The sequence below is a fragment of the Oreochromis aureus genome, linkage group 16 (assembly GCF_013358895.1).
Source record: "Oreochromis aureus strain Israel breed Guangdong linkage group 16, ZZ_aureus, whole genome shotgun sequence".
Taxonomy (NCBI): Eukaryota; Metazoa; Chordata; class Actinopteri; order Cichliformes; family Cichlidae; genus Oreochromis; species Oreochromis aureus.
The window spans coordinates 24,650,179-24,938,536 of record NC_052957.1 but is presented as its reverse complement, the minus strand read 5'-3'; the positions used below and the strand labels follow the sequence as shown (position 1 = coordinate 24,938,536).

Here is a 288,358-nt window from a genome sequence, read left to right as displayed (position 1 = left end):
AAGCCCTCTCCCTTTTTCGGAGCAACAAAATAACAGCTGTACCAACCTGTTTCTGTCTCCGAAGCGGGGCCACTCGTATTGCTCTTTTCTGCAATAGCACATTTATTTCCTCCCTCAGCATCACTGCTGCTTCGTTGCAAACAGTAGTGTTTACAACTTTGCGGAAACAAGGCGGCTTAACCCGAAACTGCAACTGGTAACCCATAGCAACAGTTCGCAACATCCACGGAGAGGGGATGCAAGCGTGCCACTGAGGGACGCGAGCAGCCCGGAGGCTGACCTGCAGCACTGCCAGTGGGGCATTGTCGCCCCCCAGTGTGCCTGCAGAGAAATGCATCACCTGCCTGACCTGGCTCATTTTGCCTGAAGGCTGAGAGCATTTGAAATTATTTGAGAATAAACATTCTTTATTGATTGTAGCATGGGAACATGTACATTTATACATTTTGTTGGATGCTAGTGATGGGAATTCCGGCTCTTTTTAGAAAACTGGCTCTTTCGGCCAAGCTCACTACAAAGAGCCGGCTCTTTTGGCTGGTTGTTTTGTTGCTTTAATTAATTTATTATCAACAACAATATAAAATTATGCACAAAAGAAATTACTTAATGAAAAAAGATTTTATTTATATATGTTTATACATAAATATATACGGTGGCCCCTAGAGACAAAGCAACTTTTAACTATTTAAATTTTCAGCTTTTTCATTTTAAACAAATTTAAAGTGAAAAAACACAAAACACTGCAAACCACAACACAATACAATATAAATTAAAATATGCAAAAAAAAAAGAAGATGTACATTCTCTAGGCCGGGGATGGTTTTTTGGGAGAGTGTTTTCCTGCTTGGAATTGCATACATAGGATTCACTGCATGAATAAACTTTCTGAATCCTTTATCATCTGCAACTGAAAATAGTTGTGGATGATTACTATACCTTTCTAATGTGATGATGTTGTCTCTTGTTGTTGCCCCTGGCTCGCTTTCTCTCTTTCCCTCTCGCTCTGTTCCAGTGCTACTGCAAGCGTACCCCCCTCTGCTCAGCGCAAGCACAAGGCTCACGTGCGGAGTGAAGCGGAAAAAAGTGCGAGAGAGAGGGTGAGAGAAAGAAGAAAAAAAAACACGGCTCCCAATAAGGAGCCGGCTCTAAGAGCCGTTTTGTTCGCGACCGACACATCACTATTGGATGCACCTTTCTTAGGACACAGCAATGAAATACAGTGGGAACACTTGATGTGGTCACCTGAACATTTTAACACACCCAAGCCGGAGGTTACAGCCTGAGACATTTTGTGTGAAGGGGGTTTGTGCCATAAGTGCACGTGGCATCAGGACGCTGGTTGATGATCAATTTTGTAATCGTATCACCAGACCTAAGGCCATATGTTCTGGACATTAGGGTAAAGAAAGGACCTGTCAACTGATCACCACCTGGTGGTGAGTTGGATCAGGTGGAGGGGGAGGACGCTGGACAGACCTGGCACCTGGTATACTGAGAGTGATACTAGGGAATGCCTACCAGACACCCCAGTCCACGGGATCTTCAACGAACACATTCGGCAGAGCTTCAACAGCATTCCGAGGGAGACTGAGGACATTGAGTCCGAATGGACCATGTTCAGCATCTCCATTGCTGAAGCCGTTGCACTGAGCTGCGGCGGCAAGGTGATTGATTGGTGCCTGTCGTGGTGGTAACCCCTGAACCAAATGGTGGACACCAGAGGTGAGGGGAGCCACCAAGATGAAGAAGGAGTCCTATCGGACTTGGTTAGCTTGTGAGACAGCTGATAGGTACTGACAGGCCAAGTGGAACACAGCTCGGGCAGTGGCTGAAGCAAAAACTCGGGTGTGGGTGAGGAGTTCGGAGAGGCCATGGGAAAAAACTTTTATACTGCCTCAGTGAGATTCTGGCAAACCGTCAGACGACTCAGGAGGGGAAAGCGGTGATCTAGCTGCACTGTGTATAGTGCAGGTGGAGCACTGCAGACTTCGACTGAGAAAATTGTCGGGCAGTGGAAGGAATTATTCGAGGACCTCCTTAATCTCACTGGCACGTCTTCCGTGTGAGGAAGCAGAGTCTGGGGACGAAAGGGATGACCCGCCAATTTCCGGGGGTGAGATCACTGAGGCAGTTGAACAACTCCTTGGTGACAGAGCCCCTGGGGTGGATGAGGTCCGTCCCGAGTTCCTGAAGGCTCTGGATTTTGTAGGGCTGTCTTGGTTGACATGCCTCTACAATGTTGGTGGAGCTCAGGGGCAGTACCCCTGAATGGGCAGACCGGGGTGGTGGTTGCCATCTTTACAAAAGGGGACCGGAGGGTGTGTTCCAACTATAGGGGAATCATGGTCCTCAGCCTCTCTGGCAGGCTCTATGCCAGGGTCTTTGAAAGGAGAGTCCGTCCGTTAGTCGAACCTCGAATACAGGAGGAACAATGCGGTTTTCGTCCTGGTTGTGGAACACTGGATCAGGTCTTTATCTTCTCAAGGATATTTGAGGGTGTATGGGAGTTTGCCCAACCAGTCTACATGTGTTTTGTGGACTTTAAGAAGGCATTTGACCATGTCCCTCGAGGTGTCCTGTGGGGGAGTTTACAGGAGTATGGATGTCTGGCCCATTGCTATGGGCCATTCAATACAACTGATGCAAGAGCTTGGGCCACATAGCGGCAATAAGCCAGACTTGTTCTTGGTGGGTGATGGGCTCCACCAGCACTGCCCCGCCAGGACAGCGTAACCAAGTGGCGGAAGTCTTTCACTTGGGTGGTCTCAGAATCTCATCTCTGCTTTTCGTGGATGATGTGGTTCTGTTGACTTCATCAGGTGATGGCCTCCAGCTCGCTTTGGAACGCTTCGCAGCTGAGTGTGAAGGGGCAGGAATGAGAATCAGCACCTCCAAATCTGAGGCCATGGTCCTCAGCCAGAAAAGGGTGGAGTGCCCACTCCAGGTCAGGGACGAGTTCTTGCCCCACGTGGAAGAGTTTAAGTATCTCGGGAGATGTCAGCTTTCAGCCCCGACGGCACGTATGGGGACACGCCGTTGGGGCTGAAAGCTGACATCTCAGTGATTCTGATGCGTCGGGGTTGCGCTTTGTATTTACATCTTTTTGGGGAATCCGTTTACCTGCTCTCATTTAATGTTTTAGCTGTTTGGTGGTTTTTGAAATAGTTTTGTGAGGTTTAACCTGAGATTCTGGCGTTCTGGAAAAATACATTTATATTTAAAAATAAATCCAGGATTTTAATGAATCGTTATTGGTTTATTAAAGCTAAAATCGATTTTAATCAGAAAATCGATTATTGAAGCCCACCCCTATTCCCGCCCTTGAGCAACACACACCTGCTGATAGTCGCACACCTACCGCTGATGATCCCATCAAGGGGCACTATTTAGCACAGTGGCTGAGCCTCAGTTGATGCTGGATTGTTGTGTGACAATCTCTCTTGCTCTCTTGATCACTAGCTGGCGTTAGGCACGGATCGACTCCTAAGCCCATACGCTGCTGTTGGTGCGTTGGTACGTAGATTGTAACAAGGTAGGTTTTGATGGTGCTGTTGATGGTGAACACCGCAAGGCGATTGGAGATCGGCTGGAATGCGACGACACTCTTGACTGAGCGATGGGCAACATTGAAACCGACTCCTGCTTTTCGTTTTTCTCCACCCGAGTAGTAGAGTGCCTTCTGGTCATCGGTGAGCGATGGTTCGACAACCGGCTTCCCCAATCCCGTCAGTCATAGTTTGGATAAAGCTACGATGTCGATTTTGCAGCTCAGTAGTTCTTTGGCAATGATTTCTTTTTAGGCAACGTGGTGACCAGTTTGAACGTTCCACACGGCGATTTGTACTTCCACTTTTGGTGTGATGACCTTTTGGTTTCTTCGGCCAGTAGCCCACTTCTCACCAGCCTCCTGGTTCCCCAATACTGGCACATCGGCTGCCCCATATGCGGTAGCATTAAAAGAAGAATTTAATTCAGAACTGCCCATTTGTTTCATGCCTCTTTTCTTTGGTCTCCCGGTTCTGGTCACTTTGGCAGGGCGACCACCTTCCTCCTTTTGCAGTCTGGCTTAGGACCGACCTTCGCAGAGTTGTTGTGTGGCAATAGTCAGTGTAACCCTGGCTCATGTGAAGTAGTGTTTCTCTTAGTGAAGGAAACTAAACCTCTGTTCTCTTTGTGTTCCGGAAAACCATGTAGAGCACGGGTCTCGAACTCCAAGCCTCGAGGACTAGTGTCCTGCAGGTTTTAGATATCACCCTAGGTCAACACAGCTGAATCAAATGGTTAGTTCATTACCAGGCCTCTGGAGAGCTTCAAGACATGTTGAGGAGGTAATTTAGCCATTGAAATCAGCTGTGTTGGATCAAGGACACATCTAAAACCTGCAGGACACTGGCCGTTGAGACCTGGAGTTTGAGTTCCTTAATGTAGAGTTTTGGAGGGAGCACTAAGGTTTTTTAAAAATATTTTGGAAGGAACTGTGGAGAGTGTGTTTGGGAGGAATCACTGCACCGGGAGCTGGGACTGTTTTTTCACTGTAAATAAACTCATGGTAGCTGTTCAGGAAGTCCTGCAGACTGGGTCCTGTTTCTCTGCCATTCAGCAAACCTGCAACTTAAAGTCTTTGTTGAATATCTTTGTTGATGTTGTTGAATGACCTGGAAAGCTTAAGATGAAGGGCATTCCAGTGATTGCAGTGGGCGCCAATACAAAAGCAACCAAGTCAGTGTTTCTGTTTTAGATGTTCCTGTGTTTGGTTATTTTCTATAGTATTGTGATATTCTCCTCTTGTGTGCACTGTATGTAGTTTTGCTTCCCTTGTCTCATCTTTTGTGATTAGTTTCAGCTGTCTTGTCGTGGTGTTTTCCCAATTGCCTTATGTGTGTGTATCCATAGATGTCTCCTTCTTAGTTGTTTCATGTTAGAAAACTGGATTTTCCAGCAAGTAGACGACGCAAGTGATTTATTGAATATAATGTTTACAAAGACAGAGTTGAACCGATCACTTAGGAAATCCAAACTCTCAGCGCCAAGAAAAGATCCGTTTCTATATAATGGTAAACCATCTTAGTCACCTATAGACATTTTATTAGTTCTATAACGGAGTTTGGGAGGGTGGAAAACTGGTACAAAGCTAGAATGAAGTACTCATTGTAACGATACATAAACCAAAGAAGGATGATACAGAACCAGGATTACAGACCAGCATTACTGTCCAACATCTGTAAAATAATGTAGTGAATGATAAATGAAAGCTTAACACACTATTACAAATAAAGGATATGTCTAAATATCAAAGTGGTTTAAGGACAGTGAGAAGTATGATGAACATGAAATAAGAAAGGCAAGAGCAAAGAAACTTTAGTGGAAGTCTTTTTTTTCTGGTCAAAAAAAAGACTTATTGCATGGAGAGAAGGCCTACTAATTAAAATTAGGGAAATGTACCTCAGTGGTTGAATGTTCAGATGAATGAAGGAAGTAGTAGTAGCAAGTGGAGAGCGGGAGGATTTATTCAGGAAGCCCAAAAACTTCTGATCCAGATAACCTATTGTCTTTGTACGGAGGGACATTGGAGAAAAAAAATGAACTGTACTTTTGCGAGATCCCGAGTTACTTTTGTGAGATCCCGCTACATTTTGATAGCGGTTCTGTTTCTGTCCATTCCGGAGTCAGAAGGGCCCACGGAGTAGACATGGAGGAGGATTTAGAACATTTCCTGCGGTCAAGAGAGGTCCCACAAGAGGACACCATGCACATGCAACAAGACAAGGTACTTATAAAATTCAATAAGAGAAAGAACAAGATAGCATAAAACACTGGGGTTGAGAAGGCGACAAACTTGGTGAAAAACAGAAGTAGTATTTGTAAGCATTTAATGTTAACTCTTGCAATTATCTTCAAGTTCATTAAACATAACTCGTTAAGTGTACATATGTTTTGACATTTCATATTGTTATCTGTCTGTGCCATTACCATGGCAACATAGACGCATGGCATGAAATACTTGGTGGAACTTATCTCACTTATAACTTACTTCACAAAATAGTTTTTAGTAATGTGGTATATACTACTACTACAATACTAATACCACTACAGCAACAGTAATTGAATAAGACTAATAAATAACTTTTGACAGTGATCATGAACAGTGGTCAAGAACTTTATTTCTAATACAGTTAGTACTCCATTTGCAAACTGTTTAATTACCAATTGTTGGCAAGTGTTAAATAATACTGTTGGAATTGATATTTTTTATATTGTCATTTGTGCTTAGGAACATACAATCATTTATGCTTAGAAATATATAATCATCTATATGCTGATAAAAATCATATCCTTATTAGGTCTGATAAGAGTCTGTGTGCACTTGTGTACCATGAGATGAGAGGAAGCAGCTTTGACGTTATAATTTCCATTATAGCTTTAGGAACTAGACTGTTCTGTTTCTTAAAAGTGCAAGACTTCACACCTTTAAATGTTTGTCTGAGTCATGACCAATTGTAAGTTCCTGTTCTTATCATTTAGCGAGACGCTTACTTCTGCTTTTCTGCATACCTCACACACACACACACAGTTTAAGTTCATTGAAAGGTCATATGTCTATGTATGGTATAGCTGGAAACACACACACACATGCACCTACACACACACCCCACACACACAGAATATAGACACTGATGTTGTTCAGATATGCCTGCTTAAGAATGTCACATGTATTTGTAATTGCATATTCATGAATGATTGCTTGCTGACAATAAAAAGGGCTGTAGCAAAGGAATGAGTCGAAGTGAGCTGAGTTCAGGTGAAGGAATCTTTTCCTCAACTTTGGGTGACTTCCCTTGCGAGCCACCAACACGGAGAGCGCCTTCTTGCCTTGTTTGTCGTGCAGTTAGTGGTCTCTTGTTCCAGCGGGGTTTGTGCCTAGATAAACCCAACAAATACTAACTCTATACTACACTGTAAAAAAAATATTGTAGAATTTACGGTGAATTACTGGCAGCATGTGGTTGCCAGAATTTCACCATGAAAAATAAATTGTAAATGAAGAACACAAAACGGTATCCTATTTTGGTAACCTTAAATTTCGCAGTAAATAATAATTATTTTTTTACATTAAATGACTGAATTTAAACATAAATTCATGTGAAAACAACAGACATTCCGTTAACAGTCTTTGTTAAATATAGTGAAACTGTATAAAATAATACAGTATCTATACCTAAAAAGTTGAATATTACGGTAAATTACTGGCAGCTGTGGCTGCCAGAATTTCACCGTGGAAAATATAGTGATAATGTAGAATATATAACGGTATACTTTGTTGATAAATGTAAAATTCACAATAAAGAATTATAAACCTGTTCATGGTAACTCATGTAAACGCAACAAACACTCCATTAACCTGATTACAGTTTTGCATTGTAAAATACAGTAAAACTGTATAAAATAAATATTAAAAAGCTGAATATTACGGTAAAATACAGGCAGCTGTGGTTGCCAGAATTTCACCGTGGAAAATATAGTGATAATGCAGAATACATAATGGTATACTTGTTGATAAATGTAAAATTCACAGTGAACTTTGGTTTTTGTACAATTATTACATTGAAATAAAAAACTAATATAAAGTAAACCAGTTAAAATACATTTTTAATAAGCTTGTTCACTGTCTCCTATTGACAAAGCACAGAAGAGCTGTATAATACAAAACATGCCTTTTTATTCAAAAGTTCATATTTACACGAAATTATTGGCAGCTGTTGCAGCCAGAATGTCGTCTAAAAAAATTAAGGTCCAACAAATGAGGTAATAAACATAATAGGGCTAACTGGCATAAAACTTACATTCTTTGACTTTTTGTCATAATTTGCTAGAAACATTAATAAAAACCAGTAGAGACAATGATTAAATTAAACAGTTAACATCCATCCATCCATTCGCTTCCACTTATCCTTTTTCAGGTCGCGGCGCTGGAGCCTATCCCAGCTTTCATAAGGCGAGAGGCGGGGTACACCCTGGACAAGTCGCCAGTCTGTCACAGGGCTAACACACAGGGACAGACAACCATTTGCACTCACATTTACACCTATGGGCAATTTGGATTAATCAATTAACCTATCCCCACAAACTGCATGTCTTTGGACGGTGGGAGGAAGCTGGAGTACCCGGAGGGAACCCACGCAAATGTAACAGTGTTTACGTGGTATTATTCCACTTACCACAAATGTCAGTGTAATGGGGAAACAGCGCCCCCCCTCTCGGTGTGGCTGGTTAGGTGAGGCTGGCTGCAGTAATCGCTGCCAGTCTGCCGTAGCCATACGAGAGGTGAGTTGTATTGTTCCGCACACGATATAGCTAAGTAGTACAGACACATAAAACATGTTTGATTAGCTGATGGGCACCGAGTGTAATAAGTGCTCAGTGGACACATGTCCAACACCAGTTTTATGTACTTTTCATTTGTTTATTATTGTGTAAAACTGTATGCTAAAGCGGAATGCTAATGGGATGTTCTGCCGTAGTGTGCTGTGCGGAGTGGTGTGTGGCGAGCCTGTGCACTGATAAAACACCGTTGTTTCGATTCAGGTACATCATTTGTTGTTGTTGTTATTTTATTGTACATTATAAATTGTAATATTGCTGCAGTAATCGCTGCCAGTCTGCCGTAGCCATACGAGAGTGTGCTGTGCGGAGTGGTGTGTGGCGAGCCTCTGCACTGATAAAACACCGTTGTTTCCATTCAGGAAATAAAGTGGCAACGATCGATCAGAGACTCCTTGTCTTCTTAAAAACACAACACAACGCAGAGTCGAGGAGTCAGTTTGGGCCGAACTGTTGCAGCGGGATGAAGCAGAAACCGGTTACACAAACACGGGGAGAACATGCAAACTCCACACAGAAAGACCCCAGCCTGATGGTGGGGTCTTTAATGACTAAATTAATGACTAAAAAGGCACTGATCTAATTAATATCAAACTTAATACAACCAACAGGCACGTGCAGAGGGGGGGGGCGGGAGGGGCTTGAGCACCCGCCCCTTTCCTGATGGGTGCCCAAAGTGCCCTTTTGTTGAAGCTTTTTTTTTTTTAAATTTTTTGTTTTTTAAATGTGTGTGTGCTTGCGGAGTCCTGTCTGTGCCCCTCAAAAATAATATTTAACTATTAATCACGGTTTTTGCTAAATACAAGGATCTGGCTTGCATCAGTCACATGATCACCATTAACCAATGATCGCCCTTGACGGCAGAACGCACTGGTTACGAGCCGGGAACGAGCTCACAAAGAGCACGTGCATTTTTTGCGGACCTGTAGGAGAAACTCAAATTAACTCAGAAACACAGACTGATGCGACAAAACCAGTAAGTAGGTGTACAGCGCACAGTGTAGTATATAGCACACAGGAGTATTAGCTTATTACGTACACGATGGTAAGTTGTCTTGTGGCAACTGACGAACTGAAACAAATGAGCGTGCTGTGTGTGCAACAGCGCGGCAAACGTTACCTGTCCTTTTATTAACTGCCACACAAGTAGTGCTGGTCATAGCTGCTGGCTCACTGGGTAAGGCTGTCATGGGTCTGTAGCTCTGTCCTCCGTTTTAGGGAACATATTTAGTTTCAAAGTAAGTGACAGGGCTTTTCCTGCCTTTCTGGAGGCCTTATATTTCACTAAAAACGATCTAATATGCATGTCCACATAATTATGGATTATTATAATTATAATATTTAAAAAACATCCTGTATTTTAAAGATCATACATTAAGAAACAGATTATATTTTATATATTTATATAAATATTTTAATTTTATATATATATATATATATATTTATATATTATATTTTAAATAAGACAAAATGCTGATTTTACAGCAGTAACATTATTGTATCTCTACAGTTTAAAAATGTAATAAGCTTTCTCCCTGCACAGAGTGGATAGTGAAACAAATGGAATCATCGTAAATTATTTTGATGATTATAATTATATTGATTGAATTATTTCATATTTATTACCTTTTCCCCCTCATTGCTTTATTATTGTAGCTCTAGTAATAAATAATAAGGGAAGGATTCTGGATCAGCACCATGATGCAAACTTGTGGCCATAGTATATACAGTATTCTGAAGAAGGTCTAAAATGTCACTGTGTGTGCGTGCATGTGTGTGTTTTATGTATATGGATTTTTTAAATTATTACTCATGATATAACATTGTCCAGACATGGCTGGTAAGGACATGAGGAGGAAACAGTAGGAGCTGTGTGAGGCTACTAAAGGCAGTGGATCCCTCAGCAGCTGGATTACAGAGAGCACAGGTAACATTAACACGTACCAGTTGTTGGAGAGGTATTCCAGTATAAAAATAATAATAAGCACAACTGGAATGTTTTGCTTCTATAACATTTTTCTGTCATCATTTTATCATAGATTAAGTGCAGGAGTTGTTAGGTGTGGATAATTAAATAATAGTTTATTGCAATAGCAAGTTGTGCCTTATTCTCAGATGGACAGCAAGTGGAGAGTGATAGATGAGATGAGGGGATGTAAGGAGGAAGAGAAGCAAAGAGTGATTCAGAGGCAGAGCCTAGTTCATTTCTCACAATTTTTTGTTGCCTTATGGTTCCAAGCGCTCTCACCAATCTTTGCATTTTGTTATTATCTCATGACACTTGTTTAATCAGCTACCATCTCTCCTGTGGACTTTTTACTGTCTACTATCTCAGATCAACACAGCCCTGCCCTCCAGCACTATCAGCAGCAGGAGCAGCAGAAACCCCTCAACAGCAACATTGTACCCATCAGGTAAAACAGGCTACGTTTGCTTTGCCTCACAACAGTGATATAGTATGATGCGATCCCATATTAGATTCTTGATGAATGTGTGTTGTTGTTATTCAACCTGGTTCAATGTGCCCCTTTTTAACTTTGAGCACCCGCCCCTTTAAACGTCTCTGCACGGCCCTGTACCACACAGCGCTCCTTTGGTCTTTGATCTCATTTTCCGTGCTCCAATTTTATCTCTTAGGTTCTGCAGAACAGTCTCTTTATCCATGCTATACTTAGTTTGTTGACAGAAGGACAGGACAGCTACTTGGTCACCATATGAAGTTATGTATTTTGCCATTTGTTCATCAGTCATGACGGATAGCACTGCCTTATCCACCTGCAGACATAAAACATTAGAGAAATGCTACTAATGAAATTGAACTTCTAGTTTTATTTTAGGAAGCCACACTAGCGCACATTTATAAATATATTATTTATATGTACTCTGCAGCAGGAAGGTATTCATGCTTATGATTCAGCAAAAGATACGGTTCTGTCAGTGATCTGTTGTGTAATGTTATGTGCACGTTGAGAATTTTAGCATCTCCTAGTGGTTAGCTTGGAGACTGCGGTCAAGTGAATTTTTATGTGGTTTGGCTTGTATTCCTTCCTATTGGATGTTTAGGGTCACATGAGTGGGGTGATACAGGAAGAGTTTCCTATTGGATATTTAGAGTCACATGAGTGGGGTAATGCAGGAAGCCATTTTAGTATTGGGATTTGCATAATGAGGCATACCAGAAGTCTCCCTGTTTAATCCTTCAGCATCCACCTGTGTTATGCCATTGAGAAGCATTGTTTGTAAGTTTGAATTGTGTTTCATCTTTATGAGTAGTGAGTGTTGTGTATTTTATTGATTTTATGCATATTTGGAGAGATTTATATATAAATGCCTAGATCTGTTTGCCATGTGAAGCAAATGCATAATTCTTCGTTGAGCATATTTCTTTTTGTATTTTTGTAGTTTCACAAGTTCTGGGAAAGCACTGTAAGATGTACATTGATGAAGACAAACAAGTAAACAGCAGTCAACTTTACTTTCACGTCTGACTCATCATTCAACGCTTTCAGTGCCTACGACATATGTTTAGCTATCTGTCACTTCGTGTACCAGAACCACGCACGCAGGGGACAGAATAGTGAAAAACAGCATCACACCAGGGATAATACAGCAAGTCTGGATAGCAGAGACTGCTAACGCTCATTAATCTTCCTGCCTCATTTACTTGTACCTTACATGCCAAATAGTCATCATGGACAATAAGCCAGATACAGAAGATCAACAGAAGACTAGATCTCCAGGAACATCTGTGAAGTCATATGTGACCAGATCTGTTGCTAGTTCTTCTAACAGCTCCTGCAAGTCTTCAGCGAGCCTAGCAGCTGCTAAAGCACGCGCAAGAGTTGAAGCAGTGCGCGCTCGCTCCACCTTTGTCAAAAAAGAAACTGAACTCATGGTGGAAAAAGCCCAGTTGAGAGTAGAAGAGGCATGCATGGAGGCTGCTCTGGCCACACTGAAGCAAGAGAAAGAAGTTGCAGCGGCTTTAGCTGAGGCGGAGGTTTTGGAATCAGCTGCAGCAGAACTCGGCTCTAAACAAGATCTCAGGGCAGTGGACATCATAGGAATTCCCCCTGACTCCACAGAAAAAAGAACAAATGATTATGTTGAGTGTCACTCCAGAATGCACTCTAGTCAGCTGTCGTTGCCCGGCCGTGAGTCCCACATCACCTCCAGTCGGCCACGCAATTTCTCTCATGCTCCACCACTCCAAGACAACGAACTGAATCCCATTCATGCAGCCATTGACAGACTGAGCTCCACTCCAGCTCATGTCAAGTGCCATACTACCTCTGAAGAAAATGGTGTGAAGCATCCACCTGCCCAGAATTACCCTGGGATTTATCCATGTAGTGTCACCCCCCTGCAGGAACCTCAACCACACACACATTCTCTTAGAATGCAAGCAGCGCAGCCCTCTGCTCTGAACCATACCGACATTAATGACTTTGCTGTCTACATGGCTCGCTGGGAACTTGTGACATCCGGGATGACAAAGTTTGATGATCGTCCAGAGAATTATTGGGGCTGGAAGTTGAGAGGAGTAGGAATATTTTACTGCTATTATTTGCTGCTATTTTTATAATCATCATTACCATTTCATGTTAATAGTGATGTTGCATTTAGATGCATTTAGATGTTCAAATATATTGGTATTATATTAGTCTTTATTACAAGTCCAGTGAGAACCACTTTAAATGGTTGAGTTGAATCTATAATTTTAAAGGCTTTTGAATGTTTTTATATTCTTACACATAGTCTTTAGTGGGTGAGAGACGGAGTTGCAGGCTGACAGGAAACACGTCTGCAAGGCAGGCTTTTGCAGAAGTGAAACTGAAAGCAGACTCTGAATGCAAGTACTGTGAGTAGGATATGAAACTGTATTAAGCTTTTAGTAGAGGCTTTTGATTAAAACATTTATTCAGTAGATTACATATATAGTTCCAGTTAGGTTATTATATGTAAGGATGAGCCTCTGTTCTGGTGAAAGGTCAGAAGTGCAGCGGGTGAGATGTGAGAGCAATTAAGGGCGAGACACACATACAGACACATATAGTGAGAGAGGTCATGACACGCACGCAGTAGTACACAGCACGCACGCGCCCCGCACGCACGCACGCACACACATATTAGAGAGACTCATTTAGGTAAGAGTTTATAACTGCAAAGTTTGGGTGCGTACGTGGTAGTCGGTTCCAGGAAGTACACCAGATGTCCCAGAAGATAAGCGACAGCTTAAGGCGGGCTGAGAGGAAGCACCTGGCTTCAACCAAGAAGATGTTCTGTTTAAACTATGTTAAAAGTCATTGTGGTTTTGGAGTGACGTATGCTTTGTTTAAGTCTGCCTGGTAACAGGAAGACTGCCAACCCTATAAAGTCTTTGTTCTGACGATGGTAGTTAGTTCGACGCTGAAATCTGCACAGCGTTCGGACTCACACATGTGTTCATTAAAATGCCGTCTAATTTGCACCCGGCTGGATCTGTGGTTATTTTTGAATTCCCCCTCAATATTTTGAACCTTAACAAAGTCTACCTTCATGAACATCATAGAAGGATTGAAACTCACCTGCAATGAAGAGCTCGACCTTCTCACTAGATGGTTAGGTCCTCAATCATCTGAGCAAGTCAGGAGAATCAGAGCTGCTCATGTCAATGACCCCGCTGCAGGGCTTAGGATGGCGTGGATGCGACTTGAAGAGAACTATGGGTCTCCTGAAATAATTGAGAAAGCTCTGCTGGACAAACTTGAGAGATTTCCTAAGATCAGCAACAGGGACCCTCTCAACCTGAGAGAGCTTGGTGACTTGTTAAGGGAGTTGGAGTCAGCAAAGTTAGAAGGTTGTTTGCCTGGGCTCGCCTATCTGGATACCTCTCACGGCATTAACCCAATAGTGGAGAAACTGCCGTATGGCCTTCAGGAAAAATGGATGGACATCTCAGCATTCCTCTTCCCACACTTATTGAGTGTAGGCATATCCCAGATGATAGGTCGGAGATACCTACTCCTGATGTAGTCAAACACCACTCACACCTAAAGTCTATCACTCATCTCATCCCTGAACTTGATCCAAATGCACAAATTCTCCTTCTGCTGGGTTGGGATGTATTACAAGTCCATAAAGTGAGAGACCAACACAATGGGCCCAATAATGCACCCTATGCCCAAAGGCTGGACCTTGGCTGGGTCGTAGTTGGAGACGTCTGTTTGGGTGCAGCTCACAAGCCGAAAGCAGTTAATGTCTACCGGACTAACATTCTGGAGAATGGGCATCACTCTCATTTCAGTCCATGTCCCAACCACCTAGTTGTGAAAGAGAAGCTTACAACAAGGACAGGCATAAGACCTAAGTTATAAGTTAGCCCCCGTGCCATTCCACACTATTCCCAGGCTGGAATTAGGTGCTGCTGTTCTGGCAGTGGAAATTGCTGAGTTTTTTGTGAAAGAGCTGGACATTAGTCTTGACAGCCTGAAGTTCTATACTGACAGCAAGGTGGTGCTGGGGTACATTTATAATGAAAGCAGGAGATTTTATGTGTACGTTAGCAACAGAGTGGAACGGATAAGGAGGTTCTCATGCCCGGAACAGTGGCAATATGTCCACACTGATGACAACCCTGCAGATGTTGCCACCAGGTCAGTGCCTCCAGCTCATCTCTTAAGCACCAACTGGCTTACAGGTCCACATTTTCTGAGACGTTCTGGGGACATAGACTCAGGTAAAGGAACATCCTATGACCTCATTGATCCAGACTCTGATATTGAGGTCAGAAGCCACATCACTACTGTTGCAAACCCCCATAGGAGTATGGGGTTGCATCGATTTGAAAGAATCTCCATGTGGCAACCCCTTGTCAGAGCTGTGGCCTCCCTAATCCACATCGTCCAATCCTTCAAGTCTGAGAAGGATAGCAATGGGCAAGATTGCAAAGGCTGGCATCACTGTTTGAAGCCACACAAAATGGATACACTGTCACAAGCAAAGCATACCATTACTTCCGGCGCCCCCCGTGTGCGGCAGCCTGTTACAGCAGCTCTGCTCATTCTGAGTTTCTTTCCTTCTTATCTTTTTTCTTCTAGTAATTTTTATAACTAACGTATTAGTAATTAGACTCTGCAACCATGTTCTACCGTTTTGTGCTAGTTCTGGTTGTTTTTCTTAGTTTTTTTCTATTTTTTCACCCGTGTCTGGGGACCCAGAGCAGGGATCCTTTGTTTACAGTAGGGATCAGCTGTTAGCGCCTGCGTCCCCGCAGCGGTACTGCCGGCGGACAGACTCGACATTCCCAGTGAACTGAGGAAGAAAAGACGGGGTGTCGTGCTGGGAAGGGCGCCGTCGTCGAGAAGGAGACGTTATCGACCATCTCTTCCTTCTGTAATTATTGGAAATGTACGATCTTTGCCCAATAAGATGGATGAGCTAACGTCGCTAACCTGGTCACAGAGGGAGTACCGGCAATGTAGCATCATGATGCTAACGGAGTCGTGGCTAACACCGCTAACTCCGGACACGAGCGTGACACTACCGGGATTCCAGATGCTGCGAGCGGACAGGACGAGAGAGAGCGGTAAGAGGAAAGGAGGGGACTGGCAGTGTTTGTGAATGACAGATGGTGTAACCCTGGGCACATCACTGTAAAAGAACAACTCTGCAGCAGAGACATTGAGCTGTTAGCCGTTAGCATGCGCCCATACTACCTGCCCGGGAATTCTCGCGATGTTATCGCGATAACAGCGTATGTCCCCCTCGCCAACGCGGATGCAGCCTGTGACTCTCTCCACTCTGTGGTCAGCAGACTGCAAACACAATCTCCGAGAGCCCTTCTCATAATATCAGGGGACTTCAATCATGCCTCACTGGACTCCACACTGCCCACCTTCACCCAGTATGTGACCTGCCCAACCAGAGACAATAAAACACTGGACTTACTGTATGCCAATGCTGAAGAGGCATACAGTTCATCACCTCTCCCTCCCTAGGCAGATCTGATCACAACCTGGTGCACCTTGTCCCTGTGTATGAGCCCCTTAGTGCGCAGGGAGCCACCAGCCACCCGCACAGTGCAGAGATGGTCGGAGGAGAGCGAGGAGGCTCTTAAGGATTGTTTTGAGTCGACTGTGTGGGAGGTGATCTGTGACGACCACGGAGATGACATCGACAGCCTTACTACATGCATTACTGACTATATTAATTTCTGTGTGGATAACACCGCACCTACCAGGACTGTACGGTGTTTCTCCAACAACAAACCCTGGATTACTTCAGAAATTAAAGCTGTCCTCAAGCAGAAGAGGAGGGCCTTCAAATCCAGAGACAAAGAGGAGTTGAAAAGGGTGCAGAGAGAGCTTAGGGGACTGATAAGGAATGGGAAGGACAGCTACAGGCAGAAGATGGAGAACCAGCTTCAGCAAAACAATGTTGGTGAAGTCTGAGAGGCCTCAGAACCATCTCAGGCCACAAACATCAGAACTCTCTGCCTGGGAGGGATGTGAGGTGGGCAAATGAACTGAATCATTTCTTCAACAGATTTGATTCAGCCATGAGGCAGTCTCCAACATCGGCTGCAGACTCACCCACCCCCACTGCTGCTGTTCCACCTCTGACACCTCAGACACTTCACACCTCCTCTATTCACCCTGCTCACTCCTCCCCACCCCAACAACAGCATCCAATACACACTCAACACAAGGCTCCAGCCTGTCTCTCTCAACCACCCAGGTTCGGAGGGAACTGAGGAGGATTAAAGCCAAGAAGGCAGCGGGTCCAGATGGCATCAGCTCGAGGGTCGCCAGGTCCTGCGCGGACCAACTGTGTGGTGTGATGGAGCACCTCTTCAACCTGAGCCTGAGGCTGGGAAGAGTCCCACAGCTCTGGAAAACTTCCTGTGTTGTTCCAGTGCCAAAGACTTCACGCCCAAGGACCTCAACAGCTACAGGCCGGTGGCTCTGACATCCCACCTGATGAAGACCCTGGAGCGGCTGGTCCTGGCTCAGCTTCGCGCCTTGTGAGCTCATCACTGGACCCACTTCAGTTTGCCTACCAGCCTGGCATTGGAGCGGATGATGCCATCATTCACCTCCTACATCGCTCCCTCGCTCACCTGGAGACCGCTGGGAGCACTGTGAGAATCATGTTCTTTGATTTCTCCAGTGCCTTCAACACCATTCTTCCCTCGGTTCTGAAGGATAAGCTGGAGAACTCTGGAGTGGACCATCACCTCACTACCTGGATTTTGGACTACCTCACCGACCGACCACAGTATGTGAGGACTCAGGGCTGTGTGTCGGACAGGGTCGCTCTGCAGTGCGGGGCCCCACAGGGAACGGTTCTGGCTCCGTTCCTCTTCACCATCTACACTGCAGACTTCTCCCACAACTCCACCCAGTGCTTCCTGCAGAAGTTCTCTGATGACTCTGCAATAGTCGGCCTCATCACTGATGGGGACGACAAGGAGTACAGAGGACTGACTCAAGACTTTGTGGACTGGTGCCAGCTGAACTACCTCCAGATCAACGCCAGTAAAACCAAGGAGCTGGTGGTAGACTTCCGCAGGCACAAGCATCCTCCACTGCAACCACTGAACATCCAAGGTATGGACATCGAGGCTGTGGACAGCTACAGGTACCTTGGTGTTCATCTGAACAACAAACTGGACTGGACTCATAACTCAGACGCCCTCTACAGGAAAGGGCAGAGCAGGCTGTACCTGCTTCGGAGACTCAGGTCGTTTGGAGTGGAGGGCCCACTCCTGAAGACCTTCTATGACTCTGTGGTGGCCTCAGCCATCTTTTATGGTGTGGTCTGCTGGGGGGCAGCATCTCTGCTGGGGACAGGAAGAGACTGAACAGGCTGATCCGAAGGGCCAGCTCTGTTCTAGGATGCCCTCTGGACCCAGTGGAGGTGGTGAGTGACAGGAGAATGGTGGCTAAGCTGTCATCCCTGTTGGACAACATCTCCCACCCCATGCATGAGACTGTGACAGCACTGAGCAGCTCCTTCAGTGGGAGACTGCGGCACCCACGTGTGTGGGACGGAGAGATTTCGCAGGTCTTTCCTCCCCACTGCTGTCAGACTCTACAATAAAGACTTTTGCAGCTGATCAAACACACAAAACCACACATGTGCAATAAGACTGCTATACGTGCAATTCTTCTTCTGACGAAGTTGTGTTTTTGTATTTTCCTACTCAGTTGTATATAGTATTTGTATTTCTATTTTATTCTATTGTATATATTATTCTATTCTATTTTATTCTATTGTATATAGTATTTTATTTTATTTTATTGTATTTTATTGCATTCCAGTGTTTTCTAATTTCTGCTACATAACTTTGCACTTTTGCTGTAACAAAACAAATTTCCCACCTGTGGGACTAATAAAGGCCATCTTATCTTATCTTATCTTATCTTATCTTATCTTATCTTATTGGATGTGTACAAAGGGAGACATACCAAGTGGAAGTGTCTTGTTTGGAGAAAGGCGAAGTAATTCCCCAAAACAGTCCTCTGAGGAAGCTCAGCCCAATTCTTGATCATAGCAAACTTTTAAGAGTTGGTGGGCGGCTCCAGCATGCTTCAATCGAGACACATGAAAAACATCCTCTCATCATTCCTGGTTGCAGCCACGTAGCTACTCTACTTATAAACTACTACCATGAGCGGGTTCACCATCAAGGCAGAGTTATTACTGAGGGAGCTATCCGCACGGCTGGCATCTGGATTGTAGGGGCAAAGAAATGTATCTCCAGAAACCTGCACAAGTGTGTTACATGCAACAAACTTCGTGGTAGACCCGCAGAGCAGAAGATGGCAAATCTTTCACCCGATCATCTCAGCACTGAACCCCCATTTACAAATGTGGGTCTGGATGTATTCGGCCCCTGGAATGTCTCCACCTGTCGCACCCGAGGTGGTGCAGCAAACTCTAAAAGGTGGGCAGTACTCTTCACGTGTTTAAGTGTTCGTTCTGTGCATATCGAGCTCATAGAGTCAATGGACACATCGAGCTTCATTAATGCTCTACGGCGGTTCTTTGCTATGCGTGGTCCTGTGAAGATGATCCGCTCTGACTGTGGCACAAACTTTAAGGGAGCTTGCAGAGAACTTCGAATTCTCCTACGGGATGAAACCGACATCTCAAGGTACCTCAGTGAGGAAGGATGCACATGGCTGTTCAACCCACCTCATTCTTCCGATATGGGAGGAGTGTGGGAAAGAATGATTGGGGTTTCGAGACGGATTCTTGACTCTGTGATAGGTTTGTAGCTTGAACCTATTCGCTGGAACGTTGAAGACAATGTAATTACACAGCAAGCAAGACACGAAGTAGGCAAAGTTCTTTATGTTTCACGTGCACGGGAGAGAACTGAACAAACGCTGTTCCTTCGCTTGACCCCAGTTGCTCTCGTCCGCTCTCCCGTAACACTGCTCTTTTATTGTGGTTACATGAATATGCATAGGTTCATTAACATATGACATCTTACATAGGTATACATGTGAACAAAGAATACCCTGTGTGTGTGTATGTGTGTTTATGTGTGTGTGTGGGGTCAAAGCATGACCCCATAAAGACTTCCCTAAACCTGCTGGCCTGGAAGTCCAGCAGTTCATCTAAACAAAAGGCACTTAGACTAAAACAGATACGTTTATCCTACCATAAAACAATAAGACAAGGTACGACCTTTCCCATGCTCCCAGAGTGTGGCTGTGAAAACCAGAGTGCTCTGGAATGCACACAAAGTTTGCAGACTATTAAGGATCAAACCTCTACCAATCTACACCTAATTATAAAACTCTAAGAATATATAAGTAGATCTTTCTGAGCATAAATGACAATCAACAATACAAAAACCTAACATTCCCCCCTTTTTGGCAGTTATGCTAGAAAAGTCCCCAGTTATGAATACCTCATGTCTGACAGTGTCAATGCAACCATTTTTATACTCAGCATATGTCAATCACTCTAAATTACTGTAACGCACACAGTCTGACAAATGTATTAGCAGTTATCCAATTTCTCATTGATCTAATTCAATGGTAAACTGCATCCTACAAGCAAACAAATGAATTGTTAATGGTCAAAAGAGAAATTAACATTTTCAAAAACACTCCAGCTTGGTGGTGCTCCTCTGCAAGACATGTAAATCACCCGTCTCTCTACAGGGTGGTTTCAAGTTCTGTAGGGCGTCATAAATGTCTCTTCCAGTTGTTTCCATCATTATCCATAGGACCAGAGTCCAAATGTATGTAGAATAGACATTCAAACATACAAGTTGAGTTTGTTGTTTGTCAACATGGGTCTCAGCTATTGTGAAAGCTGCAGACCTCTTCAGCACTCTAGTTTTATGGCCTCTACCAACCCCCATCACCTCACTTCAGGCCTTCTTGTCCTGTGGGGGATACATATCCTCCATTGTCCATCCTCTGCAGGAAAAATCCTCTGTGGAAAGGGTGCTGGATCCAGTTATCTTACTGCTGTTATGATCCCAGCAGTCTTCAGTGTGCCATCGTATGCACAGTACAGTGACACCGCATTAGGTGATGGTCATAGGAAACTGCTGTCATCACCACCATAGCTTCTGGTTCCTGTGCTTCTCACAGAATCATGATGCCATCCTTGGACTCCCCTAGCGCTGTCGATGGAGCGTGGCATGCTCCCCTCATCCTTCAGGTGCCCGTCTGTCGTCCACAATCTCCTCTGTTGGTCTCTGGAAAGCCCCCTTGGCACAGCTCTCATTCCAACGCAGCTTCGTGGTCCTTGCTCTGGCTCCAAAATCTGATCTCATGATGGGCCCCAAACAGCTCGACCTTTGACCTCAACCACTGCCTGGACTGTCAGCTATGCCTGGAATGGTTCTTGCTTCTCACTGGGCTCCTGAAGATTTCTCAGGAGATTCCTTTCAGCAATACTCTGACTGCTGCACCTGTATTTCCTTGCTAGGAGGAAGAACTTCTATTTGGAAAGCATGTAAACCATCATCAAACCACATTCTTTAGTTCAGTGAGCTTCATTTATGGACCATCAAAGCCTCATCTGAACATGGATGCACCACTTTGCATAGGTTTAATACCCGTAAATGAACTGTTAATCACAAAAATCACACAAAAATCATAAAAACATAGTTTAGAAAACAGAAAAGATAGTTTCATGTAATTCTGGACCCCTCCTCTTGACGCATGGCCACTCCCATGAGTCAACTCATCAAACCTAGATTCCTGTCTGAAAGAAAAAGGTTAGCTAGATCATGTCCCAGGCAACATCAGGGTGTCTCCTCCTCTGGAGCAGCACCACCCCGGACCTATAACCCTGCGATAAAAGATGTTAGTGTGTTTTGCATATTAAGTTTGCTTAAAACCCGGCTCTTCCTGGAGCCTGCATACACACCATCACGGCCTGGAAAACAAGATCTGGAAGTAAAATCAAACTTCACACTTATAAACAATTGTATTATAAGAGTAATAAAGCACTCAGCATCAACAGGACAAGTATCATGTGCAGGTTTTTGCAAATAAGTAAACTACAATTATTGCCATAATTTGCCTCAGACATGGATCATCCCATGTACTCAGTTAACATTAATGTAATCGGTGACTTCCCTTAAGCAAAGTCACTCCACTCATATATAACTAGGAGCTCAGTAGTGGCCAGCTAATGAGCCCCATATTAAACTATTCCATAAACACTACATCTCTTATTTGCTTTCTCATGTTACTTGTCCGTCTCTGCTGAATCCTCTACATGCACTCTTAGAAAACCAACATTAGCAACACACATGGATAATCCTGGAGGTCAGGCACAAGTTGACAGGTTCCAGAGGTGCCATAAAGAGACCATAAAGTTAGCCATCCATAGCTGTGGAAAGAAGTGACACTAGTTTCAACACAGGAAATTTCTCACATATTATTCACATTGTCAAAGTAACCTTCACATTTCCCCAACAACACAGTGTAACAGCATCACCAACTCATAACCTGTAAACACAGTTTTCTTCACACATAAACCGAGAAATCCTGTAGTAGAAAAACATCAACCAGCTATCCTGGTATAAATCACATGATCAAATCACATGAAGAACTGTAATGCTGTAGAAATGTTAGCGCTGCGCAGGTGTATACACACTTTCTCACAGTTACCTCTGTGAGCAACACAAAGTAGTGAATAACACCCCTGGTAGATACAAAGACACAAAAAGTGGCATTTAAAAGGTTAAATCGGTACAGCCAAAGCTCACGCAACCTCAAATGTTGTTGTCATCTTCCTGCTCCTTGTAAAAAGAAACATACATAGATTTATCTGCACCTTTGTCAGGTGGGGGTTAACTTCGCACAGTCATGTTACATCAGTAAAGTCTTGTCAGCTTTTGTCAGCTTTTTTTTCCTTTCACTCATTCATTCATTCATTCATTCTTTCTTTGCTGATAGTGGAACCCATCGTCGCGTTTAGTTTCCACGCTCAGCAAAATGATGTCATTTCAAAAAAGAAAATTTCAAAGAAAGAATTTAGACTGGATTACCTCGCTGAATTCTTTTTGACAGGGACTTTCATTTTAATTGTCCCAGATAAGTGACTTTCTCCTGAGCCCATTTTAATGGAGAAGCTCACTTGCAACAATTTTCTCGACGACGTGTCGTATAGCGCTTCTGTTCTAATCGTGCAGATCTGCTCAAACAGAGATCATCAAACAAAACTTTCAGTGCACTGTGAAAGTATCAAAATAAAAAGGCCTCGTTAAGTCATGACACATGCTCCTCATCTCAGGAGGGTAAATCATACCAGTAGCATGATTTATCATACCATCATACTAATTGGCAGGCTCAACTTCACAACAAAAGAAAAATCATCAGCTAGATTAATTCAAAACCAACCATCAGCCGCACAACACACAACATAAGCCTAATGTCTTATTAGCTATGAATTTAATCTGTACTTTTTACTCATTTAGGCCACAGATTTTATTAAGTTTTCCTTTTCCCCTTCATCATAAAACATGTGACATGTTGTCATGTACTTCACAAAAGAAGTTTGTTCTTATGTATTCAGAGTTGTGTATCTGGGTGCAGGATTCACTCGCACATCACAACAGAAAACTCAGTGTTTTAGAGTTTCCACTCTAACACATCCCATTCACTCGTACTAGAATTCAATCACCTTTCATTAATCTAAGAACAACCAACTAATTTGCATATCAGCTATTAACCCACTAAGTTGACAGGACAACAGAAATGCATGTTCAAAATATTATCACAAAAATAGAATCTCCCTCATACAGTAAATTACTTGTGCTGCATCAATCAAGCACGAAGCACCTCCCAATTTACTATATTAACAACTAAATTTATTGTCTGATCACTGGTTGGTCAAACCAGAATCTTTTTTCCCACAAAAATTAAACTGTTGTCCTGCAACCTAGAGAGTTAACTGTCAGCATTGGATAAATTCAGCATTTGATAACAAGCGTCTGCTAAATTTATACTATTTTAACACTGATGAGCGATAACAAGCTGATCTTCATTGCATGTGTGTTTGTGTTATTAGGCAGGTTTAATCAATGTCTGTGGAGTTGCATCTCCAGCAGGGCATGTTCTTAAAGCTGCCTTTCCTACACACTTCTCTGCTATTATTTGATCATTTTTAACTAATGTGCTATGAGTCCACTGGTCTTTGCATCACACCAGGTGATAAACAGACTCACATGCTCAAGATGGTGTCTAATCTTCATGAGCTCTCTTGTGTTTGTGTTAGTAGGGTTAATGCATATTCTGCTTGTGTGTGTAATTTTGTATATGTTTCTTTTTGCAGTGTTTCAGATCCCTTCACAATTTTCCAACTTAAGCAGTCAGTTTTCTGTTTCCCAGGTTTGCTAACCCAAATTTTGATTCCCCACATTAAACAACAGCACTCTCTGTGTTCTTACTTCCTCTCACTCTGTTATCCTCTCCCACTTCAACAGTCCAATAGCCGGCAGTTCTTCTTCAGCTTTGTCCTGTGTTCCACTGTCTTTTCTTGCCATTTTCTCCAAAGGTGGCAAATGTCAACTTCCAACAGTCTCCGCAGTTCTCCTCAAACATCCTTTTCACAAGCACAGTGAAGTTGCAGCTTGTTGGAAACACAGTGCCATTCATCCAATCAGTCAGGATGATGGGTTTGTTTTTCTTCTCCGATGCTGTTTGTCCACACTGCTGCTGCTTGCTGGGTCTCTCTGCTCAGGACTTTGCTGCTGTCTCTTTATCTGCCATGTTATTGCTCTTTGGAACTGCATTCCTTGTCTTCAGGGAGGAGTGAGATCTCGCTTGTGAGTTTGAGGAACACATGGTGCTGTAAATAAATTAGCCAGAAACTTGGCCTGAATGTTTCCAATAGTGTTAAACTATAACTTTCTTCCGACCGCTGCATGTGGAAAATTGATTCAGGTCTGCTTTTCATCTGAAAGTGACAAAACTAAGACATTTTCATTATTATTATCACTGCTTAACCAACACACAGAACTCTCTCTCTGTCTTTCGTGAACTCTCCTTTCTTAAAAGCAGAAAATGAGATTGTAGTTGTTCTTGGCTGATAAACACAAAACCTTTTCCCTATGATTTTTCATCTGCAATGTGAATTTTGTCTCTTTTTTACTCTCTTTTTTTCTCTTTACACTAGCTGGTGACCTGCAGAATCACCGCTCTCACAATTAGAGACAATTACTTTTACACAACGCACACACACACACTGCGACGTCAGGCACATTCACACTCACTTTTTTCATCTGCTTAAATAAACCATATGACTGATGATATGTGCCATGGTGATCCATAAGTATGATCACAAGTTTATTTAATTATTTTTCAATCCAACAAAACAAATAAACAAAAACATGATGCTGATGCTATGAGCACTCTACACACATGAGTCAAGATACAGGAAAACTGCTGCGCATCTGAAAGAAGAAGCTGAACTCACGGATACGCTACATACTCGAGTTATCATAGTTCTGTTTCCCTCTCTTTGATGAGTTCTCAGCCAGCTCCCGATCTGATGTGTAGCTTGCTCATCAGCTCAGAAGAGACCGCAACTCAACCTCACACCGTGGTTGCGTGCTTTGCCCACAGTGGCAAAGACTTGCACTTTCATATTCAATTCAGCTTCTCCATCATGTAGTTTTCAGCTGTTTCACACAGGGTTCAGCATATTAGTTGTTTTCACAGGCGTGCTCTATATCTCAACAATAGCTCATAATAAGACAACAGTCTTTCAAACAGGTCAAGTGCCTCTATGCACTTCATTAGTTAAAATATTTGCCTATTTTACTTCATCTCATATGTCATTGTACTGAATTTGAGCAACCCTAAGCTTCATGCAGATTACTGTTAGCAATTGGTTAAATTAATGGTCTGGAGCACAGGCTGTTGTTGATCAGGGCAATCTAAAGAATCTGTCACGCTCGGACGCACTCTTGGCTGCTTGATAGCAACAACAGCTGGCGTCACAGACCATGTGTTCTACTCCACACTCACTCACACAAACACCACGAACACAACAACAACAACAAATATCCTCATTTACAACCAACAAAAATTAGGCCTATTGTCTCAACGCAGTCTCACACAGTGGCTGCGCGCTTTGCCGCACTCAGTGGCAAAAGACTTACATAACAGTGTTCACGCGCTTTATCGCTTTATCGCACACAGTGATAAAGACTTTCAACGCAACCGCACACAGTGGATGTGTGCTTTGCCGCACTCAGTGGCAAAGACTTTCAACTTACTCGGTGTTGCTTAGCGTGTAATATCAGCCTCAGATCCCGCCGATCGTCATTCATGAGGAGAGAAAACAGACAGCTGGCCTGATGACGAATTCTCATGTCTCGGGACTGTACTACAGAAACTACCTGGCTGACGTCAATCTTTCAGCGTGTCCCTTCTCCCCTCTGTGAACGTCGACTCCAGGGATCCGGCGTCAAAGGACCAATTAATGATAGGTTTGTAGCTTGAACCTATTTGCTGGAACGTTGAAGACAATGTAATTACACAGCAAGCAAGACACGAAGTAGGCAAAGTTCTTTATGTTTCACGTGCACGGGAGAGAACTGAACAAACGCTGTTCCTTCGCTTGACCCCAGTTGCTCTCGTCCGCTCTCCCGTAACACTGCTCTTTTATTGTGGTTACATGAATATGCATAGGTTCATTAACATATGACATCTTACATAGGTATACATGTGAACAAAGAATACCCTGTGTGTGTGTATGTGTGTTTATGTGTGTGTGTGGGGTCAAAGCATGACCCCATAAAGACTTCCCTAAACCTGCTGGCCTGGAAGTCCAGCAGTTCATCTAAACAAAAGGCACTTAGACTAAAACAGATATAGATACGTTTATCCTACCATAAAAGAATAAGACAAGGTACGACCTCTCCCATGCTCCCAGAGTGTGGTTGTGAAAACCAGAGTGCTCTGGAATGCACACAAAGTTTGCAGACTATTAAGGATCAAACCTCTACCAGTCTACACCTAATTATAAAACTCTAAGAATATATAAGTAGATCTTTCTGAGCATAAATGACAATCAACAATACAAAAACCTAACACTCTGTGCTTTCTCAGATCAGTCCCTCGCATCTCACTCATGAAGTGCTTTCGACCCTTATGGCTGAAGTAGGAGCGATAATAAATGCAAGGCCTCTTGCTCCCATCTCAAGTGATCCAGATTCACCGTTTCTTCTGACTTCAGCAATGATCTTGACACAGAAGGTCTGCACCCCTCTTGCTCCTCCAGGATCATTTGAAGCTACAGATATGTATCGTCAGCATTGGAAACGTGTCCAGCACTTGGCGAATACATTTTGGGAGAGATGGAGGCGAGAATATCTCTCTACTCTTCAAAGTCGAAGCAAGTGGCAAAATAGTCAGCCCAATGTCAAGGAAGGGGACTTGGTGTTGCTCAAAGACCCTCAGGTAAAAAGAAATCAGTGGCCAATGGCTCTTGTCACCAAGGCTTACCCAGACAGCGATGGAAAGGTCAGGAAACTCGAACTGAAGGTCACGAAAGGAGGTACCATTAAGACCTTCTTTAGACCAGTAACCGAAGTAGTGGTACTTTTGTCTATCTGATCATCTACCATGGACAGTCAATGTGTTGTTTTCTTTAGTTGATTGGACTGCTAAGAAATTGATAGTGGTATTGTGTTCAGTACTAGGTGGGGAGTGTAATGTTATATGCACGTTGAGAATTTTAGCATCTCCTAGTGGTTAGCTTGGAGACTGCGGTCAAGTGAATTTTTATGTGGTTTGGCTTGTATTCCTTCCTATTGGATGTTTAGGGTCACATGAGTGGGGTGATACAGGAAGAGTTTCCTATTGGATGTTTAGAGTCACATGAGTGGGGTAATGCAGGAAGCCATTTTAGTATCGGGATTTGCACAATGAGGCATACCAGAAGTCTCCCTGTTTAATCCTTCAGCATCCACCTGTGTTATGCCATTGAGAAGCATTGTTTGTAAGTTTGAATTGTGTTTCATCTTTATGAGTAGTGAGTGTTGTGTATTTTATTGATTTTATGCATATTTGGAGAGATTTATATATAAATGCCTAGATCTGTTTGCCATGTGAAGCAAATGCATAATTCTTCGTTGAGCATATTTCTTTTTGTATTTTTGTAGTTTCACAAGTTCTGGGAAAGCACTGTAAGATGTACATTGATGAAGACAAACAAGTAAACAGCAGTCAACTTTACTTTCACGTCTGACTCATTCAACGCTTTCAGTGCCTACGACATATGTTTAGCTATCTGTCACTTCGTGTACCAGAACCACGCACGCAGGGGACAGAATACTGTTGGTAGATTCAAAGCATCTTTCGTTATTTTGGTTAAGAAATGTACATAAAAATTACAGTTAATAACTGTAAAATGGCAACGGTAAATTACCATTAAATCAAAAAGAGTAATTGATTGTCATATGGACATTACATTTCTGTAAATTGAAAAATGGTGATTTGCTTTTATTTTTACACTGCTAATATATTGAAAATATATTAATGTACTGTAATATGGCACATTGTCTTTGAAAACAACAGGAAAAATCTGTAACATTATTTACAATTAATCACCCTACAATTTACATAATAACTCTGTATGAATGACAATCTTTCCTGCTTTTTTCATTTGAATTTACGATTTACAACTGTATATTAATTACCTAAAACATATCGTACTTTTAATTTTAACAAAATGTCAAAACATTGTTAGAATTATTGTGAAAATTACGGTGAAATGTTTTTAATATTAACAAGCTCAGGCTGTTTGATAAAACAGTATATGTTAACAGTACATACAAACAATTACTAATAATAAAACAATATGTATATTTCTTTAAGTTCTAGATTCTCACCAATTATAACACTGCTATTTACAATGAAAAAGAAATTTTTGTGGTATAGGGAGGTTTAAATCATGGATTTACCACTGTTCAGTCCGTGTTCAATCTGTTTGAGTGTGATACCACCTGCTGAAATTAAAATTAATTGATCAAAATGAAATACAAAAAAATAATGAAATAATGTTAATAAATTGGTGTAGTTTGCATGGTCAAGAGCAGTCAACGAATGTATTATAAAAGCTGTAACAATCAGTTTCCTTAAAGTCCATGCACGTTTGAGAGACATTGCATCACGTGTCTAAACCGTCACCTATATATATATGTACCAGGGCTCTAGACTAACTTTTTGACATGGGCGCACCGGTACGCCTAACTTAAAAAATTTAGGCGTACCGGCACAAAAGTTAGGCGTACCGGCACAAAAGTTAGGCGCACTCAAATTTTTCAACCGCTTCGCTTAACACCGCAGTTTTACATGTGCACCTTCTTTGGGGGGAAGTCCATACAGACAATATTCATTTCTAAATTATTAACTAACAATCTTGTGCTTAAAGTGCTTTGTCAATATTGTAGAAAATGTTAAACTTAATCATCATCTTGGCCTCCTCTGACGACCTGTTTGCTGTTGCATGCTGCTGAAAGGCAGTGGGGAGAGGGGACACTTGGGCAGTGCATTTATTGCAGCATAAAGTGTGTTTTCTGGATACACTGCTGCTTTTTCAGCATTCAAAGATTGATGGCACCATGTCAGAGCTGGCTATGAATTTCAGACGGATCAGTCCTTAACACAAAAGTTATCAATAGTTCTTTTCTTATTACCCACAGCTACATCCACTTCTCTCAGGCCTAGGCTGCTCACTAGGGCTGGATATCATCACTGATTTCTATAATCCATTCGATTCCGGTTCTCAAAGTCCTGATTCGATTCAGTTTAGCCTCAGACAGTCAGAAATATTATAATTCTGATCATTTATCAGTACTGACACTTGTGAGACTTCATCAGAATTGTGAACATCACAGCAGATGCCTTTGTGTCATAGTAACTGAGAATAAAACACAGAAATCATGAAGGAGATTTTCCTGGTCTGGCTTTTTATAGCAGATAACCTTAAAAATATTCTGCAATTTTGCATAATTTTAAGAAGTTTAAATTTCTTCAGTATTGAACAGCAGAAATTAGGCTTTCTTGTCGGACGTCATTTACATGAAAAAAGAAAAAGACAGCGCTGTAAACAAGGGTAGACTGGTGGATAATAAGCGAATGAATAATCCAGAAAACAGAGATTTGAGACGGGAAACTGTTCTTGAAGTACACACAGGGAGCTGTGTAGGAAGTGTAATTTTTATCGTGGTGGAAGCAAAACAGCAAAAGTCAGAGGGAATTCATGACGACATTGATCAAATGTGAAGCGCAGTTTGCTGCTTCTTTTTGGCTCGGCGAATTTTGGTTGGAGAGACAAAACCTGCAGCTCAGAATCAGCGCAAAAAGACGGAAACACAGTGCGGACCCGACGCATCAGAATTGCTAAGCTCCGACAGCGTGTCCGTCTGCGGGCCGTCCGGTGAGAAAGCCGAAAAAGACAAAGCTGATTCTGATGCGTCGGGTCGCTCTGTGTTTACTTCTTTGTGTGGAATCCGTTAATGAATTGATATCCCCTTATTAAAGCTACTCACCTCCCTCTTCTACCTGCACTTTCCACTGGACCACGGCCAATCAGAAAGGTCCCGCCCCTGACTATCTCTGATTGGTTTAGTCCACGATAGGGGCATAATGTGTGTCTGTTGTTGACCACATGGAGAGTTGCAGAGATTTTTTTTTTGTTACCCAAACAGGTGCGACCAAATGTTGGTAACAGTTGGTCGCACCGGTGCGACCAAATGTTTTTTTTTAGTCGCACCACGGAAAAATTTGGTCGCATTTGCGACCAAATTGGTCGCACTCTAGAGCCCTGTGTACATATATATATATAAAACTTAGACGAGGAGGGTACTATGTTGTCAGAAATAGCTGTCTGACTGTGAGGTACTGCAACAGCAGAGGGCACCAATACTCCTTGTAAGCGTGTAGTCCGCCAAACCAACGAAGAAGAAGATAGCGCCACTTCTAACGGTCCAGACTGACTCCCCTCAGCAAGGGAGCCCAGCAGCACGCTGCGCCGAACCAACAACCTTCTCTTTCAATGTAAGTATTTCATTAGACTTGAAACGTATATCAGCTATAACCATAGTTCGCTTGGTCAGTTTTCTTGTTGCGGTGAAAGCGTTCCTCTGTCGCAGGCTTTGCCTTCAGTCCTGTTTAGTTTTCTGGAAAGTTCATGCTAATGCAGCAGGTTGAAGATTTTATCTAGCTTTACTGTGAAACAAACGCCAGTTTAATTTACCAGGAGCAGCTAAAGACAATGTTCCTTTTTGATTTCTGTGGCAAGTCAGTGAAGTCACTGAGGGGTTATGTATTTCATTGCGACCTGCTTCTGCCATCCTGACCATTGTAGAGGAAATTTAAAAAAATATATGAGTTGGGTCAGTGATATACTCTGAATAAGCTCACTACACTTCTTAAAACTGAAACAACATTATCTGATGAGGGTATTTCCAAGCTTTGTGAGGCGGTCAAGAGATCCAGATATGTGTAACAGGTGAGGAATCAGCTGAGTCTTCATCAGATGTACTGTGTGACATTAGTGATGGTCAGATATTCAAAAGTAGTACTTTTTCTTTTTTTAACCAAAATCCAGTATGTTTCAAACTACTGCTATACCAAGATGCCTTTGAAGTTGTTAATCCTTTAGGTTATGGAAATAAATAGATAAAACTGTAGTAAAAGGAACCTTGTTTTGCATGCTGGAGATAATTTGGGCTCACATTGCACTGGTGGCTTCTGCTTTAGTCGTACACAACATTTCTGTACACTGTAAAATCTAATTAGTTCCCAGAACTCAAAAAAATTGAGGAAACTCGTTGCCTCAAAAAAATTGAGTAAAGCTTAGCTAAAAATGACTAAGTTAGGACAACTTATTTATTTTGAGTACTCTATACAAGCTCATTTGTTCCCAGAACTCCAAAAAATTGGATCAAGTTTACGTAAGATGACCAAGTTAGGGCAACTTACTAATTTTGAGTACACTGTACAGCCTTGTTAGTTCCCAGAACTCAAAAAAATTGAGGAAACTCGTTGCCTCAAAAAAACTAAGTAAAGCTTACTTAAGATGACTGTTAGGACAACTTATACATTGCAAGTCTGCAGCATTAAGAATAACTTGATATTTCTGACTGTACAATACTAATTGTTTACCTACTGACAAACATTTCAAGTTCAACTAAATGAAAAAACAATTTGTGGTAACCTGAATATGATTAAAAATAATTAACAACACTTTTTGTAATGATGTTAAAATCAGCCCAACTTTTATTTTCAAACACAACAAAGTACAACAGCCAACATACTGAACACTGTTCTGCTGAACAACAAACAATTATATTGCCATCACTGTTATAATCTTACAATGAAACAAAGTCTCAGATTTAATTATTCTGAAAATAAGTTTAGGCCTACCACAAGTTTGTTTTGTACTTACATTACTTACATAATCAAAATAAAATATTTATTGTTCTGTCACAAGTGCAGTCTCTAATTTAAACAACACATTTGTTTTTCATTCCAACACATGAGCTGGAATGTTGTAATATTTTAAGGATGCTTGTTTCCAGTCCAGGCATTACTGCCTGAATGACTGTCATGGATCGAGGTGATCCAAATGTAGGTGCAGAAGAAAGTCTTTAACTTCCCTTAAGTACAGTGGCAGTGGATGTGGGTTGGAGATGCAATGAGCTTGAACCTGCAGGCGACCATCTTCACTGACCACACCATCTGTGATGGAGGACTCATCTCTCCTGTTGTCCTGCAAGCAAACAATCATAATTTTTGGAACATGAACTTAATTCCTTTCTTAAAACATTTTTTTCTGTTTTTGGTATAAAACAGACTCCGATTTAGACAATCTCAGGCTCCCTCCCCACCGGAGAGGTGACATTCAATGTCCCAATTGTCAGTCTGGATAGCCCTGACCACCACCCAACATACAATAATGTCATGAAAGCATCATTTTAAAAAGGGCTATGCAAACATGGGCAATAACTTTCATTCTAATAATGTGCAAAATGATTTAGGCACAACACAAATTTTGCTGTTAGAAAACTTGCAGACTTCACTATATACAGTGTAGACACTCTAAACTAAGTTTGGGGGATGTGATCTTTCAAGAAATGCAGACCAAACTGTTGTTGTTTGTTTACTTACACAGCATGTCTTGTAGAATTAACTGGAGTCACCAGCAACAGCATAGTGCAGTCATATCTCAAGTCTAATAACAGAAGACAGGAAAAGATCAGTAAAGAAACAACTTCCCCAAACCAAAGCACAAATAAAACAATAAGTAAAACAGGCTGATCTAAAGTATGATTAAAGTTCAGCCTGATTAATATAAATGTCACTGATAGTTGCTAATATATTGGAAAACCAAAACACTTACTGATGTCTTTCTGTCCAACAGCAGGAGTGCTGGTCCCAAGCCTCAAAGACAGTAAGAAGCAAGCAGAGGGAGAAAAAACAGAACATTTTTCAGAAACTGATTTGATCCTTAATGGCTGTGCAATCATTGTAACATAGAGTTTGGTTATGTTGTTAAATAAAGGCTAGATTTGACATTAATAGACGCCACAGATGTTCAAAAGCTGCCACAAAGCATGAAAAAAAAATGGACGTCTCCGAAAACGTTGGAGCATTTTTGCAAATATGTGATGTCTTGATAAATCGAGCAGATATTTGAGCATTACACAGCTACATTCTCGCCTGAAAATATCTTAAAAGTTTATTTTGTGACCCAGAAAAAGTAATAAGTTTTTTAGCCGCGCTCCTCTGCCATTGCCGCGCTTACAAGTACGCACAGGCTCCGACAACCGTGGCCGACAAATGCGAGCCTCCTTTTCCCCAGACTACCCTTTCTGGGTCACAAAATAACCTTTTAAGATATTTTCAGGCGAGAATGTAGCTGTGTAATGCTCAAATATCTACTTAATTTATCAAAATATCACATATTTGCAAAAGTGCTTCCACATTTTCAGAGAGCTCTGTTATCCACCAGCGCGATAGCTGACCGGGAGGTCAAGGCTCCATAGAGCCGGCAAGCACAGCCAACTCCTGGCGTATTGTTTTCAACCCCCCTGCGGTCTTTTACTACTCAGGTTAAACATGATATATATATAGTTAGTTAGTTAGTTAGTTATGGCTATGGATTGAAAATACACCCCACACCCCACCCCTAACGGCTGCACCTCCCGAAGAATTTTGTCTGGGCTCTTATCTCACTTTTTTATTTCAAACAATCAACAGAAAATTTCACAGACATAGTTTTATGTAAGGTTTTTAAGGCTGTGGTGTTAATTTTTAAGTAACATGAGCCCAGCGGCAGCAGCAACGCTAGGCTAACACTAACTAGCTAGCAAGATTATAAATCTGGTGCTAAACTAAGAGAAGCCACAAATCAGTTTGAATAAGAGTAAACATTTACTCACCAAGTCAGTAAAGATCCACAGCAATGACAACAATAATATCTCCAGGTTTGCTCAATATATTCCATAACAAATGCTGGCGCCATGAACATGCGGACTGATCCGGGAAGGAGGAGGACGGTAGTCACGTGGCATTTTCAAAACACATCTTTCATCCTTCCGCACTGAGAAGCAAAACTTCCAGTTTACTTAGTTTTTCTAAGTTAAGACAACTCAAATAAATTGAGTTTATCAGCGTTTTTGCATAAAAAGTACTGGTAACGTATTTAAATCGAGTTCTGACAACAAATTGATAAAAATTGAGTTCAGCCTATTTAATATTTTTAATTAAACACAATATTACATTTTACAGTGTAGATACTGTTTAACCCTTTAAGACCTACCATAGAACCAAGTCCGCCAGAGCTTATATTATATTTTTACATGCTGTAGTGCCAATTTTTAGAGCATTTCAAGTTGATATACATCAATACAACCATTATAGCCCAAATTTTAATATGTATGCATTAAGTGCATAGTAATTACATAAATTGCAAAAAAGTGCAATAAACTACAAAAATTGAAAATCGTTTTTTTGTTTTTTTAACATATATTTCTAGTTAGAGAAATGTAAGAGGCTTATCCCTCAAAACTGTAAATACAAAAAAGTTGCACAAAATAGTTTCCCACCACAGGAAATTTGAGTGTCTTCATAGTTTTATCTTTGAAATACACTAATTTACATATACTGCAGGAAAAATGAAAATAAATATTATAGTGCAAATTTGCAAAAAAGCAGCATATGCATCAAAATAAACTATTTCCAGCAGTGCAATTTGAGTTCTAAGCATCCCAGAAGTCAAAGATAACTTTTAAAAACACCAGTATAGGCTGATGAGGCCCTGATAGTAAAAAAAACTACATTTCCGCGAAAATGACGTCACTTCCGGTTTCGGGCAGGTAATGGCGGACATGCGAAAGTTCACGCTGACGTCTATTCCAACGTAGGAAGTGTTATGAACAGCTGATCGGATCGGCAAAGCGTGTTTCTGGAATATTATGTTTTTGTTGCTGCAAGTGCTTTTTATGCTGTTTTTGCAAAGCTATATGTGGAAGGAAACCGTGACCGAGGACAAGCTGATGGCATAAGATGTAAGTACAACTCCTCCGGTTTCATATGCAAAAAAAATTATTGCTCTAGCTTACGTGGTTGCAGAGCTACCGGGATTTAAAAATAGTTACGCAAAACGGAGCGTTCCCGCTCCGACCGGTTTTAAAGGGTTAATGACGCAATCTGTTTTTCAGGGTGGTGATCCAAACCAGTGGGGAGCAGAATGCACCATAGAGATGTACAACTCTCCTGTTGAACACCTCAAGACTGAAGGTACACCAGATATAGAAGGAGTAAAGTTTGAGTCAGTTTTCAACTGTTTAAAATATTTTCACATCTGTCAGCCAGGTTTGCCATATTGATTAGGACACAAGATTTTTATGGCATTTTGTCATATGATGTTGTGCTGTTTCTTAAATTTGTTTGTGAAAAAAAGAATGGTTCACCCACTCCATTCTGAATCGGAGCATTAAACAGTTTAAATACTCTGACTCTGATACCTCTTCAAAGCCGTGTGAGGTCAGTCCTCAACAAACTCTCAGGACAGTTAATACAAAACTGGAACTTTTTAAGGCTGTTGCCTCTCATAATTGATGACGTGGTGGAATGGAAGATGGAACACTTGATTTTTACCCCACTGCATCCAGACTGCAAATGAATTGCACATGTGCGAAGCCACTGCTGGCATGTGATGCGCAGCAGCAGAAGAAAAGGACCTGTGAGGCTCAGTTAGGGATGGGTATTGATAAGATTTTCACGATTCCGATTCCATTTTCGATTCTGTTTAACGATTCGATTCTTTATCGATTCTCTTATCGATTCTTTTTAAAAAAGGAGAACACTAAGGTCGATTAGCTTAGAACTTTGTTTTATATCTTCTCTTTGAACAAGATAGAAATTTAGGAGTAACATGGCCTTACAAACCGAACAGTGAGATCTTAAGAGATCCACAGCCCATGGCTCTTCAATGGGGTGTCACAGGGTCCCCAGGAAAAAATTTTTTAAATGTAAAATAATAAAATAAATATTCTTCTGTAGCAATAACAAAGTATAACATGAATTATTCTGTAGCAATTACACAAGAATATCCAGTAATGTCCCTGCCTACAATTAAACACATTCACTTACCGAAAATCGGGGGCATCTGCTGTGGCAAATGGGTGCAAGCCTTTGACCACAAACTTAGTCACTGCTCGGTGACATTCGTCTATCCTGGCCTGAAAGGAGACGCTACCGGTAGACTGCAGTGAGAACTGCCAGCATCTGAGCCAGCCAGACTCTGTCTGTCTCTCTCATCATGGTCACCTAAATGCAGCGCACAGTAATGGCAGGTTTTGTAATAAGGCAGATCGTGCTAACATAATATGCAATGTTAGTTGATTATTTACCTGCCGTATTAACGGGAGAGGACGTGCAAACGTTACTGCTGCTGCTGGGTTGAGATTCACGAGTCCGGAGCGGAATTAAAAACACGACATTCATTTAAGGTCATCGCGTGTTTTGTGAGCAAATGCTTTTGCATATTCGTAGTGTTTCCTCCTTTAAATGAAATATCTACTTTGCAAGTATTGCAAGTTGCCCTGTTGTCATCCGTTCTCGTAAAGTATAACCAAACTTTTGAGCGTTTGAGCCGCTTAGGCGCCCTGCCAGGTAAATGACGCTCCGCAACGTGGTGACGTCATTTGGGGCGACTGGAATCGATAAGGGAATCCTTTGCAAAAATGGCAAACAATTCCAAGGAATTGAAACAGTGGGAACTGGTTCTCAACAAGAACCGGGTTTCGATACCCATCCCTAGGCTCAGTAACAGAGATTTTATTAGAAAACTACAGACATTGAGCGCCGAAAAATATAATTTTTTTCCCAATGCATCACGATAACTTCATTTCAGTTTGTTTCTTTTCATCAACAAATAAAGGAGGTTACATATAAGCTACTTTTTTTATTGCTCAAAACTTGTCTGAACACAAACTGCACTTGTTGGTCCACTGTGGTGTATGTGGCTGAAGAAAACAAATTGCTATTATTTTTAGGTTGTACAGTCCTGATCAAAAGTTTTAGACCATTTGAAAAATGGCAAAAAATCATATTTTGCATGGTTGGATCTTAACAAGGTTCCAAGTAGAGCTTCAACATGCAACAAGAAGAAATAGGAGTGAGGCAAAACATTTTTTGAGCATGCAATTTATTAAAAACAACGCTTAAACTGAAACAGGCTGTTTTACAGCTGATCAAAAGTTTAGGACCACACCTCCAAAAAACATGGGTAAACCCCCAAAACAGAAAGTTCAAAACTTGAACTCAGTAATTAATTGGTCCGCTGTTCTTGTTGATCACTTCATGGAAGCGTTTCCATGAGGCGAGTGGGAACATTTCTCTAAGTGGTGAAGATGGCCACACGAAGGGCGTCTACTGTCTGGAACTGTTGTCCATTCTCAGTTGGATTTAGATCAGGGAAAGATGCAGGATGATCCAAAAGAGTGATGTTATTCTCCTGGAAGAAGTCCTTTGTCCTGTGGGCATTGTGTACTGTAGCATTGTCTTGTTGAAAAACCCAGTCGTTACCACACAGATGAGGGCCCTCAGTCATGAGGGATGCTCTCTGCAACATCTGGACATAGCCAGCAGCCGTTTGACACCCCTGCACCTCCTGAAGCTCCATTGGTCCACTGAAGGAAAAAGCATCTCCCTGACCATTGTGGCGCCCCCTCGTCTGTAGGGCGTAGAAAACATCTCAGGTGGGATCTGCTTGTCATGCCAGTAACGTTGGAAACCATCAGGACCATCAAGGTTAAATTTTTTTTACAGGAGAAAAAAAAAAGCTTATATTTTTTTCTCATCAGAGAATTGGTTTTTGAAGCCCTTCAGTCTCAGATGCCATTTGATGGTTATGGGGGTGCAGTCGGCACCACTAATGGCCTTAATTCGGGTTGAGGATTGTTTAGGTCTTCCACTTCACGTTTTTGTTCCATAACCCCCAGGATTATTTAAGAAATGACCCTCTTAACTACATCCCACCTCAGCAGTGATGGCGCGCTGTGAGCGACCCTACTTATGCAGTTCAACAAGCCGACCATGTTCAAAAAGGAAAGTTTTTTAGCTTTTGCCATCAGAACATCCAGACAGTCTGACTACCTGACAGAAAATGACAATGAATCCACAGTTTTGCACAGATTTGGCCTTTTAAAGGCATGTGGTCCTAAATATTTGATCAGCTGTAAAACAGCCTGTCCCTGTTTAAATTTGTGAAATGTAAGTTAAATGTTTTGTCTCACTCCCATTTCTGCTTGTTGCATGTTGTTGGAACCTTGTTAAGATCCAACCATGCAAAAGATGATTTTTTGCCATTTTTCAAGTGGTCTTAAACTTTTGATTGGGACTGTATTTAATAATCGATTAGTTTCTTATGAATGGATTAAGAATGCTTTTTTTTCCGTATTGCAATTGTGGAATTACAGGGATTATTTTACATAACCATCATCTTATCATTGCATTAATTATCATTTCATCCAAGCATTTATTGAAGTTGCTGGCGTTATGTTATAATTTGTATTACAGGGGTTATCATAATCAAATATTAACATGTTTATTACAGGTGCAGTTATAACCACTTTAAATCGTTGAGTTAAATCTATAATCTTAAAAGCTTATATGCTGAGTATATTGCTACAGTAAAATAGTAGCTGAGTGAAGGCCTGAATGTATTCAGCTTCTTGTTGCATTTGAGTTTGCCTAGCAACAGGTGACGCAAAGAGGAGGACAAGTCCATGGGGACCTCAAAGGCCTGAGATCATCACCATATTTGAAAGAGGATGCCAGAAAGGGGAACTTCTGTGTCTGCATTTATTTCTTAGAATAGATCATTGTCTGTACAAGGGCAAAGAATGTTCTTAAGATGCAAATTATGTGCTTGTAAACGCAAGAGGGGCGTCATAATACCCTGATGTTATAAAAGCAATCTGAAGTGTATTTTTGGTCGGGATTTACAACTGATGGTTTCCAGTGTACGTCTCCCCACGCTGCGTGTATTCATTAAAAATCAATTGTTTGATCGACCTCTTCTGGACCATGATTGTTTTACTCTCGTCCTCAATTTCGGACCCGTAACACAATGCATCACAATTGTAAATCATTATATGATTAATTGTGTCAGCTCTGTTAAATGTAAGATTGTATATTTGCTTTTGAAATGGGCAGTTTGCTTTATTGTGCTTTGTATTTGCTTTCAGACTGCAAGGAAAGAACGCTAATCTACACCGAGCATCTGAAGAACATCATGCAAGTCCTCCAGCACATTGAATCCAAAACCTGTTCCAGTTCCTCAGACACCATCAGAGACTGTTTTGAAAGCCCTCTGCTATCAATCTGGATAAAAAGAAACTTTGTCAACTACTGCAAGTATCAAGTGTTTTAAATTTTGTTTGACTGTTTATTATGTACTTATTTGTTTTTGGTTGTCAGGGCCGTGCAGAGACGTTTAAAGGGGCGGGTGCTCAAAGTTAAAAAGGGGCACATTGAACCAGGTTGAATAACAACAACACACATTCATCAAGAATCTAATATGGGATCGCATCATACTATATCACTGTTGTGAGGCAAAGCAAACGTAGCCTGTTTTACCTGATGGGTACAATGTTGCTGTTGAGGGGTTTCTGCTGCTCCTGCTGCTGATAGTGCTGGAGGGCAGGGCTGTGTTGATCTGAGATAGTAGACAGTAAAAAGTCCACAGGAGAGATGGTAGCTGATTAAACAAGTGTCATGAGATAATAACAAAATGCAAAGATTGGTGAGAGCGCTTGGAACCATAAGGCGACAAAAAATTGTGAGAAATGAACTAGGCCAGGGGTCGGCAACCTGCGGCTCCGGAGCTGCATGCGGCTCTTTAGTCTTTATTTTGCGGCTCCGGGTGGTTTGGGAAAATAAATTAGAAGTATTTAGCTGAAGTGTATTTTATTTGTGTTTAGTTCTTTTTTTAACTTGTAGTTCTAAATTGGAAGATTATTGTGATTTTGAAATGTAAAAATAAAATTATATCTTATTATTTTTTCATCGCTCAAAATAAGCGTCACACTCATGAAGCCGGTGTACCGCCAAACGCCGTGCATTTATCGAGACTTTCGACACCAGGTAGGCCAATTATGGATCTGGATCCACATTATGTCGGCAGCTGTTCTCCACCGTGAACTATGTTAAGAACAAACACTGCTCCCGCCTCACAGATGACAGCTTACAGTCCTGCGTAAAGATGAAAGCCCCGATTTGCAGACGCTGTGCGCAGAGGTTCGGGACCATAAGTCTTATTGTAAACATATCACGGCAGACTTGACGACGTTTGCATGAACATGCTTTTCAGCACCTCTTTATTGACCACTTTTCACACACGGTTGCTGTACGCATACCAGCCGGCTGTAGCTTTTCAGCTCACAGCCCGACAACACAACAGCAGAGAGAGCACAGACTTTAAGGCGGCGAGGCGTGATTGCGGGTGCCGCTCAGGTGCGTCCGACTCACATGCAGCGGCACTGCAGACCACGCCCCGCCACACACATTAACCAATTTTGCAAATATCTATTTTTTTTTAGCAGCATAGTGGTTTTTTTCCCAATTACTTTTTAAAAGTCAGGTCAAGGCTCCAAAAGCCCAAAGGCGATATAAGGGTGGCGGCTCAAAACAGTTTTTGTTTGCTACATGGATCATTTTAGTTCAGCTGGGTTTCTTTCCTTTTGTTATATTTCTTTAAGAGTTTAAAATGTGTTATTTATTTAAATAAAATGTAATTTTCTCTGTAGCACTTCATGGATTTCATAAGCAACACACCTTAGTTGCTCTGTGGATTCTTTTAAAAAGCAGTTAAAAACTTTTCTGTTCAAACAAGCCTTTTGTTGATCTACGTATTTTATATTCTTTACATTATTTACATTTGATCTTTTACATTGTGTATAATGTCTATTGATTGTATTGTTTATTTTAATATTTGTGTACAGTGCTTTGTGACTGCCTGTCTGTGAAAAGCGCTTAATAAATAAACTTTACTTACTTACTTTAGTTGTTCACACAAAGCATAAAGGTAAAAAAACAATATATACAGTGTTTTCTTCATTTTAGATTTCAAAAAGTATTTGCGGCTCCCAGTGTTTTCTTTTGCGTGGAAACCGGGTCCAAGTGGCTCTTTGGGTGTAAAAGGTTGCAGACCCCTGAACTAGGCTCTGCCTCTGAATCACTCTTTGCTTCTCTTCCTCCTTACATCCCCTCATCTCATCTATCACTCTCCACTTGCTGTCCATCTGAGAATAAGGCACAACTTGCTATTGCAATAAACTATTATTTAATTATCCACACCTAACAACTCCTGCACTTAATCTATGATAAAATGATGACAGAAAAATGTTATAGAAGCAAAACATTCCAGTTGTGCTTATTATTATTTTTATACTGGAATACCTCTCCAACAACTGGTACGTGTTAATGTTACCTGTGCTCTCTGTAATCCAGCTGCTGAGGGATCCACTGCCTTTAGTAGCCTCACACAGCTCCTACTGTTTCCTCCTCATGTCCTTACCAGCCATGTCTGGACAATGTTATATCATGAGTAATAATTTAAAGAATCCATATACATAAAACACACACATGCACGCACACACAGTGACATTTTAGACCTTCTTCAGAATACTGTATATACTATAGCCACAAGTTTGCATCATGGTGCTGATCCAGAATCCTTCCCTTATTATTTATTACTAGAGCTACAATAATAAAGCAATGAGGGGGAAAAGGTAATAAATATGAAATAATTCAATCAATATAATTATAATCATCAAAATAATTTATGATGATTCCATTTGTTTCACTATCCACTCTGTGCAGGGAGAAAGCTTATTACATTTTTAAACTGTAGAGATACAATAATGTTACTGCTGTGAAATCAGCATTTTGTCTTATTTAAAATATAATATATAAATATATATATATATATAAAATTAAAATATTTATATAAATATATAAAATATAATCTGTTTCTTAATGTATGATCTTTAAAATACAGCGTGTTTTTTAAATATTATAATTATAATTAGAGCTGGGCGATATGAGATTTTTTCATATCACGATATGTTTTTTTCATTTCAGGCGATAACGATATATATCATGATATAAGCCAAATAACTATATTTATAGGATTTAAATGTGCCGTTTCTCACAAGTAAAATGTGAAATAATTAGCAGCTTGTTTTAATTAAAATATTTATTTCCCATAATAAGTTCAACAGGGTAGATGTACTTAAGGAACATGAGACTTCAGTTTCAGATAAATAAAGGCAAATATTGCAAACTACACAAAAGGCAGCCGCTAAAGCATTTAAGTTTCAAAATGAAACAAACAAAACAGACTACTAAATTGTCAATTCCACTTAGAAACAAAATATTAATTCTAAAAATAAATCTTAGGTCGTTTTACAGAAGAACAGACAAAATTGACTAACTTTTGTCAATATCAAATAAACTGAGAACTAAAAGGAAATTCTCAATCTCTCCTTGTTGTATAGCTTAGCTTTTCAAACAGTTTTAACAGTTACTTTAGTCTGACAAAAGCCGAATGACGAATTAGCGCTTTCAGTCAGAGATTGAGCATGCACCGCTTTATTGTATTTCCAGACTTGCTTTCGGCACAATTTACAGTGCGCGCTACTCTGTTTTTGTCAGACTTGAAATAGCCGAAATACCTTCACACTACGGAACTTCTGTGGCCCTTCCGTTCGACAAGCTCTCCGGCATTGGAACCATCATCTGTTTTTTCTTCGGTAACCTTCGCTCACGCTCTCGGTTGATTTTTCTCTAGTCAGCAAACTCCTTTCCTTCATTACCTGGGCTGCACGGCTGCAAAAACAAATACACATGTGCGCCTTGGCACTTGTGCTGTACGTAACAAGTCACGTGACGTGACGCTGCGGCTGTGATTGGTTCGGCTCTGCGCTACTTAATTTGGATTGGCTGTTCTTTTTTTTTTTTTAAGAGGACAAGCGAGATGAGGCCTATCGCAATAGTTTAATTTTTCTATCGAGAAAAAGTTATTTCGCAATACATATCGTTATCGTTTTATCGCCCAGCTCTAATTATAATAATCCATAATTATGTGGACATGCATATTAGATTGTTTTTAGTGAAATATAAGGCCTCCAGAAAGGCAGGAAAAGCCCTGTAACTTACTTTAAAACTAAATGTGTTCCCTAAAACGGAGGACAGAGCTACAGACCCATTACAGCCTTACCCAGTGAGCCAGCAGCTATGACCAGCACTACTTGTGTGGCAGTTAATAAAAGGACAGGTAATGTTTGTCGCGCTGTTGCACACACAGCACGCTCATTTGTTTCAGTTCGTCAGTTGCCACAAGACAACTTACCATCGTGTACGTAATAAGCTAATACTCCTGTGTGCTATATACTACACTGTGCGCTGTACACCTACTTACTGGTTTTGTCGCATCAGTCTGTGTCTCTGAGTTAATTTGTGTTTCTCCTACAGCTCCGGACCGCAAAAAATGCACATGCTCTTTGTGAGCTCGTTCCCGGCTCGTAACCAGCACGTTCTGCCGTCAAGGGCGATCATTGGTTAATGGTTATCATGTGACTGATGCAAGCCAGATCCTTGTATTTAGCAAAAACCGTGATTAATAGTTAAATATTATTTTTGAGGGGCACAGACAGGACTCCGCAAGCACACACACATTTAAAAACCAAAAAAGCCTCAACAAAAGGGCACTTTGGGCACCCATCAGGAAAGGGGCGGGTGCTCAAGCCCTTCCCGCCCCCCCCCCCCCTCTACATGTGCCTGGTGTGGTACATCATGTGTGTCCCAAAAGCAAGGTGAAGGGATGGCAAGACAGACATTGAAATCGGATGGCTTCATTTAAGCAGTAATGAATACCATCAAGAACCAGAAATGGTGGAGGAACAAGACATGCAACAGTGGAAAAAACTGCAAATCTAGCTCAGATTTTGGAAATAGGAAAGGTTTTTTCAAGATGGGAACTTGCCAAAAGGGAGAGTGGAAGACTTCATCATTGATGTCTATGATTTTAAAAGAAATCAGATTCCTTTAGATGACACTGTTGGTAAACATTATGAACAAACCAAATTGAAGCTTCTGAGATTTTACATTTGCACAAAAGACGAAACACCGTCAACAGTTCAGTCCTCATCTCAAGTGGATGAATGCAGGGAAGATTTCTTATGTGAGGATTTTTCTGTTAGCATAACTGAAGAAGATTCACAGTTGACCAAACTTGGATCTCGCAGTGAGACAGATGATTTTGTCACAGATCTAGCTGACCATGGGGATTCATGTGACAGTGACACTGGCAAAGAGGTTTGTAGCAAAAAGTGTCTTCACATGACAATAAGAAAGATAATATTATTACAAATAACAATCACTTTAAGGTTACTTTGTTGTGTTGTGTGTTGTGTTTAGTTGTGCGTGGTGGTGACATGGGACAGTTTCCAATTTTGTTGTACTATTGTACTAGTGATAACTGTGCAACGACAATAAAGAGTTGTCTTATCCAAGTGCTTCTTATCCAAGTGCTTTCTGTAAATCTACAAATACTTGCACTTCTGTAGGATGAAATTATTGATCAAGGTCCACTGATCAAAGACCACTGATCAATGGCCATGAGTACCATTCACAGAGAGTTGGGGAATGGCTGCAATGACAGCATTGTAAGATGGTGAAAGATGTACCCTTAAATGTACACATCCTGGACAGGGAGGAAAGCTGGTTTGAGCGCGGAGTCAAGGAGCCTATTTACGTGAAAAGGGAAAGACCATCTCTGAATCGAGGAGGGGGCCTAAGGGTACATCTTTCACCATCTTACAGTGCTGTGATTGCAGCCATTGCCCAACTCTCCTTGAATGGTACTCATTGCCATTGGCCTTGATCAGTGGTTATTGATCAATGGTCATGAGAATTTTCATAATTATGATGAAGGTGACCTCCCAGCCCATTGTTCCTTCAGTGGGTTGGTTTCAGTCATTATGCAAATTTACTGTTTATAAGATTGGGGAAACCTGCAGTCAGCTAAGACTGAAGAAGTCACTTGGATGAGTGACAAAACATTTCTCCCACTGAAAACGCTACGTCCAGATGAACAGAATCAACTTTTGGAGAATTAATGCAGTACTTTCTCCTTCTAAATGGATTACCTTTGGATGGTTTTCTGGTCCAATTGTGTTCAGCTAATGGCTTGTCCACACCACATAGGAAGCATGAGGAAGCACCCCAGAATGCAGAGGTAAGATGTATCAGTTCAGGCAACCATGAACACCTAACTTTACATACTGTAGAGATGCCAATTTGGCATGCCATTTCCTAATATATGACAGTTTGTGGGTCCATTTGAATTTAAAGGATATTTTCAGTTGAGAAACAATCCCATTGTTTAAAATTAAGATAAGATTAAACAGGAGATTTAGTCTTGAAATCAAAATATTTACTTACATAGCAAACTAGTGACACATTATTTTTGTGTCACTATTGTGTTCTCTACCTGTTTTGCACGAGTTGTCTCATACTCAGCATGTAAAGAACACAGCATTTTCTGTGAGGCATAGGAGGAGCTCCATCAGGCAAAAAAAGTTCAAAAAGTAACTATGATAATCCCAAAAGGTTGATTCTGAAACTTCTTCAGTCTCAGCTGACTGCAGGTTTCCCCAACCTTATAAACAGTACGTTGCACAATGACTGGAACTGGCACCACTGAAGGAACAATGGGCTGGAAGGTCAGTTCCTTGATCATTAATATGCAAATTCTCATGCCCATTGATCAACACTACTGATCAAGTGAAGCTGACAAAGTTGACAAAGACCACTGATAAAAGATCACTGATCAATGGCAATGAGTACCATTCACGGACAGCTGGGGAATGGCTGCAATCACAGCATTGTAAGATGGTGAAAGATGTACCCTAAGGCCCCCTCCTCGATTCAGAGATGGTCTTTCCCTTTTCACGTAAATAGGCTCCTTAACTCCGCGCTCAAACCAGCGTTCCTCCCTGTCCAGGATGTGTACATCCTCATCCTTGAAAGAGTGTCCACTGGCCTGTAGGTATGAATAGACTGCACAGTCCTGGCCTGACAAGGTAGCTCTTCTGTGTTGTGCCATCCGCTTTGCCAGAGGTTGTTTGGTTTCCCTGATGTATAAATCCTGGCAATCCTGGTACTTAAAAGCGTATACTGTGTTACTCTGTTTGTGTCGGGGGGGCCCAATGCTTGGGGTGGACCAATTTTTGGCGTAACCCCTCTGTGAGCCTGGTTCTGCCGGAGGTTTCTTCCTGTTAAAAGGGAGTTTTTCCTTCCCACCGTCGCCAAAGCGCTTGCTCATAGGGGGTCATACGATTGTTGGGTTTTTCCTCTAGACATCATCGTAGGGCCTCGAGGCATCTGTTACCGTGGTTCGGTGCCATATAAATAAATTGAATTGAAAATCGAATTATTCTCGCTGAGGTCGTCGACCCTTACCGTTTTCAGGGGATGCCTTCTTTGGGGATCTCCCAGGTCCGGGAGCCATCACCAGTCCCCTTCGAGGTCTTCCCCAAACCGCAGCTCAATTCATGTCAAAGCATTCACTTTTACCTACTAAAATGCTGTCAAACCTAAAATGAGGACGTGGGCCAGCTAGTGAATTGGAGATTATGTATCGGAATTTCAGGAGCAGGACCATGCCTCCAAAAACCCTCCTTCCGGCTGTCATCTATATACAGTGGCTTGCAAAAGTATACTTTTCCACATTTTGTCACATTACTGCCACAAACATGAATCAATTTGATTGGAATTCCACGTGAAAGACCAATACAAAGTGGTGTACATGTGAGAAGTGGAACGAAAATCATACATGATTCCAAACATTTTTTACAAATAAATAACTGCAAAGTGGGGTGTGCGTAAGTATTCAGCCCCCTTTGGTCTGAGTGCAGTCAGTTGCCCATAGACATTGCCTGATGAGTGCTAATGACTAAATAGAATGCACCTGTGTGTAATCTAATGTCAGTACAAATACAGCTGCTCTGTGACGGCCTCAGAGGTTGTCTAAGAGAATATTGGGAGCAACAACACCATGAAGTCCAAAGAACACACCAGACAGGTCAGAGATAAAGTTATTGAGAAATTTAAAGCAGGCTTAGCCTACAAAAAGATTTCCCAAGCCTTGAACATCCCATGGAGCACTGTTCAAGCGATCATTCAGAAATGGAAGGAGTATGGCACAACTGTAAACCTACCAAGACAAGGCCGTCCACCTAAACTCACAGGCCGAACAAGGAGAGCGCTGATCAGAAATGCAGCCAAGAGGCCCATGGTGACTCTGGACGAGCTGCAGAGATCTACAGCTCAGGTGGGGAATCTGTCCATAGGACAACTATTAGTCGTGCACTGCACAAAGTTGGCCTTTATGGAAGAGTGGCAAGAAGAAAGCCATTGTTAACAGAAAACCATAAGAAGTCCCGTTTGCAGTTTGCCACAAGCCATGTGGGGACACAGCAAACATGTGGAAGAAGGTGCTCTGGTCAGATGAGACCAAAATGCAAAACGCTATGTGTGGCGGAAAACTAACACTGCACATCACTCTGAACACACCATCCCCACTGTCAAATATGGTGGTGGCAGCATCATGCTCTGGGGTGCTTCTCTTCAGCAGGGACAGGGAAGCTGGTCAGAGTTGATGGGAAGATGGATGGAGCCAAATACAGGGCAATCTTGGAAGAAAACCTCTTGGAGTCTGCAAAAGACTTGAGACTGGGGCGGAGGTTCACCTTCCAGCAGGACAACGACCCTAAACATAAAGCCAGGGCAACAATGGAATGGTTTAAAACAAAACATATCCATGTGTTAGAATGGCCCAGTCAAAGTCCAGATCTAAATCCAATCGAGAATCTGTGGCAAGATCTGAAAACTGCTGTTCACAAACACTGTCCATCTAATCTGACTGAGCTGGAGCTGTTTTGCAAAGAAGAATGGGCAAGAATTTCAGTCTCTAGATGTGCAAAGCTGGTAGAGACATACCCTAAAAGACTGGCAGCTGTAATTGCAGCAAAAGGTGGTTCTACAAAGTATTGACTCAGGGGCTGAATAATTACGCACACCCCACTTTTCAGTTATTTATTTGTAAAAATGTTTGGAATCATGTATGATTTTCGTTCCACTTCTCACATGTACACCACTTTGTATTGGTCTTTCACGTGGAATTCCAATCAAATTGATTCATGTTTGTGGCTGAAATGTGACAAAATGTGGAAAAGTTCAATGAGACCGAATACTTTTGCAAGCCACTGTAGGTTCCCCTAGTTCTGCAAGCTGTTCATTCTTGTTTACGTGCCCCACCCTCCCTCCTTGTTCTCCATTCTTCAACTTCTTCACTTCTTTTTAGTACATGGGGATCTGCCAGGCCCGGGAGCCATTGCCAGTCCCCTTTGAGGCCTTCCCCAAACTGCAGCTCAATTCATGTCAAAGCATTCACTTTTACCTACTAAAAAGCTGTCAAACCTAAAATGAGGACGTGGGCCAGCTAATGAAGTGGTGCTAGTCTCAGTCATTGTGCAATGTACTGTTTATAAGGTTGGGGAAACCTGCAGTCAGCTGAGACTGAAGAAGTCACTTGGATGAGTGATGAAACATTTCTCCCACTGAAAATGCTGCATCCAGATGAACAGAATCAACCTTTTGGGATTTACTTACTTGAGTGATTGAGCAAGAATCAAGACATAACTATGATAATGTTATATATAAATTGTCAAGGCAACCATGGTTTGGGAATGTAGAGACAACTAATATGTAAACATATTCAAGACATTGACATTTTTGAGTCTATATAATTCATTTACATTTCTTATGCAATGTGCATGTTTTGTCTTGTCCCCAGGACTATGGACTGAATTTCATTGCACAAGATTTGCCTTTTGTGAGACTGAATGGCAAGCAGCTGGACAGATTTGGGTGAAAGAATTACTAGACCACTATGTCATCGTGGTGAGGCTATCAAAGGATTTCATTCAGGATTTCATTTTAGCCTGCATCCATGGAATGGACTCAGTTGATGTAGACATCCTGATCACTCAACTATCTCTCTCCTGTTGATAAGGCTCTCCAGGGCACAACGCATAATGATGAAGAAGACCTGCTTGACCGCTTTACAAGGATGGGTTCCCACTTCCTACCACCTAAGAACAACATGCAGCCTGCCATTAAAACAATGGCTCACAAGGCCATTCTCCAAGAGCCAAAGTATGTAATGGATTGCTTCTCCACACCCATGGCATGTCTGCAGCTGAAACTGTCAGATAAGGAAAGTGTGCTGTCACTGTATGAGACAAAGAAGGCCACAGGCAAAAGAGTAGTGCAGGTGGCAAGTGCCATGATGGTCTCTCTTAGATGCTTGTACAAGTTCACAGCCTGATATGGGCCTGTTGCTGGAGGCTATTGCACAGTTCATATATATCTGGATCACATAGTTTGGTCAGTCTAAAAACACACTCATTTTTACACAGTTCAACATGTTCTTCAGTGGGGCAAAGGAAGTCTCTTGTCCATAGAGTTCAGGTAATGCATTAGATTAGGCTGACCACTGGGGATATTGATGTTTTTCGATGGCGCGATGGAGTGTGTATTCCAAACCTGTGCAGTGCCATCCAGCTGATCCTGTTAAAAAGAATTTAACAAATGTGCATACATGCCTGCCTAAAAAAATAGTAGCCTAAATTATACACAATTTTCATTTCATTTACTCCCTGCTCACAGTGTGTGAATGTGTGTGTGAATGGGTGGATGACTGGATGTGTAAAGCGCTTTGGGGTCCTTAGGGACTAGTAAAGCGCTATACAAATACAGGCCATTTACCATTTACAGGCCATTTGCTCCTCTCCACCTCTTCTCCCTGTCTTGTCTTTCTTCCTGCAAGCCTCTCCATTCCCTCAACCTGGCCCTGCTCTCAACCAGAATTGAACACTCGCTGCGAAGAAAATGAAATTGGTACCCGTGAAGCTGCGCAGAGTACTGCAATTGGTTGCCAGTGAATTCAACCAAGACTGCCAGGTCAGAGTACGCTTTGTGACAAGTGTGTCCCCTTGCACTAAGAACTATCTTCAGATGTCTCTCACTTATATGAAAACTGTGTCTACTGCCAAGCACTGTTTTAATGTCTTTATAATTTAGTCCAAGCTCAAAATAAAAATCTATGAATCTCTCATATGGGTTTGTGGCCTCCATCGCTGTGGTTGTTTTTAAGGTTTCAATACTGACCTGGAGGTGCATGGACTTAAAACTTTTGCGGGATCTCGCAAAAGTACATCTTGATTTTTTTTTCTCCAATGTCCCTTGCAGGGCTCTGTATCTTTGTGGAAATAAAGAACTGACTGTATTTAGTTCTCTTTCAAAACTGAAGAGAAAAAAGTTTGACTTCCGCTACTTTTCTCATGGTCATTGTTGCACAAGTCTTGTGAACCATTTTACAATGGTAAGACCACAGCAGTAATACTTCCTTATTCTTCAAAATTTTTTGTTTTACATTGCAGAACTATTACATTGCAGAACATTTTGCACACGGTAGCCAGTGCTGGCCTTATTGTGTAAGACAGTTAATTGACAGTGGAGAAAGACACTACAGTTTTTGGCTGCCATTTATCAGACATCATGTAATTAGGAATAAATCCATTCAGTATTCTTCTTACCCAATTCAGGAGCTTTAGCTTATCCCTGCAAGAGGCAGGGTACAAAATACTAAATACATTGCAGGCCAAAATCATTTATTATTTTATGTAACCAGTTTTTTATTTTCAACTTGGTTTCTATAGGCCCTATAGAAATGTGGAAATGACTAACTAAAAACCACATACACATAAAAAAAATGACATAAAACATTTGCTTGTTTGTTTGTTTGGGTACCCATTTGAGTTGACCCATACTGACACTGCAGTATTATAATATGATATTAATATTATTGTCATTCAGTGAGAGGGAAAAATAAATATTACTAACAAAAAATGGTCACAGAATATATGCTATGCTCAGCTTGCACAGCTACACATGTCACACTTCGGCAAATATATAGCACAGTACTTACTAAATTACAGCTTTAGAAGTAATTTTAATGTAACTTTCTTTTCTTAAACCATATTATAAGAGTAAAAGCTGATTTTCACTTTTTTCACTGAGGGTTATGCTCAGTTGTGTGCGTGTGCGGGAGTCTGTCTTTCGAGCTTGTTGAATTAACCTACTCTTACTTTATTTGCTATAGTCTTTTTAAATTAATTTTCTGAGTTTGCTAATTCAGTTCGTGACACTGTCACCGGTGCTCTAGTGAGAGACTTCTTATTTTGCCTTTATAGTTTTGGTCTGCAGCAATTTATTGATTTTCATAATCTAAAAGCCATGACGGGCTTGATGTTATTTGTTGTTCTGGTGTTATTCCTCAGAACTGTGTAGCATCTGACCTTTACAAATCTGCTTAATGGAAATGATTTGTCCATTTCTGATGGTGAATGAAGTGGTTCTAATACTAATCTCTACAAATAAATTAATCACACACATATTCATACATTGTTTTACTTATTTAGGCAAAATTGTAATTTTTTCACACAATTGTGAAAAGCAGTTTGACTTCTGTATTCTTGTGTATGACTATCACATATATATACGGCTTAATTAAGAACATATCAAGTTTCAGTGGTTGCATAGCTGCACAAACCACTAAAATATGCGACTTCCTCTGAATTTAAAAGGAGAGTAAACTGAAACCAGTGAGACTTTCACACTTCACTCATCCTGTGCTGCAGAGCTGAGCTCTCCGAAATAATCCAAATCCATGTATGCAATGGAGGCAATATATGCCAATGATGAATGCATTAAACCTGACAACCCAACACCTTCAACAAATTACACAGGTAAAAAAGATGTGATAGAACAAGGAGGTTATAACATTTCTTATTACAACTGCACATTTGTTTGGGTTCCTTGTTCTTTTGTCTTCTTTTCAGGTCAGAGGAGCTCTAAGAGAAGTTTCTATCTGGGTGTTATTCTCTCCCTGAGCCTGCTCACTGTTTTCCTGCTGGTTGGACTTATCACACTTAGTTTCTTCTGTGAGTTGGGCTTTTCATGGATAGTTGTTCTACTGATCATCAGGCACCATATGAATGATTAAGAGCTATTTTTAATTTAATTTAATTTAATTTAATTTCTAATGAAATTTGGAATGCACTGTGCAACTTTCGATTGTTCCATTTCAAGAACCTCTTGAAATCATCTTGAAGACGACAAGATCACAGCAACAATAACTTGTACAAGCATAAAATTAGTTTATATAATTAATGTTTCATAAATTACAATCTGAATTTTAGAATATTTTTTATTTAGATCTTTTGTGTCTTAGTCAGTCAAAGCATCAATATTATTTCCTTTTATTTCAGACCACAATTTAGTTGAACATGTGTCAGCAGAGGCTGAGAAAAGAGACCTTCTGAATAAAAACATCTCTGCTGTCAGTAACCAACTTTCTTCCATGACTAAGGAGCGAGATCTGCTGAGTAAAAAGACTGAAGAGCTTAAAACGAGTGAGTCCTTGTGTGAGCTGTTGTGTCTCTAAAAGGTTTTTCTCAGAAATTTAGTGATTCAGTTTCCAAACAAATGATGCAATTATTTTCTTCTGACTTAACACATTTTCAAAATCAAATTTCAGTCATTAGGAAAATATCATATGAACCATTGTCAGTATCGCTGCTTGTCACTATAAAGCTGCAGTGCAGCAGTGTACCTTATGCTTATCACTAATTTACATTTACAAATCTGACTGGTAGTAATATAATTTAAGGGCTATATTTCATCGACATATATGGGAAACTTATTTAATGGTGTTTAGTAACTTATAAAATTATTGAATCCACACCAAGTACCCTTAATGCTTTTTCATTAAGGAAGTTGAAAAGGAAGCTGATAGGCCTTACACTGACATATTCTCATTTTTATCTCAATATCCTTTAAAACTTTTTTTTAACTGTTATTTTACTTGTTTCATCTACTTGTCATGTTTGATTCAGTAGTGATGCATCTTTTCACTGAGACATCACTTTCTGATCTAGAGGCTTGTTTAGAGATTCACAAATAACTAAGTCTCTAAACACAACCTTCTATCAGTTTCACCCAGTTGCTAGAAGTTAGGAGCATCTCGTTTCATTTCTGGTACTTTTAAACATATTGCACAAAAATGAGGTAGATTGCAGTTTTGTGGTTACTTTAAATTTTCTACTTTTACTGTGGGAAAGACAGGAAAAAATAGTGAGATGTTAACATACAGGAGACTGATAATAACAGCCTTTCTTCACAGCAATTCAACAAAACAAAACCTTAAAAGTTTTAATTTCATGATATGAAATTTTTACACCAGAGCCACAGTGTGGAGCATATTGCCACTTGTTGCCCTGATAGATGGGATGAGGAATGTGCAGCACTTTTGGATTGGCCTCACTTTTCAGAGATGTCCCTCCTTTATATACAGTTTATGGTTGCACCAAAGTTAGAATTTGGATTTGGAATGATTGATATTGACACAGTATAACATTTAACTTTTCAAAATGTGTTTTTTGTGAAATTGTATTTATTGTATTGAGTTATTGTGTTTTTTATGTTTTGGTTGCTGTAACATACTGATCACCCAACATGAGAAATATAATTTAGTGGTTACACATATAAAGATATATAATAAATATAGAAGAAAAAAGTTTAAAAAGCTTTTTCTTAAAAAATACAATACAATAAATTAAATAAAAATTATTAAATTAAAAATTTATTTATTCATATATGATATTAATCTAAATATACAAGATAATGTTGGGAAACACTTGAAATAAATATTTTCTAGTACACCCCATGTCCCCCCACCCCCCACCTTAGATACACCCTTAGATTAGAGGGATGATTTCAGGAAGTAACCTAACGATCCTATCAGGCTAAGTTAGCAGTTCATCTGCATATTTTATCTTTATTAGCTTTATTAGTCGGGTGTAGCTTTATTGCAGATTTTCGCTGTGTGAACCAAATAAGTCAGATGGGAACATCTACAAATAACTTCTCTTCATGGTGGAGCTTTTTGAACAGCTGGCTTCATTAAGGACTCCTGACAGGTTCCCAGTTAAGTTTTAGCCAAAAGTGCTGCTGTTTTGGATGCAACAAACCAAGACCAAACATGCTTTCTTCACTCCGCCTGAGCTCACCCTCTTCATTAAGGTGGGGGGAAGCTAACATCAAACCATCTATTTAGCTAACTCTGACGTAAATAGAAGATGCTTTTATAACATTATTTTCAGATTTAAAGTCAAATAATATTAAAAAAATATTCATTAATACGTATTTGTATTTCAAAATATCAATATAAATGGGTTTTTTTTGTGGGCTAGTAAAAAAAGTGAACAAGGCAAATATCAGAATACTGATCTGCTCTCTTTTCTTCATTGCAACCACCACATGCTCCTCTAAAGGCTTACAACAACACATTTACTAGAAAACTTAAACACACAGACACAGGCACAAAAACATGTATACACGAACACACACCAGATCCACCTCATCCAGGAGATAAAATACTTTTTTTGCCTCCTATTAATGTTTAAAGCCTTGCAGTGATTAGTTTAGGCTGTATTATTTCATTGGGCACTACTGCACTTGACATCATATACTTATTTTTGCATTTAAGAATTTTTTAAAATATTTTAATTTTTTTAATATGGCCTGTAAATACATTGAAAGAGTTGCAACTGGAATTTCTAAAATATAAACTGATGAGGAGTTCATTTTAAAAGACCTGTGATTTATTATTGTCCATTAATAAAACAGAAGTATTTTTTATCTGATTACTCAATGGGATAACTGATTTATTCATTCATTTCATTAACTGATTTATTAAAGATTCTTCATTAACCTTACTGAAATATTACTTGTTTTTAATTTCTTCCAGATAAACAATGTCCTGCAGGATGGAGTAGTTTCAGCTGTAGCTGCTATCTCCTCTCTGGAAGCTCTGCTTCCTGGGATGCAGCCAGAAAGGACTGCAGAGTCAGAGGAGCAGATCTGGTGGTTATTGACTGCACTAAAGAACAGGTACAGTTCATATTTATGTGTTTTACTGTCTCTATACATGAATATTCATATTCGTACCCCTCATTCATTACTTTTGAGTGTGATGAAACCTGCAGTTTTGGAATTTGTGAGATGTCTACTTTTAGCGGTGTGGTGGTTGTTGAAGTGGTTTTGTGAGCTTTTAGCTGAGATTCTGGCTTTCTGCCACTCAGACACTGAGCAATAGTGTCTGAGTGGTACATGCTACATGCATCTCTGCCATTCACAGACACTTTGTATATAGATTATTTTCATTCAATACTAAATTGTAAATGCTGTTTTCAAGGAAGCAATTTTTTATTCAGTGCCTTCATAAATCCCTTTTTTATGCATTTGCTACTACTAGATTAAACACACATAAGGTTTAAGGCGTGGACAAGTTTGAAATCTTTTGTCCTCCACAATGGAAAATTGCTGAAAATAAAAACTGCTATCACTTTAGTCTTTTATTTTAGCTCCTAATTTGATCAATTCTGCACTCAGCTTTGCGGTCTCCGGTATGCTGTGCGTCTCGTTTTTGCTCCTTTCTTCACTTTTACTTGACAGGCTTCCATTTAGGCTTTCAGCATGGAGTCTCAGCAGGGGTGAAGATTCAGCTCCCAAAAACTAACGGACCTATAATAATTGACATATGAAGTTATTTTGTGGGCCAGTTATAATTGAATATATTGTATATTTAATTGTTAACTACAATTGCATTCATGAGCTGATTTGGCAAATACATCTTTAGATGAGAACTAGAGGGTGGGTCAAATCAGGAGAAAAACTATAAAACTGAAATTTTACATCAAAGCAAACAAACATACTATACATATTTTTATGTCCCAGCAATTATTAAACCCTGAAACAGCTATTACTCCATCTCACTCTGGACACTGTGGAAAAGAAGTCTATCTGACAGGACAGGACAGGATTTTCTCTACATAATGTGTAATTAAAGTTTTCATATGTATGTGTGTGTGTGTGTGTGTGTGTGTGTGTGTGTGTGTGTGTGTATAGACATGACTTAGACTTAGAGCTTTTTATTGTCATTGTGCAGTTTCTTGCACAGCGAAATTGGGTAGCTTGACCACAAAGGTGCAAAAGTAAGAAGAGAAAACAATATACAACGAGGGAAAAATAAATAAATAAATAATAAAATAAAATAAAAAGCAATATATATGTATACATATATGTGAGTGAAACTATATACATGCTGTATGCGTAAGAAACATTGAAACAGAAACATTGTGGATCTATATACAAGGGCAACTATAAAATATAAAAATATATTAAATATATAAATCCATCTAAGTCCAGTAACCCTTACTGCGATTTAACCATCGCAGTGATCATCACAGACCCTGAACATGGTCCAGTAATCATCACAGTGAAGAGTTAGACAGCACCAGACCCCAACATGGCCACGCCTACTGGCTGAAGAGGCTGAGTATTCACTGAGTCGATGAGAGACGCTTGGAATGGATGACCGGACAGTCCTGATTCCCAAATACCCCCAGAAAGGACTGGTCCCAGCCTCGGCACCACATGGAAGCTCCTGTCAGGCATCATAGCGGGTAAGCTATGGCTCAATACATGAGCGAGGCACAAAAAAGAAGCTACTGGTAGACCGAGCTGTTTGTTGTCTGAGACTGCAAGACTAGGCTGAGCAACCTGTGCGCTGCTTGGATTGATGGCTCAATGCCCCACACCTGGATCCTGGAATGCCTAGAACTATACAAGATCAACAGGACCCTAAGAGCCTTCATCAGGAACTCATTGGGGATGTGGCGGACAACACTAGAGCCCATACATTAGAGGCCAACTTCAAGCCCATAGCACAAGTAACCATCAAGTGCAGGATCTACCAAGGAGATGCACTACTGTTCTGCATCAGCCTAAACCCGCTGAATAAGATCATTGACAAAATTGACTACGGATACCGACTACAAAATTGGGCAATCGTCAGCCACCTCCTGTACATGGATGACATCAAGCTGTATGCCAAGAGTGAACACGATATCAATTCACTGATCTACGCCACCAGGATATACAGCAATGACATCGGAATGTTGTTTGGACTGGAGAAGTGTAGTCGGATGGTAACAAAGAGAGGGAAGGTAGTCAGAACTGAGGAGATCAAACTACCAGAAGGCAACATTGCAGACATAGAGGACAGCTACAGTACCTGGGTATCCCACAGGCAAATGGGAACCATGAAGAGGTCGCTAGAAAAGCTGCAACCACCAAGTACCTGCAGAGTGTCAGGAAAGTCCTGAGGAGTTAGCTGAATGATAAGAACAAGATCCGGGCTGTCAACACCTACGCTCTGCCCGTGATCAGGTACCCTGCTGGGATAATAAGCTGGCCAAAGGAGGAGATGCATGGAGGATTTCACCTCAAGTCCAGCACCCTGAGGGTGTACGCTAAGTGGAAGGAAGGAGGCCGGGGACTAGTGAGTGTCAGCACCACAGCCCAGTAGAGACAACATCCAATCGGTTTGGCTGAGATTAAAGTTATAGTTTTCACACAGCTAAATAAACATCAAACGGAAAACTGATTAAACAGAAGTGTGAGATGGTCGAGATTTTACTCCAGTGTCCTGTTATATTTTAGGGAGCAAAGAGCAGGCGGCTGAGTTTATTAAACTCCACCAAGACAATCTGCAAATTTCATTAAAATGTATGTATAAACTAAATAAACTAAATTCCCAAATGGGAATTCATGTTTTTGTTCTTTCTGAACAGGAGTACCTTAGTAAGCTCACCAAAGGAGAGACTTGGATTGGTTTAAATGATGAAGAAGAAGAGGGAACATGGAAATGGGTAGACGGAACTCCTCTTAATCTGAAGTAAGCTGTCATTTTGGCAGATTATATTAATTATATTTATAATACATGCTGCTCAGAAATAAACTTGCTAATATACTTAGATGTCAGTCGCTGAAAATCATAAAAATTGACTTATTTTGATAGCCTTATGGTGGTCATACATGATATTAACTAAGCATTTTAGAATGAAGACTGTACTTTTAGCTGCTTCCTTATTTCCCATGGGGTAACCACAGCGGGTGAAAGCACAGGGTTTTCATTTAGCACAGATTTTAACCTGGGTAAATGTCTCCTGGAATTAAACTGGGGATATTATTTGTGTAAGTCAAATGTGTTAACCACACAGTTAAAAATGAATAACAGAAAAAAAAAGCACACATAGGAGACACCAGCCAACACTACCATAGTACCAGCTTATTTTTTTCACCAAGTTTTGTTTTGCATTTTGTTGCAATTTGTTCTTAACAGCTACAGAGTTTGTAGATCCATAAATTCAGTGGATTAATCAAGCCAGGAAACTGATTTTATCATCTGTAATCACTGATGTTATAAAAATGTTTTCATCTTTTTTCTTGCTTTTATAAATGTTTCAGATCTAATTCTTTTCTCAAAGATAATAATTGTGCTCACTGATCTGTCAGGTACTGGGCACATGGCCAACCTAATAATGGCGGTGGAAACCCAAAGTGGGGTGAAGAGGACTGTGCTCATATCTGGACAGATGGAAAAGCTTTGTGGAATGATCGTTCATGCAGGGATTCTCTGCCGTGGGTCTGTGAAAAAATACCATAATACCCACTCCTGATCCTTTATTCTTTATTATTTTATTTTTGTTTTATTCCTCTCTGAATACCTATTTAGCTAAAGCATTGCAGTGCTGAGTTGTAGCTTAGCTATATACTGTTCACTTTTATAAACAGATTTACTTCCTGTTGTAAAAAAGGAAAACATAATTTAGCACATGAACTGAGGTCCAACTGCTGACTGCCTTTTCTGATATATCAGTTAATTTTACATTTTAAGAGAACCAGTGGACAAAGCAGAACTACAGCAGATTCTCTGGCTCACCACATATTAGTCATATGTTTATGGATAATCAGAAGTTGTCACAATATGTTAGTAGTTATACTGATGTCAGGACATTGCTCTCAGTCAGTGTACTACAGTCGTGGCCAAAAGTTTTGAGAATGACACAAACGTTAGCAAAAGTTTGCTTCTTCATTGTTTTTAGATCTCTGTGTCTCTGAAATATAGCACTTCATAAGTTTCAAAGGCTTTTATTGACAATTACATCACTTCTTTTTCACCTCTGCAATTCGCCCTGGCATGCTGTCCATCAACTTCTGGCTGATGGTAACCCATTTCTTCATAATCAATGCTTGGAGTTTGTCAGAAACAGTGGGTTTTTGTTTGCCCGCCTGCCTCTTGAGGATTGACCACAGGTTCTCATTTGCATTCAGGTCTGGAGAGTTTCCTGGCCATGGACCCCAAGCCACTTAGTTATCCCTTTGGCCTTAGGGCACGGTGCTCCATCATGCTGGAAAAGACATTGTTCTTCATCAAACTGTTCTTGGATGGTTGGAAGAAGTTGCTGTCAGAGGATGTTTTGGTACCATTCTTTATTCATGGCTGTGTTCTTTGGCAAAATTGTGAGAGAGCCCACTCGCTTGCTTAAGAAGCAGTTCCATACATGAATGCTGTCAGGATCCTTTACTGTTGGCGTGAGACAGAACTGATGGTAGCACCCATCTTTTCTTCTCTGGACAATCCTTTTTCCAGATGCCCCAAACAATCGGAAAGGGGCTTTATTAGAGACTTTACCCCAGTCCTCAGCAGTCCACTCGCTGTACTTTTTGCAGAATATCAGTCTATCCCTGATGGGGTTTGTTTTGGAGAGAAATGGCTTCTTTGCTGCCCTTCTTGACACCAGGCCATCTTCCAAAAGTCTTCACCTCACTCTGTGTGCAGATGCACTCACATCTGCCTACTGCCATTCCTAAGCAAGCTCTGCACTCATGACACCCCGAACCCGCAGCTGAATCATCTTTAGGAGACTGGAGTTTCTTGGGCACCCTGAAGCCTTCTTCACAACAATTGAATCTTTTTCCTTGAAGTTCTTGATGAACCGATAAATGGTTAATTTAGGTGCAATCTTAGTACAAACAACATCCTTGACTGTGACACCCTTTTTATGCAACGCAATGATGGCTGCACGTGTTTCTTTGCAGGTAACCATGTTTAACAGAAAGAACAATGATTTCAAGCATCACCCTCCTTTGAACACATCCAGTCTGCTATATTATAACTCAATCAGCATGACATAATGATCCCCAGCCTTGTACTCGTCAATATTCTCAACTGAGTTAACAAGAAGATTATTGAAATGATCTCAACAGGTCCTTTTATGGCAGCAATGAAATGCAGCGGAAATGTGTTTTTTTTTTAGATTAAGTTCATTTTCATGGCAAAGAAGGACTTTTCAATTCATCTGATCACTCTTCTAAACATTTTGCATTATAAGCAAATTGCTACCATAAAAACAAAAGCAGCAAACTTTGTGAAAACCAATATTTGTGTCATTCTCAAAATTTTTTGCTACAACTGTACCATGTGACTTACTGCAATACAGGGCTATTGCATTTTTGTGTTGTGTGGGTTTTTTTCTGTTGTTTTTTCTGGCTTGTTGTTGCAAGCAGTAAAGCTGGGCTTATTGTTCATGATCAATAAATGATTAAGCACAAGTCTGTAAATTACATCTTATGTGCACTTTGGTTTAATTAATTAAGTTTGTTCTTTCCACTGTGAAAAGAGGAAGAGTGGGCCACCAGAACAGTCTGGCAAAGGGTGTATCAAAGTGTTTTTCCTCATGAAGTAAAAAGAGTGTATTTTGCATATACACTGCAGCTCCTCATCATGTGTGATGTGATAGCTCTAACTTTGGGTAATAAGAAAGTTACTGCTGTATAGCTAGTTTTCCCCATAATGTGCCATGTGTCTAACAGTAAACAGGCCAGTTTGGATGAATTCACTTAGGTGAAAAGTTAACATATGGGTCATTATGATACAAAAAGGAAGTCAAGTGATCTAACTGGACCTATCAGTGGACCACATGTACTGTTCAAATGAACTCATGATTCCCCCCATGTGGTAATAAATGTGCAGTAACAGGCATCTCCAAGTTTTCTTTGCAGGATTTATTCAGTCAGTTGTTAAATATTTATTGACAGGTTTGTCAGCTAATTACTTGAATCACACAATACACAAGGAAATATTCTGGATTTTGGCAATAAAATATTAATAAAGCTTCAGATAAGTCACTTGTCAGCAGATGCAACTGGACCATCGTACAATCTGGCAATCAAGGACTTTTTCATTGCACTCATGTTTGCATCTCTGTCCTTCTATATTTGCACGTTTCTATAATAACTCGGGGCGGTGGCCCTTCAGGTAACAGACCCATGAGTAGGGCTTCCTGTGGCCCTCAGAGCACTGACTGGAGATGGTCAAGGTGCCAAACCACGGCCCTGGAGAGCCATCTGGAGGAGCCTCAAAGGACACCTGGATGTTCTGAATCTCTTTGGATTTGATGCTTCCCCCTCCTTTGACTGTAAAATTGTGGTTGTCAACCTATAGGTTTAAACAAGGTTCAGGTTATATCAAATGAAAATAAGCTGTGCTATTAAGTGAAGCACATATATTAAACTGAAACATTTTATCAATGTTAAAAAGAAAAGATGCTAAAGTGAAAGTTGTATCAAAGAGAAGCAGTAGTCAGTTGAAACATAGACAGGGTTGCACAATTCTGCAATCTGTTCCAGGCTAAATATGTTTTATGGTGTTCTACTTGGTCTTTACCAGAAAAGAGAAAGGTGTGGTTTGCAGGAACACATTCTTGAAGGGGATGATGATGTTCCCACCGGATTTAATGCTGAACGGGCCCTGAGACTGGGGGGGCAAGCATAACCCGTGTAAGGGAAATATGTATTCTCCACCAACTCCTGAAGACAGGCTGAGCTGGCCTTTCACTTCTCCCAGTTGAGAAGGCTCAAAACAGACGTCCACGCTGGCCTCTGAGCCCGCGTGGAAACCCGGAGTTACACTCACATTCTTGTCCACGATAAAGTCTGGGTAATCAGTCTGGAGGAGAGAGATAACACGAGAAAATTCCAGTTTAAAACTGACAGAAAGATGCAGACACTGAGTTGTGTGTTGACAAATTATAAAGAACACATAAAAAGGTGTCATAAGAAGTGATGAAGTCTGACACTGAACACATATAAAGTCTTCCTAGCATGAATGTATACAAAGACAGAAGAGGGCTATTTCTTCTTCTTTGTTTTGTTTTTTTTACCTTACAGAAGTATGAGGTTTTGAAGCGGGCGTAGTTGATAAACTTTACAGTGACGGTGTGGCTGCGTCCCAGTAAAGCGTTAAAGTGCACAGTTTTCTCTGGTGCTGGAGGCAGAGCTCTGAGAAGCAGATCGTAGTGGAAGTGGCCCAGCTCACTGCTGAACAAAGTTAGACGTGCTGTAGACTCGCCTGCTTGCAGAGGCTTGTACTCGAAAGGCAAAACACCCTAAAAGGAAAGGCAGACATTCACAGACAGTGCCAATAAGAGTTTATTTATGGAAACAGTTTGGGGTTTTTTTGTGTTTGTTTGTTTGTTTTCCAAGTATGATGGAAGACATATTCAGTATTCACCTTGGACTGCCCTGGCACCGTGTGATGAGGTGGGACAATGATATCACGGCTTTTACAATCAGTGGTGAGGCAGGAAGCTGTGGTCAGGGGGTTCTCTACTTGAACAGTGGCTGAGGCCGCCCGGCGAACTGGTGTCACTAGCTCGATGGTGGACAGGACTCCTGAAGACGTGGCTTTGAAGGTAACGAGGTAGAACAAGTACTCACTTGTCTCATGGTTACGAAATGTCACCTAAAGAAAAAGATCAAAGGATGTCATGATGGGTAAAAAATGTCAGATCTGGAAATGTGTAATGTTTGATCAAACCTTGGTGTTAAACTGTCCCTCTGTATATGTAAAGAAAGACATTTCATAGTCCCTGTTAGCATGGGCGGGGACATCGATGAACTTGATGCCCCTGAGGGAAACTGTAGCATCTGGTTTATCAGGCTTCACTATCTCTAGCTGCACAAGGAACCTGAGAACACAGATGAGAACATTCATGACTTGACTGAGATCATTTCCTTCACTTTACTTTTTATTAAAGCGCTAGAATATTTAAAATTTCTATTTTCATTTCACCCAGCTAGTTTTTATCTCTGGGTCAGTTTAGGCAGCATACACATAGTAAAAAAAACTAGCTGGTAAAGACAGTGGTATATTTAGCTGCTAAATATTTAATAACTGATTTATAATGTTGGCAACATACAATTTAAAGCAGGAGAAAAAAAAAGTATATCTTATTTTTTACACTTGAATCTGTCAGTTACTGCTGCATGAACAAGGCATGGCAGAGATTTAGGAGACATTTGTGCACTCGTGTCACTTTATTTGGAAATGCAGACAAAGATGTGATAAAAACTTATACCAAGCCACCTGGGACCTCCAAACTAAAGGAGACACGCAATATCAGCAGCAACAAAATTTCAATTTCAATTTTTGGCGTTAGGTTCTTTTCAACATTCTGTGACTTCTGTGGCAGGAATTTCAACAAATATGGCTGAAGAAAAAAGAGAATGCAAGGATGATGATGCTGAATTTGGACCTTATTCTGACAGTAATCATGCCTCAAGAAGTTTTAATAGCAGCCCATTTCTTATTTTGATGTTTTGCATTTGTTTGTTAGTTTGAAGCGGTTGTTTGTGTTTGTTCTGATCAATGCAATTATATTAATAACCTGCAAAAACACATTTTACCTTATTAAAGTTTTATTACACATAAATAAACAATATTTGGTGGTGCCATTAACAAACTTCTCCTGTTAGTAAATTAGCTGAATATCATCTCTTGACTTTGTGCTAACCTTGCAGATTCAGCATGTCATATTAAAATGAACTGACTGTGCCCGTGCTTAGAAAACAGTGCAACTTCCCCATAAATATAACCACACCTTTCAGTGTTTTTGCCCTGATTAGTAAATGTGGTCTTAAGTGTTTTACCGCTGTTGCCTAGAGAGCCAGTTGTGCACAGGGAGCAGCACGGCGTGGCTAGTTTTTGCCGGCAGCTCGTGCACAATAGTGTCCTCTGCCTTAGGAGGATCAGCAGTTCCCTGCAAAGAGTACAGGATGCCTGTCCCATCAGGAAAAGCAAAAAAGACTGATCCCTGAGGCAAAAGGAAGGAGAAATGTACAATTTTCAGGGATTAAATCCATTTAATCAATCAATCATATTTACATACAGCATGTCATATTAAACTCAGTGCCACTAAAATGGCATTGCTCCTCTACCTGATGTTTTTTTCCAGAAGCAGTCATGGTCATAGGTCGGTAGGTGATTGTGAATGCTGTGTTCTGGTGGGGCTCGAAGTTCACAGAGAGTGCAGCACTCCAGTGCTCACCCTCAATGACAGGTGCGATGCTGCAACACTGGTTTGTGGGGTTGAGCACAGACAGGGTCTGAGTGTGAGAGCCACGAACTGGGCAAACAAAATTCACCACCTGCACACAGAGAGATGGCAGCAACGGTTCAGTGACAGACAGCTCAAAGGCACTGACATTACAAAGAACAGATGATGTGTGAAGTTTAAACTTCTGATGTCAAAACATAATCTTCCCACATCTGAGCTACATCTGCTGATATGAGAAATTAATTCCTGTGTTATGGTAAAAAAATTAGATTATCTTCAACTCATTCTCTAGATAGACTTCTTGTAGCCATTAGTGTTACTGAGCTAATTGAAGCCAAGTAATATTTTTTAAAAACTCTTATATATGTTTCACATCGCCTGATGTTGACCTCTAACCATCCCTACAATTTGAAACACTGACAGTCTTCTTTACTACTGTGTCTGTCAGATTTGTATTGTTGATTGTCATTTATGCTTAGAAATATCTACTCATATATGCTTAGAGGTGTATAATCGATTGTGTAGTGATAGGATGTGTGATCCTTAATAGTCTGCAAAGGCTTTATGTGCATTCCAGAGTGCTCTGGCATTCACACCCACATCCTGGGAGCATGGGAGAGGGCATACCTTCTCTTATTGTTTGTGTTAGGATAAACGTATCTATATCTGTTTTACTCTGTTTAGATGAACTGCTGGACTTCCAGACCAGCAGGTTTAGGGAAGTCTTTATGGGGTCACACTCTGACACCCCCCACACACACACACGCTTACAAAATGCACAGGCAAGGTACTCTTTGTGTGTATGTAGACGTCATATGTTAATGAACCTATGTATATTCATGTAACCTCAATAAAAGAGCAGTGTTACGGGGGAGCAGACGAGAGAAACTGGGGTCAAGCGAAGGGACGGCGTTTGTCCAGTTCTCTCCCGTGCACGAGAAACATAAAGAACTTTGCCTACTCGTGTCTTGCTTTGCTGTGTAATTACATTGTCTTCAACGGTCCAGCAAATAGGCTTAAGCTACAAACCTATCAGTGTCATTATCTGGTTTCAATTAGTTCATTTACATATTAGTATTATCTGTTTTTTTCCACATTTTCTTAATAGATATGATGTAGCCAATGCTGAATTTATTGACTGGTTACTGGAAACACTGTCCCAAGTGAGTGAGCAGATCTTTATTAGAAACCTGAGAGTATGCCATGCCATGTGGTTATTTAAAATAATCAAATGGAAACAGAAATGCATTGTTAGTTTACTGAATACATACAGCACTGCTGCTCTGCACGTGATTACAGAAAGGTAAGATTACTGTTCTCTCACTTCTAACTTAATAGCACAAATAATACATCACTTACACACGTAAGTCAGGGGTTTTTAAAAGTTAGATCGCATACATGCATCATGTAAATATGACATTCTCATCCTCACTGTTCTTCAAAAGCATTCAGTTAACCTGAAATAGCTCTTAACAAGTAACTATCCAATGATCAAATCAGTTTTTTTGTTTTGTTTTGTTTGTTTACTATATTACTCAACACTGTATTTGTCTGAAAAGGTGCTTCAGTCAAACCTCTCTGCTAGTGGAGGTGGCGATGCAGGAGCCAGTGACAGTGACGGTGAGGGGTGAGGAGGAACCCTCCACAAAGCAGGACAGGTTTTCATATCTTGTGTCATTACGCAGCTCCACAGGGGCAAACATCACTTGAAAGGGAACTTCCATCCCTGGGTTGATAAATCCTTTTAATGGCACAATGGACAACTCTGCAGGAAAATCCTCTGTTTTCCAGTTAAACCTGTAAGAAGGTGGATTGAAAAGTAAAAAGCAAATAGGAGGATATAATCCTGTGCATGTGACACCTGATTGCAATAACACAATACTGTGTGTCTGTGTGGAGATTTGTTTGCTGGTAGCGTCTAACCTTACCTGGCACTACTGTCTCCAGTATTTGTCATGACAATCTTCTTCTTGACCTGGCAGTGCTGGACCACAGCTCCAAAGGAAAGGCAGTCCTGGTCCAGCTGAACTTCGACACCCTGGTAGTTTTTTGTGAATTATGTTAACGGTAATCGTTGTTATAAGATCATAGCATTCAGTTTAATTCATATTAGCAATACAGTCTATAGTCAGAACTTTTTTAAAGGAAGTCTGAAGGAAAGGTTTATTAAAAAATATTTTATGTGACAATTTACTCCTGATTAGAAGCTGGTGCTGATCAAGAGACATAAAGAAACAGATCATCTGTCTCACAGTGAAATTTATGTACCTGGCAAGAGCCTTGGATGGTCAGCAGGGGTTGGATCAAGCCTAAACAATTTGCCTGCAGCTCAGCAGTGAAGGGACGAATGCGCTGATGAGGTGAGAAATGGATCTGAACATTACATGACCCGCCAGTAGACTTCAGCTTCAGCTCACCTTCTGGACTGAAAGACAGATCCTGGGAGAGAGGGTGACATGAAGTGCTTCTCCAGTGGACTGCTGTTTATGTGTATCTTGCCTGTGTTGTCTGTCTGCATACCTTTTGATCAATTGGTGTATCTGTGCTGAGCATTAGGGTGCAAGAAAGGTCGATACTGCTGTGGTTTACTAGAACCACCTGTTTTTTCATCTTCTGACCCAGTTTCAGAGGTCCCAATTTCACCTTCTTCTGCCTTGGATGCTCAACTTCCAGCTAGGACACAAAGTCAGGATATGATATTAAAAACATACTGATTTTGATACATTTTATAGTCAAATTATGAAGCCAGTGGACATGAGAGCATCTTCACATTGGATCCAGGTTTTTGAAAATCTGATATCAATAAAATTATTAAATATGTAGCTTGATTTTATAAATGCTACATGTGTTCAAGTTGCTTTTTTCAAACATATAATACAGTTAAATGCTATATTGATATAACCCTATATTAGATCTAAAAGATGCCTTTTAATCCATCCATAACCACTGTGAGGTGGGTATTCAATCTATGTTCTAGGTTTAGGTCTCTCAGGTCAGCTGACAAGCTGCTCCTGGAGGTACCCAGGTCCAAGAGAAAGCTCAGAGGGGACAGGGCCTTCTCTATTGCTGCTCCTAATCTGTGGAACAATCTGCCCCAGCACATTAGAGAGGCCCCTTCACTGTCCACTTTTAAAACATGTCTTAAAACCCATTTTTACTCTTTGGCTTATGACACAGTCTGACCCTGATTTTATTGTATTAAATGTAATTCTAATTATCATTTTATACTATTTTATTATTTTTTTGCTATTTGTGCTAATTTTATTATTTTAAATATCATTTTAATTATCATCTAATTTTTTTTATATTTTTTCTTTATTTTATGTTATTTTTATTTTTTTTTAACTTGTTCAGTGTATTATTTCTGGCATGTCAAGTGTACAGCACTTTGTGTTCAGCTGGGGGTTGATCTGAAAGTGCTATATAAATAAATTGCTTGCTTGTTTGCTATGTTAACTGAAGACATTCTTATTTAAACTGGCCAAGTTGACCAAAAACCTAAATATAGTTGTTGAGTCCGGCACATGCACAGTGATTCTCACCTTCATCTCGATGCCCTGCCCCAGTATCTCCACCTGTTTTGTGACACAGCTGTTTAAGATGAAGGTGAGCTTCTCGTGATACTGACATGGCTCACGAGGATAAAAGGTGAATGGTATCTCTTTTACACCACCAGGTGACAAAATATCTGCATGGAAGTCCATCTCCAAGAAAGAAGTGTTCTTGAACTGGCACTGGATGCTGAGGAGTACAGACAGGAATCTAATTTTAGACTCTCAAAATCTCATTTATTCTGATTATAGTAACAACTGAGTCGTGGAGAGAAACAGAACTGAGGCATCCTGCTGAAGGCACAAGCTTTGAAGGATCAGATTCTGTGAGTCAAATTTTTGTTTATCTACACAGCAACGTGCTGTTCTCAGAGTTACCTGACACAAAAAAACAAAAATTTGAATGAAACTAGAGCCTGACTGATATATTGGTGGCGTCACTATCAGTGATATTAGCGATATGCTAGTATTTGTATTTGGGACGAATGATAAACACAAATTAAAAAGTAAAGAAGAGGCAGGAGAAACATCCTCTACGATGTTCTGAGTGTTGATTTTGCAAAGTTTGTCAAACAGAAATAAACTATGCAACATCAAAATCTGCAGTTTCCCAGTGGCAACATATAAACTGCAACAAATACAACAACCGGCTGATTCGAGCAGAGTGTAAATGAGTAATCCATGGTTTGCTGCAGCAGTTAAAAAAGAAGCTTATTTTTAAACTGCGACACTGAAAAAATGCTGAGTAAAAATTCGAAATTGAATTAAAAGTAATTTATCAATCAGGCTCTAAATGATCCTCTTGTTTCTGGACCTTCTGTGTGATGTTACTTCCTGTTGTAGGAAGCCTGGGACAAGATTATGTGACAGTGAGCTGCAACCACCATGAAGGGCTGACACAGTCATTAAGTTACTGTAATCAACTGTAAAGTGTGTGAATGTGCACATGTTTGAGTGTTACAGTCATGCACTGTTGCTGCCTTATATGAAAATAATTAAAGATCTGCTTCATGCAAAGTTACAGCAGTGTCTCCCTCTTCTTCCCACGCATCATGCAGAGTTGGCCAGGACAGGATCAGCCAACGAGCCAGATAAGAGTAAAACCAGTAACATCATTTGAATGTTTGAAGAACCTTGAATCCTTGAAAAACTGGAATTCAAACAAGAACTGTTTAACATTAAGTTACCATAAATCCAGAAATATCAAATGTCAGTTACCTCACATTTTAAAATAAATCTGTTCTGCTTTGATGATATTTGCAGCAAAACATTATGTGTTAATATAATATTAATATTACATATTATATCATATTATATTAATAAATATGAGAACTCTAATTCACTAATTCATAAAAAATCATGCTTATGGTTCTGTGACTTAAACACACCTGATGTCCCTTTTGCCGTTGTTCCTTAACACTAGAGTCTGAGCTGCCGGTTCCATACCAGGACAGTACAAGAAGCACTTCCCGAAGTTAAGCTTGGTAGAAGAGAATTCGAGACTGGGTGCTACAGCCTTGCCTTTTATATCAAAGGCAAATATTGGCCCACGTTTCACCTGATGAGATGAATCAAGAAGAAATTTACATCAGAAAGGGGAAACGGAAATGCCCAGAAAGTAGAATTCAATAATTATTATCTTTCACACCTAGGGCTGGGCCATATCATACCGTTCACGGTAATACCAGTATAATGTTAGGCAACGATAAGAAAATAAAATGTCGCGATAGAATATGGGTAAAACGTGCATGCGCAGTGCCTTTGTTTTCATACGCACATGGCAGAAAAAGCATGGCGGCGACGGAGAATGAGAAGGGCGAAAGCGGATCAATGAATGACAGATGAACCAGAATTGGTTTGTAAAAATGCTGCAACTTCAGTGATGTGGAACTGGTTTGGCTTTCATCCGTCAGATACACACCAAAGCACATTTTTTGGTAGAGCATGCAAGCGGGCCGTCATTATTACTGTGTTTTTCGGAAAATAAGTCGCTCTTAAAATCCTTTGATTGTCTGAAAAATCGACAGTGCCCCTTATAATCCTGTGCGCCTTATGTATGTATTCTGGTTGTGCTTACAGACCTCAAACCGATTTTATGTGGTACACGGCGCTCGAAAATCTGTCCAAAAATGTCTTAGTACAACTTTGATAAGCTACAAAGCCACACCGCTTGATGGATTGTGGGAGCATTACGGCCACCGTAGGCAGGAGCCTCGCCGAGTGATACGTACTGTGCTTCAACATAATATTACCGCAGTGTATAACCTCCTTTTAATTTTTGTGGATATTATACATGGTTATGCTCAGGATATGTCAGCCAATTTCCACTGGAAATGCCTTTTGGTTAAACTGTCAGCAAGGAAACAAAAAAAACATCACACAATACTCAGATAGAAAGACTTAGTTCTAAAAGATGATCTATTTTTATGGTATAACAATAACTGCTAATGAAAATGATAACTTCATCCAAACTGCCTACATGTACATGAGCTTGTCTTAAAAGAGAACTACAAGCATGATGTTTTCCTTTAGACTTAAAAGCCTCGCTGATCCTTTAAAGCATGTTATCTCTGTAAAAATCCACACTAGCCTATTACCTTGATATTTAGTTTGATGTCTTTGAGGTTGGAAATGCACCCTGGGAAAAAACACAGTGAAGACTGCAGCTGCTTCCCAGCATCGATGGCAGCATTTTGTGTTTTTGTGACTAAGTGGTGTTGCAGTGCTTTGGGACCCGTTAGTTCAAAGTTCACTTCCAGGATGAATTTTGACAGATTGGACACCAGAAAAGTAAAAGTGGATTGCTCTGAAATCCCCACCTGTACAGACACACACACAGGAAGCTCTAAGCTGTCATGTAAAGGAAGGTGACTGTACATATATACATATGAATATTTTTTGTCTGTATCATCAAACTGTGCCGACCTCCCCAAAGTCCAGAGTTTCTTGGTGGTTGGGGGAAATCATTTTGAGGCCCCCCTCTGGCTTCTCAACTTGTACAGAAGTGCTTAGGGTGAAACAATCAGCCTTGATGATCAGTGTGAGTGGCTCTGACTTCTTCTTCACCCTCAGAACCACTTTGAAACTCACATAACCTTCACAGGAAGGTGTGAACGACACCAATAACGGCAACCTGCACAAAACAACAACAATTATCTGATGCAGTTTTCTCTTAGACTTTCTATAACATGCCATTGGGGAGCATATTTCATCGTTATCTAATGAAGATTATAGAGTCATTAACCTGTTTTTGGGTGCCACTGTGCAGGTCATGGGCTCCAATATGAGCCTCGATTGCTGGTCTTCACAGAAAAGAGATGAAGGAACCACAGAGAACTGGAAGGGCTCGTCCTCTTCATTCACAAAATTAACTGCCTGTTCCACTTTTTGTCCTTTAAGAGTACATGGAAAAAATTCAAAGTAATCTGTATCAGAATGTGATAGATTCATTTATTCTTAAAAAAAAACCTATTGTGGCAACACATCTGCCATTAACACCATCCTATCATTAGAGACAGTATATTTACTAATCTTAAGGCATAAACTGAAAGAGAAGCTGTGTTGGAAGTGGGTTGCAAAGCAGCTTGCAGATGCACACCAACCGTGGGTAGGCTAAAGCAACTTAGGTAGCATGCCCTGTGTGAGAGCTGCCAATTGGATTTGTGAAGGGCATTCGTAGAGCCATCAGCTGATGCAGGCAGGGACTGAGTTGGCAGAGCAGGACATCATCATACCTGCAGTAAATCTATGCTCAATTGCAAGATTGTATTGAATGACATGTATTCTTTATTGCATTTCATTAGCCAAGCTTAAGATTAAATAGATCGCAAAAGATATATACAGTTGAAGACAAAAATCCCTCTAATCTCACCATCAAAAGAAGCAAATATGCACAAGGTATAAGTATCAGGGATTATTTGAACTTTTGCATTTGTATATATTAAAACTGCATTTACCAATAAGCAGTTCCCCAAAGTCAAAGTGAGGTCTGTCGAGATAGGTGATTGGTTCTCTAGCAGTCCCCACACACAGGAAGGGAACAGACAGCGATAGAGTGTCAACCATGAAGGTCCAGAAGGACTCCACTGCATCCAGCTGCTTGGCAACATACTCAAAACACACCTGCAAACAAAGCAGACAAAACAGGTTCAGAGGTGGCCAAGACTCATTTATGAAAACAGACGAGTTACCGGAGCTCAAATTGCCCAAAAAATTAATGGTGGTTCTGATAGAAAGGTATCAGAATACCCAGTGCATCACAGTTATTTGGTATTTTCATGGCAAAAGAGAGGTGGTGGTGGTGGTGGGGGTGAGGGTAGATATCAGGCAGGTGGTCATAATGCTATATACTGTTACTTCAAGAAAAACTAGTGGAGTGAGTGAGATGAATAAAGACAGATAAAGGTAAAAAAAGAGAACCAAAGACTTACTAATGGAGAAAACAAAATCAAGATGGGAATGAGGTAGCACACTCTGTGAGATACTTTACAACGAAAAGACCATCATTGTTATGGAGGGTGCACTCTGTCTATTCTTACTTCGGCTTTGTTCCCAGGGGGAATGACGCCAGATGGAACGAGACAGTGGAAATGGCTCCTACTTTTGTCCTCACACCTCCATTTGAATGAGTAGGGCTTACTGGTTGGATTCACCACACTAAAAGACCTAAAGAGTATCGAGAATAGAAATATTTTCCTGCTATTATTTGCTGCTATTTTTATAATCATCATTAACATTTCAGTGTTAATAGTGATGTTGCTTTCCTAGATGCATTCAGATGTTCAAACATATTGGTATTATATTAGCCTTTATTACAGGTCCAAAGAAGAACCATTTTAAATGGTTGAGTTGAATCTATAATTTAAATGTTATTAATGCTTTTATGATCTCTGTGTAGAGGGCAGAGACAGGGAAATACACTCTGTGCCAAAATGAGACAGGAAACGCGTCTGCAGAGCATGTTTTTGCAGAAGTGAAACTGAAGTCAGAGTTTAAGTGCAAGCCAAAGAGCAGGGTGTTATTCTGCATGTATCGTTGAGACACACACGCTTAGTTAGAGGGATCACTGATAGGGAAAGTTCAAATTGCTTTGCTTGGGGTTACTTTTAGACTATATTAGGAGGAGCAAACATATTGGCAGATCTGAGAAGGAAAACCTGTGTTATGAAAATGATTTTAATCTTTTACACATGATTGCATTTGAGCTTATTAAAGAGCTGTGGCTCCTGGTCACGTGAAGGTCAGAAGTGTAACGGGTGAGATGTGAGAGCATTTAAGGGCGAGACATATACATACAGACACCAATAGTGAGAGGTCATGACACGTACGCAGTACACAGCATGCACGCGCCCTCACGCGTGCACACACACACACACACACCATGGTAGATCTATTTTGGTAGGGCAGAAATGCAGAAGTGTGCCGACGTACTTAGAGGAAGTGCACCAGACGAGCGACACCAGACGAGCTGAGGGGAAGCACTGACCCGAAGACAATGTTCTTTAAAGCTATGTTAAAGTTCATGGAACATTTTGTGGTTTAAGTTGACGTAAGCTGTACTTTGTCTGTTTTTGCAAAAGAGGGGGCTTTGTTGTCTCAACCCTATAAAACCTTGTCTCATGATTGTAAGTTCAGTTCGACGCTGAAATCTGCACAGCGGTCGGACTCACACATGTGTTTATTAAAATACTGTCTAATTGCACACCGGACCGGATCTGTGGTTATTTATGGATTCTTCTCTCAACATTGAACCCTAACATTTGGGGGCTCGTTCCGGGGAGAGGGAATTGTGGTGTAGATGGAGAGATCCAGGGTCTGTGGTGATTAGATGGGCAGATACGAGTCAGTGGTCTGAAGTGAGAGACAAGCCGGCTTAAACAAAGGTAAGGCACATACCTGTTGAATTTTCCAAAATGTGCTAGATTGGACATGTCAAATTAAAGTCTACTCACTGAAAATTACTGGTGAATGTCTGTTTTTTAATTTTGGTGAAGTTTTCATGAAGTTTACCGGTTGAAGTAATGATAATGAAGTATAAGTGACAGTACTGAGTAATGAGAATAAAGGAATGAAAAGAGAATTAAAGCAGTTGGACTGCTAAGTGAACTCTTAGAATGATAGGGAATTTGGTCATTGTGTGGGTTCAAGTCCCATTGGTTATGCAACCCTTAAGAACTTTCTCGGAGGTGACGCTCCCTGCTGGATAGAGAAATCTATCCTTCACCTAGCGGCGACTAGGGATAGTTTCGGGCAACATTCGAGGAGGACTCGGGAATCTCCAAAACTGTTGAGGGTTGTCCTTAATCTTAATCCTGTTTTGGGTGTAGATTGTTGTTTCAAATTATTCTAAATTACTCTAGGACGAGGAGTCTGGGACCCTTAAGAAGCGCATAGCCCGGACGTTGCGATCCCTCCTCGATGTGGACGCGCATTGTTGACCTATCACAGAGTAGGGTTAGCTCGGTTTGGCTTGACCGTGGGGTACAGGGCATCCTGAGATAAGCCAGTGGTTGGACCACTTTACCGTTTGGAACGGTATTTGCGCTTTTTGGCTACGATAAATTTGGTTAGGGCATTAGCAATCGCCACCGTCAGGGACGGAATACTGGCTAAAATTGGTCGTAAAAAGTCAGGGACTTTATCGGTCGGACCGTTATGGGTAAATTTGTCGAAATTTATAGGATTTAAGAGGCCTAAAATCTGTGCAGTTGTAATTAAAGACGTCTGTAATATAAAATATGAGATCTATGAGTAGGATCAGCCTCTGTGTCAGCAATGCACAGCCGGATGTGCACTGATGGTGTGTGTAAATGCAAATGAGCAGTGGGGACGCGCAGAGAGGGTGGTTTCAATTTCGACAGAATTGAGCTTTTTGCTAAATGCCTGTATATAACAGGTTGGTTTTGCGTATTATGAGAGTGTAAATACAGTTTGAATATATTAGTGTGGATGTATAGTAAATGACTGAATTTTGATAGATGTATATTTCGTGAGCCATAAATGTTGGTGTGTTTTATTTTTCAGTTATGTGTGTGTGTGGAGAAGCGGGGTGTGAGACGATGAGAGGTTTCAGTTTTCTTTTTCTTTTTTCTTTTGACTTGCTCTTTCTGATCATGGAAGGCATGTCCAAAATACTCGTATGAAAGCGTATTTTGTGTGATTTTAACTGTGTGAATGCTGTCAGTATTTGATTTGAGTGACTGTGTGATTTGTCTGAGTAAGTGAAAAGGGGGAGTTTGAAAGAAAAGGCAGTGTGTGAGACGATTTATGGCGTCTGAAAGAGGTTAGAGCATTTCAAAGGGGTGTATGAAATAAAGGAGTGTGAAATATATTTCTTTTGTGATGTAAAATAGGAGGTTTAAAGTTTGCAAGTGCTTTTAATTCAAGAAACGCATGAGTGAGGTTATGATGTGTGAAAGAGCTCGGTTTAAATGTGTGTGAGTGAAATGAAGGTGTATTGTTTTTAGACTAAGATTTAGTAGAATAAAAGAGGGCCTGTAGACTATAAATACAAAGAAAAAACAAAGGAGTTAGATTAGTTTGAAGAACAGGAAATATGGCTCTGTGTACCGGGGCTGCAGCGACAGGAAATAGTGAACAGGAACTTTGCATGCCCATATATGGGAACTGAGTGTGTACAGGAAGAACACAGAGAGACAGATGAGGCCCATGAAGCAAATGAAGCCTTTAAGAAAAAATGAATATAATACTAATTATATGGTTTAGTGTGTCAATACAGGTGGGCGTCTTTCAACTTTGCAACCTTGAGTTCAGCAGCAGAAGAGCAGATTAACAGAATTGGGAGAAAATAAGCCAGTTTTGGCTCGAAATTGTGCAGCTTGATCTCACTTTGTCCCTGAAACTGAGAAGAAACTCAAGGGACAGTCAAGGACAGTTAATCGCCTGATGAAGACCGACAGAACATCGTGGACTTGAATACAGCAGGCAAACGACAGTGCCACTGATCCATTAACACTGATGACGACTGACGACACCAGCAGCAGCATGTAAGAGTAATGCAACATGTACTGTGAAAATACAGGCTGGACAGTTGAACAGTGGGATAAAGAATTGTGGAAGAGCACTGGACATTGAGTGATATTTTGCCATGCTGGGACTTAATCTAAAAGAAAGACTGTAAAGAAACAGAGAAGAAGACAACAGCTGAGTTGAGACTGTGTTTGCTGGAGCTTTGAAGCACGAACAGGACACTGTGAATGAAAAAGAGACCGGTGAGAGATGAAGCTGGACGAGTTTGACTCATGAGAATATAGGATATAATTGGATTGAAAATTGAAACCTGAACTCATGAATTGTTTAGGGATGTCCACCACAGCATAACAAAGAGGTAAACATTAGAAAAGGTGAGAATAATGAACGAAAATAATTGTCATTACCTTAATGAATAGAAAACACACATACAAATTGTTACATGTGAGATTATTTTTGAAATGGATCAGAAGTGAGATAGTTTGAATCTAAAGCTCAGTGGTGAAATGCATAAATTAAATATGAATATATAGGATGCAATGAAGAAACAGCTGACACGTAGTGTACATTAACATGAATACATCGCAAGGCAACGAAGAACTCAATGAATTAATTTAATGAAGAAGCAGTTTACACCCAATTAACATAAAATGCAAGGAAGAACACGCTTACATACATGGCATAATTGGTATTTTTGACGAGAGAAAAGAGAAATGGGTGGTTTAGTGGGTCGTTTAGGCACCAGTGATAATAATGAAAATGTTTTAGTTTGTTATTTTCAGGAGTAAAGCAGACCCGGACCAATTCTCCAGATGCAGGAGTCTGAAGAAATTACAGGTTAACATGAATGGATATGTTAAGGCAAGTTTCTGGTTGAATTGTTTACAGTGTCCAGGAACCTGACAGCAAGCCCTAACTGGTGGTGGAAGACCAGCAGGGCTGTGATTTAAGGTGGGGAAGTAAAATTTGGGTTAGTGATTGGGGGACGGAGAAAACTGACTCTTTAACTGGAGAATGGGAAAGTGTCTGTGAGACTGTGAAGCCATATATGCAAAATAGCACACACAAACATACGCAATGAAGATCGGCTTGCTACTTGTATGAGTGATAGAATGGTGTGAATGTTGAATAAAGTAGTTTAAAAGGGTGACTTAGGAGTGCTCTTGCACTGATTGATCACAACAAGTGATTAGTATAGGAAGAAAATGAAAATAATTGAATAATGTGATAAAGTTTAAACATGTATTTCTTTTGCCAAGTTAAATTGTTGAGATATGGCTGAGTATGGAAAAAGTTTGAGAGCTCGTGTGAATCTGGACAGAGGAGCTTGCTGTGTGTGTGTGTTTGAGGCCTTAAAGGAGGGGTAGATTGTTCAGAGGTGCAAATTTGATTAGGAGGTTTATAAATTAGTGTTGACACATTGTTGTAAGGTGTTAGGCTGAATCTGAGTATGGTAAAGTGCTTAACCGGGGTTATTGTTGTGTACGAAACGGTGTAGCTTTTGGCGAGGTTTTTAGTGTGTTGAATGGGTGAAATTTAAGATTGTTTCAGATTTTTGAGGCTGTTGTTTTATTTCCAGAGAGGGTGTTTGATTAAGACATGGATATGTCTGAGAGGGCCCCAAAAATTTTTGTAGTAGTAAGTGCACTCAGGAAAAAACCTGTCAGGTGATTTTGTTTTGTACTTTGATGAGCTAATAATCAGCTCTCTTTTTTCATTTTTGTTTTAAGCAGGCCTGGAAGACAGTGAACGGACGGCGTTGACAAAATTACCAAGTACGAAAATCAGGTGGGCATTACAGAATTATAATTGATTACAATCAGAGACTGAGTGGCGGCAAGTCTCTGTCTAAAAAATGATTGCAGCGTGTCAATCCAGTCAAAAGTATAGTGAACTATTTTCCTAAAAAGGAAAGCGAAATAAAACAAATGATTGAGCTCATTTTGCTGATGTGGAGCATCTGATGACGTGCGCAGAAGGCTGCAGATCAGCAAAAACATCAGGTGTGAATGCATGTGAGTGAATGCGAGTGATGGGACCAAGAGGGGAAATAAATAAAAGGTTGACAAATAGGAGGAGTGGAAGACTTAATTCTGGGGATGTGGATGTTTGTTTTGAGAAAATTATTTACTGGGGTTGGATTATGTTATTACATTATAGAATGCTAAATGCTAAAAGGGGAAACATTGTTTGATGAGATTCAAGTTACCATTAAGTGAGGTAACTCATGACTAATAACTGTGCTGTTTAAGTTTATTTTGGGTTATAACACAGGTTGGATCATAAGTGGGGAAATTGAGTATGAAATGTGAAGTTCTGGTTAACACACAGGTTTTGTTTCCAGGAAGTTCCAAGGATCCAGACTTTCCATGGAGCAACGATTTGGAGGAGATTTGACATGATGATTAAATTGATTTTGTTCCTTAAACACAGGTTTTCAGGGCTGGAGCAAAACACCGGAGAGGAGAATTGCTGAGCTGTTCTGAGAAATGAAATGACTAACCTTTTTTCCTTTTAATTGGTTAAGCTTGGGTGGAGCATTTTGAGTTTTTTGCCACATGAGATGTGTCAAAAAGAGAGGGGTTTTACTAGGATTTTATAATGATTGGGGTTGTTTGATAATCTAGATATAGTAAAACTGAGGATTTGTTAAAAGAAAGGAGTAAAATGAACTGAATTCTGTTTAGAAGATAAATTGCTGGTGTTAATAAGAAGTTGTACACCAAACTTAAAGGGAAACTGTGGGAATAAAGGATATGCTTTGGGGAAAATAGTGAAGATTTTATGAGTAGAAAATGTGGGATTTCTTTTTGATTTTTAGGATAAGTTGTCACAGTGACATAATGTTAGAATGTTGTTATAATGTAGGCTTTAGAAACAGATAGTAAATAGATTTATTTCTAGGGTAGAGGAGAGCTTTTATGAGGATGTTAAAAGTCTCGCTGACTCAAATGAATAATATTGGAGATTATGTAGAAATGATTTTTTCATACACATTGCATTTTTGTGCCTTTAACGGAGTTGTGGCTCAGAGAGTCGTCTCTTGAGGGTCACAAACTTTTGGTTAACGTTATGATTAGCCAATCTACTGTGAGAAGGACCTGAGTTTTGAAGGATTGCACACGCTTACAGACATATGGAGTTCATTAAGACACATGACAGTATTGATTCCAGGCAAAAGGCCTGAAATCCATTTAGCATTTAACTGAATAGGAGTTTCGTTTGTAACTAAACTGTGTGACATGTAAAATATTGAGATAACACAGGCAGCTCTAAATTAGTCCTCTTATATAAAATGCAGCTACAGAATAACGAACGCTTGTCGAAGTGACCGAGGTTTCTTTTTTGCTTTAAACCAGGTCCAAAGGGGGAAAGCTTATGTACTTTGGTTAAGACTGATAAAATATGATGACTGATAAAATATAAATTAGAAGGTACCATTACATTAAGAGCAGCAAAATGAAATAAAATGATATATTCAAACAGGTTATCACCCAGGAAATGGGAGCTCAAAATACAGTTAGAGTTCAGCTTTTAGCTATGATGAAGTTTATTTAGGAGCTATTGATAATGTGTTTACATGTAATGATTAAAGTGGTTGTTTTTATTATCCTTTTAGTAGAATAAGCCGTTATAATGATTTTCTTGATACATTTTCTTGTAATAGGTGACTTTAGATGAGAGGTAGGCCCTTGCAGCAGTGACAGTTTGTGTACAGGATGTGGGTGATCAGATAAGGAACAACAGGAAACGTATGACAGCAGTGCTGTAAGACTGTTAGAAAGCTGTAGATTGAGATGAGTGATGTTTAAGATTATATAGGAATAAAAGTCAAAAACCAAATACGAAATTAGGTTCATGTTTTAAGTAATAATAGGTTAAATCAAGTTTGAATAAGGAGAGCACTTGAGGTTTTCTATCCTTTACAGGAGAAGATTTCCACGAGAGAGGGACCAAGGACGAACCTGACTTTACCCATGGAGTGTTCTTAGGGGAAGCTGGCATTTCTAGAGAGGGTCAGAGTAATGTTATAAGTGTATGGTGACCCAAGAGAGGGAGTATCGAGAATAGAAATATTTTCCTGCTATTATTTGCTGCTATTTTTATAATCATCATTAACATTTCAGTGTTAATAGTGATGTTGCTTTCCTAGATGCATTCAGATGTTCAAACATATTGGTATTATATTAGCCTTTATTACAGGTCCAAAGAAGAACCATTTTAAATGGTTGAGTTGAATCTATAATTTAAATGTTATTAATGCTTTTATGATCTCTGTGTAGAGGGCAGAGACAGGGAAATACACTCTGTGCCAAAATGAGACAGGAAACGCGTCTGCAGAGCATGTTTTTGCAGAAGTGAAACTGAAGTCAGAGTTTAAGTGCAAGCCAAAGAGCAGGGTGTTATTCTGCATGTATCGTTGAGACACACACGCTTAGTTAGAGGGATCACTGATAGGGGAAAGTTCAAATTGCTTTGCTTGGGGTTACTTTTAGACTATATTAGGAGGAGCAAACATATTGGCAGATCTGAGAAGGAAAACCTGTGTTATGAAAATGATTTTAATCTTTTACACATGATTGCATTTGAGCTTATTAAAGAGCTGTGGCTCCTGGTCACGCTTGAAGGTCAGAAGTGTAACGGGTGAGATGTGAGAGCATTTAAGGGCGAGACATATACATACAGACACCAATAGTGAGAGGTCATGACACGCACGCAGTACACAGCATGCATGCACGCCTCCCTCGCACGTGCACGCACACACACACACACCATGGTAGATCTATTTTGGTAGGGCAGAAATGCAGAAGTGTGCCGACGTACTTAGAGGAAGTGCACCAGACGAGCGACACCAGACGAGCTGAGGGGAAGCACCGACCCGAAGACAATGTTCTTTAAAGCTATGTTAAAGTTAATGGAACATTTTGTGGTTTAAGTTGACGTAAGCTGTACTTTGTCTGTTTTTGCAAAAGAGGGGGCTTTGTTGTCTCAACCCTATAAAACCTTGTCTCATGATTGTAAGTTCAGTTCGACGCTGAAATCTGCACAGCGGTCGGACTCACACATGTGTTTATTAAAATACTGTCTAATTGCACACCGGACCGGATCTGTGGTTATTTATGGATTCTTCTCTCAACATTGAACCCTAACAAGAGTCAACCGAGAGCATGAAACATTCCGCGTTACACTGACAGAGATAGAAGTTCTAACCTTACATGCTATTACCTTGTTGATGGCACAGACAAACCAATGGCATGAATCTCCAAAATTCTGGTGTTTGGGTCCAGAGGGCCACTGAATTCAGAGTTACGACGGTTCCCACTGATGTAGTCTGAATCTTCCAGGTCAAAGTGGAATTGGGGCAAAAGGCTGCGGCCACACACTGAGATACACGGGGCCTGTTCCCCATCCTGCAAGTTCTGAATACTGGAAGAAATGTGCATACTCACAAAAAGGAAAGAAAAGCGTCCAAACCATTGATGCCATTTTCAAAAAACTTGAAGAAAATACCTAGTTAAACATTTACCTGCATGGAAATGTTACACTTCCCTTACCTGCAAAACAGCTTTCCCTGAAAAGTGGACACCTGCAGAGGTAAAAAGCGAACAGTGAAGTTCTGCCTGGCACCCGGCTTCATGGTCCCTACGCTGGGTTCAACGCTGAAAGGAGGCAGCTCAGGGTTCAACATTAGAAGTGACAACAAGTTTGCTAGAGGACGGGCTTCAGTCAGCGATCCTGCTGATCTGCTGCCAGGTCGAGAAGTCGAGGTCCCCTCTGTTAAACACCACATGTAGACATTTACACAGAGTCAAGTCCAGGTTTTATAGTATTCACGTGTTGGTACAGAAAGAATTAGCACTTATTTTCAGGATCAAATCCAACAATGACAATTTGGCCCAATAATATTGATGATATAATATTTCTGTTGTACCTTCTTGGTCACAGCTGACAATATTGCTGCTTGGATCCATGAGAACTTCCCAGGAGAATTCCACCTTCATACTTCCCTCATTCATAACCTGCAGTCTATGTGCGTGTGTGCAGACAACAAAAAAAGTAACACAATACTCAGAAAGAAAGATATATTTTTGAATTTAGATTTATGGTGCCCACTGTTGAGGAATGTAATGTTAGATATACATCACATATAAGCCTTTAGTGGCTATCTATTTTTGATCTTTAGTATTTTCATTTCTATCTGATGAATAAGAAACCCCAAATAATGTTTCACAAGAATACCATATTACATATTATTAGGTTTGATGACTTGGAATATGTTGTACACAATGCCTGACTTACTGCTGCAGCCTGGTTTGGAAAAGCATGGTGTTCTCAAAGCGGATGGTGTCTGTGCTGCAGCTTAACTTCACATAGTCGCAGACAGCACTGATGCGTAATTCAAGCTCCACCTGAGAGCCGTCGACCACAGAGCAGCAAGGCTCGGGATCTGTTCTTATCACCTGGATAAAAGAATGTGATTTATTAACTTGTCTCCCTATACAGCATTTGACACCACCTGTCTCGCTAGCACAATAAGCTAGGCACCACATGTACCTTGTCCTTTACAGCCTGTTTGGATACATCTGAAGCTTTCTCTGAAGAACTCAGCCAGTGTACCGTCTTGTGTCGGTCATCCCAGTCAGCTACCTCCTCTACAAGCTGCTGGAACTCCACCTGGCAAACCTTACATCTCATTTGCAGCTGAGACAGAGTCACTGGCTCGCTGGAGCTAAATGTGACAATCACTTCCTTAGAGCAACCAGCATGAAGGTGTCCCACCTGTAACAACAAGCAGCTAAATGTTTTCCTGAGCCGGCAGTAAATCAAGCAAGAGAAAATGGAAAATTACTACAATCAATAAAGTCTTAGGAAAGGAATTGCAAGTGTTCAGAAATAATGTCTATGGCTGTATTAGGAGTTAACAGCATATACCCCCATATGTGACTATTTGTTGACGCTGGTTTGATTCAAGATTTTTTTTGTTGTTGTTGTCAGCACTACCTCAAATATGCATTGCAGAATGAAATTGTGTTGCACAAACTCACATAAAAACAAAAAAACCATCAATACAAAGTTTAAAAAGAGCAAGTATAATAAATAAATGAATATAAAATCATTGGTACATATTTAAAACCACAAATTATTTAATTATTGCACAAGAGAAATGTTGATTGCACTGAGGCATTATTTTGTTTCAAAAATAATGCCAAACTAACCAGCAACTTTTGACAATGTACGTTTTATCACTGCTATGAAAAAGTATTTTTTGGCTTCACCATTTAACAGTTTTGACAGTCTCTGCCACTTTGTTGATATTTTACCTGTGGTGAAAAGCTGACATGAGGTCCACCAGGGGGCCACTCAAACCTCAGCACCTGGCTGCTGCTGTGGTTGGTCATAGTAAAACTTTCTTTGTATGGAACGTTTACATGGCAGTCACCAAAATTCAGCACCTCATAATTACCTATAAACGAGAAATTAGGTCTTTAATAAAAGACTCGAGCTTCTGTTGAACTAAATCAATAGATTAGGAGGTTTTGTAAAAAATATCTTGCCACACCTTCTTCTTCATCTTCATGATCTATGTCCTGCAACGACCTGCTGATGTGATCTAGAGAGACGATTGGCTGGTAAGCCTCTCCTGTTACTTCTATTGTAGTGTTGCTCTGCCGATTGTCCTTCACTTGCAGTGACATTTTTGCCTTGACACTCAAGGGTTTATCAGAGCAGAAGCCAACCTCAATCTCCACTGGTTCATTAATCTTCAGCTTTAGGTTTACTCTGTGCATCGATTTGTGCTCTGTGGAGAGGGAAAAATGTCAGAAATCACTGAGGAGGGGGAAGTGTGAATGGTTTAAAGCCTCACCCACTAGTTTTCAGTGCATTTGTTAAACTAAAACAAGATCACACTTGACCTCAAAGAAAAGACGGTAAAACCGAGTCATGTCGGTTAGGATCCATAAATCATAAACTGGGACATAAATTGAATGGGAAGTTCTTGGAATAAGGTCACGTTGATGCTCATGGACCATGAAAAACTGCCAGCTAATGCGATGAATCGTTACAACAATATGTAAGACCGTACCCAGCAATGTTAAGATGGGCACTTAGGAGAGAAAGTCACACTACAGCCTTAAGAACTCAATTTCTGCAATGTGTCAGGAAGTCTACTTCATCTAAGTGACTGATTTGATCATGAGTTAGACAATAGTGAGCAGGCAAGCTTCACTGCATGAAGGATTCAGTGTGTGTGCTCAGATTAAAGAAATGTCAGCTTTACTTTCAGCGTGCTGTAGTAAAATGAGCGTTAAAACATTACAGTTAAAATTACAGTGCATTTTTCTGTAGGCGTAGTTTCACGAATATAAGTTTTATTTACCTGAAGCACGCTGTGTGGAGTCCACGGAGGTGTTAACGTTGTCAGACGCAGCTTTTAGGGTGAACACACCATGCTCATCCAGCATGTCAATCTGGACCTATACACATTTTCAGAAAACACATTCATTATTCATGAAATTCTACCTAGACTGTTTATGTTTACGAATGCATTGTAAATAATAATATTTATATTTTGGTATAATTTGGTTTTACTGAATTTCAAATGGGTAAACAGACGAAATTTGGCATTTTTCCCTCCTCTCACCTCAGCTGGAACATTTCCATTATTTAGCAGCACCAGGGGTCGGATATGTCTGCGCCCTACCGGTACCCCTCTGAAGTGCAGCACTGGGCTTCCTTTACTGCCCCTCAGACCTGGACGTACCACACAAACACTGGGCAGAGTGCCTTGTCCCAAAAGGTCAAACTCCAGCACGCTGGTCTTAATTGTGGGTGTCACTCTTAATCCAGCAGAGAGAAGAGAGCAGGGTGGGAGAAGTCAGCACCAGAAAACAACCGGTGCTGTTACTCTGTTATTATATACAGTAGTAACAGGGAAAAAAAAAAGGCATAGAAAAACTAAAGACAACACCGCAGTGGCATACACAGTCATTTGCTTCTTTACCTCCCACTTCCCTCCACCTTGGCCTCAAACACAGCACTGTAATGCTGCATTGCCTGAGGTGTGAAGGTGACAACAGCAAACGCGTGCGAGAGGCTGGGAATGCTCAGTGTTGTCACAGGCAAGTCAAAGACCTCAATGTGTTGGGATGACTGTAAAACATACATATTTTAGACTCAAACTTCTACCTACATTATGATAGACAGAAACAGTCCTATATACATTTATCCTTGTGACTTTAAAGACTTCACCTTAGGCCCAGCACTTCTGATGGCCAAGCTGAGCATGCAGGGGACCTTGATGCTGTTGGTGAGCTTGAAGCGAGCTCGGCTGGTTTGACCCACCAGGATTTTGTTGAAGATAAACTTATTTTCATCCAGCACAAAAATCCCTTCAGCACTGCAAAACTGCTCTGAAGAAAGCTGGCTAGTGCTGCAGCACAGATGGTGTTCCTCAAAGATGGAGGCCATATCCAATACTATGCCTAGAAACAAAAAAAAAAGAGCTAGATATAATATGATTTAAATCAAAGAACAGCTAGCAGTAAGTTTAGAACAGAATTTAATTTTTGATCAAAAACCTTTTTAATATGCTTTTGGTAATTTCAGGACTGTAGAGCTGAGCCTGACCAGGTTTACTGATCAAAAAAGAATCATACAGCTTTCACCTGGCTTGCAGACTTCAGCCAGCAGTGTGTAGGGTATGCCATCAGGATGGTCTGAGGGGTCACGCCCAATGATGTCAATGTGCAGACCCTGGCTCCACCTGCCCAGCTGTTCAGCTGCACAGTCCACTGTCACCAGCTGCTGAGACCCTGGCTGTAGGCTCCCAATGCAGGGAGACACTGAGAACATACCAACGCTGAGGCGATTCTGGAAGAATTCAGGAAAATGAGAGGAAGCAATGAGAGGTGATGAGAATACTGAAAGGAGTATTTAGAAAAAGAAATCAAATTTAATGTCAAAGAGCAGAATTTAGTTTATTTTGCTTTAAAAATTCTTAAGCATAAAAATCAAAGACACAAAATTATACACAATTTTATTTCATGACCATCATCACCATTTTTTGTATTGCTTCCCTGTTAAAATTAAGGGGTTTTATCATTTTAATATTAATTCACTTTATAGACCTTTTCAATGTCTATGTTGTCTGTTTTACTTTTGTAAATCCATAACAACTCAAAGGAACTGAAAGACAAAATGTCAGGACTGTTTTGGGATTAATTATTAGCTTGTCTCACCTCAAAATAAACAGAAAATGTAACTCTAAGAAAATTAATGAAGAGTCCAATGACTGTAAAACCACAAACAGGACCATCTATCAGGCGATGTCACTGGTGTGAAATTCACCAGCGTTCTCTCACCTGAAGAAAACTCTGAAAGGATTCTGGTGGTATTTTGGCAGCATTAGGCCTCCCTGAAAGGGTCTCTCTTGATATTGTCTTACCTGGACCCCTGAGGCCAGAATGTAAAGAGCAAAAAACAAAATTTATTAACATTAAATGTTACAAAATTTTGTTTTGTGAAAACTAAAACTAAAACTGTTGTTTTTGTGTGTTCTGTCGGCCTACCCTGTCCTCACGGGATCTGTGATCCTGCGGCAGATGGTGAAAGAGGCCTCAAAGACCCCATTGTTTTCGATGGTGAAGCTTTGGCTTTTCTTGTTGCCATAGATCAGAGGACCAAAGTTCAAGTCAGATGAAGGTGTGATCTTGTACCTGAAGAGAGACGACCATAAAACACCAAAAACAAAAAAACAACTACTAAGCTGCTTCATATGAACAAAATAAGAGGCTGGAAATGAGATGAAAGAAACACAGTTTTTCAAATTCTATACTAACTGTGATAATACAATAATGTTTCTGCACTATTAATAAGTAATATATTATTAGTGCAGAATTAATGAGAGCGTGAATCGGCCTTCACCTGGTGAAAACAGATCGGGCTGATACCCTGATCGCCACGATAGCTACAGTTTCTCCTCCTGTCCCAATGCTCGGTTCAATCACCTGCAAAAGATGAGCTCACTCAGTGTCAGCTATCAATTATTTCAATCTTTTAAATAAAGTTTTTACTTTTTATGGATCAAACCTGGCAAGGCAGGATAGGTTGGTCTTTAATGAACACTTCCACATCAGGTTTGAAGAGGATGTTCACTGTTGTGGGCTTGTTGGGCATCAGACTACCACACTGAGGAGACACTTTGAAAATGGAGTTTAGGTCTGGCTGTGCTGGGTCTGTCTGCTCAACATTAAACCTTGTGATAAGAGAACAATAAAATTAAATGACCCTTCCATGAAAACCTTTATATGAATAAAATATTGCAAAAACTATCAGTTTAAACTCACTTGTATGATACTTCATATTTTCCTTGGTTTTTCAATCTGAGAGAGAGTCTGACCTCCTCAAAGACTCTGATGGTTCCAAAATTAAGACAGCCATCTGACATAGAAACATGAGCATGTAGTACATTATTGGTCGTTATTATATCCTGCCACCCACTCAGTCAGTCATTTTGCAGTGCTATCTGCGTTAGATGCCGGTTCTCTGTGACAAAAATATTTCCTACTTAATTTTCATTATTTAAGGAAATATAAATGTATATAACAGTGTCTGTATGATGGATTTTCAGTTACTGTAACATCCTTGTTACATTTTTTCAACTCAAATATCATTTTTATGTGACTCCTTCCTTTGCATAAAATGCGGAGAATGGAAGTGCAGGTTCAAAACGGTCAAAAACGGATCGTTTACTGCATTTAGATCAATAAAAGGCCCAAATTCACTTTCACATTTAAACGAAAAGCTGTTTCATTTGTACCTGGACTGATTTCCAGGTCCACGTCATAGGCTTCGGCAGTAACCTGAATATTTTCAGTGTATACAACACCTAGAATTTTCTCCACATCGGATACCTGGAAAAAACCCCACATGATGTACTTCTGTGTGTATAACACGTCTATAATATATTCATGTATTTCATGTTATTTATTAACTACAGCATGAGTACTGCTCTGTTTGTACTCTACCTCCAGACGTAAGATTCTCTTAATATTGAGTGGCCTTCGGGCTCTGAAGCGCAAGCTCAAAGGGAAAGAAGAGTTAGGTGAGATGATGCCCTGATCTTGTGGCACAGTGAACTCATCACCCAACTCTTCCACACCCTGCAGTCTCCAGGACACTGGCCGAGCTGTCTTATTATACATCATAATGCTGCGGCTGTCCCTCCTGGGCAGGATAAAAAAAAAAGGTTGGGTGAAGAGAGAGAAATCCCAAATTATCCACTGTAGCATATTTGGATTTTATCATGAAGCTCCTTTCTTGAGGAGAAATTTCTTGATTTTTTTTTTCAAATTCATTTGTGAATCTGTAAACTGAGCAATAGTTACGAGTGTTCCCTGAATTACTGCTGTATATGTTGGTACCTGTGCAGCAAAATCCTGTCAAAGTGCAAATGCTTGCTTTCCAACTCCAACTCTGGCCGAACGCCCCAGCACGAAAGCTCAATGACCACAAGCTCAGGATTGTCTTTGATCTGGCAAATCAAGCTGTCCTTCATTTGTCCTACTTTTGTTGGGTACGACCAAAGCATCAACTCCTTGTAGGGTGGAAAAATATTAAAATGTAAGTAGAGAAAGTAGAGTAAAATTATCAGACAGCATTAGTGCTATTCTACCTGTTTCTGGTTCGGTTTGAGGGTCATGGCTGGGGGGTCCAACAGATATGTGGTGGCCTGCATATCATGCTTGAAACTGAATTGGACCTCAGCCTCCAGACATGAGTTATTGTGAATCACCAGCTTCTCTGAGTTCTCGGGATACCTGTTTTCCTTGTATCTAGAAAACAGACACGTGAATCTGTAAATACAAAGAAAACCACAACCACATAAAACCATTTACAGCCATCGTTCTGCCTCTCACCTGTCTCTGGTCTTGCCACAGAGCAAAGGTCCAAACTCAAAGTATCCAGGTTTAATTACATAGGTCTTAGGAAGCAATTCTTTAGTTTGAGTGACTTTCTTACTGTGGGGAAACACAGTCCTGTGGAAATCACACACAAAACGTCAGACTATGAAAAAGCTTCAGACTTAATTCATCTGTGAAAAATAGATCTAGATTTTTACAAAGTGAGGCAGAACACAACACGCCAACTACAACCTCTCTGTTTGCAGTTATTTCACTACATTAGTTCATCACACTATGCAGACTGACGTGTAATCGCTGCTGATGGAAGGATAGGTAGAAACTCCTCTGCAGATGAGCTGGTTGAGTCTCCGGGTCCCGACTATCTCAAAGTTGAAGGTATGTTTAAAGGTTCCTGGGGACTCTGAGTAGAACCAGATCTTGAGTACCACCTCACCGCCAGCTGGCACAACCCAGCGAAATGCTGTCAGACTAAATGCATAGAAGCACACACTCAGACAAGCAGCACCAACAACAAATTAAAAAACACTAATGAACATCAGTGATTCTGCAGTATGTCTTACATATGGCTGCGTTTTTGTTCCAAGTTTGCTTGATGTTCTTCTTGGTCGGTGTCCTCGGGGTGGAAGGAAGCATATGAACGTGACCCGAGACGGTCTGATCCCTGTGCTTTTGTCTTGGCAGAAGTCTGTTTCTTACTCCTGTGAATCTCTCGGCCCGTTTTATCCTTGTCCTTCGCCACTGCACTGTCCTTAATGGTGGCCTTGCCATGACTTTTAGAGCCTGCTGCCTCTTCCTTTACAAAAACAGCAGACAAACAGTGTTCTGACTTGAAAATCTAAAATTTCATGCTTTTAACACCAGAATAAGCTTGTGTGGGTTAAATGGACATGAGGTCCAAGTTGCTTGTATTTCAGATTTTGCCTCAAATGTTTTTTTTGTATAGACATTACCGCTAACTTTACAACGGATGCTTGCAGCTCGTCCTCTTTCTTGTCCTTGTCCTTTTCATCCAGCCGTGAAGGAATCAGGAAGGTGAAACAGGTCTGTTCTAGTTTAGCTTGCTCTCTTTTTTTGGGAAAAGAAACGACAGAGAAGGTGACAGGAGGAGGGATTGGAGGGCCACTAGGACCTATCCCTAAATCATCCAACACCTAATGAGACCAAAGCAGAGAAGAAAATAGATTAGGAGTTCATCTTAAACTTATGAAACAACAATTCCATGAGGGAAAATTTTCAACAGAAACATAATTAATAATTTTATAAAAATGAAAGATCTGTGAAATGTTTGCCATACCTCATCTAGGGGAGGCAAAGAGCTGCTTATGATGCTCATGTAGTCTTTTTCTGTTACATTTAACACAATATATGGAATGTCCAGAGGAGATGCCTTGTCTTCTGCCTTCTCTGCTTCTGACAGTCCCGCTATTTGACTGTGCAAAGGTGATATGAGCTTGTTACCGACTCTCCTGCTCTTCTTATCAGCAGAGGACTGTGTAGATGGAAAAAATATTTTGGATTCAAACAAGGATAAAGAATTATAGCACACCTTTCCAATTTTCCAAGCAGTCTTACATTTAAGTTAAAAAAAAGGAGGGATTGGAGGGCCACTGGTGGAGGACCACCAGGTGTGTTGGCCAGCTAACACACCTGCTTCTCTGTTATAACTTCAGCTGACCCTAAAGCATCTTCAGTGGGGAGTGGGACCAACAACAATCCCCGGCGCCGGTCCCAGTGGTGCAGGATATGCTCCACCAGGGCTTGGCTCTCCTCGTATTGACAGAACTGAGACTGCAGGTTCTCCACCCGGGACTGAATGGGGGTATGGTGAGCAATGGAGAATGGAGAATGAATGAATGGTGGCACTTGAATGGTTAGTAGGCAATGATGTGAGTCTGTTAACCTCTAATGTAGAACATAATGTGCACCAGAACAAGTTAGGTTTACAGCATAAGTAACCAAGGCGAGTAAGAAGCATCTGAATAAGAAGTACGGAAAACCCAGGATTGGACCCGAAGTTACTTGGACTAAATCCTGCTTTGTAATACAGGCCTCGGGTTTTATGTTATTGACTTAACAAAGAGCCCTTAAATGGCATGTTTGCACAAACCTTCCCAGCAGGTAAGCTCTGTCTTCTTGCTCTGTCTTTTTGATTCCTCTCCCCTGCTTGTTTTCCATCTTTCAACTCTTTTTCTTCTCCTGCACTCTTCCCATTTACAGTTTCTGTATTCTGGCAACAAACACGATTCATGTTAGATATAAAAGCAAAATTAAATACTTTAATGTAATTAGATCCTGTGCAGAATGCAAGACACTGGATTGCAGAGTAAATCATTAATTCTTCATTGAGTGGTTTTAAAAACTAAAGTAAGAGAAGCTGAAGATTTCACAGCACACACAGTAACAGATAGGCCTACAAGAAGTACTTTTGTTTCTTGAGTGTCTTTTTTCTCAAATTAAAATCAAGTAAGTGTTCAAAACATACTTGAAAAATTCAGACATGTTGTTAAAATAGTAAGAACTCATCTCAATTTATTATTCCATCATTCCTCATATCTGATTTGTTGTATAACATTGCACAATCTTATGAAATAATATATCCCAAACATGCAGTATAAAAACTCCAGTAAGTTATAAAGTAGGTAATTAGTCTACTATACATATCTACCATTTTAAATAAAGCACTGGGGTTGAGTGTGTTGACATCGTTGCTAAGCTCTAATCTACCTTGTCTTTCTCCAGTGTGTCTGTGGGTTGAGGAGAACCTGTGGTTCCTTTGGTTCCTTCTGTCTGCTTCTGTGGATCATCAGCCTCTTTGCTATGATGCTCTGTAGGAATAACGACCAGAAGTCACTCAGTAACTGATTATGCTGCACTCTATAAACCGTTTCATTTTTTACTCTATATCACATTTTATAAAATATTACATGTTTTTTTTACACTTGTCTGCACCTTCACTTAGATGACATTGCTCTCTTGTGTCCCCTAGTGGCTCTTTGGAGTGGTTAACAGAAGACGCCCTTAGCACATTCAATGCCCCTGTTGACTACAGAGGAAATGGGACAAATTAATTCAGTGCTCTAATTTTTCTCTGTATTTGCTGGTCTTCAGACTGGATACAGACCTGCTTTACCCCCAGCAAGCTCTTCTTCCTTGATGGTTCTTTAATGTCCTTCTTTCCTCCCACCTCTTTCAACCTTTGGTTCTCTTCCTGTTGCCTCTTTTCTTCAAGCTCTTTCGCCATCTGCGCCCTTACACACAGGTGAATTGTTTTTAGTTACTTTCATTTGAACTTGAATATATTCCTGGTATTTGAGTGAAAGTGTGCCTGCTCAGGACCATTTAAAACAGCATAAATAAAACTGTGCACAATATTCCTAGACGTAGAAGGAAACAAGAACTAGTTTCAAGTCTCTATATTTATGATCACTATGAGGGCTTTTATTACATGGTAGATAGAGTAAATCTAAGTCTATAACTGGTTTAAGCAGATAATGAATGACATCAAATACCTTAAAATGTGGTTATAGTGGCTTATGCCATGTTCTAAACCATGATTTATATAATTGTTAAACCACATATTACGTATTTATTATGCTTGTTTGTATTATTTGAATACGCCATTTTGATTAAAAATTCACCTTTCAGACTAATGTTAAAAACTGGAAGTGTTCATTGCAAAACTTATTCAGTCCAATCTGCTATTTTTCATAATTTGTGTTTATATTTTCTTTTTCTTCTTAACAACTTAAATATGAAATTTAATTTAATCATCTGTATTACATGGATTAACCACTCTGTACCTCCCTTATCATTTATGATGACTTTATTAGGCATGTAATGCTATCACTGGCTTTCAGAAGTGCCTAAATTCTTCATAACATAGTAAACAAGGATTCGGGGACATCCTTGTTTCGAGAGTAAAGCACGAGGGAGGTGCTAATAATCGGCTCAGTCATTTTTAATGATCATTGAAAGCCCAGATCGTAATCTAGATTAAAATTCGATTAATTGAGCAGCCCTACTCTGACATCAACAAGGCATTTTCACCCAGAGAACTGAGCCTCACTAGGCATGTTGATCATACCATTGATGACTGTGTCCATTTCATCAAGCTAAAACATCAGTTTTGACTTTGTGCAGTTTAGTAAAACTAGAAATTAAAACCTCACTGAAAAAAATAAATATTGTCAGTACCTGAACTTCTGCTGTCGGAATTCCTCTCTGTGTTTTTTGTTAATGCGCTCCTTCACCTCCTGTGGCAGAGCATTATACTCCTCCTCATCCATTTCCTGTAGCCATTGTTCCTCCCTGGCAGCTTTCTCCTTCTGCAGAGCCTCTGAAACACACACACACAGTTTTGGTCATTTATCTAATTCAATACATAAACATGACAACTATGAGTTCTGTTCACAGGTATAAGAATTTCTGTCTGTAAATATTTTACCTTCAGCTTCTCTTTGAGCTCTTTCCCGTGCCTTCAGGGCTGTATAAGAGTCAGATAAGTTGACCAAATAGATGTGTTGGCGGTTACTTAAGGCCTTGAGAACAACCTGCAGAGTGCTCGCTGGAACCTGAGTGTACGCTGAGTCCAGGCCATCAATCACTATTCCACGATAACAATCGCTTAACTGTAATCACAACGTAAGCACAAACATTAGTGAGAATTACAAAATAAATAGAGAAACATGGGAGAAAACATTCTTATTTGCGCCAATTTAATGCACACCATTGGCTAAGAGTTCTTCAGTTTGCACTTTTCTGTATATACACACAATGTTTACACAGTGTAATATGATGTTTCACCTCACCTGAAATCTTTCTGCTAGGATATCAACCAGTAAATGCTCAGGCAACAGACTCCTCAGTGTGGTCACATCTCCTCCCTGAAGCAAAATCACACTAAATAAATTGGTTTTCTATGAGTAACAATTACTCTGTATTCACAGTTTATACAATAGTTTTGTATAGAGATGTAAATGAAATGAAATTTAAATGAATTATTTAACTGCAAAGCAAGGATCAGGCCGCCAATTCACAGAGAAAAGAAATACATTAAAACAGAAATAAAATGTAAAAACAAACAAAATAAAGTCCTGTGAAAAGCTCAAAGGCAACAGATACGGAGATACTTCGAGAAAATGTACCAGAGAATGGACAATGTGTTGATTTTCTGTCATCAGGGGAGCCTTGGAGTCATTTTCACTACTGTTGTCCTCGCAGTTGTTGGCTGTATTTAGTATAAAAGTCGATGAATCTGGATCTGAGGCTGCTGTGGGTCCTGATCCAGACGTTTCCTCAATGACCAGACCTGGTAGCAGGTGGGTAATTTTTAGTTACTCTTCTGCTCTGGCATCCTGCCTTACTGTAAAAGATCTGAAATATCTGTAAGTATGGGGGTAAGCTTCATTTAATTTACTGCAGAGGATACAATAAGTGTAGGTTCTAATGGTTTAATCCCAAGGAAATTTTCATTTTTAGACCATTTTCTAAATTCTGTTGAGTTTTTATACTGCCGTGTACATTTTCTTCATCACTACAACTATTAAGATGTGTTTAGCTAAATGAAAAAACAAACAAAACAGCTTAATAAAAATCAACAATCACATATAGAGAAGGTTTACTCTTCTGTCCTCTTTGTGTTTGCCTGGCTGCAGATGTGAGAGTCAGGCTATAAAGAGTTGGCATTGCTGCCTGATATCAGGCTATTTTTTGTGTCTTTTGTTTGGACCTGTTCACATCAACGATAAATTCATAATTTAATTTCAGTTTTCAAAACATATTAAAACCTTTCTGTTTTCAAAACATGTATCTGTGTTTTGGGATGGTTTTTAAAGATTATGCTTTTTTCAGGCCATGCAATAAACTGGCGATCTGCCCGGGTCGCACCCTCTTTTCCTTTTACAGCTGAATCACGCTGCAGCCCATCCACAACCCTGAACTGGATAAGCAGCTAGAAAATTAATGAATTAATGGATGTTTTTTCTCAACAATGTTATTTAGTCTAATTAAAAACAAAAAGGTGAGACAACATTATTTTGAGGGATGTTTAAGAATATACACAGACTTTTACTGTTAATTCCAAAAAAGCTCTTAACCGTTTACCTAAAACTGAAAATGACCAGTTAAAGGTGTTACTCATTTTTCCATCACAAGCTGCTTCTCTAGTTTCCAGCTTACCAGCTTCCTTAGCATTTTTCTGAGCATGCTCTGTAGCAGCAAAGTCAAAGAGTTGTCTGGCTGTCAGGCTAACTGGTGAAGTGCCATTTAAAAGCATATCTGTAACCACATCATCAACACAGAGGCACGCTGCTCCATACTGAAGTGCCAGAGCAGCTGCTATGCTGCTCTTATCTGAAAAAAAAAAGGAGAAACACACACACACACACATCTTTTATATCAAGTTAACTGACTGGGGATGATTGTTTTATACACTATCTTCATTTAAATTCTTTCATTGCAGAATGTGTTTTTAAACCTGTCAGTGGGGCTCCATATACGATAATAGCAATGCCTCTGCAGTTGCGTGCAACCAGAGCCTCAGGTGACAGGTCAACACCCATATGTCGGGCAACTGCTCTGCAGACAGGGGTCATCTCAAACTGTCTTAGACTCTCGCTGCTCGCCAATCTGGTCAATTCTGAGAAAACTGAATTTGAATTTGAATGTTAATTTTACAAGCAAAATAAGTCTGAAAATTGATGGCATTTTTTTATAAACTGCTAGATGATAAGTGAAACATCTTAAAGGACATTACAAAGAAGTCCTGTTGCTTTCAACTCAAGGTGATCATAGCCTGGATGACTGAGAACCAACAAAGAAGAAACTTGTTGTACTTACACATTTCAGGTGGTTTCACACTTGTAGCACTAATTTCTGGGTGGTCTTCATCTAGTTTAGGCTTATTTTTTCCTCCCTGTGTGTCTTCATTTTGATCGTCATGATCCATACCTGCCTTCAGCTCTGGGGCACACAGATCGATTAAAAGTGACATTATGACAGACATTAAAACAAATATGTGCTAACACAACTGTTTGTATATTATCAATAGCTGCTTAGGTATCTTTAAAGATACCTTCATCCTTCATCTTGGACCAATACTCTTTGTAATAGTCCAGCAGTTCTGAGGGAAGCCCTTCTCCCGGGACACGTGGAGGAAGTAGTAACACACTGTTGTCTTTATAATCCTGCATCAAACGCAGAATCTGCATGTGACCATGAGAAGAGAGGGTAGTTAAAAACCCAGAAAAAATGTCTTATTAGAGACACCACATAATGCAAAAGACAAAAATAAATAATTTAATTCAGGAAAGCTGTGTGAGATTAACTGTAGTGGAAGAAAACTACCCAATCAGAATTGCATTGCACACCATTTCTACTTTCTGTTTTTCTGATGCCTTTTTAATCATGCTGTATTTTATCAATGAAAGGAAATCACAAAATCTCTTCATATTACTACACCACTTGTAGCCTTGCCTTTAAAAATCATGCACTTCATTTTAAAGTAAATTTGCAACAATATTTCTGAAACTTTAGGAAAAAAAGTGCTACCTCTTCTTCCTGGAGATACTGTGTGTCAAACTCCAGGGAGTAAAACTCAATGGGGAAAGAACAGGGGTTTTTCACTGTAACCTCAGCTTCAACGTCAGTGCTGGCAGGGAGACAAGGCCCCAGCTCGAGTACCGACGGGCAGAACTCGAGATGTGGATCTTCACCCTGACCCTGAGCTGTGATGAACACCTCCTGGGTGCTGTCAGCAACTCGCACCACTAGCCGTCTGTTGTAAGGACACTGAAAGACAAATAGAGCAGATCAGTCCGTCTTTTGACATCTTTTATATCATGTTCTCTTGCAACTTTTTCATGATTAAGCAGTATGATGTTATGCTACTAATTATATCTAGCAGTTATTGTTCTAATATTAAAAAGAGTTCACCCCATCAGCAGGCTTGAACTTTATGTAGACATTGACCCGTTCACCAGGGGACAGCACACCAGAGGAGGGAAACATCTCAAACACCACTGGAGGTGGACGCTGCTCCTGCAAGGCTTTTTTACGCTTGTAGAGGGGCAGGAACTTATCGATCTGAGTGAGAACAAGAACAAATGCAGGCATCACATTTACTGTACTTCTCTCTATCTGATATCTTTCTTGGCACGACACAGATGGCCTGTGGATTCCATTTTTTATATTATCCATAACATAACAACAGTCATACCTTTTTAAAAGGCTTAACCTCCTCAGCTATGCTCCAGTGACACGGCACAGACTCATGGTTCAGCAGCTGTATTGTCTTCATCTGTTGGGTTATAAAGAAATTCTTACATTTTGCACAACAATATGTCATTAAATACAATGACATCGCATTACTGCAAGTCCAAACTGGTTTCAATTAAAGAGATTTACTCATGCCTTTAGAATACCAAAGGTTCGAATTTATAGGTCTGACAATTCACTGATTTACCGGATTTCTTGGTAACCATATGTAGGAGGACACCACAGTGAGCCCAGTTAGAGCTGTGTGCTGTGTGCAGCCGGACCCACCTGCTGTTCAAAACTTTTAATTGTGAGGAACAGCCAATCAGAAGAAACTTGAATTAAAGCGAGAACTGGTAAAAAAGGCAAATTTAAAATAAAAGATGAAGTGAAAGGCTGTACCATGGCCCAGTAATGATAACTAAGGAATGTGAATTATATAGGGATGCTCAAGTCCAAGAAAAGAAATATAGAGATGAGAAATTTGCAAACGTGGTTAGCTTTGAATAATAGATTTTACTGTAATTGTATATATTTTTTTCATCTCAGTGGAACACACTGTAATTCAAACATGTTTGAATTCATTAATGTTTTCAAAACAAACACTAACAAAAGTAACAAACCCAATATGTTTTTAAATACATAAAAATAACCACTTTTATTAACTGTTAATAACTGTTTTACACACACAGCATCTACTTACTATATTTTAGTATCTGTTCTAACTCAGTCAGGATCTATTATCTCTTAGTCTATGTTTTGGACAAAAATATGCCTTCCTTCTCATTCTGAAGTCAATCATGCATGTTGTAAATGTTTTCAGGTTTTTGTGACTGTTTGTCTTACCTACACCACATGACAGAAAATCTGTTTCAGCCAGCCTGAGGCTTAAGCTCCTTAACCTGGCGGAACTATTTCTGATTTTCACTGTTCGTTGAAACAAAAAGATTCTTGTCTCGACTGATTTTTTAAGTTGCACATCAGCTCAATTTATGTTCACCTGGTTAAAATGAATTAACTATTGTTTTTCAAAATGCAATAATTTTAAGCCTAGAATGTCTTACATTACACAGAGGTGTAATAAAATGACTGTAAACATACATACCTGCTCCCACCTGAGCACATTCTTAGTACCTTTAAGAGGTTTTGCTATCACTGCTATGCAGATGATATTCAATTATATATCTCTTTTAATCCCCAATATACTTCTAAGCTGCAGATCCTGGATAGGTGCTTAGACTCCATTAATGGCTAGGTGGCTGACTTTCTCCAACTTAAAGAAGATAAAACAGAAGACCTGGTCTGTCCACTGATAGATTTGTGGCCAGTTTAATGAAAGCTCTTGGCCCTCTTTTGTCATTTGTGAAATCATCTGTCAGGAATCTAAGGGTAAGTCTTGACTCTGCATTCACTTTAGATTTGCATGTCAGAGCTCTGGTAGGCTCTTGTTTTTATCACTTAAGAAATATTGCTAGGTTAAGTACCATTGTTTCATGCTCTAAACTTGAAATTGTTATCCATGCATTTATTAGTTCTATGTTTCTCTATTTAGTTCTTGTCTGTTTAGGTTCCTCCCATGTCTGTGTCTCCCCACTACATTGTCCATAGTGTCATGTCTTCGGTGTATGAGTCTGTCGTGTGTCCCCTGTATTTAGGTCTCCCTCATCCTTTGTGTGTCTGAGTTATGTTCCTCCTCCCTCTCTCTGGCTCTCATGTCTGCCTTACCTCGACCCTTGTGTCAAGCTCGCGTGTCCCAGTCGACATCTCTCTATGTTTCCTTTTTTATTTTGACAGTCTCATGTTCCCTGTTCAGTGAGTTTAGTTTTGCTTGTGGGGTCATGTTCATTTCAGCTGTGTTTCCCATGTGTTTCCACTCTCCTCGTCACCTCTCTGTGTATTTAGTGAGTTTTTTGTCATTCGTTGTCAGGTCACCTGCTTTCAATGTTTCATGTTCCAGGTATTCATGTTCCTCGTGTCCAGATTTTTCCATGCCCGTGTTCAGGGTTTTTCATGTTTTATTCTAGTTTACCCAGTTTAGGTTATTGTTTAGTTTTGTATTGGTTCACCTTCCTTTGTTTTGCATTTTTTCCATCAGCTATAATAAACAGCTCGGTTTTTGTTAAAACCAAATTACGTTCCACGCTTCGTTTTGTCTGCGTTTGGGTCCACTATTCTCACTCCACACGGTCAGCAAGCGCAGACTGTGACATCTGGTTCTGACTTTTAGAGCTCTTAATGGTCAAGCACCAGCTTAAATCATTGAACTTTTGCAGCCATACGTCCCCAGCAGGTCCCTGAGGTCTTCTGATCAGGACACAGTTACTGTACATCATACAAGCTGAAAACTAAAGGAGAGCGCTCTTGCCAGAATGGGCCACAGACGCTGGAAGTCTCTCCCTTTGAGTTTTAGATCTGTGGACTCAGTGGTCTAAAAACAAAACCCCTCATCTTTCTGATTGGCATTTAGTTAGCTTGTTCTTTATTCTGTTTTTTTATTTTTACATTTTTATTGATTTTTTGTAAAGCACTTTGTGATCTTTGTCTTGAAAGGTGCTATATAAATAAAATTTTACTTACTTTACTTATTTAATTTGAATGAAAGTACTCACTGGTTCTCTGTATCATCCGACTGTGGATGGTTATATGATTCTACCTACATATTTCAGTCCAATCACAAATGAAGAAAATAAATTCAATTTATACACATAAAGTATATAAAAGATGGATTAAAAAGATGAAACATGAGTTAAAGTTGTGAATTTCGTTTTTGTATCATTAATTTTTATTCTAAAAAACAGTATGCAATGGAATAACAGTAGAGCTTAAAAACAAAAAACGCAGACACAGAGTTAATATAAATATTTGAGCCTTATTTATACACTTAGATGGTGAAATAAATCGCTATTATTGTTTGCTTGATTTTTGTAAAGATTTTGTATACACTACAAATATTGTTTGTACTCTTTTTTTGTATTGTTTTTTGCTTATTATGGTGGAATTAGAAAAAAGAATGGGGAAAAATTGCTGTGCCTTGAAAATATTTTTCAAGGCACAGCAATTTTTGACTTTGTAAATATTTCAAATTAAATATTGGACGATAAAAGAATAGGAAGAGAAAAGAACTTTCACACAGTCATCATCCATTGCTATCATAGTGTACCTGACACATGCCACACTGCAGAGTGTCAAATTGAATCGTATCACTGGAAACGGTGACAGCTGGCATGGTTACCACTGCGCACAGTCGCACCTGCACCGTTGGACCACCTGTGACCTGTAACAGCAAAGAAAATCATCTTAGATCCAAAAAGACTTATAGAGGGAGAGTGAAAAGACACAAATTTAGTTTGTGGACATATACAGGTGTAAGCCTGTGTATACCTGGATCGGGAAAATAGCACTTGTATAACCCAAATTCAGGTTGACTCCTTGAGGGCCAAATTTAACTGTGAAACTCTTCGTCTCATCACGGGGTTGGTTCTTCATGCTTTCAAAGTCTACTGTGAAACCTGTGAGGAACCAAAAAGAGTCATAAATTATTTTAAAATCATTTAAATTAAAGAGAAATTAAAAAATGTATACTTTTACTTGAGGTGAATACTTAAATTCACCACAGTGTACAAAAGCTTTAGATATGAAGATAGTTTAAAAACTGCTACAAATCTACATTTTCTATTATCTTCATTCAGAACACATTAAGCTAGAAAAAAACAACTACAAGAAATCAATACTTGGTGTTGCTTTAAAGCAGCGCCAGTTCTCTTAATTACATTTCCAAACATATCCTTATTCCATCCATCCATCCATCCATCCATCCATCCATTCTCTTCTGCTTATCCTTGTCAAGGTTGCAGGGGGGCTGGAGAGCCTATCCCAGCTACCACAGGGTGAGAGGCAGGGTACACCCTGGACAGGTTCCCAGCCTGATGCAGGGCTAACGCAGAGAGACAGACAACCATTCACACTCACATTCACACCTACGGACAATTTAGTTTCACCAATGAATCTTACCCCACTTTAACAAACTATCCCGATCCAAGATTGTAACCTTGTGTCTTGTTGTAATCTTTCTTTAACGATCTAAGGGTTTTAGGTAAAACTGTCACTTGTTCAGCTACTTCATCTTTGTTCTAGAGTTATCAGAGATCCAGTTTATTTTCCTTTTGTTCTTGTAAATTAGTCTAACAGAGAGAGAGAGAGAGTGACGATGACCTGAAAATGTCAGAGGACATTGCATTACCTGTGTCTCCAAGATGTTTGCTAGTGGGATGGAAAGACACAGGTATTGATCCATTATTGCTGACTTTTACAGCACGACTCACGACTTTGCCAGGAATGACAAAACCAAAATCCAGAATGTACTCTGGGAGTTGGAACCTGGGGAAAAAATTTAAATAATAAGAATAAAACACTGGGCACAAACAAGCATGTTAGTAAGATAATTTATTGTTATAGACTGTAAAAATGTTTAGAATATATGTATTATAATTTTACTAAATGTAATTTTGCTTTGTATACTCAACTTAAGTATCGTATACATTATATTATAGATTTGTGGACTTTCAACGAGATATAATGACATCGTATCAAGAGTGCACAAAGTAAAAAAAGCTAAACAGTCACAAATTCCCCAGCACAGTTTGACAAAGTTCTCACTTCAAAACACAGAGTCACCATCTGTTCCACCAAAATGCATGTGTGTAGTTGTGGTTACATACTTTATTAGCTTGTTCCACTTCCTGAAGGATTCTTGTGGTTCTTCAGTCTCCAGCAAGCTATTAGCCACAGCAAGAGCATTTTTTTTGACCAACAATCGTTCGATTTCCATGTGAAGCAGATCTTCATACTAGAGGTCAAAGAGAGAACAGAGAATAGCAGGGGACACAAGAAGTGGTAAAAACACTTTAAACTCAACAGAGGAAACAAACCTTACCATTCTACAACTGTAAATACCTCTGCAATGAGGGATTTTATTTGTGCTTAATTTTCCCTACAAATCCTCATTAATTCCTTACATGTCCACAACATCAAGTCAGCATACATATTAATAGGTATTTTTTCTTAATCCTCAACAAAATTATAGAAAATGTGAGGTGTCACTAATATGAAGTTACTGACCGTGAGTGTGCGCGTCGCCTCTGTTGCTGCTCCTTCCCGAACAGTAATTTCATTCATAAGCTTCTCTTTGACTCCATCTTTCTCCACAGCTGTTCTGGCCTGCTGTAACACGTCACTATAACACTCCGCTGCTGCAAGAGAAATCACAGTGCAGAAATAAGAAGTTGAATTTGTGTCTCAAGAACTGTTATCATAATAGAGGTCTGTTATGGACCGTTTGAGCTTGATGCTTTTCAACAAAACTGGTTTAAAGAGAAAAAGAGGGAAATAGGAGTTCACAAGGATAATTGACAACATACTTATATAGTTCTATAAGATGGTAACACACTGATGCAATCATATGTATTTACAAGTCCTACTTTATGCTGACTGTGTTTCAGCCCTTTTGTCTGATGCAGAATCATTTATTTATTTTGAGCAAAAGCACTATTTTAAAGTAAATTTTAATGAGTTAAATATTCATCTTTTAGCTCATTGATTTTGGATTGAACATATCTGTGTGTATGTGTGTGTGCATACACAGGTTTCGTGGTAAATTCAGGCTGATCCTGGGGAACACTCCCACACCAGTCAGAGTGATCTCCTCTAGTGGTAGGAAAGCCACCTGCATCTGAAGCTTCTTCTTAAACACTTCAGGAATGCCCGGAAGGTAGAGTACACGGAGAACCTGTACCATACCAGCATCAAGGTAACCCTGTCTCAAACACACACACACACACACACACACACACATAAGGAAAGCCATCCTTTTCATGATAAAATAGCTTTGAACATCCACAACTGAAATGGCAAACTTATAAGCTCACCTGAGCAGGAATAACTGTAGGCCAACCAGGTCTGACCTCATGTTCAAAGACCTTCATCTGCCGTACTTCCTTCTCACCAACCTCTTCCTCCTCCTCCTCTCTATGAGGGTGTATACTGTATTTGAAGCCCACCTTGCCCGTATTTGTCAGGGTTACATCAACTTCAGCTACACAATGAAAAAGCTAGAAGCAAAGGACAAAGACTAAGAGGAGAGAGGAAACACTCATCTGCCTTTTAAAGTTAACTGTACCTTTACTTTTATTAATGATCATGTCAAGGTGCTTACTGCAAACAGACAAAGTACTCCACCTAGTAACCTAGTATACTGTATTTCGTAAAAAATGGTAAATGGCCTGTATTTGTATAGCGCTTTACATATCCAGTCATTCACACACACATTCACACACTGGTGATGGCAAGCTACATTGTAGCCACAGCCACCCTGGGGCGCACTGACAGAGGCGAGGCTGCCGGACACTAGCGCCACCGGGCCCTCTGACCACCACCAGTAGGCAACGGGTGAAGTGTCTTGCCCAATCGGCAACCTTCCGATTACAAGGCGAACTCCCAACTCTTGAGCCACGATCGCCCCCGTAGAGAAAACAATTTAAAAAAAAAAAGCATTGACTGTAATGGACATTTTTTAATCTCAAGGTTTATAAAAATATGAGAAAGGATAGTTTTACACATAAGGGCACAAGCAGGGGAAGCAAAAACATGTTACTCTGAATCAAATCCAATCTATTAACAGATGCCATGATGTAAAAAAATTAAAAGTGTTATTCACTTCACTTGTCAGTGGTCATAATGTTAGGCCTGATTGGTGTATTCCTCCCTTTCTAAGGCATTCACAGAGGTCAACCCATGGAGCTGGCTGGAATAAAGATACCAGGTGCTAAACGTAAGAATTAAGGTGCGTTGTATACGTACCTGCTGGCCAAAGTCCAAATGGGTGGTGTCAAGGGTGTAGCTGATTTCTGATGCATGTCCTCTGAGAATGATTTCATATGCAGGCCCGTCCTCTACATGGCACTGCGCGACCACCTGTCTGCTGATATTTTCGTGGCCGTAGAAAGAGAACGTGACTGCCTGCTGATCCCCAGGCTGTAGATGACCATGTGTCGGCAAGATATCAAATACCTACACACACAACGAGAAAACCAGTAAGACATAGAGATGTTATTTAGGTTTTACTCTCAGCAATGTTCTGAATCTCAGTTTTGAAAGATGGTGGACAATACATTTAAAAATTTTACAATATATAAACAAGAATCTAATTAAATTTGATTATAAAAAAATACTCTATGATTGAATCAGTGAAGAACAAAATCATAGCTGTTACTAGAGCCCAAATGATTTATTCTTTTTTTCAGCTGCTTGCTTTAAGCGTCATCACAGCGGACCACCTCACCAACCCTCTGCATGCCTTCATTCACTACATCCATGAATCTACTATGAAAATTTTAAAGTAAAGAAGGGACAGAGGAAACGCCCTTCAACCATTATTCAAGTTGCATGGATTGTCCACCAGAGGGCACTGCTGGTAATCTGTTTGGAACACCACAAACACAACACAACACAACTGGCTTGTGACAATAAAACTATTTTACCTTTTTAAATGGCATTGTTGTATTATTTTAGCAAGGACTCATAAGTAACTGGACATAAATGTTATGTCTAGTTTCTTTTGATAACAAGTCTGCTTATGTTTCGTGCGCCTAAAAGAAAAGAAGAAATTTCTTACATGGAAATATTTGCTTACCTCCTCCACACGCACAGGACTTTGTGTGCTGCTTTGTTGATCTGCAGCTAGCAGGGGGGTTTGAGGAGCTGAAAAGGCAGGTGAAAGAGTTGCAGAGGAGAGCCTCCATTCTTCCAGTTGACTTTCTGAAAGTTTCTGCTTCTTTCTCTTTTTTCCTTTCAGCATCTCTGTTTTTCTATAAGAGCAAAATAGTCAAATAAACCATCCCTAAAGTTAAAAATATATTTTTCATAATCAATGCATTGAAATCTTACAATAAATGGAAAATATGAAAAATTATCTGCAATGAAGGAAAAATATGATACTGTCTTTTAGCATCTTGGTGGAAAAAAACCCCAAACAAATTCAAGATCTTCTTGAAGTGGACCCATTATTTCATTTTTTAAAATCAGAATCAGTTGATCGTGCAGTTGTATTTCCTCTCCCTTTAAGAGAACTTTACTCTTATCTGAAGTTAAAATATTCAGGATATTTCCTCACTTTGGCATCTTACAGAGCCAAGATTTTTTTATTTTTTAAAGTACAGATACTAGAAATTAGTTAACTCACTGAACTACTTTGGTCATGTTTATACAAACACACATGATTCTGTTGTGGATTTGCTGGTGAGCTTGGAATTCTTGTCCTGTTGCATGACCCAGTTTTGGCCAAGCTTTAGCTGTCAGATATTTGATCTCAAACTTGACTCTAGACTACTTGGTCAAAATAAATATCCAAATAGGTTCTGTATTAACACTGTAACAGCACTTTAATCTCTTTCTTAAGTGATGTGGCTGGCTGTTTCTCACCCACATAACATCTAAAACAGAACAATTCTGGGTTTAAAAGACTCATTACACAATCACTTTACAATTATACAACATGAAGCTGCAGTGCCTGGTTTATAAATGTGATACATGTTCTAATACTGTTTGGGCAGATTCTGTGTGACTGTACCTGGTGTTAATGTGGTCATCCAGAAAGGTCCAGTAATAGGACACAGGAAGCAGGGAACAGTTTGTGATGGTCATTATTTTGTGAGTTTCTGTGCAGTTTAACACACAGTCAAAATCTACAGTGGTGGAGGGGAAGTCGAGGTTGGGGTAGTGGACCTCAGCATGCAGGTCCACTACATCCTGCTGTGGGTGTCCCAAGTAATTTACCTCAAGATACTGAAAAACATTTCAAGAAAGAGGGAAAAACTATGTTATTAAGTGAACATTTATTCAAAGCCAAGGCTTTGAATAGCTTAATTAGTTTTAGACATTAGTTTTAGATCATTAAATGAGTAAAAAAACAACAAAAGTTTTTAATTTCAGCCTATTTAATTTCAATGTAAATCCAGGAGAATGAGCCACTGCTCAAAAATGCACAACTGAAAGAAGATAACAGCATGTTATATCAAAAGAGGCTGTATCATAGTTACCTCATCCACAATGTGTGACACTCGATCCTTATAGAAAGCTGGATTAAAGCATACCCACAACTCAGCCTCACACTTGTCGCCTAAAACCACAGACTGAAAAAAATACACAACATTATTATTGGAGTTATAGCACTTCAGTATATTGGGCAAATCAGTGTAAGAGCACTTCTTTCACAGAGCATGGTCTTGCACCTGGAAGAAAGAAATCATTTAATAAAATTATTTATTTATTTATTTATTTATATATTATAATTCTGCCACAGGACCCAACTTTAACAGAAATATTCGTCTAATCAGGATCATTCAATCATCACTACAGACGTTTCCACAAAAATGTTCACAAACATTAGTGTATGGCTATATCGTAGAATAGTGAGAATCAAGAAAACCTGCTTTCCTGGAACTTGAAATGAAAACAACTAGCAAACAACAATGTGCACCTTAGTGGTGGCTGTACTGCGCTCCCCTGGGGCCTCACACAGAGAGAAAGGTTCTATGAGCGACAGCTTCATGGATACAGGCAGAGAGGACACGTTCTTCAAGATCAGCTTCTCATACAGGGGCCGCACACTCTCCCCTTTGACCTGTAACACATATATAAATCTTTAATTAAATGAACCACAATAAAGGACAGGAATGAAGCAGCTGCAGTTTAACCGACAACTAGCTCTTAACTGTTAACTAATGATGTCTTTAGCAAGGTTAAGTTACTGTAATTTTCAAATAATCTAAATGCCTTCATTAAACTATACAGAGTTTGGAACATGCTAGACATCCTATCACAATATCCATAAACTACACAACATCTGTGTTGCATTTGGTTGTGAATCTTGAAATGCGTTAAGGACACCTGTAAGACTGACATAGCTATCTATCAAAGTTGTAGCTTATGGATATTTAACTTTAGCCTTTAACTAGGCTTTAGATAATATTTAAAAATACATACAATACAGACAACATTCAGAGCATTACAATAGAGAGCATTCAGTATATACATTTATTCTAGAAAAGGCACTGTTTCTAATTTTTGCTCAAGACTAACCTTCTTTATGTAGAAGTTCAGCTGCTTTGAGGAAATGCTGAGCAGCGGAGCCACAAAGCAACAAGTAATGTCTACAGACATGATCTTCTCCTGATACCCTTGCTGGCCGACTATAGCGTAGCACACCAGACGTTCTCGTACAACCTGCGTTGTCAAAAAGAAGCATTCTTTACATGTTCTATGCTGCTTAGTATGCTACAACATGTCATTTAGTGCATGTGCAAACCTTTAACTTGAAACAAACTATTTCACCTTCGGGGCGTCTGCAGAGACTGTCAGCACCATGTCAGCAGAGCCACCTGGAAAAAGTTCCAGACGAGACGGTCTGAGGCTGACCATCGACTTCTCCCTACTGGAAGGGAGTGAAGATCCACGTCTTGGATCATCTCTCTGTTTAAGAGTGCAGATAGGGGGTAGGAAGCTTTGGTTGGGCAAGCTGCCACCTTTGCAGAGTTTTGCAGTGGGCTGTGAGGTATCGACCTTCCAGTACATCCGGTGTACTCGCTTGCCATGGTTGCAGAGCTTGAAGTGGTACTGGTATGGTTCATGACTTATAAAGTAGTATAAAGACAAAGGATAGTGTCAGTGTCATATTATTCACATCTACATTGTGAGTTAATAGCTAGGAAAAGCTCAGTTTTTGTCTATGAAAATGGGATTTCTACCTGAAGTGGGTGCCCAGGTCAAGGCTGGGACCAAAAGGCCTGTCACTGACAATTGTAGTGCCAGTGCCAGTGGCAGACAGGAGGACAGTGAGTGGCTGACTGTCCTGTATGGAAACCTCTAACTTGCCCTCAAACTGAACGGTGTCCTTCAGGTGTACCACAACCTTGAGCTCCACCTGGCTCCATGGTGGCACCTCCCCCTCACTGGGCTCAATACGCCAAAAGGGCTTTCTGATGCTCTAAGGAAGCAGAAACAAAAATCTGAGTCTATTCATTGTGTGAACATCATGAGCTGAGGAGAAAACCAAGGCAGCGTAGAAGCTCCAATAGGTCGTTCCAACACTAAAATGTGATGCATGAAAATGTCAAGTGGGAGCATTTTCTATAACTGTGCTGCAAAAGTTTGCTATGAATGAACTCTGAGAGATAAGAGATTAAGAGAGAGCAAGAGATGAAAGTTGAAGTCTGGTCAACAGTAAAGGTTAACAGCATTTTTTGTCCATAAATGTTACACCAAACAGTGAGACTACATCATTTTATCATTAAAGTCTATCTGAATTGGCAAAATGTTACAATTCGGTTTAAAATGACTAGTGCAAAGGAAGCCCCTTATTCTCACGGGGAAGGAGTCAGATTTAAGCAGCAACTAATTATTTCAAAGGTTAACATAGCAGTAAAATCATTACCTCATAAATTACATATCCAGTTAGACTGAAAATTGATCAATTACAGGAGTTAAGAAAGTCGGTCTGCCAATATGTGAACAGATCTATGGTTGGACAGATATAAGTAAATAGTATGCGCTTGCCGGTCTAAGTCACAAATGGTATTTTTGTTTTCTTGGGTTAGTGTTTGTACCATTGGTGTGGTAAAGTGAGCTGGAATAGGTGAGTGGTTTGACAGGAGCAGGGTTTTGCCAATGTCCATCAGAACTGGGATTTTGCCAAAGTGTAGCTGTGTGGTTTGAATGTGAACTAGTGGCCCGTGCCCAATACATGACAAGGCCACCTCCTGAAACAGAAGAGAAGTAGGAGGATTAGAGAATAAACACCATGCCGGTATTCAGACCTACACACAACTTGCACTCCCACACATACACTTCCACTGACCAGGGGTGGCTGGGGGCTGCCAAATATAGCAATACGTATCGTGTGATGTAGCGTTCCAACAGCCTTGGCTAGGAGACGCACAGGAAGCTCCTCTGAGGTGCCCGGATGAATCACTCCTCTAGGTGCAGAACTGCCTAAAAGCAGTGAAGGATTCTCCTGATATTCCTGAAAACAGGGAGAGCAAAAAGAAAAACTAAATTATATGTTTTAATGTCAGCACACAGATCTGGCACAAAATGTGTTTAGGTAAGTTGCCTCAGTGCACATGTACACAAAGTATTCATCTCTGCTTTATATATACATGAAGCACAGTCTCTGATTATATATGGAAAGTTTTTGTTGTCCTTTGTCTCAAAAATCCAAATGAATCCAAAGCAAAATAACACAAATAAAACTTGAACGCTTTCTTAGAAGTTACATGACACAGTTGTGTGGAATATAATTTTTTAAACTTAATCCCAAATAAACATTTTTTGAGTGAAATGCTTTATATTTAGACAAAGCCAGTTCTTTTGTTTGCTCATTTCCAATCTTATGCTCATGGCTCCACACTGTAACAGTTTACATATTTGCCTAACAAGTGAAAGATCCCAGTTTGTTCTAAGGAAGAGACGCAAATCCCTTAGCAGTTGCATCAGGAATAGCATCTGATATAGAAATCTGCCAAGTCAAATATGACTTGGCAGATTACCTGTGGTGACCCCTTGTGACAAGCGACGAGCTAAAAGTGGGTATTTCTCATTTTTACGCTAAGCTAACTATCTCCTGGCTCCAACTTCATATTGATTGAAAAGGGAAAGTACAGTTTAAGACACTTTAGTGGATGCCAAAAACATGTAAACTATAACTTTGGTTGCTCAAGTGATCCATCCAACCTGATCAAGCATGCCGTAGCAGGCAGGCAAATTGCTGGGGTTGTTCAACCGCACTTTCTGTTCATAGGGTTGATTGAGGAAACACCTTTCAAAGTCTAACACTGGAGTATCCACCAAAATCTGAGGCATAACACACCTATCAACACAGAGAAAAAAGCAAGTCAGACAATCAGGAGAAAAACAAGGAAAAGGGGAGGAGAATAAAAGATCTGTAATTGCACTTCATCATGCCTAAACTCTATTAATTCTCCAAAATTTTTTACCAGCTATATATACAAGTTCAATGGATGCAAACAAACAAAAGTGCAACAGAGACTACTGATAGAAAAAAGCTACATTGCTTTAGGAAAAAGGATGACAGAAGAGATTACTCATCCTACTAATTGGGATCCTTAAGTGATGCTCGACTTGAAGAGTTGGTAATGAACATAATATGCTCTGTTTAATCTATAATGACAAATATAGCTGAGTAAAAACTACTATACTTTGAATGTTTTTAAAGAAAAATTATAGTAATGTATGTCATTTCATGGATTGTATGGGTCTTATCCACCAACCAAGACACCACAACAAAGAGGTTTTATTCCATTTTCCTATATCAGATGGATGGTCATTCATTTTTATTCATCATTTTTTATTAAGTTTCTCTTTTCAAAGGTAAAAAGATCTTCAGTCTTAGGCTAATAGAGAATAAAGATCTGTGTACATGGGCCCAGTATGACATGTTAGATTCATTTTGCTGTGACAGAAATGACTTCAATAGCTGTTTATTTGAGTATGTCTGGACATTAAGCATGTTTATGTACCTAGCATTTATAGGCAGAGTCAGAATTTCCTCCCCAACACCTTCAATATCCACCACCAGTGACAGCTGGTACGTCTTGACTGTGTTGGAGCACAGTGTGACCTGTACAAACATCACACAGACATACAACAAGACCACAAAAACAGCAATACACAGACAGGACAACAAGTGTCTAAGGTTAAAAGGAAAAGAAATAAAGTTCATTAATGTCACCTTCAGCTCTAAAGACCCCAGTATCGACAGGGTAATCACCATGTTAATGACTGCTGGCTAGAAATGTGATTATTTTCTAAACCAGCAAAACATGTCAATGAGATTTACTAATCCTTCAAGATTCCCCAGAATATTTTTTTTATATTATTTAAATAATCTACATAATTTACATGTATATAAAAAATAAAAACTGAATATTTGGGGCTTTTTTCCTACTATTTCATAACATGAAAACACTGATTGCTGGAATATTTTCTCAGTGGCGGGGATGGTGTTAATAAACTGTACCTGAATGTCGACATCGGACACGCTACGCACTGACCCTGCTGCCGGGCTGACCGTGAACTCCACAGGGCATGGATGAAGATCTCTAGCAGTATGACCTTGCCAATCTTTCAGTGACTCATCAGAAACCTGTTTGAATGAGCTAACACTAGGAGAGCCCAGCCCGTCTCCCAAGACACGCAGGATGAAGTTCACGGGTACAAAGGACGGGTTGAAGAGCGTACAACCAACTGTTACTGGAAAACCTATGCAGGGAGATTAAAAGAAGCCAATATGAGAAAATGTGAAAATATTAAGATGATGTCTGTCATTATTCTCTGGATATATGTTATAAAAACTAGAAGAGCAAAAGTGATGTACCAAAGGCTACATCCCCAAAATTAAGCTCTGAAACACTGAAGTGGATTGTGGGACGAATGATGGAACCCCTGCAAAGAAAAGACAAAGAAACCTTGAAACCTCGGGAACAATTAGATTTGAAAATACGCACTGAGAGTGTAATAGACCCACTGCTCGTGGGTCAGCTTTTATTTGTGCTTTGTTAGATGTAAATGTCCTGGCAGAGAACTGGCTCTGCTGCTTGCTAACTTTACCCGACAGTGAAGGTCAGTGGTTGAGGTTGTCCTGCCACAGTTAGCAGCAAATCTTCAAAGAATGAACCCAGAATGGGACTGCGGAAGGATACTTCCACTATCTGGCAGGCACCAGAGGGAACAACACCTTCCTCAGGATTGAAGGAGAAACAGCGGCCAAAAGCGGTGTCAGGACTTGACCACCTGAAAGGGGCATCAATTGGCCCTTTGTTTGACAACTGCACCTGAAGAAAGAGTTCTTGTATGAGAACAAATACCCAACAATGATCATCTATACAAAATGTGTTTAATGGAGTAGATGAATCGATAAAAGGTGGTAGAGTCTCTCAGCATTACATTTGTGCATTAAAACTGTCAAAAGAAAAACTTTGGATTTTGTTTGATTTTATTTTACAGCTTTTTTAACAATATATGCTGTTTTGTTTGCTTGTGGATAAGAACTATAACCTTGCAGTGCAACCACCAAGGCTGAATTCAACTCACACAAAGTTGTAGCTCAAGCATTATACATTAGAGCCATACTGGCAATAACGTAACGTGTTCACACTGGCTTGGTTTTTCTTACCTCTTGACGAAATCTTTCACCTATGAATAAATCTTTTAAGTTCATCCCATCATAGTTAAGTACAAGTTGAGGGCCCATGCCTTTACCGTTGACTGTGAGGGGTAACGGTGATTCACATCCTAAGATGACAAACAGCCATGATGAAAGAGTTATAACAGAGCTAAAGACAGAGAAAGGAAAATTGTAGGGCCACAGGAAAGCAAACATCACACAGAGTTTATGCATGTGACGTTTAAAAGTTGCCTCTATGTTTCTGTGATTATGCTCTATTTTTTTAACAATGTAAACATGACTAAAATGGACAAAAAAGTATTGATTAAACTGATAACATTATTCATTATTATCTTTTGCTGCTGTATGTGTGTGTGTTTGTGAAACCTGAATAAGCATAATTTTCTTCCAGCCATGCACTGACCTGTGACATTGCAGTATATGGTTTGTTGATAAAGTCTGGCCTCCTCAGGCTTGAAGATGATGGTGAACTTTGCTGTGGTGCTGGGCCATATTTCCCCTTCCTGAATCACGTAAAGAAAACAATAATTATTTTAGTGAAACAAAATGCAAACATTACAAAAACGTAAGAAGAAGAAAACAACTGATTCTTTGGTCAGTCTTTACTCCACACACACACATACGCGCGTGCGTGCGCAAACACACACACACATACACAGATGACCTCCCTAACTTTCTGTTGTCCATCTCTTTGTCCAGGGAATGGGGCTGAGTTGGGGACAGAAGACAGAACAGCTCATACTATCTAAAGGTCTCCGGACAGAAAGGCCCAAATCTGTGGTTCTAATGTCACAGAAGAATCAGACAGAACTTACATGCTAACAGACTTGATCACAAAGTCTCTGTGACAGTTTTAACATCAGATCTGATCAACCTTTTCAGAATTCTGTTCTCACAGCAATAATACAGCGCTGATGGTAGAGCATGCTGCAAGAAATGATTCACAGAAACATCAACAAATTTCAAGTGCTTTTAGACATGGAGCTGGGTCCCTGTTCCTTCTCCCCACTTAAAACTATTACATTATGCAGACATACTATAGGAGAGTTGATGGAAAAGAAACAATGGGCAGTGTAATGACATTTAATCAACTAATCAGTCTGGCAAGAGGAAAATCATGTGAACACACAACAAGACAATGAAACACAAACACACCGCAGGCTCCACAGTTATACAGCTGTGTGAGAGGGCCAAGAGGTAGTCGTTTGCATCCTGACTTCTGTGTTCCTGTGGGGCTCTGGACTGCAGCGGGAGATAATGGATCCCTGCAGGGTCGGACTTAAGCAACTGTCCTAGCTCGACTTCTTCCTTCTGCTGGAGCACTGAGCCGTCCCTAGAGGCAAGCAGGGAGAGACAGTGAAAAGTATAACAAATAGCAAATGAGGAGTGTCAGAGAGAAAAAGAGGCCAGTAGAAGAACAAAGATCTGCACGACAGAAAGAATGTGATGGGTACCCGAGCTCATTTCTGGCAACACATGCTCTAATAAATACATTTTGTGCGCATGCATAAATACCTCAATAAGCTCAGGTCCTCTTCTTGTTGGCTGGGCCACAAAGTCCAGCAGTACTGGAGAGGGATGTCACTGTGGTTGGTGAGGGACACTGTGCGTGTACTGATCAGGGAGACATAAGTATTCTCCATCCAGATGGAGTCAGGTTCAAGGTGGATGTTCAGTTCCTCACAAGACCCATGCAGGCTAATGTACACATCTTCACCTGATCAGAAGACATCATGGTGCTTATTATGACCTAGTAATTACCAGAGGGTCACTTAAGTGGTGGAGTATAGGTATCAAGAGATCATTTTTTTCTCTACTTTTGTTTTGATTAGTCATTTGTAAAAATATGGAGGAATACTGTCAGGATTTCAGTGTAATTTAACAGTGTTACTCCTGTGTAATTGAAAGACAACAGGAGATTCCTAAATACCAGATTCTGGTAGTCCACAAGATGTAACATGTACTATGAGAAGAAATCAGAGTGGAGAGAAAACAACCCCTCGGAGGTAGCCATACTGAGCAGGAAATGTGATATAATACAGCCATTATGAGCTGAATCTTCTGTCCCTAAGGACTGGCTATATTCTCTTTCATCACCTACAGTATGTCACCTTTGACTTCACTGGCCCCCTAACCAACAAACACACACACTCCTCTCGCAAGCCCCTTATTAGTATGTATTTATCTCTTACATCTTAGGTTGAAGAGTCTTTAACACAAGTCTCATTGGTGTCACAGTTTTGTTTTCTCACCAGTATGGTAGTGCAGCAACAGATCCTGCCTGTGGTTTCCTGTGTTCATTGGGTGGAAAACCACAGTCACCTGCATGCTCTCGCCAACATCAAGCGTCCCAAACTCGGGTGTCACTGAAAAAGGCCTGCAATTATAGGTTACTGTTTTAGAAACTGACAGAGGAAGAGCACATTTTTAACCAGACTCAACAAGAAGTACTGCAAAGTCTAGTTAAAGGCATACCCAAGACTCCATCATGTCATTTTTGATAAGTAGGTAAAAAAAATGTTTTCTGTTCACTTATGATTCTGGATTTTTTCTCAAATGTATTTAACTGAGCTTTTCAGTTTTCACAAACTGAACTTTAAAAATAACTATTGACTGGGCACAAGAATGACTGTTTTACTGTTGTACAGTAAAATATAGAAAATTACTCCAAAACATAGACATAAGCCCTTCTTGTGCTGACTCTCACCTCTCTGTGTGGAGCCTGAATTTGGCTTTGCTGTTTCCTACATTACAAACAAGTTGAGTCTTCTCAGTTGAAGCTTTCACGGGACACACGGGCAAGTCGAGCTTGTCTCGAAAGTCAAGAATGGCACGTGGCCCAATGGCCCGGATTGGAATCTCAAACTTTTCCCTCTCTGTCACACAAACCAGTCTATGGTGGTAGTCCTGCGTAGACAAGGAGAAAAGCCTGCTGCAAACACGCAAACTCTATATACTTTATTATATCAGTTGTTAAATAATTTTGTGCCACTGAATTTGGGCACGCAAGCAGTTCAGTTTAATCCAGTTTGATTCAATTCATTTCAGTTCAATTCACAACAGAAGTCGGCTCTAGAGACTTTATGTTGTACAGCAAAGACCCTACAGTAAAATAGAGAAACCCCCATCAGCAAGCACTTTGTGACAGTGGGGAGGAAAAATTCCCTTTTAACAGGAAGAAACCACGGACAGAATTAGACTCGGGAAGTGGCAGCCATCCGATGCTACAGGTTTGGGGTGAGAGAAACAAACTGTTTAGTCCATTAGCTGCTCAGTTATTCAAATGTAAATAAGAAACAAACCAAAGAAATCACACTTGAGTCCTAAACCTAAAGTTTATGCATAAAGTCTGGTAAAGGCTATATGAGATAATATGAGCTTATCCTCATCCTATATGTGGTTATTGTGACATTGTGTTTCGTTCTCTGAGTCTAGCCTTCTTTGTTTTTGTGCTGCACAGTCCAATCAAACGCAAACGTCTCTTGTACCTTGTTTTCGTGTGGGGTGAAGAAGACTGTGAAAGTGGCAGACATTCCTGGTGCAACGTTGCTACGTGCATCACTTGAAGGCAAAACGCTGAAATACACGGAGTTCTGCTGCTCCAGCTTCACTTGCCGTGAAACCTGAACAAAAAAAATAAACATAAACTATAGAAAAGTGCAAAAACCCAGCACAGCAACAAGCACAAAGGTAGTGATTATTAATCATTGCTTGATGGTATCTTATATAGATTTCCTCCAGTCAGCAATGACCTTTTCTTCACACTCCACACATTTTCTGTTTTTTAAATAGTCATGCTGCGGCTGTGTTTTTTCACAAATGTTTCTGATTCAAATATAGGCTTGACAGTCAAGCTGATTTCAAAATAATTTAATCTTCATTACTCTTTTGATTAACATACCTTGTCATTATTGAGAAGCAGCAGTGGTAACTTGTAGGTCTGTCCAGGAGTGAAATTCTGGAAGACCAGCTCAGATGGGTAGGGCTGAAAGAGCGGCTGATCTATATCTGGAAAAGAACCCTAGCAAAACACACATACAGAGGTAATGCTTTAGATTTCCTGGGTACAGGTACTTTGGCTCTAACAACAGAATTTCTTACCACATTTGCCTTACACTTTGTACTAAATACGTATTGAATTTGCTTTGCTACTTTGTGAGCACATGACAATATTTGTTAATATTTAAACAAGCATTTTATTCATATTGATGTAATGACCAGCAGTAAAAAGAAAAAATGTTTTTCCTAAATAACAGTGGAAGATGGACACACAGTATGATGCCAATAATATTAATCATCTCTTTTTTAGGCAATCCTAGCCTTTGTGCAGATGTAACTTTAAAATATACAATCAATTATGGGGAGAATATATAATGTCGTGACAACCCTACAAATGATGAGCGTGAAAAATCACCAGACTGGTGGTCAGCCAAATGTCCTGTGATTTAGTCAAATTCCTCATTATTTCAACCTCAGCCTGTCTACAGTTCTTCACCTGAAGGGTCAGAGCTGTTTTTGCAGCACAAGAGTCTCTACATATTGCTAGGCAAGTGATTTTAATGTTTGCAGAGTTAAAGTAATACTTTGAGGTTTGGTTCTCTGAGGAAAACTTATAAATAACCTGATAGCTTCTCTGCTCTAAGATCCTCCTCCTGAATCAGGAGGAAGTGATTTCAAAGAAAATATTTAAAAATAAGAACTCCCATTCAATTTGCATCTTTTAAGGTAGACTGTTGCCACTTTCATTGTTCTCATTATTGCTATTTACAATCCTTTAGGACCTGGCTCCAAGTTAATATTATACCATATCACTGTGTAATAGGAAGCAAGTTTTTAAACTAGTGTGATATCACAGAATTAGCTGCCATTTACTTTGTGATGTGGAGCGGCACACAGGTCAAGCAACTCCAGGATGCGAGGTGGGTGCACCTCAGCTGTGTTACTCAGGCGCTCCTCTGTGGACTGCAACATCTCCTGGGTGAAAACTGATGGAGTCACCTGCAAACATACAGCAACACAGGCCTATTTACGGTCTCCTAATCAGCAGTAATGAGGCGCTGAGCTGTAGGCTGTTGCTCTTGAAACAGCTCAGCTTACAGCTCTAATGCATGCATATACATAAACTCAAATAATGTTAATGTTCTGCAGCATTTTGTGCAGCATTTTGCCGTTAATATATTTTCTACACAATCCTCTGGTAACTTTTCATCGGTGCACCTAAAGCAAATAAACAACTAAGTGGACTTAGTCTCTCTAAAGGAAAATGATCTTAGCTCAAAATGTAAATTATTAACATAGCAGCAAAACTGCAAATGCAATATTTATGTTTTTATTTAATAACCAGGGTAATGTATTGCATTTTATTTTTTTTACTATGTAGTTAAGCAAACTATTTATTGTGGAATTAAACATGAGGTAAGAAGAAATAAATGTTGAGAACAAACAAATAGGCTGTTGAATTTTTGGAGAAACTGCAGTGGGACTGTTTGCACTGCTACTTGCTTCAGTTAAATATCTTGGTTAAAAAAGCTAAAGAGAGATAAATGCCACAAGACTGTAAAAATGAGCATCTGCAGCAGATAGAGAGAATATGTTTTTTAATTTGATTTGATTATCTGTTATTACCTATCTTATATTTCTGAATGTTATGATCCATATCTAGCGAGGGCTTTTATTTTGAAAATCTGACCATATTAAAACATCTTGATGGATTCCAATATCTAAATGGAAACAAAGCAAACTGGTGGCTTCTCATAACAAATTAAGTCTTTTATTTTGAAAATATCACAGATTTAAAGAATCTTTATAAATTCTAAAGACTATCTGGATGCACTTATTTTGAAAATATAAAATATTTTAGAGCATGAGATGAAATAACAACTAATGTAGAGTAAAAAATGTTAATCACTCCACGGTGTCCCTGAACATTGTACCCAGTTTCTGTCAGGTGTGTAACAGCGCAGCTCACACTGATGAGGAGCCTATTTTTTTTATTTTTAACAATCTTACCAAATAAGTAAGCAAGTATGGACTTTAGTGTTCCACATTCTGACCTGAGAAAATTGTAAGTGAAGTGGAAGAGAGCTAAAATGCACTGCAACAAAACACTGTAGCCATGTAATTTTGTTCCCTATGGAAAGCCAAAGTGATTATTAGGACAACGTGTCATTATTTTAAAAAGAATGGGGCAATGTCCAACAGGTAGGTCACAAGAAAATAGAAACCTGTTAATCTGTCAGAAAATCCCACTTCTGACATCTACTGTAACATCTTCATTTCCTTGTCACCTGAAAGCTGTCATATGACCATATTTCACAACATAACTGGCAAGCAGCTTCAAAATTACAGAGAACAGGACAAAAACTGCAAGTTAGAACCTCACCCTTGTTTTCTTCTCCTTCACACGCTTATTGTTACAAAGCAGGGATGCTTTTTTCTTCATCTGAGTGAAGCTCATTCTGAATATGTTGTGTGGTAAAATCACCTGCAAGAAAGGAAACAGAAGAACACAAGACAACACATGGAGTCATAAACTAGACATCCATTTTTTATGTTTCAGTTATCACATCAAGTTCAGAAGTAGCATTAGGGTGTGTCTTTAACAATTTAAATCTATATACTGTATACCAAGGTCACTTGAGTATATCTCATACTTATGGTACAATAATGTGAAGATTTATATTCAATTTCAGAAATCAAGTGCTTTCTCAGCATGACTTAATGACTGTTTAATGAAATATGGGTTTTTTGATTGATTGATTGATTGATTGATTGATTAATTGATTGATTGATAATACTTTATTCATCCCAAGGGAAATTGGGATGATAAAGTAAAAGGAAATTTGATGTGACTTTAGAAACATTTGATTAACATGATTAACATGATGAAAGTGGACTAAAAAAGTAAATTTGATACAACTTACTTTTTACTAAAATTAAAAAAGAAGCTTATCTCTCTCTCTCTCTATACATATATATGTATATACATATACATATATATATTTCATTTATTCAGAAGTCTTTGGTTAGCTGACAAGTTTACGAAACCCCCAGACGAAGTGCAGTGCTCCCTGTGAGTAAGAACATTTTGGAGCAGTGACGAAGAAAAGGAGAAGTAGCTAGCATAAATCAGACCTTCCCAAAGTGTGGGGCCCGCCCCCTAGGGGGGGGGGGGCGCAGAGCCATTGCAGGGGGGGCACGGTATGAAAAGGAAAAAACAAAACAAAAACAACAATGCTTGGACACTGCTAGCACGGGGCGCCTCCAGAAACGCAAATCAGGAGATGAAGCATAGCTGAATATGTTTCCAAATCAACTTCATTCTAAGCCAAAGACTAGAAAATATGGTGAAGCATATCTTCCCTTTGGTTTCACCTGCACAAGTGCCAAGGTAGGTCTCCCCTGCATAATTGGTTTTCCCTTTGTCGGGAGCAGCGCTGGGCTCTTCAAATCACGGACAAACAGGATCCCACATTCTTGATTTTTTGTTCACAAACACTTGTTGTAATGACTAACTACTCCTGGCATTTAGGAGATGTTAGCTCTTTATACAGTAAAGTTACAGTGGGATACAAATAACATCAGGCTGATCCTGCCACAATTTGTTCCCCCTGTTCAAATCATGGATAAACAGTATCCCACAGTTGTTTATGTTTTTGAACCCATTTTGCAGAGGGATTGAAAAATGTATTGATAGCAATGTTGAATATTATTACACAGGAAAAAAACAACTACACGTAAAATAATCACACCATGACACATCTGCCTTTCTAAATAGAGGGACAGTAGCTGTGTGTATATGTAAGCGTGTAAAACCTGAAGATAGTCAGATTAACAGTATTTTGTCTCTATCTGCTATTCTGCAATTCATCTCATGTAAACAATAACGTGGCGCACAGCGTGACTTGGAAAAAGGCACATCCCTTTGACATGACCAACTCTGTATTCCTTGTCTACAAGTAAACGCAAAAAAGGAGTTTTTAAAAAATCTCCGTTTTCGGTGACTCGAAACGCCGTTTAAGTGTGGACGAAACAGCTGCGTTTTCAAAAATACCCGTGTAGGTGTGGACGCAGCGTAAAAGAGTTAGTAGTTTATTTTCTTACTACCTGTAATTTATTGCAGATTACTTGTATTTGCTTAATTGTTTACTAAATGTTTGAGGTGTGAAATAACCCGCAATGGAGCAAAATATGGGTGAGTGTGGTTGGAGGCTGTGTTCGTGCGTGCGCGCGCGAGGGGGGGCGCGAACATTTTTCTTGTAAAACAAAGGGGTGCCTAGCAAAAAAAGTTTGGGAACCACTGGCATAAATAGTCTCTAAAGCCAAGGTGTTTTATTTATGTTTACATTGTTTTTATTTTAACAATTGTACTATTCGTTGGGATGAAATATTTCGTTGCGTTTTGCCCTTTATTATATTCTCAGTCTCTTAAGCACTTCACAATACTTTAACCGTAGTTGTACATACTGTGCAGGCTGTAAGAGCTCTCTGCGTTCACTTGAACGTTAATGCTGGATCGATTAAAACACTGCACAAACAAGCATCTTAATAAGAACTCACCGCTGTGTCGAAGAACTTCTTACTTTACATAAAGCCCTCTGTCAGTCAGGTAGCAGCGTGCAAGTAAATGTTGTCTTGGTTCGTTGTCGTGGCAACACACTCACCAGCGTCTCAATATACGGTCTGCTGATTGGCTCGAGCTGTAACAGGCCAAAAAAAAAAAAAAAAAAGCAAGTGTAAAAAGCACGCTTTCTCATACATGGTTATTTTTGGATACAACAACCATCACGTAGGTTTGTAAAAACAAGTAAAATGACTAACTGGTTACAAAGTGATAATATTTAATTGTTGTTATTTTTTAAATCAGCATTATTATGAGCTACATTTATATGTTACTCCAAGTCTCCATAGAATATGTATGTTTAATTCCTTTTTTCCCAATCTTGGATATATTAATTTAAAGAAGAAAAAGTTTATATCTTTTATTCGTTGTAAATTCTTCTTAATTGTTACAATTACCTTTGCAACGGCAGCACAAGGACAGAGAGGGAAAAAACATTCTTGATGAATACAGTATGTTTGTGTAATTGTCAGTGCAAAGAAAGAAGAATGAGGAACGAGAGAGGATAGAGAGAAAGTGTCCAAGACCAGGATGAACAAGGTGAAAAACAATAACCGTTTGGCCCAAACAAAAAAAGAAAAAGAAAAGCTTTTTATGTATTTTTTTTATAGAATACATAAATTCTGGGAATTCAACAGGAAAGGAAACACAAATTGTGGCATAAATAATTTCAAGTAGTGCATAATTGCTTACATTTTGACTACACTGTGTCGCTGGGGTGCGGGTAATATTATGGAGTGTACAGGAAAGGAGACATCCCTTTTCTGTGCACTCTTTTTCAAATTTATATTTGAAAAGTGATTGTGAAAAACAAAAAATTAAGATAGACTTGGTGCCATCATTATAAGGTCATATAACACTTCAAATTTTGATGGTTTTTACTTCTTAGCCAAAAAGGCTGTCAAGGTGTTGTGATCATGCCGGGCGGGTGGCATAGACACTCAAGTCTGCGAATGCGATAATTCAAAAAAGGAAGTCACTTAGGACTTTCAAATCGATATTAAACCTCTTTGCACAGGAGGCTGAGAGGTACCACTGCGAGACTTGGTTAGGATTTTGTCCTGTACACCCTGCTGGGATATGCCAAGTTTTCAGCTGATGATCGACATGGTTATGTTTCAAAGTAAAACAGAATTTGTTTTAAAACAATGTAAATAATTTACTTAAGCCCTGTAAACCCAAATGTGACTGATGAGTAATAAAAATAAAACAAGATAACAAATGAAAACAAGCATATACCAAAACAGGAATGAGGTTACTCAATGACTGAAATGACAGCATGGTTTACAAGACGGCGACAGAGCATGCCATAAATAGCATTCTACCAATACAAGTCACCACACATCAAAACCACACATTGGCCTATATGTAAGGCATGCAAAACACCATTTTCTGGGCTAAACTGCCTCTTTCAATTGGTAGAACTCTAATAATGTCTAAGGTTTAGTCAAAATGTATTAACCTAGCCAGTGTAAGGCTTTCAAACAATTAAATCAAAAACAGCCCTTAAGGTGAACATGTGTTAAAACCCAACAGTATTAAGTGCAGAAGATAGGGTGAATAGCTACTTCATGTTTTATATATATGTTATATAAATGTTCCTCTTAAAACTCTTTTTTTCTTTTACAGATTATCTTCTTTATCCTTTCATATGGCTATATAAATACACAGGCCAAGAACAGATCCAGTTTCAGTGGTAGCATAGCTGCACAAACCACATATTACATAGGTGATTTCCGCTGAGCATAAAAAAGAATAAACCGAAACCAGTGAGATGTTCACACTTAATATATCCTGTGCTGCAGAGCTGAGCTCTCGGAAATTATCCACATCCTTTCATGCAATGGAGGAAATTTATGTCAATACTGAACATCTCAAATGTGTCAACCCAACACATTCAATGAATCGCACAGGTAAGAAAGAAGTGGCAGAAATTGGGAGGAAAGAAATCTTAAAAAATGCTAAAAAATTGCTTAAAAAAGGGTGTTTTAACATCTCTACTGTTTTACACTTTACTGGGTTCCCTATTTTATTTTATACATTTATTTACGTTTCCTTTCTTTTCAGGTGAAAGGAGCACTAAGAAGAGTTTGTATTTGGTTATTATTTTGTGTCTGAGCCTGCTGAGTGTCTTCCTACTGGCTGGACTTGTCACTCTTGGTTTCCTCTGTAAGTTCTGTTGGTTATTGATATCTGTTCTAATGATCACAAGCTTTTCTTTTTCTTTTTTTGGATAGCCCATAATTTACAATATTTCTAATGAAATATGAGTAAACTCGGTAATGTTTAAATAAAAGAAGACTCAAAAAGTAAGATAAGTAAAACATTTTAGGATAAAATTAGTCAGAAGAAGCCAGAAGCAGTCAAAGAATAAATGTCTGGTGTTGTTTGAGTCTCAAAAACATGCGTCCTACTTGTCTTTGTTTTAGATCGTGATTCAAGCGAACTTCTGTCTGCTATGAATAACCAATTTTCCTCAATGAGTGAGGAGAGAGACCCTCTAAATGCAAATGTCTCTGCCATGATTGACCAAATTTTTTCCATGACTGAGGAGAGAGACCTGCTGCAAGCTGACCTCACTGAAAAGACCAAAGAGTTGGAGAGGCTGCAGAGTTTGTTCAACCAGAGTGAGTCCTTGTCTGAGCTGTTTTGTGTCTTTGTAAAAGGTTTTACTGAGTGATTCCATTTCTTGTAAATTCACATTTACAAGACAAATATGACTGGCACAAAAAACACGATGCATCCTGGAATACATTCCTTTATACCCCCCTCCCCCCCAAACAAATAGACCTTAATGTATTTTGATTAATTTTGTTTTTATGTGCTGAGTTGTACTGCCACAAAACATTGTCATGGCCCCTCGTTCTTGGACCCAGGGTTTTGTGTTTCTTTGAGTTTAGCGATTCTTTTCAATTTTGAGAATTACTTGTGCTTTAACCTGGGCTCTTTTTTTAATATTAGCAGTTGGTTTTTTCCCTGGTTATGTATTGTTTTCTCTGTTCGTAGTTTCTTTTTAGAATAGAATAGAATAGAATAATCCTTTAATTGTCCCACAAGGGGAAATTTGGTTGTAACAGCAGCCAGAAAGACACATATACAAACAAACAGTACACAGGACACAGAACAGAAACATACACAATTTTTTCTTACATATTTACAATGGACAATGGTTACTATAAACAGAGTACTGTACAGTTATTAAATTAAATATAAATAACTACAGATAAGAGGCAAACCAGGTTGTAGTGCGAATCGGTTGATTAACTTATTGCAGTTACAGCGCAGATGTAAACATCTATGATTGTTGGGAGCAGTTCTGATTGTACAGTCTGACAGCTGCAGGGAGGAAGGACCTGCGGAAACATTTTTGTATTCTACTTCATATTCATATTATATTCTAGCTCTGTCTATGCACTTTGATTATGCAAGATTTATCCATCTTTTGTGATCCTTTTCTGTCTCACAGTTTTATCTCCATGTCTGTCCAGTTTCCCTGTTTAGTTGTGTCCAGGTTTTATGTCTTAGTCCTGGCCTCAGTGTTATAGTTACTTCCTTTTTTATTTACATAGTCTCTCATCCCATGTGCCCTATGTTCAGTTTTACTTCCCCATCATATTATGTTACCGTATACCGTATTCCATTTGTCTTTCAGTATTTTAGCCTTGCAACTACTCCCCAGCCAAAACTGAACTGACCTAGTCCACACAGGCATGCTATAATACTTCAAATATAACTTCGCACGATGTTTAGGTGATTAGTCACGGCGCAGATGTGTGTGTGTCTTTTTTGTGCCATGGTTATAACCATGACCATGATTTTAATTGCACAACCCGGATCAAGCTAACACCAGGACGATTGCAAATATTTTCGGGGGGAATGAAGCTCCTTAATTATGCTCTTTCAACTTCCTGAATCACACATTTCTGATAATATAACTACATCAATAGTGTTAGAGCATTTATCTATCTATTTATTTTGGCTTTGGCACCAGCTGATGTAATGGCTGGCTTTGGCAACAGGGCATCACCGCGTAATTTGTGAGCCGCAGTCAAGCCAGTAACAATTTGGTCTCACTGAACAAATGGATTCAATGGAATATGATAATAGCCTGAAAAAGAATTAAGGAATTAAAAGTATTTTGTGACTCTTTTCTGAGATCTGATGAGCATTATGGGTTATTTGCTGGTCTGGATTGTCTCTTGCTTGATGTTTCTTCCAGAGAAAACGTGTCCTACAGGATGGAAAATGTTCAGTGGTGTCTGTTATTTCCTCTCTGGAACCTCTGGTATCTGGGATGAAGCTAGACGGGACTGTAGAGACAAAGGAGCAGATCTGGTGGTGATAGAGAGCCCTGAAGAACAGGTACAGTGTGTGAATATTGCAATTAATTTATTCACTCATGTTATGTGTTTCCGTTAACCTTTCAAATGAATGATGGATTTAAGTTGTTCAAAGGAATGTGAATTAATATGTCTGTAGGAATGTTGTATTCTTTGTGTGTGTGTTTTGTTAGGATGACTTTGTCAACCCCTGTTTAAAGGACAATAGTGGACTTTTGTTCTCAAAGCATTTCATGTGACCTTAAATCTCCCAAGAATGAGATTAAGTTGCTGAACCCTGACCTCTGGCGTGCCAAATCAGTTGGTTTAGTTATAAGCCCTGGTGTGTAATTGTAGAGGAATTCATTGACAGTGGGGGTCTGCCTCTCATAACATCAGGAGTAGGATCTGTCTCAGGCTACGTCTACACTAATCCAGATAAATTTGAAAACAGCGTTTTCATCTAAAAAGCTCTTTTTTTCTTTCAGCTTGGTTCATTAAAAACAGCCCGCTCTTTATGTTCCCAACCTGCTCTGCTCTTTGCATTAATTAATTTATTATTAACAACAATATAAAATTATGCAGAAAAATAAATTACTAATGTAAAAAAAAAGTCATTTTTTATTTATATATGTTTATTATATAAATATGCCTTCATTTATTCACTCCACATAAACTGTAAAAAATATAAAATACAAAAAACAACTAGTTACAATTCAACTTTAAACTATTTAAATGTACAGCGTTTTCCTTTTAAACAAATTTAAAGTGAAATAACACAAAACACTGCAAACCACAACACAATAAAATATAAATTAAAATATGCAAAACAAAAAGAAGATGCACGTCCTCTGCCATGGCCTGGGATGATTCTTTTGGGAGAGTGTTTTTCTGCTTGGAATTCCACACAGAGGATTCAGTGCATGAATAAACTTCCTGAATCCTTTATTCCTAAAATCCTTCAGTTGGAAATCAAGTGCAATCATTTTTGCCAGGTCTTTATCAACTAAGTTCTGCCTTGCTGGGGGTCACAGACTTCCGCAAAACTGTCTCATAGAGCTCTGGGTTGGTTTTGGTGGTTGTGGTGGTATACTGCATGATGCTGTAGAAGGAGCAGCAGCAACAGTTGCAGTAGACACACTGGCACCTTCATTAATATCACACTGACTCAGCTGACTGCGTTTTATCTTCCCATTGCACTGATTGGTTGGACAGTTCTCAGGTGTCTGTGGAGGTTGTTTGTGGAGCTGGCTCTGTATGATATTCTTTTCTTGCAGACTCTACACTCTGCCTTTGTATTGTCAATAACATTGAAATGGTTCCAGATTTGGTTCTTTTCTTGGTGTCACCCATTTTCTTTACTATATCTTTCTAATGTGATGATGTTGTCTCTTGTTGTTGCCCCTGGCTGTCTTTCTGTCTCTCTCCCTCCTGCTTTGTTCCTGTGCTACTGCAAGTGTAACTACCACCCCTCCCCCCTCTACTCAGCTAACACAAGGCAATAGTTGTGTCCCAAAACATAGGTTGCATCCTTCGGAGGACCCGGGCTTCGCGGTCTACGTGGACCGGGTCCTTTGAAGACCGAGAAAGCCGGAAGTGCGAGGCTGTGAAATGGGACAGTCTAGCCTCCAGATTTGCGTCACCGCTGTCTCAGTGGAGTTTAATAAACTCACCTGTCTGCTCCTTGCTATCTAAAATATAACAGGACACTGGAGTAAATTCTCGACCGTCTCACACTTCTGTTTAATCAGTTTTCTGTTTGACATTTATTCAGCTGTGTGAAAATCCCGGAGGATCCCATCCGATGGATTAATAAAGTTTTATTTAATCTAATCTAATAACTTTGATCTCAGCCAAACTGATTTACTCCGGAACAAATAAAACACAGAAAAAAGCCAAACAATTACATTTTTAAGTTATCCAAGTGACTTATATATCATGTTTAACCTGAGTAGCGAAAGACAGCGGGGGTCTGAAAACGATCTAGCCGGGAGTCCGCTGCTCTCGCCGGCTCCAGTGACCATTGAACCCCCCGGCTAGCTATCGAGCTGGTGGGTAACAGACGTCTCCAAAAACGTCGGAGCACTTTTGCAAATATGCGATGTCTTAATAAGCCAAGCAGATATTTGAAGTTTACACGGCTACTTTCTCGCCTGAAAATATGTTAAAAGTTTATTTTGTGACCCAGAAAGATTAATAAGAGTAATATTAAAACTTAGTAGCGGCCGCCATTGTTGGAAACTGAAACTGGCTGGGCTGCGCTATGAATTCTGGGATATGGTGGGCCACAAAGGACACACCCCACCCATCCTTCAAATTCAGGGAAATGAAGGACGCATTTGTGGGTCACATTTGAAGGAGTCGACGAATTGGGACAGCCTTCGTCGCCTGGCTTTGACGTAATCGGCCTTCAAATGCGGCCTCCGATGGATGCAGCCTACGTTTTGGGACACAGCTTTTGTCACTACCCAATCCAAACTGGAAACCCGATCCATACCACGCATGTGCGAAAGGCGTCTACTTCCGCTCGAAGCATTTTACGATAGTTACTGGTCAGTGTATCTGTTAAGATGTTAAGAATAATAAGTATCTCTTAAAATTTTTGCAATAGTGAAATATTTCAATATAATGTAGACAAAAATGTCTACATTTTGTCTACATTACTCCCCAGTGTACGAGCATACCGGCACTTGCTGACCAAGCGAATGAGCCGTATTGTCAACTGAACTTGCGTCATTATAAATCGTGTTTGTGTATGCGTGTTAAATTTGATTTAGTAATAGTCGAGTGTTTCTATGCTTGTCTGTGTGGAGAGAATTGATTGGAATAGTGATGATGATGACCGCTATCACTGTCAATTGTCAGTAAAAACTTAATCTGGCTGATGAATCTTCACGTGACATATTACTAAGTCTATATTATTAAGTCTGTAATTAGGCGCCATTCTTCTTATTTTACAGCGCTGTTGTTCAATCGGGGGAAGCTCTACATTGAGGAGAAAAGCATGAATTTGTTTGTATACGGAGGTATCCATTGTTTAAATGTCTCGGGCAGTCGAAAAGGAGGCAGAGCTGTCGAGAAATGCTAAGAGCTAACTGGGCGCTAACCGTGTCATTCAAATATATTAACTGTTGCAATGTTGGCAAAGTGACGAAAGATTCGCACATGCTCTAAGAGCCGTTTAGTTTGCATCCCACACATTACTCCTCAAATCTGCTTTTAGGTTGCATGATCTCCCTATGCGCCGAGGTTTTAAATAAAAGCATTACAAGGGTTTAAAATGTCTGAGTGTTTATTTTTCAAAGAACCAGAGAGATCGATGAGAATGATGACAACAGTGTCAAAAAAATTAAGAATTTTCTTTGCATGCATTCAATAGATATGTTTAGACAAAACTAGTACAGACAGCACACCCTAAATTCTGTTTGTTTGTTTTTTTCATTTTAAACAGAACTTTCTCACTACAATCATCAATGATAACACTTGGATTGGTTTGACTGACAATGGAATGGAGGGACAGTGGAAATGGGTAGATGGAACTCCACTGACTCTGGCGTAAGTCTTCACTTTAGTTCAGTTTATTACATTTACTGGATTTCCAGCAGATGTGTTTTTTCATGAACATAGATGTATGCAGAAATAAACTCATCAGTGAGCTTACATGTCAGGTGGTTGAGCCAAAATAAGGGCAAAAGGTTAAAGATGGATGCTACTGACTTTTTTGGGGGGCACATGGGGGCAGAAGAACTCAGTTACGACCTTTTGAACATTTCATGACAAATACATCGATGTATCCATTTTCTCCACCACTCAGCTAGCACACGTCTTTGTACTGTGGGAGGAAGTGACAGAGAACCCACACAGGCAGAGAAAATGCAAACTGCACACAGAAAGGACACAGTAGATTTGAATCTATACAACACTGTTAATAACTGCACCATCTTTCTACCTTAATGGCATATTTCAGGGGAAAAATTAATGATCTTAATGACACATTAATTTTTATCTGGAGACTGACGTATGCATGCTAACTTTCTCCAAAAACTAGTAGAGACAGTGGGGTCATTGTCATATTTTTTTATGGGGATTCAATCCCCACACTCCATTTGTTCATCTTACTGATACGTTCTTATATAAAACCTTTGTTCTTTAGGAACTGGGCGACAAATGAACCCAATAATGGAGGCTCACTGACTAATGAAGAAGATTGTGTGCATATAAGAGCTGAAGATCGGAGGACTTGGAATGATATTTCATGTACAGCTTCTATGAAATGGATCTGTAAAGAAATACCATGACACCACTGTACAGTTTCTTAGAGATCATGTATTTCTACATGCTTTTGACATTTTAACTGTGATTCTTGTTCTATTCTGCATTTCAATTTAATGTTGTACTCTGTTCTGACTGCGTACATTTAAAAAAAAAGAAGAAGAAAAAAAAGAATGCACTGTAAAAAAAAAAAAGTAATATAAAAGTATTTTACTGTGTATTTTACAGTTTTGTACTGTTCTTCTAGAATATCATTAAATTTACATAAATAGACTGTGATTTCACATTTCAAATGTAAAATAACATAAAATCACTGTAAATGTAATAAAACATAATTTTCTTGTTTTTTAAATATATTTGTCTGTACATATGCATATTTAGTTTGTTAAAATACATTCACAAATGTATCATGATTTCACAAATATTTGTCCGTTATTTGAAAGATTGAACTGTTAAATTCAAATGTAATACTATGGAAAAGTATATAAGTAATTAATTACAGACCTTTCTTATTGAACTTACGCATATGCTTCATTTAAATCAGGGGTCCCCAAACTTTTTCCAGTGAGGGCCACATAACTTTTCCCTTCTCTGATGGGGGCAAGGGTCAGTTTGTAACAGAAAAAGTGTGACGATCGCAGGTTTGCCGAAATGTAAACATTTATTGTTTTCCAGAAAGCCACACATAACCAAACATTAATAACCCTTTCCGAGATCAAATAACCCTCTCTGGGTCCTTAACAGAAAAAATTAACTCAGGAAATACATAATAACACTATTTATGAAATCAATAATAACCAAATAACCCTCTCTGGGTTCTTCACAGAAAGAAAGTTTCTGGTGTGCCGTGCACAGTCTTTGGTAAAAGTTAAGCTTCAGTTGTCAGAGCAGAATCTCTTAAATGACTCATATGAGTAGTCTCTCAAAGTTCTTGTGTTCTTTCCTTATAATCCAGTTATGTAGGTTCCAGTAGGGTAGCCTAGTAGACACCACTGTTTGCTCTCTCTCATCAACTTCCCTCTGAAAACCGGAAAGCAAGCAGGCTGAGAAACTGAAGTGATACAGCACGAAACATTTCAATACCAGTATGGTTGTCGAGGTGGATCATATCCCAGTAGATTTTATTATGATTATATTTGTTTATACTCAGAATGACTTATTCAAGTCACAAAAGTGAGCTTACCTATGTAGTGTATGTTCATCAGTGTGAACTGTGGGCCTGCATCTGGCCGGTGAGAAGTTGAATGACTGGATTCATTCTCAAACACTGATCCAGATGTTCATCTGTCAATCTTGATCTCATCGGAGTTTTCAGGAGTTTCATGCGTGAAAAGGTTTGCTCGCAGATATACGTGCTGCTGAAAAGTGTGGACATCTTCATTGCGTGTTTTTTTATGTTAGGGTATGTGTCATTTGGGAGGGCGGCATAGAAGTCAATGAGACTGTTGGGCTTGAATGCGTCTTTCAGAACATCACAGTTCTGTAACTCGGCCAGCTCAAACTGATAAAAAGGAAGGGCTTCATCGATGTCGGCAACAAAGGGGTTCTGGAAAAGACGGATTTCTTTTGCATGAACATGTAGTTGAGGGAATCGCACACCAAACTCCGCCTTCAGCATTTCCAGTGCTTCCACACACTTTTCAGCTGGGAACGGGACCGCTGGGTTCTTTGCAAAAAGGTTTTGGGTAGCAGGGAGATGGGTGAAGTTGTGCTTTTTCACTTGTTCCAAAAGCAGCGCTAGTTTTACCTTAAATGCTTTTATGTGGGAATACATGTCGAAAATGAGTTTCCCCTGGTCTTGTAGCTGCAAGTTAAGGCCATTCAGCATTTCTGTCAGGTCTGTTAAAAATGAGAGGTGCCATTTCCATTCTGGGTCGATCAGCTCTGGGACCGTTTTGCCTTTTGAATGAAGAAATGCGTTAATTTTGGGTACCAGCTCGTAAAAATGCTTCAAAACTCTGCCGCGGCTCAACCATCGGACCTCTGTGTAGTACAGCGCATCTCCGTACGCAGATTCCAGTTCAGACAGGAATTGTTGGAACTGCCTGTGTTTAAGTCCATTTGCTCTGATGAAGTTTATGCATGATACCACAACCTTCATGACAGAATCCCACTTCAACACTTTGCAGCACAGTGCGTGCTGGTGAATTATGCAGTGGACTCATAGTGGGGCGGTGAGATCCAAGTTCTTCCATCTCCCGGTTCATGCGTCCTATTAGGCCCCGAGATGCGCCCACCATACAGGGAGCCCCGTCAGTCGTGATGCTAGCAAGCTTTGCCCAGTCCAGAGCCAACTCTTCCATGGTTTCACATACTTTGTTGAAAATATCCTCCCTCATTGTAGTGCCTTTCACACTTTGGAGGGCTGCCAGCTCTGCACATCTCAAAGTTTGCACTAACTCCACTAATAAAAATAAGAAGCTGCACTGTGTCCTGCACGTATGTGCTCTCATCCAGTGCTAATGAAAAAAAGTCAAATTCTTTCATCTTCTGCTGCAGCTGGGCATATGCATTACCCCCTATTTCTTCCACGCGTCTGGTGATTGTACTCGCCAACAGACTCACAGCATTAAAGACATCTTTCTTATTGGAAACTCCTCCACAACAACATTCAAACTTTTCTTGACAAACTCCCTCAGTGAAAGGTTTACCGCAGCTTGCTATCAGTTGAGCAACACAAAAGCTGGCCAGAAGATTGGTTCAGCTGAGTTTGGCGTACAAATGTAGTCTGCTGAGCTAACAGTCACTTTTTAACTTTGAGATGTTGTCTGTTCGCATTTGGCCTTGCAAGCTATCATACTTGTCTTTGTGACGTCATTCATAATGCCGGCGCAGATTGTATTCTTTGAATACTGCCACCGTCTCTTTACAGATGAGACAAACAGCCTTTTCTTTGCATTGAACAAAAAAATAATTGTGTGTCCACTGCAGGTTAAATACCCTGCATTCTGAATCAATTTTTCTCTTACCTAACCTTTTTGCATTTATTCCGTTCTGGGGGGGTCACGTTCACGTTCTGGGCAAAGTGAGGTCATAGTAGCAACATTTGTTTTAGCGTGGTTCACAATTCAAATCAAATGAGCTTTATTGACGTGAGGAAACATTTCCAGGGATTCAGTCGGGCAGGCCCACTACACCCCAGTGTTCTATGGGTGCATGAGTCTCGATCGTGTGGCCAGACTGAAAAAATAATAATGCGGGGGAAAAAAATAATGCGTCTCTGGTATTGTTTAGGGGGCCGGGTCAAATGTGGAGGTGGGCCGTAGTTTGGGGACCACTGATTAAAACCCCTGAAAGTGGCAGTGTCTTTGGTAATATCTATGTGTATCTTGTAGAGAATTGCTCACCATCCACTACTACCAGGATGGAAGATTTCAAAGTATGGACAGCTACATGTATTTTCTATCTGGATTTGTAAATAACGCTTCCATGTCAGAGATGGAGAACGAGAAAATGTTCATTATTAAAGCAAAGGTAAGCACTACATAACGTCATGTCGCAATGGTAACATTGACTGAGTATTTTTTTTTCCAGTGTCAGGTAAATCATTCGTATACTGTAAATTAGCAGCAATTTGGCCTGAAGTCAGGGTTAGCAGAGGTGTTCACATGTTGGTGCTATACTATATGCCCTTTTGGCAGCTGTAAATAAATGTAAATTAGTGAATTCGATACACTGGAGGATAAAGGACTGCAGTACTGTTTTTGGCTCCTAGGTGGGCGTGTCCCAGGAGCTGTGACATCAAATGAAAACTTTGAATTGCCATCCCTACTCTTAATGCAGCTTTCAAAAAAAGTTAAGGCATTTCTCATGACATAACTAAGAATCACCTGTGCAAAAGATGCTAAGCCTTTTTCACATGTCAAAACATAAACTCAGTCTGTGACCAAAGAATTAAAACCCTTTCACCACCACTTTAAAGACATCAAATGGCTTTATATTTTTATCAAAACATTACTGACTGGTAAGAATACTGCAAAAAATGTAGAGAAAAAACTGTAAGGCACAATAATGAAATGTGAAAGATTTATTTTTAATTTTACAGAATATGATTTCTGAAACGAAGAAAAGCAAAATGATACATAATAAAATATGATAAAAATTTTTTTTTAAAGACTATAGTAAAGTCATACTACACATGCTTGTGTGTAATTATAGCATGCAAGACTTGCACCTGTGATACAAGACCGAAAGCATGTCGAAATAAAATAATAAAGGATCACCATAACCCATTTATTAAGGCATCTTTGTAGTAGTTGTGGTAGGAACCCCCTTGAAGAAGAACAGTGCTGAGGGAAGTTTTGGAGCACTGATAAAGAAAAGAGGAAGTAACTAACAAAAATACTCTCTAAAGCTTTATTTCATCGTACATGTACATTCACAATAAAGGGCTATTCTATGTTATTCTATTCTATTCGGGGCATTAATAACTTAAAAAAAATCATTTTATTGTTATTTTAACAGTTCTACTATTAATGGAGTTTTGCATATTTTTATGTAGTCACTTTCTAAAGTGTGGATTTTGACCAGGCAACCTGAGTACAGGAACGTCTGGAACCAGCTCTCCGTTTTAAAAGTCTCTCATCCTATGAGTATTACCCATTAGGCAAACAGAACCCGGTAGGATACTCGCCCAGCTCTAGATGAAGGCGTGCTTGCCAGGGTGGCCTTGTGATCCAGGTTGGCCCCTCAGTTACATCTTTTACTAGCAGCTCTCCTTTAAATGCACTTGATAACTAACTGGGTTAAATTTAATGGCCTGGAAAATAGGCCCCAAGCATCTGTAAATTTGTAAGATCAGAGTAACCTGTAAGAACCCTTTAAGTGATATTATGATAATACACGTTTTTACCTTTACTGTTTAACCATGTCATGGTCCTGGGTCGGTAACCCAGTGTTTTGAATTTTGTATCATTATTGAACTTGATGCCCCGTGTTGCTCTTTGTCAGTGTCGTGTCGTCTGTGTTTCATCCCTCAGGTCTGTCAGGTTTCAAGACTCTGTGCAGGTCATGTTCATGTTGCTCGTTTTTGTATATGTTTCATAGTTCTTTCATGTCCCAGCACAAAGTCTTGTTCATAGTTGTCACAGTTGTCATAGTTTTCACAGTTCTTAATTTCACCAGTTTAGGTTCTAGTTTAGTTTAGCCACTGTCCCTGTCTTGGGTTAGGGTTAGGGGTTAGGGTTAGGGAGAGTGGGTCCACCTCACTCTCTCCACTCGGTCTGCCCCACAGACCAGGACAGTACGACGTGACCATCATGAATCCAGCAGACTCAGGTTTTGCCTCGGAGGGGGAGAATCTCGAGTAGCTGTGGGATTATTGCCGGCGAATGATCCACGCTGTGGATCTCTATAAGAAGCTTCCAGATGTAGTGTTTTTTGATAACTTCCTGGCATCCACTACCTGTAATATTAGTGTTTTGGACTTCGAAGGACTACTGCAATTAATTACCGATCTGAGAGCAAGGCTCTGTTTTGAACTGTTTGGCATGGGTGGCCCAGGCAAGAAGGACTCAGCCACCCTTCTAAAAAGCCTTGCAGCTTGGTATGCTCAATCTTTAGTTTTGCCGTCAGTTCAGCCATTATTAGCTCATCTATTAGTTCAGCCTGTAGCCCACTCTTCAGCTCAGTCAGCCACTCGGCCTTCAGCTCAGTCAGCCGCCCGGCCTTCAGTTCAGTCAGCCGCTCGGCCTTCAACTCAGTCAGCCGCCCGGCCTTCAGCTCAGTCAGCTGCTCGGTCTTCAGCTCAGTCAGCCGCCCGGCCTCCTGCTCAGTTGCCCTCAGTTGAGCCTCCTGCTCAGTCTCCTTTAGCGCAGCCATCACTACAACCACCCACTCAACTTCCACTACAACCACTACTATAGCCGTTAGCTATAACTACAACCACTACTATAGCCGTTAGCTCTGCCCGTAGCTCTGCCATTAGCGCAGCTTGCAGGTCAGGTCAGCCTGTAGTTCAGTTATCAGCTCAGGTTTCAGCTCAACAGTCAATTCAGCCACCTATCCAGCCACCATCTCCACCCACTCATTCTAAGGAGGGAGATAGTCCCACTAAGACGCTAATTATCTTTCAAGAGCTGGCTGATTTAGAGACTATTACTCTCTCCAAGGCCTCCCCAGAGGCTGAGTTACAGCTCTCAGCTGACTCTTGACCCCTGATTAGGAAGAAGCCAGCGCAACCTGTTTTTCCTCGGAGCTCAACCGGGCTGTCTCAGCAATTACTCCCCGCTGAGATCTCGGGCAAGTTAAGTATGCTACTTCCCTCCTTTGCTGGAAGCTCTAGTGAGCTCATTCGGACAGTCGAGGACTGCATCCTGCTGTTGCTGCCTGGTCAGAACCACTGCCCTGTGCAGCTCCAACCAGCTTCATCTGTACCAGAGGACTTCATACCTGCTGGTCCTGTTTCTGCCTCCCCTGGAGGTTCCGAGGGGCCCGTTCAGCCGTCTGCCTCCACTGGGGGGTCCGCGGCCTGTCCAGCTGTCTTCTGTTCCAGCTGGGGTTCTGGAGAATGTTTTGAGTTTTGTATCATTATTGAACTTTGATTTTGTAATTGTTTATCCTCTCTAGTCTTTTGGTTTCTGTTTCTGTGTTCCATGGTTGCTGTCTCCCCTAGTCAAGTCCACGTCTGTTATGTTTCCTGTTTTACTTTGAAAGTCTGTGTCCTATGTCAGTGTATTGACTTTTGCTTCCTCTTGGTCTTGCCATGTCAGATTACTCCCAGCTGTGTTCTGCTCCTGTGTCTCATTCCCCTCGTTATCTCTCAGTGTATTTAAGCCCCGTGTTGCTCTTTGTCAGTGTTGCGTCGTCTGTGTTTCATCCCTGAGGTCATGTCAGGTTTCAAGACTGCAGGTCATGTCCCAGCACAAAATCTTGTTCATAGTTGTCACAGTCGTCATAGTTTTCAGTTCTTAGTTTCACCAGTTTAGGTTCTAGTTTAGTTTAGCCACTGTCACTGCTGTTTTGTCTTGCCTTTGTATCAGCCACAATAAAGGCTTGCCTTTTGTTTAAAGTTCAGTCCCGCCTCCTCGCCTGTGTCTGCTCTTGGGTCCACCTCACTCTCTCCACTCAGTCTGCCCCGCAGACCAGGACAAAACAAGGGTTCAAAAGGGAATGTCCACAATTTAGACTGAATGTGCAATATTTTATTAAAGCAATTTAGCAGGAGCAGAACAAAAGCCAAATAAAATCACAATAAACCTATTATGTTGTGTAATACTCCTATTCTGATTTCTAATGGAATACAATAGCATTTAATAACACTGTATTGCCATTGTACATGTACAACAAAATTGTGGGTGCTCCACACCAACTGGGCTGGAATAAAGTATAAATAGTAAGACAACAGGAATAAATAATAAACACATACAATCAAGATTGATATAGTATACAAAAAAATAGAAAAGGCACACATTGCAACAACAGAACAGGTTGGGGTACGCAGGGGCCACTTGTGAGAACAGGAAGGTTGCACGGAAGGTAATTAACAGTGCCCAAAAAATAATTGGCTGCCCTCTGCCACCCCTGGAGGCCATCACTACATCTTCCTGTCTCAGAAAAAACAGGGCCACCACTGGTGACCCCTTGACCTCTTTACTATTTTTTTTTCTCCTGCACAGTTGGCACGGGGCAGCCATAATTTCACTGTGCATGAACAATGACAAAAGATTGCTATTCTATTCTATACACTGCTAAAGAACAGATCCAGTTTCAGTGGTAGCATAGCTGCACAAACCACATATTCAATAGGTTACTTCCTCTGATTCTAAAAAAAAAAAGTATAACTGAAACCTTTGAGGCTTTCACATTTCACATGTCCTGTACTGCAGACCTCTCATAAATGATCCACGTCCTTTCATGCAATGGAGGAAATTTATGTCAATACTAAATATCTCAAAAGTGACAACCCAACATATTCAAGAAATCGCACAGGTAAGAAAGAAGTGGCAGAAATTGGAAAAAGCAGAGGTGTTTTAACTGTTGCACATTGTATTAGGTTCCCTATTTTGTTTATTTTTCCTTTCTTTTCAGGTCAAAGGAGCTCTAAGAGCAGTTCGTATTTGGTTATTATTCTGTCTCTGAGTCTGCTGAGTGTTTTCCTGCTGGCTGGACTTATTACTCTTGGTTTCCTCTGTGAGTTGTGTTGGTCATTGATATGGGTTCTAATGATAACAAGCTTTTCTTTTTCTCAATGAGTGAGGAGAGAGACCTTCTCAATGCAAATGTTTCTGCAGTGAGTCACAGGCTTTCTTCCATGACTGAGGAGAGAGACCTGCTTCAAGCCAATCTCACTGAAAAGACCAAAGAATTTGAGGGACTGCATTTTTTGTTCAACCAAAGTGAGTCCTCGTATGAGCTGTTGTGTAAATAAACTAGCAAACACACATTAACCTTATTTTAAAAAAAATTTGGAAAAAAAAAAGAAAGAAACAAAGAAAAATGAATCCACAACAAGTAGATCTAGTGTTATATTTTGTTTTGCTTCCCCATTATTTAGATTTAGTTCAGCTGTATTTTCGGTGTTGCTTTTCATATTTTGGCTGCAGTAACATATTGATCTCCCACCCAGCTTTAGACATGAAGGAAAAATATTTCTGATCAAATATACATAAACTTGTCACTTTAAAAACAGTAGTTAGGCTTAGAAATTAGCCACAGACATTTCGTGTGCTTCAGCACTTAAGCAGCACTACAAAGAGGCAGTAGAAATATCGTCCAAGTATGCAGGCATTATATTTGTGGGCAGTATCATTTGGCAAATGAAAAAGCACATCAGTGATCAACTATGCCTGGTCCAGCTTTCATCAACAAAGTGATCACACAAACAATCAAGCTACAGTGTTTTCATGAAGTTGACATAATCCACTTTGTCTTTTATTTTCCCAGCAGGAAGTGGGTGCGGTGGGTCCGCACACTTTCCTGGTGTTGTTGGTGTTACATTTGTTCTCTGTTGAAGTAAAAGAGATACTAACTGTGGTTATGTTAAATAAACCAAACAAACAAATATAACAGTCAGTAAGTGAATAGACTGGAGGATTCCAGTTTATGAAACAGAGATTAAATAAGCATCGTAGTAAAGTTCCTAAAAGATCATTCACTAACTGAAATATTACTTGTTGGTAATTTCTTCCAGATAAAAAATGTCCTGCGGGATGGACCAGGTTCAACCATAGCTGCTATCTCCTGTCTGAAAGCTCTGCTTCCTGGGATGCAGCCAGAAAGGACTGCAGAGACAGAGGAACAGATCTGGTGGTTATTGACAGCCCTGAAGAGCAGGTACAGTTTTTATGTATGTGTGAGTTATTGTGTTTGTAAATGAATATTGAATATTGAAGTTAATACTCTATACTATTATACTATTATACTATTTATTTTATGTAAATAGCTTTGCCCAGTATTCAATAAAAAATAGGCATTTCTATCAACCTTTCAGTCTTTAACTTAGCACATATCTACACAGGAAACCCTGAAACAACTATAATTGTATCTTGTAAAAAAAAAAAAATTATATTGCTATGAATGAAACCCTTAAAAATTACTTTTCCCCTCCTGGCCACTTATGCCTCAATTCTTTCCACAACACTCACATTACTTACACTATCATTACACTTACATATAGGGCCTTATGGGTGGGCACACTAAACGGCGTCCAGAGGACATTCTGTTTATTCAGCCTCACCACTGGTGCTGGTGCCCACCTCTCAATTTTAATACATGTAGACACTGAGGGTTCTCATGCTGACACCAGCTGTTGTCTGGCAGAGGGTTGTTGGTGCCACGCCCCTCCCCTGTTTTAAATGTACTTTAGAACAACACACATCAACACCGGTGCATTGGTGGTTCTCTGTGTCTGGGTGCTTGGGTGTGGCTGATTGGTAGGGCCTGGCTCCCCTGGCTCTGTCGGCCCTGTGCTGGGGTGGGGTCTGTTCTGCCGTAGCTGGCTGTAGTATCTGTTAATTTTTAAGGCCCGAGTAACCTTTGAGTGATATTATAATAGTATACATGTTTTTACCTTTACTGTGTAACAAAGGCGGAGCCTGTGGACTCATTGCTGCAGCCCTCTGTGGCTTCTGCCTCTGGATGTCTGGGCCTGGTTCATTTCCATGCCTGCTTCATGTCCTGGGGTGCAGGGCTGTGGCTCCCCACATCTACTATTAATGAACACAAGCGCGCTCACACACAAAGGTGCACACACAAGTGCTCACACACGTGTCCAAACAGGTACTCACAAATGCACACTATCTTGGTCGGCTGCTGCCTCTAAACATGTATGATTAATATGCTAGTCAGTAACATTTAATTTTTATTATTAACTGCTACTTGATCATATGTTGGTTGTTGCCATGGTTTCCCTCCTGTGTCGTATATATATATATATTCATATATATATAATATATTATATATTCAACTGCACATGATTATTTGGAGCTAGCAGGTTGTTAATGCTATCCATCAAGTCTAACAGTCTGCGGTCTATGAATTAACCTAGTAGTAATAAATCACACAGCAATAGTACATCGAAGATACTGAAGTGGCACAGAACCCAGGTAGCTACCACAACTAAAACAAGGTAGTTGCAGTGGGCTAACAAAGAATTTACTTCCAGATGTTTCTTTAGGTTGGAGGTGGAGTCTTTTGACGCTGAGAGCAGCTTAGTTGCTGGCAAACAGGGTTTGCATTGCACGGTCAGATTTCGCCCAACTCTTTCTTTTTTAAATATGAAGTGGTGTCGGAATTTCCAAGTAAGAAATGCATTCCTGCCCGTGCACTGCTGGCTCTGTTGTGCTGGCTCTGGGTCCATTGTGTAATGCCACCATTACACAATGGTGTTTGGGTTTCCAGCAATGTGCAGGATTGCCAAAATTAGAGAGAAGCTAGAGAGGGGATAGCCTAACATATGAAACAGGAAAAGACCGCCATGTAATCCATTTATTTCAACAAAGTAACTGTATTCTAATTATCACCTTTTTAAATGGTATGGCGTGACTGAGACATGGCGGGACCACAGATTCGGCGTTAGAGCCATTTTATTTATTCTGCCTTCAGTTCTTGGCCGTCAGCCCCACATCACACGACAAAAGGTAACACACAACAACCCAATTCCCCTTACGCAGGTTGGCGGGCATAATTGCCGATGCCGCGCAGGTGCGTGGGCCCTCCCTGCACGGCACCGGAGACCACTCCCCACCACAAATGGTAACTGTAAAAGAATACAGCTACTATTTTGTATTTTAAATACGTAACATGTGCACATGTATTCCATTACTCCCCAACACTGAACATCAAACACTTCTAAGAGTCCACTGACACAACACATTAGCATTGATGACCACTCTTGCTTGGGTTTTGATTTTGATGGCCATGACTTCTTCAATTCAATTAAGTTTACTTTAATTCAGTTCACGTTAATTCAATTGCTGTCATGATCCTGGGTCGTTGACCCAGCATTTTGTGTTTAATATTGGTGTCATCTTATGTTTCGGGTTAATTCTTGTTTTCTTAGTTCCTAAGGTTTTGGTTCTTGTGTTTAGTGTTCTGTTATCCATACCCGTGTCCTCCCCCGGTGTTCTGTTCGTGTCTCTGAGTATGTGTTTTTTGGGGGGGGTTTTTTGTCTGTCCTGTTTGGCTCTTTTGCCATCAGAATTATTGTCTAAAGGCGAAAAAAGAAGCCCAACGGATTTACTTTACCAAATGGACCATCCCAGCCTTGCCGTAATGGTCTATTTGATTCACCTTTTATTGTTTATTTTATTTTATTTTCACTTGCTAAATACAGGACAGACTTGACTGGGGAAAAGAAAGGGGAGAGGGAAAGAAAAACAGCGGGGAAGAGGGACGGGGATAAAGGGCAAAAAACAAAAACCAACAAAATAAGCAGACCAAAAATACATATATCAATCACCTGGATCACCTGTTGAGAAAGAAAAAAGAGAAAACAAGCAGAAGAAAAGAAAAAGAGCAACATAATAAACAACATCACGATGATCTATGGGAGTATGTGTTTGTAAAACAGTCTGTGAATTTCCTGTTTTACTTTGAAAGTCTGTGTCTCGTTGTGCCCATTAGTTTCAGCTGTGTCCACCCCTGCGTGTCATTTCCTCATTACCTGGTGTGTATTTATAGTGTGTGTTCGCCTCTGCTCGTCGTCGCTCCGTCTGTGTTATTCTGTGTATTTCTGTGTTTCTCTGCCCTACATTCTCCGTGCTGTTTTCCCGTATTTTGTGTGATTTCAGGTTTCTTCACTAGTTTTCACCAGTTTACAGTGGCTTGCAAAAGTATTCGGCCCCCTTGAACTTTCCCACATTTTGTCACATTACAGCTACAAGCATGAATCAATTTTATTGGAATTCCATGTGAAAGACCAACACAAAGTGGTGTACACGTGAGAACTGGAACGAAAATCATACGATTCGAAACATTTTTTACAAATAAATAACTGAAAAGTGGGATGTGTCTTTGAATACTTTGTAGAACAACCTTTTGCTGCAATTACAGCTGCCAGTCGTTTAGGGTATGTCTCTACCAGCTTTGCACATCTACAGACTGAAATTCTTGCCCATTCTTCTTTGCAAAACAGCTCCAGCTCAGTCAGATTAGATGGACAGCGTTTGTGAACAGCAGTTTTCAGATCTTGCCACAGATTCTCGATTGGATTTAGATCTGGACTTTGACTGGGCCATTCTAACACATGGATATGTTTTGTTTAAACCATTCCATTGTTGCCCTGGCTTTATGTTTAGGGTTGTTGTCCTGCTGGAAGGTGAACCTCCGCCCCAGTCTCAAGTCTTTGTGCAGTGCACGACTAATAGTTGTCCTATGGACAGATTCCCCCACCTGAGCTGTAGATCTCTGCAGCTCGTCCAGAGTCACCATGGGCCTCTTGGCTGCATTTCTGATCAGTGCTCTCCTTGTTTGGCCTGTGAGTTTAGGTGGACGGCCTTGTCTTGGTAGGTTTACAGTTGTGCCATACTCCTTCCGTTTCTGAATGATCGCTTGAACAGTGCTCCGTGGGATGTTCAAGGCTTGGGAAATCTTTTTGTAGCCTAAGCCTGCTTTAAATTTCTCAATAACTTTATCCCTTTATCCACCCTGTCTGGTGTGTTCTTTGGACTTCATGGTGTTGTTGCTCCCAATATTCTCTTAGACAAGCTCTGAGGCCGTCACAGAGCAGCTGTATTTGTACTGACATTAGATTACACACAGGTGCACTCTATTTAGTCATTAGCACTCATCAGGCAATGTCTATGGGCAACTGACTGCACTCAGACCAAAGGGGGCTGAATAATTACGCACACCCCACTTTGCAGTTATTTATTTGTAAAAAGTGTTTGGAATCCTGTATGATTTTCGTTCCACTTCTCACGTGTACACCACTTTGTGTTGGTCTTTCACGTGGAATTTCAATAAAATTGAGTCATGTTTGTAGCTGTAATGTGACAAAATGTGGGAAAGTTCAAGGGGGCCGAATACTTTTGCAAGCTACTGTAGTTTTTGGCTTAGTTTTGTCCTCACTTCTGTTCATTATCGTTCACTGTAAATAAACTCACTCGCATCATCGCCATTGTCTGCAACTTGGGTCCTCCTTCATTACATCACACGACTGCTGCCACAGTCGTGACAATTGCATTTTATTTATATAGCACCAAGTGACAACAACACTCGCCTCAAAGTGCTTTATATTGTACTACAATAATACAGATGAAACAGAGATAACCTCAACAATTATAACTAATGTTTTTTTAATATATGAGCTTTTAAGTATATTTATATTTATTGCTGAGGAAGAATGTTGCAAGAAACATGTTGCGAGAAAACTCAAAGTTTAATTATTGCTGGTTTGGCTTTTTTAAAAGAGATGCTTGATAAAATTGGAATAAACTACATAGGCTAAAATTGTGATTCAAGACTAAAATAGCATGTTTTTTTCTTCATGTTAAACAGACGTTCCTCTCTGCAGTCACCAATGAACACACTTGGATTGGTTTGAATGACAAAGAACAGGAGGGAACATGGAGATGGGTAGATGGAACTCCACTAAATCTGATGTAAGTCTTCACTTTGGTTAAGTTATTACTTTCAGTAAATTTCAGCTATTTGATAACCTACAGATGAATGCCTCATTGGTGAGTCAACATATTAGTGGGTTGAGCCAAACTACAAGGCCAAACGCTTAAAGGTGTACCCCTAAATGATGACTTGTTTTGGCAACCTTAGTCAGAAGAAGATATTATATCACACCTGATGTCCTGCTGGGTTTGTCTGCCTGTATACTTTGTACAGACCTGTTTAGCAAATGCTATGTCCTCAAAAGAAATTGGTTGTCATCTCCATGATTATCTGAAATTTTTCTAATGAAACCCTCCATACCCACACCAAACATCTGAATTTAAACTTGATAAAATTAAGCTCATGTTATTGTTACTGGCCTGCTAGGTACTGGGCAGAAGCTCAACCTGACGATGGTGGTGGAAAAGAGGACTGTGTTCATGTCAGAAACGATAAGAAAAAGTCCTGGAATGATCTTTCTTGTGCAGCTTCTCTGAAGTGGATATGTGAAAAAACACCAAACCACTGTACAGTTTCTTAAAGATGATCTGTTCATAAATGTTTTTGTGTTTAAGCTGTGATTATAAATGTATCAGTCTGTTGTATTCTGTAATGATGAGGTATTTTGTTGTAGCTGATGTGCTAATGTGCATTTTTCCTTTTACTTCAGTGGAGACTGTCAGAGGGATATCATTATACAAAACAAGCAGAGCTGTTTATTTTTGTATTTTTATTCCAGCTTTGCAGTTCTGAGTTTTGTATTTGTTAAAATGATTCCTGTTTTGATTTCATTGTTAACTCAGTAAATTATTTTATTTTGACGCTATTATTGAGTCTTTGAATATTTTTTTTTACTTTATTCTTTCAGTTGTGTCACATTTGTTTCAAATATTAATTTTTATTAGGTAGTTTGAGAGGTAGTTTTATTTCCTGCAGTTTTTCTCTGTTCCTTTCTCCATTTGATTTCTGTGTTATTGAGTGTTTATATTCATGCCTGTGTTACTTCTCGTTTGCATGTTTCCTCTTTTCCATTTGCGTCCTGTATTAGTTTTACTTCTTGATTCTGTTTTCACCTGATTTTAAGACTGTTCACATCTGTGTTACTTTCACCAGTGTCTCCTGTTTCTCCTGTTTGTCACTCCCCAGATCAGCCATCACTGCATACATAGTTCTGGCAGTCTTGGTTGAATAGTCCAAAAAGTTAACTCATGCCTGCTTTTTAAAAAATTATTGTTCCTTGACATTAGTGGAAAATGTCATGTGGTCAAGGAAAGATGCGAGGGAGTATGTGTCACATATAGATATCTTATATCTGGGCCTTCAGTTGATCAATCTACTATCTAAGTTTGTAGTTAAAATATGTGGTGGTATGTATAGTGGAGTGATGAAACCAAATTTGATTCAGGGGAGAGCTACAACAGTTAATGTCTACAGCTATCTGTAAAACATGGTGGAGGCTTTGTCATGAATTGGGGCTACACTTCAGCCAGTGGTGTTGGGGAATTTGTCAACACTGAGGGAAGTGTGAACATGGTAAAGTACCGTCAGATTTCTGTCCACCAGGTAATGCCATTTGGAAAGCATTTGACTGGCAACAAGTTATTTTTTGACAGTGTTCCCAAACACACTGTTATTGTAGTAAAAGCATGCCATATCAGTCATGATTAGCCTCCCAGAGCACAATACAGTGTGGGATCATCGTTACAGACAACAGGAAAATCCTTCAAGTAATCTAAACTATTCCTGAAGACTACTTAAATAAATTACATGAAAGTTTAAGAGAGTTTAGGCTGTTTAAAGATCAATCACTGCCATACCAAACGTTACTTTTCAACATCAATATAATCAGTCAGATTCTGGTTTTGCTTTACATGGTGCATTTCTATGTATGTTTGGACTTGTTTCAATAAATTAACAGATTTTCCATTTTCCTTTCAAAATATGAAGAAATGAGAGGTGACCCAAGATTTTTGCACAATACTATATGTATGTGTTTATAGTTTATAATTTATAATACCAAGATAATCAATGTTTATATTCAATCATTTTTTAACATTCCGGAAAATATTTTAGCATTATCTTGCATCACTTCTGTGCTGGAACCTTAATGTCATTTCAGACATGCATTAAACCAATGCAGCGCACCGCTTAAGTTGACAGACAAAAAAAACAATGCGCAGCAAACCTTTGCTCTCGTAAGGTCTTTACCTTAAAATATAAAGTGCCTTGAGGAGATTGTTACTGTGATTTGGCAGTATATAATTAATACTGAATTAAACTGATGTTTAGCTCTTACAAAGTCTCATAAATTGAAAATATGAACTACTTTAAAATGGGAAGCGCACAACAACAAAAGTCACACATTTCAGTTATTTATTTCTATTTTTATTTTTTGCTCTTTTGCTTCCACCACCTGCACACAGTTTTCAAACCATCAATCCATTCGCTTCCGCTTGTCCTTTCAGGGTCGCAGGGGGCCCTGGAGCCTATCCCAGCTGTCTCAGCATGAGAGGCACGTTATACCAGTGGTTTGAAAAACCACTGGTATAACCACTGGTATAACCAGTATAATAAAATTGATTTAATTAATGGATTTTCTTCCATTTTCTTTTGTATGTGTGTAAGAATTACAATGAAAAACTGCCAAATTGCAACAGCAATAGACCGCTAGCTCCAAAATGCATGTCTCTGTATTGGAAACAATTAATTGTCGTGAATCAAGAAGCAATACATAACTTTCAGTTTTGGCATAATATTTAGATATTAAAAAATTTTACTGCAAAAATATTTATTTTTTTTGCAAAATATGCTAAAAATACCAAAACATCACAAGCTAGTAATTACTGTAAAATCGTGTTTTTGTCTAAATAATCTATTTTGCTCATTTTTACCTTTAAATTAATTCATAAAACTACCTTAATTTTTACAAGATAGCAAACATACTGTTTAATAATTTCGATTTCAAGGTAAACCATATCTGGTGGAACTGTAGCAACACCACTGCGCAAAGTAAGGAAGTAAAAGTTTATTTATATAGCACTTTTCAAAGACAGATGTCACAAAGTGCTTCACAAGAGAGACAACAAAAACACAATACAATCATAAATACATCATAAAATCCCTGGTCTCATTAAAAGCTTTTTGAAATAAAATTGTCTTTAGCTGCTTTTTGAAGGTCTCCACCGAGTCCAGGCACTGTAGAAATAGAGCATTCCACAGTCTGGGTGCAACAGCTTGGAAAGATCGGTCCCCTCAAATTCTAAAATGAGTGTGGGGGACCGCTAAAAGGTTTTGATTTGATGACTTCAGGTTACAAGAAGAGGTACGTATACAAATCAGATCAGCAATATAGGGAGGGGCCTGTCCCTGTAGTGCTCTAAAGGTTAAAACTAGAATTTTAAAATGGAACCTAAATCTGATTGGTAGCCAGTGTAGCGACTTTAAAACAGGACTTAAATATGAGCTCCTTTGTTTGAGCGAGTCAGTAGTCTCGCTGCAGAGTTTTGAACAACCAATAGACGAGCTAGCCCTTTCTTGTTTAGACCGGTAAACAGACTATTACAATAGTCGAGTCTTGTAGAGACAAAAACATGGATTATCATCTCAAGTTCAGTTGTTGACACCATAGATCTAAGTTTTGAGATGTTCCTCGAATGAAAAAAGCAGGTTCTTACTATCTGATTTAAGTTTCACTCCAGAGAAAAAGCTTCATCAAAAATAACACCTAGACTTCTGAGGTTACACTTCTGTGAGGAACCTAAATCACCCAGTCGCTGTTTAATATTGGACGTTGCACTGTGTGGTGTGTGGTGGCAGATTTCTTTTCTCACATGTTTTAATCATATAACTTTAGTAATAGTAATACCACTTTCTCAACTTAGTATAGCAAGATCACTCCTGACACTAGTTGTATGCATGCATGTAGAATCTTATCACAAGTGGGCCTCTGCTATTGTCACTGCTAAATGAACAAATGGAATGAAAACCATAAAATGACAAAAGCTCCTTCTGATGCGAAAAAGGATGCGGTACTATCTGTGTTGTTTTAATATTTTTATTCATAAAATAATCGAATTTACTTTTTCTCTTTTTTAAAAGTAACACGTTTTCACTGAAACACATCTTTCTCTACAGATGTATGACAGACATCTGCATTCATTAAGGAAAAAATGGTTTAAGTGCATATTCTTCTGGTGTCTGTAGTTCTGCCTGTGACACGTATATATTTAACCTTTTCTCCTTAGTCTCAGATTCCTCATCTGTGTGTCTCAGTGCTTTCTTGTGGCTTTTAAAAAAAATTCTTGCCTGCTGACTCTCTCAGTCAGATTTGGATTATGGTACTCAGCGTTAACTTTAGTTTTGATAACCCCAGTTGGGTCGACTAAACGAAAGTGAATGAACATCCTTCTTTCTTTTGTAGGATTTGCACTTTGTTGACATTTTTAAACTCCAGGACATAGTCACAATAGTCCTGTGACGGGGTGTGGTTGGCAGCTCAGCTGCAGGGGAGAAGTGGAGTAGCAGGTTCAGGGCATGGTGTTGGAGAGGCTGGTTTGGCACAGCCAGAGAACATCTTCTAATCATACCTTCCCTATTTCAGTAGCGGCCGGGGTCGGAGAGGGGAGACTGCTACCGGAGGAACACAGAAGCCAGGGCAGCAAGCACTGGAAAGTACCATAACAAAGAGTGTGTGTGTGCTTGAAAAATAAAAATAAAAAGTAGGGTACAACCTGGACAGGTCGCCAGTTTATCACAGGGATAACACTGAGAGACTGACACTTTTGAATCAACAGAAACAGAGCGTGGCATGTTTCTAATTTAACAGTCCATTATTTTTAGCGTTGCAGAGCTTTTCCTGTCTTTTCTTGCATGTCAAAGACTTTCAAACATAAATTCAAAAAACACTAAAGTGCCTCAGTTTAAGCAGTTGCTATGTTGTCATATTTGTACTATTTCAGATTTTAAAATGCTTCATTAATTTTAATCATTATTTGTTTTGACATTTTCAGTCACTCATGTCAGAAATGTTTCTGACAAAAATATCTATATTCTTATAGAGACTATTTAAGAAAATAAACTTGTTTACCAGCAGCCAACAGCTTTCATGAATGAGATGAATAGAAATGAATTGAATATGGTTTCTTTCCACTTGCCTTTCACTACATGGGTTTCCAAAAAATAAAAATAAAGGCTATTTGAGTCAGAGATCTGCTATACAAAGGCAAATGATAACCTCATACTAATTTCTTAGTTTTATGTAATTTCCTCTTATTATATTAATAACATCTTAGTCATGTGACTTCCTCTAGAGTTGAGAAAGGGAGAAACTGTGACACAAGTATATTCTGTGCTGCAGAGCTGACCATGTTATAATTAAACTGGGTTCTTACGAATGATGGAGGAAATTTATGTCAACGTTGACCACGTCAAACCTAATAACCCAATACCTTCAACAAAATGCCGAGGTCAGGAGGAAGTGACACAACGGGAACAGAAATATTTTAACATATTTTTTATAATATATATTTTTCTGTCACTGTTCAACACTTTACTTCTCTTTCTTCCAGATCCAAGGAGCTGTAAGAGGAGTTCCCATTCAGGTGTTATTCTCTCTCTGGCTCTGCTGAGCCTTTCCCTGCTTGTTGGACTCATCATTCTTGGGGTCTACTGTGAGTCTGGTTCCACAGCAACATAACAGTTACAGTAATTCTTGAAAATCTTTTATTCTGGCAAATAATAAAATTATAGAATTTGAATTTTGCTAGCAAAACCTTAAGTATCAATGCATGAGGTCTCAGAAACATGCATCCATTCTTTTCAGATCGGGACACATTACGAGATTCAGCTGCAAATCTCTCTGAGATGAGTAACAAACTTGCCTCCATGACTGAGGACAGAGACCTGCTGCATGCCAACCTCACTGAAAATGCCAGAGAGCTGGAGAGGCTTCAGAATTTGACCAGACTGAGTGAGTCCTTGCACCTTGCATGTGCTCCTTAAATTGTATTTTGTATGTGTCTAAAAAAAAACAAAAAAACTTGAGAGGTCAGCCACAGTTAAATCTTCCTGAAGGCTGGATTTCAATAAAAAAAAAAAATGCAAAAAAACCCAACAAAAAAACGTAAAAATAGCTAAAAATTAATAAATCACTGTTAAACTCTGTTTCATCCTTGCAATAACAATCTTTAGTCATGCATAATTAATGTTAAGAACCATAATATAACATAAAGAACCTTTGTCAGCAAAACATTGACAGCACTTCCACTTATTGTAATTACAGTAATTCTTGAAAACCTTTTATTCTGGCAAATAATAAAATTATAGAATTTGAATTTTGCTAGCGAAACCTTAAGTATCAATGCATGAGGTCTCAGAAACATGCATCGATTCTTTTCAGATCGGGACACATTACGAGATTCAGCTGCAAATCTCTCTGAGATGAGTAACAAACTTGCCTCCATGACTGAGGACAGAGACCTGCTGCATGCCAATCTCTCTGAGATGAGTAACAAACTTGCCAACCTCACTGAAAATGCCAGAGAGCTGGAGAGGCTTCAGAATTTGACCAGACTGAGTGAGTCCTTGCACCTTGCATGTGCTCCTTAAATTGTATTTTGTATGTGTCTAAAAAAAATTACAGTAATTCTTGAAAACCTTTTATTCTGGCAAATAATAAAATTATAGAATTTGAATTTTGCTAGCGAAACCTTAAGTATCAATGCATGAGGTCTCAGAAACATGCATCGATTCTTTTCAGATCGGGACACATTACGAGATTCAGCACTTCCACTTATTGTAAAGGGTGCAACTTTAAATTTAAGTTTCCTGTTTTTTTCTTCAAGAGCTTCCTGATTTTAAAAAAAAACTATTTCTCTGAGCACCAACTAGCACCACAGTGGTGCTAGTTTCAGTCATTATGCAAATGCAATGCATTATGCAAATGTTTTATAGTGAAACTAGCACCACAGTGGTGCTAGTTTCAGTCATTATGCAAATGCAATGCATTATGCAAATGTTTTATAGTGAAACTAGCACCACAGTGGCGCTACTTTCAGTCATATGACTGAAAGTAGCGCCACTGTGGTGCTAGTTAGGTCCAGGTGAATAGAATCAACTTTTGGGGAAAAATATAACTTGTACATAAGTATTCACAGCCTTTGCTCAATACAATTACAGCCATCTTTCTATGATGACAGAAGCTTGGCACACCTATCTTTGGGCAGTTTCTCACATTTTTTTTTTACAGAACCTCGCAAGCTTCATCAGCTTGCATGAAAGTGTTGGTGCATGGCCATTTTCAGATCTTATCCCAGATGTTTAATTGGGCTCAAATCTGGGCTCTGGGCAGGCAACTTAGCATCAAGCATGTCTCTGTACATGAGTGGTCTCCCCGTTCCTGCTGCCAAAAAACATCCCTACAGCATGATGCTGCCACCACCATGCTTCACTGTAGGGGTGGTATCGGCCAGGTAATGAGCAGGGACATGTTTCCTCCAGACATGACACATGCCATTCAGACCAAATAGTTAAATATCTTTTTCATCAAATTTTTCTCCTCATAGTCTGAGAGTCCTTTAGAAAAACTAGAGGGTGACATGTGCCTTTTACTGAGGAGTGGCTTCTAGAGACTCTGGAGAAAATCTCTTAGGGTGGCATGGAAATCAAATGGGGTGGCAAAATCAAAGCCTTTAAAAACAACAACAACAAAAGAAAAAAAACACACACATGCAGGTGTTACATATGGTTAAAATGATTCAAGCGCAGTAAGTATAAACATGTTTCATATGAATATAATCTACAGCTTAATTATTTACTGTAGACGACATAGTTAAACAGTCGGTTACATAAAACATGTGAATATTGATTTTATGTACTGTAAAGCCTGTATGATAAATAAATAAATATGTAGCCCAATAAGTATAAAATCCAGAAAGCAACACAATATGAGGCGGTTCATTTACAAACACAAGTCTAACATAAGTTTCACTTTTTGTTAGAAAAAAACCCTCAGATTGTTACATGCTTAAATTTACACAAATTTACACTGTCATGATAAAAAATTTATACCTAATATACTTTGTCTCAGGTCCAAAATATAACTGGTTATTTTTGACTACCGTATTTCCCACACTATAAGGCAACTTTAAAATCCTTCAATTTTCTGAAAAATCGACAGTGCACCTTATGTATGAATTCTGATTGTGCTTACTGACCTCGAACCGATTTTATGTGGTACACATCAGTCAAAAGAGTTAGTACGAATTTGATAAGCTATGAAGCCACAGCGCTTGATGGATTATCAGAGCATTACGGCTACCATAGTCAGGAGCCTCGCGGAGTAATCTGGGTCCTAAACTCCATCCGTTCAGGTCCCAAGTCAAACGAACACTGCGGCATCACTGAGAGTTAAAAACTGTCTAAATTCTTTCTGAACTGAAGTATTACTTTTCCTTCCAGAAAAAACATGTCCTGTAGGATGGAGTAATTTCAGCCATAGCTGCTATCTCCTCTCTGAAAGCTCTGCTTCCTGGGATGCAGCCAGAAAGGACTGCAGAGTCAGAGGAGCAGATCTGGTGGTTATTGACTGCGGTAAAGAACAGGTACAGTTTTTATGTATGTGTGAGTTATTGAGCTTGTAAACAAAAATTGGAATCCGTACCATGTAAATAAGTTTTTGGGGTTTTGAACAAAAATATAACAAAAAACAAATGGTTTCTTATGATCCTTTCTGCATTTAACAACAATAAGGAAAACAGAATATATGAAGCTGCCAAAGAATGCATTGAAGCCAGCATACAAAGGTTCTTCCTCTGTTACATTGCAATAGAGAGTATTTGCTATGAGGTGGATGGGAGCAACAGGAAATCCAGTAATTTGAAGCACTGCTACTATAACTGCTATTACTGTTACACTATGTTTTGTATTTTTCTAAGTTTGTTCATTGCAGACAAAAACACTTTTCTTAACTCATTATGTCTTTTACTAGAATTTAAAACCTTCTGCACTCAAAATCAACAACATGCAAGCAATAAATATCCTTGGAAAATGAAATGTGGTTCAGCAGTTATTTAGTGAAATGTGTGGAAGATTTATGAAATTATTAGACACCTCTAAGAGTCCAGTGACAGAAAACATTAATTCTGATCACTCTTGCTTAGACACTATCAGGAGAATTTGGTGCCAGTGACTTATTGGTTGTTTGGGGGAGTTACAACATGTTGCAGGTTAACTAGAGTGTTTTGCTGTATGAGTATGAGCTGTTTTTCTTCAGTGTTGAGGAAAAATCTTGAAATAAATGTGTAAAAGAAACTGAGTAAATGTTTTAATTTGTGCTGTTTGGGGATATTTAAAGTAGGTTTTTAGATCAAATGAACTACATAGACTAAAATTGTGGTTCAAAACTACTTTTTTCATCATGTTAAACAGACCTTCCTCTCTGCCATCACCAATGAACACACTTGGATTGGTTTAAATGACAAAGAACAGGAGGGAACATGGAAATGGGTAGATGGGACTCCAGTGATTTTAACGTAAGTAGGTTCAGTCTATAACTTCCAACAGACATTTCTACATATAGAATCACACTGGTCAGTGGGCTGAGCCAAACTACAAGTCCAGAGGCTTAAAGATTGTATACTAATGACTTGGTTGACTTGGTTTTCCTCTTCATCATTACCTGAAATTCGTTGATCCTAGTGTGTTGATCAACCTTCTCAGTAATTTAATCCAAGCTGTTGATGGAAAATTTAGCTGATGAAATCCTCCCACACCCACAACAAAGATCTGAATTTTTCCTCAATAATAAGATAGTGTTGTTTTTACTCACCTGCTAGGTACTGGGCAGAACATCAACCTGATGATGGTGGTGGAAACGAAGACTGTGCTCATTTCAGAAATGATGAGAAAAAGTCCTGGAATGATCTTCCATGTTCAACTTCTCTTAAGTGGATCTGCGAAAAAGCACCAAACAACTTTATGGTTTTTTAAAAATGATATAATCACAAGTTTTACAGTTTTAGCCTTAACTGTAATTCACAAACTAAGTTTGAACTTTGTCTGTTTTATTCTATAATGAGTGTGCCTTTTGCTGTTACAAATTTCTATTTCTGTCATTTGTTAGTTTCACTTCTTGCATCTGTTTTCTCCTGATTTGAAGATGGTTCTTATCTGTGTAATGTCTTTCACTCATCTCTCAATTCCCTCCTGTTTGTCATTTACCAATCAGCCACCATTGTGTAAATAGTTTTGCCACGCTGACCTCAGTAGAAAACATAATGAAGGAGAGTTCATAAGGACTAAGCAGTATTAAAAGCTGGTTTTAAATTCACCTCTGCCTCTTGTTTTCTGTATTTGGGCTCACAATCAGCTCACACAGTCACATAGATGCAGAAACAACCTCCATGATGAGCTCATGTGTCAGTGCGATGAGCAAAACTAAGGGCAAAAGCTTAAATATGTGTGCTAAATATTCATTTTTGGCCACATGGGAAGATAAAAACTTGTCAGCTGTTTCCTAAAGGCATGAGTTATATTATCACTGTAGATATTTTGTGGTGATCACTTTATAACCAAAAACTAAAAGTTAAAATTACACCGATGAGAACACTAAGAGTGAAAGATTTAAAAGTTCTCCAAAGACCTACAGAATTAATGACTCATTATTCCCAATGGATTCATTAATTGGTGAGTGTTACCTGGAAAATTCCGCTCATACGAGAAATAATGAGAACAGGACCTGGAATGATCTTTTATATACAGCTTCTCTAAAGTGGATCTGTTAAAACAAAAAATAAAGTACCATAAGCCTGTATAGTTTATTGTAGATCAAATATTTCTAAATGTCTTACATTTTAATTCTACTGTGTGGTTGTTACTCAATCCTACATTTTAATTTTAATCTTTTTTTACTCTATTGTGACTGCATTTGTATCTGTAAAAAAACCCAAACAAACAAAAACCTTTTTTAGAGGAAACAGCTAGTTGTGGCAGTATTGCTGTTTATAATTATTTGATGAGCAAACAGTTTTACTTTAGATAATCAAAGACAGGCTGTAATTCAGTATGGGGGGCCACAAATGCTAACATGGAATGAATAAATGCATCATTAAATAATTGAAATTGGAAATGAATAATTACATATGTGAATAATTAAATATCAATTTATTTAATTGAAAAAAATTGACAACTTAAATATTTATGCATTTCCAATTTAATTAATTAATAATGACATTTTAATCATTTAATGATTTATTATTTATTAGCTCATTTATTTCATTTTGACACTTTTGGCCCTCCACAATTAGGAAGCAGACAAGGATTATAGATTTTCCCAAAGGAAGCTACCGTGCTTTGCTGTGGTCCGTGCAGTCTTACTGAAGTGGTGTTTCTCAATAGAGGAACAAAATGAAGACAACAGTACAGCTGTAGAAAATCCGTTAAGGCATGAACTCTCCCCGAGATTGTAACATGCAATACTGGCCACTAGAGGGCACTCTTATGTTAAATTTTGATCTTCACCATTTAAAGCAGCTGTGTGTGGAGAGTGAAGTACTATTAAACATTTTAAAGGACATATTCCCAGGTCATGAAGCTGTGTGTCAATTTATGTGACCAGAACTGATGAAAAGTTTGTTCACCATAGATCTCTGATCCGTGAAGGTGTGTTTCCTAGATTGAAAGTATTATTTCTTTTATTTTTTTTATGTGTTTTTATGTGTCTTGTTTTGATTTCCCATAAGTGGTTGTTATGAGTTATTGTTACCCACCCATCATTACAGGTTAAGATTAGCTTTTAGTAATGACTCGCAGAATTAATAGATTTGTGTATGTCAGAAACCTGATTGTGTATTTGTCATTGAAGGTTGTATGGCAGGCAAGGGTAGGACTGCAATGCAAGACTCAGAGGCAAGATAAATAAACATAGAGGTTGCTTTATTTGATATGATGCTCAACTAAAAAATGAATATAAAGAAACAAATAAAGATGGCCCGCTTGAAGCTGACGTGTGTCAAAAAAAACACAACACACTGCTTCAGAAGCACTGAGTCGAGGCTTGATTAGTTTGGCCAGAGTCATGTGATCAGTGACATCCGAAACTTCATTTAGAACCTAACTGCTTCGGTACTTGATTCAGTGATTTATAAGGAAGTGAATCATTTGCGGGATTTGTGGAGTGTTTTGATGGTGAGAGATAGCAAACCACTGATCATTCTATTGAGCGATACAGAGCCAGCAAGGAAGACAGGAGGTTCTGTCATGTGGAAGTATTTTGATTGATTTTGGTCAGTCAGGTGGGTTTGCAGGGTTTGTGTTCTTGTTGTTTGCCTTTGTTTTGTGTGTGTTTATTTTATGTGAAAACATGAAAAACTTAAAATGTCTTAACAAAACAAAAATCTGCTTTTCATAATATAAATATCATTACATTACTTTAGAAAGACTTCCATTTGACTTAAATTTAATATAATTTCATTTTTTAAATTATTTTTAGGTGATAGTCTGTAAGGAAAATTGGCCTAATATAATATTATTTAAAAACATACCTGTCCAGCTGTCCAGTGATTAATTGCATAAGTACATGGAGGCTGGACCTCACAGCAGAAGCATACTCCATAATGTGTTGTACATTATTCTCTCTCTATATATATTATATGTATTTTTCATCTATTGTATTTACCAACATCAAGAAGTCACGAGCAAAGACAGACCACACCATGACATGTGTTTAAACAAGGAAAGTTTATTGATGAGAATTATTTATTAAACAAATAAACATAACAATTTTTTCACTCAAGCAACACAACGGTGGCCCAACATCAGACAGAAGTGTGAACTCCACTCTGTAGAGTGGGCAGTCATAATGAAGCAGTTCATTTTATTTTGTAGAGTCAAGCTGCTCTTGATATTTTTGGCCACCAGATGTCACAGAGAGGACTCTTGCGTTGAAAAAAGGTTCATTACTCGAAGCTTTTCAACACAAGCTGCAGTGCTTCAGAAAGCTTCACTGGGACATCACTAGAAACAAACAAAAGGTAAACTAGAAACTAAAATGGCAAACAAGGAACTCATGACTTGGCATAAATGAAAGAACATGGAACAGACAAGAAGAAACTGGAGGGAAACACAGCTGGAATTAATTAAACATAACAAGACTGGGTGAAAGCAAAACTGAACACACTAAAAACAGGACTGGGGACTATCAAAATGAAAGAGGAAACCTGAGAAGCACACAAAGACGTGGACAGACTGAATACAGGGAACAGAGCTCATGTAGTGGCAGCTGTTAGTTATTCCAATCACTCAGTCCAAACTTAGCAGCATGAGTTTCAAGTTTATTTAGCTTTTGCTGGTTCTAATTTAAGTATCCTGAAGTAGGTAGCACACCTAACTGAACACTAATACAAATGTTTTCACTTATTACTAAATCAACCAGCACATCCACAAGACTATTAGACCCCTCTATAGCTATGTCTCAATTCAGGGGCCGCATCCTTCGGAAGACCTGGCCTTTGTGGTCTACGTGGGCCGGGTTCTCCGAAGACCGAGAAGGTCGGAAGTGCAAAGCTCTGAAATGGGACACTCTAGCTTGCAGATTAGCGTCACCACTGTCTTGTTGCTATCTAAAATATAACAGGACATTGGAGTAAAATCTCTACCATCTCACACTTCTGCTTAATCAGTTTTCTGTTTGGTGTTTATTCAGCTGTGCGAAAACTATCATTTTAATCTCAGCCAAACCGATTTACTCACGAACAAATAAAACACTGAAAAAGCCAAACAATAACATTTTTAAGTTATCTAAGTGACTTATATATCATGTTTAACCTCAGAGCGAAAGACTGTGTGGGGTCAGAAAACGATGTGCTGGGAGTCCGGTGTTGTCGCCGGCTCTAGTGAGCCTTGACCACCCGGTCAGCTATCGAGCTGGTGAGTAACAGACAGCTCCAAAAACATCAGAGTACTTTTCCAGAAAGAGTAATATTAAAACTAAGTAGCTGCCATTGTCGGAAACTGGAATTGGCGGGGCCGAGCTATGATTTCTGGGATAGGTTGGGCCACGAAGGATACACCCGACCCATCCCAGAAATCTGGGGAAAAGGAGGCCACATTTGTCAGACGCATTTGGAGCAGCCTTCGTTGCCTGGCTGTGATCCAATCGGCCTTTAAATACAGCCTCCGAAGGATGCAGCCCCTGAATTGGGACATAGCATATGTATATATGCTGTATAATCCTAACTTAATCTACTACATTTTAACATAATGCTGTTACCCTTATTCAACCAAGATACTGTAACTGTAGCGGTCATGTCATGAACACAAATACGTTTTCACAATTATCAAGATAATCTTGTGTCTTAGAGATCTGCCTGTCTAACGGATAGTGGGGAAGAAGTGAGTGAAGATGATGAAGGTGAAGAGAGCAAAGAAAATAAACATTCCCCTGAGAGTGACGGGAAAGATGAGAGGAGGACTTCTCATATTGCAGTTATTTGCATTTTTTTTGGCCTTTGTGCTTTTGAACTATTACAGTGTAGGCGAGGAAAACATTCACTTCTTATAAAACACATCTCTGGTGGTGTCTTGTTGCCCTGCTTTTTTGTTTTCTTTTTTTTTTTTTAATTATGCAGTGCAGTAAACATATCTCAATGTAATTGTTAGAAAACTAAGATTTCATTTTTTATGTTTTTTATTACAGGTGAATCATAACTTGTCAGCTCCACTTTCAAGTTTTTTATCCAGTTTTTTTACTTCACATTTGTAGCTTCGGTGACAACCAAAGAAAACCTCAATTTGTTTTAAAAATGAAATAAATAAATCACCAGTAAAACTAAGCCTTACCTTTGTAATGGAAAATTTGTGTTTCACCTCATCTAACCTCTGTGTACTATTGATATGTATTTGTAACTTTCCTGTACAAAGAAAGAGTGTATGAAAACAGGAAAACAACTGATCGTAAGCCACGATACACTTCATTACCAAGCTGGTGCCTACATGATGGTGAGAATTTCACTCCCAACCACTGAATAGACAAAGATTGTGTCCACATGATGGCTATAAAGGAGCTTTTAGTTTGGTTTCAATGCTCAAATTATTTTTCCACAACTGTCGGGTAATAAAAACTAAACAAAGACAACAAAAACAAAAACAAAATATTAACTTAAACACAGCAAATACTAAAACAAAGATGAGGTGAAATCCTCATTGAGATGACACAGTATAGCTTGTAAGGCAACCACACAGCATGTCAAAAATAGCGTTCTACCAATACAAGTGAATACATAAAACCACACTTTGGCCTACATGCAAGACATGCAAAGCCACTTTTTGTTGGGCTTAACTGGCTTCTTCAATTGGGAGTATGCATTTCTAACAATGCATACTAAAACTTCAATCACAATTAAAGCTGCAAGCAGTGTTGGGAGGGCCCTCGGACCCCAGTGTGTCAAGCCATGCTGAACACCTATTTCCACTTGGTGGCAATGGAGAATACCATCTGAGCAAATGTCACACAGATGCGCGTTGTGTGTTGAATGGCCAGTTAAGATTTCATCTAGATCAATGATGATTATAATCTAGTGTGCATTTCCTCTTCCCACTACTCAGCACTCTAACTATTGGCAGGTATGACTATACTATTAGCATATCAATCTGTTCGGGGCTCGGCTCTCATCATGCCTGTGAAGTTTGGGAGAGATTGGATAAAGTGTCCTAGAGTTACAGCAGTTGTGTGCTAGTTGGCGAATGACTAAAACTCGACGTGTCGCTGTGACTATGCTGTAACACAAAACCCCAAAAGCTTTGCAATTTAACTACACCAAGGTCTTTAGTTTCCACTGACTGAAGATCATGTTGATCTGATTAAAACCTTAGGAGGAGTTTGTTAAAGTACGAGGCCTGAAAACGATGAAAAATGTCCCTAAAATTACATATTAAATTCAAAGTGGCCAACTTCCTGGGTTTAGCATATGACTCTATCAGACTTCTTTGTACATCTTAATATCTTACATCAGGCTGCCAAATTTCAGACTCATAGATTAAACATAGTGCAGGGGCTGCTCTTTTGAAATTTTCTAGGAGGTACTGTGGATCATTCTGTCCATGCTACTGAGCCATTTTGCCCTGTCCATGTCTGAAACCATTAAAATAAGTAATTTTTCTCCAGACCTGATGCGTGTGCAAAATTTCATGAGTTTTTGAGCACGTCTAGGCCCTCAAAAAGCAAATTCATTTCAGTTCAAAGGCACACAAGATCAACAACAGAAACAAAATAAAACAGAGAACAGCAAAGAAAGAGCACCTTGCATCATTCTCTATGGGAATGTCCTGCAGTGTTCTTCTTCTGGGGCAAGGTAATAAAGATGCTGTCATTACTGATGTATCGCAGTCTTCCTGTTGACCCACTGCTACATCTTATACTTGACGACTCCAGGTTTTCAATGACAACGAAAGTGCGCAAATTATGCTTGGCAGGCATGACTGCGGCCAAAAAACTAGTGGTTCAGAGGTGGCTGCCACCACATGAACTCTTGGTGAAACACTGGCTGAACACTTTGTTAGATATCTTGTACCTAGAACTATCCTCAGCTAGAGTTAATTATGCGAACCCCTCAACAGTCCAAAACTGGGAAGGGAATTAGACTAAAAGACTACTCAGGAGTGCGAGTTTATACGTGTATTTTCTTTCGTTTTGTTTTAAATTACTGGTCTATTGTTCCTCTTTCCTTATCTGTTACACCAAACTGTGTTGTCATTGGTATGTTGTGGTCATGCTGTAAAGGTGATATGAGTTGGTAGAGGTGGGGTGGGGGTGGAAAGGGACTTGTAGGGTTTGGGATTGGGGTAATGTTCCCAGGGAAACTCAGTATGATGTATGTTTGTGATGTGCTGTATAAGACAGTTTCCCTTAGTTCGAAAAACAGATAAAAACACAGACATTGCATTACAACAAAAAGTGATCATAATCAGTCTTTTATGAGTGCGGACCTGGGTTGGTTGAAAAATAAAATATACTGCATCAAACCATCATGAGCTCTGGTGTCTTTTTTCACATTTTTGATATTTCAGCAACTTTTTACTGACAAGTTTTTCTGTTGAATGTTGGTGGCAGCATTAGGAGCCTTACACTGCCCCATTAATAAATACATTTTCACAGCACTATTTAAATATTTAAAGGTTTAAGATTTAAATGTCTCAGTCAGAAATCTACACTATTCATTACTGAGCCATATATATATACACACACACATATATATATATATACACAGCTCAAGAACAGCTCTAGTTTCAGTGGTAGCATAGCTGCACAAACCACATATTGAATAGGCGACTTCCTCTGAACTTAAAACTTTAGAATCAACTGAAACCAGTGAGATTCTCACACTTCACATGTCCTGTGCCACAGAGTTGAGCTCTCAGAAATAATCCACATCCTTTCACGCAATGGAGGAAATTTATGTCAATGAACGATATGTCAAACCTGCCAACAAGCCATCTACAAAAAAACCCACAGGTAAGAAAGAAAATACAAAAATGTAAAGTTTAAAATATTAAATCTGTTATTACCATTATCACCCCCTTCACCACAAACACTATTGTTTTTTCTTTTCAGGTCCAAGGAGCTACAAGAGAAGCTTTTATTTAGTTGTCATTCTCTCGTTGGGGCTGCTGGCTGGACTTCTCACTCTTGCTTTCTACTGTGAGTTGTGTTGTGTTGCTTTGTTGTTGTTGTTTTCTTCTGTTATATATATAACATGTTTCATTACCTACTGGCAAAATTCAAAAATATTTTTGCTTAGGTCAAAAATAAATCAGCAACAGTGTTCTTTTGTGTCTCAAAAACATCTTTGCTTATTTATCTGTATTTCAGACAAAAACTCCTTACAAGATTCAGCTGAATATCTCTCAATGAGTAACAAACTTTCCTCAATAACTGAGGAGAGAGAGCTTCTAAATGCAAATGTCTCTGTAGTTCGTAACCAACTTTCTTCTATGACTGAGGAGAGAGACCTGCTGAAGGCCAACCTCACTGAAATGACCAACGAGCTGGAGAGACTGCAGCGTTTGTTCAACCAGAGTGAGTCCTTGTCTGAGCTGTTGTGTGTCTTTGTAAAAGGGTTTAGACTGAAATTCAGTGATTCCATTTTCTAGTGAGATATGGAAATATTTTCTCATTATATCTGAACTGACAGAAATTTTAGAAAGCAAACTTTAATCTTCATGGATATGTTTCACATGAATCATTGTCATCATTGTTGCATCTCCTCTGCATTGCAGTGTCAGGATCACCAGGCATTTTATATAGAGATGGTATAAAATATAGATTCCAGTTAATTAACAGAGACCAAATAAAGCATTGCTGAATGTTCCATGTTGATCTGTAATATTTCTTATTTGATGTTTCTTCCAGAGAAAACATGTCCTGCGGGATGGAGCGAGTTCAGATGTAGCTGCTATCTCCTCTCTGAAAGATCTGACTCCTGGCATTCAGCTAGAAAACACTGCACAGACCAAGGAGCAGATTTGGTGGTGATAGACAGCCCTAAAGAACAGGTACAAAGTGCATGAGTGTGTTATATTGTGTTTGTTAATGAATATTGACTTTCAAACCCCACGTTGTTATGAACATGACTTTCCCCAATTTGAATAAAAATGTTTCTATAAAAATTTCATCATTTGACTAGTTTAACAAGGAACTATCAAAATAAACAGCAAACATGAGACTCAGACTGACACGTGTACTTGACACTTGAAGAACAGACATGAAAGCATAACTTGACTAGATGTGACACAAGGAACACAGGGGAGGCAGAGAGACAGAAACCAAGAGACTAGAAAATATAAATAACAATGAAGTCAACGACTATTAATAATTCAAAAACACAAAACATGGAAATTCCCCCATTACACTGAAAGAGCATTGGGTATAAAGCTGATGAGAATCTGTAGCCAGAGGGACAGAAAAAAAAAGAGTCTAGTGATTCATAACACAAATGTTTGTGTGCTTGCTGAACAGGACTTCGTCACTTCATTCACCCAGAAAGAGACTTGGATTGGTTTAAATGACATAGAACAAGAGGGAACGTGGAAATGGGTAGATGGATCGCCTCTGACTCTGCAGTAAGTCTTCGAGTTCACCCAGTATATTAAATATATTTGTAATAAATAAATATTTTTATAAATAATATGTATTTACTAAGTAAATATTATGTTTTATAAATAAAGAAGTAATGTTTTTTAATTTATTTATTTTCTTGGTGAAGTTATTTCATCAAGAAAATAACTTCATTGATAAACCAAGACACCAGGAACTGAAAATCTTAGAGACTGTTTTGGCCTTACCCGGATATGACTTGTTATTAACCAAACATTTTATGATGAATAATGGAAAAAAACAGACCCAGGAGACAACAGCCAACACTATCATCTGTCCATCCATTTTCTTAACAACTTAACAATTTATTATTAGAGACAGAGGGTTGCGGGGGTGTCCATAATTCACAATGGGTTAAACATGGTATCAGTAGTCATTTTTCCCATGTTGTTTTATATCTAATTCAAAGATATTAATATTGTTTTTTATTGACTCACCAGATACTGGGCATCTTATCAGCCTGACGACCTGTTGCTTAGAGAGGACTGTGCTCATATCAGATATCAAGAAACTTCCTGGAATGATGAAAGATGTGAAAATTCTCTCCAATGGGTCTGTGAAAAACTACTGTAAAAGTTGAATTTGTTGGAAAATTGGATTTGTAATTTTTTTTCTAATTAAGCCATGATTGTTATTTTATTTGCATTTTTATATATCCTTTTCTGAATAAGTATTAAGCTTTAGTGAAAAACAACCCTTGAAATATAACTATGTCTATAATAACAGTAATAATAACGAATAACTCACCCATTTTTTTTTTGGATAGCACTTCTAAAAACATACAGTCACAGCACACAGTTTTACTTTAGAGAATCAAATGCAGCCCCTTATTAGGAAGAAGATAAAGACTGTAGTTCCTGTCATAAAAAAAAGAAAAGAAAAAAGACCGTGGTCTTCTTTAGTGTGTGCTCAGTGTGGTTTCAGTCAATAATTACTGTCACTGGGGAAATGGTGTCAACATGTTTTGAATAATTTTGTGGTATTTTTATTGATAATGTAGGTTTATTGCATGAGTTCTGTTTAGACTCTTTCAGCGGTTGTAAAAGCGTTTTGGCATCTCAAAGATTAGACCTAAGAGCTTCATCTAGAGAGGACTGTTAAAATTGTTACATTTCAGTCTACAACATTTGGGCATTATTGAGTAATTTGCCAGACAATATTGAGTGTTTTTAGTTTGAAACATAGCTAAACTGTTCTCAGGTGTGCGGACATGAAACAGCACATTTGCACACGTTCATGTTGCAAATGTGCTCACTTGTAATTGTGACTGCTGAAAGCGTTTAAACTAATGTTATCTTCACTTTATTGTTATTATTCCAGTTGGAAAACTGAGATTATTTTTTCTTGCTGTGTGTCTGTGTGTGTGTGTGTGTGTGTGTGTATGTGTGTGTGTGTGTGTGTGTTTGTTACTGTATTTATGTGTTTTCTTATTTTTTAATCTACTGTACAGATTACAGAAAAAAATGCTTTTACATACATAAAGCAATTATTTTGCATTCTACTTGCTAAAAATCTGAAGCAGAAAATGATAAGGTCTTGCCATTGTTATTTTAACTTTTTTAATCATTAAAAACATACATTTTCATGATGCATTCTTATTGAAATGCAGTTTCCTCAGCTGTTATCTCCTTTCTGAAAGATCTGACTCCTGGCATTCAGCTAGAAAACACTGCACAGACCAAGGAGCAGATTTGGTGGTGATAGACAGCCCTGAAGAACAGGTACAAAGTGCATGCATGTGTTGTATTGTGTTTTTTAATGAATATTGACTTTCAAACCCCACGTTGTTATGAACATGACTTTCCCCAATTTGAATAAAAATGTTTCCATAAAAATTTCATCATTTGACTAGTTTAACAAGGAACTATCAAAATAAACAGCAAACATGAGACTCAGATGTCTACTTGACACTTGAAGAACAGACATGAAAGCATAACATGACTAGATGTGACACAAGGAACACAGGGGAGGCAGAGAGACAGAAACCAAGAGACTAAAAACTGTAAATATAAACTATGATGCATTCTGATTGAAATGCAGTTTCCTCAGCATGTGTTTGACAGATATAACATTGTGATTCATCTTCAGAAAAGTGGACAGAAAAAGAGTTTGACTTCTGTGTCTTTTCACATGATTATGCAAACCCATAGAACAGTGATATACCCCGGCTGTGATATGTGCAAGAGCAGGAACGTTAACACCCCCAAGCAGCTTTTATGAAAACCAGTGGGAATGTCTTCTGTAGCCACCAGGGGGCGAAATGGTAATGGAAGTTCATTCACTTCCTGCACATACAGTCCGGATCAAAAGTGGCTGCAGAATCATAGAGGCTGGCTGTGTGAGCTTGTCTCACTTTATACATGTAGAGAAAACATGTTGAATGCAATTCTAATGAAAGTAACAGTGTGTAGTGTCCACGCTGTCAGTGTTTCTGTTCAGTGACAGTCACCCAGCAGCAGCAGAGCTACAGAAAACGTGTCGGTACTAAAAGTAATCTACTTCTCTTCTGCTGCTGCAGCCAACTGCACTATATCAAGTCTTCATATTAGTCTGGGAGGAAGTTTAGTTTGATTACAGATGGACACTGACAGAATACACAGAAATATGGATTAAAGTGCCAGTCATTGGGTAAAGTTTGATTTTTTTTTAATGAAAAAAAAAATCAAAAGAAAATCCAGAGTGTTTTCTTTTATTCATTAAAAACTTTTACATTGACTTTTACATTTGCATTGACTCATTCTTTTCAGGAAAAAAATACCAAAGTTTCACAAAGCTGTGCAATGACTTTTTTTCATAGTTAAATTGAATTCATCAGTGGTATGAGGGCTCCTCCTCTGCTGCATGTTATAATTGTTTAGGCACTGAGGGGTTCCAATTCAGCTGTACTGATGGCTGATTAGGCCCTGTGACAGACTGGCGACCTGTCCAGGGTGTACCTAAGATAGCTGGCATAGGCTCCAGTGCCCGCCACGACCCTAAAAAGGATAAGTGGAAGTAAATGAATGGATGAATGGATGTATGGATGATGGCTGATTACTGGTTCAATAATACACAGTAGTGTCTTCAGGCTGCACAATTTGTCCAGCTACAGTCACTGCTTTCACTGCTGTTGTGTTTGAAGATGATAAATTGTCCCTGGACTGACAGAGAGTAAAAGGTGCTACTACTATTGAAGTAAATCCAAGCAATCCACTGCAATCCTATTCTAGCATCATGGCTGAGCCAAGCAGCATACATATCAATTCTAAACCCTAAATATATACAGACCAATCTGTGGGATTCTCCAGATCTTTTAATCACTATGTCAGACTGAGTCAGTGTTTGAGCATCAGTACCTACGAATAAATAAATAAATAAATAAACGGCTTCTGTATTTCAAACATATCATTTGTATTCATATGCATAACAACCATTAAGTCAGGATGATTCTACATGGAGGCCATTGGTCTCCGCTATAGTCTTTTATGTATTTTTCATTCCTTGAACATGTACATATACACCATTAAAACATTTAAAGTTAAAAAAAAAGAGGAACGTCTAAGCATCACTAAAACATTTCCCTCTTATGCAGCTTTATTGTATTTTTTAACTGTGTTGCTGAGTTACGGTTAATTCCTGTACCTATGGGGTTAAAAAAAAAACAGCTGAAAAGAGTGTTTGATGTCTTTTGATGTGCTGACATTTTGTACAACAAATCTCACTCTTGTGTGTTGATCTGTGGCACCAGCACCCCTGTACAGGAAGTCTGTCTGTAGAGGAAGTCTTAGCAGGTCCTGGTTGGTTAAACTTATACCTGGTTAGATTCTGATCAGTGTTAAGCCATTAAGCATAATTACCTTGCAGCAAAATCACATATGAATTATGATTCTGTGTTTAACCCTTAGTACACTTAACAGCATTTCTCTTATTGAGGATCATGTATAATGATGTGTTGGCGACTGCCTGAGAGCAGTAGCTGTCACTACTCTCACCCCAGATAAAGGCAATCCCATCCTTTCCATCCTCCATCCTTTTCCAGCAGCCTGTCTAATCCAAGTATTCCGATAATATTTTTCACTAAACCCTGAGTATTTACAGGTCAGTCTGTGGGATTCTCCAGACCTTACACTATATTTTGTATTTTTGTAAGTTTGTTCATTGCCGACAAAAACACTTTTCTTAACTCATTATGTCTTTTACTAGAATTTAAAACCTTCTGCTCTCAAAATCAGAATGTGAATTTTGAGAGCAGAAGGAGACAACAACATGCAAACAATAAATATCCGTAGAAAAATAAATCTGGTTCTGCAGTTATTTAGTGAAATATGAAGGAGCTTTATGACATCATTAGACACTTCTAAGAGTTTAGTGACAGAAAACATTAATTTTGATCACTCTTGCTTAGACACCAGAGTTTTTTGCTGTATGAGCTGTTGCGACATTATTTCAAATTCCTTGAAATAAATGTGTAAAAGAAACTGAGTAAATGATTTAATTTGTGCTGTTTGGGGATATTTAAAATAGATTTTTAGATAAAATGAACTACATAGACAAAAATTGTGGTTTTCCAAAGTATTTTTTTCTTCATGTTAAACAGACCTTCCTCTCTGCGATCACCAATGAATACACTTGGATTGGTTTGAATGACAAAGAACAAGAGGGAACATGGAAATGGGTAGATGGGACTCCAGTGATTTTCACGTAAGTCTTTACTTTCGTTCAGTCAGAACCAGACCGAAAAGCAGCGCACATTTCGGTGCTTTATTTCAGTGCTTTTTTTTTTCCTGAGATGGCATACACTTTGGATTCTAGCCAATCATTTTACCTTTCCAAGGATAGTAGGCAGGCCCAGGTATGTACGTTCTTTTAGAGCAGAGCTACAGATTAAAAATGCCCAAGGCGAAGTGGTCAAAAGTCTGACTGTACTTCACAGGAAAAGATGCAAACTCAGCAGCCTGCAACAAGTGCTTTAAGGTGATACTGTGCAAAGGAGGTAACACCTCAAGTCTGATGAAACACCTGGCGACGCATTGCGTTTTTTCAAAAGCCGAGAAATGCACCGTATTTGACACCTTGCTGCAAAACCTCACACCGAGCACATCTACTGCGGGTGTGGTGCCTGTAATCGGACCCGGAGTTAGCAACATCCCCCAAGAACCCGAAGAGTAGAGTCCTGGCCCTACTACCTGACTGATGATGATGGCAGCAGCAGCCGTTCTCCTCTGGACGAGTAGCTTAATGTTGTTCATGTGTAATTTACGTTGAGTAGGCTAACCACGTTATTAAATTAATGCACATAAGGTGAACTAGCAAACACAGTTGTAGTTACATGCGGCTGTCTTCTTGTTTGATGGCAGATGCTCCCTTCACCCTGGCCAAAAAGGCTAAAATGACCAAAGAAAAAGTGGATGAAATTCATAGGGCAGTGACAAAAAATTTATAGTCAAAGATCTCCATCCATTTTCAACAGTGGAGTCACCATAAAAAAAAAAAAAAAGACTGCTAAAAATAAAAACATAAGAGGTTTTTGGACAAAGTTTGTGTTCTCCAATCTTTAAGCACCGGTTTGAGCACCGTTTAAGCACCGGCGCCGTTTCACCGTTTTGCCACCGGTATCGGATAAAACCTAAACGATACCCATCCCTACTAATGACTTGGTTTTCCTCTTCATCATTACCTGAAATTCATTGATCCTAATGTACAGTCTGTTACTCAACTTTCTCAAAGTTAATGAATATGTTGATCGAAAATTTAGCTGATGAAATCCCCCCACACCCACACCAAACATCTGAATTTTTCCTCAATAATAATAAGATAATGTTGTTTTTACTCACCTGCTAGGTACTGGGCAGAACATCAACCTGATGATGGTGGTGGAAAAGAAGACTGTGCTCATTTCAGAAATGATAGAAAAAAGTCATGGAATGATCTTCCATGTTCGACTTCTCTTAAGTGGATCTGCGAAAAAGCACCAAACAACTTTATGTTTTGTTTTGTTTTTAATGAAACAATCACACATGTGCAGTTTTAGCCGTAATTGTAATTCACAAACTAAGTTTGAGCTTTGTCTATTTTATTCTATAATGAGTGTTTGTTTTACTGTTAAAAATTTCTATTTCTGTCATGTGTTAGTTTCACTTCCCGCATCTGTTTTCTCCTGATTTGAAGATCGTTCTTATCTGTGTAATTTCTTTCATTGGTGTCTCAATTCCCTCCTTTTTGTCATTTCACTTCTGCCTCCTGTTCTCTGCATTTGGGTCCACAATAATCAGCTCACACAGTCACGCAGATGCAGAAACAACCTCCCTGACGGGCTCATGTGTCAGTGCGATGAGCAAAATAAGGGCAAAAGCTTAAACATGTGTGCTAAATATTCATTGTTGCCCAGATGGGAAGATAATAACTTGTCAGCTATTTCCTAAAGGCAGCATCACCCAAAGGCATATTATTACTAAATAATAGGATCACTTTATGAGAAAAAAAAAAAAATTTCCCTGATGCCAGAAAATTAAAGTAATCATCACACTAAGACTGAAAGATTTCACAGCTCTCTCTAAAGATCTTCAGAATTAATGAGTCATTATTCCCAATGGATTCATTATATTGATAAGGAATTTGTTGTTAATGTCCTGAGAGAGATCCTGTAAGTGTTACCTGGAAAAGTTTATCGTATATCTTATATGTCTACATGTCTTTGTATCTGTAAAAAAAACCAAACAAATGTACAGGGTGGGCCATTTATATGGATACACCGTAATAACATGGGAATGGTTGGTGATATTAAAGTCCTGTTTGTGGCACATTAGTATATATGAGGGGGCAAACTCCCCAAGATGGGTGGTGACCATGGTGGCCAATTAGAAGTCGGCCATCTTGGATACAACATGAAGAGGGCCATGTGACACATCAAACTTATTGGTAATGTCACAAGAAAAACAATGGTGTGCTTGGTTTCAACGTAACTTTATTCTTTCATGAGTTATTTACAAGTTTCTCTTTGTTCACAGCCATTGACATGTCGAAGAGGTTAACATGTGAGGAGCAGATCGAAATCGTGTTGCTATCTGGTGAACGCAGTAACCGGGTCATTGCAGCAGATTTCAGTGCTAGACACCCTACGAGACCACCCATCTCCCATGCTACAGTCAGCAAACTGCTTGCTAAGTTTCGTGAAACTGGTTCAGTGTTGGATTTGCCAAAATGTGGACGCAAGAAAACTGTCACTAATGAAGAAACATCAGTGGCTGTCCTAGCTTCATTCAGCAAGAGCCCACAGCGTAGCACTCGCGCGCATGTCACTGGAGAGTGCCATTAGTCGAACATCCTTCGGGCGGATATTAGCTACTCACAAATGGCACCCTTACAAACTCCAGCTACTGCAGCATCTCAACGAGGATGACCCAGATCGGCGCACAGAATTTGCAGAATGGGCAAAACAAAAATTGGAACAGGACCCTCAGTTCACGCAGAAGATTTTGTTCAGTGATGAGGCAAACTTTTATGTGAATGGTGAAGTTAACAAACAAAACCACCGCTATTGGTCTGACACTAACCCACATTGGATGGATCCTCCAAGACTGTTGGAACAACAAAAGTGATGGTTTGGTGTGGTATATGGGGTACAACGATAGTGGGTCCATTCTTCATCAATGGAAACCTCAAGGCCACTGGATATTTGAAATTGCTACATGATGATGTGTTTCCCTCTTTATGCACTGAAGCTGGCACATTCCCTGAGTTTTTCCAGCAAGATGGTGCACCAGCACATTATGGGTGCCAGGTCCGAGCATTCCTAGATGAACAGTTTCCTGGAAAGTGGACTGGTCGTCGTGGGCCAGTTGAATGGCCCCCAAGGTCTCCCGATCAGACCCCCTTAGACTTTTATCTTTGGGGTCATCTGAAGGCAATTGTCTATGGTGTGAAGATACGAGATGTGCAGCACCTGAAACTACGAATACTGGATGCCTGTGCTGGCATTTCTCCTGCGGTGTTGCTATCAGTGTGTGAAGAGTGGGAGAAGAGGGTTGCATTGAAAATCCAACGCAATGGGGAGCACATTGAACACATTTTATAAGTGGTCAGAAACTTGTAAATAACTCATGAAAGAATAAAGTTACGTTGAAACCAAGCACACCATTGTTTTTCTTGTGACATTACCAATAAGTTTGATGTGTCACATGGCCCTCTTCCTATTGAAAAAACAAAAGTTGTATCCAAGATGGCCGACTTCTAATTGGCCACCATGGTCACCACCCATCTTGGGGAGTTTGCCCCCTCACATATACTAATGTGCCACAAACAGGACTTTAATATCACCAACCATTCCCATGTTATTACGGTGTATCCATATAAATGGCCCACCCTGTATATTAGTGTCAGGAGAGAACAACTAGTTGTGGCAGTATTGCTGTTTACATTATTTGATCAGGAACAGTTTTACTTTAGATAATCAAAGACAGGCTCTTATTCAGTATGGAGGGCCACAAGTGCCAACATGAATTCAATAAATACGTCATTAAATAATTAAATGCATCATTAATCATTTTAAAATGGAAAACGATTAACTAAATACACAAATAATTAAATATCAATTTATTTAATTGGAAAAAATTGACAACTTAAATATTTATGTATTTCCAATTATAATTAATTCATAATGATATTTTTAATCATTTAATGATTTATTATTTATTTGCTCATTTATTTCATTTTGACACTTGTGGCCCTCCACAATTAGGAAGCAGACAAGGATTATAGATTTTCCCAAACTACCGTGCTTTGCTGTAGTCTGTGTACTCTTACTGAAGTGGTGTTTCTCAATACAGGAACAAAATGAAGACAACAGCACAGCTGTAGAAAATCCATTAGAGAAGGGTCTGGCTGCAGCCACTGGGGAGCGCCATATTGGGACCTCCACACTAACCGGAAACACGTGACCTCAACAGTAGGCGGAAATACGTTCCTGCATGGATTTTTTTTTTTTTTTTTTTTTTTTTTTTCGTTCCTGCATGGATCATTAACCTTGCAAATCGATCGTAAAATCGTAAAGGTTGGTACAGAGTCTTCCATGTATAAACTTGCCGTTAATAATTATATAATTCTAGGAATCATCTACTTTGCTTACACTGATTACGTTGGCACTTTGTTAGCGTTACAACAACTGTCATACCCCCGAGGTATCTAAACTTAAGTAAGGAATGTGTGTACTTTTGACACCTCTGGTTAGCATTTAGTGGTCAGTTTCGGACGTATTTGATTTTTTGCTTGTTATGAACAAATTCACTTCACTGCTTTTCACTATCTGACATCAATGCACATTGTTCCATTTACTGCATATTGCGCTTTATTCATGTCTCTCATTCCACCTGCATCAACATTGTAAAGTTTGTCACAAAGAAATATATACATTTATAAATACTAATATTCTCTATTCCATTCTGTTCTGCTTTTTTATTGCCCAGATTTTAGTTAGCCTTTGTTAAATTGTCTGTCATATGTCAACAGATACGTATGTCACAAATAAAAGTGTCTTGAAAATTATGTTTTTGTAAAGAATTTTCTCCCCAAATCTCTTACATGCTAACTGTAACGTGTTATTTCTGCTAAAACCTGAACTTAAATGTGCATATGGTGTTTATCTGTTTTTCTCTCTGTTTTAGATGCACATATCAAATTGGAATTCTGCCATCAAGCCAGAATTGCAGGAATGCACAACATGTTGCAGAAGACTCTTTCACTGCCCTCTGTGCCCCACTTTCAGCTCTACTGTCAGGGCAAAGATTGAGGAGCATATAAATGGACACATTAAAAATGCTTTGCTTTCAAAGGTATGTTGGTATTAAATATACCTCATAGTTAAAGTTATAAATATGCCCTTCTTTTCAGCACTTCTGCAGTCTCTCTGTTGACTTAAAAGTTGCTTTTCACATTGTACAGTTCAGTGCATTCATCAGCAAGAGAAAAAAGTGTGTTTTCATTAAATATTTTTTCCTGTTCACCACATTTTTTGACAGCTCTTGTGATCCACACCATTTTGCTTTCATTATTGAGGATGGCTTGGATATTTTTGTTAATATGTACAATCTGATTGTTAGATAAACTGATTGCATTCTATACAACTACATTTAAATTACATGTTGTTGTTGTTGTTTTTCTTTTTTTTCTCTCTTACAGACAAAATGATATGCCGGTGCACTTTCACTGCCCTGTCTGCAACATAACAGTCATACAGCGTGGGGATATGGCAAGGCAATTATTGTCATGTCAGCATTCAGGACTGCTCCCCGCTGCACTCTCCGTGGAGCCCCACCTCTCTCCCGCTGCACTCTCGTGGAGCCCCATCTCCCTCTCCATGTCTTATCTTCAGCATCTAAACCATTTTCTGAATCTTCGGTAGAACATTCATGTGTTCTACCCTCTGTGCTAAATGAAACTGCGGCTTGTGGAAAGTCCATGAAAATGAAATCCCCTCACTGTGGTCTTACTCTTCTTACAAAAAAAAACTTCAAGGCTCACACAATGAGGAGGCATTCAAACAGGTCAATAGATGTTTGCCTGGCCTGTCATCTGCAGTGTTTTTGTGTAGAGGGACTTCTTCTTCTTTGTTTTTCAGTTTGCAGAGGACATGGAGCTCTTTTTAAATGTGCTGACGAGCAGAGACTACAGGTCAATGCGATGTTTGACACTTAACGGACAGATGAAGGCACTGGCTGTTTGTTTGTGTTTTTTATGTGTTGTTGGGGTTTTTTTTTCAGTGTACAGAATTCCAATTAAGCTTATTATAAAATGTTGTTCACTTGTTTTATGTTCATACTTATAGTAAAAAAAATTTAGTGTAAATGTAACAGCATTGTTTATACTTGTAACTTCAAAGTAAAAAGCTTACAGGTGCTATTAACATTAATGTATTACCCTGTAATCAATAATATTTTTATACATTTTACAAATTAACCCTCTGGGCTCTATCCTGGCCATTTGTGGCCACTTCACTTCTTCTTTTTTTTTTTTGGACTACTACACTGCAGTGGATCAAAAGAATGACGCACGTTTGATCTTAAGGATCTAATAGTTGTGTGTGTTTGTGCATGACATTGCAAAGCAAATATGTATTTGCAAGATAGACTGGAATAAATTATGACACATCAAATATTACACAGGCTGCAGTGAATTTTTATTGATACAGGCTATTGAGCTTTGAGTTTCCCAGTCAAACTTAGCTTTGACCACACGCTAACACTTTTACTATTTCATAACAAGATACCATAGCCAGAATATTAACAAAATATATATTAATAAAAGATTCAAAGCTGCAGCACATACACCAACACATACTGTTAGTAAATGTGTCCTGGACTTTATGCAGGTGCAGAAAGTGCTGCTGCTGTAAGTAAGCCTAACAGCTTCCAGATCACTTATTTTTCTGGAAAGATGGGGAGAAGGGCATTTCTACAATCTCCCAGATCTTGGAATACAATGCCTTTGTCCCATGAAAACCACTTCACAGTCCTAAGAGTCCACTAAAACCTACAAATGAAGAGTGATCCTGGAAGAAATAGGGCGCACACTAGTTAACCTCAACAATTGCAAGACAGCCTTGTCCCCTATGCTTATATGAAAAAAAAAAAAAAAAGTAAATAGGAAGATTTATGAAACCATTAGGACTTTATCACCTTTTTATCTGAAATGTTACTGGTACTATATATAACCTAACTGGCATTTAAAGAGTAAAAAAAAGAATGTACATAAAATTTTGGTTTTGATGAAAAGGACTGTTGCTAATTTAAAGAGTCAAGTCGGTAAAAGTAGATAAATGTTTTAATAAATATACATTTTACAGCATTTTGTGAACGTACACAAAATGTGGCCATTTTTGGCAACAAACAAGCTGAGAGAGAGTTTTATAGTTTTTGCTCTCCTTGAACAAAAATAATAGTGCATAATAATCAATGTTGTTGTTAATCAATTAGATGTCCCAGACTCTACTATTAATAATACAGCGGTCCCTCGTTTATCGCAGGAGTTACGTTCACTACGCGAAGTAGCCAACTTTATTTTTTACAATTATTATATGTATCTATCTATATGTTTTATAGATGTTTTAAGACTGTAAAACCCCTCACGACATGCTTTATACACTTTTCTCAGACATGCATGAACATTTTCACACTTTTCTCTTTTGTTTAAACACTCTTAAAGTTCAAACCTTTATAGAAACATAAGTCCAGTATTATGGAATGAAACGGTGCACGTTTCATCGACATTGTTGTGTTTGTTGAGGAGGAAACTTACAAACATACAGTACAGCACAGAGTCACACTGCTAGCGATCAAAGATTTATATAAATTCGACAAGCTAAACGCATTCTGTACTGTACAGCAGCTGTCCCCATCCTTTTTTGCACCAATGTCAAACAATATTTTCACGGACCGGTCTTTAAGGTGTCGCACAACAAAATAAAATGATACAGACAAAGACAAAAACTGTGGTATTTTGTAAATATAATAATAAACTTGAATTCACTGTGTAATTGTGTAACTTTATTAGCAGCGTACTCCTGAAATGCACCAACAATATTGAGAGTAACATCCTCCTCTCTGCCCCTTAACGCTCTCTGGTTGCTATGGTAACGCATAAATAGTTCTTTCAAAATAAGACACACGACTACGACACGGGAAAAGACCCAGGGAAACCAACTTAACGATTAAAAACCCTGAAAACCATACACTTCACACCCGAGCCTCAACTCTCGCGGCCCGGTACCAAACGAGCCCGGGTGTTGGGGACCGCTGCTGTACAGGAGACACGGCACTAGATTGATTGACAATGGCCTACAGCAGGGGTGTCAAACTCAATTGCACAGGGGGCCAAAACTCAAGGCACACTTTAGGTCGCGGGCCAAACAAGATAAACATTTATTGAACACACTAAAACAATGTTTTTTAAACATAAATATGAATAAAAACAGACAGGAATATTATTCCAGATTAAATAAACTTAAAAAAATAAACTTTAACTTTAAATATTTTGCTCTTTATAAAACTATATCCTGTCAAAATTATGCAAGTTAGAAATATGAACATGCTGCCAAAAACCCCAGAAAACAATAAATGAAAGCATATACAAGGTTCGAGCTGCATGTAAACGGAGCTGGGGCATTGCTTCAGGAGTGGAGCTAATAAACTGTGCGGGCCATTCAGTGTCGTACTTTCCGTTGAGTGTATCATTACACTGCAGCTCCATCTGAATCTGCACAGGTGCAGTTCAGCAAAGTCCGCTGACTTGGTTCAACATTACTTGGCAACAGGGAAAGTGAGGCAGGTTGCACTGGTGCATTTGTGACAGCTTCACTTGAAATGCCTTCACCGCATCATACATGCCATGTCCATGAACTGACAGATTTCCTTGCTGAGCTCAAAAACTCTATTGAGAATTTTTATCCCAACTCAGCCAACGGACCTCTGTATGATAAGGAATGTCGGCAAACTCTGAATCTATTTCCCACATAAAAGTCTGAAATTGACGGTGATTTAAACCTTTAGCTCAGATAAAATTTACGGTTTGCGTTACGGTGATCATTACATGCTCCATTTTTAGGACTTTACCACACAGCCTTTCCTGGTGTATGATGCAGTGATATGCTGATAACTCACCGGTACAGTTCTCCTCCTGCATCTTTACTCGGATCCTGCTGACTAGTCCGCTTTTTTCACCGCACAACACCGGCCCTCCATCTGTTGTAAGGCCAACAAGTTTGTCCCAGGGCAGTTTCATGTCGGTTACACTTTGACATACGTTTTAAAAAATGTCTTTTCCTGTCGTTGTCCCGTGCATCGATTTAATGTTCAATATTTCCTCTTCACGGATGAAGATGGTCAGCTGTGCAATGTCCATCATGTCTATACTTTCATCCACAGCAAGAGAGTGTGCAATAAAGTTTTTGCTTCTTTCACACAACTGTGTTCTTAAATCAGTGGCCATCTCACAAACCCGATCAGCAATCGTATTTCTCCTCAGGCTCACATTTGCCAAAATCTGCGTTTTGTCTGGACACAAGACGTCGCACAGCTTCATCATGCAGCTCTTCAGAGTGGTACCGGGCTGATTTGGCTATCTCCTCTGCTACAATAAAATTTGCTTTCACAACAGCTTCACTTTGTGATTTTTGCTCTGGTGAAAAAGGTCTGCTGAAATGTCAGATTCTTCTTTAGACTTCTACTTTCTGTAGTTTCTGCTCTGCATTTAGGTTTTTCAGCTTACGTTTTGTCTCGTAGTGCCGTCTTGAATTAAATTCCTTAATTACAGCCACATTAGCTCCACTAATAAGACACACGGGTTTACCGGCAATGTCTGTAAACATATATTCAGTCACCCACTGGCGCTGAAAGGCTCTGCTTTCAGAATCAACTTTTCTCTCCACTATTGTAGCTTCAGTAACAGAAGTTTGACTTGACTGACGCGGGAATGTTCCCAGTTAGCCTAGCGTTCAGGAAGGAGGCTGCAGCGCTGCATTATGGGATCTGTAGTTTGTATATTATTAGCGCCTCACATCGCCGGGCCATGCATAACAATAATAATACATCTATATAAAATGATCTCGCGGGCCAGATATAAATGTACGCCGGGCCGGATGTTGCCCGCGGGCCTTGACTTTGACACATGTGGCCTACAGCAATCGCACAACACAATGTGCTGTAAAAACAAAACAAAACAAAAAAAGAAACACCTGAAGGCATGGTGATTTTTTATATAAACCCAGAGTGTTAAAAAAACACTTAGAATCAAATTTATTTATCAGCATCAATAGTAACAAAAACACAATTTAGCTTTCGCTGTCAAAGTCGATTTAACTGAAGTTACGTGTTTCCGGTTAGTGTGGAGGTCACGTGTTTCCGGTTAGTGTGGAGGTCGCAATATGGCGCTCCCCAGTGGCTGCAGCCAGGTGCTGTGTATGGCAAGCCATTAGTGCCAAAAATCGCCACTTTTCTAACCCGTTTGGTTAAGAAATGGCGTAAAAAACGCCGTTTAATTATTCTAAAGGCCGAAAAAAACGGCGTTCTGTTCCGACAAACACCGTTTTTTCCGACTCTTACATGGTGCCCTGAACGCACCATCCGAGTGACGTAAAAAGCAGCGTTCAAAGACAGACGGAAACGCCGTTTTTTCCACCACTCGGCAGAAAACACCGTTCAAAGATGCATAAAAACGGCGTTTCTTACGGCGTTCTGTGCCAGCTGTAACGGCGTTTAAAACGGTGTTTTATTGAAATTATGCAGGGCACTCCCCATGGTTCCCTCATCCAATTACTTTCAACACATTTCACCCAATCAAAGAAGAGGAAGTGCAGACCACACTAATGCATCACCGATTCACCTTGCTGCTAAGTGATTGCCTGTTTGGTACCAGTGCTTGTTACCCACTATGCATTTTGATATGTTTAAAGCATGATGAAACAAGCAAACGACGGAATGCTTTTTCTGAAACAAGATCTTAACTGTGTGGCGCATGGGTCGCTTGTTTACTTGAGGGATCAGCTATTAGCGCTGCGCTACCGCAGTGCAGTGCATTACGATGCTAACGGAGTCCTGGCTAACACTGCAAACTCCGGACATGAGTGTGGAGCTGCCGGTTTCCAGCTGCTGCGGGCGGACAGGACGAGAGACAGCGGTGAGAGGAAAGGAGGGGACTGGCAGTGTTTGTGAACGACAGATAGTGTAACCCTGGGCACACCGCTGTGAAAGAATAACTCTGCAGCAGATACATTGGGCTGCTAGCCGTTAGCGTGTGTCGAGACATCCTGTGACTTTCTCCACTCTGCTCAGCAGACTGCAAACGCAATCTCCGAGAGCCCGTTTTTAATATCAGGAATGCTTTAATCACACGTCAGTGGACTCGACACAGCCCACCTTCACCCAGTATGTGACCTGCCCCACACAGATGGTCGGAGGAAAGCGGGGAGACTCTTAAAGATTCTTTTGATTCTGTTGTGGGGGAGGACGTTGACAGCATTGTGACATGTGTTGCGGGCTACATTAACTTCTGTGTGGATAACACCGGACCCACCTGTGCGGTGTTTCCTACTGTAACAGAGTATTTTATTCTTGTTGTATAGTATTGTATTATATTTACCTGAGCCTATTGTGTTTTTCCTAATGTTTACTGCTGTTAAACTTGTACTTTTGCCATGACCTAAAACTCTCTAACGCGGGACTAATAAAGGCTTATCTTATTGTTTATTCTGTCCTGTTTTGGTTTATGACTAATGTAGGTGAATGAGCTGATACTTAATTTAAAATATTGCGTACATAAATCATATATATCATAAACTAAACTTGTGTAAACGTTACAGCAGCTGATAATGATAAACAACTATAAAACATTTATAGTAAAGAATTAGATGAAGAAAAACGGTGTAGTAGGTCTTGAAGTGGCTCAGTACAGTGCAGTGGACATAAAGTGGTTTAGTGTGTGTTTGGTGTTGTGACAGTACACAGCTGAAAAAAAAAGTGTTAACATTAGAGAGCAGATCACTTTCCCCAGACAGACTTTGTACAAACCCAGTTCTGAAAATACTGGTCTCCTGTGTAAAAAAAAAAAAGAGAGAGAGAGAGAGAGAGAGAAGAAAGCAGTGATTTGCAAATCTCAAAGCCATTATTTATTCACAGTGTAACATAGTCTAGGTTTAAACATACGACATGTTTTCTATGTCGTTAAAATAACTCCTTTTGAATTTGATGGCAGCAATATGTTTCAAAACAGTTGGTATGGGGCGAGAAAAGGCTGGAAAAATAAGTGGTTCTAAAAGAAACAGCTGGAGGGACATCTTAAAAGTAATTAGGTTACTTGGCAACAGGTCATTAACATGATTCGATGTTAAAAGAACATTTTAGAGAAGCAGAGATGATCTGAAAGAAATGTGGGCAGAGGTTGGTCAGTCTGCAAAAAACTCCATTAAAAAATTGTGCCAAAATTTCAGAATAATGTTTCTCGGGGTTAAGTTGTGAAGACTTGAAATATTGCATCCTCTGGAGTGTGAGTAATGTGAATGTCTAAGTTGTGAGATAAAATTGAGGCACAGGCAGCCAGAAGGGGACAGAGGGGGGGGGTGCCTCCCTGCACCCTGGTGACACACCTTACCCCAAGGCCCTGCATGTGTGGGTGATTGTGGTGGAGCGGGAAGAAGGAGGCAGCTGGAGATGGGGAGGGAAGGAAGGGAGGGGCAAGTGACCCCTCCCTGGGGCCAGCTCCCCCGCTGACCCCAGTAGGCACCCCCATACTCTGCAACCAGCCAGGGAAAGGGCGGCCCAGGCCCATCCGGACCGGGGCCTAGTTCAGCAGCGCCGCCTGGCCCCACAGAGCCCAGGACAGCCCACCCGACCCCACCACAGAGAAAACTGCACCCACCCCGTCATCCACTCATCTTCCAGATGTTACGGCCCTAGCAGGGCCGCCTCCTGAAGTTGTCTGTGTGGGCGTGTCCGACCATCTCTCCTGCCTTAGCTGCCACCTTTTTTCTTTTGTGCAGCTGACTCTCGTCAGTAATTAAAAGTATTTAAGCACAGGGAAAGGTGAGCTCTGGGCCAGTGTGCCATTAGTGTGGTTGCAGCTAGTGAGCTGTGTGTTTGGTGTATTTGCAGTTAGTGAGCTGCTCTCTCTTTTTGACTTACTTTTTACTTTATTGACCAACGCTTGAGTTTTGTTTGTTTTCCTTAAATGGTGATAGCGGCTTGTTCGTCTCTTTTAGTTGAGCTACCTTAATAAAATTATTTAATTTAACCGCTTTGCCTCCTTGACTCCTTTTTCTGACCCGGACACTTTTTGTTACTTCCCCCTCGCCGCCTAGACCCCTCAGGGGAACGTAACACAGACTACACAAGACAATAGACGCCCAGGCTGAGATCTTCCTCCACCTCTCCTGTATCTCCACCTCCTCACTGCTAAGTGATTGCCTATTCAGTACCAGTGCTTGTCACAGTATTGACTTGTATTATAATCCCACTATGCATTTTGATGTGTTTAAAGCATGATCAAGCAAGCAAACGACAGAATGCTTTTTCTGAAACCTTAACTGTGGTACCTGTTATGGCAGCTCTGCTCATTTCTGAGCTTCTTTCTTATTTTCCTCTTTACTTCTCTTAACCTTTAACTTAGCATTCAGATTCTGCCATCATGTATTACTGCTTCGTGCTAGTTATGTTGACTTTTCTCTTCTTTTGTCTCCACTTTTTTCACCCGTATTTGGACACTCTGCGCATGGCTTCTTTGTTTACGTTAGGGATTAGCTGTTAGCGCTGCGCCCTGCAGCTTTGCTACCGGCAGACAGACCCGACATCCCCAGTGAGGGAAGTGACGGGGGTGATGTCTCCCGAGAAGGACACCTTACACACCATTTCTCCTTCCTGTAATCACTGTAAATGTGAGATCGCTCCCTGATATGATTGAGGAGCTAATGACGCTAACCCGGTGACAGTGGCCGGTACTCCCTCTGTGAGTAGGCTGCCCGGCTTCAAGCTGCTGCGGGCGGACAATACAAGAGACAGCGGTGAGAGGAAAGGAGGGGGACTGGCAGTGTTTGTTAAAGACAGTTGTGGTAACCCTGGGGATATCGCTGTGAAAGAACAACTCTGCAGCAGAGACATTGAGAGTCCGTGGAGGCAGCCTGTGACTCTCTGTGGTCAGCAGACTCCAAATGCAATCTCCAAGAGCTCTTCTTCTAATATCAGGGGACTTTAATCATGTCTCGCTGGACTCCACACTGCCCACCTTCACCCAGTATGTGACCTGCCCCGCCGTAGGCAATAAAACATTGTACTTAATGTATATCAATGAAAAAGTGGCATACAGTTCATCACCTCTCCCTGCCCAGGGAAGATCTGATCGTAACCTAGTGCGCCTTGTCCCTGTGTGCAGCCCTTCGTGTGCACAGAGCCACTAATCACCCACGCAGTGCAGAGATGGTCCGCGGAGGGCATATAAATAAATAATAAAAGCAAATAAATGACAGTATGCTTTTTCTGAAACAAACGGAGACCTTAACTTTTATCAAAATACCGTTTTACTCAGTTTAAAGTAATACCACTGGATAATAGCCTTCACATTTTATAATGTTAACAGTATCTCAGGAATATGTTTGCCCTTTCAACATGCATTAAAAAATAGATATGCAGTTTTGAATCAGACCTGTATGTACGTTTTCTGAAAAGTGATGTAAATAAGTAATCTCAAGAACATGAAATAATTGTTTCCCATGTAAACTGGAGATGTCCTTGTCAATGTCATCAGAGTACTCTGGATGTCTTACATGAATTTGAAACATAAAACGAGAGAGTGGCACATGACAGCGTTGCACATAACATAACTAGTTTACCTGTATGACATGAAGTAATTAAAAAAAAGAATCCATGTAACTTGGTTATGGCTTCTTTCTGATAACTGTAGATACAAATCGGCTGCAGTGTACATTATCTTGACAAAAGTATAAGATACTGAACCCGCTGATATGATGTGGTGGAGGAGTACAAATACCTGGACACCCACATATATACATTTGCTGCACTGGAAGATCAAAACAGAGGCTGTACACAAGAAGTGGATGGGCAGGCTGTGTTTTGAGAGCAAGCTTGTGTGTGCACCAAAATGTTAATGACAGATGTTCTGTCAGTTCAGGTGAGTGCAGTGCACTTTGATGTGTTCTTCTTGGATCAGGAGAGCAAGCTCTGTGATTGGCTGCGCTTTGGAAGCTGTGGTGGAGAGGAAGTGAGTGAACAAACTGCCATGCATCATGAATATTCCTCTCAATCCACCTCACCAGGTACTTCTCTAAAAGTGTGACTCAGGTCTGTTGCCCCAAAGGATACAGGAAATGCACTGATTTCCATGACAGAATCATATCTGTTTAATGCTCCATGATGATAACTTTCCTATGAGCATTTGATGATCACTGACATCATGGCTTTTAGCGTCATTGTTTCTGCAAAGAGATTTCTCCAGTCACTGAATCTTTTGATAAAATATATTTTGATACCTCCAGAGGATGCAATATTTCAAGTCTTCACAACTTAACCCCGAGAAACATTATTCTGAAATTTTGGCACAATTTTTTAATGGAGTTTTTTGCAGACTGACCAACCTCTGCCCACATTTCTTTCAGATCATCTCTACTTCTCTAAAATGTTCTTTTAACATCGAATCATGTTAATGACCTGTTGCCAAGTAACCTAATTACTTTTAAGATGTCCCTCCAGCTGTTTCTTTTTAGAACCACTTATTTTTCCAGCCTTTTCTCGCCCCATACCAACTGTTTTGAAACATATTGCTGCCATCAAATTCAAAAGGAGTTATTTTAACGACATAGAAAATATGTCGTATGTTTAAACCTAGACTATGTTACACTGTGAATAAATAATGGCTTTGAGATTTGCAAATCACTGCTTTCTTCTCTCTCTCTCTCTCTCTCTCTTTTTCTTTTTACACAGGAGACCAGTATTTTCAGAACTGGGTTTGTACAAAGTCTGTCTGGGGGAAAGTGATCTGCTCTCTAATGTTAACACTTTTTTTTCAGCTGTGTACTGTCACAACACCAAACACACACTAAACCACTTTATGTCCACTGCACTGTACTGAGCCACTTCAAGACCTACTACACCGTTTTTTCTTCATCTAATTCTTTACTATAAATATTTTATAGTTGTTTATCATTATCAGCTGCTGTAACGTTTACACAAGTTTAGTTTATGATATATATGATTTATGTACGCAATATTTTAAATTAAGTATCAGCTCATTCACCTACATTAGTCATAAACCAAAACAGGACAGAATAAACAATAAGATAAGCCTTTATTAGTCCCGCACGTTAGAGAGTTTTAGGTCATGGCAAAAAGTACAAGTTTAACAGCAGTAAACATTAGGAAAAACACAATAGGCTCAGGTAAATATAATACAATACTATACAACAAGAATAAAATACTCTGTTACAGTAGGAAACACCGCACAGGTGGGTCCGGTGTTATCCACACAGAAGTTAATGTAGCCCGCAACACATGTCGCAACACATGTCACAACGCTGTCAACGTCCTCCCCCACAACAGAATCAAAAGAATCTTTAAGAGTCTCCCCGCTTTCCTCCGACCATCTGTGTGGGGCAGGTCACATACTGGGTGAAGGTGGGCCGTGTCGAGTCCACTGATGTGTGATTAAAGCATTCCTGATATTAAAAAAGGGCTCTCGGAGATTGCGTTTGCAGTCTGCTGAGCAGAGTGGAGAAAGTCACAGGATGCCTCGACACACGCTAATGGCTAGCAGCCCAATGTATCTGCTGCAGAGTTATTCTTTCACAGTGGTGTGCCCAGGGTTACACTATCTGTCGTTCACAAACACTGCCAGCCCCCCTCCTTTCCTCTCACCGCTGTCTCTCGTCCTGTCCGCCCGCAGCAGCTGGAAACCGGGCAGCTCCACACTCATGTCCGGAGTTTGCAGTGTTAGCCAGGACTCCGTTAGCATCATAATGCTACACTGCGGTAGCGCAGCGCTAATAGCTGATCCCTCAAGTAAACAAGCGACCCATGCGCCACACAGTTAAGATCTTGTTTCAGAAAAAGCATTCCGTCGTTTGCTTGTTTCATCATGCTTTAAACATATCAAAATGCATAGTGGGTAACAAGCACTGGTACCAAACAGGCAATCACTTAGCAGCAAGGTGAATCGGTGATGCATTAGTGTGGTCTGCACTTCCTCTTCTTTGATTGGGTGAAATGAGTTGAAAGTAATTGGATGAGGGAGCCATGGGGAGTGCCCTGCATAATTTCAATAAGACGCCGTTTTAAACGCCGTTACAGCTGGCACAGAACGCCGTAAGAAACGCCGTTTTTATGCATCTTTGAACGGTGTTTTCTGCCGAGTGGCGGAAAAAACGGTGTTTCCGTCTGTCTTTGAACGCCGCTTTTTACGTCACTCGGATGGTGCGTTCAGGGCTCCATGTGAGAGTCGGAAAAAACGGCATTTGTCGGAACAGAACGCCGTTTTTTTCGGCGTTTTGAATAATTAAACGGCGTTTTCTACGCCATTTCTTAACCAAACGGGTTAGAAAAGTGGCGATTTTTGGCACTAATGGCTTGCCATACTCTTGATCCATTAAGGCAGAGGTTCCCAAAGTGTGGGGCCCGCCCCCAAGGGGGGGCGCAGAGCCATTGCAGGGGGGGCGCGGTATGAAAAGAAAAAAAAAAGAGCGCTTGGACCAGGGGCGATTCTAGGATTAGAGCTTTGGGGGTGCTGAGCACCCAGAGAACTGCCCATCCAGGCAAGATAAACTTTACACGTCACAATGAGACTTCTTCCCCGTCTCTGTCAGTCCCTGCATCCTTAAATGTCTCCAGTTGTCCCAAGTTCTCTCTGACTGTCTCCTTGGTGCATTTAAACCCCTGTTCCTCCCTGTCCTTATCGTCTGTTGTCTTCATCTCTGTTATCAGTCATCATAATTTTACCATCTCTGTGCAAGTCTGCAAATTTCTTTCTTAAATCATATGATTCTTAAATTCAACAAGTCTCTCTGTGCCTGGGTCCTCGTCTCAAAACATGACATCACTGTTTTGTACATTTTAACACAATTTAATCCCCACATTTGAGAAAGAAAGGCAAAACACTTTTTTTGAAAAGTCCCAGTGTCAAATCTGATAAAGGTTATTTAAATGCTGCAAAAGAAGAATGGATTGGAATAAAAAAAAATGCATATCCTAACCTTAATTACTGGGGGAGAATAAGGAATGATGCTCATAGTGAGTAAGAAGTAAACTGAGTGCATTTTTTGGACAGAGATTCACTTTTAATGTGTATGTATAATATGTATAATATAATACAGATACATAAAAAACACTCCCAAAACAGAATAAATTATTACAAATAAAAATCTTTACTGCAGATACTAATTTTACTATTTTAATAATACTAATTTTGTGTTGTAAGATTTATGAGTTTCATGCTTTCATAGTGATACTTGGGAGAGCTTGACATTTTTGTCAGGTGGTACACACTGTAAAAAGTTTGAGAAACATTGATAAGGTAAGTGTATGTGTGCTTTTGGAAAATATTTAAAGCTGCAGTACAGAATCTTTGAAACAAGCCAGCTTAAAACACTTTTAGAATATAAACAGAGCACTCTGCTTCTCTTTACAGCTCCTCACTCCATCAGGGCTCTGTTTGGCACTTTCTGATACTGTACTGCGGCAGTCATACAGACAACTGGACGGTCCAAAAGTTGGCCTACGTATTACTGGCTGAGGTTTTAGTAGAGTTGTGGCTGAACCACATAAAAATATATGATTAATTTTAATCTCCCCAAGCAATGATAATGTTATGTTGGAATGTTGTTAAAGAGGGTCAAAAATGTTTCAACCCAGTTTGTTTAGCAGATTCTGTATAGCAGTTTTAATATAGGGAGAGCACAACTTCCTGATTGTGTGAGTAAAATCAGGTTTTTTCTCTTTGTCAGTTTAACAGTTTCTGTTTTGCCTGTCACTGTTCCCTGTCTGTTTTCTTACCTGGTTCTTCCTGACCTTGTACTTTCTCCTCACGTTCCCCTCTTTCCTCTCTCCCTCTTTGGACTGACAATCATACACAAATAGATTGTATTCAATTAGATGAAAAATTACATTAATATGAAAAAATACTATTAAGATCACTAACAAAAAGTCCTCTCTCAGTGTACTTTCAACCAAAAGGCAAATAACCAAACCACATGAACATCTAATAAAAGATTTAAATATTGAAACACTGATCCAACATTATTTTTGATTGACGGATCATTTGATTTTACACTTTTACCTGAATGTGGCTCCTTTTTTTGAAAAAAACTTCCTTATATCCCTTATGAACCTGGCTGTCTCTCTCTACACACACACACACACACACACACACACAACAGGACTTAGCAGCTACTATGTTTTAAGACAGGCACTCACACCTCCACTCCGCTGTGTCTCAGCCACCATTGCTCTGGCAGCAACAGCGCTAGAGCCAGAGTAGGGGAGAGCCGAGCTGGAACAAACCATTTTGGGGGTGGGGGTTATCTAAACTTTTGTTGTTAAAATGTTATGTCTCAACCAAGTACTGTATGGTTTTTATATTTTTAGCAGTGTGTCACACAGACAGCAAATATTGTCCAAAAAAAGTAAGAAATCTTTGGGGGTGCTTTGATTCAGCACCCCCAAAAATGGGCTAAAATCGCCCCTGGCTTGGACACTGTGGACAGGTTTTTGATGGGGCTCCCACATAAACGCAAAGCAGGAGATGAAGCATCGCCAAATATGTTTCCAAACCAACTTCCTTCCAAGCCAAAGACTAGAAAATATGGTGAAGCATATCTTCCCTTTGGCTTCACCTGCACAAGTGCCAAGGTAGGTCTCCCCTGCAAAATTAGTTTCCCTGCGTCGGGAGCAGCGCTGTGCTCTCCAAATCACGGACAAACAGTATCCCACAGCTGTTTATGTGTTTAAACCCATTTTGCACAGAGAGACATTTTTTGAAAAATGTATTGACAGCAATGTTGAATATTATTACACAGGAAAAAAAACAACTACATGTAAAATAATCACACCGTGAAGCCTCTGCCTTTCTAAATGGAGGGACAGTAACTGCGTGTGTATGCAAGCGTGTAAAACCTGAAGATAGTCAGATTAACAGTATTTTGTCTCTATCTGCCATTCTGCAATTCATCTCGTGTAAACGATAACGTGGCGCACAGCGTGACGTGAAAAGAGGCACATACCTTTGACCTTGCGTGACGAACTCTGTAATCCTCGTCCACACGTAAACGCAAAAAAGGAGTTTTAAATAATCTCCGTTTTCGGTGAATCGCTGTTTACGTGTTGACGAAAAGCCCAAACGCATAGAAACAGCTGCGTTTTCAAAAATACCCGTGTAGGTGTGGACGTAGCATAAAAGAGTTAGTAGTATATTTTATTACTACCTGTAATTTATTGCCGTTTACTTGTATTTGCTTAATTGTTTACTAAATGTTTGAGGTGTGAAATAAACCGCAATGGAGTTTGTAAACAAAATACGGGTGTGTGTGTTTGGAGGATGTGTTTGTGCGGGGGTTAGGTGGTGGGGGGCGCGAACATTTTTCTTGTAAAAAAGGGGGCCTGGCAAAAAAAGTTTGGGAACCACTGCATTAAGGCATGAACTCACACAGAGTTTGTAACATGCAATGCTGGCCACTAGAGGGCACTCTTATGTTATTTTTTTGATGCATTTAAAGCAGCTGTGTGTTGAGAGTGCAGTACTATTAAACATTTTAAATGACATATTCCCAGGTCAGGAAGCTGTGTGTCAATTTATGTGACCAGAACTTATGAAAAGTTTGTTCACCATAAATTTCTGCTTCCTAGATGGAAAGTATTATTGTATGTTATTTTCTTTTATTTTTATGTTTCTTAAGTGGTTGTTATCATTTATTGTTACCCACCCATCATTACAGGTTAAGATTAGCTTTTAGTAATGTCTCGCAGAATTAATGGATTTGTGAATATCAAACATCTCATTGTGTATTTGTGATAGAAGACTGTGTGGCAGGCAAGAGTAGGACCGAAACGAAACGCGAGACTCAGAGGCAAGAGAAATAAACACAGCTTTATTTGCTGTGATATTCTACTAAAAACGAATATAAACAACAAACTTCTTCAAAAGCACTGAGTCGAGGCTTGATTAGTTTGGCCAGAGTCATGTGATCAGTGACATCCGAAACTTCATTTAGAACCTAACTTCTTCGGTACTTGATTCTATGGTTTATAAGGAATTGAATCATTTGTGGGATTTGTGGAGTGTTTTGAGGGCGAGAGATCGCAAACCACTGATCATTCTATTGAGAGATACGGAGCCATTGAGGAAGAGAGAAGATTCTGTCATGTGGAAGTATTTTGAGTTGATTTTGGTCAGTCGGGTGGGTTTGCAGGGTTTGTGTTCTTGTTGTTTGCCTTTGTTTTGTGTGTGTTTATGGACTGAAATGCGGTTTTCGTCCTGGTCGCGGAACACTGGACCAGCTCTTTATCCTCTCAAGGATACTTGAGGGTGCATGGGAGTTTGCCCAACCAGTCTACATGTGTTTTGTGGACTTGGAGAAGGCATTCGACCGTGTCCCTCGGGGTGTCCTGTGGGAGGTGTTGCGGGAGTATGGGGTGTCTGGCCCATTGCTACGGGCCATTCGATCCCTATACAACCGTTGCAAGAGTTTGGTTCGCATTGCCGGCAATAAGTCGGACTCGTTTCCGGTGGGTGATGGGGTCCGCCAGGGCTGCCCTTTGTCACCGGTTCTGTTCATAATTTTATGGACAGGATTTCTAGGCGCAGCCAAGTGGCGGAGGGCTTTCACTTGGTGGCCTCAGAATCTCATCTCTGCTTTTTGTGGATGATGTGGTTCTGTTGGCTTCATCAGGTGAAGGCCTCCAACTCGCACTGGAGCGGTTCGCAGCTGAGTGTGAAGCAGCAGGAATGAGGATCAGCACCTCCAAATCTGAGGCCATGGTTCTCAGCCGAAAAGGATGGAGTGCCCACTCCGGGTCGGGGATGAGTTCCTGCCCCAAGTGGAGGAGTTCAAGTATCTCGGGGTCTTGTTCGCGAGTGATGGGAGAAGGAGCCGGAGATCGACAGACGGATTGGTGCTGCGGCTGCAGTGATGTGGACGCTGCACCGGTCCGTCGTGGTGAAGAGGGAGCTGAGTGTAAAAGCGAAGCTCTCAATTTACCGGTCGATCACGTCCCTACCCTCACCTATGGCCACGAGCTGTGGGTAGTGACCGAAAGAACGAGATCGCGGATACAAGCGGCAGAAATGAGCTTCCTCCGAAGGGTGGCTGGCCTCTCCCTTATAGATAGGGTGAGAAGTTCGGCCATCCGGGAGGGGCTCAGAGTAGAGCCGCTGCTCCTCCGCATCGAAAGGAGCCAGTTGAGGTGGTTCGGGCATCTGACAAGGATGCCTCCTGGGCGCCTCCTGGGTGAGGTGTTCGGGCATGTCCCACCGGGAGGAGGCCCAGGGGCAGACCCAGGACACGCTGGAGAGATTATATCTCTCGGCTGGCCTGGGAACGCATTTGGTATTCCCCGGATAAGCTGGAGGAGGTGGCTGGGGAGAGGGAGGTCTGGGCTTCTCTGCTTAGGCTGCTGCCCCCGCGACCCAGCCTCGGATAAAGCGGATGAAGATGGATGGATGGATGGATTGTGTGTGTTTATTTTATCTGAAAACGTGAAAAACTTAAAATGTCTTAACAAAAAATAAATCTGCTTTTCATAATATAAATATCATTACATTACTTTAGAAAGACTTCCATTTGACTTAAATTTAATATAATAAAAAAATATTTTATTTTTAAAATAATCTGAAAATGTTATTCTACAAAATTTGCAGCAATGTCATTTGTTTATTCTTTTTAGGTGATCCTAAAAAGGGATCCAGAAAGACCGTATACCTGCATCTCTACCAACTTGCATTGCAGTTTCTGTGCACTCCAGCTTCTTCTGTTCCATTTTGAGAAGATTTTCTCTAAGGCAGGAGAAATTATCTCCAAGAAAAGAAACAGGCTCGGCCATCGCACAGTGAAACAAATTCTCTTCTTAATTAAAAACCAAACAGGATAACCTTAAATACATCATGGTTTTACTTTACAAGCTCAAAAGCATTTTCCTTTCCAGTTCACAATCAATTCTACCCCCAGGTCAAAAATATTGGCTTAATATAATATTATTTATAAACATACCTGCCCAGCTGTCCAGTGATTAATTAAATACATGGAGGCAGGACTTCACAGCGGAAGCAAACTCCATAATGTGTTGTCATCATTATTACAATCATTATTGTACATACTAATTTTTTTTCAGTGTCCCATCATAATTTCTTCAGAAGTAACCACTGTATATAATGCCAATATTTTCCCACATTTTCTAGATACTGTACCAGTACTGTGTGTAAAAAGCCATCAAAAAGTCAATTAAGTGTTATTCTTTCTCACCTTTCTTTCTGTCTCCTTTCACTTTTTAAAGGTTGCCATATTAGAAAAAATATTTTGTGCTGCCATGCTGTTAATTGATGAGGTAAATAAATAGTTTATGAAAATGTCACTAAATCTATCATTTATTTATTTTAATATTCATTAATTATCATGTCTCACCTCTAGTCTTCTCTGTCTTAATTTCAGGTTTCCACCATGTGTTGTAGATAGTTCAGGGGGTTAACTCGACAAAGCAGTTTTCAAGTCAAGTCAAAGTTTATTTATATAGCACATTTAAAAAAATTGTGTACATCAAAGTGCTTCACAATAAAACTGCAGTGTGGGCAGAACAAAGAACAAATAGTACAATTATATTTAAAATTGCATTTACATGGTGTAGTGCAGGCTGAATGAAAGTCAAACTAATTTGTTTCAAAAGCTAAGTTAAACAAGTGTGTTTTTAAACGGTTTCCGTTAAGTACTGTTTAGAATACAAGAATAGGGAGGATGCAGTAGGTTTAAGTTTATTAGATTGCTACATATATACCAACAAGACAGCATACATCACTGTCACAAACAGTGTTTGTTTTCATTTAAAGGCTTTATGTTTTTTCCTATAATGCCTGGTGGGCTGGTCTCTCAAAATGCCCAGGCCGATTTTTTGTCCCAGTCCAGCCCTGCACGTTGGCCTACATACAAGGCATGCAAAGCACAAAAAATGACCAAAGTTACTTTTTGTTGGGCTTAACTGGCTTCTTCAATTGAGAGTATGCATTTCTAACAATGCATAATAAAAATTCACTCACAATTAAAGCTGCAAGCAGCGTTGGGAGGGCCCTCAAACCCTGGTGCGTCAAGCCATGCTGATGATAACCACTGTGCATTTCGTCTTACCACTACTCGGTCACTCAGGTTAATCCTGTGTGAACAACTGTAAATATTGTTTTTCCATCTTTAAATATTGTTGGTGTATTCAAAATATTCTTGTTTAATTGTTATTGTCATTTACTTTATTGTCATCAAATAAATATCCATGTAAAATTGTTCAAAGTTAGCGTTATGTTTATATGTGTTAAAAATACCTGTAAATTAAATTGAGTTCAGTGACAATTACTGTTTGTTTTAATCAATTTATTAATAACATAAAACTTTTAAACTACTGCAACACATAACAACGTAACAAATATATCCAAATAAATACATTTCTTAATGCATAACTCATTTTGGAACTAATCTTTCATGAAGTGAAAACAGTCCGTCCTCTCCTCAGCCTCTCTTTGCTGCCTCATGTCCTCTGATGAGGTCTAGCAGTTCATCATCCCTGTTTCTTTTCCTCTTTCTCCCTGTTGTGGGTGGCTGACTCGCTTCCTCGTCGCTTTCATTTTGGTCACCCACTGCTGCACTTGGCCCTGGATTGTCTTCAGGGAGAGAGGAAATTAGGACAGGAGGCCTCTGTCCTATCACCTCATCCATGAGGGCAAACCAGGGCCAAATAGCAGCAGTGGGCTTCCCACTGACTCCCTCTCCTGATCCTGGATACTTGCAATCCTAAAGGCAGAGGAAATCAAAAATGACAGTAGACAAACAAAAACAACACAACAACTCTTAGTAATTGCATATTTATTAACTTGTGTTCTTAAGAATTATCTTCTTGATAACACACAAACATACTTTGTGTTATTTTGGGTTTTTTTGACCTGATCACACACAACAAATAAGAGAAGAGAGGAAACCATGGCAACTATGTTAATCCCTAAATCCAAAAGTTTGCACAGCAGAACACAAGAGGAATACCGTGTGGACATCACAAGTTCTGTACAGCAGCGGTCTGTGGAACTGTAGATAGTATTATACTGCTAGCAGGCTCCTGTGTAGCTGCAAGAGCAAATAATTATAACAAAAACAGCATTACAGGAAAAGGTGCAGAAGTAGCATTACAGGAAAGGGTGCAAAAGGGAAGCACTAATTGCTGACTAACACATCTTGATAAGCATAGGTCAAAAAGCAGAACTAGGTAGAGAGCTTGACGCGCTTAGAGACCCCACATACTCACGCTCATAGAAAATGAGGCTATGTGCAGAGAAAGACAGGCAGCGTGGATGTGCAGAACCATAAAAGGAGAGATGAATTGATGTGTAAGACCGCTCATGGAACTCTTAATTTAAGAGTTCTAAACAAATGTCTATGCTTCTCCAGAAAATCTTATGCAAATCTTATGCATCTTATGAAAATCTTATTCTTATGAAAATCTAAAATCAGCTGAAAGCTGCTATCACCATTTGAAGAAACAAACCAAAACTCAGATGTTGGTCAATAAACTGAAAAGTAAGTCAGAAAAGGGTTAGTAACCAAACACACTCCTCTCCACCGAGCAGGAGCAAACAATCACCAAAACACAGCTCACTAGCTGCAACCACCAAACACACTCCTGAAGTTGCCTGTGGCTTCAGGAGGAGGCCCTGCTAGGGCCATAACGGTATTAAGGCATGTTTTCAGTTTTAAAAGATGCAGTGCAGAACTCTCTGGAAAACTACTGGTTTCCCAAAAATTAACCTGAAGAGGTCTGAAAAATGCTCTTATTTGGTCATAACTAGCAAAAATAAATAAATAGGTGGACATTTCTGGTGGTGGAAAATTTTGGTAATCTGACCCTAGTGAAAGAAGATAACATTGTTAATAATGGAGATTTTTGGTAATATGAAACTCTACATTAATATTAGTAGTAAGCCAATTTTTAGTAAAAAGAAAGACAACTTAGCTTTGACAGGTAAAAGAAATGTAGCAAAAGTGATCATAATCCTATTCAGGTACTAGAGGATTTAAATGATGCAAATTCAATGCTCAGTTTCCAGGATCTGATCACTGGCTATAGGGTCCCAAAGCAATCATTATTTCACTATTTCAAACTACTTTCAGCTTTCAAATCTCATAATAGCCAGTGAGTAGACCATTTAAAATTACACCCAATTGTAGAGCTGGTGCAAAACTCACATAAGAGAATAGTTTGATTTATCTACTTGAACTTACTAAAGCAGTTCCCAAATCCCAAGATTTTTCCATTAAAGAATGATGAAATGACCTGGAAGACCAACAAGGAAGATAGCCTGGACCACGACTTCGGCCAATGTTGTTGGTTCGTCAAAGAATCCCAACCACCAATTTATCCACTTTAAGATATATCGTCAAACATGCTTAACCCCACAGAAAAGATTCCTGATGAAAATAACCTCTCACCCATGCTGCAAATTCTGATTGACTGCTGAAACATCAATGCATTCTCTATGGGAATGTCCTGACGTGTTCTTATTTTGGGGCAAGGTAATAAAGATGTTGTCATTACTGACGTATACCAGTCTTCCTGTTGACCCACTACTACATCTTCTACTTAACAAATCCAGGTTTTCAATGACAACGAACGTGTGCAAATTATGGTTGGCAGGCATAACCACAGCCAAAAAACTAGTGGTTCAGAGGTGGCTCCCACCTCGGTAAAACACTGGCTACATACTTAGTTCTAAGTACACAAGATATGTAACAATCCTCAGTTAGAGTTAATCATGCAAACCCCTCAGAAGTCCAAAACTGCCTAAATGGAATTAGACAGACTAAAAGATTACTCAGGAATGTGTAATAGGCAAGTTTATACGTGTATTTTCTTTCTTTTTGTTTTAAATTACTGGCCTATTGTACCTCTTTCCTTATCTGTTACGCCAACCTGTGTTGTCATTGGTATGTTCTGGTCATGCTGCAAAGGTGATATGTGTTGGTAGGGGTGGGGTGGGGGTGGAAAGGGACTTGTAGGGTTTGGGATTGGGGCAATGTTCCTGGGGAAACTCAGTATGATGTATGTTTGTGATGTCGTATATAAGACAGTTACCCTTTGTTCTAAAAACAAAGAAATATTGCATTCCAAAAAAAAGTGATCATAATCAGTCCTTTATGAGTAGGGACTTGGATTGGTTGAAAAATAAAATATACTGCATCAAACTCTGATCATCTCACATTTTAGATACTCCAGCAACTTTTTACTGACAAGTTTTTCTGTTGAATGTTGGTGGAAGAGTTAGGAGCCTTACTGTCCCCCATTAATAAATACATTTTCACAGAAACTAGAGTATTTAAAGGTTTGAGATCTTAGTCAGTAATCTACACTATTCATTACTGAGATTATAAGACATTTAAAAAAAAAAAAATGAACATTGAAAGTTCTTTATAAAAGGCTGAACAAAACGTTTAACTTCTGTATCCTTTCATATGAATACCACAGGTCTACTGGTCTAGTTTCAGTGGTAGCATAGCTGCACAAACCACATATTAAGTAGGCGACTTCCTTAAAACAAAAAAATAAACTGAAAGTTTGTGAGACTCTCATACCTCACATGTCCTGTGCCACAGAGCTGAGCTCTCAGAAATAATCCACATCCTGTCATGCAATGGAGGAAATTTATGTCAATGAAGATTATTTGAAAGCCACCAACAAGTCTTCTATGAAAAACCCCAAAGGTAAGAAAGAAATTACAAAGATTTAAAGTTTACATTGTTAAATCTGCTATTACTGTTATTACCCCCCTTCACCACAACCACTATTTTTTTTCTTTTCAGGTCCAAGGAGCTACAAGAGAAGCTTTTATTTAGTTGTTATTCTCTCCTTGGGCCTGCTGGCTGGAATTATCACTCTTGCTTTGTACTGTGAGTTGTGTTGTGTTGCTTTGTTGTCGTTTTTTCTTTTGTTAGTGTCGTGGTGTTGTGTGTATACACACACACACACACACACACACACACACACACATATATATATATATATATATATATATATATATATATATATATATATATATATATATATATATCCACCAGTATAAAACTGACTTTCTTAACAAGTGTTAACTTTTTTGGGACTAAGTAAAGCGCTATACAAATATAGGTCATTTACCATTTTTTAAACATGTTTTAACATTACGTACTGGCAAAATTCAAAAATATTTTTGCATAGCTTTCAAATAAATCAGAAACCGTGTTGTGATGTCAAAAACATCTTTTCCTTCATTTATCTGTATTTCAGACAAAAACTCGTTACAAGATTCAGCTGAATATCTCTCAGTGAGTAACAAACTTTTCTCAATAACTGAGGAAAGAGACCTTCTAAATGCAAATGTCTCTGCAGTTCGTAACCAACTTTCTTTTATGACTGAGGAGAGAGACCTGCTGAAGGCCAACCTCACTGAAACGACCAAAGAGCTGGAGAGACTGCAGAGTTTTGTAAAAGGTTTTACACTGAAATTCAGTGATTCCATTTTCCAGCAATAGATGGAAATGTTTTCTCATTATATCTGAACTGACAGAATTTGACAAATTTAAGAAAGCAAACTTTAATCTTCATGGATATGTTTCACATGAATCATTGTCATCATTGTTGCATCTCCTCTGCATTGCAGTGTCAGGATCACAAGGCATTTTATATATAGATGGTATAAAATATAGATTCCAGTTAATTAACAGAGACCAAATAAAGCATTGCTGAATGTTCCATGTTGGTCTTTAATATTCCTTATTTGATGTTTCTTCCAGAGAAAACATGTCCTGCGGGATGGAGCGAGTTCAGTAGTAGCTGTTATCTCCTCTCTGAAAGATCTGACTCCTGGCATTCAGCTAGAAAACACTGCACAGACCAAGGAGCAGATTTGGTGGTGATAGACAGCCCTGAAGAACAGGTACAAAGTTCATGCGTGTGTTATATTGTGTTTGCTAATGAATATTGACTCTCAAACCCCACATTGAACATGACTTTCCCCAATTGGAATAAAAATGTTTCCATAAAATTTTCCACTAGTTTAACAAGGAACTATCAAATTAAAACAGGAAACATGAGACAGACTGAGATGTGGACTTGACACTGGAACCGCAGAAGAACAGACATGAAAACATAACTTGACTAGTCGCGACTCAAGGATCACAGAGGAGGCAGAGAGACAGAAACCAAGAGACTAGAAACTGTAAATAACAATAAAATCAATGACTATTAATAATTAAAAAACACTGGGTCACAGACCCAGGACCATGACAATTCCCCCGTTACACTGAAATAGCGTTGGGTGTGAGAGTGATTAGAATCTGTAGCTAAAAGACAGAGATAAAAGGGAGTCTAGTGATTCATAACAATGTTTGTGTGCTTGTGTAACAGAACTTCATCGCTTCATTCACCCAGAGAAAGACTTGGATTGGTTTAAGTGACATAGAACAAGAGGGAACGTGGAAATGGGTAGACGGCACGCCTCTGACTCTGCAGTAAGTCTTTGAGTTCACCCAATATATTAAATATATTTGTAATAAATAAATTTTTTAATAAATAATATTTATTTACTAAGTAAATATTATGTTTTATAAATAAAGAAGTAATGTTTTTTAATTTATTTATTTCCTTGGTGAAGTTATTTCATCGAGAAAAGAACTTCATTGATAAACCAAGACACCAGGAACTGAAAATCTTAGAGACTGTTTTGGCCTTACCCGGATATGACTTGTTATTAACTAAACATTTTATGATGAATAATGAAAAAAAAAACCAGACCCAGGAGACAACAGCCAATGCTATCATTCATCCATCTATCCATCCACTTTCTTACCCACTTAGCAATTTATTATTAGAGACAGAGGGTTGTGCATGTATCCATAACTCACAATGCTCACAATGGGTTAAACATGCTACCAGTAGTCATTTTTCCCATGTTGTTTTAAATCTAATTAAATTTTTTTTTTAATTTTTTTTTTTATTGATTCACCAGATACTGGGCATCTCATCAGCCTGACAACAAGTCGCCTGCAGAGAACTGTGGTCATATCAGATATCAAGGAACTTCCTGGAATGATCAATCATGTGAAGATTCTTTCCAGTGGGTCTGTGAAAAAGTACTGTGACAGCTGAATTTGTTGGAAAATTAGATTTTTACATATGTTTCAAATAAGGCTATGATTGTTATTTTATTTGCATTTTTATATATCCTTTTCTGAATAAGTATTAAGCTTTAGTGAAAAACAACCCTTGAAATATACCTATCCCAATAATAACAGTAATAATAATCAGTAACTGACCCATTTTATTTGGATAGCACTTTTAAAAACATACAGTCACAATATGCTTCACATTTTGGGTAAAACATAGAATACAGTCTTCTATACACTTGTACATACATACATACTTCCAGAGACACATTAGATGTGTAGACAAAAACATAATTTTGTTCTTATTCTTATTCTTATTATTAAAGATTGATTAGTTTGCCTTCTGGTGGGGAAGAAATGACTGGAAGTAAATTCAGCAAACATAAACTCAAGTCCTATTGCATACTACCTTTTTGGAAATTATCTTTTTATTATAACTGTATTACCTGAATGATCAAATAATATCTGGAAAAAGTGAGGTATTTTGGGTCATTACTTGTCTATGATCATAAAAAAAATTTTTTGTCCACATTACTGTAATAATTTGTCATCACACAGTTTTACTTTATTGATTCAAAAGCAACCCCTTATTAGGAAGCAGATAAATACTGTAGTTCATGTCATGGAAAAAAACAAAAAACGACTGTGGTCTGCTTTAGTGTGTGCTCAGTGTGGTTTCAGTCAATAATTACCGTCACTGGGGAAATGGTGTCAACACGTTTTGAATAATTTTGTGGTATTTTTATTGATAATGTAGGGTTATTACATGAATTTTGTTTAGATCCTTTCAGTGGTTGTAAAAGCATTTTGGCATCTCAAAGATTAGACCGAAGAGCTTCATCTAGAGAGGACTGTTAAAATTGTTACATTTCAGTCTACAACATGTGGGCATTATTGAGTAATTTGCCGTACAATATTAGAGTGTTTTTAGTTTGAAACATAGCTAAACTGTTCTCAGGTGTACTGGTTGAAATCTGCTCTGGTTAAACATTTGCATTTATATTGCTTAATGTGTGCTCGCTTGTTATTGTGACCGCTGAAAGCATTTAAACTAATGTTATCTTCACTTTATTGTTATTATTCTAGTTGGAAAACAGATTATTTTCTCTTGCTGTGTGTGTGTATGTGCAGTGTTTTACTGTATTTAAGTGTTTTTCTTATTTTTTTAATCTACTGTACAGATTACAGAAAAAATAGTTTTTACACAAATAAAGCATTTATCAAGCATTCTACTTGCTAAAAATCTGATGCAGAAAATGATAAGGTCCTGCCATTAAAAAAATTCATTTTAATGATGCTTTCTCATTGAAATACAATTACCTCAGCATTTTCAACAGACATAAAATTTTGATTCATCTTCAGAAAACACATGTAATATGTACAAGAACAGGAATTTGAAAACCAGTCGTAACTGATGCCCTCAGGGGTTGGTGCATTGGTGGTTCTTGGTGTCTGGGGCTGGGCGCTCAGGTATGCACCAGCTCACTCCCGGTGGCTACTTGGCGGGGCCTGGTGCCTGTCGCTCGGTCAGGCCTCTTCCGGGGCAAAGGGGGCCCTCGGGCCTCCGGCCTCGGGGCCTGCAACTCGGTTCACTCTGGCTGCCGGCAGAGCCGGCGGGCACGCCAGTGCAGCCCCCTCTGGCTTCTGCTCCGTGGCTACTGGGTGACCCCTCGTCTGGGGATCTCCTCAGCCCTTCCCAGGAGGGTGGCACGGATGCCCCTCCGGTGGTACTCCTTGGGCTCTCGCACTCTGGGGCCTCTGGATGTCTGGAGCCTGGATCTCCTCCATGCCTGCTTCATGCCCTGGGGACGGGGCTATGGGCCTCCACACCCTCTAGCAGACCGTTACATGGGGAAACCTTTTTGTATACAAGCGCGTTGATCCACACAGGTGTGCACATGGGTGTTCACTGTTCGTGAGACATAAACTACACCTTTCTTAGCTGCTACTTCAAAGCACATTGTGCGCTGTCTGTCCTGCATGCTGCACAACAACTTTCAATATTTAGTATTTACTGCTGTTCACACTTAGCTAGATTAACGTGATGGTGTTGTGTTTAGTATGTTACTTGTTTTTTTTTGTTTGGTTTGGTTTTTTTTTTTTTTTTGCTTGTCTTCTTCTTTTTCTCTCAACAGGTGATCCAGGAGAATTTTTTTTCTTTCTCTTTGTCTTTGTAAGTGCCCTTTCTCACTGTCTCTTTTCCTTCTGTTTTTCTTTTCCTTCCTCTCTTTCTTTCTCCCTTTCCTATCCCCCAGTCATGTCTGTCCCATCTGTAACAACTGAAAATAAAATAAATAATAACAACAAAGTTTGATCAAATGGACCAATACGGCAATGCCATGATGATCCATTTGGCAGAATAAATAAAAAAAATAGAAAAAAAAAAACAAAAAAACCACCAGTCGTAATGTCTTCTGCAGCCACCAGGGGGTGCTAAGATAATGGAAGTTCATTCACTTCCTACACATATATAAAAGCATGTTTTTGCTTTGATTGGGTTTTATATAAATTGTTGTGGAACGTTGTGCACACTAAACTACGGAGCCCCGCAAGGGACATAGGAGAAAAAAAATTAAAATGAACTTTTGCGAGATCTCGCAAAACTTTTGCAACTAGATCCTTCACAGGTCGCATTTCAAGGCTGAGTTGGTGTATCCTTCGTTTCAGTTTCAGTTTCAATTTTATTTCTATAGCACATTTAAAAGACCCAGGTACATCAAAGTGCTTCACAGACAAGCCGCATTTGCGGGGTTACAACAGTAAAGGAGTGACAGGGGATTTCTTTAAATCACCCTGCCGTTCTTTGTTCAGCTGAGACACCTGAGTTAGAAAACACACAAACATTGCAGATTTTCTTTAACTCGCGAGGGCAGCCATGAAACGCAGGATCTGCGCCTCATCTCTGTCTGCGTTTTTTATTTATACTTTTCTGTGTGTGTGTGTGTGTGTGTGTGTGTGTGTACAAAGATAACAGAGTTATTCTCAGAACTCAGAGCTGAGGTTCCCCTTTTCTAAGTCTGTATGGTCCAAAACAGAAAGAGGAAGCTGTAAGTTGTTTATCACAGAAGAGTTCATGTCAAAAGTTATTAGGTGAAAAGTCACATAGACATGTGCTTAATGATAAAATAAAAAGATACATTTCATATAGCTGATCACATTATACAATATTTTCTTTTGACAAGGAGCAAAGAGAATACAGTTATCATTACAGATGGTGGTGTGGCACAAGCGTGAACCGGGGAAAAGTTAAAATCTAATTTGTTTGGAAGGCTAGTTTAAACAGGTGGGTTTTTAAGCGTGATTTAAAGGATTGAATGGATTCCGACGCATGGACATCAATCGGCAAGCTGTTCCAAAGTTTCGGTGCGGCAAAAGCACGATCCCCCCCTAGTCTTCGGTCGAGGCATTGGTTGCACTAAGAGACCCTGGTTAGAGGATCTAAGTGCTCTCTTGGGGGTGTAAAGGTCAAGGAGGTCGATTAAGTAGCTGGGCGCCAGGTTATTTAAAATTTTAAAAGTGTATAAAAGGATTTTAAAAACGATACGGTATTTGACGGGGAGCCAGTGAAGCTTAGCGAGGACAGGTGTGATATGATCATGTCTTCTGGTGCCGCTTAAAATACGTGCTGCAGCATTCTGGACTAGTTGTAGGCGTTGGATGAGGGAAAGTTGGAGGCCTAGATAAAGAGAATTGCAGTAGTCCAATCTCGAAATAACAAGAGCATGAATGAGCTTTTCAAGGTCTTTATGTCGTAAGAAGGGCCTTGCCTTGGAAATTTGGCGTAGTTGGTAAAAGCTGGTTTTCACCACTGCAGCCACTTGCTTGTCTAATTTGAGGAAACTATCCAGCACTACTCCAAGGTTTCTGACAGTAAAGGAAAGATGACTGGCATAGGATCCCAGGGTATCCAATATCTGTTCCAAGGGAATGTGACTGTCAAAGATGATAATTTCTGTTTTGATTTCATTAAGGGTGAGAGAGGTGTGCAGTAGCCGGTCTTTAACATCACGCAGGTAGTTGAGCAAAGGCAATAGAGGGGACTGGAGATCCAAATTCAGGGGGAAATAGATTTGGATATGATCTGCATAGCAATGGAAGGAAATATTATGATTTCTGAAAATTTGTGCCAGGGGCAACAGATACAGAGAAAACAGCGTAGGATTTAACACAGATCCCTGGGGGCCACCAGACGGGTGCAGAGGAGGAAGAATAATTCCCCATAGAGACTAAGAAAGTCCTTTCAGATAGGTATGATTTGAACCATGAAAGTACTTTGCCTTTAAGGCTAAGTACATGTTCTAGCCTTGAAAGGAGGATGTTGTGATCCACCGTATTGAAGTTAGAAATCAAGTCTTGAAGAACTAAAACCACAGGACGCCCTGCATCAACAGTTACAAGGAGGTCATTAAAAACTTTCAGGAGGGCTGTCTCGGTGCTGTGGTGAGGTTTAAAACCGGACTGGAATTTTTCATTGATTCCATTTGTCTCTAAGAAGGATTGTAATTGCTTAAGAACTATTTTCTCTAAGATTTTAGACATAAAAGGAAGTTTAGGGACCGGTCTGTAGTTTGAAAGGACGTTAGGATCGATATTACTTTTCTTGATAACAGGTTGCACGATTGCATGTTTGAAAGCAGCAGGGACGCAGCCTGATAAGAGTGATGAATTCATTAGAAGTAAGCTGCAGGGCATTGTTGATAATGCGAGAGGGAAGCACATCGTGATGAGAGTTCGAGCTTTTCAATTGGCCTATTATTTCCTTAAGGGTCAGAAAAGATACAGGTTCAAACTGTTGTAAGACCGTTGAGAGTTCAGAAGTTGAAGATTGGTCTACAACGGGCAAATATGAAGCTCTTAGTGCTCTGATTTTATCTAAAAAATAGTTAAGGAATTTTTCACAGAGGACTTGAGAGGTCTCAGTCTGAGTAATGGAGAGTGGATTTATCAGCAAGTTAAAAATCCTAAATAGAACCTGTGGCTTATGACTATTAATCGCAGTGATCTCAGATAGAAAAGAGCCTTTTGTGGTTTTAACAACCTCCTGATATTTCTTCCGGCAGTTATGAAGAATGTCCAAGGAGATCTTAAGTTTGTCTTTTTTCCATCTCCTCGCAGCTTGGCGACATTCACGTCTGAGAGTACAGGCGCAGTCATTCAGCCATGGTTGACGGAATGGTTTGAGACGTTTAAGTCTTTAAGGGGGCCACAGTGTCTAAGATAGAGGTACCAGTGGCAATAAAAGAGTTAATGAGTTTGTTAACTGGTGTAGCTGTATTACAGTTAGCATCGACTTGGTCAGGGCCGTAGAGAACTGGGCAATAGCCTCCGAATTAATCATACGCACATTTTGCACAGGGCCCTCACATTTCAGCTCCACATTACACATTTTGACATTGAACATAACTGGGAAATGGTCAGAAATCCCAGGGTTGTAAATGTCCGTGATGCAAATGTCCAGGCTGTAAGACCGTACCAAGTCAAGCATGTGGCCCTTAATATGAGTTGGTTTGCTGACCCACAGAGTAAGGTTAAAAGAGTCAATAAGGGCAAGAAAGTCCTTGACCAGTGGGTCCAACTCACAACAAACATGGATATTAAAATCACCAGTGATAAGAATACAGTCATAACTTATAAAGAGGATTGCTAGAAAGTCAGCGAACTCACAGATAAAATCCTTATTGAATTTCGGTGGACCATACACCACAGCACAGAGAATCGGGGAGGAATAGTCCAGCTCCAGTAGCACTTCAAAACTAGAAGATATGGCAGGGGGCTGTCGTATTCTGAATTTATTTTTAAAAACCGTGACTAGCCCTCCACCTCTGCCCGAGGGTGATAGGAGTGCTAAGAAAGGTACTTTCTGGTGGAAGAAATTCCGATAGTGAAACGGACTCACCGGGGCGAATCCAGGTTTCTCTCAGTAATAGGAAGTCCCGCTCGGATGAGAGAAAAAAGTCATTTAGGACAAAGGATTTGTTTGCCAGCGATCTGGTATTAAGCACAGCCATCTGGATCGTAGTTATCTCGTTATTCGGAGCACGCCTCAGCAGGCGTAAGTTGCTATGGTTCACGCCACCTCCACGAGCCCGCATCCAGCTTCTAGTAGGTAGGTAGATGATCAGCCAGTAACTCCGAGTGAGCACGTTGTCCGACGTGGCAGGTCCATCGATGAATAGTCTGATGGTGTGCTGGTCGTGAGAAGAAAATAGGGGTTGAAAGATATCCGAAATGGCGTGGTAGTTGACTACTCCATGCAATTTTCAATAGGCTTTGATGCAAGTCTGGACGCCGCTCCGTTTCCCCCGTCGTCTAGAGCATTTCTTATCGAGGAGGAAAAAAGGCAGGCGGCATACGCACGCAGCCATGTCTGTGGGAAACGGGGTGAAATTTCCCGGTTTCCAGTATGAGTTTACTGATTGATGTTTCGGAGGTCGGAGATCGAGCAGCATTTGACGGTCATAAACGATTAGTGTGGTAACATCCAGGAAACATATGGAGAATAGAATAGCCAGCAACAGAAAGAACTCAAGGAGGCGGAGACACTGGCGTAAACACTGGCGCCATCTTGGAAGGCACAGACCCAACCTATCCCAGAATTCATAGCGCGACCCAGCCAATTCATTTCTAACAATGGCGGCAGCTACTTAGTTTTAATATTACTCTTTCTGGGTCACAAAATAAACTTTTAAGATATTTTCATGCGTGAATGTAGCTGTGTAAATGTCAAATATCTGCTCGGTTTATCAAGATATCACATATTTGCAAAAGTGCTCCAACATTTTTGGAGACGTCTGTTACCCACCATCTCGAAGCTAACGGGAGGTCGAGGCCCACTACAGCTGGGGGGGAAAACCGCACTACCGGCACATCGTGCTTCGACTGGGAGGTCAGCTGAAGGATGCGGCCAAAACATTTGCGAGATCTCGCAAAAGTTCATCTTAATTCTTTTTTCTCCCATGTCCCTTGCGGGGCTCCGTACTGAATAAGCAGGATACAGCAGAAAACAAAAAGTGATGTTTGCATTCTATTTTTACTGCTGAATAATGTTTCTGAACATGAAAGCATGGCACTGCAATGTTTTTTTTTTATTTAAAAATTAAATTAAAATTAAAATTTTAATGCCAATTGATTATTGGTTGGTCCTGTCAGAGAAGAGTGTATTTTAGAGATGAGGCAAGTCAGGAACAACAATGTATATGTTTAACAGCTGATAACTATTTTATACATTTTCAATTTTGTTTCTTGGGATTGTGCAATCAAAGCTTGTATTACGTAGACATCTTAACAGTAGTTATACTAATCATGTATGGGTTGGATCATGAAAATGCAGTAAAATTGCACCAAATTAAACCAATTGTAGTTTTTTTTTTTACTCTCCTTCCACACTCTGCATATCTCTGATAAATCGCTGCACTAATTTTAAGGCCAACTTTTACACACAGGTGAGAGAGTGGAGACTATTATTAGCATCACACCAGATTCTTTTCTCACACATTAGGTAATTATTCAAAATTAAGTTCCACCAGTCTCAGAAATAACCCCCACATCTGGTTTGAGATCTATGAGGAAGTTTGTGTGCAAGAACATTATTTTTCTGTATTTAATTTTCTTCTGAATTGTATGTATTTTGAGCCCATTCTCACTCTGACCACATAATATAGCCACGATTTTTCACATCCCAAGGTGTTCCTCAGGAACGTGAAAGGTAACCTTCCGTGTTCTAGATGGAATCCAATAGATTCACGCTCCCGGCAGTAATACACGTTCAGGACGTGTATTCCCACCTTAACCCTAACCGTGTTCTTAACCATAACCTTATCCCTAACCTTAACTACCACCTTAATCGTGTTAGATAATGTTTTCCAAAGTGATTACAGTAAAATAAACGTACATGATTCATTCCAAACGGAACTACAAAATATACTCCAAGGATACAGTAATGGAAACACGGCCAAATTTCAGTTTGAGTGGATTTGTTATGATTTGAATCAGTTTGAGTGGATTTGTTATGATGTTATGTTTGTTATGTGCTATAATTTGAATCGATTTCTATGGATTTGGTTGGATTTGAATCAATGTGAGTTGATTTGTTTGGATTTGTTATGATTTGAATTGATATCCAGGGATTTGTTTGGATTTGAATCATTTGAGTGGATTTGTTATGATGTGTTATGATTTGAATCGATACAAATACATATGTATGACATATTTAATTAATTATTGACACATTTCATTTCATTTATTTATTTCATTTTGGCGGTCCTGGCCCTAGGGTTCAGGACTGCTAAAATGAATTAATTAAATACACCATTAAACATGTTTAGTTATAAAGGGCACCTTTACTCTCATTCATGAGCAGTATTAGTTTTATTCTAATATCCAGAAGTCTGCACGATGTGTTTCATAGTTTCTAACAAGCCTTTGACAGTTAAACGTAACATGACTGGAACACCAACATAAAAAAAAAAACACCTCTCACAAATCAGATGTTAACCTCATGTATTTTTATTTTAGTAAACTTTGATAATTCTAACAGACAGCTGGTGCTTAGAATACAGTTGAATAATTATTAAAAACAGACGATGTAATATTTCTGGACAGGCTGAAGTCTTTCAGTATCCACGCTGCTCCTCTTGGTGGAAATGCGCCTTCTCTTTCCTCTTTGTATAAAAAAAAGATTTTTAATGTTAGTTTTAACTCGAAATTCAGAGTTAAAAAAAATTATCACACATATGAACGCCATATAGAGAAAAGCGAATGGTTCAGTCTAACCTGCTCCAGTGAGACATTAAACTTCAGTAAAACTATGCAGCTATGAAACGTAACTTTAATCTGAGCCAAACCGATTTGCTCAGTTGTAAATAAAACAGTGAAGTAAACATGACCTGACAGACAGAACCTGAGTGAATTAAGTCCAGTGTTTAACCACTGAGAGCTAGAATTCAGCGGAGGTTTTAAAGCTGTGTGCAGGTGACTGGATATTAGCCACTAATGAAGTGCTCTGTAGTTTTCTAGGTGTCCATCGCTCTCCGTTTAAATCCCGTTTGTCGCCTTTATCCCAGGTCAGTCACTCTGATGGAAACACAAGCTCCAGCAGCCCTGAGATCAGGAAAAAAAAAAATTACATTTACCCACATAGTAAGCAGGTCTGGCCCGGATCTGGTATCAAGCCAGCACTGCTGGCTGACTTCTGGCATGATAAGACATATGTCATCTAGATATGGGCCAGGCCTGGCGTACATGGCACTGTTTATGTGATGGCATGCCATATCTGGCTGAGTTGTTTATGTGTTTGGTTTATGTGGGCCAGGCCCATAGAAAACAGGTCTTCCCTGACTGACTGGTGTCATGGCAGAGTGTATGTCAACCAGATGTGGGCCAGGTCTGGCAATGATGGCAATATTTATGTTCATATTTTCCAATTTTAGTTAGAAGACCCAAATGCCATGTTGCAATACTATACTGCTATGGTAGCCAACGTTTTAAATGCAGGTTTGACAGGTTTGTGAGTGTACACTTTATCCAAAACCTAGTGAGGGTTAGTGGTTCGATCCCTGGCTCTTCCAGTCTGCATGTCAAGAGTGTGAATGCGTATGAATGTAGTTAGGAAGCACTCAGTTTAGAGAAAGTGTGTGATTGGGTAAATGCGGCATGTTGTATAGAGCACTTTAAGTAATCCGGGATAGTGAAAAGTGTTACATAAGAATCTGTCTGAACAGAGTTTCATCATGTTATTTTGCACTATTATGCACATTGTTATTACATGGCTTGATTAAGGTACACATTAGGCTAACATCTGGGGCCAGAGCTGAAACTGTTCTGGGCCAGCACAGGGCCACCAGTGTGTCTGCAACTGGTCTTGTGCTGGCCCATGTGTGGGCCACCTCTGGCAAACCAGATCTGGGCCACCAAAGGGCCGTCATTCTGTGCGGTATGTGGGCCATATGTAAGCACATTGTGTGGGCCAGATCCATACCAATTTTGCTATGTGGGTACTTAACTTGTGCAGAATAATGCGCCGACATTGAATTATATCGAGCTGCAGCTGCCCACCTTAAACTGTGACCATCACCAGGTAACGTGGGCATGTTTCCTGAATAAGCAGCAGGTGTTAAACAGCTGACAGGTGAGCAGGATGTGTGCAGGTAAATTGAGGGTCTGTTGAGCTGATCGCTGGTGTCGTGAGGAAAATGTCAGCTCGTTATTTATGTTACAGAAACACATGAGAGACATGAGAGCAGGCGGAAAGAGACGACCGTTCGGTGAAAATGAGAATCTGCGGATGCAACATGTGGAACACACAAATCTAACCGGTTAACGTAACAAACAGTGAAGCTGGAACACTGGAGCTGTGAGCTCGGTACACTTTGTCAGCTGACTGTTAGCTGAGCTAGCGACATCTCCGAAAACATTGGAGCACTTTTGCAAACATGTTCTATATTAACCAGCTGACCAAACATGTGAACTTTACGCCACTACATTCACGGCTAAAACATTATTAAAAGTATAGTTGGTGATAGACAAACAGGAAATTTAAAAACTTACATTTTAGAACGCCACCGCCATTGCTATTTGTGATGTGAAATGCATTCTGGGCAGTCCTAAACCCAAGGGCCAGGACTACCAAAATGAAATAAATAAATACATCATGAAATAATTAATTAAATGTGTCAATAATTAATTAAAATGTGAAATAAATAAATAATTAATTAAATGTGTCAATAATTACTTAATTTAATATGTCATAAATATGTATTTAATTAATTAATTCCAATTTTAATTAATTATTGGTGTATTTAATGGTGTATTTAATCAATTCATTTTGGCAGTCCTGGCATTCCAATACTGCCTTCCCTACTCTGCAGGTGCACACTATAATCATAACCCAGTGAGTGACAGCACTGTAAGAATCTGTTTTTGTATATCTTTTGAATCTTTTTTCCATCCTGTGTTGATGGTGGCTTTCAACTTGTGGTGAGACCTTGGTATTTGTAAAGCGAAAGACTATTTTTTCAAATGACACCTTCATGTCATTTCGACACTTACAAGATGAATTTGGATTACTAAACAGTCATTTTTTCAGATATCTTTAACTACAAAATTATGTTTGTTCACTTTTGCTACAATTTGAGAGGGCCAAGCCTGATGTGCTAAATAACTGCCCAAGTGAATGCCTAGTGCCTGAACAGAAAATTTCACAATTCTGTAGTTTACTACAGAAGATTAGCACTGTTTCAATCAAGAAGAGTGGGAGAATGAGCTTGGGTACCCTTTGCAAGATGACATGTGGCAGGAGGCTTTGCACAATATAAGCTCAATTTCCATAAAAGCCTGCCACGATCTGATCCAATATAAAATTATACACAGGCTAAACTAGTCAAGAGAAAACTTTGCTGCATAGCTTTGCACTTTGTTCAAAGCTTCAGGATTTTTGGCATGGCATGTTGACATATCTATCCAGTGTTCTAAATATTAGGATTGACCCAAGTCCTTCAATAACTGTATTTGGGACTTCGAAAGAAGCACAGGGTCTACAATAGGCACAAAAATGTCTTCAAGCATATGCACTGATCATTGCAAAGAAGCTAATCCTGCAGCTTTTGAAGGGCAAAGACATTCCTGTATTAAAGATCCTGTATTACAGAACTCACAAACACACTTCACTTTGTGAAAATAAGATATGCCATTACTGGTAATATGAATGACTTTTACCAAATTTGGCAACCTTTCCTCTCCTCTCTAACTTAGCTGTCAGGGGTGAGTGTACAGAGGTTTCAAGTGGGCTTGGCATTTATAGGTTTGGTGTTCAGTTTCTAAGGCAGCAAGATGACCTTAGTTACTATCTGGTCTTTAAGTCTGACGTCATTAGCCATGTCTGGGTCCAAACTCTGCTGCAGGTCCCTAAGTCAAACCATCACTGCAGCATTACTGAAAGTTGAAAAAAACTGTCGAAGTTCTTCCATCTGTAATAATGTAATAATACCATGTTCTGACTGAGAGATTTCTGAAACAAATTAAGACATACAGCTCTGTACAGTAGTCGCGTTTGTAGAGTTATTGAAATTTAGCTAGCTGGTATATAATGATGTGCTATGTGATCGCTAGCGACACAGCTATGTTACCATAATATAAACGATGAAGCTGGTGGACAAACGCTAACAAACGGAGGACTTTTTTCCACTTAATAAACGTTAACGTGAGGGTTCCCAATGGTTAGGGGTAAATGCAATTGCATGGTAGGATCCTGTAAAGGGACTAAACTTCAGTCAGGAGAACAACTGAGATAATCCATCCACAATACGAGGTTAGTCATTATTATACTACTGCATGGGCTGAGCTGTGGTTACATTGTAAGGTTTTAAAAACTGAGCTTTAAAATGATTGGCTGCAATAAAAACCGAGAGAAGCCGACAGTGATCACTGACTGTTTTTAGGGGTTTGTTGAGATTCGATAGAACAACATACAAAGCATTAAAATGTGTTAAAAACACAACAGCCTTATTAAATGCAGAGTAGTCTGTGCCCAGAAGCAGGATTCATCACGTCATCACTTGAAGACCGGATTAGCTGATGTTTGTTTATGTATTTACTTGCTATGATGATGTTTACATTATACTCTATTCTGCTTTTCCAACGAAGTTACTTTATTTTCAGTTCAAAATTCTTTCAGTCACTGTGTCTAGTCTTTTTGTTATTATTTGTATTTATTATTATTACGATTATTATTATTATGACTATAATTATTATTATGATGATTAATTTTAGTATTATTATTATTACCATTACTATCACTGTTATTATTATGGAGGTACTGTAAAACAAAAAATTAACCACGTCTTGTTTGGCCTGTTCATTGAATTTGTACATCCTTCTAAAAAAATATTTGACACAGAAATAATAAAAGAAATTAATTTCAGATATCAAATGTAATAATTGGACTCTGACTTTAGATTATTAGTAATGGAATTGTAATACAGAGTTCAACAAGCAACTTTAGAGTTTAGCGGCACTGAAATGTTAGTTTTAGCATTTAGTGTTAGCTGAAATACTGGAGTTCGAGTCAAGAAATAAGAGATAAGCGATATAAGAGATAAGCGATAACTCTTTATTGTCATTGCTAGGGATGGGTATCGTTTAGGTTTTATCCGATACCGGTGCCAAACCGGTACTTTTGAAACGGTGCTCAAACCGGTGCTTAAAGAATGGAGAACACAAAATTGGTCCAAAAACCTCTCATGTTCAGCTGTTTTTTTTGTAAAAAGATAACAATGTTAGCCTTTTCTGCAGCTATAGGGCTTATATGGTATCACTCTTGGCTGGAAGCAGTGCTTAAACAATGGAAAAAACACAAACTGTGTTATCTTTTTACAAAAAACAGCTAAACATGAGAGGTTTTTGGACAATGTTAGCCTTTTCTGCAGCTATAGGGCATATATGGTCTCACTTTTGGCTGGAAGCAGTGCTTAAACAATGGAAAAAACACAAACTTTGTCCAAAAACCTCTCATGTTTAGCTGTTTTTTTGTAAAACAATAACAGTGTTAGCCTTTTCTGCAGCTATAGGGCATATATGGTATCACTCTTGGCTGGAAGCAGTGCTTAAACAATGGAAAAAACACAAACTTTGTCCAAAAACCTCTCATGTTTAACTGTTTTCCACTTTTTCTTTGGTCATTTTAGCCTTTTTGGCCAGGGTGAAGGGAGTATCTGCCATCAAACAAGAAGACAGCCGCATGTAACTACGACGGTGTTTGCTAGTTCAGCTTACATGCATTAATGTAATAATGTGGTTAGCCTACTCAACGTTAATTACACACGAACAACATTAAGCTACTCACGCAGAGGAGAACGGCTGCTGCTGCCATCATCATCCGTCATCATTTCTACTACACTGACAGGGCTAGGGGCCAGGACTCTCCTCTTTGGGTTTTGGGGGGATGTTGCTAACTCCGGGTCCGATAACAGGCACCACACCCGCAGTAGATGTGCACGGTGTGAGGTCTCGCAGCAAGCTATCAAACACGGCGCATTTCTCGGCTTTAAAAAAAAACGCTATGCGTCGCCAGGTGTTTCATCAGATTTGAGGTGTTACCTCCTTTGACAGTATCACAGTATCAGCTTAAAGCACTTGTTGCAGGCTGCTGAGTTTGCATCTTTTGCTGTGAACTACAGCCAGACTTTTGACCGCTTCACCTTGGGCCTTTTTTAATCTGTAGCTCTGCTCTAAAAGAACGTACGTACCTGGCCCCGCCTACTATCCTCGGAAACGTAAAATGATTGGCTAGAATTGGCTCAGGAAAAAAAAAAGCACCGAAATAAAGCACCGAAATGTGCGCTGCTTTTTGGTCTGGTTACTACCGTTTATGATGGCACCGGACACCGGTACCCATCCCTAGTCATTGAACAGTCATACATAGTACAATAGTACAATGAAATTGGAAAACTGTTCCAAATCTGCACTATATACAACACGACACGACACATCACAACACAACACAGTAACTTAACTTAGTAATAAAAGTGTATTGCACACTGTTATTACTGCACATTAATTATTATTATCATTATTGCACCTTGTTTTTATAAATATAAATATTAGTATTGTTATTGTTGTTACAATTGTTGTTGTTGTTACAATGTTGTTGTTCAATGGAGCAGCGATAGAAGACGGTCAGCAGCTCCTTCTTCAGGTCCATTTTTCTGAGGATTCTCAGAAATTGGAGACGCTGTTGGGCCTTCTTAAAAAGCGCAGAGGTGTTTGAGCTCCATTGGAGGTCTGTTTCCATGTGCACACCCAGGAACTTGAAACTGGAGATCCTTTCCCCATTGATGCTGACAGGCTGCAGCTCAGACTTCCTAAAGTCGACTACCAGTTCTTTTGTCTTGGTGGTAATGAGGTCCAGGTTCTTGTCTACACACCAATCTGACAGCCTCTGAACTTCAGCTCTGTATGCCATCTCATTTCCCCCAGAGATGAGCCCCACCACGGTGGTATCATTTGCGAACTTAATGACTGCGTTGTATGGGTGGGAACTAACACAGTCATATGTGTACAGTGTGTACAGTAAGGGACTTACACAGCCTTGTGGAGAGCCGGTGTTAAGGCTGAGGGCTGAGGAAAGATGAGGCCCCACTCTAACTCTCTGTACATTAGGGGTGCAACGGATCAAAAATCTCACGGTTCGGATTGGATCACGGTTTTAAAGTCACGGATCGGATCAATTTTCGGATCAGCAAAAATAGAAAAAAAAAAGACAAAAATTCTACCGCCGTTTACTTATTTAAGTATTTTTGCCTATTAAAAACATTCAACTGAAGACTGATTCCACGCACTTATATAAAAACAAATTAAGGTGCAATATGGACATTATGGACCATGCTGGGCAGCCTCTGCATCCTCTGCACATGGCCATAAACAACCAGAGGAGTCTGTTCAGTGACAGGTTGCTTCTCCCAAAGTCAAGGACCAGCAGACTTAAAAGTCCTTTGTCCCACAGGCCATCAAACTGTTTAACTCCTCGCTGGAGGGGAAACGGGGACAGAGGAGGCGGAACAAGTAAGCTGTAGTGCCTTTTCACTGTGCAATAGTTTTTGTTAATATCCAACGGTGCAATAGACTCACAATACTTGAAATGTGCCGTCCCTTGTATCCTTATTCCTATTTATTCTATTTATCCCTTTTGTATACTCTGTATTTATATATGTGTAAACATTGTATATTTCTGCTCACATTCTGCAACTTCTGTGGGTGCTGTGCTACTGGAAACTGAATTTCCGGAGGAACCCACCCAAGAAATAAATAAAGTTTCATCTAATCTAATGTAATCTATAGGGCAGTGCAGGGCTTTGTATCTACCTCTCCGCTGTGATATAACGGGCGGTCACGGTCACGTGGCTTTCCGTTGCCCTGGAGCTCCACCCATTTGTAGTTGGAGCAACAGAAGATGCCTGGGACAGTTCAGCCATAACTTTAAACTTCTCCTGCTCATACATGCTTGGAACGATCTTGTCACTGAAGTGGACGCGCAACGGGATATCATAGCGTGGCTCAAGCACGTTCATCACAGTTTAAACCTTGTTTTGCACAACAGACGACGGCCTCCCGCCTGCAGCTAAACACCCCATTAGCTTTTAGCTTTAGCCCGGTCGGACTGGGCAGCAAAGGGCTGCTTAAATGCCGCGAAACTCCTCTGCTCCGCTACTTGGACCGCTAGCGCTACCGCTTGACAGACTGACGACGCCGCACCATACACATACTTTTTTTTCTTTTTCGAATCTTGGGATCACGTGCGTACCGAACCGTGGAGTGGGATCGGTTCGGATTTCGGATAAACCGTGATCCGTTGCACCCCTACTGTACATGGTGTGAGAGAAAGTCTCTGATCCAGCAACAGGTGGTAGAACGAAGTCCGATATCCAGCAGTTTAACTATTAGTCTCTCCAGGAGTATTGAGTTAAAAGCAGAGCTAAAGTCAACAAAGAGCTATGGAGGACCACAAGTATGGAGGACCACAAGAGCCACGCGCATCGAAATGAAAATTTCTGTGCTTGAATAATGAATTGTAGAATAAATTCTGCATTTGTAAATTCATTTTTGAATTCCAATTTAATAAACTGCATTTCAAAATCCTTTTTCCAGTTGCATTTCAAAAAACATTTTTGAATTCCAATTTAATAAACTGCATTTCAAAATCCTTTTTCCAATTGCACTTTAATAAACTGCATTTCAAAATCCTTTTTCCAATTGCAATTTCATAAACTGCATTTCAATATCCTTTTCCCAATTGCACTTTAATAAACTGCATTTCAAAATCCTTTTTCCAATTGCAATTTCATAAACTGCATTTCAATATCCTTTTTCCAATTGCACTTTTATAAACTGCATTTCAAAATCCTTTTTCCAATTGCACTTTAATAAACTGCATTTAGAAATCCTTTTTCCAATTGCACTTTAATAAACTGCATCTCAAAATCCTTTTTCCAATTGCACTTTAATAAACTGCATTTAAAAATCCTTTTTCCAATTGCAATTTAATAAACTGCATCTCAAAATCCTTTTTCCATTTGCACTTTAATAAACTGCAGTTCAAAATCCATTTCCCTTTCCTGTTCGCTCCGGGATTAGCTGCTGGATTAGCTTCTGGATTAGCTGCTGGATTAGGTCTTCGATTAACAACTTCCTCGAGGCTATTCAAATTAGCCACACCGTGGGATGTAAGAGCTCTCTGATTGGTTGGTCAGACACAGGCTGTCTGCCAGCCTGGATTTTCTAGCTCATAGCCGCCCTGCTAAGAAGCGTGTGTGCTTGCATGCAAAGGCCGTTCAGCCTCGGGATTTACACTCGGATCGACACAGATATGTGAAGAATGAAGGGACCCTGCAGCGAAACGGATAGCCAACCTCTGACTGAGTGCCTGTTTACTCAGTCTGACCACCTGTTGAAGGTAACGCCCTAACGTGGCTAACGCTAGCATCACCGCACGTAGCCCGTTATTTTAAGGACATCTTAGCTTATGAAAGTTTTATGTCGCAGCTATACGAGCTAGCACGTGTTTTGTAGCTGCTGTGCTCTTCACAAATAAAGCTGGAAGCAGCTCAGACTGTTAGAACCAGCGCTGAGCCCTGTTACATTTATACAGTGTTAGAGCAATGGCTGCAACCTACAGCCTTTAAACTAGCGATTAAAATGCTGACAGTAAACTCGTCAGTCCAGATGTTACCACATTACTCTATGGTACTTAGAGTTAAAACAACTGAGACAGGCTGATTAAAATAACAGCTGTCAGTTCTCTCATTCAGTATATCAAGACTGGAGATCACACTACTGATTTCAGTTCATTTAATATGTGAGTGCACATATTTGACAGCTAGGTGGGCAGTTCCTGCTTTAAATGCATTCAAAATCTAAGTGATAAGAGGCCAGAAATGTTTGAACTCGCTTATGAACCTACATCACTGAGGCCGTCTCTCCTGCATGAAGTCCAGGTGCTGGTTTTCCAGTGTGTGCGTCTGATGCCCCAAAGCTGACTCAGAGCTGTAACACCATCAATGGCTGCAGTATGGAACAGATATGGGTGTGTCCTCATCTCCCAGAGGAGTTCAAATCGTCATCAAACAGCCCTACAGACACAAAAACATGTGAAAATATAAACAACCAGACTATCAGCAGTGATTTAAGTACTTTAAGACCTCTGTGAAAATCGTTTACAGTATATATCACAGAATTTAAGGCCTTTATAATCACAGAGCATACAGAGAAAAGTACTAAACTGAATCAATTTCAGCTTTCGTTTCTCATGATGTATATTGTATTAATAATTAAATTTCATTATCTGTATCTTTACTACACATTTGCCACACAGGTGTAGATACTGTAGGTTCAGTGAATGCTTACATTGCACTGATTAGAATATACTGGACATTCAAAGCTAAGATTCAGCGCACTGTGTTAGAGGCTGGGATTTGATGACTTCATCGTATATACAACCTTTGATCATCATTTATGTCCAGCTCAGAATGAATCTGTGCACTCACATATTAAATGAACTGAAATCAGTAGTGTGATCTCCAGTCTTGATATAAGGAATGAGAGAACTGACAGCTGTTATTTTAATCAGCCTGTCTCAGTTGTTTAAGTACCATAGAGTAATGTGGTAACATCTGGACTGACGAGTTTACTGTCAGCATTTTAATCGCTAGTTTAAAGGCTGTAGGTTGCAGCCATTGCTCTAACACTGTATAAATGTAACAGGGCTCAGCCCTGGTTCTAACAGTCTGAGCTGCTTCCAGCTTTATTTGTGAAGAGCACAGCAGCTTACAAAACACGTAGCTAGCTCGTACAGCTGCGACATAAAACTTTCATAAGCTAAGATGTCCTTAAAATAACGGGGCTACGTGCGGTGATGCTAGCGTTAGCCACGTTAGGACGTTACCTTCAACAGGTGGTCAGACTGAGTAAACAGGCACTCAGTCAGAGGTTGGCTATCCGTTTCGCTGCAGGGTCCCTTCATTCTTCACATATCTGTGTCGATCCGAGTGTAAATCCCGAGGCTGAACGGCCTTTGTACAAGCACACACGCTTCTTAGCAGGGCGAAGCTATGAGCTAGAAAAATCCAGGCTGGCAGACAGCCTGTGTCTGACCAACCAATCAGAGAGCTCCTTACATCCCACGGTGTGGCTAATTTGAATAGCCTCGAGGAAGTTGTTAATCGAAGACCTAATCCAGCAGCTAATCCAGAAGCTAATCCAGCAGCTAATCCCGGAGCGAACAGGAAAGGGAAATGGATTTTGAACTGCAGTTTATTAAAGTGCAAATGGAAAAAGGATTTTGAGATGCAGTTTATTAAAGTGCAATTGGAAAAAGGATTTTGAGATGCAGTTTTTTAAATTGCAATTGGAAAAAGGATTTTTAAATGCAGTTTATTAAAGGGCAATTGGAAAAAGGATTTTGAAATGCAGTTTATTAAAGTGCAACTGAAAAAAGGATTTTGAAATGCAGTTTATTAAATTGCAATTGGAAAAAGGATTTTGAAATGCAGTTTATTAAATTGGAATTCAAAAATGTTTTTTGAAATGCAATTGGAAAAAGGATTTTGAAATGCAGTTTATTAAATTGGAATTCAAAAATGAATTTACAAATGCAAAATTTATTCTACAATTCATTATTTAAGCACAGAAATTTTCATTTCGATGCGCGTGGCTCTTGTGGTCCTCCATAAAGAGCAGCCTGGCGTAACGCCCCTGTTGTTCCAGGTGAGAGATGTTGGTGTGTTGCGTTGTAGCAATGTCATCTTCGATTGACCTGTTAGCTCTGCACTCAGAAAAATAAAGGTGCCAACTGGAACCAAAAGTGGTTCTTTAGACTGATGCCATAGAAGAACCTTTTTTAGTGCCACAAAGAACCTTTTAAGCAATGGTTCTTTGAAGAACCATTTCTTTTAGTGGTTCATTGAAAAACCTTTAAAGGTGCCCCAAAGAACCATCAAGAAATGGTTCTTTGGGGCACCTTTAATGGTTTTTCAAAGAACCTTTTTTGAAATGGTTCTTTAAAGAACCATTTTAAATCTTTCAAAATAAAATGTATCATAAATTGAATTTGAGTAGGGTAAAATAAATACAGGCACATAGACATATAGTAATGGTTTATTGTCATTTCGTAGTATACTAAAAGACAAAAAGGCATTTAAACCCTCAGCACAACATCAGTACTAATACATGTCACATATTAGTCATTTAAACAGTAATAATTAAATATTTTTACTAGACTATGAATAAATACATATAAAAACTATACTAAGATAACACAACAATTACAGTTTTTTCCAATCGCTAACAAGCGCCTACCCATACTTCAGATACTTTTTCTAAACTCTTAACACAGACTCACACCTACAAAACACAATTGGCCAAATGGATAATTTTCTTCTCAAAAATACATTTTGTTAAATATATACTAACTCTTCATTTCAAAATAGAACACATCTTTCTCTGCACACACTAACTGTACAAAAACACTATAAATCTGACTCAAAATGAAATTAGTCTGTCAAAGAATAACACTTGTTTTCACTTCACAAGGTACATGCAGTCAATCAAAGTACACCAGGTTTCAAAATACTGGCTATTATTGACATTACAAAACTGCATAGACTTTTATGTTTCAGTTTTACAGGTATTTGCATGCGAAAACATGCAATCCACCATTTTGACACCAGAAATGTCTTGGTTGGTAACTGTATGTCCACATGTACAGTAATGTTCACATTCAAAAGCATTCCAGTAAAAAGCAAACAAGTTTTTGTTTCTTTACTGTTTACTACAAGAGGTACAGTAGAAACACGGTATGATAGGACAGAGAAAGTTTTACAGTATTGCTTACAGTGAACAAAATATCCATGAAACACACAAGAGCATTCTGAACAAAAAAACAACAGCAAAAAGCCAAGATAAAAAGGGGGGGGGGGGGGGCTAAAAAAAGGCAAAAAATTTGCATCTAATCTCTGCGATCTTCAGGGTTAGGCCACATGTTTTCATCAACATCACATCTGATGTTATCCAAGTCGATGCACCTGGGATAAAACCGCCTGGTATGTCGGATCCACCCTTGGCAATCGTCAACTGTGATGTCCCTGGAGCCAGCATCCATGGCTTCAAGGAGGGACATCTGGTCATGTGGCTGATGGTCATAAACCTTCCACCTCCATGCAGAAAAGAACTCCTCTATGGGGTTGAGGAAAGGTGAATAGGGTGGAAGGAAGAGACTTACCAGTCTTGGGTGGACTTCAAACCATGTTGTTATTGCTTGCGAGTGATGGAAAGCCACATTGCCCCAGGCAAAGGAGTTTGCAAAGAAAAGCGTCTGGACTTCTTTGAGTTGCTTGAAGACGTTTCACCTCTCATCCGAGAAGCTTCTTCAGTTCTAAGGTCAAATGGCCGAGAGTCCCAGATTTAAACCCAGTGGGAGTATCCCCCAAGGAGGGACAAAGGACCCCTGGTGATCCTCTAATCACATGCGCGCCAGGTGTGAAAGCGGGTGTGGGACCTAATCAGCCAGGGTTTCGGGTGAGCTCATTGTGAAACCTGGCCCCACCCTATCATGTGATTTCCTGAGGTCAGATGGCCCAGGATGTGAGTGGGCGTTAAAGGCGTCTGGGAGGGAACTCAAAACTGGATTATAGATGGCAGACAGTTGGTGTCGTAAACCACCGCCTCTGTTCAAAGATGGTCGCTCACAGCGGACATAGATGGCCTCTTTCACTCCTCTTTCAAACCATCTGTCCTCTCTGTCCAATATGTGAACATTGGCATCCTCGAAAGAGTGACCTTTATCCTTAAGATGCACTGAAAACATGTGGTTATCCTAACTGGGCGTTCATAAAGTCAGCAAAGAGGCACAGAAAAGAAGATCAGACACCAGCGAGGGAGGATAAGAAAGACAGACGCAACAACATTGTCATCCCCTATGTAGCCGGTGTATCAGAGAAACTCAGGGAGAGTTTTCTCCAAGCACGACATCCCAGTGTACTTCAAACCCAGCAACACACTCAGACACAAACTGGTTCACCCGAAAGAAAAAACTCCAAAACACAGACTGAACAACGTTTTGTATGCCGTACAGTGCAGTGAGGAATGCCCAGACCTCTACATTGGAGAGACCAAACAGCCACTTCACAAGCGCATGGCACAACATAGAAGAGCCACCTCCACAGGACAAGACTCAGCAGTCCACCTGCATCTTAAGGATAAAGGTCACTCTTTCGAGGATGCCAATGTTCACATATTGGACAGAGAGGACAGATGGTTTGAAAGAGGAGTGAAAGAGGCCATCTATGTCCACTGTGAGCGACCATCTTTGAACAGAGGCGGTGGTTTACGACACCAACTGTCCAGTTTTGAGTTCCCTCCCCAGATGCCCACTCACATCCTGGGCCATCTGACCTCAGGAAATCACATGATAGGGTGGGGCCAGGTTTCACAATGAGCTCACCCGAAACCCTGGCTGATTAGGTCCCACACCCACTTTCACACCTTGGCGCATGTGATTAGAGGATCACCAGGGGTCCTTTGTCCCTCCTTGGGGATACTCCCACTGGGTTTAAATCTGGGACTCTCGGCCATTTGACCTTAGAACTGAAGAAGCTTCTCGGATGAGAGGTGAAACGTCTTCAAGCAACTCAAAGAAGTCCAGACACTTTTCTTTGCAAACTCCTTTGACTACGATGACCTGGATGACTGAGAACCTTCACAGACACATTGTCCCAGGTAATTACAAAGGTCCTCATGTTTTCACCCTCCTGACCCTGCTCTGGAACCAGGCGCTGGTGGAGATCATTGAGAAAGGCAAGCAAGCGCTCTGTATTATAGGGTCCAACCTGACATCTGTGAAGGAGTAATCCTGCATTTGCAATTGCTGCACACATGGTAATGTTTGCCCTCTCTGTCCTGGCACATCAACTGTGGCCCTTTTCCAATTACATTTCGTCCACGTCGACGCCTTTTGGCCAGATTGAATCCTGCCTCATCGATGTATATGAATTCATGAGGGGCCTGGTTGGCCTCCAATTCCATAACTCTCTGAAACAAAGTTCATGTAAGTCATGTTATTACTGTATACCATACTGTACTGTAACCTAGTATTGTGTAGGTTACCTACTTGCAAAGTGCAAAGCTTATAGAACTGGACATTGGATTGAATATACACTATACCTGGACATATTGTCGTCGTAGCTCCTTGACCCTCTCACTGTTCCTCTCAAAGGGAACAGTGTAGAGCTGCTTCATCCGCACTCTGTGTTTGGACAATGTCCGCGTAATGGTTGTGAGGCTGATTCTATCGATATTGTCAAATATCTCATGGTCCGCCACAATTCTAGTTTGAATTTCACGCAGTTTTATTGCATTATTTGCAGCAACCATTTCTACAATGGCAAGCTCCTGATCATTACTGAGGAGCTTTCCTCTTCCCCCAGAGGGTGGAAGACGAAAGCTCCTGATCATTACTGAGGAGCTTTCCTCTTCCCCCAGAGGGTGGAAGACGTTGCATTCTTTAGAAAGACAAAAAATTCAACATATGCATTACTGTATGACCATATTGACATGTCAAGTGAGAATAGAAACAATCCATGTAAAATGCAATACTTACCTGTTGGTTTGTTGAAAGATGCGTATAATGGAGGCAACCGTTGACCGCTTCAAATTGGGCTGCACTCTTTCACCAGCCTCTCTTAGTGAAAGACCATGGTTGATTACATGGTCAATGATAGTGGCACGAATTTCATCACTGACTACTGTTCTTGCAGCCCTTGGAATGCCACCACCACGCATTCTTACACCTCTACCTTACCCTCTCCTTGGGCCTGCTCTTCTCCCTGGGCCCCTTGCTCTTACTCTTCCTCGACCAGACATTACAGTGTTTGTCTTTTTTTTTGTTTCCAAAAACATCACTCCTCAAGGTCTTGCCTTATAAACCCCACTGAGTCTAAGCCAGAATGGAATAAGCTGTGGTTGGCCCAATTTACCCAACATAAATCAGCTGTGTGTCAATTATTCAATTGTTTGTTTATTATCAGCTGAGATATATTTTTGATATTGATATTGTTTTGTACTGATATCATTGCAGAAGCAGAGGTTTTTATACTGTATCTAAGGTTTAGAATATTGTTTTTGCTATTGTGGGATGTTGTGTGTTAACATTCGTAAATACTACAAAAACAGTCCATAATTTTGTTGGGAGGTATAGCTTGTCTGTTAAGAAAATGTAAGCATTGTGGAAATGTGTTCACTGACTGCATATTGGGTGAACACGACATGAAATGTGTGAATGGTATGGCCACAACAGACCGATGCTGTGCTAATTGTGTTTAGAGTTTTGCAAATGTGACAACTGTTTGGACAAACGCTTGTTAGCGACTGAAAAAAACTGTAATACATGTACTGTTTAATTAATAAAACATCAGAAAGTAAAAAAACACATTAGAAATAGCAATAGATTCATAACAGACCAATAAATCAACACATTTTCATCAGCAGATGTTTGCATGTTCAGTAAAAATATTTGAAAAACAAGTTTTTGATTAAAATTATCAATGAACATCAGCCTTACGTTATGTAAGGTAAGTTTCATTTTGGACTCATGGTCCTTTGTTAGTCCAGTTTCGGACAATGCCTCTGGCGTATGTATCATATCAAATATATGTCATATCAAAACAAGCCCACACCTGCAGTCGTTTCAGTTTTTCACAGGTGTTTCCTGTCAGCTGGTCAACCTCACTCAGCTGGACATCCATATCAGCCAACCAAACAACAAGCTCCTCTCTTTGTGCTTCAAACCCCTTCCCACTTTGAGAAGGAGCTGAGAGAGAGAGAGAGAAATGTGAAACCCTCCTCAGAAGGTCTGACTCGCATACCTGCAGTCGACCTGTGATGGACTCCAGTTTGGCGTTCACGTCATCCCAGCGGCAGCTGCACTCCCTCACCAATGCCAGCAGCTGAGCCTGCATGGTGCCCTGGAAGAGCCAGGTTAATGTTCGACTCCTCCTGGTCAGGCTCTCCAGCTGGATGAGCCGAGATCCTGCCTTCCGCTGCAGCCTCTGAACACACAAACACAAACTGCATCTGAAGCAGGAGTATGGGCTCAAAATGTGGTCATAAATATTTTGTACTTGTAAATCAGTTTTGTACTTGTAAGTCAGGATTTGTATGTGTAAAAAGAATTTGTGTGTGCGTAAAAAAGATTTGTGTGTGTAAAAAGAATTTGTGTGCGTGTAAAAAAAGATTTGTATGTGTAAAAAGAATTTGTGTGTGCGTAAAAAAGATTTGTATGTGTCAAAAGAATTTGTGTGTGCGTAAAAAAGATTTGTGTGTGTAAAAAGAATTTGTGTGTGTGTAAAAAAAGATTTGTGTGTGGACTCAGCCAAAAAAAACACCTGCAAGTTACAAGTACGAATTTTGATCCTATTTTTCCTTTCATCTGATTGGTCAATGTCATGTCAATCACAAATGTAACAATCCAATCAGAGAACAGATGGGTTTGGCTGTCGGAGGGGCGCTTTTTTGAACTGCTATGATGGTTCTTTAAAGAACCATAAAGACATCTGAAGAACCATTTAAGAACCATAATTTTTCCGAGAGTGTATGCGAACTGGAGCAGGTCGAGTGTGGGTGGCAGACATTGATTTGACGTCGGACCAGTTTCTCAAAGCACTTCATTATTACAGGTGTTAGAGCAGCTGGTCAATAGTCGTTGAGGCTGCTTGCTAATGTTTGTATGCTTTGGCAGTGGGACAATTGTGGCTGACTTTAGGCACGGCGGGATGCAGGACTGGGACAGTGAAGTGTTGACAGTGATAGCGAAATGCATTTATACTAGGGAAAAATTCCACACAAGCATCTCAACCTGCAGATATTTGTGGAGGAAAATATTTATTTACATCAACACTGCGGATTATTATTAATATCCCAGTAGGGGACACACACATCCCACTCCTTAGGTGTATAAATGTGGCCAATGACAAACTCATATCCATTCTCACTTTTGAGAAGGTACATTAAAACTTCAATTTTTAAATCCATCATTGATGCTACTGAAAAAGCTTTTAAAGAGGATTAAAAGCAACACGAGCCATTCCTATACGGCAAAGTGATTGTGAAATGATGACATGGTAAGATACCTGGTTTCAGAGGGACAAGTACACAACATGGCAACGGGCTAGGAGGTATATTTCACAGTTTTTTTTAAATTTGCTGTACCATTATTAAAAAAATAAATACAACTTAAATTTCTATAATGTACATATTTGGTATAAACATTGTGTACTTCTAAATTATTGGCAACATCATTCATCATCTATAATGGGCAAATTGTTCCTGTGAAGGAAATCCTTACACAGATATTCAGGTATACCACCACGATTTATTATAGGAGCTGAAGTGAATTAAACAGGAAACACACACGATGAGTCGACGACATAACAAGGAGAAGAGACAAAACAGAGGGATTAAATACACAGGATAATAAAAGGATAGGAAACAGGTGGGAACATGGCTGGATTAATTCTAAATAATGAGGCAGAGGAAGTAAAACTAAACATAATGCCTGCAGGACAAAAGACTATCACAATAAAACAGGAAACAGACATGGGAAAGCTAAACAATGACAAAAAAGTCCAAAACCATAAACACTGGGTCCATGACCCAGGTATCTCTGGAGAGAAACAATTTTTTATACACACACATGCTGAAAGCTGCTAGCATGGTATGCAAAAACAGATCTATCCCTGTACAGTTCATTTGTGCAGACCTTGCATAACACCTCAACATCATTAACAGCTGTGAATAAAAGACTTTGGTTTAGGTATAATGGCATAAATCTTGCTTTGCCACTCTCGCTCATTCTATCACAGTCATAAAAGGAGAATTCTGGATACAATCCTACATAATATGCATTAGAATAGAATAGAATAGAATAGAATAGAATAGAACCTTTATTATCCCACAGATGAGAAATTTGGTGTTACACAGCTCTTATAGCAAGAGGAATATAAAATGTAAAAGGAAAACACAAAAAGGTCCTATATACATAAGCAACTAAAGTTCATATATACAGGTAACAGTGTACAAAAATATGTATAGAAAAATTGCTCGGAGATATGTATAAAATGTACAGGGATAAGTATAAAAATGCGCAGGGCTATATATAAAATGTACAGAGCTATGTATAAAATGTACAGTAAACAAACAAGCTGGTAAGTAAGATGACCAAAGGATGTTAAAAGTGTTTTATAGAGTCTGACAGCTGCTGTAAGAATGACCTGCGGTAGCACTTTTTCCTACGCTGTGGGTGTAAAAGTCTACTACTGAACAAGCTGCTCAGTGCTCGTCTCATGTAGGGGGTGGGATCCTATGATCTTCTCCATGGTCTTCATGAGGTGTGAAGTCAGTGCAACAGGTCTGAAATGGTTCGGCTCCATGGGGTACGTTGTCTTTGGGACCAGCACCACGCAGGAGGTCTTCCACAGAATGGGGACCCTCTCCTGACTGAGACTGAGGTTAAAGATGTATGTGATAACCTCACAGAGTTGATCTACACAGTCTCTCAATAGTCTGGAGCTGATTCCATCCGGACCCATGGGCTTCCTGGTTTTCATCTTCCAGGTGACTTTGCACCTGGTCAGTTGTGATGGAGAGGCTGCAGTGTGGGGTGTCGGTGGGTGGCTCCTGATGACTGGCATGAGGGGAGGAGGCAGTAGAGTCGTTGAAGGAAAAAGGGGGCAGGTGAGGTGCATCTGATGTCCCCGCTCCTAGATTTAGCTGAAATTACACAAGGCTATGGTCTCCTTCGCGGTTGCAGAGAGGTGTGAAGGAGGTGTGAAGAGCTCTGGTGGATGGGGGAGGGAAGGGCTTCTGAATCAAACCTGTTAAAAAACTGGTTCAGTGTATTAGCCCAAACTGGTCTCCAGACTCTGGACCCCCTCTGCTCACTGTGCTCCATCCGGTGATGGTGTTCAGTCCTCTCCACACACCTCTGGTGTTGCTCTGCTGGAGCTGCTCCTTCAGCTTCCTCCTGTAGCTCTCCTTTCCCCTCCTTATCTCTCTCCTTAGCTCATTCTGGACTCTCCTCATTTCCTCTCTGTTTCCGGATCTGAAAGCCCTCCTTATCTGCTCCAGCAGGGTCCTCAGATCTGGAGTCAGTCATGGCTTGTTGTTGGAGTAACACTGCAATGATCTATATGCATCCTTAGTGTTTGCATACAGTAAGTCCAATGTTTTGTTTTCTCTGGTAAAACAATCCATATACTGGGTGAAAGTAGGGAGAGTTGAGGACAAGGAAACATGATTAAAATCCCCAGAGATGAAAAGGAAGGCTTGGGGGTGTGATGTCTGCAGCTGGGACACTACTGTGTGGATTGTCTTGCATACTGCTGCCGCATCTGCTGCTGGTGGGATGTAAACAGTTATCGCGATGACTTGCAAGAACTCCCGCGGCAGGTAATACAGTCGGATGCTAACAGCTAATAGCTCCACATGTCGAGTACAGCGCTGCTCCTTAATACTGATGTGCCCCGATTTACACCATCTCTCATTCACATACATCACAATCTCCCCACCTTTCTTCTTGCTGGTCTCCTTCGCATCCCGATCAGCTCTCACCAGGTGAAATCTCGGTACAGTCACGTGAGAGTCTGGAGTGAGGTGTGTTAGCCACGAGTCTGTGCAGCACATCATGCTAACCTCCTGGTACTCCCTCTGGAGTCTGATGAGCGCCGCCAATTCGTCGATCTTATTAGGGAGAGATCTAAGATTTCCCATAATGATCGAGGGTACAGATGGTTTGTACCGTCTCTTCCGCTCATGACACTTAGCTCCAGCTCTGCAGCCCCGTCTCCTGCGTTGTAACTCCCTGGGGATCTCTGGTCTTTCTCTGGGGTGAATCAGCTGGTTGCTGAGGGCTAACAGCTGATCCCAGGTGTAAACAATGAAGCCGCTGCTTCATGGATGTCCGCGTACCGGGTTAAACAGTCCGTATATGATTAAAAAACACAAAAATAACTTCACAAGTTGCTTCTGGCTAGCATTATTGTGACAGTTCACAAATAAGAGTGAAAAAAGCAAGGAAAGGAGATTAAATAAGCTAAAAGAATGGAAGTTGGTCAGAGCTCCTGTAACTGGCAGCCTCTCCCGTGGCGCCATCTTGCATAAGCCCTTGTATTAAATTTGTGTGGAAAGCATCCTTTCTCCATGTCTTCAAAGCTCAATGCAGCAAACCGTTTTGAATGAATCAATCCAGCTCTGGTCAAAATGCACGTCATACATCACAATGACTCTGCCTACTCTCATTGTGACACTTGGTGTTACTCCTTGCTTAGTGAAGTACTCCAAAAGTGTGTAGTTATCAAAACCTGAAGTGTTGTGAGCGATGAATGTGTACCCAAGAAATTTCAGACACCTGTACTGACGCACAAATGTACTCACATATTTTAGCGTGTTGAAAAAGAATTTGCAAATACATTGCACACACAAAGTTAGCCACTTACCATTCTGATATTTGGTGTCATTATTCCCAATGGATTCATTAATTTGATGCTTGATGTAATTTGTTGTTAACTGGTATGTGTTACCTGGAAAGTTGCGCTCATATCAGAAATAATTAGAACAGGAACTGGAATGATCTTTTATATACAGCTTCTCTAAAGTGGATCTGTAAAAAAACAAAAAAACAAACAAACAAACATAAGCCTGTATAGTTTATCGTATATCTTATATTCCTACATGTTTTGCATTTGCTGCTATTATGTCCCCTCCACCATGGTGGGGGCTAAGGCAGGGTGGAGACAGCAACACCAAACAAACAAAATTAATGAACAAGAGGAACAACAGGATTTATTCATCATTTACCATGTATTGACAATAATAAACTTGACAAAAGAAAAAGGTGGGGGAGGAGGGCCAGGCGGTTCAGCCAAATCAAAGAAATTAATAAAACAAAAAGAGGTCAACAGCTTCTAGTCTAAAGTCTAAATAAAACAATATGCAAAACAAAAGTCCTGCCTAGTTGCTCGTCAAAAAAGGTCAGTCAAAACATACAAGAGTGGAATCAACCGCATAACCTAACATCTCTAACAGTCAAAACTCTGCTGCAAGTGTATAGGGTACTCCAAGCTTACCTGTCCAGCCTCCCACCAACACACTCTGTTTCAAATACACAGAAGCTTACAAACAAAAGTTCAGCAAGAGTCAGAAGCCTCCCAACTGTCCAGGGAGCTGCTCTTCTGTAATGATCCCTGGCAAGCGATTGGTCTACTTTGCCCAGACCAGCCAATAGTGCAGAAGTCGAGTCTACGTTAGCGCGAAGTCTGCGGTGACCGTAGACTCCGGGCCAATGAAAAGACGTAACCGTCTACAGTCACCGTAGCCACTGTAGACTCGGGGCCAATAGGAGCGCCGAATCCCACTGTAGACTACCAACCGTTTGTCGACGGAAGTTGCGTCACCAAAACAACAACACACGGCGGGACAGCCAAGAAGCTGGAAAGTCCACTATTTTTTATGGAAAAAATAAATACATGATACACTTACTACTTCATATATCTCACATTGTTTGTAACGAGCCACGGAAAGCACCACCGGGCACTGCTGACATGAAGTGGATACCAGCGACTCGGCTGAGCAGCTCCTGTGGAGGTTTGGTGAAGACCATATTTCTCACCCGGCCTGCTGACGATGTGCAGGGGCATCTGGATTTATAACACAAATTGCTAGTGTTGCCGTCATCAGCTGTAGCCACTGAAAAGACTAGAAATGAGCATAATACATTAGATGCTGGCTAGTCTACAGTGGGATTCGGCGCTCCTATAGGCCCCGAGTCTACAGTGTCTACGGCTTGACACCTAAAAGACAAGAGCAACAGTAATGTAACACTGTAAAAAAAAACAACTAAACTAAACATTTATTACTGTCAGCACTGCTGTTTACATTATATGATCAGCAAACGGTTGTACTTTAAATAACCGAAAACAGCCTCTTATATTCAGTATGGAAGGCCACAAGTGCCAAAACGAATTATTTAATGCACCATTAATTAATTTAAATTGGAAATGAATCATTAAGTATGTAAATAATTAAATATCAATTTATTTCATTTGAAAACATTTGATAATTTATGTATTTATATATTTCCAATTGTAATTAATTAATAAGCCATTTTTAAATATTTAATGATTTATCATTTATTTGCTCATTTATTATTTAATGCATGTTGGCACTTGTGGCCCTCCACAATTAGGAAGCAGACAAAGATTTTCCCAAAATAAACTAAACTGCTGTGGCTGTGGTCAGTGCAGTTTTACAGCAGTGGTGTTTCTCAGTAGAGGAAGAGAATCAAGACAACAGCACAGCTATCGAGAATCCCTTAAGACATAAACGTAAACACACATGTAAGTTTATAACGTGCAATGCTGGCTTGAAGCTTAACAAAAGCTCCCACTAGATGACAAGTACATGATAAATTATGATAAATAGATGATAGATGATAAATTTTGATCTGCAGCATTTAATGCAGCTGTGTATTGAGAATACAGTACTATTAAAAATTTTAAATGTGATATTCCCAGGTCACGAACCAGTCTGACAATTTATGTGACCAGAACTGGCAGGACTGATGAAAAGTTAGTTCACCATGGATTTCTGATCGCTGAAGGTGTACTTCCTAATCAGAAACCGTCATTGGTTTTCTTTTTTTTATTTATTTTCTATGTGTTTTTATGATTCTTGTTTTGATTTCCCGTACTTGGTTGTTATCATTTATTGTTACCCACCCTTCATTACAGGTTAAGATTAGTAGTGACACATACAATGAATGTATTCTTGTATGACAAACTTGCATGATTGTTTATTTTTTCCCCCGCATTTTAATTTTTTGGTTTGTGTTTGAGGTTGCACTTGGATACAGTCAGTGTATGGAGGTCCTTCTCCAAATGATGTGACACTAGGGGAGTTTATTGTCATGCTTCTGGGTCTTTGAGTTCTTGGTATTTTAAGTGTTTTGTATTATAATAATACTGTTACGGCGGAGTATAAGACGACGCGGTTGAGGACGGCGGTCCATCCATCCTCGGTTTTACCCCAACCAGCTGGGGCTGCGACATGCCCTGTGTTGCTTTGTCAATCCAGGAGGAAGTAGGGGTGGATCGCCTTTTCAGTTGGGCACAGTTTTCTCATGTTTTGTTAGTCAGGGAGGTAAGTGATTGTTGTTTGGTTATGTTTCTTTGGGGCTAGGTAAGCAGTCGCTCTGAGTTAGTTTCCTTTTGTTTGTTATTTTGGCATGGGTCCACCCCGAAGCCTGAGTTACTCCTGTGAAACCCATTTTTTGTTTCATGTCTGTAAATAAACCATTCCTTATTTTAACTGATGGTGGGATGTGCTGCTTGGGGTCGAACTGGGGTGGATCATTCCTCTTGTTGCGGTCGGGTCCCCTAGACCGGCCATAACAAATTCATTTATTTGAGGGTGCTTTTCGAAAACCCAAGGTCACCTTACAAAAGAAGAAATAAAAGGGACAATAGTTATAAAAATACATAATATAAGTGAAAATTAAGTTTAACTAGTTAACTCTTAGTATGTCTCTGAGTTAACTTAGTTTAGTTCCTTGTCTATTAGATTCCCCTTGTGTCTTTGTCCTCTGTGTCCCTTGCTTTGTGTGTGTTTGCATATGTGTATCTTGTGTCTCGTTTCCCTTTTCTGCTCCCATGTTTCCCTCCTTGTGTGTCATGTGTATACATGTGTGTTTCCCAGCCTCCCTCACTCTATCTTCATCCCTTGCCAGTTCCCTCTGTCTCCCTACGCGTACCTCTCTCTGTCTCGTCTTCCTCAACTGTTTCTGGATTCTGGAACTGTTTCTTTGTCTCTTCCCGTTGTCTCCTAAGTTTGTCTCATTCCCCTGCACATTCCTTCCTCTGGGTTCCAGTGTCAAGTACATGTGTCTTAATCTGCATGTTTCCTGTTTTATGTTGGCAGTCTAGCATCCTGTGTTCAGTGTTTGTTCAGTTTTACTTCTTCCTGTTTTGTCATTATGTTTATTCAGTTTTGGGAAGGTTACTTTTAAAATGTATTCCAGTACAGAATACAGAATACATGCCCCAAAATGTATTTTGTAACGTATTCCGTTAAGTTACTCAATGTGAATAACGTATTCTGAATACTTTGGATTACTTAATATATTGTCATGCTTTTTACAACTACACGAATGTCGCTATCACATCCTGCAAATCCTTGTTTGTTTTTCTTTACCAATTAGCTGTTAAGCCCAACTTAATGTGGCAGGATGAATGTTATCCCTCGGTCCAACCGACTTTCAGCCTGGCGCATTAGGGGGCGCTAGTATAAATAGTGGCCATTTGAGTGTCCCTGGATCGCTTGCCTGTGACCTCCTTTTTGGTCACCTGACTTCCTGTTGGTGTTGCTGAGATTAGTTGCGGGTTACTTTTCTGAAGCCTCCATCGCAGCTGGTAGGTGTTTACTCATTGTAGTGTATATATTACTTTGCTTGATGGTAAACAGCTATTGTTTGTAGGTCGTAGCTGTAGAAGCCTCCTCTGAGCCATTCTGCTTACGTTTTATGACACGGCTTACTTGGTACGTAATCAACTTCTGTTACGCTCTCTGCCTTCTGTTGTTCTTTTATAGTAATTATTTATTATGCTTTGCAGGAAGTGTGGGCCTGAGTTTTGCGCCAAGCTACGTGAACTGAAGTGCTGCTGTTTTGCTTTGCTTTGCTTTGCTTTGCTTTGCTGTGCTTTTACCGTCTGTTCCCGTTGCGAGATTTCTTTTCCTGCTGCTGCCAGCTTTTACAGTGGACGTCGGCGTGGACAGCAGCCATATGCATGCCGGTTATGGGAGTCAGCTGGCGTGCATATTGATTGACCATTAACTTGTAGTTGTGCAGACGGCAAGTTGGAGCAATACGGCGATTCCGTTTGCTCCAGATTTTAGAGTTTTATCCAGATTGTATGTTGTTTTCCTGTTGTTTGATTTGTAGTTTGGATTTTTGTTACGCCACTGGTGGGAGGCCCTTTTTCTAGCTGTAGATCACCAGTGTGGTCCTGCAGTTGGGTTATCCCCCAGCGTTACACATTAGTTTGTTGTGATATATTAAAATTTTCTTTGTTTCTTTTATTCAGATGCGGAGCGCCGACGTGGAGGAGACTAGGGTGCCTTGGTGGTGGGATCCTTTGCGTGTACACACCTGCCTTGTTTAGTTTATTAGTGTGAGTGTGTGATAGTGTGCTGCACTTGTGTCTTGGTGTGTTTTCTTTTTTTAGTTTGTGTTTGGCATCCCTGCCCCTCCACTGGTAAGCCTCAGCTCTGAATACCTTTTTAAGCATATTTGTACATGAATATTTATGATTGTGCTTTTATATGGTGTTTTAAATAATTATTAATAAATTGTCAATTTGTTTATCATTGAACCTCGTCTCTGTACTGAGTATAGCGAACCTAAGTGCCTTTTTGGTGATTAGTGTTACCTCCAGTATTCTCTGGGTGAAATTCCCAGGGTGGCGTTGTCTTTTTAAAACTGTGAAGAGTAATTACTTTATTCCCACCTCGTCCTGCCACATTAAGATAATATATGTAATGTAGAGGAGCAAAGACTTGGGTATGTTTGTATAAGCTGTTTTGTCTTCTTAAAGATAATAAAAAAGCACCGTCTTTCCTTAACATTTTTTTTTTATTTATAAAGCTGACAAGTGGAAGAGTATTAGACAAACATAAAATATGCCATTGAAAAGTATTTACTGTTATGGTCACCAACATCACTTAGTTAAAATAAAAAGTAGCCTTGCACAAGGAGAGAAAATATCAGCATTTTCAATGACTGTTTTCTTATTAGGACATATATCATTAATGATAAAATATGTCATTAACCCTTTACAACCAGTCGGAGCAGGCACATTCCGTTTTGCCTATTTTTAAATCCCTGTAGAACTGGAACCACGTAAGGTAGCGCAATAATTTTTTTACATATGAAACCGTAGGAGTTGTACTTACATCTTATTCCATTAGCTTGTCCTAAGTCACGGTTTCCTTCCACATATAGCTTTGCAAAAATTGCATAAAAAGCACTTCCAGCAACAAAAACATAATATTCCAGACTTGCAGCAACAAAAACATAATATTCCAGAAACACGCTTTGCCGATCCGATCAGCTGTTCATAACACTTCCTACGTTGGAATATAAATCAGCGCGAACTATCGCATGTCCGCCATTACCTGTCCGAAACCGGAAGTGATGTAATTTTCGCGGAAAATGTAGTTTTTAAAAGTCATGTTTGACTTTATGCTTTTCTGTATCATTTCTGGGATGCTTAGAAGTCAAATAGACTATGTGCACGTTAGCATATGCTACTTCCGGTGCGGAAACTCCTGTGGGGAGCTTTGTTTCCGGTGTCCTATTCGCGCCTTGTTTACAGTCCAAAACCAGTTAAGCAAATGAATGAATCAAGCGGCGATTTACATTTCTATAGATGTTTTGGGCATTTACCCAATATATCTGTAAATGATGTTCATCGACTTGTCGATATTTTTCCTCCGCGCCTCAGAGCAAAAGAGAAAAGGGATTCAAATGTTATATTTCTCAGCTGTCCCTCGTTTATTGCGGGTGTTATGTTCTAAAAATAACCAGCGATAGGTGAAATCAAGAAGCCAATTTTATTTTTTGACGGTGCAACACGTTTTGTGGACATCGTGGACATACAGTACTGCACTTCAGAGTCACACTGCTAGCGATCGATGCAGCGATTCTGTACTGTACAGGAGAGACGTCACGGAGGAGATTGTCTGCAGCGATCAGGACGCAGGACACAATGTGACGTAAAAAAATAAGCATGCAAACTTGCACTAAAAAATCTGCGAAACAGCGAGGTGAAAGGTGAACCGTGTTATAGCGAGGGACCACTGTAATTTTGAAGGTAAGTCACAACATACCCTTTGTAAATACCAATGTATAGAAACCCTTACCAGCAATCATTCATTTTTTGTGTGGCTTTTTTCACGGTTTGTTAACATGCTGTGTAGGTGTGTACTTGACTAGCTGATATCGACATAACGGGGAAACATCTGGTTTCACTATTGTTCACCTGTAGTTTGAATGTTGAACATTTGCCTGTTTAAATCATAAGACCAGTCACTATACAGAGATGTGCTTCTGAATGTGGACGATGTGTCTTCTGCATGCAGTAATGCAGTTCTGCTTGTGTTAATTGATGTAAACAACTGATCATCTAAACTCTTTAAACGTCAAAATTGATCATTAGATTTTTTGTGACACAACAGTGGTGAATGTTCCCACCTTCTCCTCTTTGTAACTTAACACGATCTTTCCGTTTTCGAGTTTTGGACATGATTTTGGAGTATATCTTCGCAGTAGCGATTGACCGCAAAGTAAAGCTACCGGAAATGTACAAACCCACATGACTCACACGTAAACATGGATGGTTTTCACCTGATACGGGCCGACAGAACAACGGAGAGTGGTAAGAAGAGAGGAGGGGGTCTGGCTGTGTTTGTGAACGATAGATGGTGTAACTCTGGGCATTTATCTATCAAAGAGACGCTATGCTGTAAGGACATTGAGCTGCTAGCGGTTAGCATGAGACCGTACTATCTACCGCGAGAGTTTACACACGTGATTATGATAGCTGTGTATGTCCCGCCCTCTGCTAGCGCTGCAGCAGCCTGTGAGGTCCTGCACACTGTAACCAGCAGACTCCAAACACAGCACCCTCAGGCCCTTTTCCTGATCTCTGGGGACTTTAATCACATCTCCCTGTCCTCCACTCTCCCCACCTTCACCCAGTATGTTACCTGCCACACCAGAGACAATAAAACATTGGACTTATTGTATGCCAACACCAAGGAGGCATACAGCTCATCACCTCTTCCTCCCCTGGGGGGCTCAGATCACAATCTGGTTCATCTCCAGCCTGTGTATAAACCTCTAGTACACAGAGAACCAGTAGTGAAACGCACAGTAAGGAAATGGTTGGCAGAGATTGAAGAGGCCCTGAGGGAACCTCTGCAGCCCCCTGGAGGATGACCTCAACAGCATCACAGACTGCATTATGGATTACATGAACTTCTGTGTGGACAACAACGTACCCATCAAAAAGGTACGGTGTTTTTCTAACAACAAGCCATGGATAAATCCTGAAATTAAGGCTCTCCTCAAGGAGAAGAAGAGAGTGTTTAGATCTGGAGACAAACAGGAGCTGAGAGTTGTTCAGAAGAAGCTGAAATGGAAGATAAGGCAAGGAAAGGAAAACTACAGGAGGAAGATGGAAGAGCAGCTGCAAGAGGACAACATCAGAGGGGTTTGGAACAGCCTGAAGACAATCTCAGGACAAAAACCAACCCCCCAGGCTGCAGGAGACTTGGGGTGGGTGAATGACCTAAATAAATATTTTAATAGGTTTGATCAAACACCCACCCCTCCCACAGCATCGTCCCCCCTGCTGCAATCTCCTTCATCTTCAGGGACTGCCTGTCCTTCATCTCAGGACTTCACACCTCTCAGCTTCACACCTCCCAGCTCCCAGCCATCACACCCACCCCCAGCTTCTGTGGACTCCAACATACACACCCCTCCCCCAAAATCCACTCTTTCTATCTCAGAACTTCAAGTGAGGAATGAGCTTCGCAAGATCAAGGTGCGGAAGGCTGCAGGTCCAGATGGCATCAGCTCCAGGCTCCTGAGATGCTGCGCAGATGAACTGTGTGGCATCCTAGGTTATCTGTTCAACCTGAGCCAGTCAGTGGGGAAAGTACCACAGCTGTGGAAGACCTCCTGTGATACCGGTACCAAAGACCTCCCATCCCAAGGACCTCAGCAGCTACAGGCCGGTAGCCCTGACATCGCATCTGATGAAGACCCTCGAGAGGTTGGTTCTAAACCATCTGCGCCCCCTGGTGAGGTCTTCATTGGATCCGCTACAGTTTGCTTACCAGTCTGGCATTGGGGTGGAGGACGCCATCATCTACCTCCTGCACCGAGCTCTGACTCACCTGGAGAAGCCTGGAAGCACTGTGAGGATCATGTTCTTTGATTTCTCCAGTGCTTTCAACACCATCCAGCCACGACTTCTGAGGGACAAGCTGGAGCTATCGGGAGTGGACCACCACATGTCCCAGTGGATACTGGACTACCTCACAGAACGTCCACAGTATGTGAGGTCACAGGGCTGTATCTCTGATACACTGGTCTGCAGCACGGGGCCCCACAGGGAACTGTGCTGGCACCGTTCCTCTTCACCCTCTACACTGCAGACTTCTCCATCAACTCCCCATGCTGCCACCTACAGAAGTTCTCTGACGACTCTGCCATAGTCGGCCTCATCACAGGCGGGGACGACTCAGAGTACAGACAGTGGACTCTGGACTTTGTCGACTGGTGTCAGCAGAACCACCTGCTGATCAACGCCGGAAAACCAAGGAGTTGGTGGTGGACTTCCGGAGACGCAGACCCACCACACTGGCACCGGTGAACATCCAGGAGTGGACATTGAGATAGTGGACTCTTATAGGTACCTGGGTGTTCACCTGAATAATAAACTGGACTGGAGCCACAACACTGATGCTCTTTACAGGAAGGGTCAGAGCAGACTCTACCTGCTGAGGCGGCTGAGGTCATTTGGAGTACAGGGAGCGCTTTTAAAGACCTTCTATGACTCTGTGGTGGCATCTGTCATTTTTACAGTGTTGTATGTTGGAGCAGCGGTTTATCGGCAGCTGAGAGGAAGAGGTTGGATAAACTCATCAGGAAGGCCAGCTCTGTTCTGGGATGCACCCTGGACCCAGTGCAGGTGGTGGGAGACAGAAGGACTCTGGCCAAAATAACATCTCTGATGGACAGAGTCTCCCACCCCATGCATGTAAATGTTGCTGAACTGCAGAGCTCCTTCAGTGACAGACTGCTGCATCCTAGATGCATGAAGGAGCGTTTCCGCAGGTCCTTCCTCCCTGCAGCTGTCAGACTGTACAATCAGAACTGCTCCCAACAAACATAGATGTTTACATCTGCGCTGTAACTGCAATAAGTCAATCAACCGATTCGCACTACAACCTGGTTTGCCTCTTATCTGTAGTTATTTATATTTAATTTAATAACTGTACAGTACTCTCTGTATATAGTAACCATTGTCCTTAATGTAAATATGTAAGAAAAATTGTGTATGTTTCTGTTCTGTGTCCTGTGTACTGTTTGTTTGTATATGTGTCTTTTTGGCTGCTGTTACAACCAAATTTCCCCTTGTGGGACAATTAAAGGATTATTCTATTCTATTTGCGACATGCTTTACGGTAACTCAAAACAAAGACTGCACCCTCTCCACTCGCTGTTTACAGACTGCATACTTTCCAGATGACCACAGGTCCGGTGGTATATCGTGATATATATCGTTATCGTGATATAAAATAATTCATATCGCGATAAATATTTTTTCCATATCGCCCAGCACTAGTTGTATTGTATTTTAAGAAGAGGGCTCTGATCAATGGATATCCCTTTAATGAGGTCAATGTCTTATCTGAATCTTGAAGATACCTCTGTACCTCATCCTCCGCTGTAGAACAGGTCACCTGTGTACTCGGAAAACTGAAGAAGCTGTCGTTATCATCATCTTCCGGCTCATTTCCCACTGAGGCATGTCCAGTGGTGCTGGTGTCATTAGAAGGTTCTGTGTTGAGGAGACGAGCCTCTTGGACCATTGTTCTTCTCATGGATTCTCTCTCATCATCAGCAAGCCACCAGAGTCGAAATTTTGGGATGGTGGATGCTGCCATCCTTGCTTCATGGGATGTTAATACAGTTGCAAATCGAGTGTCAATTGCTTTGATGATCGCTAAGAGGATGTGAGTTGAAAATTGCACTTGTGTCAACTTTTCAGATAACTTGGCTTTCAGACTGAGAAGGGTGGGAATCACATATCCGAAATAGCAGTTCTTTTCCCCCTGGAGCAGGTTGACTGAGTAGGCAAGTGGTTTCAGAATGGCTGCATACTCTTTGAGAAACACTGTCTCTTGAGGATGCAGTTTTGCCACCTTCAGTTGTTCACAGATTTCATTGAGCTGACTTTCAGGTAGATTCATTAGCTTCTCGATTGCATGGTACTCTGAGCTCCACCTAGTCACTGAAGGTACAACACATCTCATTTGGGCAATTTCTTCAATTACATCAGAAGCACCTGATGAGCGATGAGCCTTATTCCAGATGGCTGCACATTTTGCCTTTGCACTCCTATATAATTTTCTGGAAACACCCTGCTGTGAAGCAGCTTTATCAAGGTCAGTCGTGGCAATGAGATTTAGTGTGTGCGCAGCACATCGATGGTGTGGTGGCAAAAAGAAGTTCAGCTCCTCGTATTCTTGCTCCTCCTCAAGTACTGTAGTGACATCATCAAATTGTACATCATCTGTGTCTTCCAGATCATCTTCTGTTTCTGAATCTCCATATTCATTGAAAGCTTTTACAAAATTACTCCCATTGTCTGTGACTGTAGCACTAACCTTGCCTTGGATTTGGAATTCAGCATGAACCTGACTTCTTTTGGCGGCAATAACATCATAAGTGTGATGGCCTCTTATCCTCTCACATGCCAGTGCAGCAGACTTGCGATCCAATGTGTCTGACTCAATCCAGTGACATGTGATGCCAATGAAACTTCTGTGATGCGCAGTCCAGATATCTGCTGTTGTGCACACATTTTGAGTATGTAGAAGAATTTCAGTTATTGCTTCCTTCATTTTTGGAAAGGTTTTCTCAATGTGAGTCATCAATGTTTTTCTGCAAACAGGACTCCTGCCCCCACTTAGTCCTTCAACCATCTTACGGAATGAGGTGTTCTCAACGGTAGAAAAGGACTGCACTTCATTGACTATGAAGTCAAATACCAAGGAATTTACTCTCCTTTGGGTGATGGCTGGAGTGCTAAGGATGGCTTGTTTGAGAGGAGGAGGGGCTGTGTCTTTGCCACTTTGTTCATCACCATGATCCGATGTATTTGCTTTGGGTAAACTGTGTATAACCCTGGGATGCATCCTCTGAAAAAAAAAAAAAAAAGAGAGACCGACCAAAAGAAAATATTACTGATGAAGAAATAGTTTTGTATTCGAGATCACTGAAAAAAGGTTGGGCAATTGGATGAATATCTTGACTATCAACAATAAGTTGAGCCTTTCGCCGATTGTTTTTACAAGAGGAATTTTTTTATTTTTTTTTGCCCACGAGTAAGTATAATAATAATGTTGGTTGAAGGTAAGAGAAGCAGTCAATGGAAAATATAATAGTGGTGTTTTAACGGCATGAACAAATGCAGCGATTCATTTAGTCAAACTCATAACAGAATGAAAGAAAAGCAGTAGTCTATGTTCAGGAAAAAACAAAACATTTAATTTAAATAAACAAACCACAATGGTGGGGAGGGATACAAACAAACTGACTTCTTTTTCCACTTTAACTGTGTTCCAGTGTTTATGTCTTAGATACTCGACCAAAAAACAAATAAGTTAAAAACCAAAATGTCACTTCCAGCGACCATAAAAAAATATCAGAGGTAAAGTTAAGTTTTTTGTGCAATTTGGTGCATCTCAAATAAATAAATGAGTAATCCAAAAAGTAGCTATGTTAATACAGAAACTCCAACAAGAAAAGAAGATAAAATATCCCCGCCAAACTAAACTTTCTATTTATGTTCTAAATGCGCAAATCAGTCCGTGCATTATTACATTGCTCCGCCCATTAACAAGTCACCTGTGCGATTATGTTGGATATCGTTTGACTGACGATTGTCGGTTGGAAAATTTTTAAATCTCGCCCAACCTTAATGTCCACCCTATTGTTAATCATTTTGGGATTGCTTTCACAACTACACATGATAATTTAATGCTCGTTAATGCTATCTATCAAGTTTAACAGTCTATGAACTAACGTTGGCTAACGCCAGCTAACAATGTTAGCTAAAATCACAGCAATATTATATTGAAGCTACTAAAGTGGCACATAGCCTAGGTAACTACCGCAACTAAAATAAGATATTTGCAGTATGTTAATGTTAGTTTTTTAAAATAACTTACTTTCAGATGTTTTGTTAGGTTGGAGGTCGAGTCTTTTGATGCGGAGAGCATCTTCTTTGCTGGCAAGTAGAGTTTGCATTGCACTGTGAAATTCCGCCCATCCCTTTCTTCTTTGAATATGAAATGGTGTTGGAACTCCGAAACGCATTCCTGCCTGACGTGCACTGCTGACTCTGTTGTGCTGGCTCCGGCTCCATTGTTTGACTAACACCACCAACAGGACGCTTTTTTTTTTTTTTTAACAGCCTCTTCTCGCGTGTTTTGTTTGGGTTTCCAGCCGCAATGCGCAGCGTGGAATGACCAAAATTACAGAGGACCGCCATGTAATCCATTTATTTCAACAAAGTAACTGTATTCTAAATACCACCTTTTTAAACGGTAACTGTAACGGAATACAGTTACTCACATTTTGTATTTTAAATACGTAACGGCGGTACATGTATTCCGTTACCCCCCAACTCTGTGTTTATTCGCCCCCATGTGTTTCCTCTTCCCTCGTCGTCCCTCTGGGTATTTATTTTGTGAGTTCACTGTGTTCATTATCAGTTCGTCTGTTAACCTTCCCTGCGTCTCTGTGTTTCATGTGGTCAGGCATTCCAGGTTTCATGTACTGAGTTCAAAGTTCAATTTTGCCTCATTCGTCTGCATTTGGTCAGCTCTCATGTAGTGGCAGTTGTTAGTTATTCCAATCAATCAGTCCAAATGTCACTTAAAGCATGAACTGTGTTTCTTTTCATATGACCAGCATTACACAGCTGTAATAAAATCTCATTCCAGTGAAACCTTACTGTTGTGCAAAAGATAACATCTGAATGTATGACTGTAGTGATTCGTTCACAGAAATATAGTTTTTGTGAAATAGTAATTTGTATTTTTTTTTTTTTTTTTTTTTTTTAGGATTTTCTCTTAGTAATAGTCAGAGACAAAAGAAAAAGAACATGGGAACGAAAACCTAGCTCAGGCAATACAAAATTCTGAGGACAAAACAATTGGAGTAAACCAAAACCCCTCCAGAAATCAAAACAACTCACACAGTAAGACCAATAATCAGGCAGGTTAATTCAGTTTGGGGAAGCCCCGCAACAAGGAGGATGACAATACAGGTCCAACATATTTCAGATATGGGTCCATACATGTTATATATTCATTGGGAACACAGTCCATAACAATGTTATGCCAGGATTTCTTAGTTGGGATTGCTGGCCTGCCCCAAAGGAGCAGGATATTCTTCCTGGCCGCAAAAGATAACAGTTGGAACAGCCTCTTGTGCCTGCCTTTGATACCCAGATTTTCCATTACTCCCAGTATAAGACATAAAGGGTCCAGAGGAACAGCGGAATTGAAAATAAATGAAAGCACCTTTGCAACATCAAACCAAAATTTTTGAATTTTCACACAGGACCAAAAACAATGCATAAAGTCACCCTCCTCCACATTACACTACCAGCACAATGGGGAAGAGTTTACATCCATTTGACTTTTGTCATGATCCGCATGAATGCTGGATTTTCCACCATGTCCTTGAATCTGCCACTGGGCTGAGTCGCGGCACCTAATCTCTCAGTGCACCTGTGAGTAATCAACCTGCCGGTTTTTAAGACCAGCGCTCACTAACACTCATGTCAACTCATGTCAACTAACCCTGAGGTCTCACGGACGTCTGGCTTCAGATCCCTTTTCTCACTGCCGCTGGTCTACTTGCTGCATACAACATCTACTCACCTGCCTGCCTCCCTGCCCAGTTATTCACAGTGAACGGATCTGGATTGGTTAAGTTTCACCCGGACCATCTCTTCCCCCCCAAACCTCGTCTCTGCCTGCTAGGAGTAAGGTTTTCACAAAATTGACTCTTCCTCCTGGACTGCTAGTCGCCGGACTGTGCGTAAAACCTCAGTAACTTAATCACTTGAGTTATTGCTTCATGTTAGTGTTAAGGTTAAGCAATTTCTGAGGTCTGTTTAGTACCTTTTGCTTTCTGTTCATGATTAGCGAGTTTTTTTTGTTCTCCATCTTTTCCCCTGTTGGTGCCACCTTCGCTGGCTGAAATAAAGTCTTGTTTTTCTTTCAATCACCCTCCGAGCCTCCGTGTGGTGTCTGCACCTGAGTCTATTCCCTTGTGCTCACCGCCCAGGCATGACAACTTTTTAAAGAGGGTGTTATGTATACACAATGAGCAATTTTTAACTGAATTGATTTAGCCCGGTTACAGACAGATATCTTAGAGGCACAGACCCAAATCTCATGCCAGTCTGAAACAGTTATAGAGCGGCCTAGGTCTCTTTCCCAAGCCTGTTTAACAGCCAGGAAGCGAGGGGCTTTAGGAGTTAAGGACCTTATAAAAGGAGCTGATGGACTTCCCAGACTGCAGGGAGGAGAAAGCATCCTCCACTGCAGACCGAGTAGGGTCCATCATTAGGGTGGTGTCATTAATTATAAAGTGCCTCAGTTGCAGGTATCTAAAAAAATTCCACATTCTGGAGGCTGAAACATTGCTGAAGCTGCTGAAAGGAGAGCAGAGTCGGGCCTCTAAACAAATCACCCAGGTTAACCAGCCCTAAGTTAGACCAGACCACAAAAACCCCAGAGCGGCAGGAAGTAAGGGCCGTTCAAATGTGTCTGGTAGATAACCTGAACTTGTGGAACACAAGTTCACACACCAAAATAACAGTACAAAATTATAACTGGTCCATAATCCCCATTGCCAATAATTTTCAAACTAGTTTTCATATAATTTGGCATACCTCAACCTTTACTCCCTGTTTTCTAAAGAAAAGGCCAGATTCATGTCTCGGGTCCTGTGTCAGGATTTTTTCATAATATGACTAACATATAGTATTAATGTGCTGTAGATTGCAGATTTGTTTTAGCCCTGCCACTTCTTTTGTTCTGAGGAAACTCTACTCACGCAGTGGAGTTTACTCAGATTTTTTTTAAAGACACACTGCACACCAGCCAGTGATATGCTGAATAACTCTGTGGGAATTACCTTGCTGGTGCCATTAGTGTTACTCTCCTAGAACCACTCTTACTATCTTCAAAACCCCCCCTGACAGATTCCACAAAAATTATGCCAGAGACATGGTTGGGCTTTAAAGTAAACCTCAATTTTTAAAAGAAAAAGCAAAATAAATCAATCAATTAATATCAGTACAACTAAGTGTAGCTGGTGGGTAATTTTAAAAAAGAACAAAAAACAAGAACAAAAAACCCCCAACAACTTTAAAACAGCATATACTAAAACAAGGATAAGGTTAAATGTGCATTGAGGTGACAGTATAGCCTGAAAGGAAGCCACACAGCACATCAAAAATAGCATTCTACCGAGTGAATATACATCAAAACCACCCATCAGCCCAGCAAAGCATGCAAAGCACCTGTTTCTTCAATTGGGAGTATTCATCTCTAACAATATCTGAATTCAATCACATTTAATTTACTTTTCATAAATAAATGCATGTGTTGTCTGTTTGTAGTGCAAACAGATAAAACACAGTCACTTGTTAAAACCGACAGCAGCTGTTGAGCTCGAAGAGTTTTCTTCTTCTTCAGCCATGTTCTCTTAATAATGTACACACTTGGTTGGTTGATTACTTTTCCCGTTTCTTTTATTGTCCGCAACACAGGAGGGGAAAACATACATCCATTTCTGGCAGTTCGCGCTTCACAACAACAAGGAACAGGAAGTGAAGTCATCTATGATCACCAAAATAAAATCATTTCCAAAATAAAATGACAATCAGAAAACGTCTTTTACAACACAAGATAAATTAATATATTTACTCATGAGAACACAAATCTAACACCCCCCCTTGTTCTCATGCTGTTAACCCACAGCATCTTATGCATTTCCAAAGAACCATTTTTGAAACTTTCTGAGTCTCACTCTTGTAACTGGTTTTGTTAGTACGTCTGCAGCCATTTCTTCTGATGGACAATGTTCAATGCGGATTTTTCCTTCATTTACCGCTTCACGAATGAAGTGATATTTCACATCAATGTGCTTCGACCTCTGTCTGTTCACTGGATTTTTACTCAAAGCAATGGCCCCTTGGTTGTCCCCAAACAGTTTAGTACACGTGTACCTTTTTCTGTCCATGCCGTTTAACAGTTGGGTTAAGTACATGCTTTCCTGAGTAGTGGTTGCAAGACCAATGTATTCAGCTTCACATGTTGAGAGTGCCACTGTAGGCTGTTTCTTCGTTTTCCAAGATATTACTGGTCCCTCTTTAGTAAGTGCAAAACAGTAGCCTGTTGTACTGCGTCTGTCTTTACAGAGGATGCCCAGTCAGAGTCACTGTAAGCAATTAGATCTAGATCCTCACTGCTTTTCTTAAAGATCAGTTCAAAGTCATTTGTACCTTTTAGGTATCTGAGGACTTGTTTTGCCGTTACTAAGTCCTCTCTCGTGGGTTGAGCTAGTGTTTGAGATAGTCTGCTAACAACCCAGCTTATATCTGGTCTCGTACACGTCATGGCATATATCAGGCTGCCCACTATTTCTCTGTACTCTCTTGAGTTAACTGTCTCATTTGCATCACTTCCTCCACATGTAGTAGTGTCCGTTTTAGTTCACACGGTGTGGATCTAGGTTTGCAATCTGACATCCCAAAGCGTTCCAACATTCTTTGAATGTACCTCTTCTGATTCATCCTGATTTCAGCCTCTTTTGTATAAACTGGATACCAAGAAAACTGGATATTTTCCCCAGATCTTTCATGTTAAACTTGACCTCATTGTTTCTTTGAATGTGTTTAACAAGTTATTATTGCTAGTCGCAATGATCAAGTCATCTACCCAGATGATAACCAGTAGAGTTTCATGGTCAATGTCTTTCCTGTATACACAGTGATCAGAAAGGTTTCTTTCAAAGTCATTTTGTTCAAGGTAGTCATTCAAGAGTTTGTACCAGTTTCTCCCTGATTGTTTTAACCCGTAAAGGGATTTCTTTAATTTGTACACCAAATTTTCTCCTGACTCTGTTTGCTCAAAACCTTCTGGTTGGTCCATGTATATTTCTTCCTCAATGGGAGCATGCAAATATGCAGTTTTAACATCCATTTGGTGGATAATGAGATCATTCTGGACTGATATTTGCATTAGGGCTCGCACAGATGTCATGTTTGCTGTTGGTGCAAATGTCTCTTGGTAGTCTATGCCTTGTGTTTGGTTGTAACCTTTTGCTACAAACCTGGCTTTGAATATTTGTCCTGGATCCATCAGCAAGCTCCATGTAGTGTTTCTCTGGATCAAAAGTCTCATCAAACTTTATGAACTTGTTCTTCTCTGTAATGATGTGTGAAGTAGCACCACAGTCCACCATTAGTCCTTCTCTTATTATGTCAGTAGGCAGGAGTCTTTGACTAACTTTAAATACAAAAGTCTGCTCTTCTTTCTTGTCCTCTTGTTTTTCTACAGTTAGTTTCGCATCATCTCTGTACTTGGTTTTTCTTCTACATGTCTCATCACTGTGTGTCGAGCTTCTATGGTAGCTACACCACTTAGGTGTTCCCTTTTGGCGACAATCTTTTACAAAATGTCCTCGGTTTCCGCATCCATGACAGGTGATGGAGGTTAAATCGACCTTCATCACATTATCTGTTTTTACTTTGTTGTCAAATTTCTCGGTTTCCTCATAACTTCGTAGGTTGCTTTTGAACTGTGTGAATGTTAAATCTTCACTGCTTTGAGTTGTGTGAATAGCAAATGGCTTGTAAGCTTCAGGAAGCCCCTTTAAAATCATAGCGATAATAAGTCCATCACTGATGACTTCTTTTGCATTTCTTAGGAGGTCACTGCTTTTTCAGCTCGGATAATATAATCTGTCACTGTCTCATCTGGTTTCTTCTGTAAAGACGTCAGCTCTGTGTACAGTGCGATGATTCTGGGCTTGCCTTTACTATCGTAGTGGTCACGTAGTATTTTTAAAGCTTTTCTTCCGTCGTCAGTCGCATCTCTCATTACCAGTGAAAGGCTTTTATCATCAAGAAACTGAATTAGTTCAGCGTAGCATTCAGCATTCTTCTCTGCATCTGGATTAGTGGCTGATAATATAGTGTCCTTTAGACCAATGATCCGCATGTGGCCGAGGAACTTTGCCTCCCAGAGTTCGTAACTGTTTTCGTCTCCGTTGAACACTAACCTCTGCCATCTTCCTCCTGTTGTGTTACGCCTGGGCCCATAACCTGTTGAGCTCGAAGAGTTTTCTTCTTCTTCAGCCATGTTCTCTTAATAATGTACACACTTGGTTGGTTGATTACTTTTCCCGTTTCTTTTATTGTCCGCAACACAGGAGGGGAAAACATACATCCATTTCTGGCAGTTCGCGCTTCACAACAACAAGGAACAGGAAGTGAAGTCATCTATGATCACCAAAATAAAATCATTTCCAAAATAAAATGACAATCAGAAAACGTCTTTTACAACACAAGATAAATTAATATATTTACTCATGAGAACACAAATCTAACAGCAGCATTAAAATCAAGAGGACAATTAGAAAAAACAATCGAATTCAAAATAAAATTGAGAAAGCCAAAGTAGTAACAGCACCCTAGCTGTACATAAAAACAGTCCCACAGGTCAGGTTCTTGAAAGTTCTCCACAAAACCTTGAAAAAAAGTTTGTCTTCTGTATCCTTTCATTTGGATACCATATTTACACAGTTTGAGAACAGGTCTAGTGGTATCATAGCTGTACAAACCACACGTTGTCAACTTCCTCTGAACTTAAAATAAAAGAATAACCTGAAACCAGTGAGACTCGCACACTTCACATGGCTTGTGCTGCCAAGCTGAGCTCTCAGAAATAATCCACATCCTTTCATGCAATGGAGGAAATTTATGTCAATACTGAACATCTCAAACCTGACAACCCAACACATTCGACAAATCTCACAGGTAAGAAAGAAGTGAGAGAGACATGGGAAAAGAATTATACATGTGTTTTAACATCTGTTTTTCACTTCATTTTGCATCCAATTTTGTTTTGGTTTTCCTTGGTTTCAGGTCCAAGGAGCTGTAAAAGAAGTTTGTCTTTAGTTGTAATTCTCTCTCTGGGCCTGGTGGCTGGAATTATAGCTCTTTATTTCTACTGTGAGTTGTGTTGGCATCAGCCCAGTTCTAATTAAATTAGACATAAATGTTTGAAAGCAGAAATACGCACAAATGAAAAATATGTAAACCATTTTAGGTTGATGACATTGCAACAATGGTTCCTTATTCTCATATAAAAGCATGTGAATAAGGACCTAAACCTTCATATTTAGCATGTTTCATTGCTTAGAGGCAGAATGTTAAAATATTTTTGTTTAACTGTAAAATTAATTAGAATCAGTACATGAATTAATGCCTTTTTGTGTCTCAAAAACATATTTGTTTATCTATCTGTATTTCAGACAATAACTCCTTACATGAGTCAGCTGAACATCTCTCTGCAATGAACATCCAACTTTCTTCTATGACTGAGGAGAGAGACCTGCTCCATGCCAACCTTACTAAAACCACAGAAGAGCTGAAGAGGCTGAAGAGCTTGTTTAACCAGAGTGAGCCCTTGTGTCCTTATAAAAGGTCTTACTGTGGAAATTGATTTAACAGAAATTTTAAAAAGCAAACAATCTTTAGGGGCACATATTTATATGAACCACTGGCTTCATTCTTGCATCTCTGCTTATCACTTTAAAGCTGGATTGCAGCAGTGCATCTTATGCTATTCACAAATTCACATTTACAAGAAAAATACAGTTGGTACAAAAATGCTGGTGCTTAAATAATATATAGATATAGATATAGATGCCGGCTCAGACGTCGCCCGGACCAACAAGGTCCGCGTCAGGTGTTGAGGAACCAGGGCACCCTGATGAAAAGTGGGCTACTGGAACAAGAAGTCATTGGTGAGCAAGAGATGAAAATAGGGCGTTGTTGGAATGCTACTACTCAAGTAACCCTAATGGAAGGGGTTACATGAATAAGATAAGGGACCTATGGAATATTCGATACCCAACATCCACATTGACGGCGAAAAAACTAGTAGCTCAGTGTTCCAACGTTCAAAAGAAGGGATTGCTCTCACAGCTAGAGATTGACGAGGTACAACACAAATGCTACGGAAAGGGGGAGCCAGGGAGACAGGTCAGGGGGGAGATATCATCACCCCCACCCGAGATAGGGTACCAAGCCCCAAGTGTGATAGAAGAACGTTTTTTGAGTGCGAGAGGAACTGACCTGAAAGACAGCATCATGAAGCTTGAAACTTGGATCCCCCGTAGCCGGTTACCAACACTACGTGAAGCAGAAGTAATCAGTGAGATACTTGGCTAGAAGTTGAACAGCCACAATGAACAGTACCCTCCATGGAGAAGGAGACTAGAGGCTAAGGTCAAAGTAGCACAGAGGGAGGTTAGCGAAATATTGGAGGTGCAGAAAGGTGTGACAAAGAAGTTGCCTAAGAAGTATAGCAAGCTGTGCATACCTGAGGTCTTGGAAACTGCCAAGCAATGACTCACAGCCTTGGCCAGCCACTTGAAGAGGTACACCAGAGAGATCGAAGGCAGGAGAAGAAATTAGCTGTTCTCCACAGAACCAGCCAAGGTGTACTCTCAGTGGCAGGGGAATAATATGAGAATGGTTCCACCAAGGCTGGAGACGGAGCAATACTGGAAAAGCATATGGGACGCAACCCATAACAGCAATGCTCAGACATCCAAGAAACGGTCTCCAGTATGAAGAGATGGACACCACCAGGCCCCGACATGGTTCATGCCTACTGGCTGAAGAAGCTGACTGCAGTCCACGAGCGCCTACCGGCACAAATGAACCAGCTGCTAGTTGACGAAAGACACCCAGAATGACTAACCGAAGGCAGGACAGTCCTGATCCTCAAGGACCCCCAGAAGGGACCGGTCCCATCTAACTACCAACCAATAACCTGTCTTAGTACCACATGGAATCTCCTGTCAGGCATCATAGCGGCTAAGATGAACAGGCATATGGCTCAATACATGAGCCGAGTGCAAAACACCAGCTACGGGTAGACCAAGCAGTCGCCTGAGACTGCAAGACTAGGCTGACTAACCTATGCACTGCTTGGATTGATTATAACAAGGCTTATGACTCAATGCCCCACAGCTGGATCCTGGAATGCCTAGACCAGGGATCTATATCAACAGTTACACACTATATAGAACAACTTTATAGAATTATATTTGTTCGCAGATGCTGGTATAATGCAGATCAGCTATTTTCAAAACAAAACAAAAAAGACGCTTCTTATCCATAATAAGAACTCCATAACAGCAAATTGACTGTACAACAGAAAATGCAAATGCTATTTATGGTCTCCTCACAACAATGATAAGAAAAATAAACTGGGCCAATATGGAATGTTTGTTAATACAGGGATACACATGTTAATGTGATCTCTGGTCTCCGACTCAGAGACACAGGTCTCTAAGTGTCCAGCATTCAGACGGCTACCTGAGGACACTCTTCGTGTGAGAGAAAATCTGCTCACACGAATATGTAGAGCCAAATACTGTCATTAAGGCCTCTGCAATGTTCAGAAGACAAACTTGTCAAGTAGTGATGTCCAGCAGGTGAAAATGCAAGCTCCATGAACACGCACAGCTATGGATTCCAGCTGCGTTCGTAGTTCTGTAAACTTTGACCACCACAGAGTCGAGCTTTTCAGTTCAATCAGCTGCATTTCGATGTCCTCTGTGTCCAGCCAGTTAAAGCGAGACAAATCCAGCTGCTCATTAAAGCTTTCTGGTTTGATCAGAAAAGAAAACATTGGTCAATACACCTGAACATCCCGAAAACCCATTCTGAATTTTGTCTAGTCTATAGATGTATCCGTTTATTTCCGTGGTGCTGTTGCTGCGCTGAGTGGACAGCTCCTGAAGCATTTGAAGTGTCGGAATCTGGACGTTTCAACATCGCTTGAAAAAACTGCCAGCTAGCAACGTCCCTCTCACCAGTAGGCTTAGTTATTTTTAGCCAATTACAAGTTGAATCTGGTAGTTGGGAATGTTAGCCAAGATAATGTCATTAAGCATTAATTCACTGCGTGTCGTGCCATCAGTTAACCCTTCATATGCCAGCTGTGGCACAAGTGCCCACGGTTGCTGACCCCTGGTATATACATCTATCTATCTATCTATCTATCTATCTGCCTGCCTGCCTCCCTCCCTCCGTCACTCTCTCTATCTCTCTCTATCTCTTTCTTTCTTTCTTCATGGTTTCCATTTGCCTGTGGGATGCCCACATATATGTATATATATATATATATGTCTCGAGCACACGTTAGAACACTTTTGCAAATATGTCATGTCTTAATAAATCGAGCAGATATTTGAAGTTTACACAGCAACATTCTAGCCTGAAAATGTCTTAAAAGTTTATTTTGTGATCCACAAAGACTAATATTTCAAACTCCACCACACTGCGTTCCTCCGCAACTGCCTCGTTTGAGTTTTGGACAAAATGCATTCTGGGATATTTGCTGATTGGAGACCAAAACAGCCAATCAGAATTTTTGCATCCAAGTATGTGATTGATTGGTTTTGTGGCACAAATATAACGCTGTACAGAAAGAGTTGAACGCGCAGGGGTAGAGATGTTGAGAGCGTGAGCAAGCTTTTGTTGTGTGTGTATATGGATAATAGCAAACACTGAATTACATTTTTTGCATGCAGCAATGAATTTTGTTTGCTCAAATTTTGCTTTTCTTCGCTCAAAATAAATTTCTCCTCAAAATGGCACTTTTCATCAGAAAGGTTGCCGACCCCTGATAGTCAAATAAGTCAGCATCAACTCAGATTCAGTTCCAAGGTGTTCCTGAATTAGAGGAAAAATATCCAGTTCTGTGCTTTTACAAACTTGAACTCACCTGAAATGAAAGAAATAATGGATGGCCTACTCCTTTGTTGAAAACCAAGAGAAGCTCCACCAGTTAAGGAGGCAGTTAGCTGAAGATGTGGTTTTCTGTCATTAAGGACAATCCGAAATCAATGGGTATTTCCATACATACACACATGGATCTGAAAGTTAAAATTATTTAGTAATCCCATGATGTAAGATACATTAGCAAATGATTTTAGCGGTATTTAGGGGGCAAATAAAAATAAGCAGACACGTCATGGCACTGCCCTCACATTCTCAGGCGTAATATTTGTGGGAAGTCTCTTTAAAGTTGTGGTCATTCCAGCAGGAACACTAAATTAGTAGCAGAAATGAAAGTGATCACAGCACAAAAAATATTTGGAAAATGAATAAAACACATCAGTGATAAACTGGGTCCAACTTTCAACAAAGTAATTGGACAAACAATTAGAGTGTTTTCGTAAAGTTAGCACAGTTCACTTTAGCTTTTAATTTCTCAGCAAAAACACTGTTGTTGTTGTAAAACTGTTTTTCTCTGTAAGTGAATGCAGTGTGCATAGATCTTATTGTTAGATGATCCTGTTTAATTAAATAAAGATCAAATGAGCATTATTATAGAAGTCTTAAAACATCATTCACTAACTGTACTACTACTTCTCTGTAATTTCTTCTAGACAAAGCATGCCCTGCAGGATGGAGCAAGTTCACCTGTAGCTGCTATCTCCTCTCTGAAAGGTCTGCTTCCTGGGATGCAGCCAGAAAGAACTGCAGAGACAGAGGAGCAGATCTGATGGTTATTGACACTCCTGAAGAACAGGTACAGTGTTTATGTATGTGTGTGTTATTGTGTTTGTAAATAAATATTAAAGTTCAAACTCCTGTTTATTTTAATGTAAACAGTTTGGCCGGTTTTGAACAAAAATGTAGAAATTAATACATAACTACAACACATTTACTACACATAAAAGCCTGAAACAACTATAATTTTGTCTCAGTGAGAAAAAAAAGGTAGACTTTCTGTTTTCGCAATTTCTGGAGAAATTGCAGTGAGATTGTTGCTACTGGTGGTCTGTAGCTTGCCTCTGGTGCAGCTAAAATGCTGGAGGCAATGAGTTAAAGGCTGGCTAACAAAGTTAAAAGGAGATGTCTCATAAACACATGGGCAGGTAATTAGATTTTCTGTGTGTGATTAAAAGAATAAGAAAAAAAGACTTCTGAAAAATGTGTTGATGTGTAATACACAATATAGTCAAAATAAAATGTAATTGTGAACAAAGTCCCAAGCTGTATTTTAACTCACAACCATCGACATGCAAGGAAGAGGTGAAAAAGAGGTAACTCTGCCACTAACTAAAAAGTGGAATTTTCAGAAATGGTACAAGGTTTAGAAAATCAGAATAGAAACACACAGTGGATAACTGAGCCAGTCATTTTGAGGTATGAATAGTTTGTCTACCACAAATAGTGTGAGACTAGTTAGGGAAGAAGAAGCGTCGATAACATACACTGGGACTGCTGCTTTGCAACAATCCCACAGATTACAGTGAATGAAACCCTTGGAAGTTAGAAAAATAAATTAATAACTGTACAAGAACACATGCAATGTAGTTTCCAAAGATTCTTCCACTGATACACTGCAAAATAGAGCACTTCCTATGAGCTGGACAGGAGTTTGTAGCCAAGAGGCATGTGCATCCGATAATTTGAAGACAATTTTTCATTACTATTAGTAGGGATGCACCGATACCGATACTGGTATCGGGTATCGGGGCCGATACTGTAAAATGTGTGCATACTCGTACTCGTAAAAGTTAACCGATACCATGAACCGATACTAATGTAGCCCGGATGGGAATACTCATAATTCCCATGGACTTAAACGCCACGGTAACATAAGGTGTTCACAGTTGATGTTATGTGATGTAACTCTACCCTAAATGTAATTTGCCCTGTAATATGTCACAAGGTAAATACAGGTAATTAGAGCAATCAAACTGTTATGTTAATCATAAAAGTATTATTTTATGGTATGTAACTCTGAAGGAGTTAAAATATTTTCAGAGTTCTAATTTTCTGGAGGCCCGTGAAGGTAGCATAAAACGGGACCTGTGTATCTGTTGCAATGGAGGAGGAGAAGAGAACGGCATGGAGAGATGCACGAGGTTAGCTGAACCAAAGTGAGAGACTCGGCTAGTTTTACTGAGGTTAACCAGCACAAAAGAGTGTGTGACTAGAAAGCTGACCGTGTGAGAGCTTCACAACAGAGTGTGGGTGAAGTGACTTTTTGTTTCAATGGTCGCACCACCGTGGAAAACTGTGTTTCCAGCTACGACCGCCGAGGCTAAAGGCTAGCCCGGACTGCTTGGCTTCGCCAAGGAAGCAGCCGCTATGGACTGTCGGAGAGCTGGACAGTGACTGGCTAACGTGCTGTAGCAGAGACAGCATCGGGTCCGCAGGGAGTGGATTTAGTGTGGGACTGGTGAACGGCGATCTACCGGGCAACGGAACTGTAAGTCAGACTTTTGTGCTCTTACTGGGGAGAAGAGGATTTTTCTCCATCGTCCGGCGTGAGCAGCAAACAGGCCTGCAACAAGTGTGAATGTGAGTGTGTGGAGCCCATGTGTGAATATTGTGTGTTAAGTGGATTTATATAACGTGTTTTGGAGTGTATATTAGTGAGTCACTTACCAAAAGGTGATAATATAAGTTGGGTTGTTTAATATAATTTGAAAGGGAATTATGTCATTTATACAGTGTATTTCATTTGGTTAAGGAATTGGAATATCATTTGAGTTTAAAAAGGGATGTGTTGTACAGTATTTGTCTCTGCCCTTACGTTCAGTGAACGTTTCGTTTGAGTTAAAGAGTTGTCTGGGGTCGTTTCTTTACTACTGGTTAAGTTTAACTTGTGTGTGGTAGAAGTATCGGTTTTTGTACTCGGTATCGGCAAGTACTCAGATCCAAGTATCGGTATCGGATCGGTTTGAAAAAATTGGTATCGTTGCATCCCTAACTATTAGTATACTATTGCACTATGTATTGTTTCCACTGTACATGTTTGTTGTACAAACTGTACTGTTCCACTCTACCTGTTTGTTTTTCTCTTTTTAAAATTGTGTTATAAAAAAGATTTCGAAACTCAATTTTTTAATTAGGAATTCAAAAATGGTGTCATGGTTCCTGAGTCTGACGACTCAGTGTTTTGTGTTTCCTCATAATATTCCATGTTCTTGTTTACTTGGTTATGTCTTTTGTTAAGATTTGCCATTTGTTAGGTTTCTGTTCTGTACCTGCCCTGGTCCCACTTTTCTGTGTTCCCTCTGTCAGTCCATGATGTCATAGTGTCTGCTTGTCAGTCTGTCTGTTAATTTCAGTGTCTAGTCTAGATCGCTGTGTCTGTCGTGTATTTCCTGTTTTACTTTGAAGGTCCATGTCTTATGTGAATATGTCTAGTTTTGCTTCCCCAGTCTCGTTAGCCCTGATTTCTCCCAGCTGTGTTTCCCTCCTGTCTCCAATTCCCTGATTACTCTACTGTGTACATAAGCCCTGTGTTTTCTCCTGCTTGTTGCTGGTCTGTCTGTGTTTTCTCCCCAAGTCTCCCTGTGAATCTACCATGTGTTCTCCTTGCTGTCATCCTGCATGTATCTCCGCCCTCCTCCCTTCGTGTTCAGGTTTGCTGTTTAGTAGTTTAGTTTCTCATACTTTAGGTTATCTTTAGTTCATTTTTGCAATAAATTTCCCTTCCATCTCAGCAACTGCATGCATTTGGGTCCTCATTCATTCCTCCACACGGCTCACTCTGCTAGCCGTGACAAATGGTTTTTGAAATGAGGTTTTTATTGTGGGTTTCATTCTTTTTTTTGTGAAATTCATTTTCAATTTTAAGTATGTAATAATGGATTGACAATTCATTTTAAAATATTGATTTAAAAATAGACTTTTTATTAGATTGTTAAAATTTATTAAATTAAATTATTAAATAATAAATTACTTATGTTTGAATAAGTAATTAAAATATGCATTTTTAAATTCATTGACAGATGCATATTTTATTGTACAATTCATTATTTAAGCACAGAATTCTTTATTTCAATACGTGTGGCTCTTGTGGTCCTCCATAGCTTCATGGCTAACTTACCATTAAAAAATTAATGTTAATTCAGCCATGATGATATGATAAGTAAATTCACTGAAATCAGGGCCAGGAGGCATTACAAAAATGGTTTTTAATTAGTGTTTTTGTCCTTTGCTTTTGTTTTTTCTTTTGTTTGTTTTTGTCTAACAAGTAGAACTTGAAATACTGCTCTCAGTAAATGTCTTCCATGTCCAGTGTCTTGCTAGAGTCGAAATTCAGACTAAACTCATCTACAGAATGACCACATTGAGGGTCTAACTTCACTCTCTTAACTTAGGCCAGTTAGAGTAGGTTAAAACTGAGAAAAGGCCTTTAGAAGCAACAAATCACACAAAAAACTTAAAATCACTGCACAAAAAGTTAAATAGCCAGATTACAAGTTAATTCTCTCTTTATAAATGATTCTACTAAATAAACATTGCATTCACATGTTCTAAAATAAAGCAGACCATGCTTTCCTCTCTCGGATGTAATCAAAGAACTGGCTATCCCAAGTCATACCAGAAGATGGCAACAAAGAGCAAACGTTCTCAGAGGAGCCTTTAGCAAAAACATTCAATAAAACTGCAAAGCGTTATCAATTTCACCCTCGATGCAGATCAGTGTCAGTAGTGAAACTCAAGCATTTTTTAGCTCTTTAGCTCTGCAGCAAAAAAACAGATAAAAATGAAAGCATTTCTGCTGTCAGTTTCTTTTTGGGTTCTTGGGGAAGTCACTCAAAAAGATGAGTTTTTAGTTGTTGTTGTTGTTTTTTTTTTAAAGAGACTACTAAGCCCACAGATCTTAAGCTCAGAGGGAGAGAGTTACACAGTCTGGGGGCCACAGTGGCAAAAGCTCTGTCTCCCTTAGTTCTCAGCCTCGTATGCTGTATGACAAGTAGGCCCTGATCACATGACCTGATCAGGGACCTCCTAGGGACACAGGGCTGTAGAAGTTCAATAATGTAAGCTGGTGCTTGTCCATGAAGAGCTGTAAAAGTCACAACCAGAATCTTAAAATGGACTCTGTATTCAATGGGGAGCCAGTGGAGCTGAATTAGCAACAGTCTCATACGTCAGTAATTTGGTCAGAAGCCTCGCTGCAGCATTTTGAACAACCTGCAGACGTTCCAGGGAGTTTTTGCTTAGACATATGAACAGGGAATTACAGTAGTCCAAACATGATTAAATGAATGCATCTATAATATTCTCCAGTTCAGTGCGAGATACAAAAGGACTTAATTTAGCAATGTTTCTTAAGTGATCAAAGCAAGACTGAACCAGAGATTTTACATGAACATCCAGTGAGAGGAGAGTCAAAAGTTACCCCATGGCTATTAAAATTAGGGAAAATTCAAGTATTGTGGGTGTGAACGGAGGGGGGAGAGAACATAAATTATTTCTGTATGCAGACAATATTTTGGTGATGTGTCAGGACTCTACCAATTCTATAACAAAATTGCTAAATGTTATTGGTGAATTCTCTAAGTTATAAGGTTACAAAATTAACTGGCATAAGTCGGAGGCAATGCCAATATCTCAAACATGTATAATTCATTGTCAGCTTTCAATTTTAATTCGTTACAAAAAGGGATGAAATATTTAGGAATAATACTTAATCCGAATATTGATGAGATTATGACTGATAATGTAGAAAAACTACTTACTAGGATTAAAACTAATTTGGAGAAATGGGGCAAGCTGCACTTGACATTATGGGGCAAAGTAAATACGATAAAGATGGTAGTGGCTCCTCTGATCAATGATACCAATTTGTATTTCACCACAAATTTTCTTAAGATATGATAATATGATAAAACACTTACTTTGGGATGGTGGTAGACCTCGGCTCAATCTTGGTAGACTGTACCAACTGAGAAAAGAAGGGGGTCTGTCCCTACCCAACATAAAACATTACAGCATCTCATTTGAAATGTCCAAGCTGTGTAAACACTGGGTTCTAATGGAACATGAACTGGCCTTTCCATTCACCCCCATTGAGGTGTTGGCTCAAAAACTGGACAATAAAGGGAATAGAGTAGACAACCCTATTTTAAAGTTTTCAAAAATGGTGTGGCAAGAGGTTCACAAGAGCTGTAATCTGTCCCCATAATTTCAAAAATATGCACCCCTGTGGCACAACCCAAAAATAAAAATAGGTAAACAAACAATTTATTGGCCATAGTGGCACAAAAAATGCACAAGATTAATAAATGATTTATGTGAAGATAACACACTCATGTCTTTTAATGATCTGACTGTAAAGTTTAATTTGGAAGGACCTGGCCATTTCTGGCGATATTTACAAATTAGCGACTGTCTGAAAGATAAAATAAAGTTGTCTCAGGAGAAAAATCTAACAGAGAATTTCCTTCTACTTCCACCCTTACAAAGGCATCAAAATAGTATAATTTATGTCATTGGGTTAAAAACAACACATGTAAAGTATTTGGGGAAAAGATCTGGATTGTTCCTTTGATGAGGGAACATGGGATTCAATTATCTCTGAAAATGGGTTCTACATTAGGGATGCTAGAGGTAAATGTGTCCAATATAAAATTCTCAACAGGTACTATTACACACCAACAAGACTTTCTAAAATGGGAATTAGTAAAGATGACCTGTGTTGAAAGTGCCAAGAAGCAAAAGGTACACTAGTACATGCTTTATGGGAATGTCCACTGGTCTCCCCAATATGGGAAAATATTTTAAAATATATGGAGGGCTGGGTGAAATTTAAATTACCCAGATCACAGAGACTATGCCTGTTGGGGGACAGAGGCGAGGTGTCACAGTTCGACAAAGCAGGCTTCAAAGTATTAAACACTGGGCTTGTGACATGTGTTCGTCTTATTTTGATAATTTGAGGAAATTTTCAGCCATCCAACCTTTGGAGTATGGAGTCTAAGCACTCATTCAGTGTCTGCTGCTTAGAAACATCTTGGGGCTTAAAAGAAATGTATAACTGAATATCATCTGCATAGCAGTGATAGCAAATGTCCCCAAAGGGGCTCAAAATATGCTGAAGAGGAAGTAGATGTATTAAAAACAATAAGGGCCCCAATACAGAACCTTGTGGCACACCATATGTAAGGGAAGTGGAGGGTGACCTGTACTTAGAAACTGCCACAGAAAAGCACAGTGCTAATGGAAGTTTATTCACTAAAAGTTTTCTACACATAGCCTATGTCAATGCATGTTTTTGTGTTTATCAGGGTTTCTATAAATATTCAATTCAATTCAATTCAGTTTTATTTATATAGCGCCAAATCACAACAATAGTCGCCTCAAGATGCTTTATATTGAAAGGTAGTCCCTACAATAATACATACTGAGAAAAGCCCAACAATCATATGATCCCCTATGAGCAAGCACTTTGGCAACAGTGGGAAAGAAAAACTCCCTTTTAACAGGATAAAGCCTCAGGCAGAACCAGGATCAGGGAGGGGCGGGGCCATCTGCTGCGACCGGTTGAAGTGAGAGAAGGAAGACAGGATAGAAGACATGCTGTGGAAGAGAGACAGAGATTAATAACAAGTATAATTCAGTGCAGAAAGGTGTAGTAACACATGGTGACTGAAGAAGAAATACTCAATACACATGGGAATCCCCCAGCTGCCTAAACTGCCTAACTATAACTAAGGGAGGATTCAGGGTCACCTGATCCAGCCCTAACTATATGCTTTAGCAAAAAGGAAAGTTTTAAGCCTAATCTTAAAAGTAGAGAGAGCGTCTTTCTCCCGAATCCAAACTGGAAGCTCATTCCATAGAAGAGGGGCCTGAAAACCGAAGTGTACAAATAGAGGTTGTGCACAGTGAAGCGAGATACAGCAGAAAACAAAAAGTAATGTTTGCATTCTGTGGTTATTGCTGAATAATGCTTCTGAACATGAAAACATGGCACTGCCATGTTGTTTTTCATTCAAAAATGAAAATTTAAATTTAAATGCAAATTGTCTTGATGCATGCAAGTAAGGAAATCCCCCCCAAAAAGTTGATTCTGTTCATCTGGACATAGCGTTTTCAGAGGGAGAAATATTTCATCACTCATCAAGTCACAGTCAAGGAGAAGAGAGTATTGAAAGTAGACTGACACACAGACACTAACATACACAAACAGGAAGAAGAGCCTGCACACTAGGGAGTGGCCCCTTGTTTTCTTTGTCTGGAGTGCTGGACAGTTGAAATTCTAGAAATTAAATTATTAACTTGAAATTCCAACCACTAAATAATAAAATGTGAAAACTTAGACTTTGAGTTTGTGTGTCTTCCCAAAAGCTGTTACGTGGACACTCCAAATGCTACAACAGATACAATGTCTGTACCACAAAAAAGAGTCCAACCTTTCAGATAATAAAACAGTGCAGTAGCTCATTTGATTTTAAATTTAAATTTAAATGAACTGATTGTGCAACAGTATGTATCTGTGTGTATTTCTGCCATAAATATTTGGCATTTTGTTCTCAACACTTTCTAAATAACTGTCATTGCAGCAACGATCACAGTCACGCCTGCTTACTCAAGTTGTCTGTCGCTAATCTTGGTACAGTAAATCCCATTTATTTTAATACTTCGTGTGTGAAAGCGACACTCTAAATTCAACAACTGGTATATGTTCCGCAAATAAGTTTCATACCTGCAGTATTTATTTATTAGTTATAGGTAGAAAAGCTGACAGATAGGTGAGAATTAAGTTATTAGTGTTCAGCCTGGTCTTAATGAGGGACTATACCAACAGTGCTCCCTGCCCCCACAGAATAGGATTTTTCAACTGTTATCAGAGATTATTAACATTATTAATAAATAAACACTTCAATAACAATATTTGTAAAAATGAATTAGGTAGCATCTACCTCTGAACGTTATGACAAAGTTAATATGAGGGATTTTTGATTTAATTAATTGAAGTAATTTCTACTTGGTGGAATGATCTGACAAGTCATGTCAAGTCAAGTTCATGAAACCTCATCAAAATATCAGTCTTGTTTGTATCAGGGCAACTATGACAGCATGTACTCTCCTCCTTGAAACAAATTGAAGGTTTTAATAAAAACAACAAAAACTGAATATAAAGTAGGAAAACCTGAAATTGATCAAATTCACAGTGAGTACAGACTGTATTTTTTTGTAGCTTTCTGATGTCCCGCTTTAAGGAAATGCATCACAAGTTTGCTTTGTTTGTTTGCTCACATTTCCAAAGATCTAGCCCAGATCTTGTTGATGTTGTTATGAACATGTGTGACTTCCTCATGATGTAAAAAAATAACATAAGAAGAACTGTGTTTATTTTTAATGACCAAAGTTAAACAGTAAAATATCTAGAGTAAAATATCCATTATCGTTTTAGAAACTGACTTCCTCATAACTTGACAAAAGAAACTGACTCCAGTTTTTAGTATCAGCATTTTAGGTTTTCACCCTCAACTCAGATCAGTGTTGTAAGAAACCTAACCACTGAGCTACAATGTGACACAGAAACATTAACCATTTTTGAGTGTTGAGTTGGCATCTTGTTACTAACATGTTGAAATACATCTGTTTGCTTCTCTTTCAGTTCTTACATACCTGTGGGATTTAATGATTATTAGGTTTGGCCCATTCAACATTGACATATATTTCCTTCATGGCTCGTAAGGATGCAAATTATATCTCAGAGCTCAACTCTGCAGCAGAGAACATGCAGATCATGTCACTGCTGTTAGTTTATTTGGGGAATTTGAGGAAGTCACAATTTAGCCGTTACATTCGCGCAACAATATACCAGCAATGAAATATGAAAAGGGACAAGTCTAATGCAAAGTTTTCCAAAGAAATACATTTACACTTCATTCTAAAATGTTAGTTTGAGTCACATACAAACAACAGGGTTTGCATATGACTCTTTGCAGCTCTGTGAAAAACTAAATGCACCCTTACATCTTTCACAAGAATTAACCACAGTAATGGACACCTAACCAAAGAGAAGTTTGACTCTTTGTCTTTTCACATTTCAGTGCTTGTATAGTGTTATGTGAAAGTATTAATATCTGAAATGTGCGATTTCCTGTTTGAACACCAGCGGTGTCCTGTGTCCTGTGTTGCAGAGCTGAGCTCTAAGTAATAATCTGCATCTTGAACCATGGAGGAAATTTATGTCAATGCTGAAAACCCCAAGCATAACAATTCAAAACCTTCACCAGGTCACACAGGTAGGAAAGAAGTGACAGAAAAGGAAATGTATTTTAACATCTTTTATTACTGTTGTACATCTTGAATGTTTCTGTGTTTAGTTCTATTTTAAGGAACAAGCGGCCGTCGTAGGAGTTTCCATTTAGGATTTATTATCTGTCTGGGAATGCTGAGTGTTTTCCTGCTGATTGGACTCATCACCCTCGGTGTTTATGGTGAGTTTGGTTCTTCATCACTCAAACACTCATCAGCCCACATATAAAAAGAGAAAAAATGTAGAATGGCATCAGCACGTTCTAAAACTAATTTGACAAATTATACAAGCTTTGAACTTAAGAAGTCTCACTACAAACAATAGTTCCTCATTCACAGTAAAGTAATATTTTACTCCCATTTTCCAAAAGATACATACAGGATATGACACAGCATGTAGATGAGGACAGACTTATTAGCTTATTAGAGAGGTGTACAACCCAAGGAATATGTCCAGAGAAACACAGTGGTGGCAGTATTATGCATCAATGCATCTCTAACTGGGAATCCTGTCAGGTGGAAGGAATCATGAAGAAAATAGGATACGTAAAGATTTTTAAATAAAACCTCAAGCAGTCAGAAACACAACTGGGTCTGCGTCGTGACTTTATCTCTGAACATGACAACAATCCAAAACACGCATCGGTCCTAGTGAATAACAACCGCCAGACAATCAAAGTGCATGTTACTGACTGGTCTGCACAAAGCCCTGACTTGAATCCCATTGAAAATATGTGGTGAACTGAAGACCAAGGTCCATGCCAGAAGTAGCTGCCTAATAAGAATCAGCTGGGATTAGTCAGGAGACGTGTAAGAGACTTGTTGAAGACTGCAACAAATGGCTGCAGGCCGTTATTCAGCAAGAAGAATACACAATTGACTATTAGTGCCAGGGCGGCTAATCATTTTGACCATGGTAAATTTTGCTTTTTTGCAAAATTATTTTGTTTCTGTTTACGAAGTAAAATAAAGTAAGCAGGATGTTTTGAAAAAGCTGTGTTCAAAATTCCTTTGTCTCTTTAATAGCACTTGGAAAACACTTAAGCTTTAAACCATAATTTTTATGAACATCTTTCATTTTCTTCTGGTAACATTTTGAAATATTTAAATTTGGATTTATTAGAAAACAGTTAAATTATGATTGAAATAATTCATTTTGATTTATTTCAGATCATGTCACAGCTACACAGTAGCGGTTTTAGATACGGGCGACACGGGCGGTTGCCCGGGGCGGCATCGTGATGGGGGGCGGCATCACGGGCATCGGCAAAAAAAAAAAAAAAAAAAATGCTCGTACTCATGCTGCCCGACGGCAGCCAGCGCATATTGGGAATGTCATAGGCACCGATCGGTTTTCTATCACCCATTTGCTGGGAGTAAGGGCGCCCTCCGTCTGCGAGGTGCGCCTGCTGCTTGCAGCACAGGGAGGAGAGGGTGGGGCGGCGGGGGATTCTCTGGCTGGCTGGAGCAGCATCTAATAACCAACTCGCAAAATAAAACAAAATAAAAACAAAACAACAAACACGAAAACACCGGACATTATGATACAGACTTATAATTTGCACCGATGTTTTTTCGAAATTCTATACACGAAAAAGAGCCCTCGGTGCACCTGCGCGCTGCTGAAGTCAAAGTAAACTTTGTCATCTCCGCTACATACAGTCCAGTATATAGAGAGACGAGACGACGAGGCTCCAGTTACAGCAGTGCAAATAAACGAACAATAAATATAGTAGAGTAAGAAAATAAATATACACTTTAGGACTCGGGGTAAAGGGATCAATAACAATTTAAAATTTATAATTTATTGTTTGATGATTTAAAGTCTCACACATAACCCGTCGAAAGGGGAGGGAGACCTGCTGCTTCCAAATAGAGCACATTTCATTCATAATGTTGTAAATCCAAGCCCATTATGTATTCATGATTTGAATCCTGGGTTGTGTGAAATCCCAGAAATACACCTTAGACAAAGTTAATCTGTGAACTAAGGTGTAGGTCTGTTAGGTTATGTTGTGGTGATCCTCTGGTTGAGGGATGGGTGATCATACTGGAGTGCAAAATTAAAACCAATGGAAGATGGACAAGAAAAGTTCAAAGCCATCAGGTGCTCAGTTTAGAAAAAAGAAAAGAAGAGGAGAAGAAACGAACAAATGATACAGGTAAGCAGATGTGTCATTGGATAATGGCAGGTCATCCTGAAACAATCAGAATCAGAATACTTTATTAATCCCTAAGGAAATAATGTGGGTTACAGTTGCCCCAAGAAGAAATGGTAAAAATAGTAACAGTAACAGACTAAACTCCAAACAATACATTATGTTACAGATTTTAATATTAATTAGTCATTGTCAATTGATTTGTCCTGTTCTCATTATATGACGAATTATGATGGCTGTTTGGTAGCCGTTTGCATAGTGTCAGGAGTTTTCCTGTATTGCAACCCAGGTCGGAATAAAAAGGCTCAGACAGGTTTACGTGTACAATCCCTTAACACATAGTATGCATACTCTTCATATGTGTGTATGGACAACAGTTTTATGTTAATGTACAATCCTTAACATGTTTTTTGTGTGTGTGTGTGTGGGGGGGGGGCGCCAGAGGGAGTGTTCGCCCAGGGCGCCAAACAGGCTAGGACCGCCACTGCAGCTACAAATCTCTCTGCTGTGAGTGACAAACTTTCCTCCATAACGGAGGAGAGAGATCTGCTGCAAGAAAACCTCACTGAAACTACGAAAGAGCTGAAGAACCTTCAGAGTTTGTCCAAACACAGTGAGTCCTTGTATTTGCTGTTGAGATTTACTTGTTTTGTTTCTTTGTGTTTTTGTTGAAAAATTCAGTGATAAAGTCAGAGTCTTGTGATGATAAAATGATGTTTCATTTCAAATTCTGTGCTACACTAAAATACTTTGACTATTTTTTTCCTATCACTTGCTTTTACAAGACAGCCAGTGTTGGCTATATTGTGTGCACTAGTTTAAAAAACAATTTATGCAATGGTACTTAAGGCCTAGTATATTATTATGAAGTTTCAAGATGATCCATAAAAAATTGTGGGTAATATTTTACAGATTTTAATATTTGATGCCACCTTAACCCGATTTTCACCAAAATTAAATCAGCTCAGGTTGTTATTGGTATCCACCATGACAAAGAATTTCAAATGGACATTTTCACATTTTTAAGATGTATCTTAAAAACTGAGGACACAATACTGATAGCAAACACATAGACCAGGGGTCTCAAACTTGCGACCCATGTCAGACCTACTTGCGTATACCGACGTGAAGAAATTTGGCCCTTGAAGACGTTTTTTAGTGCAATGTTAAAATCAGTTCTTTAAAAGCTCATTTAAGTTTGAGACCCCTGACATAGACAAGCAAACGAATCAAACCAATTAAACACTTCCTCCCTTAAGGGGTAGAACGAAAGGTGTCAGCTGAACTGCAGCTTGAAGTAAAAGTTGGAACTTTTGACTACTATAATAAAATCCTGGGTCCTAACGAGAACAAGATATTTTTCATTTGCCTTTCATAGCTTTCTACCTAACTGCTTACTGCGATGTTAGGTCATGTTTGAATTTTTGTAACTGCTTATCCATTTTAGGGCTGAAGGGCGGACTCTATCTTAGCTTTTACATGGGAACACACTAAACAAGTTCCCAGTCTATCAAAGACTTTACATAGCTGGACAGACCAGCATTAAATGCTATCTGTACCTACAACAAATTTAGAATCACAAGCAAAACTAGAATATATGCTGGGCAAAGACAATGCAAACTTAACACAGAGAGGACCCAGCAGAACCCAGAAACCTACTGTAGTTGACCACTGTACCACCTCGATCTCAGTCTAAATACTGTATTTTGTTATTTCTTGCTCAGGGATTGGGTAACTACAATAAAACTTTTTGTGACCACTGCCCCCTGGTGATAACAAATGTAATTAAATTAGGCAAACATCACATTTGATTTACACAATTTCTATGTTAAACCAACTACTGCTAAAGAATATTTAAACAAATACCAACTCAACTATGAACTAATGATTCCATCAACTTTCAGTGAAGCACATATTAAAATCAATTTTTAATAAATATCACTGAGGAAACATTATAACATCAATGGCATAATGTCTTTGTGTACCTTTTATTTGGCCTATTTACAGAGTGACATCACTAGTTTTAACAAGAATTCATAAAATGCCTGCCATGTGTCAGGCCTGTGGCTCCATAATGCCTTTTGTTTAATGTTTTTTGCAAAGAAAGTGTGTCCTGAAGGATGGATCATGTTCAGTGATAGCTGTTATGTATTATCTGAAAAGCTTGGTTCCTGGGATGAAGGTAGAGATGACTGCAGAAGCAAAGGAGCAGATCTGGTGGTGATAGAAAGCCTTGAAGACAAGGTACAGCATAACTAGTATGCATGTGTGTCATTGTGTTTGTAAATAGCTATTCAAAATCATACTCTTCAAAATGTTTTATATCAATTATTTTACTCACTCTTTTAAATAATACATTTTTTAACAGACATTTATGTCTAGTTACATTAAGGAACGTGCTTGGATTGGTTTGAATGACAAAGAAGAGGAAGGAAAGTGGAAATGGGTCGATGGAACTCCACTGACTCTACAGTAAGTCATCACTTTGGGTACGCTCCAGTGGTCTCATTTGCTCAGGAAGGTTCCTAACTGAGTAATGTGACCCAGGAGAATCTGCATATCGACTATAGTAAATGCTGTTTGAATACTACGAATTCTTAGGAAATCCTCCTTTTTATTACCTCCTTTAGCATAAGATTCACTCAGAGCATCTTTTATGAAAAGGATAGGCGTCATTTAGAACAATCAATCAATCAATCAATCAATCAATCTTTATTTATAAAGCACTTTTCATACAAAAAAAAACTGTAGCACAAAGTTCTTTACATGGTTAAAAGCAGCCCACCCCACCCTCCCACTCACTCCCCACACTCTCATTAACAGAAACAATCATGAATACACACACACACACACACACACACTTAAAGAATGATATTAAGCTGGGTACGCATTAGCCAAGTGAGGAAACACTATCACAGGAAGCCGTCTGCACCGGGAGCCAGTCACAGACCGCAGCCTCCAGGCTGGGCACACAGCAGGAGGGAGGCAAACAAGCCCCCCAGCCAGGCTGAGAAGACCCACAGAGCCCCGGCAGCCACAGTCGATCCCAGCCCCGGTGCAGAGAGCCCCCTCCGAGGAAACACTGGAGATATAACCTAATAAGAATATAAACAGGATAAAGAGATAAAATAAATAAGAGTGGGATACAATATAAATATAAGTATTAACAGAGTAAGAAGATAAAAAATGAATAAGAATAAAATCAATAAATATTAGGTAAAAACTAAGTTAATAATATAAATAGAATAACAGGTTAGAATAAATAAGCATAAAATAAATAAACGTTAGTTAAAAGCTAAATTAAAAAGGTGGGTCTTGAGCCTGTTCTTAAAAAAAACATACACGTTCTCTGCGGCCCTGAGCTCCTCCGGCAGGCTGTTCCACAGACGAGGACCATAACACTGAAAAGCTGCCTCTCCGTGAGTATGTGTCCTGACTTTAGGGACAATCAAAAGGCCAGTACCAGAGGACCTCAGGGTCCGCGAGGGTTCATATGGTAAAAGCAGATCTGAAAGATAAGAAGGCCCAAGACCATTAAGACATTTAAAACCAATAAAAGAACTTTAAAATCGATCCTGAAACACACGGGAGCCAATGCAGCGATTCTAAAACCGGTGTAATGTGGGCCCGCCCTCTGGTCTTCGCCAGCACACGAGCTGCAGAGTTTTGCCAAAGTTGCAATGGTGAGATATTCTTTTGGGGAGACCAGAGAGCAGGGCATTACAGTAATCAATGCGACTGGTAATAAAAGCATGCATCAGCATCTCCGTGTTGGCCCGAGAGAGAATAGGGCGGACTCTGGCTATATATTTTTAGATGATAAAATCCAATTTTGGTTACGTGTTTAATATGTGGGATAAAACCAAGCTCAGAGTCAAAAATAACACCCAGGTTTTTCACTTGTAGTGAAGGGCATAGTGAAAATGCCTGTAATTTAGACAAGAGTTTCTCTCTCTGAGCCTCAGGACCGATGATTGAAACTTCAGTTTTGTCCTGGTTAAGCTGTAAAAAGTTTTCTGCCATCCAAGATTTTATATCTAGAATACAGTTAAAAAGGGCATCCATTGGTCTGGTGTCATCAGGAGACACGGAGATGTACAGCTGAGTGTCATCAGCGTAACTGTGGAAGTTCACTCCATGTCTCCTGATGACACTGCCAAGAGGGAGCATATACAAATTAAAAAGTACAGGGCCTAAAACCGACCCTTGGGGCACACCACATGTCATTTTATGGATCTTAGAGGAGCATGTATCCATACTCACCATAAAAGTTCTGTCTGAGAGATAGGAAGTGAACCAGTTGTGTACAGCACCAGAGAGGCCCACCATGTGTTTCAGTCTGTTTAAAAGAATAGCATGGTCTACTGTATCAAAGGCTGCACTTAGATCCAGTAGCACCAGGACTGAGAGCTTTTGGGCGTCCCAGTTACATCTAAGATCATTTAAAACCTTTAGGAGAGCGGTCTCTGTGCTGTGGTTCACCCGAAATCCAGACTGAAATATTTCTAGGATCTGTTTATCATTCAGAAAATCATTAATCTGAGTAAAAACAAGTTTTTCTAAAATTTTACTTAAAAATGGTAAGTTGGATACAGGTCTGTAGTTATTAAAACCATTACAATCCAAATTGCTCTTCTTCAGAAGGGGCCTCACCACTGCCGTTTTAAAGGCAGCAGGGAAGACACCCAACTGAAGAGAGCAATTCATCATGTATAAAAGCTCAGCTTCAAGAAATCCATAAAGTGTTTTAAAAAGTGAAGAGGGGATTGGATCTAAAAGACATGTGGTGGGTCTCACTGTGGAGAAAACTTTCTTAAGGTTCTCAGCATTAACCAGGACAAAGCTGTCCAGTGTCTCCTCAGGTACAATCGAGCCCTCAGATGTGTTTAAAATCATATCACAAGAAGATAAAATATCACATCTGATGGTGTTGATTTTTCCCCTGAAGTGGTCTGCAAACTGCTCACAGAGCGAGTCTGTGGGGGTTCTTTGGGAGCTGTTAAAATCAGGGTTAAATAAATGATCTATGGTGGAGAAGAGGACCTTGGCATTATTTTTGTTATTACTGATTATTTTGGCGAAGTATGAATTTCTTGAATTCCTTAGTGTATTATTGTAAATTTTAAGTTGCTCGCAAAGTATTTGATGGTTGATTGCATTTTTATTTTTCCTCCATCTCCTTTCTGCTGCCCTGCAGTTTCTTTTGAGTGTTTTGACTTCTTCGTTTCTCCAGGGTGATACACGTTTTACGTTAATCTTTTTGGTGGTGAGTGGAGCAACGGAGTCAAGGCTTTTCTTCAGTTTGAGGTTAAAATGATTAAAAATAAAATCACAGGGTGCAGGTAAAATCACAGGGGGGCATTGGTCTAAAACCCTGGTAAAATTTGCAGCCACTTCAGAGGTTAGATAGCGCCTCCTCACAGTTCGCACCGAGGTCTCCCGCTGAATAAAACCAGAGATGTTAAAAAACACACACTAGTGGTCAGAGACAGCCAAGTCAACAACAGAGGACACACTGGTGGACAGCCCATGGGTGATGACCAGGTCCAGAGTGTGTCCTCTGTTGTGAGTCGGCTGCGTGATGTGTTGGGTAAAATCCATACAATGAAGAATGTTTAAGAATTCTTTTGATGCAGGGTCAGAAGGATTATCTATGTACAGATTAAAATCACCGGTTAAAATTATCATATTATATTTTGAATGTATGTTTGTTAAAAATTCTGAGAATTCCTTGATAAAAGCAGCACTGTCTTTAGGTGGTCTATAAATTGTGACAGATAAAACTGGAGGGCTGCTAAAAACAATAGCGTGGAATTCGAAAGTGGTAAAATGATCAAATAAAATTTGTTTGGTGGTGAGTGTGTTGTTGGTTAAAGATGCAGTCCCACCACCTCTCTTACCACTTCTAATAGAAAAGGAGAAATTAAAATTTGGCGGGGAGGCCTCAGTGAGAACAACTGGTGCATCCGAACCCAGCCATGTTTCAGTTAAAAATAAACAATCAAGTTTATTATCTAAAATTAAATCATTAATAATAAAAGACTTGTTCAACAGAGAGCGGACATTTAAAAGTGCCATACTGATCGAGACTGGTGGCTTTTTGACAGTGGAGTTCAATGGATGTTGACATTTTTGAAGAGGGCGGAGGTTAATAATGTTTTTGGAGTTACTGGATTTATGATAATTGTGTTGCTCTCTGTTTGTGATTATGACGGGTATTGTGTTGACTGTGGGAGAGAGAGGTCCGAGTCCAGAGTTTTGTGTATTACTGTTAAAAGTGGAACAAATATAGGAGCTGGGACCAGGGGGACATCAGTCAGTGGCGGACAGATCAGCAGGTGGTGTCGGTTTGGGGTAATGACAGGGCCGTGTGCGGGAGTGCTGTACGCCAAATACCAAATTGGTCCGTCTGCCCCAAAAAGATGTCTCCTCTCCCAGAAGGCATCAAAATTGTTAATAAAACCCACACCGTGGGAGACACAGGTGGAGGAAAGCCAGGTGTTAAGGCTGAGCAGCCGGCTGAAACGGCCTATCCCTCTGTTGCAGGTGGGGGTGGGCCCGGAGATAAAAGCACTCACCTGCAGCTGACCAAGGAGGCTGAAGAGTTGGAGGAAGTCCAGCTTCAGCAGCTCGGATTGCTGTTTGGGGATGTCATTGGTGCCGATGTGGATGATGAGCCGGTTGGCCTGTGGGTGGGACGCCAGGATGTTGGGAATTCTTTTCAATATGTCGACGACGGTGGCTCCCGGGAACGACAGCGTGAGCGCCCCCCTCATCCGCACGTTCCTGACGATGGAATCCCCGAGGACCAGCGTGGAGAGAGGAGGTGCCACTGGGGACTGCTGACCATCTGAGACGCCCGCGCCGCGGCACCGGGGGTGTTCAAATGGAGATGCACCAGCCGGACCGCGTGAGTGACTCCCAGGTAGCCGGCGCCGTGGGTCCTCTTCTCCGAGGAGCCGGGTGAAGCACAGTTCTCTCGGGCGAAGTTTGCACCACAGCGCCGGGCTGCCCGCCGCGGCTCCGGGGGACGTAGTGGTGGAGATGGCGCAGACCTCAGCGACACAGCGGGATGGCGAGGGCTAGCGGCCAGAGGAGGAAAGTCCACAGGATCCAGGATACTGAATTTATTCTCCGGCACTACCGCACCGGAGGGGTGAGGGTGCGAGAGACGGATCCTCCTGGCCCCTCTGCAGCCACCGCGCGTCCCAACCACGGTCCATGGTGCTGGTTGGAGTGGAGTGGAGCTGACCAAAGCCTTGGGTTTGGCCCCTAGTTGAAACCAGCAGTTCTCGTCCGTGGCAGAAACACCAGCGACACAAGTTGGGAGCCTGGGTTGACTGTTGGCGGGATCTTGGGACACAGCAGCTGGGTGGTGCACTGTGTCGGCTAGCTCAGCGCTAGTAGCGGTGGTTTGAGCTTTGCCAAGGAGGATCGTGTCAAGTTCGCGTTCAGCCCCCTGGATTTGGTATAGCGTGGATATCCTTTGTTCCAACTCGATCACTTTTTGGCTCAGGTTGATGCAGCTTTCACAACTGGATGTTGAGGTAAGTGGTGCCATTCCAAAATCTCGTACCGGAGACAGCGTCAAAAATAAAAACTGCCACTTTAGCTTACGTTTAGCTAGTTGTGGCAGTTGCTAGTGATTAGCTAGTTTTTTTTGCAGCTATGTAATGTAAACTGTTGGCGAACCAGTGTCAAAAATATCGATATCAGGAAATAACACCTCTTTTCCACTTACTTGGTTCGGCGCGACTCGCAACAGTCACAAACAAAATCACAGCCGCAGCGTCACGTCACGTCACGATGGCGTGTGATGGCGTGTGAATTTAAACATATCATGTTTAACCTCAGAGCGAAAGACTGTGTGGGGTTTGAAAACGATGTGCTGGGAGTCCGGTGTTGTCGCCGGCTCTAGTGAGCCTTGACCATCCAGTCAGCTATCGAGCTGGTGAGTAACAGACATCTCCAAAAACGTCGGAGCACTTTTCCAAAAAGAATAATATTAAAACTAAGTAGCTGCTGCCATTGTCGGAAACTGGAATTGGCTGGGCCGAGCTATGATTTCTGGGATAGGTTGGGCCACGAAGGATACACCCGACCCATCCCAGAAATCTGGGAAAAAGGAGGCCACATTTGTCAGATGCATTTGGAGCAGCCTTCGTTGCCTGGCTGTGATCCAATCGGCCTTTAAATACGGCCTCCGAAGGATGCAGCCCCTGAATTGGGACATAGCATGTCTATATATGCTGTATAATCCTAATTTAATCTACTACATTTTAACATAATGCTGTTACCCTTATTCAACCAAGATACTGTAAATGTAGCGGTCATGTCATGAACACAAATACGTTTTCACAATTATCAAGATAATCTTGTGTCTTAGAGATCTGTCTGTGTAACGGATAGTGGGGAAGAAGTGAGTGAAGATGATGAAGGTGAAGAAAAATAAACATTCCCCTGAGAGTGACGGGAAAGATGAGAGGAGGATTTCTCATATTGCAGTTATTTGCATTTTTTTTGGCCTTTGTGCTTTTGAACTATTACAGTGTAGGTCAGGAAAACATTCACTTCTTATAAAACACATCTCTGGTGGTGTCTTGTTGCCCTGCTTTTTTTTTTTCTTTTTTTTTTTTAATTATGCAGTGCAGTAATTCTATCTCAATGTAATTGTTAGAAAACTAAGATTTCATTTTTTACGTTTTTTATTACAGGTGAATCATAACTTGTCAGCTCCACTTTCAAGTTTTTTATCCAGTTTTTTTACTTCACATTTGTAGCTTCGGTGACAACCAAAGAAAACCTCAATTTGTTTTAAAAATGAAATAAATAAATCACCAGTAAAACTAAGCCTTACCTTTGTAATGGAAAATTTGTGTCTCACCTCATCTAACCACTGCGTACTATTGATATGTATTTGTAACTTTCCTGTACAAAGAAAGAGTGTATGAAAACAGGAAAACAACTGATCGTAAGCCACGATGCACTTCATTACCAAGCTGGTGCCTACATGATGGTGAGAATTTCACTCCCAACCACTGAATAGACAAAGATTGTGTCCACATGATGGCTATAAAGGAGCTTTTAGTTTGGTTTCAGTGCTCAAATTATTTTTCCACAACTGTCGGGTAATAAAAACTAAACAAAGACAACAAAAACAAAAACAAAATATTAACTTAAACACAGCAAATACTAAAACAAAGATGAGGTGAAATCCTCATTGAGATGACACAGTATAGCTTGTAAGGCAACCACACAGCATGTCAAAAATAGCGTTCTACCAATACAAGTGAATACATAAAACCACACTTTGGCCTACATGCAAGACATGCAAAGCCACTTTTGTTGGGCTTAACTGGCTTCTTCAATTGGGAGTATGCATTTCTAACAATGCATACTAAAACTTCAATCACAATTAAAGCTGCAAGCAGCGTTGGGAGGGCCCTCGGACCCCAGTGTGTCAAGCCATGCTGAACACCTATTTCCACTTGGTGGCAATGGAGAATACCATCTGAGCAAATGTCACACAGATGCGCGTTGTGTGTTGAATGGCCAGTTAAGATTTCATCTAGATCAATGATGATTATAATCTAGTGTGCATTTCCTCTTCCCACTACTCAGCACTCTAACTATTGGCAGGTATGACTATACTATTAGCATATCAATCTGTTCGGGGCTCAGCTCTCATCATGCCTGTGAAGTTTGGGAGAGATTGGATAAAGTGTCCTAGAGTTACAGCAGTTGTGTGCTAGTTGGTGAATGACTAAAACTCGACGTGTCGCTGTGACTATGCTGTTACACAAAACCCCAAAAGCTTTGCAATTTAACTACACCAAGGTCTTTAGTTTCCACTGACTGAAGATCATGTTGATCTGATTAAAACCTTAGGAGGAGTTTGTTAAAGTACGAGGCCTGAAAACGATGAAAAATGTCCCTAAAATTACATATTAAATTCAAAGTGGCCAACTTCCTGGGTTTAGCATGTGGCTCTATCAGACTTTTTTGTACATCTTAATATCTTACATCAGGCTGCCAAATTTCAGACTCATAGATTAAACATAGTGCAGGGGCTGCTCTTTTGAAATTTTATAGGAGGTACTGTGGATCATTCCATCCGCGCTACTGAGCCATTTTGCCCTGTCCATGTCTGAAACCATTAAAATAAGCAATTTTTCTCCAGACCTGATGCGTGTGCAAAATTTCATGAGTTTTTGAGCATGTCTAGGCCCTCAAAAAGCAAATTCATTTCAGTTCAAAGGCACACAAGATCAACAACAGAAACAAAATAAAAGAGAGAACAGCAAAGAAAGAGCACCTTGCATCATTCTCTATGGGAATGTCCTGCAGTGTTCTTCTTCTGGGGCAAGGTAATAAAGATGCTGTCATTACTGATGTATCGCAGTCTTCCTGTTGACCCACTGCTACATCTTATACTTGACGACTCCAGGTTTTCAATGACAACGAAAGTGCGCAAATTATGCTTGGCAGGCATGACTGCATGGCCAAAAACTAGTGGTTCAGAGGTGGCTGCCACCACATGAACTCTTGGTGAAACACTGGCTGAACACTTTGTTAGATATCTTGTACCTAGAACTATCCTCAGCTAGAGTTAATTATGCGAACCCCTCAACAGTCCAAAACTGGGAAGGGAATTAGACTAAAAGACTACTCAGGAGTGCGAGTTTATACGTGTATTTTCTTTCGTTTTGTTTTAAATTACTGATCTATTGTTCCTCTTTCCTTATCTGTTACACCAAATTGTGCTGTCATTGGTATGTTGTGGTCATGCTGTAAAGGTGATATGAGTTGGTAGAGGTGGGGTGGGGGTGGAAAGGGACTTGTAGAGTTTGGGATTGGGGTAATGTTCCCAGGGAAACTCAGTATGATGTATGTTTGTGATGTGCTGTATACGATAGTTTCCCTTTGTTCGAAAAACAGATAAAAACAGAAACATTGCATTACAATAAAAAGTGATCATAATCAGTCTTTTATGAGTGCGGACCTGGGTTGGTTGAAAAATAAAATATACTACATCAAACTCTCATGTGCTCTGGTGTCTTTTTTCACATTTTTGATATTTCAGCAACTTTTTATTGACAAGTTTTTCTGTTGAATGTTGGTGGCAGAGTTAGGAGCCTTACACTGCCCCATTAATAAATACATTTTCACAGCACTATAGAGTATTTAAAGGTTTAAGATTTAAATGTCTTAGTCAGAAATCTACACTATTCGTTACTGTGTCTTTTCATATGGATATATATATATACACAGCTCTAGTTTCAGTGGTAGCATAGCTGCACAAACCACATATTGAATAGGCGACTTCCTCTGAACTTCAAACTTTAGAATCAACTGAAACCAGTGAGATTCTCACACTTCACATGTCCTGTGCCACAGAGCTGAGCTCAGAAATAATCCACATCCTTTCACGCAATGGAGGAAATTTATGTCAATGAACGATATGTCAAACCTGCCAACAAGCCATCTATAAAAAACCCCACAGGTAAGAAAGAAAATACAAAAATGTAAAGTTTAAATTATTAAATCTGTTATTACCATTATCACCCCCTTCACCACAACCACTATTGTTTTTTCTTTTCAGCTCCAAGAAGCTACAAGAGAAGCTTTTATTTAGTTGTTATTCTCTCGTTGGGGCTGCTGGCTGGACTTCTCACTCTTGCTTTCTACTGTGAGTTGTGTTGTGTTGCTTTGTTGTTGTTGTTTTCTTCTGTTATATATATAACATGTTTCATTACCTACTGGCAAAATTCAAAAATATTTTTGCTTAGGTCAAAAATAAATCAGCAACAGTGTTCTTTTGTGTCTCAAAAACATCTTTGCTTATTTATCTGTATTTCAGACAAAAACTCCTTACAAGATTCAGCTGAATATCTCTCAATGAGTAACAAACTTTCCTCAATAACTGAGGAGAGAGAGCTTCTAAATGCAAATGTCTCTGCAGTGAGTAACCAACTTTCTTCTATGACTGAGGAGAGAGACCTGCTGAAGGCCAACCTCACTGAAATGACTAAAGAGATGGAGAGACTGCAGAGTTTGTTCAACCAGAGTGAGTCCTTGTGTCTTTGTAAAAGGTCTTACTGTGGAAATTGATTTAACAGAAATTTGAAAAAGCAAACATTAATCTTTAGGGGCACATATTTATATGAACCACTGGCTTCATTGTTGCATCTCTGCTTATCACTTTAAAGCTGGATTGCAGCAGTGCATCTTATGCTATTCACAAATTCACATTTACAAGAAAAACACAGTTGGTACAAAAATGCTGGAATCCATTCTATTAGTAAGTGTGTAATTCATCATTTGTAAAGCATTACTCCTCCTTAGTATGTAATTTATAAACACATGAATACAGATATGTGTATTCATGATGGAAAATATTACTGTGTTCTTGGTATCATTTTAAGTCTAAGTCTAAGTAAGTGAGTAACAAAGTATTTAGGTGCCCATTCATTTATATATTGATTAAAATGTGAACTTATCGTGACTTAATAGAGATTTTATAAATACTTTTTTAAAATTTTAATTTATTGTTAATTCAGACACTTTATTCAGTTAGCTATTTTTGTGACCTTATCTAAAGAGAGGACTAGTTTATATTTATATTTATTAATAAAAATGAATGTAGGTCAAGAGTCAAACAAGTCTCAGGTATCTTCACAGCAGAAAAATGACACAGAAAAATCACAAAGAACATACAAATAGTTTTTTGCCAGATGCAAACTTAACCCACCTGAGGTTTATGATATGTAATACTGAAATGTAGGTTAGGTTAGGTAAGGTAGGGTAAGGTAAGATAAGGTAAGATCTTTATTTTCACTGTTACCAGAACAATGAAACACAGTTTGGCATCTTTCCATTGACAGCATGTAGGTTTTTAACATTCAGATTCTTAGAATAAGAGAATAATATAAAATAAGTTGAAGAGGTACCTACACAGAGAATGTATGTAAAGCTCAGTAATTTAAGTATCTACACAAAAAGGATATGCACAAGTTATATACAGAAACGAAATTAAATAATAGATATGGATATAGATATAGATATATATGCCGGCTCAGACGTCTCAACAAGGTCCGGGTCAGGTGTTGAGGAACCAGGGCACCCTGACGAGAAGTGGGCTACTGGAACAGGAAGTCATCGGTGGGCAAGAGATGAAAATAGGGCGTTGTTGGAATGCTACTACTCAAGTAACCCTGACGGAAGGGGTTACATGAATAAGATAAGGGACCTATCTTCGATACCCAACATCCACATCCACAGCGAAAAAACTAGTAGCGCAGTGTTCCAACATTAAAAAGAATGGATTGCTCTCACAGCTAGAGATTGACGAGGTACAACACAAATGCTACGGAAAGGGGGAGCCAGGGAGACAGGTCAGGGGGGAGATATCATCACCTCCACCTGAGATTGGGTACCATGCCCCAAGTGTGACAGAAGAAGGTTTTTTGAGTGTGAGAGGAACTGACCTGAAAGACAACATCATGACGCTTGAAACTTGGATCACCCGTAGCCGGTTACCAAGACTACGTGAAGCAGAAGTAATCAGTGAGATACTTGGCTAGAAGTTGAACAGCCACAACGAACAGTGCCCTCCATGGAGAAGGAGACTAGAGGCTAAGATCAAAGTAGCACGGAGGGAGGTTAGCCAAATATTGGGGGTGCAGAAAAAAGGTGCCTAAGAAGTATAGCAAGCTGTCCATACCTGAGGCCTTGGAAACTGCCAAGCAATGACTCACAGCCTTGGCCAGCCGCTTGAAGAGGTACACCAGAGAGATCGAAGGCAGGAGAATAAATTAGCTGTTCTCCACAGAACCAGTCAAGGTATACTCTCAGTGGCAGGGGAGTAATATTAAAATGGTACCACCAAGGCTGGAGATGGAGCAATACTGGAAAAACATATGGGAGAAAGACGCAGCCCACAACAGCAATGCTCAGACATCCAAGAAAGGGTCTCCAGTATGAAGAGTTGGACACCACCAGGCCCCAACATGGTTCATGCCTACTGGCTGAAGAAGCTGACTGCACACCACGACCGCCTACCGGCACAAATGAACCAGCTGCTAGTTGACGAAAGACACCCAGAATGGCTAACCGAAGGCAGGACAGTCCTGATTCCCATCCAACTACCAACCAATAACCTGTCTTAGTACCACATGGAAACTCCTGTCAGGCATCATAGCGGCTAAGATGAACAGGCATATGGCTCAATACATGAGCCGGGAGCAAAACACCAGCTACAGGTAGATCAAGCAGTCACCTGAGACTGCAAGACTAGGCTGACTAACCTATGCACTGCTTGGATTGACTATAACAAGGCTTATGACTCAATGCCCCACAGCTGGATCCTAGAATGCCTAGACCAGGGTTCGGCAACCTTTCTGATGATAGTGGTGCAACGGATCAAAAACCTCACGGTTCGGATCGGATCACGGTTTTAAGTCACAGATCGGATCAATTTTTGGATCAGCAAAAAAAAGAAAAAAAGACAAAATTTTAACATTTACTTATTAACTTATTAAAGTATTTTTTGCCTATTAAAAACATTCAACTCAAGACTCATTCCACGCAATTATATAAAAACAAATTAAGGTGCAATATAGGGCAGTACAGGGCTTTGTATCTACCACTCTGCTGTGATATAATGAGCGGTCACGGTCACGTAGCTTTCCGTTAACCTGGAGGTCCACCCATTTGTAGTTGGGCAACAGAAGATGCCTGGGACAGTTCAGCCATAACTTTAAACTTTTCCTGCTCATACATGCTTGGCTCAAGCACGGTCATCATAGTTTAAACCCCTTGTTTTGCACACGGGAATACGGCCTCCCATCTGCAGCTAAACACCCCAGTAGCTTTTGTAATAGCTTTAGCCCGGTCGGATTGGGCAGCTTAAATGCTGCAAACTCCTCTGCTCCTCCACTTGGACCGCTAGCGCTAGCCATAACTATCGCTTGACAGACTGACCACGCACACCATACACATACTTTTTTACCTTCTTTTTAGAATCTTCGGATCACGTGCGTGCTGAACCGTGGAGTGGGATCGGTTCGGATTACGGATCAACCGTGATCCGTTGCACCACTATGATGAATGCCATCTAAAATTTCCTCAGAAGTCAATGTGCCATATGACTGCATTAGCAATAAATTTAATAATGTTCTATATCAACAGTTACACACTATATAGAACAACTTTATAGAATTATATTTGTTCGCAGATGCTGGTATAATGCAGATCAGCTATTTTGAAACAACAAAAAAAGACGCTTCTTATCCATAATAAGAACTCCATAACAGCAAATTGACTGTACAACAGAAAATGCAAATGCTATTTATGGTCTCCTCACAACAATGATAAGAAAAATAAACTGGGCCAATATGGAATGTTTGTTAATACAGGGATACACATGTTAATGTGATCTCTGGTCTCCGACTCAGAGACACAGGTCTCTAAGTGTCCAGCATTCAGACGGCTACCTGAGGACACTCTTCGTGTGAGAGAAAATCTGCTCACACAGATATGTAGAGCCAAATACTGTTATTAAGGCCTCTGCAATGTTCAGAAGACAAACTTGTCAAGTAGTGATGTCCAGCAGGTGAAAATGCAAGCTCCATGAACACGCACAGCTGTGGATTCCAGCTGCGTTTGTAGTTCTGCAAACTTTGACCCCCACAGAGTCGAGCTTTTCAGCTGCATTTCGATTTCCTCTGTGTCCAGCCAGTTAAAGCGAGACAAATCCAGCTGCTTATTAAAGCTTTCTGGTTTGATCAGAAAATAAAACATTGGTCCATACGCCTGAAAGTCCTGAAAACGCATTGTGAATTTTGTCTCGAGTCTATGGATGTATCCGTGTATTTCCATGGTGCTGATGCTGCGCTGAGCGGACAGCTCCTGAAGCATTTGAAGTGTCAGACATTTCAACATCGCTTGAAAAAATTGCCAGCTAGCAACGTCCCTCTCACCAGTAGGCTTAGTTATTTTTAGCCAATTACAAGTTGAATTTGGTAGTTGGGGTTGTTAGCCAAGATACTGTCATTAAGCGTTAAGAAGTGGCACAACTAATGTGTCTATGCGAGCTAATTTGTCATGTGCACCGCTGGACCTGCCATTTATTTTTTTATGCACCTTCTCAGATTAATGAAGAAGGTGAGAGAAGGACTGTTGTTGTGTGTGTATATGGATAATAGCAAACACTGAAATACAATTTTTGCACGCAGCACTGAATTTTGTTCGCTCAAATTTAGCTTTTCTTCGCTCAAAATAAATTTCTCCTCAAAATGGCACTCTTCATCACAAAGGTTGCCGACCCCTGATTGTCAAATAAGTCAGCATCAACTCAGGTTCAGTTCCAAGTTGTTGCTGAATTAGAGGAAAAATATCCAGTTCTGTGCTTTTACAAAGTTGAACTCACCTGAAATGAAAGAAATAATGGATGGCCTACTCCTTTGTTGAAAACCAAGAGAAGCTCCACCAGTTAAGGAGGCAATTAGCTGAAGATGTGGTTTTCTGTCATTAAGGACAATCCGAAATCAATGGGTATTTCCATACATACACACATGGATCTGAAGGTTAAAATTATTTTGTAAGCGCATGATGTAAGATACATTAGCAAACGATTTTAGCAGTATTTAGGGGGCAAATAAAAATAAGCAGACATGTCATGGCACTGCCCTCACATTCTCAGGCGTAATATTTGTGGGAAGTCTCTTTAAAGTTGTGGTCATTCCAGCAGGAACACTAAATTAGTAGCAGAAATGAAAGTGATCACAGCACAAAAATATTTGGAAAATGAATAAAACACATCAGTGATAAACTGGGTCCAACTTTCAACAAAGTAATCGGACAAACAATTAGAGTGTTTTCGTAAAGTTAGCACAGTTCACTTTAGCTTTTAATTTCCCGGCAAAAAATGTGTCCCACACACTTTGTTGTTGTTGTAAAACTGTTATTCTCTGTAAGTGAATACAGTGTGCATAGATCTTATTGTTAGATGATCCTGTTTAATTAAATAAAGATCAAATGAGCATTATTATAGAAGTCTTAAAACATCATTCACTAACTGTACTACTACTTCTCTATAATTTCTTCTAGATAAAGCATGCCCTGCAGGATGGAGCAAGTTCAGCTGTAGCTGCTATCTCCTCTCTGAAAGGTCTGCTTCCTGGGATGCAGCCAGAAAGAACTGCAGAGACAGAGGAGCAGATCTGATGGTTATTGACACTCCTGAAGAACAGGTACAGTGTTTATGTATGTGTGTGTTATTGTGTTTGTAAATAAATATTAAAGTTCAAACTCCTGTTTATTTTAATGTAAACAATTTCGCTGGTTTTGAACAAAAATGTAGAAATTAATATATAACTACAACACATTTACTACACATAAAACCCTGAAACAACTATAATTTTGTCTCAGTGAGAAAAAAAAAGGTAGGCTTTTCTGTTTTCGCAATTTCTGGAGAAATTGCAGTGAGATTGTTGCTACTGGTGGTCTGTAGCTTGCCTCTGGTGCAGCTAAAATGCTGGAGGCAATGAGTTAAAGGCTGGCTAACAAAGTTAAAAGGAGATGTCTCATAAACACATAGGCAGGTAATTAGATTTTCTGTGTGTGATTAAAAGAATAAGAAAAAAAGACTTCTGAAAAATGTGTTGATGTGTAATACACAACATAGTCAAAATAAAATGTAATTGTGAAAAAAGTCCCAAGCTGTATTTTAACTCACAACCATCAACATGCAAGGAAGAGGTGAAAAAGAGGTAACTCTGCCACTAACTAAAAAGTGGAATTTTCAGAAATGGTACAAGGTTTAGAAAATCAGAATAGAAACACACAGTGGATAACTGAGCCAGTCATTTTGAGGTATGAATAGTTTGTCTACCACAAATGGTGTGAGACTAGTTAGGGAAGAAGAAGCATCTGATAACATACACTGGGACTGCTGCTTTGCAACAATCCCACAGATTACAGTGAATGAAACCCTTGGAAGTTAGAAAAATAAATTAATAACTGTACAAGAACACATGCAATGTAGTTTCCAAAGATTCTTCCACTGATACACTGCAAAATAGAGCACTTCCTATGAGCTGGACAGGAGTTTGTAGCCAAGAGGCATGTGCATCCGATAATTTGAAGACAATTTTTCATTACTATTAGTATACTATTGCACTATGTATTGTTTCCACTGTACATGTTTGTTGTACAAACTGTACTGTTCCACTCTACCTGTTTGTTTGTTTGTTTTTTAACTCTGACACACTAATGTACATGCTTTAGTAAAAGTTATGTTTTATGAAATGTGTGGGACATCATGAAATGAGCAAACACCTCTAAGATAATTTTGAACACGCTTATAATACGTTTAGACAGTATTAAGAGATTTTAGTGGCAATAGCTTACTCATTGTTAAAAAAAACAACATAACAAATAAATTAAAGGTTGGAGTGTATTAAAGCATGTTGCCTGTTAAGTGGTGTGTTTTCCTGTATTAGCTGTGGAAAATATATCTCCATTGTTGAGGGTAAATGCTGCAATAAATATGTAAAAGCAAAACAAGGGGAAAAAAGGAAAAAGAAAATGGTTTAATTAGTGGTGGTTTAGGATGTTTTAAAAATAGATTTTAGATGAAATTGGAATAAATTGTGGTTCAAATCTAAAATGAAAATGAAAATTTTTCTTCACATTAAACAGATGATCCTCTCTGTAATCATCACAGAAGACGCTTGGATTGGTTTGAATGACAAAGAAAAGGAGGGAACATGGAAATGGGTAGATGGAACGCCACTGACTCTCAGGTAAGACTTCACTTTCGGTTTAGTTTACTACTTTTATTACATTTCCAAAAGATATTTGTAAAACCCATACATATATGCAGAGATACCCACATTTGTGATGTTACATGTCAGTGGGATGAGCCAAACTACAAGGCCAACAGGTTAAAGATGTGTGCTAATGACTTGTTTTGGTAACATTGATCAGAAAAAGTTACTCCATTAGTCATGATGTACTGCAGTCTGATGGAAGCACCAACACCAAAGCATCTCAGCTTTTCTTCAGTAATAATAAGACAATGTTTTTGTTACTCACCTGCTAGGTACTGGGCAGGAGACCAACCTGATAATGGTGGTGGACTGGAAGACTGTGCTCATATCATAAATAATAATAAAAAGTCCTGGAATGATCTTCCATGTTCAACTTCTCTAAAGTGGATCTGTGAAAAAATACCATAAAATCAATGTACAGTTTCTCAGAAATGATATAATCAAAAAATGTTTTACGGTTTTAGCTGTGATTGTAATTCCACATTATAACTTTGATATGCTCTGTCATGATGAGGCATTTTGTTGTAGCTTTTTTATAAGTCAGTGGAAATCAAACACAAGCACGGCTAAGCATAAGCGGTTAATTTTTGATATTTCTATTTGAAATTATTTGATTTTTAATGTAATTTTCTTCTTCTGGTAGTTTTTCTTTATCTATTGTGGTATTATTTTAATTAAGTCTTTTATTTCTTTTCCTTCTTCTTCATAGTTGTTTTACTCAGTTTCAGTTCACGATCATATATTTTGCTTCATATCACATTGTATTACCTCATAATAGAGGTAGTTTTTTTTCCTGCAGTGTTTCTTTATGTTCCTCCCTCTGTCTCATTTCTGTGTTGTTGAGTGTTAGTATTCATTAGGGTTAGTTGTCTTTTGCATATTTCCTCTTTTCCATTTGTTTCCTGCGTTTGTATTACTTCCTGCTTCAGTTTTTCCCTCATTTCTTTCATTGTTATGTTTTTGATGGTGTTTGAGTGACCTTGTACGTGTCATTCTGTCTTACAATAAACTGCAAAAACAAAAGATCTAAAGTGCTCTTCTGGGAATTAATTGAGATATAGACTTTATTAAGATAGTTATCTTATGATGAAAAGACCAAAAAGCCTTATGTGAAGAAAGCTGTATTGTGTATTTTTTTTTTTACCTTTTTTTTTTTTTTGCCATTTTCTAAACTTAAATTCAAGTTCAGATGAACAACAATACATGAGATATCACACTGTCTCATTATTTATTTAACATAAATTTGGTGTCTACTGTGAGTCTGGTTCTCACAGGAGAGAGACCCGCTGCATGCCAACCTCACTGCAAATGCCAGAGACTCCTAGACTCCTACATAGACTTCTATTTGCACACAAATAAGAAGCCGAAAATGTGAGGTGTAATTTACTTCTGCATTGGTTTCAAGGGAGGAAGCTACTTCTTTCATATGCAGACGAAAGTCAGAATTCTGAGTAATTTGTTGTTTTTATATTCATATTTATCCATTTGTTTTCAATGGTTCAATTGAACTTATGGGTGTTAATATTAAAATCAATGAGATTTAATTCATGAAAACAAGATTTGAACTTAAAAAATAGCTAAAAATTAAAGAACCGCTATTGGATGAATAGGCTTTGTTTCATAAATGCAACAAGAATCTCTTGTCAGCAAAAAGTGACAGCTTTTCTTGTAGTGTGCAACTTTCACTTTTTATACTAATTTCTTCTAAATCCTGATAAAGACAAAGGTCATTCACAAAGCAACTTAACTACTGAAAGCGTTCCAAGGTCAAATGAATGAAGCACATCTTCAATTAATTAGTAAAAAGAACATATATTTCCTTATAGGTTTTTCCCCCTTAAAATGCATTTTCATAGCACTATATAGCATTTAAAAACTGAAAGTTCTTGTAACCTACACTATTAGTTACTGTGATTATATTGTTCTTTACAAACTGTTAAAAAGAAGTTTGACTTCTGTATATATACACATATATATATATATATATATATATATATATATATATATATATATATATATATATATATATATAGATATATAGATATATAGATAGATAGATAGATAGATATACAGTTTGACAACAGGTCTAGTGGTAGCATAGCTGTACAAACCACATATTGTTGACTTCCTCTGAACTTAAAATAAAAAAGTAAACCGAAACCAGTGAGATTCTCACACTTCACATGTCCTGTGCCACAGAGCTGAGCTCAGAAATAATCCACATCCTTTCACGCAATGGAGGAAATTTATGTCAATGAATGCTGTTTTAAACCTGCCAACAAGCCATCTACAAAAAACCTCACAGGTAAGAAAGAAATTACAAAAATTTAAGGTTAAATTTGTAAAATCTGCTATTACTGTTACATTATTGCCCCTCAACTCCCCCATCCACATTTTCTTTTCAGGTCCAAGGAGTTGCAAGAGAAATTTTTATTTAGTTGTTATTCTCTTGTTGGGGCTGCTGACTGGAAGTATCAGTCTTGCTTTCTACTGTGAATTATGTTGTGTTTTTAATATATATATATATATATATGTATGTATATGTGTGTGTGTGTGTGTGTGTGTGTGTGTGTGTGTGTGTGTGTGCGTGCCCATTTCTAATGAAATTTGACATGAAATTTGACAGACCAGTATTAAATTGACTTTCATATTTTAACGTTTCATTAGCTGATGGCAAAAATTAAAAATATTTCTGTTTAGCCCTAAAATAAATCAGCAACAGTGTACTTTTGTGTCTCAAAAACATCTTTGCTTATTTATGTGTATTTCAGACAAAAATGCCTTACACAAATATCTCTCATCAAGTAAACAACTTTCTTCTATGACTGAGGAGAGAGACCTGCTGAAGGCCAACCTCACTGAAATGACCAAAGAGCTGGAGAGGCTGCAGCGTTTGTTCAACCAGAGTGAGTCCTTGTCTGAGCTGTTGTGTGTCTTTGTAAAAGGTTTTATTCCCCGCGATAGATGGAAATATTTTCACATTATATCTGAATTGAAAGAAATAGCAGCCCTGTAACTAAAGATGAATAAATACGTTTACCAACTTCAGTATGTGAATACATTGTGCACGCAGATCTGTGTCAGGTTAAAATATAGATTCCAGTTAATTAACAGAGAACAAATAAAGCATTGCTGAATGTTCCATGCTGATCTTTAATATTTCTTATTTGATGTTTCTTTCAGAGAAAACATGTCCTGCAGGATGGAGCAAGTTCTGTTGTAGCTGTTATCTCCTGTCTGAAAGCTCTGACTCCTGGCATTCAGCTAGAAAGAACTGCACAGACCAAGGAGCAGATTTGGTGGTGATAGACAGCCCTGAAGAACAGGTACAAAGTTCATGCATGTGTTATATTGTGTTTTCAAATGCATTTTTAAATTCAAACCATATGTTATTATGAAGATGACTTTCCCCAGTTAGAGAAAAAATGGTTTCATAAAAGTGTTATCATTCAACTAGTTTGACAGCCATGATTCAGTCACTCTGGACACCAAGTATAACTTGCAAAATTCATTTTGTGAGTAAATACAGAATATAGTTAAACTTTTTTCTTCTAAAGTGAAGAGTAAAACTCATCAAAATCATTCATCTAATTGTGAAAATCTGTCAAACCCCAGAGTATAAGTGGGGATTATTACGAGGATTATAGAATATGTTCCAACAGCTTAAGTGCATCAAAGTTGCAACAACTTGTAAAGGTTGAGGAGAATGCTTTTTTTTTTTAGGAGGCAACAACCTTACAGCTAGTGAACAAAGCTGTGTGGTGGTATAGCAAGGAAAATATAACAGACTATAGGAAGATGCAGCATACACACAGGTTATTCCCCCATTACACTGAAACTATTTGGCATGAGGGTGATGAGAATCTGTAGCCAAAGGGGCAGAAATAAAAGGGAGTCAAGTGATTCATAACATGAATGTTTGTGTGCTTGTTGAACAGATCTTCATCGCTTCATTCACCCAGAAACGGACTTGGATTGGTTTAAATGACATAGAACAAGAGGGAACGTGGAAATGGGTAGACGGCACGCCTCTGACTCTGAAGTAAGTCTTCACGTTGGCCCAATATATTTAAAATATTTATAATAGTCGTTGAACATGCAGAATAACTTCATTGATGAATTTAGATATTATTACAATCATAGAGACTACCTTGTTTTGAGGTGGGGGGTTATCATTATCTATAATTCACAATGGGTTAAACATGCCAGCAAATCAGTTGTCATTGTGCCCATAAAAATGTTTCCATGTCTTAAAGCTAATTAAAAGTTAATAATTCTGTTGTTTACTGACCCACCAGGTACTGGGCATCTGGTCAACCTGACAATGCATTTCCTAAAGAGAACTGTGCTCATACCAGATTTGATGAAAACACTTCCTGGAATGATTTTCCATGTCAAAATTCTCTTCAATGGGTCTGTGAAAAACTATTGTAACACCGCTGTTTTTAAACATTAGATGTATAAATGTATAAAATGTATAAATGTAGATAGATAGATGGATAGAAAAATGTGTGTATGTATATATATATATATATATATATATATATATATATATATATATATATATATATATCTGGTGAAAAATCAACAGAAAAAATTAATTGCGCATAAAACATATAAAACTCAAGTAATATTGCACACTTCCATTTCTGGTATACCCCTGTATTACCTAAGTTATCAAATAGTATCTGGATAAAGCAAAGTATTTTGGATCATTACTTATCATTGATAATAAAAATATCAAAATAGGATTTATTTATATTCATTTCAAGGAAAATGGTTAATAATTGCAGTATTTTTTGTCTACATTGCATTATTTGGTCATCATGCAGTTTTACTTTAGAGAATCAAATGTAGCCTCTTATTAGGAAGCCCACAAAGACTGTAGTTCCTGTAGTGCAGAGGAAGAAAAAAAGGCTGCGGTCTGCTTTAGTACATACCATCACTGGGGAAATAGTTTCAAAATACCAGCATGGCTAAATATCGGAAAACAGTGAGAGAGTACATGTCTTAAGATAATTTTGTGGTGTTGTATTTTTATGGCTAATGTTGGTTCATTGCATGAGTGCATGTTTTGCCACCTCTAAGATTAGACCTAATAGGAGCTTTATCTAGAGAGGACTGTTGTGTTAAATTTCATTCTACAACATTTGAGCAAAGAGTTTTCCAGTTAAGGCAACGATGATTTAGAGTTATTGTTATTTACTATACAATAATACAGTTTCTATTTTAGTATGAAAACATGGGTGAAATGTTCTCAGGTGTGCAGCCATGAAACAACACAACAGTTAACATCACCAGGACTGGTTTGCTCGCTATGCATTGCTTAATGTGTAATGTTATCTTCACGCTTTATTCTTATTTTTCTATTTGGAAACTAAGATTATTTTCTGTTGCTGTTCGTTGAGTGCGTGCAGGGTGTTTCACTGTATTTGTGTTTTATATGGTTTTGATGTACCATAACTTATTTTTTGAATCTACTGCATCGATTACCGATGAAAATTTGTTTTTAACCCCATAATAAATTTATTGTGCATTCAACTTGCTGAATTAAAACAAACAAAATTAATAAAACAATGAGGTTCTGACATTGTTATTTCAACTGCTTTAATCATAAAAAAAAATCACATTTCATGTTGTAATTTTTATTAAAATACAGTTTCCACAGCATGTGTTTGACAGACATAAGATTGTGATTGATATGATAAATGAAATGTAATAAGTAAAACAAGAGAATGAATTTAAAAGACAATAAGAAAGTAATTTGAAACGGTTGTATATTGTATTATAAACAATCCAAATATCCACCCATCCAACCATTTTCCACCACCCACTTACTGGGTTTTTCAGCCCGAAAAAGCTTCGTGGGTCCATTCTTCTGTTTGCCCACCACCCACAGAAAGGGGCTGTAGCGTTTCAGTACTTCGTAT

General features: G+C 39.7%; 9 protein-coding genes and 1 long non-coding RNA gene across 15 annotated transcripts; 9 read left to right on the top strand and 1 right to left on the bottom strand.

Annotated features, from left to right (window-relative positions):
* Positions 1-11,555: 11,555 nt before the first annotated feature.
* Positions 11,556-14,391, top strand: LOC120433680. The gene is made up of 3 exons (XM_039600370.1): positions 11,556-11,618; positions 11,782-12,919; positions 13,906-14,391. The coding sequence occupies exons 2-3, from the start codon at positions 12,071-12,073 to the stop codon at positions 14,389-14,391; spliced, it is 1,335 nt and encodes a 444-aa protein (XP_039456304.1). The 5' UTR covers positions 11,556-11,618; positions 11,782-12,070.
* Positions 14,392-52,183: 37,792 nt separating this feature from the next.
* Positions 52,184-61,038, top strand: LOC120433707 (hepatic lectin-like). The gene is made up of 6 exons (XM_039600462.1): positions 52,184-52,306; positions 52,400-52,501; positions 52,829-52,972; positions 55,369-55,511; positions 58,256-58,359; positions 58,980-61,038. Exons 1-6 carry the CDS (start codon positions 52,228-52,230, stop codon positions 59,128-59,130), a joined length of 723 nt encoding a protein of 240 aa, XP_039456396.1. The 5' UTR covers positions 52,184-52,227; the 3' UTR covers positions 59,131-61,038.
* A 473-nt stretch (positions 61,039-61,511) lies between these two features.
* Positions 61,512-121,483, bottom strand: hydin (HYDIN axonemal central pair apparatus protein). Its single transcript, XM_039600497.1, has 93 exons — positions 121,399-121,483; positions 119,222-119,323; positions 117,712-117,837; positions 116,741-116,860; positions 116,328-116,462; positions 115,547-115,746; positions 115,092-115,216; positions 114,355-114,556; positions 113,995-114,172; positions 113,243-113,342; positions 112,828-112,946; positions 112,263-112,486; positions 112,030-112,097; positions 111,673-111,914; positions 111,173-111,273; positions 110,367-110,502; positions 109,492-109,656; positions 109,241-109,393; positions 108,383-108,621; positions 107,970-108,267; positions 107,718-107,861; positions 107,116-107,259; positions 106,676-106,768; positions 106,207-106,421; positions 105,271-105,445; positions 104,439-104,648; positions 103,508-103,690; positions 103,221-103,395; positions 102,702-102,832; positions 102,302-102,429; positions 101,824-101,960; positions 100,965-101,092; positions 100,744-100,857; positions 97,546-97,626; positions 97,263-97,412; positions 96,879-97,118; positions 96,403-96,532; positions 96,168-96,290; positions 95,806-95,976; positions 95,508-95,681; positions 94,475-94,638; positions 94,139-94,213; positions 93,775-93,958; positions 93,525-93,666; positions 92,452-92,578; positions 92,280-92,373; positions 92,055-92,155; positions 91,438-91,557; positions 90,978-91,139; positions 90,625-90,819; positions 90,281-90,481; positions 89,891-90,123; positions 89,616-89,798; positions 89,325-89,444; positions 89,081-89,240; positions 88,830-89,002; positions 88,434-88,632; positions 88,226-88,319; positions 87,753-87,846; positions 87,496-87,661; positions 87,331-87,413; positions 86,976-87,122; positions 86,769-86,859; positions 86,073-86,277; positions 85,657-85,889; positions 85,409-85,557; positions 85,049-85,244; positions 84,785-84,881; positions 83,966-84,205; positions 83,727-83,869; positions 82,960-83,184; positions 82,705-82,865; positions 82,337-82,431; positions 81,960-82,179; positions 81,631-81,831; positions 72,954-73,080; positions 72,372-72,537; positions 71,660-71,807; positions 71,341-71,548; positions 71,013-71,234; positions 69,804-69,973; positions 68,407-68,605; positions 67,385-67,537; positions 67,133-67,303; positions 66,793-66,902; positions 66,439-66,661; positions 64,746-64,955; positions 64,458-64,621; positions 63,346-63,496; positions 63,040-63,270; positions 62,690-62,914; positions 62,194-62,475; positions 61,512-61,965 (listed from the first exon to the last, which is right to left on the bottom strand). Exons 2-93 carry the CDS (start codon positions 119,294-119,296, stop codon positions 61,756-61,758), a joined length of 14,895 nt encoding a protein of 4,964 aa, XP_039456431.1. The 5' UTR covers positions 119,297-119,323; positions 121,399-121,483; the 3' UTR covers positions 61,512-61,755.
* A 1,650-nt stretch (positions 121,484-123,133) lies between these two features.
* On the top strand, positions 123,134-130,184 carry LOC120433556 (CD209 antigen-like protein E). The gene is made up of 6 exons (XM_039599912.1): positions 123,134-123,372; positions 123,527-123,628; positions 123,889-124,086; positions 125,679-125,821; positions 129,230-129,333; positions 129,932-130,184. The coding sequence occupies exons 1-6, from the start codon at positions 123,234-123,236 to the stop codon at positions 130,074-130,076; spliced, it is 831 nt and encodes a 276-aa protein (XP_039455846.1). The 5' UTR covers positions 123,134-123,233; the 3' UTR covers positions 130,077-130,184.
* Positions 130,185-137,853: 7,669 nt separating this feature from the next.
* On the top strand, positions 137,854-146,019 carry LOC120433559 (CD209 antigen-like protein E). 2 transcript variants are annotated; one of them, XM_039599923.1, is made up of 6 exons: positions 137,854-137,979; positions 138,079-138,180; positions 138,282-138,386; positions 139,181-139,323; positions 143,989-144,092; positions 144,481-146,019. In XM_039599923.1, exons 1-6 carry the CDS (start codon positions 137,910-137,912, stop codon positions 144,632-144,634), a joined length of 678 nt encoding a protein of 225 aa, XP_039455857.1. In that variant the 5' UTR covers positions 137,854-137,909; the 3' UTR covers positions 144,635-146,019. The 2 variants fall into 2 exon arrangements, with proteins under 2 accessions (XP_039455857.1, XP_039455858.1); XM_039599924.1 differs by lacking the exon at positions 138,282-138,386.
* A 3,424-nt stretch (positions 146,020-149,443) lies between these two features.
* Positions 149,444-172,155, top strand: LOC116331608 (C-type lectin domain family 10 member A-like). The gene is made up of 8 exons (XM_039600369.1): positions 149,444-149,558; positions 149,661-149,762; positions 149,915-150,061; positions 150,491-150,667; positions 152,551-152,693; positions 167,817-167,920; positions 169,061-169,187; positions 172,045-172,155. Exons 1-8 carry the CDS (start codon positions 149,486-149,488, stop codon positions 172,153-172,155), a joined length of 984 nt encoding a protein of 327 aa, XP_039456303.1. The 5' UTR covers positions 149,444-149,485.
* LOC116331607 (CD209 antigen-like protein E) lies at positions 161,434-164,458 on the top strand. Its single transcript, XM_039599922.1, has 6 exons — positions 161,434-161,599; positions 161,699-161,785; positions 161,957-162,163; positions 162,497-162,639; positions 163,103-163,206; positions 163,681-164,458. Exons 1-6 carry the CDS (start codon positions 161,530-161,532, stop codon positions 163,811-163,813), a joined length of 744 nt encoding a protein of 247 aa, XP_039455856.1. The 5' UTR covers positions 161,434-161,529; the 3' UTR covers positions 163,814-164,458.
* Positions 172,156-195,461: 23,306 nt separating the features above from the next.
* Positions 195,462-286,889, top strand: LOC116314661 (CD209 antigen-like protein A). Of its 3 annotated transcripts, XM_039599920.1 has the most exons (7): positions 195,462-195,692; positions 195,792-195,878; positions 196,252-196,289; positions 196,383-196,455; positions 196,758-196,900; positions 286,367-286,470; positions 286,727-286,889. In XM_039599920.1, the coding sequence occupies exons 1-7, from the start codon at positions 195,623-195,625 to the stop codon at positions 286,860-286,862; spliced, it is 651 nt and encodes a 216-aa protein (XP_039455854.1). In that variant the 5' UTR covers positions 195,462-195,622; the 3' UTR covers positions 286,863-286,889. The 3 variants fall into 3 exon arrangements, with proteins under 3 accessions (XP_039455854.1, XP_039455852.1, XP_039455853.1); XM_039599918.1 differs by having other exon boundaries at positions 196,252-196,455; XM_039599919.1 differs by lacking the exons at positions 286,367-286,470; positions 286,727-286,889 and adding exons at positions 197,371-197,474; positions 197,972-199,420 and having other exon boundaries at positions 196,252-196,455.
* Positions 254,126-262,256, top strand: LOC120433566. The gene is made up of 3 exons (XR_005608621.1): positions 254,126-254,793; positions 261,319-261,423; positions 261,505-262,256. It is a non-coding gene; the product is annotated as an uncharacterized LOC120433566 (long non-coding RNA).
* On the top strand, positions 264,035-283,468 carry LOC120433557 (C-type lectin domain family 4 member E-like). 3 transcript variants are annotated; one of them, XM_039599915.1, is made up of 9 exons: positions 264,035-264,208; positions 265,759-265,839; positions 265,964-266,067; positions 274,993-275,098; positions 275,198-275,284; positions 275,456-275,662; positions 280,705-280,847; positions 282,298-282,401; positions 282,701-283,468. In XM_039599915.1, the coding sequence occupies exons 4-9, from the start codon at positions 275,029-275,031 to the stop codon at positions 282,834-282,836; spliced, it is 747 nt and encodes a 248-aa protein (XP_039455849.1). In that variant the 5' UTR covers positions 264,035-264,208; positions 265,759-265,839; positions 265,964-266,067; positions 274,993-275,028; the 3' UTR covers positions 282,837-283,468. The 3 variants fall into 3 exon arrangements, with proteins under 3 accessions (XP_039455849.1, XP_039455851.1, XP_039455850.1); XM_039599917.1 differs by lacking the exon at positions 264,035-264,208 and having other exon boundaries at positions 265,449-265,839; positions 265,978-266,067; XM_039599916.1 differs by lacking the exon at positions 264,035-264,208 and having other exon boundaries at positions 265,449-265,839.
* Positions 286,890-288,358: the final 1,469 nt, after the last annotated feature.

Coding starts and splice junctions, on each gene's coding strand:
- hydin (XM_039600497.1), bottom strand. CDS start 119,296: ATGAGCTTCACTCAGATGAAGAAAAAAGCATCCCTGCTTTGTAACAAT. Junction 87,414..87,495: donor AACCTATCCTGCCTTGCCAG/GTTTGATCCATA, acceptor CATCTTTTGCAG/GTGATTGAACCGAGCATTGG. Junction 83,870..83,965: donor TCATGAAGATGAAGAAGAAG/GTGTGGCAAGAT, acceptor TCTCGTTTATAG/GTAATTATGAGGTGCTGAAT.
- LOC116314661 (XM_039599918.1), top strand. CDS start 195,623: ATGGAGGAAATTTATGTCAATGAAGATTATTTGAAAGCCACCAACAAG. Junction 195,693..195,791: donor TTCTATGAAAAACCCCAAAG/GTAAGAAAGAAA, acceptor TTTTCTTTTCAG/GTCCAAGGAGCTACAAGAGA. Junction 196,456..196,757: donor ACTGCAGAGTTTTGTAAAAG/GTTTTACACTGA, acceptor TGTTTCTTCCAG/AGAAAACATGTCCTGCGGGA.
- LOC116331608 (XM_039600369.1), top strand. CDS start 149,486: ATGATGGAGGAAATTTATGTCAACGTTGACCACGTCAAACCTAATAAC. Junction 150,668..152,550: donor TCAGAATTTGACCAGACTGA/GTGAGTCCTTGC, acceptor TTTTCCTTCCAG/AAAAAACATGTCCTGTAGGA. Junction 167,921..169,060: donor GGGACTCCAGTGATTTTCAC/GTAAGTCTTTAC, acceptor CTCACCTGCTAG/GTACTGGGCAGAACATCAAC.
- LOC120433559 (XM_039599923.1), top strand. CDS start 137,910: ATGGAGGAAATTTATGTCAATACTAAATATCTCAAAAGTGACAACCCA. Junction 137,980..138,078: donor ATATTCAAGAAATCGCACAG/GTAAGAAAGAAG, acceptor CTTTCTTTTCAG/GTCAAAGGAGCTCTAAGAGC. Junction 138,181..138,281: donor TATTACTCTTGGTTTCCTCT/GTGAGTTGTGTT, acceptor ATGTTTCTGCAG/TGAGTCACAGGCTTTCTTCC.
- LOC120433556 (XM_039599912.1), top strand. CDS start 123,234: ATGTTCACACTTAATATATCCTGTGCTGCAGAGCTGAGCTCTCGGAAA. Junction 123,629..123,888: donor TGTCACTCTTGGTTTCCTCT/GTAAGTTCTGTT, acceptor TCTTTGTTTTAG/ATCGTGATTCAAGCGAACTT. Junction 129,334..129,931: donor GGAACTCCACTGACTCTGGC/GTAAGTCTTCAC, acceptor TTTGTTCTTTAG/GAACTGGGCGACAAATGAAC.
- LOC120433680 (XM_039600370.1), top strand. CDS start 12,071: ATGGACAATAAGCCAGATACAGAAGATCAACAGAAGACTAGATCTCCA. Junction 12,920..13,905: donor GGGGCTGGAAGTTGAGAGGA/GTAGGAATATTT, acceptor ACCTTAACAAAG/TCTACCTTCATGAACATCAT.
- LOC120433557 (XM_039599915.1), top strand. CDS start 275,029: ATGGAGGAAATTTATGTCAATGAACGATATGTCAAACCTGCCAACAAG. Junction 275,285..275,455: donor TCTCACTCTTGCTTTCTACT/GTGAGTTGTGTT, acceptor TCTGTATTTCAG/ACAAAAACTCCTTACAAGAT. Junction 275,663..280,704: donor GCAGAGTTTGTTCAACCAGA/GTGAGTCCTTGT, acceptor AATTTCTTCTAG/ATAAAGCATGCCCTGCAGGA.
- LOC116331607 (XM_039599922.1), top strand. CDS start 161,530: ATGGAGGAAATTTATGTCAATGAACGATATGTCAAACCTGCCAACAAG. Junction 162,164..162,496: donor GCAGCGTTTGTTCAACCAGA/GTGAGTCCTTGT, acceptor TGTTTCTTCCAG/AGAAAACATGTCCTGCGGGA. Junction 162,640..163,102: donor TAGACAGCCCTAAAGAACAG/GTACAAAGTGCA, acceptor CTTGCTGAACAG/GACTTCGTCACTTCATTCAC.
- LOC120433707 (XM_039600462.1), top strand. CDS start 52,228: ATGTATGCAATGGAGGCAATATATGCCAATGATGAATGCATTAAACCT. Junction 52,973..55,368: donor GACTGAAGAGCTTAAAACGA/GTGAGTCCTTGT, acceptor AATTTCTTCCAG/ATAAACAATGTCCTGCAGGA. Junction 58,360..58,979: donor GGAACTCCTCTTAATCTGAA/GTAAGCTGTCAT, acceptor CTGATCTGTCAG/GTACTGGGCACATGGCCAAC.